Source organism: Thamnophis elegans, chromosome 1 (assembly GCF_009769535.1).
Source record: "Thamnophis elegans isolate rThaEle1 chromosome 1, rThaEle1.pri, whole genome shotgun sequence".
NCBI lineage: Eukaryota > Metazoa > Chordata > Lepidosauria > Squamata > Colubridae > Thamnophis > Thamnophis elegans.
Genome location: NC_045541.1, coordinates 88,585,545 through 88,873,902, shown reverse-complemented (window position 1 = coordinate 88,873,902; position 288,358 = coordinate 88,585,545). Strand labels below are relative to the sequence as shown.

Genomic DNA, 288,358 nt, shown 5'->3' with positions numbered 1-288,358 from the left:
ATTTACACTATAATGATGTCATTGTTAGAAGTTATTTCCACGTAACATAGGTTTCTTAAAAGATTAGTGACAGGTTGGCTTTATATGTGTTCAGACTCTCCATCCTTGCTCTTCAAATGCCAAGGGGCTCATGATGCAAACAAGCATGAAATCTTAATGCTGCTTTCCTATGCAGGTATATTTATTTTATGCCGTTTTTCATTGTACAATTGACTTCAACTAGTGCTGGAAAGAGCCCAAGGACTTTGCTGTGGAGGAACAAAACGTTACAATCCCAAAGATTATTTTCAGACATGGTTCCCATTCATACTGGAAAACAGGGTCTCTATAGTGGCAGAGTTTATGGATTTACACCTCTAACTTGCATGCATTCTTAAGTATGAAGTGTCACTTTTTAAAGGCAGCAATGCACCTAGAGAAAAGACTCCTGTTCTTATTATATTTGAATCTTTAAAAACCCACAAAGTATAATGCTCTCTTCAAACTGCTTGCAAATTTCAAAGAGGCTTTCAAAATGAAAGCAGTTATCCAGAATGTTATGCTTGGAGGCACACAGCATAAAACAGAAGGAGATAAACCACACTCCACCATTCTGCCTTTCTCATATTTTGCAGCATCCAGGAAATGTATTGAAAGTATTAAAAAATGCATGACACAGATAGGAGATGTTGAGATAAGCAATGCTTATGGAAGCTTGGCTCTCTGTTCATAGCTTAAAAACTCCAAAAATTTTAAATGTTCCTAGTAGAAAATATTTGCTGCAGTTTGAAACCTCAACTTAACATTTAACGTTTTCTAAGAAAAGAATAAATTTATTTATTTATTTATTTATTTATTATTAAAATTTATATGCCGCCCAATCCCGAAGGACTCCGGGTGGCTTACAAAAGAAGAAAAAAAGAGAAGAAATTTTTTTTAAAAGGCAGTTTAAAATCACAAAACACACGCATTCGTTCTAATTGGGGCCGGACCTCAACAATGAGGTCAACAGCCCCAGGCCTGCTGGAACAGCCAGGTTTTTACAGCTTTCCTGAAGGCCATGAGAGTGGGTAAGCTCCGGATCTCTGGGGGTAGCTGATTCCAAAGGGTCGGAGCAGCCACAGAGAAGGCTCTCCTCTGGGGGCCCGCCAGCCAACACTGTCTGGCTGATGGCATCCGAAGGAGGCCCATTCTGTGGGATCTTACCGGCCGCTGGGAGGTATGTGGCAGTAGGCAGTCTCGTAGGTACCATTCCAATACTTGTGGCTACATTCCAACCCTACTGGTTCGCAATATAAGTTTCCCATTCATAAGTATGATTACATCATCAGAGGTGAACATAAACAAAAGTGTAGCATTAAAAAATGTACCAGAATGGTAACATAATTATCCATTGGCATGTTCTACGAGCATAAGGCAAATCCTGTAGGGTCAGATGTGGAGTGGGTAAGGCACCAGGCTAGAAACTGGGAATTCTAGTCCTGCCTTAGGCATGAAAGCCAGCTGGGTGACTTCCAGCCTGTCTCTGCCCAACCCATTCTAAGCACTGTGTTACCACTAATTCTCATAAAGGATGTTAGTTATGGGCATCTCATTCCAATACTTGTGGCTACATTCCAACCCTACTGGTTCGCAACATGTGCGCAACACTGTTCAATGTAAATTGTTCTTCATGCATGTGCAGTCACTAAAAAATCAACATGGCGGCGACATCAGCGGTGGCAAGGGAACCAGTTCGGGGGTGTGGCAAGCCTGGGTCGCTGCCGGTTCTGTGACCCAAGCAAAAATACCACTACCGGTTCGGCCGAACTGGACCAAACCGGGAGCAACCCATCTCTGCAAATCACTCACAGGTTTATTGTTGTGGGAAAAATGGGAAGAAGAAGGAATATTAGGTATGTTTGCTGCCTTGAGTTATTTATAAAAATAATAAAAGTGGAGAAAAAACTAAAATAAATAATAAAGTAGTCCAGTATCTTGCTGCTAAACAAGATGCATGTAGGCTGGATAAATTGACCAACAATGTACATTATATTGATGCACCGTCTTCAGAGGTGGTATTCAGCTGATTCGGACCAGTTCGAGTGAACCGGTAGCAAACATTTTGAATAGTTCCGAGAACCGGCAAATACCACCTCTGGTTGGGCCTGCCCTCCCATCCCTGCCATTCCCTGTCCTATATTCCCTTTTTTTAGCTCAACTGATTTGCTCAGCAGAGCGGATTGCCATGCATCTGCTGAGCTAAAAACCAGCTCAGCTCACTAGCGCTGACACCGAGGGCGGTCTTTGAATGCTGCGTGCGCTCTCATAGACCTGGTAGGAAAAGATTTGGAATCCCATCACTGACCATTTTGTGCTCGTGACATCCCTCCTCCATGAATAGCAATAGCAATAACAATAGCACTTAGACTTATATACTGCCCCAGGGTGCTTTAGAGCCCTCTCTGAGTAGTTTACAAACATCAGCATATGGCCTCCAACAATCTGGGCCCACCTTTTACTGACCTCAGAGGAAAGCCGTGTCAACCTAATCCTGCATCAGGATTGAACTCCGGACTGTAGGCATAGTTAGCCTGCAAAACTGCAATTTAACCACTGCACTACCAGGGCTTGTGAAACGAATGAAATGCCTAGGAGCTGGATTCAGGAATTGGGAGTTTGAGGTGTCTTACAGAATATCAAAGCCAATGCCTGCTTGCTGTAAGAAAGCCTCACTACAGGATTCCCAGCCAATGGCCTTTGCTTAAAAACTCCCCACAAGGAAGAGTTCGGCCAATTATTAATTTATTTCTATGCTTCTGTCTTGGCAAATCACACTGACCAAGGGAGTTTAATCTTTATTTTGTTATAGAATAAAATAGCACAATAATATTGCAATGTATAGCCGCGAAGGTTGGATCATAAGGAAGGCTGAGCACCAAAGAATTGAGGCCTTTCAACTGTGGTGCTGGAGAAGACTCCTGCGAGTCCCTGGGTCAAACCAGTCAGTCCTAAAGCAGATCAACCCTGACTGCTCTTTAGAAGGCCAGATCCTGAAGATGAAACTCAAATATTTTAGCCACCAAATAAGAAGGAAGGACTCACTAGAGAAGAGCCCAATGCTGGGAAAAACTGAGGGCAAAAGAAGAAAGGGACAACAGAGAATGAGGTGGCTGGATGGAGTCACTGAAGCAGTAAGTGTGAGCTTAAATGGGCTCCCAGGGATGGTAGAGGACAGGAAGGAATGTTGTCCATGGGGTCTCGATGGGTCGGTCATGACTTCACAACTAACAATAACAAAGCACAATAACCATTAACAAGAAAAACCATCAGCCACCTTCCAATCTTCCATAAAATTAAAAAAAGGACACTTTATAAAGCTGTGACTCAAAGGCATCCATGGAAGGACAAGGAATGTCAAATGAAGGAATGGCATTGTGATGAAAAGTCTGACCCTCACCTATGATGTCATGACTTTTTCCTATATTTATTCAAGCTATATGCTGAAGATTTTAAGGAAAGCTGGATTGGAAGAAGATGAATGTGGTTTTAAAATAGGAGGAAGAAACATCATTAACCTAACAATGAAACAAACAAAATGTTAAAAAGTTATGATATTGATATAGTTACTTACCAAGCCCATCTACATTATAGTCAAGTAACCAAAATATCTTTACAACGCCCAAGGCATGTCACAACTTTTGAGCACCCCCTAATGTTTAGAAACTGAAAGTTGAAAAATTGGGCACCCTCCCTTTCTCTTCAGTTCTCCTCCAGCCTATTTAAATCTAGTTCTCCTATTCTACATTCTAGTTCTACATTTATTCTGTCCTCATCTCCTGCACATTCTAACCCTCTATTTCCATCTCATGCCAGCTCTACAAATAAACAAACAAAAAACAAACAAAAAACAAACATGATATTCAGTGATGGATCTACTCATCAGACACTATTAAAATGTAATGGTTTCGTTGTCAAACTAGTCTTACAATTAATATTTTCAAACAAAGCAACTATTAGACAATTCAATCTAATCTCTCTGAGGGAGAAGACTACAAACTTTAGCTAGCTATTGTATGACAATCCTTCCAATATTTCTTATCACTTATCCTGTAGCCTAAACCAGTGTTTTTCAACCACTGTGCCACGGCACACTAGTGTGCCGTGACATAGTGTAAGGTGTGCCGTGGGAAAAACACTTTATATATAGTCAATATAGGCACAGAGTTAAATTTTTTTAACATTTTCTAATGGTGGTGTGCCTCGTGATTTTTTTCATGAAAAAAGTGTGCCTTTGCACAAAAAAGGTTGAAAAACACTGGCCTAAACAAGTCCAATTCCTTCAGCCTTTCCACATAAACCTTACTTCTCACAACACTTCACTAATAGGCTAAAGCTATCTCTGGTTGTGAGTAGACACACATACATTACATACATACATACATACATACATACATACATACATACATACATACATACATACATACTGTGTGTGGTGTATGATTTTAAAAAAATTCTTTCCCATCATTCAGCCTTGTATCTAGTATTTTAATTTGGGCTATTGGAAGTAGCAGGTAAAGAGGAAAGTTGGGAACCATTAACTTTTCATGGTCCAGATGCGAAACAAAGACTTTATTGAACCTTTAAGTAATTACCTTTTAATGACTATGGATTTAAAATGAACAGTTGTTTGGGCCCCCTGCCATATGTTCATATTGAGCTCAAACACCTCTGGGCAAAATGGCACAGCCTTCAAGGCTTCCTCGACACGGAGGAGCTCACCTCTTAGGATTAACAGATGCACAAAAACTGTTACAGCATTATTAGCCTAGGATATTTGTTTTAGAAAGCCTTCTGGCAAGAAGTTAAAAGGAAATGGAGCTTTTAATGATGAGCAACTTCTCGTGGTGATTTAGCTACATGCTGCTCAATCGGGGCCTGGAGCAGAGGGGGTGAAGGGGATTGCAGTAATTGTGCATTTGGTTCATAGATTCCGGCTGGTGTGGATAACAATTCTAGATCTATTACTTCAGTTGTCCCCTAAGATTTTTTTATTCAGACAGGCAAATGATTTACAGAGAGTTCTCAACTTATGACCACAATTGAGCCCAAAATTTCTGTTGCTAAGTGAGACATTTCTTAAGTGAATTTTGCCCCATTTTATGACCTTTCCTGCTACATTTGGTAAGTGAATCACTGCAGTTGTTAAGTTAGTAACTATTAAGCTATTAAGTGAAGCTAGCTTCCCCATTGACTCTGCTTGTGGGAAGGTTACAAAATGTACCGTATTTTTCAGAGTATAAGACGCACCGGAGTATAAGATGCACCATGATTTTGAAGTAAATTTTTTAAAAAAGGTTTTGCACTCTGCAGGCCTCCCAAGCTCTCTGCACACCTCGGGGTGTTTTTTTTTTTTTTTTTTTTGCAAAAAAGGGGGGTATGCAGAGGCTTTGGGAGGCTCTTAGAGTGCTCCTGGGGGCTGGAGGGGGGCAAAATGAGCAAAAAATGGGCTGTTCTTTGCAAAAAGAAAAAAGGACATGCAGACGCTTAAGGAGGCTTGTAGAGTGCTGGGGGGCAAAAACAGTCTGTTTTTTTGCTTTTATTTGCCCTCCCCAGCCCTCAGGAGCACTTTGCAACCCTCCCAAACCCTCTATATGTCCATTTTTGCAAAGGGGGCAGGGTTTTGGTAGGCCAAAAATGCTGTATTCAGTGTATAAGATGCACCCAGATTTTCACCCTCTTTTTTGAGGGAAAAAGGTGCATCTTATACTCTGAAAAATTACCGTAATTAATTACATGACCTTGGAGCACTGCAACTGTCATAAATATGAGTCAGTTACCAAGCATCTGAATTTTAATCACATGACTGTGTGGATGCTGCAATGGTTGTAGGTGTGAAAAACCATCATAAGTCACTTTTTTCAGTGCTGTTGTAACTTTGAATGGTCACTAAATGAACTGTTGTAAGTCAAAGACTATTTCTTTATATAGTCATCCGTCTTTCAGCCAACTCCAGGTGGCTCCCAGTCAAAACCTAGAACAACATGTATAGTGGCATATTTCTCAAAAAGTTTGAACTAGTTAAAATGGCCATTGGTGGTAGGGAAATGAAGCAGCCCACACTTTTAGATGCTCCCATCATGGGAAGTTGCCAAGGAGCAGCGTATAGTCGTGCAAGCATTGAGGGTTTTTTTCCTTCTTTGATTTAAGAATTTGATCCAAAGCAAAACCTCCCAGCTGTTCTCTCCAGATCAAATGCCCTTCCTTCTGTGATCTTTCCCTCTCTTAAACCATGTAGCAGTAGGATCTCCACCATCATTTGCTCTAAAATAGCAGAAGTAAAAAAAAATGACTTTCTCAGCTAGAATACCAGGAAGATAATTGGGTAGTGAAGTGGCATTCATCCAATCATAAAGGATTTGAGAAAAGGTTATAGGGTGCAACATCTGTTTTCTTAAAATTGCTGGCCAAAAGGGATCTATGAAAAGTAAGATAAATGAAAACGTGCAATTCCCATTTGAAAGCTAGAAAGAGATTTTAAAGCTGAAGCAAAAAGCTTCATAGGTCAACCCGCTTCTGCCAAAGTGCTGAATATTTTGGTTTCTGTGACTCTAATAAAGCTAGCAGTGCCTCCCAGCTGAAGTTTTAAGATAAAGATAATGAAGATTCTTCTTTTATAAGGTAAGATTAGCCCAAACTGGATATCAAAGCCCAACATTGAAGCACATACAAAAAGGGCAGAGTTCAGTTTTGCTGCTGCAAACATCATTTTGCCTTTCTTGGCCTTCTTTTCCATCTTCTTTTCTGATACACCCATGCTGTATCAGAAAAAACACAGATAGCAGAAAGATATTATCGGGCTTTGATAATAACACAAATCAAGAAAATTGTGCATTGAAATTAACAAAAAGAAAATGCTGACGCCAAAGTTATGTGCAATTCAAGCTCGGTAGAATAGATTCTGCACACCACAGACCAAATTTTTGCTACAATTTTACAGACTTTGCATAATGATACCATCATGGAAATGATGGCAATTTGTGTCATTTGCATGACAAAGTAATCACTCAAGCAATATCCATTTCCATGATGATATTATATAGTTTCTGATTTAGTGGTTCATAAGACACCCCATCTGGTGCTTATTAAATCAATTTACAAATATGTTATACCTTTGTTTTCGTTTTCACAGATTCAGCATCTGTAAGATGCAATCCACTGTGTGTATTCTTTGAATTCTTAAACTCTTGTTTCTCTTCTTTCCATTATTTTCTACCTTTTGTTTTAGTCTTGGTATCCTCTTAAGTGAGTTTTGTTTTGATAAAACTCTTCCATACATTTTGGACAGAGCAAGAAGCTTCCTGGGTATTAGAGCATCTGCAACATTTCTTGAACAATTTCCTACATTACTTGACCAGATGTATCAGGGAATGATTGATGCGTGTAATCTCCTCTCATCTTATGGAGAGGATCTGTTGGGACAAAGAGTCTGTAAACAAGTCCCCAGGCAAAGGTCTCTCTTGATTGAAAAACAGTGCATCCCACAGACTGTATTCTTGAAGGGCCATGTTGTAGTCAGCCAGGAGTGTCCATAATTTTGTTATCACCTTGGTCTCTTTTTCCCATGCCATTTCTGTATGTTTTCTTTCCCATTACCATTACACTGCCACAGTAGAGTTTAATCACTTGCATGAAGAAAACAGTGCACCAGATTCTTTTCACCTTTTTAGACCGTATGTTTCAACTTCTATCGAGATCAGCGATGTCAAACTCAAGTCTTGAGGGCCGGATCTCGCCCACAGGGTGTTTAGATCTGGCCCACAGTGCAGACCTGGAAACAGCAAAGGATGGCCCATGTGGCCCTTCTGAGCTCTGTTTTCACTGGCAGAGGGTTGCAGAAGGCAGTCAAAGCCAAAAATGGAGCTCGGGAACTTGTTTTCACCGATAGAGCACTTGGGCCACCGTACGCACCCCTGACATGTGATGACGAGCTGGCCATGCCCACCCTAGCCAAGGATCCCATCTCCCCCCCCCCCCCCCCCCCCCGGGAGGTCAAACACAACCCTGATGTGGCCCTCGATGAAATTGAGTTTAACACACCTGATCTAGATGATTGCAATGGAGAGAAGTGCAAAGAAGGCTCTCATGATGGAAAGTACTATTTAATACTCTCCATTCTTGAGTGGAAAAATTGATTGGGAGATAATTTGAAGACACAAAACTGCATCCAATGATTGCAAAGTGGCTGTGTGAAGACGTGTGTGCACATTTGCAAGTACATTTGCCACCCAGTGTGCATGCTCTTAACAGACTTTGTCTCACAGCCCATCAACCTCTTTAGAGAAAGAGGATGTTCCAAATAGTTTTGTATGCAGGCTTTTCCCCTACGGTCTTATGATTTTTTTTCCCCCGAAGTATTCTGAAACAAAAAGACTCTCTTTTGAATTAGTTAGAAATCTAGAGACATCATGCAGATTTTTACTTAGTTATTCTGTGTAGACTTAGAGTCGCTAGTGTGTGAAGATGAGTAGATAAAAGCTGAGCATTAAGGAATAACAGAGTCGTAAGCCCACACAGCTAAGGAAGATCAACACATAAATTCTTCCATACAGAGATCTATTCCTGAATTTTTTCCAAGCATTGTTTTTCTAATGCTGATTGTTTGAGAAAGGGAAGCCTTTTCGTTGAAGATAGCTTTTAGAAATTGCAACAAAAAACAAACAAACCCCAAACTCTTCAGCTGGTCAAGAACAAATTAGAGTTAATTCTAAGATGTTTGCTTCTTCAAAACTTTGTCCAAACTCAAATCAATGCCCTACTTATATTCTGGAAGACACTCGTTTAGTTGTATGATAGAGTTCAAAAGGAATGACACTAACATGTGTAGGGTGCCAAAGCCTTCAAACACAAAGCCTGCGAAGAACATTGTGGTGTTGTTTATAGATTCAAACCTTCATGATACATGCTTGATCTTGTCAACAAGAAGCTTGGCCTATTCCAAAAAGGAGATTGGGTCCTTAGGAGAAGACAAGGGAAGGAGGACAAAGCCTGAAAGAGGAAATGGAAATTAAATACAGGTAATCCTCGATTTATGGCCACAATTGAGCTTGGTTCAGCCAAACTAGTAGTAGTTTGCTAGCCTGAGTCGCTGGAACCGGCAGCGACCAAGGCCTGCCATGCCCCCGAACCGGTTCTCCGGTTCGCGTCTATGATCCGCCATCTTGTTTTTCAGTTTTGCGCATGTGCAGAATAATTTTAATTGCACTATGCATGTGCATGCAGCACACACACGAGCAAACCAGCAGTAGTGCCTGCCGGAAACCACCCCTGGGTGAATCCCTGCAGTTGTTAAGTTAGTAACATGGTTGTTAAGTGAATCTGGCTTCCCCATTGATTCTGCTTGTCAGGAGTTCGCAAAAGGGGATCATGACCTTTGGACACTGCAACCCTCATACATATGAACCAGTTGCCAAGCATTTGAATTTTGACCACGTGATGTTGCAATGGTTAGGGCAGTTGTAACTTCAAACGGTCATTAAATGAATGGTTGTAAGTCTAGGACCACCTGTATCCTGTCAAGCCGTACATCAGTTCCAGCTCTGATTAGAATTACCTGACTTTTTCTTCCTTTTCATAAGGGCTGGAGATTTCTTTTGAAGGAAGATAATTTTGTAAATTGCTGAATGTTTGGTTTCCAGTGCCTGTGGCAGTCCACAAGGCATCCTTACTTTTAATCGAGCTTTTCTGCTCCTGCATTAAAGGATGAGTTTTCAAAGCGAAGGAGGTACATCCCTGGTACAAACAGATTCTCCTCAGAAATCAGAGGATGTAGGAGTGTAAGAGACAACTCTTGGCTTTGAAAGTTTGCCCTGAGGGGAGAGGAGAGCAAATGGTTTCCCATGACGTGCAGGGTTAGTATAACAAAACAAAACAGAGTGTTCATCTTGGGATGGTTGTTGACCTGTCATTTTGCTGCAGGCCTGATTGAAACTACCTTTTTTGGGAAAAGAGAAACGTTGCTCCCATGTCCTACAGACACAGAAAACTGCAAAACACTGGAATTGAGTCAGAGAAAAAAATTTCTGTCTCTTCCAAATGTTTTTTCCCCCCCTCAAAGCAATTTTGCCTACCTCTCGTTCAGATTCATTGCATCCGCCAGGGATGGAGGGGGTTGATTTTATTTTTGTTTTCGCTTTCAAGGTGACCGTCCTCTGCTCTCCCCAAACCAATGCAGTAGTGTGCATAGTTGCCCTTCAGATTGTAAAGTTCTTCAGTCTTAGCAAGGCAGCATTTGGTCCAAAGACTGTTGTACTGTTTACTTTAGATATTTCAAACATTCATAGTTAATGGTAAATGTTTTATTGTTTTATAGTTATTGTGGATCTTTTAGTAGTTATACTGCTCTATGTACTATGCAGGAGAGCCAATTTGGTGTAATTAAGGTTAAAACGATAAGGCTGCTGGGTGAGATCATACGCCGGCACGGGATCAAATACCATCAGTATGCGGACGATACTCAATTGTATCTGTTCGCCCCGTGCCAACTCAGCAAAGTGGTGGAAGTGATGTGCCAGTGCCTGGAGGCTGTCAGGGTCTGGATGGGAGCGAACAAGCTTGCACTCAATCCAGACAAGACCGAGTGGCTATTGATGTTGCCTCCCAAGGACAGTCCAGATATTCCATCCCTTAGCCTGGGGGGTGAAATTCTACACCCCTCAGAGAGGGTCTGCAACTTGGGTGTCCTCCTGGATTCGCAGCTGACATTAGAACATCATTTGTCAGCTGTGAGCAGGGGGCCCTTTGCCCAGGTTCGCCTGGTGCACCAGTTGCGGTCCTATCTGGACCGGGAGGCACTTCGAATGGTCACTCATGCCCTCGTCACCTCTAAGCTCGATTACTGTAATGCGCTTTACATGGGGCTGCCCTTGAAAAGTGTTCGGAGACTACAGTTAGTCCAGAACACAGCCGCGCAAGTGATTATGGGTGTACCTAGATACACCCATATTACACCTATCCTCCGCGAGCTGCACTGGCTTCTGATCAGTCTTCGCACACACTTCAAGATGCTGGTCATCACCTTTAAAGCCCTACATGGCCTAGGACCTGGATATCTGGGAGACCGCCACCTGCCACATACCTCCCAACGGCCGATAAGAACTCACAGACTGGGCCTTCTCCGGGTGCCGTCGACCGGACAATGCCGGCTGGTGGCTCCTCAGAGGAGGGCCTTCTCTGTAGCTGCTCTGACCCTGTAGAATGACCTACCCGTAGAGATCCGGACCCTCCCCACTCTCTCGGCCTTCCGAAAAGCCACTAAAACCTGGCTATTCCGGCAGGCCTGTTGACTTCAGGAATGAGGTCCAGCCCCACCCAGATTGAGTGTATGGTGCGTTGTTTTTAAATTGTTTCTTTTTAAATTGTTTCTTTATTTTAATTCCTTATATTAACTTTTTCTGTAAGCCGCCCGGAGTCCTACGGGGTTGGGCGGCATATAAATTTATTAAAAGTTAAAGTTAAAGCTAGAAACTGGGACTGTGTTTCTTAGTCCAGCTGGACAATTTTGGGCCTGTCACTCCTTCTGAGGCCTAAGAAGATGGCAGTGTAAAGCTACTTAAAATGTGTTGTCAAGAAAACTGCAAGAAGTAGTTTAGGCAATCACTAGGAGTTAACAGTGAAGGGAAGGGAAGTGGAGGGGAGATGGGGAGGGGGAGAAAGAAAAAGAAGAAAGAAAGAGAGAAAGAAAAGAAAGAAGAGAGGGAAAAAAGAAAGAAGAAAGAGAAAGAAAGAAAGAAAGAAAGAAAGAAGGAAGGAAGGAAAGAAAGAAGGAAAGAAAGAAAGAAAGAAAGAGAGAGAGAGAGAGAGAGAGAGAGAGAGAGAGAGATAAAATATATCTTTATAAAATATATTTTTACCTATTAAATTTCATAAATTGTCTCACTGAGTAACTAGCCTTAATTGTTTTTCTAAAAGAATACAGATACTAATCTGGACAATTTAAAAATTGGAATTTTAAAAAGTAGCCAATATTATCCCATATCAAAAAGAACATTTCAGAAGATGGGCTTGTGAACTCCACATCAGTGGAAAATCAAAAGCTAGTACAGATATATGTAGCAACTACAATTAACAGTTTTCATAGTGATGCAAGAAATAAGTGATCTAGAGATGCTTTTTAAAAATACAGACAATTAAATAGTCTAATAATTGCGTGATCCGTCAAAACCGCGGTAGACAAAACCGCACTCGACGAAAGCGCGTACCTGACGTCATCAGCAGCGCGACGAAAAAAATTAAAAATAAATTAAATTGAAATTAAAATAAAATTAAAGCAAGCCAATTCACATAAAGGTAAGGGTTAGGGTTAGGGTTAGGTTAAGGGTTAGGGTTAGGTTTAGGGTTACGTTAAGCGTTAGGGTTAGGTTTAGCGTTAGGTTAAGGGTTAGCGTTAGGTTTAGCATTAGGTTAAGGGTTAGGTTTAGGGTTAGGTTTAGGGTTAGGTTTAGGGTTAGGTTTAGGGTTAGGTTTGGGGGGGTTAGGGTAAGGTTTTCGCTTTAATTTTAAATTTACCGCTCACAGCGCGATGTTTTCATCGCGCTGTGATGATGTCACGTACGCGCTTTCGTCGAGCGCGCTTTTGTCTACTGCGGTTTTGTGGTGGAACCTAATAATTGTATTGCTTATGTTGATTATGATGATCCCACTAAAGATAATCCAGGAGTTTTAGATTATTATGTAGGTGTTTTGAATGTTTTTTTAGAATCAGATAATTATGGATGGAGATTTTAAATAAGCTTTACAATCTTTGTCACATCGTAGCATTTTTAAAATTTAATTGAACAATTGCATAAATATAATGCAATCCAAGTTGCAATATTTGATCATAACCCAATAGCTGAATCAATGACTATAAATAACCCTCTTTCTTTTTTTCATGACAATATACCTACTTCATTTTTAAAGACCTTTTTTTAAATAAAATGGAACAATTAAGATTTTGCATAATGTTCTGGAAATTAGATGTGGAAGTCTGATGGCTACTAGGTAAGACATATATTTGTGGTCATATTGTTGTATAAAATCCAGATGATTGATTGATTGATTGATTGATTGATAGACAGACAGACAGACAGATAGACAGATATAGATATAGATGATATAGATATAGATATAGATATAGATATAGATATAGATATAGATATAGATATAGATATAGATATAGATATAGATATAGATATAGATATAGATATAGATATAGATATAGATATAGATATAGATATAGATATAGATATAGATATAGATATAGATATAGATATAGATATAGATATAGATATAGATATAGATGGATGGGATTGATAGCTATAGATATAGAAACACATGATTTACACAAAGTTTTCCTGTCAGCTGAGTCTATATCTGCACTTATTATGGAATATCCTTTGTGTCATATTAAATGAAGGTATTGATAGCAAGGAGAATGACTGAGTAAGCTATCAGTCTTTTAACTGAAAAAGCTAAGAATGGTATTCCCACTTTCAAGAATGGTACAATACATAATTTAATAATTATTTGATTTAAGAAACTGACATTTGTATAGATCTCGAAATATTATACAGGGCAAGCACTTCATCTAACTACATCTTTCAGGAATAATAGATGCAGTTATCCATGGAAATTGGAGATCTCTGGATTCTGACTGGTTTTTCTGTTTTAGCTCTTTTAATGAATGGTTTATAATAACAAAGTTTTGGTTATGGTAATGAAAAAATATTGAGAGTAATTCTTGCACATGAATTATAGAGAATATTATAGAGAATATTTTTAATACATAGAAGTGTCCCCTAAGTTATCTTGAGCCCTTACGGAGTTTGAAACAGGTAATTAATGAAGGAAGCTTTAGGAAAAAGACAACCTCTTGATTTTCTTTATCAAATTATAATAATCTTATGGGATGACTGATTTTCAGATTTTTAGTTTTACTTTTGGGGTTTCTATTTTGATTTTTTTTAATTTGATAGATCAAATTCAAAAATCTCTATGAGCACAAATAGTTATTACATAACCCCCTTGGTATTTGGTTTTCTCTTGAATCATGATCTCATTGTGTTTCTAGCACTAAGACTGAAAGACATATTTGGAAGTTGATTATTTATTTTTCAGATGTGTGTCTTTTTGCTGCTGGCAAAGCCTATAATTTTCTCTCTTATACTCTCTATATGCTTACATTTCAAAATTGTAAGCAAAGACTCTTAGATATGTGTGAGCTAATAGGGGCATTAGGATTTTATAAGATTTTATCTTATTTCTGATCAACTATCAAAACAACTTGAATTGTTATAAGAGAAATTTGGATCATTCAAAATTGGGGATTAGCATTAAGTCCAACTGAAATATTTTTTTGAGTTCACAAAAACATCCAGACAATTGTGGCTTCAGAAACACATAATTATTGTTGGATTAAAAGTATGTTCGACGATTGTAATGTAAATCAACAACTAAAGTATTATTAAAATGAATATTGGTTACTTGCAAGAATTTTGGAACAAAAATTCTAAATGTCTTAAATTAACAAATAAGTGATAAAGGATCAACCTACCCTTCATGGAGAGTACTTATTTTCCTTCTTCATTGAATACTTCAGGGAAGCATACAAAAGGTTCCATTATTAGCCCTGACCCATTCAGGCCAGTGGGAGGAGGCCTGCTATGGATCCCATCTGCTAAGGAATTCTGATGGGCAGGATCAAGGAGAAGAGCCTTTTCTGCTGTGGCCCTCTATCACTGGATCTGAGAACTGCTTTCACCCTTTTGGCCTTCCAGAAGAGTATTAGAACTTGATTTTGCCAGCTGGCTTGGGATCCCCAGAAGATGCTCATCACAAGAGGCTGTTGATGGGTTAAGAAGACCTTGTCCCCATGTTGCCCGTCTCTTAGCCCTGATTTTGGTATAGTTTTAAGTTTTTAATTTGCATAGTTTTAATATTTTGGGGATGCAGTATCTCAGTGGCTAAGACACTGAACTTGTCAACAGAAAGGTCGGCAATTCAGCGCTTCGAATTCCTAGCACCACATAACAAAGTGAGCTCCCCTTACTTGTCCAAGCTTCTGCCAACCTAGCAGTTTGAAAGCATGTAAAATGCAGGTAGAAAAAATAGGGACCACCTTTGGTGGGAAGGTAACAGCGTTCCATGTGCCTTCAGCGCACGGCCACATGACCACGGAAATGTCTTCAGACCACACTAACTCTTTGGCTTTGAAACTGAGTTGAGCATCATCTCCTAGAGTCAGGAATAACTTGCACATATGTGTGAGGGGAACCGTTACCTTTACCTTAATATTTTAATTATTTTTCTAATTGTCTTTTTATAACCTGCAAGCTACCCAGAGTTGCCTTATAGGAGAAGTGGATGGCATAAAAATTTAACAAATGAAAGATAATTATTATGTTGGAAGTGTAAAATGAAGGAGAGGCCATGCTTGTGCGGATGCCTAAAACACTCTGCTTTTTACAAGAAATGTATTCATCTAATAACTTGAGCAAAGTTTGTTTGATTTGACGTTCATAAATGTATTAATATACTTTTGAAAATAATGATATGGTTTAGGGATGTGAGTGTACATTGGAATTATAGCTCCCAAAGTTGGACTGTATCACTGTACAAAGAATTATAGTAGTTAAAGTCAGTATTCTTTTTCAATTAATAGATAATACGCGATGAGCCACCAGTATAAATTACCTAGGTTTAGTTAAAGCAACAGTTCAAATCAAGGAGACCAACTGACTGAAGATTAAAAATCAGTAACCACAGTCCAATACCAGAATAATACCTAATTCCTAAGGACCTATAACATGAAATATTATATTGGGTGGAAGATAATTAGTATAATTTTAAAAACTCCTGTTTGATATTTGTACAAGAGTTCTATTTTTGTTAAGTTATCTGTACTGATGAAGAAAAAAGAATTGTGTGAGGGGAAATATGCAGGTGCCTAAAGCAACCCGAGAGCTCTACCTGATGCCCGAAGTGCTTTGCAGGAAGAAACGCGGCTTGAGGCGCAATGACAGTCCTGGCTGTGGGGTGCACGCCCATTAAATGCCTCTCTTGGTTCCCCCTCCTACTCCTCCTTCTCCTTCCACAGCCTGTACGATGTTGCTGCCGTAGGCCGAGAGCTGCCGCCGAAGCTGCTGCAAAGCTGAGAGAGGGAGAGCGCGAAAGCAGAGGCAGGGCGCCAAGCTTTGGTTAAGGCAGGCAAGGGAAACCGCGATCCGAAAGGAAGTCTTGCTGGGAAGGTGCGGCAGCAGGGCTTTAAAGGGCTCCCCCCTCCCCACCCAGCCCACCCAGCCCATTCCTCCGCCGCCACCACTGTGTCCAACAGGCCAAGTTGCTGGGAGGAGAAAGTTTGGGCTGCAGAGCAGAGTTTGAACTGCCGAGTGACGTGCGGTGAGCTTCATGGCCGGTGAGGGTCCCGCTCTATGGCGGACGCGGCGCCGGGGCTTCGGCAGGGCTTTCACGCTTGCCTCACTGGCCATGAAGCTCACTGCACGTCACTGCTTAGAGCACATAACAGCAAAATATGATGAAGAAGTTGAAGATGTTTATCAAATGCAAAATGTGGTGGTTAAAACTCAAAAAATCGAAGTAGAAAATGAACATAAAGAGATTAAATTTGCTGATATTTATGGTGATTGGCTGGTCTCTGAAAATGGAAAGAGTGGAATACTGAAAGAGGAATTAAATGGAGGGGAAATTTATCCCAGAGGGCAAGGTACAGAAGAAGAAAAAAACAAAGAATCTATGGAATTAAAGAGAGAAATTTTATTACCAATAGAATGGATAACACTACTGACAATGAAAGATAAGCTGATTAAGGAAACAGAAGAAGGGCATCAAGATTACATGAGAGATCTTATAAGCAAGAAGTTGCTAAGAGGAGTTGATCAAGGAGATGATTAGTGGACTGGCACCACAAATGGCAGAAGATATGAGACTGTTTTGCTATTGGAAAGATACAGGTTGATAGATGGAAGAATATAATTTAAAACTAGTTAAACTTAGTGAAATTTATTGACAATAGATATAGTTTAAATAAATAATTGATAATGTTACTAATGTATAAAATGTGTAATGTTATGATGAGTATAATTGGATATGAATATGGAATGGTACCCATGTAAGGAAGATTAGAAATCCCTTTGGATTATACATAAAGGTTAATAAAAAAAGGGGGGGGCAACTTAGATACAGTTAAAAGTTTTGATTATTAGGGGGAAAATGTTATGATACAGGATATAGTCAAATGAAGGAGGGATAAGAATAACAACGTATATATAGATATGGGTATAATATAGAAACTGGGGGTAAATTTTAAACAGTGATTTGGAAAGGAGGATTAGAAAACTTTGTTATTAAATATAATGGATTTCTAGCTAGAATAGGACATAAGGATTTAGTGTTAGTGGAAGATTTTAGAAATAGTAATTGAAAGGCCAGTATATGGTTATGTATTAAACTTTGGTATATTTTATGATGAAGGACGCTTAAACAATTATAGTCAAATGAAAATGGAGATATGATGATGGTGACATGTTTAAATATTTGAGTTAAAATGCTTGAGTTAATATGAATTATGTTTGTTAACTATGGAAGAGATGCACGAAAGTCTTTTTGTAACCAACTGATACACTTTCTACAGCATGTAAAGAAGGATTGTGTTTGTTTTAAATAAAAAATTATTAAAAAAAAGAAATTTATTCATTTAACAACTCACACAAATTCTTATCACTCATACTTCAATGCTGCTGTCAAACATTTTAGATTGCTTTGAAGTGTGGATTTGAAAAAAAGGTACCATCCTAGAATGAAGCTATTGGGGTAGTGGAAAAAGAGGTTATCTGGTGAGGAAGTTCTCTGATGTAGATTTGCTGCCATCTAGTGAATCATAGTAAAGAGAGAGGAAAGAAAATTTTGTTTAAAGCATCTCAGCCTTGTGGCTAAGGCTGAGTGTGGTTTGCTTTCCTTAACTGTTAAACATACTTGATTCTGCTCATCTTCCATCAGCCCACTGAAAGAATGGTTTCATTTGGCTTCAGAGAAATGTCATGTTAAGACCTAGACCTGGAATATTGCATGGTTTCAAATGGAAGAATAGCAGAGCAAAGAACTGGATAAGATTGTGTAACAGGCAAATTATTAACTCCAAAAGCCTGCTGGAGTTCATCACACAGAGTGAAGGGAAAGGAAACATGTTTCCCCTTCCCCTTTCCAACTTTTCTCGGTGTTTCATTTTACGTAGCTTCACATTATCTTCCCATTCAGTGCTGAAATTCAATTTTTTTTTTACTAGCAGTTCTGTCAGCATGGTTTGGTGGGCGCCACAGGAGAAAGATACCTCAAAATCTCCATTCTTTCCCCACTCCAGGGGAAGGATACTATAAAATCTCCATTCCCACCCCTTATTAATAAGGGATTAGGCCCTTATCAACACAAGGGATATATGGAAATTCTATCACACCCAAAAGGAAATATATTTTTAATTCTAACTCTTGCTGAGTGAATGGGAGAAAAAGATGCAGGAAAGGTAAATCCTGATTATTAGAAAATAACTGACATTCGATATAGAGCAATTGCTGGGATTCTTGTGAATGGGTCTCTTAATTTTTCTATAGTGAATTACTTAGAGGGAGTACTTAAATTTGCTTATGGCTGCTTAATGAGTTTCAGCTCAGCCTGCCAGAAAGTCTACAATATCCACTTTCTTATGGGGCACCTCGCTGCACCCTAAAACGAATCCTTACTCCCTCAAACACAAAACAAAATTGCCAGTTAAACTTTGGTTAGAGATATGTCAGATCAAACTTCAGGATGGGTCAAAGATGTAGACATATCATAAAGAAAATACTGTAAAGTATAATGTACATATAGTGGATTACAAAGATTTATTATTGTGTTTACTTTATTTTGCTCGCAACAATGTACAGGGTGCAAATACAAATTTTCCTTGCAACAGCATCTTTATTTTGAATTCTTCTGACTATCCTGCAAATGGGCTAAGAGGTTGTTTTATTAAATAATTTACTGTAAGCATGGCCAGTGTAGCAGGACATGATCCCATTATTACAACAATACAACAGCCTGATTCAAAGTTCTCCAGCTGGACAGACATGTGGGGGAGAGCTGTCAAGAGCTTCACATGAACCCTGTCTGACAAATCTATTCCAAGATCCTTTTGGGATCAGAACCCCCCTGTAGAAGATGAGGAAGTGTCTCATTAGACCCAGGGGGAGCCAACAGGCCCCTCACAGGTCAGAGATTTACCCTCTGAATTGGAGTAGGGGCAGCAGCATGGCAACATGGCTGCACAGAATCTGGCTTCCAGCCAAAGCAACTGAACAGGAGTGTGACGGAGACAAGATGAAAGACTGATAAGAAGATTCATTTAACCCACAGTCATAAATCAAAACTTGGAAAAGGCAAAGAATCTTGAAAGTACAAATAATATTAATAGACAGATATGGATTTTGGCAAAAGGAGAGAAAGAAAGGGAAAATTGAGGGTTGAAACACGAGCCTTCCAAAAAAGCTATTTGAAACAATTCAAACAGAAAGGGAGAAATCAGAGAAGTGACAAACCCACTCAAATACAAACTCCAAATCTGGTTTTGGATTTGAAATAGAAACCAAACGTTCTGAGGGATTTACTTCCTCTGAACTTCTTCCAACTAATATATCTTAAGCAACTCCAATTAGGGAGAAAAATCAAGAGAAAATCACTATCTTCTCATTGATAACTGATAACCTAATCTTGACAGTGTGGGAAGTTTTAATTAACCAACTGCCATAAATCAGAACTTGGAAAAGCAGGAGGCAAAGAGAAACATACCCGAGAAACTTGTTTGCAAGTTTGTTCCAATTAATATATTTTGAGGAGTTATAACCAACTGGAGGTGGAAGGTAGCAAGGCAGAAAAAAAATAACAAGATCAAGAACTGGGAAACTATGAAGTTTTTCTTCTTTTTTTCCTGCAAAAAATAAAGATGGCTCCAGCTTCTTTCCGTTTTCACATTAATTGAATTAGCTAAATTTAAGGTGGACCAGAACTTCAAAATAAGATCTGCATAACTAACTGCAATTTTAGAACTGAACATTTAAGGAAGAACAAAAGACTAAGATGGCTCCCATCCCTCTTCCCCACAGCAGCTGAAGTAGATAAATTTAAGGTGGACCAGAACTCTGAAAGAAAAAAATGTATAACTAACTGTAACTTTGGAACTGGACATCATAGAAAGCTGGGAATTTGAAAAACTACGTGAAATTATAAAAAATATGCATAAATCATTAAAATCAAGCCTAAATAGAATTCTGACCCCAGAGAAGCAGGGATTTAAAGAAGAAGGGAAAGAAGAATGGGGGAAAGATAATGAAGGGGTAGAAACTGTGGAAATAAAAAGCAGACAAAAAGCTCCATTGGGCTTGGCAGTGTTATAGGGAAAATGTAAAGGGAGGATTAGGTAAAGGGATGTCCCAACAAAAGGAAATAAAAAGCAGACAAAAGATGTTTCGGAGGTTGACAGTGGCATAAGGAAAATAGAAATAGGAGGTTATGCCCCAACAAAGAGAAATATAAAAGGTTTCTTTGACAGTGGCTTGGGGAAAATTGAAGAGGGTGTACATATCAAAACAAAGAAAGGGGAGAAGGCAGGAACAGAGAAGTAGGACAAAAGACTTACTAGGAAAAAATCAGACAACTGGAAATTGTTATATGGGAAAATAAAAAGCTAAGATAAGGGGTTTATTCCTAAATATGACAATAAAATGGAGTTGCTAATTGATTATGATAATGGAAAGATGATTAAATAAAGGTCAAAATACATGGAATATGGACAAATATGAAACTGATATGGGGAGATTGTACAGCAGAGGTTGGTGATTCACTTTTTTACATGATAATTAGACTGAGTTGCTAATTGATTGAATATGACAATAGAAGGACAATTAAGCATGGGTTAAAATATATGAAACATGGATATATATATATAGAACCTTTAAGATGATTAATAAAGTGAGATGTGTACCATTTGTTATTCTATGTAGTAGATTAAGGGAATTGTAATGAACACTGAACAGTAAGGATTGCCATTTATAGACAATTAAGGGTAATCTAATCCAAGATATGGAAAAATGGAGAGGGAACATGAAATATACTTACAATGGGAAACTATTGAGATTTAAAGACAGAATCACAAATTGGGGCGTGTAAGGATGTATAATTATATAAATATAATAATGAGAATAGCTGGGAATTGTAACTAGGTCTACATCTCGGCCAAAAATAGGGTGGGGGGAGTTAAAAGCAGAATCATTATATATGTATACTTTTCTGTTCTCTTATTTTTTAAAAAGGAGGAAGATATATGTCAAAATTAAATATGTACATTGAAAAGGAATTATAAATGCCATTAACATAAAATGGAGCTCGCTCCGAAGCTGAAATACACCAAGTAAATGAGATGAAGAGTGTGAAGTAGAGTAAAGAGGTAAGGGGAGAAGAGAAGGGAAGGAGAGAGAGCAGGAGGGAAGAGGAGGGGAGAAAGGAAAAGTGGAAAGGGGAGATAGGAGAAGGAGAGAGGAGGGGGAAGTAGAGAGGATAAGGATGACAGAGGGAAGAAAGGAGGTAGGAAGGGGGAGGAGAGAGGGAGAAGAAAGTGATGGATAAGGTACAAATATGGTGTATAGAGAGCAGAAGAGCCAATAATTGTTTTTGGGAGTTGACGGTAAGATGAATTGATGTAAACATTTAATAATACAATATGAAGTTGGCTATGTAATAATATACATGTGATTATATGTTATGAAAATGGGTATGCGCTAAAATAAGCCCTCCCATGAAAATAAGCCCTCTCCAAAAATATTGCAACACAATAGCAGCCATGAGGTGACCATGCTCGGCCACTCCGAATCACTGAGAGCTAGTGGGCGACTATACAAGTTTTCTTAAATAATATTCTTAAATAAAATAAATAAATTATGCTTCACCAAAGAGAGGTATGTCATTTATGATTTGGAGATAAATATCAAAATCTATCTTTACTTTCAAGGCACATCTTTTATTTTCTGTGCATACAGATTTCCCCACCATCACCACAACCAATTGCTTATAACAAGACCCTCATTTAATGTCTCAGCAGATGGCAGCACCTGACTGACCTTGGCAAGGCTTAGAAACTCAGCAAGGCTGAGGCCAATTAACTACTTGATCTCAAGGAAATGCCAGGGTTTTAGATTAGATTAGAAAGTAAAAAGAAAAAAACCCTGAAGAAGTTACAAGCCACATCTTAGTGTTGCCCAAAAAGTACCGTATTTTTCAGAGTATAAGACGCAACTTATTCCCTCAAAAAAGAGGCTGAAAGTCTGGTTGCATCTTATACACTGAATACAGCATTTTTTTGCCTCCCGAAACCCCCGCCCCTTCACCAAAATGGCTGTGCAGAGCCTCTAGGAAGCTTTTAGAGAGCTCCTGGGGGTTGGGGAGGGCAGAAATGAGCAATAAATTAAATGATTAACAAATTAAAGCAACCCTCGGTTAATGACTGCCTAATTCAGTGACCATTCAAACTTATATAACAGTGCTGAAAATGGATTTAGGGTCATTCCTCAAACTGAAGACCATCACAGCATCTCCATAATCACGTGGTTGTGTTTCGGGTGCTGGGAGACTGACCTGCATTTATGACAGTCAAAATATCCTGCAGTTGCACAATCACCATTTGTGAACTTTACGTCATCTTTCCACAAGCAAAGTCAATGGGGAATGTGGCAGAAAGTCACAAGTCGCAGTCATGTGACCTTGCACTGGTTACATGATGTTTCACTTAATGACTGTGTCTCTTAGTGACAGACTTGTCGGTTCCAAATGTGACCTATAAGGGGGGAGTACCTGTTATGGGACTGCTTCTCAGCTTTTAAGATTTTTTTTTCTCCCACAATTACTTATTCTATTCCCGGTAAGTGGGCACACTTTGAAACAGGGCATCACTTTCCAACTCGCTATCATTTTTATTTTGTAAAATAAGATGGGATACCAGACGCATCTTTGGAGGTCAGAGGCTAGAAAAAGTCAATGTGGTGGCCAAGGTCTGTATGACTGAAGCATTGCCCTTTTCAATATGAAAGAAAAGCTTTCAACCAAAGGTGGTATTCAGCCAGTTCTGACAGGTTCTGGAGAACTGGTAGCGGAAATTTTGAGTAGTTCGGAGAACTGGCAAATAGGCTGGCTCTACCCCGCTGCCTCCCAGCTGATCTTCTTTTGTTGCCCTGAATAGGAGAACGGGAGCTGGAAAACAGGTTAGTGGGGTCGGGTGAGGAGGGAATGGGGATTTTGCAGTATCTTTCTCCTGCCACGCCCACAAAGCCACAACACGCCCACAAAACCACGCCCACAGAACCTGTAGTAAAACTTTTTGAATCCCACCACTGCTTTCAACTGCATGGCTGAATCCATCATGTTAAATTTTTAAACACACATCCTCACTCCCTTCTTCCACAGATGCCCCTCTGCAAAGCCCAGGGGAAACTATTAGAAATTACATCTGAGGGTGGCCCTTTGTTTTGTGGTATAGTAGCTGACCATTTTATTAAAAAAAAAACATTTTGGCAAGGCAAGCAACCTTAGGACACTCAAGAAAAGGTCCACAGCCGCCATGGCACCTTAGTATCATATCAGAAAGCTGAGCCTGGCCCATTTAGGAATATTTAAAGGCTCTGCCATAACAGAAATGACATATTTTTTAGGGGGAGCGGGAATTCAAAGCCGCAGTCTTTGAGAAAAACTATGATCACGTTGCAATGTTGCTTTTATTTTCACTTTATTTATTTTTTTGCCTTCCGTTTTTTATTTTAATTAAGGAGAAACAGAACTGCTCTTCAATTACAGAAATCAGGAATTAAAACTTACAGTTACAATGAAGGCAACTAGCTTGTACAAGAGAAAGTGCATTTCAATCCTTCTTCACCCAAATGTTGATTTTCCTTATTCTCAGCCATTGCTTTTGCGATGTTCTGACTTGAATTCGGAGGCACTCTATGTCATTGCTTCTTCGCTTATCTTCCAACTCAAAACGCCCATCCTTAAATGTTCCTATTTCTCTGAAAATCATGCACGTTTGCCCCGCTTCTGAATAAACTTTGAGTCTTCCCTCTTCAACCTGGCCATCATAGAGGATGTCCTTCGAATATTCAGCTGAACCTGTGTAAATCCGAATCTTCTGGACAATAATTGGATTCCCAAAAACAATGGTGAAAAAGCTATTTGCTTCCACCTCCTTGCCCCAAAAGACACCTTTCTCAGGAGGGCACACATTTTCCGGTGGATAATTTAAAACAATGGGAATATTTGTGAAACAGGAAGCACTAAGAAAATCTCCCGAGTCTCCCAAATCTTCTTCAAACTCGGGATCAGTGATCTCAGTTTCGAAATTGTGAAATGAAGAAACCCTCCCTACGTGTTGGAAAAGGGAAGGCCGGAAGGTATTGATATATTCTTGAGCCCTTGACTTATGGAACAGTTGAAGAAGGTGGTCTACAGGCATGTCATGGTAGAACATCAAGAGGAATCGGGCTAACCTAATAAGATCAGCATTATGATACAGCTTCCCTATGGAGCCCAGTGTGGAAAATGCTATTGTGGTCCAGTGCGCCTTTGCATCATGTAAGTAACTTTGTATGATGGATACAAAATTGGAAGCACAAACAATATCATCTTCTAACATCAAATAATAGTGGGACAGATTGGCACAGAAATTAACTAAATAAGCATAGTCCACATTTTGTTTGGCTGCGTAGCCAATGTCCTCCCTGTTGTCCCGATGTCCTTCCTTCGAATTCCATAATGGAGGATAACTTGCTGTAGAGCTTTGGATAACAAGTAACCTTTTTTCATTGATATGTTCATTAAACGCTGCTTTAATTTCTTCAGCAATTTCGACATTTATCTCAGAATCATTATTGGCAAGGTATATCACTAGGAGGATTTTCTTCAGTTCTTCTGGAGAGCAGTGATTGAAAATGGACTCAACTGTCGCCAATAAATGGTATTCCTTCTCTTTGTAGATCGATGAGATTCCAATACTCATGAACTCTGGAAAAATAACAGATAAAACAAGCATCTGTAGCAATGATAGAACATATCCTTTGTGACAAGCACTTCTTATGGATTCTTTGGGAAGCTCTGTTAGGTAGGTTATTTTTTAATACAATAATAGATTCCCATCTCAAATTGTGGTTGAGATACAAGAATAGACTATCATCTCTATCTCTGTCTGTCTGTCTGTCTGTCTATCTATCATCCATCCATCCATCCATCCATCCATCCATCCATCCATCCATCCATCCATCTATCTATCTATCTATCTATCTATCTATCATCTATCTATCTATCTATCTTATCTATCTAGCGATCTAGCTATCTAGCTATCTATTAATCTATCATCTATCACCGTGATGGTGAACCTATGGCACGGGTGCCACAGGTGGCACGTGGAGCCATTTGTTAGGGCAGGTGTTACACTGTCAGCTCCAGCGTGCATGCACATGCTGGCCAGCTGACTTCGGGCTTTTTTGCCATTTTCATCTCCGGAGGCTTACCTGAAGCCTCCGGACGGCGAAAAACCACCCAACATGCAAACTGGAAGTTCGGGAATGGACTTCTGGTTTGCATGTTGGGCCATTTTTTGCCCTCCGGAGGCTTCATGGAAGCCGCCTGAAGGCTCTGGAGGGCAAAAAGCGCCCCTGCAGGAAAACCAGAAGTCACTTAGCTTGCCCTCCAGAGCGTGAAAAATGGCCCTACGGACAAACCTTGTCAGATGGTCCCAATTCCAACTTCACCTCCTCCAGGGGCTCTGGAACTGGGCTCTGAAGACACCATGACACCATGGTGGCACAGTGGTTAGAACGCAATACTGCAGGTTAATTTTGCCGACTGCTAGAGGTTCAATTATCACCGGCTCAAGATTTACTCAGCCTTCCATTCTTCCAAGGTTGGTAAAATGAGGACCCAGATTGTTGGGGGGCAATATGCTGACTCTGTAAACTGCATAGAGAGGGCTGCAAAGCACTGTGAAGTGGTATATGTTGTAAGTCTATTCTAGGGTTATACCTGATATATCAAGCACTGTTTCTCAATCTTAACACTTTTGAGATGTATAGATTTCAACTCACAGAATTCCCAGCCAGGAATCTAAGTCCATGCATCTTAAAGTTGCGAAGGCTAAGAAATACTATTCTAATGTGACAAGAGAGGTCCTTGCCAGAGATTCTTTGACCATAGTCAGTCTTTTGGCCACGCTTTGTCATAAGCTTTCGTGGATTTAGGAATTCATAGAATGCATGTTTCCACATGTGGACAGCAACATGGCTGATCATAAACCAAGCAGAGGAACAGGGATTTTTGTGGCAGGTCTTATATGTGATAACTTCTCAATTTAGCCAGTATGGTGCTTAGATCAAACTATACAAGATAGCCCATCAACTGTTTGGAGTTATTTGCCATGGTGGCACAGTGGTTAGAGTGCAGTAAGTGCAGTACTGCAGGTTACTACTTATGCTGATCACCAGCTACCAGCATTTTTGGCAGATCGAATCTCACCAGGCTCAAGGTTAACTCAGCCTTCCATCCTTCCGAGATCAGTACAATGAGGACCCAGATAGTTGGGGGCAATGTGCTAACTCTGTAAAACTGTTTAGAGAGGACTGTAAAACACTGTGAAGTGGTATATAACTCTAAGTGCTATTGCTATTTGGACTATTTAGATATTGTACATTTGTAAGAGTCTCAGGACACTGAGATGCAATACAAATTTAATACAATAAATAAATAAAAATGTTTGGGCAAACCACCGTTCCAGAAATGCATACATGAAAAGAATGATAAATTTAATATCTGTGTTATAGAAAAAGAGCCTATACTTACTCATTTTAGAGGAAGGGGATCCAACAAGATATTGGTATGTAATGGGTAAAGGACCCCAAGCACTTTCCAGTACACTGATGCTTAGATTCTCTGATTTCTTCCAAAAAGGATACTCTGGGATTATTATCTTCTTTCTTTCTGTAACCTTAAATGTAAAAAAGCATATTTGTATACTGGCATCCATTATCTCTAAATGTAGTTGACTGAGTGATATCATCACTTTTAAGTCATTCTCTGTATCCTGGAATAGCAGAGGTCAGTCATTCTCAACCTGCAGTCCGTGGACTCCTGGGGAGGGTCGCTTTGTCATCTCAGGGGGTCCATGAAGGCTTGAAGAAAAGTTATGATTTAAATCTTGAGTTAAGATTTGAATTGGGGATCCATGGCCGTGGTCCTTGGCCACAAAAGATATTTAAGGGGGAACCATGGTGAAGAAAAGTTTGAGAACCACTGGTAGAGGTCTTTATTTGACTTTTTTCAGAGGTTGGCAACATCTATCAAACGTTGGTGAGCCAGAACAGGAAAGTAAGCAAGGGCCTGGTTTGCTTTCTCCTTTACTGATTTATAATTGCAATTATTATTTTCCTATTTCATTTCTTACTATTAATTCATTATTATGCTCCCCTTAGTTCATTATTATCTTTGACTTCCGTTTTATACATTTTGTTTCCTAATTCTATTATTCTTATTTCCTTTTTATTTCTCACTTCAGTCTTATTCCTGTCTTTGATTGCTAACATATCTTTAAAAAGTCACCTTCAAGACAAACTCAACCCCCAGTGACTTACAGAGACAGAACCATATAGCTTTCCTGGCATGATATAAACACAGTTTGCTGCTACTTTGTTCTAGGATATTGTTTGTTTCATCTTAAAACAGGTTAATCACTGAAATGTTTTTTGAAATCAATAAACATCTACAAAATCTAGAAATTGGGAGAATGCTTCTGAAGCTTCCAAATAACACTCAAGACAATCCACTGAAGGCGGTGGGCTTGTGTGTTAGCTCTGTGTATTTTCAAATGAAACTTGACTCCTAGCTGTGTGGCTTCTTGGAACCATTTTTGGTTTCCCGTTGTCTTCCCCTTAAGGTTAAAAGACAAAGATTAGCCCAAAGTCATTCATTTGGCTTTGGATGAAGCATTCATATCTCTGTACTCCTAGTCCAGCACTTAACCATTGGATCAAATTTGCTGGGGGTTTATGGTTTACAGATGCAACTCTGATTGTTGTAGATTTGTAAACTTTCCAGCAAATGGATGGGAATCCTTATTGACACTTTAAGAGTCAATACAATCAAGGTCAAATGTCTTTCTAAAAGAGGTAGAACAACATCTGTATATCCTCAGCTAAGAAGTCCTATCAAAGTGGTGGCACCGTGCCTCCTCGTGGTCAATATAACTGAAAACTACAGCAATGCATAAATTCAGTAAAAAAGGGGGGGAAGCCCCTCCTACAGCTTAGATAATGAGGGTGATTTCCAAGATGGGGCTGTGATATGATAGTTGTATTTTTTATGGTTTGGGAACTCAAGGAAAGCTGAACTATACATATATACTCTAGTGATAGCTTCTCAATACTAGCACTAGCAAAATACAAAATTATCCTGTATTTTTTCTTCAGGTTCCCATTTAATTTGATAAAAGAAAAACCCCTTTTGACATGATTTCACAGCAGAAAAGATTGCATGTCAGAGAAAGTCTCGGGGTGGAATATGGTGTTCTTGACCTTTTAAAGTTATGAGCTGGCCAAGGAGTGTCTTCGACTGCATAACTCTCTCTTACCACTACTGGTTCGGGTGAACCAGTCCGAACCGTTTCTCTTGTCCCCCATGGAGATTTTTCAGTAGAGGTTCTCCTGTCATCTCCTGAAGAGTTTCTCATGATGAATATTTTCTTGCCTTGGAAATATTGTTGACCCAATTTCTATTCTGGGAAGGGTGGTGGCTCAGTGGTTAAGATGCTGGGCTTGTCACCTGGAAAGTCCAGGTTTGAGACCTGCAATGTTATGAGCTCCCATCCATGCCCCCGCTCCTGCCAACCTAGTAGTTAAAAAGCCAGCAAATATGAGTAGATAAAGAGCTACCACTTCGGTGGAAAGGTAACAGCATTCTGTGATGTCATGGTGGCCACATGACTGGAAATACATTTCGATAGCGCTGTGTCAGTGGCCTTAAAATGGTGATGAGCATTGCCCTTAGAGTCAGAAATGACTATCAGTGTGAAGTCTGCAGGAACTTTTTTGTCTCTCAATTTCTATATTCTAAACTTTCATTTAGTTGAAAGTTTCCATCTATGCAAATGTTTGCCTAGTTGATTATAGTCAGGGGTAGGAATCAAAAATTTTAGCAACCGGTTCTTGGGTGGGCAAGGCCATGGTGGGTGTGGCCTACTCAGCCTCCTCCACCACAGTGTGTGTGGGGGTATTTTTGCCCTCCCCAGACTCCGGAGGTTTTCTTCCAGCCTCCAGGAGGGCAAAAATGGCTTCCCCCGGGCTCTGGAGACCATCCAGAGGCTGAAAATGGGCCCATTTCCAGACTTTTGTAACTTCTGGGAGGCCCATTTTTCACCCTCAGGGAACCTCCCTGCAGGCCTTGCACTTACCTGGCATCCAAAATGGGCCATGTGGAGACTCCTGGGAGGGGTGGGGCAGGGTGGGTGGGGCCAGCCAGTCCTTGAAACTTCCAGTTCGGTGAAGCAGATGTAAAATTAGCATCCGGTTCGCCCGAACCGGTCCAAACGGGGTGAATCCCACTCCTGATTATAGTCTATGCATGAATCTATACATCAACTGTCAAACCACAGACATTCTGCAGAGTTGCCCTAAACCTACATTTTACATTGAAATACTTTATAACAGTTTTTGTCAACCTTGGCAACTTGAAGATGTCTGGACTTCAACTCTCAGAATTCCCCAGCCAGCGAATGCTGGCTGGGGAATTCTGGGTGTTGAAGTCCAGGCATCTTCAAGTTGCCAAGATTGAGAAATACTGCTTTATAATAATAATACATATTTAATACATGAGATCCACTTTGGTGTAGTGGTTATGATATGGGGCTAGAAACCTGGAGACCGTGAATTCTAGTCCTGTCTTAGGCACAAAGCCAATTGGATGAACTTGAGCCAGTCACTTTCTCTCAGGCCCAGGAGGGAGACAATGATCCACTTCTGAGAACCTTGCCAAGAAAACTTCAAGGACTTGTTTAGGCAGCCTCTGAGAATCGGACACCATTGATGGGAAGAGGGAAAAAAAGCATGATTAATTCCACTGCTACTCTAATTATTCTACAATGTCACATATGTGTCACGTATACTACATACCCCCACACACTCACACACACATACTGAAAAGTCAGGCACCCCAAAGAACACAGATCAAGCAAAACAAAATACAAACTTCTTAAGAAAATATAAAAGGCTTAAATGCTTCATGACTAACTCAAGGGGGCAGTGTTCCCCTCCAATTCTCAGCCAAGGCAATTCTCTATGCTGGCTGCATCATGTGGCCGGCATTAAAATATGGAACCTTTCCCATGGAAGTGATACCTATTTATCTACTAGCATTTGCAAGCTTTCAAATTGCTAGGTTGCTTGGGTCTCAAACTGCGGCCAACAGCTCTGACAAGTCGTATCTTGAGCCATCGCACCACCCAAAACGAGACTATACTATTTCATTTTTAGTTGCTGTAGTAAGAATACAAAACATTTAAAATGAACAAAATAAAGAGCAACACTATTTCAGAACTCTTTAAAAAAAAAACTTACCATGGATGCTGACATTCGGGAGCATTTGCAACTCTTTTTGCCTTGCTTCCAGAGCATAGCTAATAATATAAAGAGTGCTAAGAGAAACCAGAGCCTGATGATGTTTCCAAAAGTGGAGGTTAAGGACTTCCGTCCATTCTTAGATTTCATTGTAGTTTTTATTCCAAGACCCTTTAAATGCAAACAACAAGCCTTAAGGATTTTCTGCAGCAATAAAGCCACAGGTACATTTGAGCTGAAATTTTTATATTTTAATACAAATGTTAATGGCTGTTACTGAAGAACTCTTAAAAGCAATCATTTTTTTTTAAAGTTAGTGAGATGTTCATGTATACCCTCAAGAGCTGATCGTGCATATCTGCTTTTTACCTCCAATAGACCGATTAGATCCCACAGATTAGGCCTCCTCCGAATTCCATCCGCCGGCCAATGCCGACTGGTGACTACCTGGAGGAGAGCCTTCTCTGTGGCTGCTCCGACCCTCTGGAACGAGCTCCCCATGGAGATTCGAACCCTCACCACCCTCCAGGCCTTCCGCAAAGCCGTTAAAACCTGGCTGTTCCGACAGGCCTGGGGCTAAAGAGCTGTTCCCCCCCCCCCCGCCTCGAATGGTATGACTGCTGTGTGTTTTTTAAATTATGTATTATTATGTTCCGTCTTTTTTATTCTTGTCTGTACCCCCCTCCCCTGATTTGAATTGTGAGCCGCCCTGAGTCCCTTGGGGAAAAGGGCGGCATATAAATGTAATAAAATCAAATCAATCAAATTTTCTAGAGAAGTGAGCTAATGGTTACTTCCCCCAATTCCCCACCTTAATGTTGCCAAAAGAGGGTGATTGCTTTTATAATATAATATTTACATACCATTCAAAAGAGACAATTAAAAAGCTAAGGAGGAAACAAAAGACCAGAACACATTCTCTCCAGCAGCCAAAACCCAGATAAGCAAGGATTAACACTAGGCAAACAATCAAGCAGAAAACAATACCTTAATCAAGTATCTGCCAAGAAGAATATCACAGCCCCACCAACACCAGAAGGGCAAGCTGCTGTATATAAACAGGGAACAAACCTCACTTACTCAGACAGATGGCGTTACCTAGTTGGGTAATAAAACATTTGCAAACAAACAGACATGTTCAGGGAGCACCAAGGATTCCATAGTATAATCTATTAGGAGTGTGTTAGCTCAGAGAAAGCAGGTTAAAAAAAAGGCCAAGAGTTGTTCACATGGATAAGAAATAGCAAGTCTATAAATCAACATCAGACCTATATACAAGATCATGAATTTGGCTTGCTGAGGATAAGCCAGAATAAATAAAAATCAAGTATCTCCTGTTAATGGAAAAACCACTGTACTGTGCTCCTTTTTCATTTGGCAAAAGTTAAATCTTAGTGGCATTAGTTGCAAGCATGCATACTTGTTTACTTCTTTATTTTGAAATGGATTTTTTTTTAAATCCACTTGTTTTGTACATTGTCCTCTAAGCTAACAACTTCAAGATTACTAAGCATACAACAATGCAATTGCTATTTAAAACAAAGGGAACATGAAAATACAACTTCTGCTAAATATTTTTTTTAATTAATACAAATTGCTTCCTACAGATCCCTTCTCCCAAGATCTTAACTGTAGATAATAATTTTAGATTGCTTTTGGGGTGCTGTGTTAGTGTGTTTTAAGCTCCCAAATTATAATTGGTGGTTTGCCATGGAGCCCAGAGATCTCTATTTATTCTACTGCATGCCAGTTCTGCCCAGAGGATTTCATTTACTTTCTTAGATTAAATGATGGGATGACTGGCATTTGATGATACCTCAGCTTATATACCATTGGACAATTTGTCAGAGCTGCTTCAAGTAGATATTGAAAGTATGGGAATAAGATGGCATCTTGGAAACCAAGAATTAAAATCCCTAGCCATCGCTTTCTAACCTATGATGATTCTCAAACCTGACAACTTTAAGAATTCTTAAAGTTGCCAAGGTTGAAAAACATTGTTCTAGCCATTCATGTCCATTCCAAGAGAAGCGGGTCACAATTGGAAATGTTAAAAGTCATCTCCCAGAATCACCAGGATTCTGGATTCTGCAGGTTCCAATCTGAGTCGGTCACCGGCACCAGATGTTTGTTCTTCCAAGCTTTCAGACTCGTGCTAGAGCCCATTCTCGGTGAATTTCTCAATCTCCAAGATTGTGGATACTATCCTAAACTAAATCCCAAATACAGACTGAAATGAATGAGTACTCAGAAATGAGAGGGGTAAAATTGAATACAATAATTGGCCAAAGACTAGCAATCAAGACTAGGGGTTTTTTTTGGTCTTAGTTTCAGCCTTGCCTTTTTCAGGACCACCAAAGCTATCTTATTCCTCTATTTAAAAAATTGACCACTTTGGGGCAGTACTTGTCCCAGAGTGTATCATTAGCTGGAAGAGGAGGAGCACATATGTAAACCACAGTTCTCTAACAGATTGTCAACATCCTCAGTCACATAAGCTCAAAATTATCCATAACAACGAGGTTAGATGATGGCCTGGTTTATCCATCTCTAATTCTGCCAAAACTGTAGTATGTAAGTTAGAGGAGTGTTGTGGCCCCGCAGGAGCCGTTGGAGCTGCCACCAGACTCCGACAGTGAGGGGTCCTATGAGTCGGCCCTGGAGGATGTGGAGGACCCTGGACAGGGTTCCGACTCCGAGCAGGGCGCAGAGAGACTGGTTGGCCACCAGGTGGCACCTGAGTCTTGGACCTGTGGGGAGGAGACAAGGGAAAGTGATCCAGAAACCAGCAGTGAGTTGTTTCTCGATGTATGCCATTGAAGAGCTACTCGGCGTCAAGAACAATTATGCAATTACAGGAGGTAATTACGCTCAGCTGGTGATCATTAGGCTCCTCTCCAGACTATAAAAAAGACTGCTTGTGACACACCCCTCTTGCAGAAGTCAATGCATTGACTAAAGAGAACATAACTAACTTGGCAGGCTGGATTGCTGCCAAGGTTTGTCTGAATTGCTGCCAAGGTTTGTCTGAATTGCTGCCAAGGTCCTTATCTGTTTGTTTGCTTGGCTTTCAGCCATCGAGCTTCTGGTCTTGTTATTAAAGGACATTATAATTAAGCTTGTCTCGGCGTTCGTTACTAGACGGAGGAGGGGGTCAGAACAGAAGAGGTACAAAACTTTTATCTCGTCTATATTGTACATGAAAACCTGGGCCCAAAAGTTTCAGTTCCTGACTTATTGCTTAGGTTAATGACCCGAAATAGGTCTGTTCATTGATGCTTTGCAGATTCAAGAATGGCTAGAAATTTTTTTTTTTCCTGCTGCCATCAACACTGAAGAATATGGGCTTTCATCAAAGTTCAGCTACATTTTGCTTCTCCTGCAAAATATTTCACATTTGATTATGATTAAGTCTCTAAAAAGATGAAATATTCTACAGTTTGGATAAAAGCATGTTGGAGTAAACAGTTTGCTGAGAACATTTAGCAGGATCATGGCAGATCCTCTGGTCAATTTGGAATTCAATTTCCATGAAGGTACAAGGAAACCCTCTGGATCTGTACGTCACTGAAAGTAAATAATAGCAGAGGATTCCTTTCCATCCATTGTAGAGCCAACTTGGCAACCAAACATAACTTGCTAAGTGACTTGTCTGTGACAGTGAAACTTTCATAAACTCCATATTGACAGATTGGACCTACCTTAAGTCTAAAACAAGATTGACGTGTGCTGTAGCAGCCACAAAGTTTGCCACATCAAGATAATGACAATATGATGCAAAAGTATTACACATCTCTGTGTTTGAGATTCCTCAACACTATCTTAGTACAATTTGGGTGACTATTGAGCAGTTGGGTGAATGGTACAGCTACATGTACATCTTGCTTCTCCTATTCAAAAGCAGTGGTCAATTGCTAGTCAGACGTCCTTTTTTATCTAAGAAAGTCTCTTTATTAGAGACTGACCCAGACCATCTTCTAACTTGAACATTTCTATATTCGCTGGTTATTTCTGCTCTATTGAGAAGGGCCCTTCTTCCTTCACTTGCTATGGGAAATACAAAAGCAGCAAGATGGGAAATAAGTATATGGATCAAACCATCATTTATAAGATAGATGGATAATAAATTGATGATCAATGATAGATAGTTAGAGGATAGATAGATAGATAGATAGATAGATAGATAGATAGATAGATAGATAGATAGATAAAAATACTTATAGATGATGAGAGAGAGAGAGAGAGAGAGAGAGAGAGAATATATATATATATAAAATAGACAGATATATAGATAAGAGATGATAGACAGATAGAGAGATATACTGTTGATAGATAATGATAGGCAGATAGAGATATGTGTCTGTCTGAGAGAGAGAGAGATGGGGAGGAGAAAGATGCAATACAAAAATTCAAGATTGTTCCTCTTACTGGCAGAGACAATTGGAAGCTACAAAGATCAACTCTGCTACCTTTGGGAAGTGGGCTTTTTTTTAACCACTGTCTTTTTTTTCCTTATCCCCCCACCTCAAGAAAACCCACAATTCCCAAATGGCTCAACTCATCTAGTAATTACCCAATGATTATTCTATATGCAGAATTTGAATCAGCAATTTTCATCAGAGCTCAACAGTCATTGCACTGCAGAAGCCACCAACTGCCATAGAATTTATCTGCCAATCAACAGGACAAGAACCTTTCCTTGGGTTCTTCTTTTGCTGCTGTTTTTACATAGACCTCCCCCTGCTTCACCATCCAAGCTGTTCTTCGTCCTAAGTTTATTGCCAAAGAGGATTATGCCCATCTATTTACTCTGACAGCACACCATGCATGTTTGTAGAGTGAAGATAGACCTCAGTAGTAAAATCACATGTATACCTACAATTTTGATTGGCTTATGCAGATCACAACAAACAATTGTTTAAGTTACAGATTGCTGAGTTCATGCTTGCTGAGTCAAAATTACTCAATCCCTATTGTTACTAAATGGATTCACATCATGCCTCAGCTGCAGACTTTAATGTCCTCCTGAGACCAAGTACAACTTTTAAGTCCTAAGGGTGGTTTTGGGGACATCTAGCCATGACTGAAAATCTTCATTCAACAACTTTTTTTTAAAAAAAAATTATTTTCAAACAAACACACAACACACAACACATGTAATATAAAAGCTTCTTCAACTACATAGAGTGTGTCGATTTGTTACAAGGTCTTTCTGCATCCTTTTCATAGTCATCACTTGAATTTTATCAAAATTCACATATTGTCAATCAAGATATCTTTGTATACATTGTTATTATGATTCCTTTGTTTGATTATCACTATTGCCTCTCCATTTTAGACAAGTATATAACCATTAATATTATAATGATTCATTATATCATCTTCAATATATCCAATAATAAAGAGTTATTTTTTATCCTATTCTGTCATTCTATTATTTTAGCATTGATAACATTCTTTAATAATTTTCAATTCCATGTTTTTTCCCATTATTAGTATCATCAATCTAATATACATGTATGCAAATTGTTACAATTATTAAACATCCATTAAGCCTAGCTATTATTACATCCTTTCAACATAGGGCATATTAAATTTGAAGTAAATTTATATTATGACATTTCATTACATCATCCTGAAATCATCACATGATATTACATCATTATATTCTATTCTATATAAAATTGTTTATCTTTGTAAAAAGGCTTTTCAACATCATCTCCATAATCCTCATTTACAATTTGTATAAAATTTCATATTATCAATCTAGTATATATAATTGCTTTGTTATCATTATTAATCATTTATTTGACTATAGCTATTATTACGTTGTACATAGCATTCAAAATTTAACTACATTTAACTAAATTTTATTGTGACATTTCATTTCATCATCCTGTATCCTTCCAGAAATAGTGTAGTCCAATATTTCTTGCCATTTATAAAGTCTGTATTCTAAGTGTTTTCTTATGTAGACTTCTCTTAAGAACTTGTAGTTCATTGCATGTTTTATAAGGATTCGAAACCCTCTATCTCCTCCTTTTATCAGCTTAGCTTTTGTTATCATTAGTGCTTCTGCCGAGATTACTCTCATTATTTTCGCCAAATTTTCTCTCCTTTCTTCATCTATGTTCTGACATCTGAAATAAAGTTCCGGTTCATCGATCTCTCCTTTCCATATTTCACACTTGTCATTTCCCTCCACTCTCAGTTTGCTGTCAGTGTCAACAATTTTCTTATCACTTTCATATGTATCTGTGATTTTTTGAGCTCTGTCCTCAAACTTCATCACTGTCCCCGTACTTTCTGTATTTTGATCTATAATTTCAAGTCTCTTTTCAATTCTCTCTGTGATTATTAAAACTTTTTCAATTTCTAAGAAAATTCTTTGTGAAGTTAATGCCTTTTCTTCTTCACATTGTGCAATTTTCCAGGTTATAAACACTCCCAAAACATCCAAGACTTTTTAGGTTTCAAACAAATTCAGTGGAGTTTTTCAAATCAAAGCTTTCTCTTTCCTTCAAAGGAACACCTATATAAACAAAATGTTTTCCACTGACCCTTTCAGTAAACAAAGCCTATAGCTTTGTAATATCAGATATTTCCAAGCCTCTAGCCACTGGATGACAGTCTGGTTTTTTTTCTCTTTTCTGTCTGTTTTTGCCTCTCTCTGTAAACTGCATGCTCCAGAAGAGAAAAAAATGTTTAAAAATTACGTTCCAACCAAGCCTTATGAGAGAAGAAACTTTTAATCCACTAATACAAAAAATGGAAAAAAATATAGTGGAAGAAGGAAAAAAAGAGACCAGTCCAATTTAAAATTAAGAGGCATTTGTAAAAAGTCCATCCATAGAAAACAAACAAAGTTAAGGTAGAAAAGATAACATGATAGTTTTAAACCAGGGTTAATTCGCCACTTATTTTCCTCTGTCTTCAATTTTATTTTAAATTCCAAGTCTTTTGGGTTTGTTTACCCTTCTCTAATAATAAATTTTTTTCTCACCATTTCAACACACAGTCTCTCCTGTACTGCTTCTGTTTCAGGGGCTTGTCCCAACCTTCTGCAGCCATTTTGACTGCTTCTCTTGTAGCTGGCAAAAAGAGCTTTCTCCTGGATCAATCAAGGACTTTGCAATGTCCCTGAGGTCAGCAGGACGTGCTCTTCTCTATCACTGTTCCTTCAGAACAGTTTAGGTCCAAAAGGACCGTGCAGGAACAGAGATATCAACAGCAAACCTGGAGCCCCAAGATTGCTTGTCGTGTCATTGCGATGTTACCTTTTTTAACAACTTTTAAGATTCTTGTCAAAGTAATATTTGGACCCATGGGATCATTTAGTCTACCCACACTGTCTTGGAAGGAAAAGAACTATAGACAGGATATCATATTAATAATCCCGGTTATAATGTTGGGATGCCTGAATTGCATATAGCCGTGTCTTTGGCTCCAAAGTGCATAAGCCAGCCTTGTATCAACTTAGGAAAAAAAAATAGGGTGAGCCATTTGATGAGAGAGAGAGCAGGGGGAGGGAGGCAGGGAGGGAGGGAGGGGGAGAGAGAGGGAGGGAGAGAGGGAGGGAGAGAGGGAGAGAGAGAGACAGAGAGAGAGAGAGAGAGAGAGAGAGAGAGAGAGAGAGAGAGAATGAATGAATCTGGGTAACTTTGGGCGTCAGTCCCCCTCTGTCTAAATCAGTGTCAGCTTCTTTGACAAGCTGGCTGAAAAATTAAATTCCTTGTTGCATCACGCATGAATCTCTTCACCATAAGAATTGCAGTGAGGGCTGTGCAAAACAGGCAGACCCTGAAACCAAGCAAAACATATGGCTAGGAATAACAGTCATTTGACATAACTGCTTCACAGAAACTGGCACGAGCAAAGCCCAACCTCCTTGAAGTGTCTGTGGAGATTCTCAGTCATCTGGGTCATGGTTGTCCCAAAGGTGCTTTTTCAAGAGGCCACTGAAGTTTCTGTTTTTTCTTTGAAGACGTCTTGCTTCTTATCCAAGAAGCTGCTTGGATGAGAAGCGAAATGCCTTCAAAGAAAAAAACAGACACTCCAGTGGCCTCTTGAAAAAGCACCTTTGGGACAATCTCCTTGAAGAGTTAAAGCAGCTGCATCTTCTGGAAACTGAGTGTGTTGCCCATACTTGAGAGACCGCCTGCTACCAATTACCTCCACCAGACCGATTAGATCCCACAGACTAGGCCTCCTCCGAATTCCATCCGCCGGCCAGTGTTGACTGGCGACTACCCGGAGGAGAGCCTTCTCTGTGGCTGCTCCGACCCTCTGGAACGAACTCCCCATGGAGATTCGCACCCTCACCACCCTCCAGGCCTTCCACAAAGCCCTTAAAACCTGGCTGTTCCGACAGGCCTGGGGCTAAAGAACCGTTGCCCCTATCTCGAATGGTATGATTGTTGCGTGTTTTTAAATTATGTATTGTTTTGTGTTGTTGTTAATTTGTCTGTATCCCCCTTCCCTGGTTTGAGTTGTGAGCCGCCCTGAGTCCCCCTTCGGGGGAAAAGGGCGGCATACAAATGAAATAAACATTCAAACATAAACATAAAACTCAGGCACTCAATTTACTGTGCAACTAGTCCCTAAATTTTAGAAACACTCAATACTTTTGCAAAGTGTTTTTTTTTAATCACCACCACGTGCCAACAATAAGTACCAAAAATATTTCAGGCAAATTTTTTTTAAAAGCCTTTAATAAGGCAGTGATCCAGCCTTCATATAGAGTTACATACGTTTGATAGATGACCGAAAAAATAGTCGCCCTTAAAATATGTTGCATCTCCTCCCTTCTCGCCCAGGTTTCATTCTTTCTTAACGCTTTCATCTTTACATTAATGTAATTCAGCTACGTTGATTAATTTCTTAGGCACTGCATGTCGAAGTACAGGTAATTGCCATTTAGTGACCATAACTTGGTCATTAAGTGAAGTGGTTGCTAAGTGAAACTATGTGCTTATGATCTTATTTCAGCTTTGCTTTGCTTTCAGACCTGCAAAAGACATGAATGCAAGGATTGCTCACAAAGTTACTTTTTCACACCATCACAACTGCAAACAGTTGTTAAACAAGGCAATCACTAAAAGAGGACAAGCTACAGTGGTGAAGCATTATGGAACCAAGCAGCTTTTCTACATGCAATAACAGAAAGGTAGAAAGAGTTGGAAGTCTTTTAGTCCAGCCTCTTGCTCAATCAGGAGACCCTATCCCAGTGATGGCTACCCTTTTCTAAAGGTGTGCCAAAATTGTGTGGGTGTGTGCTATTACATGTGCATGTCCACCAGTGTTGGGTTTCAAAAAATTTTAGAACCTCTTCTGTAGGTGTGGCCTGCTTTGTGGGAGTGGCTTGCTGGCCATGTAACCGAGTGGGAGTGGCTTGCCAGCCATGTGACTGGGTGGGCATAGCCAACTTGTAAAAAGTCATGAAACTCACTTAACAACGCTCTTGTTTAGCAACCAAAATGTTGGCTCAGAAACTCTGGCATTGAAGTACGCAAGTCTTAAAGCTGTCAAGTTACAAGACCCTTGCACCCCTAACCCTTTAGAAAAAAACCCCCAGAGGTGTTCAAACTTGACAGTTTTAAGACTTGTGGACTTCAACTCCCAGAATTCCTCCTCTCGCTCTTCATCTTGATGATGTGCGGACAGGAGGGGGAGGGAGCTGGAACCGGTTCTAAGTGGCACTGTAGATTTGTGGAACCTCTTCTATAGAAGATGTTAGAACTGGCAGGAACCCACCCCTGATGTCCACCCACCTATGCATGCACGCATGACCCCCCCATGCGGGAATGAACTTCCAGTTTTCCTGTTGAGCCATTTTCTGCCCTCCCCTTGTGCCATTTTCACCCTCCCCAGGCTTGAGGAAAGTTTCCGGAGTCTGGGGAGGGCAAAAAACGGCCCAATGGCCCAACTGGGAGTTCAGAAATGAACTTCCGGTTGGCCCATTGAGCCTGTTTTTCACCTTCTCTTGGCTTCTGAGGCTTGCCTGAAGCCTGGGGAGGGTGAAAATGGCCTCCTCTGGCCCTCCGGAAGGCCAAAAATCATGGAGCTGAGGGCTGCCATTCCAGCAAATATGGCTCTGTGTGCCACAAGTGGCACACATGCCATAGATTCGCCATCATGGCCTTGTATCATTTCAGATAAGCAGCTATCCAGTCTCTTCTTCAAAACCTCCAGGGATGCACCACCCACAACGTCTGAAGGCAAGTTGGTCCACTGGCTAATTGTTCTATTAGGAATTTTTTTCCTTAATTCTAGGTTGCTTCTTTCCTTGATTAATTTCCATCTATTGTTTGTTGTCTTACCCTCTGGTGCTTTGGAAAATAGGTTTAAATAGGCATTTAAAATAAGAAAATAGGCTTAAACGGTAAATTAAAAAACTTAGTCTTTTGTGTCAACAGCTTTCTGTCTTCCAGAAGCTGCATTCTTCTACCCCACAGGGCTACCATAAGGCCCAATTCCCTGAAACATTTTAATTTTATTGTTGCATTGAAGTAGATTTATGACTTTCAACATCAAAAGTAATTTGTATGAAGAAGTCATCAGAATATTCTTTTAAATACCACATCACAAAAACACTCTTCCACTTATAGAAGTTCTTTAAAAAAAAAATTAAGTAGGAGTAGATTTCACTGTGTTTTCATTTAGTTGGAATCTGCTCCTTGGGTTCCAACTGAAGACCCTCCAAATGCTAGAAGCCAATGTTGTTAATAAGCCAAACTTCAGTGTTGAATGCACAGGTTTGCCACATGGCTCCTGTTGAGTTTGCAGTCTGAAATTTGGCCTCACCGTCTGTGGTTTTCAAGGGTTTTAGCAGATGCAGGCCATTGATTTAATGTTTCATAAGGACCCCTGCTGTAGCTTCCACAGCTTGTCCCATTGCCTTGGGAACAAGGGAGTAACATGCAAACAATAGAAATGATGCCACTCAGCAATTTTGTGGTTGTAAACAACATCCAGCACCAGGTTTTCTGGCATTTCTATTTCATCCCATCTGCAGTAGAAGCTATTTTCTCCCCCATATGCATGAATAACATTCTTTCTTTTAGCTTTGTGCCTATTCCTTGCTTCCTTTTCTTTGACAATGGTTCCACCCCCCCTGTAACTTGAATGCATTAGTCTTCAATGTAACCATGAGAAAAACACGAGTTGTCCTCATCTGAAGACACATTATGCATTTTGAGGGCCTAACTACTTTTCACCGCTAGATATTCTTGTGTTATTTGGGTTCAGTTGACTTTTCCCTTGCTAGATTGCTTAACTTCCAATTTTATTCATATAAATGTTATGACAAACTAGCCTGGGACATGTGGTGGAGATCACCCAGCATGTTAAGTCAAAACACAGCAACTATATTTGTGTGTGTGTGTGTGTGTTCTAACCATTGTGATCTGGAATCCATCCATCCATCCATAAATGATGATAGAAGATTAATCCATGTCTTTATTGAAGAAATCTCAGGTCAATAAACATGTCCTACCATGTTTTGCAAACTCATTTTACCTGTTTACCCAAAGTAAGGGTTGAGTTATTTCCAGGCTGTTATGTTTTCAGAAATGTTATTTGTGTGCTGTTGCTTATCTGTTTTAGGAAGCTATGTGTAATTACCTCTAATACATACTAACTGACTAATTGGTTCAGTTTGCCCTGAACCATCTGCCTAATGATCCTAGGGAGAGAAATTCGGAACTGTAATATCAGCCAAAATTTTGGATTCATCTGCTTCTTCCCCATCTCTTGCATCTTTGACCTGAGTCTGAGGACAACAAAGGATTAAGCCTGTGGATTTCTTTTTTTAAATTATCCAGTTGTGGACTTGGGACTTCATGTACTTTTAATACTAAGAATATTTTTTAATAAATAAAAAGGGCTCTCACAGATAATGAAGTTTTTATGAGCAACCACCTCATGATAACCATCCCCAGGTGGCGCAGTGGTTAAATGCAGCACTGCAGGCTACTTCAGCTGACTGCAGTTCTGCAGTTCGGCTGTTCAAATCTCACCGGCTCAGGGTTGACTCAGCCTTCCATCCTTCCGAGGTGGGTAAAATGAGGACCTGGATTGTTGTTGGGGGCAATATGCTGACTCTGTAAACCGCTTAGAGAGGGCTGAAAGCCCTATGAAGCGGTATATAAGTCTAACTGCTATTGCTATTGCTAACTGCTATTTTTTTTGTTTTTGGTTGTAATAGCAAAGAATGTAAAGTGTGGCCCCTGAGGATTAACTTTGTCCTTGTGTTTGTGTGTGAGCTGGAAAATATTTTAGAACTCAGTCATTAGTTTCTTGTTGCATAGAACGTTAACATGGTTATTGCTGCTTTGAATTAGTACTTCAGGGATATATTTTTTTAACCTACAATAGTGATGGAGGCTGGGTTCACATGATTCTACATCAGGAACACTGAATCACAAACTAGCAAACTGCATAGTTAGACTAGTGAGTTTTGTATATCACTTACATTTTTTCCAACTCAGTCGCTGTCCTGAAGAACCACAAGTTCAAGAGTGAGCAGAGGTGGTGTTTCAAAGGGGAGATGGCAGTGACAGAGAAGGCACAACCTCTGGGGTTCTTTGCTGATACGATCTGGAGAAACCTGGCCCTGCCAGTTCTTACTGGATAAGCAAAAACAATCAGAAAAATATTGTATGGCGCAATGTGTTAACTCCGGAAACTAGACTAATTGAATGCATTATAGTTAACCATGAATAAGCAGATTATGTAAATATAAATCAAATCTTTGTTATGGTCATAGACCAACACATATGTAAACATAACCTTTATAATATATTATAGTCCTACTTGATTTGATTTCCAAATAAGAATTATATTATATACTTGTGCCTGAAGAAAGTTCTTGCCCTACAATATTTGTAGCCATGGTAGTCTCTCTCTCTCTCTCCCTCCCCCCTTCTCTTATCGATCTCCATCTATTCATTCACATGTATACACAAATATGTCCATCCCCTAAAACTGATTCCACAATAAATTGTTTTATTGACCACAAAAGTGTTAGTTTTCTTTTGATTCAATTCTTTTCTTTTGGCTGCCACAACAGATGGGCAAGGCTACTCTTAGAATCTGGGCTCACACAAGGTTTGAATGAAGATGGTGACATCAACATGAACTAACTAGTAACAGAAATAATGAGCAGCAAACAAACCAATATGAGAAGGGGATTAAACTAATAGAGACCAGACCTGGTTGGTTCTACTTTAATAGCCAGAAAGTCACTCTTTCCATGTTAGCTAAGCATTTTGGAAGCTATGCTTCTTTATACAAACTTGGGCTACCGATAGGACAATCTAGGACAGGGGTATCAAACTCACATTGTCATGCTGGCATCATGTGACATATTGGGACTTCCCCCCCTTCGCTAACAGGGTTTAGGCATGACCAGCACATGATGCATCCAGCCCGCAAGCTGAGCATTTACAGCCCTGATCTAGATCTTTAAATATGTATTTTAATATGTATTTATTTTGCAGGTAAGAGTTTATGCAGCTATTGCGAAATGCAATTGATAACCGGACACAGGTTTAAAAATCTGGAGTGGTTGTATGTTTGTTTTTCACAAACTTCTGATCATCTTGAGTTCTGGCAGAAATAGCCAGTCTGTGGCTAAGCCAAAGATTTAACAAATGCTTTCCCAGGAATTCATTAATAGCATAATGAGGCACATTGTCCTCTAATGCCAACTTTCCCTTTATTGTAAAAAAATTTTAACTGAATAGTTCTTGAGAATTAGTTCAAACAGCTCATTTGGGGACACACTCCTTGTTTCAGGTAATTCCATCTCCATTTCCTAATTTCAGAGAGTTCCGTGTTCCAGTTTACAAAAGTAATTTTGCATCCTCCCAAAGACCTGGAAATTAGCAGTAATTGAAGTTGGGTTACCTTGACAAGCCACTAGGTGGCTCCATTTGCATGGCAAGTCATTCATTCAAGGCATTAGCGGCTCATTGCTCCGCCTTGATGCTCTATCTATCCTAACAGCTTTAATAATACATATGGAGACAATTACTGTATGCTGAATCACAGTGAGCCAGCACTTCATTATACAGATGCAATTCTAATGCAATCCATAATGTTTCTCAACTAGCAATGATATTAATCATGGTCTTTTGCATCTCAGACTACTCACTTGTGTAAATAGCTAATAATTATTTGCTGCCCTTTAAGGACACTAAAACCAGCTGTTTGCAACAGATGCCTCACTCGGCCTATTGGCCTGCCTCATTTTAATCACTCATAACCGTAATGAAAAGATGCACTTTGGGAAGTTTTACAACCTCATCAGTTTGCATTGGAATTACAGCCAGTTAGATGCATCCTAAATCTCCTAGGGAGCCCATGATGGTGCTTGTGCTCAAGATAATCAGAGCCCATGATGGCGAACCTATGGCACATGTGCCACAGGTGGCACATGAAGCCATTTCTGAGGGCCCGCGAGGTGTTGCCCTGTCAGCTCCAGGGTGTATGTGCATGTTGGCCAGCTGACTTTTTGCCTTGAAACCTCAGGTGGGAGAAAAACAACCCAATGGGCAACACGGAAGTCTGTTCCTGAACTTCCAGTTTGCGTGTTGAGCTGTTTTTCATCCTCCCCAGGCTCCTAGAAAGCCTCTGGAGTCTGGGGAGGGCCAAAAACGGAACTACAGGGCCACCGGAAGTTGGAAAATGGCCCATTTCCAGCCTCTGGAGGGCTTTCAAGGGGCGGGGGAGATTGTTTTCACCCTCCCCAGGCTCCAAGAAAGCCGTGCATACAAGCATGGGACAGTGGGGGGGTCATGCACGCATTTACAGAGGGCACAGCATGGGGGGGCATTACATTATGGAGATGGGCACATCCGTGATAGCGAGCACACTGTGCTTTTGGCACCCAAGGTGAAAAGGTTCGCTATCACTGATCAGAACTATTGTTGACAACAAGTATTCTCCTTTACTGATGTTGACCTTATGGGCAAGATTCCAAGAGGGAACCCCTGCTATTTCCTGCTTCTCAACCTGCTCCCCGCACCTCCAGCATAATGTCTTTAAAAAGGCACAATCTGCTGACCCAAGTCTACAAGGATTTATACACATCCCAGATCAGGATGGCCCAAAGTCCAAAGCCTTTTTTTTTTCTTAACCATTTCTGAAGGATGTACAGCAGTAACATCTGTAAAGGGCCTTCTCCATGGTGGCTCCCTCTCTCTGGAACATCATTCCTCCAGAGATTAGAATGGCCCTCGCTCTAACACTCTTCCAGAAGGAGCCCATTTAATGGTTTATGTGATGTGTTGTCGGGTGTGTGTGCGGTTATTACATTATTTTATTAATTTATTATATGATTGCTCACTTTTATTAAGTTTTACTGTTTTATATGTGAAGTTTTTATATTCCTGTAAACTGCCTTGAGTTGCCATGTGTGAATAGGCGGCAATATAAATTTCCTAAAATAAAAATAAATTGCTTTCAAGCTTTAGAAGCAGCGCTAATTACATCTCTGTTTGAACTTTTCTTTGTAAAAGATAGAAGGAATGGAGACCTGGAGAGAGCAGTTGGATTTAAGGAGAATCATGGATGGAATTACTACAGGTAGTTCTTGTTTAATGACCATTTGTTCAGTGAGCAAAGTTACCATGATGCTTAATGACTGGTACTTGTGACCAATCCTCAAAATTCTGGCACCTGGTGATCTTGTCATTATACGTGATCTGGGCACTGGGCAACTGGTTTGCACTTATGATTGCAACATTCCATAGTCACCTGATCATCACTTGCAACTTTTCCTGTTGGCTTCCCACAAGCAAAGTCAAGGGGAAGGTCAGAAGTTGACCCTGCAAGCCATTTGCGATCTATCTCTCTCAGCAGCATCCCCTTACCTGCCAGCTGGGCAGCTTGGAAACCACCCGGGACTGGATTAACAATCCATGATCCTTGTTTAATGGCAGCGATGGGGAGTGCAGCATTGTCATTTCTCAATAATGCAGCCATGTGACATCATATTTTATAATTATACCACTTAGGAACAAAAATTCTGGTCCCAATTACCACTGTTAAGCAAAGTCTACCTGTACCAGGGATATCCAAATCCCTAGCTTAGGAATTTTAACTATTAATGCACGCCAGCTTCTTTTAACAGTGCATGTGACAGAGCTCTGAAACTGTTAAACCTTCCATAGTAGACTGAACAAACAGGACTCTGTGATATCATCAAGTTCGTTTTAAAATCATATTCCATTAAGAGACAACGTTATATTCTTGATCAGAGCCACTTCTGTTTTGCCTCTTGCTTTGATCAAAAGTGGGGAGGGGAGATACATACAATACGTTTTACTTTATGAATTACAATATAACTTGTCTTTAACAATAGGCACTTTTGTGAATGTTCCCAAAAGAGATACAAGGCTGAAGGAAAAAAATTATCCTTTCCTGCTTACAAATAGTCTTTCAGGAATAAAGGAATATATTGTCAGGTGCACCACAATGTTTATGTTCTCAACAAGTATCTAAAGAGAACTTCACTGAGTCTTGTTCACGCCAAGAATCTAGCAATTATTTAAATGGAAACATTCTGGAAAAGGTTAGCAGGACATAAAAGAAGATTTTGTGAGTATGTTTTTCTATTGACGATTACTACAGTCAGCAATACTTCTACAAAGATTTATTAGCGCTTTATCTATTCATCACTGCCAAGACGAAGAATATTGTTCTTTTAAAAATGAATACAGTTCGCATTTCATGCGCTTTAACATGCCACATTTTCAGAGTAACTAATCTGTTTCTTAATTTATTGGGGCAAGTCAGAGATACCATTATTGTCACCTTGGTGTACAAAATCTGCCTTTTATGTTAAATAATTGCCACTCTAGCAGCATTAAGTGTTTTTTTTAACATAGGGACACATCAATAAAACGTTGGTTTAAAAATTGTATGAATTAAAGAGAAATTAGTCAGTGTTCAATTATGAAAGGATAATTTACTAATGAATGTAGTGCCTGCATATTTTTGAAAGCCAACTCCAAAAATATGTGTGTGTGTGTGTGCGTGTGCATGTGTGTGCATGCATGTGTGCATGTAGGTAGGTATAGATACACACACACACACACACACATATATGATATGGTGCTCAATGGCTAAGATGCTGAGCTTGTTGATCAGAAGGTTGGTGGCTCAAATCCCTAGCGCCACGTAATGGAGTGAGCTCCCGTTACTTGTCCTAGCTTCTGCCAACCTAGCAGTTCAAAAGCATGTTAAAATGGCAGTAGAAAAATAGGAACCACCTTTGGTGGGAAGGTAACAGCGTTTCGGCATTTAGTCATGCCGGCCACATGATCACAGAGACGTCTTCGGACAGCGCTGGCTCTTTGGCTTTGAAACGGAGATGAGCACTGCCCCCTAGAGTCGGGAACAACTAGCACATATGTGCAAGGGGAACTTTTTCTCTCTCTCTCTCTCTCACACACACACACAAAGATTCCAAATATCTAATAAATTCTGACAGGAAAATAAAAAATCAATCTGTGATTTTCAAGAGGCACTGAAGATGCTGACTTCCACATGCTTGAAGCCCAATTTACTTTTCCATTAAGGTTGGTACAGTAAGCAGAATTTCAGCAGCAATGAACAGATTGCCAGTGAAAAACGAAACAAAAAGACTTATTTCCTGCAATCCAAACCGAAGCATGGATTGCGAACTTTGCACTTCTTCGGTTTGGTCATCTGTGAAAGAGGAAAGGATATATGTGTGTGTGTGTGTGTGTGTGTGTGTGTGTGTGTGTGTTTATTTGTGCTGATAAAAACACAAATATAACAAAAGGCAACAGTAAAAATATTGGGTTTCTGTTGTGATGGACTCTTGTGACGAGCCGATTGACAGATGTTGGAAGCAGTTAGCTTCCTCCCATAATTGGGGCTTACCAGGGGTTGTGACACTAATATATATATATATATGTTCAGTATATATATATATATATATATATATATATATATATATATATATATATATATATATATATATATATATTTGTTCAGTATGTGTGTATATATATATATATATATATATATATATATATATATATATATATATATATATATATATATATATATATATATATATATATATATATATATATATATATATATATATATATGCTGGATGGCCGTGAAGCACTCTATCAAAACAAAAGCTTTCATATCGGTGACAGGAGAGTCACTAGCTGCCATATGCCACTCTAATCTACATATGCTAAGCTCAGCCTGGCCAATGGAGTTCCGTCAAACTCTTCCCTGACCCTGCTGTTCCCTATAATGAATGCCCCTTTGTCAGCAGTGATAATGCTACGCAATCTGTTTGGCCATATTGCCACATGTAGCCCAGCTTGGTGCAGCCCCGCACATTTTGCCACATCAGAGTCCCGTACTGGATGCTTCGCAATCTGTTGCTCTTGAAAAGTGGCTGCAAGAAAAGGAGGCCCTTCATTGTTATCCCCGTCAGGCATTCCAAGTGTGGCTCTTCTGAGAGCAGCTGTCTCCCAGGCCTGGGTTGAAAATACACTTCCTGCCAACAACTTGGCCTGTTGTATGAAAACAAATTGCAGGGTGAAACAGAGTTGTTTTGACCAGTTCCTTCAAGTGTGTAGGTTACACTTTCCAAGTCTTCAAGCTACATGAGATTTCATCCTGCCCCTTTGCCTGTTAGGACGACACCTCTGATTTGGTGCTGTTCACTTTTGCAATCGGCACACTCCCTGATTCCAGTAAATTGGGATATCTCTTATCGTAAACTGGGACTAATGTACTCTATAATAAGGAGTGAACTTTTTGCTGAAGTAAGCATATGATATTAGGGGAATATTCTTGGATTCATGTTATATAGTTCAGTTAATTATTAGTCAGCCCATGAATCAATTGCTTCCTTTGTGGGCATCAGTTATAACAGTGACATTCATTTTTTATGTGTTGAGGATGATTACTAAGGGTGAACTTATTTGTTGTTGGAAACTACTTTGATTTTGCTTTCTAATGACAGGGGAGAAAAAGGTATCATTTCAAGCAAAGGCAAGTTGCTTTTGTTTAATATGTTTTAACCTTGCGTGTTTATTTTTGTTTCTAAAACTTCCTATATGGATATCTAATTAAGTATTTGTAAAGGGATTTTTATAAATATTCCAAGTATTTTTAAATAGCGCATTTTTAACAAAAATGAAACCAAAATGCCGTAAGATCTGCTTGCAACCACAGAATTGTCATTTAAAAAATAGTAAAAGAAGAGTAAGATTTCTCCTGCTCTGTCTTATATTATCATGGAGTGTAAAATAGATTAAAAGGCAAAGCTTAATCAAGTATAAATATTTAAGTTGCTTCCAGATTTAGTTTCCATTGTAATCTAGGTTTATGAAAATAAGAGGTCTATGTAAAGGAAATCACTGTTTTCTACATGAAGGATTCATTTATCATTTATTTACATGACTTTCCAAAAAGAGGCAAAGTGGCATTTAAAAGAGGTGTGAAAAAGAAAAGGCAGTAAAATTAAGAGACTATCCCTAAATACTTAAAGCTCTTTGGAGAGCAAATATTAAAAAAAAAAAACACTACCACACACTTTTGCAATCCACCAAATAAAAAATGAACCAAATGTTAGCCTAGAAATAGATAAATGTATAGCTACTGTAACTATGCGTCCTTTATTACAAAAGACAGCTCTTTTTTTCAGAACCTTGTCCTTTAGATTTTGTTTTTCAAAAATTCACTTTTGACTTAACTTTTACTATACAAATACTACCACTTCGTGCATACGTAGGATTTCATGTACCTGTGAAAAATATTGAACTTGAATTGTCTTTTTAAAATTTTTATTTATTTATTTATTACACTCACCTCACTACCAAGTGACTCTGTACTGTTTGATTTTAGATAGTTTTATTAGAATAGGAGTTTATTAAAAGGTTTTCTTGGCTTTGCTCTTGAATTTTCCTTGGTAAAACAATGTTATAAACATGACAATTTCTTTATCCTGATGAACCTATTTCAGATGAGCCCTCTTTTTGGGTTTGTCCTTTATGTGTTTCAAGAAAATATGGTTGCTGAATTTATAGTACACAATAAAGGGAAAGGGACTTTCTGGCATGTTCGTTTGAAGCCAGAATAATAGCAAATGGCCTTTTGCAGACAGTAACTATTTCTTATCTGGTAACTGTAAAACATCATTTCCCTCAGTAGTCCATCTTCCGCTCTCCACCAGTTCCAATATAGTTCACTCGCATGATACAGGACTAAAGAAGAGACACCTGCTGTAAAATAAACTGAATTTTGTCATGAAAAGCTCCCTTTGCCATGAAAGCATATTTCTCCCTCCTTACTAAGACAAGGTTTATATTAAGCACATGCTGGCAAGCCAAAAAAAGGCTGTGTGGATTTATGGCCAGCTTTACTGCTGTCACAAAAGGAAGACACATTTGCTGTACTCAAATTGTCAAAAACTCTATGCGACACCGCTGCCTTCTCAGCCATTTTCTTCAGCAGGATCCTGGTGTGTGATATTATGAATCAATACACATTCTGTGCATGATTCTTCTCCTTTCCTAACTAAATTTAATAGTTACTCATCTGTGGGCCAGGTTCTCCAAAGGCAGCAGCATTCTTTAGGTATTCATTGCTCAGCCATGATAAGACTTTCACTCACTGGACGATTCTAACAGGTGACTTTCCATTATGTGCATCCAAAGTTGATTTAATATCACGTTTCTTGCACAGATCCTCCTCCTCTTTTAACTACTTTATAATTCCTTGTGGGGTGGAGTCTGGGCAACCGAATGGAACTGAGTGTTTACTGGCGGGATGCCCTTCCTGTCGCCAATGCGGAGTTATATCCAGCAGATATATTCTCAGTGTGCCCAGAGAGAGAAATATCTGCCTCTACCGAGGATCGAACCCACAGCCTCCTGATTATGAGATGAGAGCTCCACCTCTAGGCCACTGCAACCCTCATTTCTTGCACAGATATACTGATTATTTTATTTGCTTATTTGTCTGAGAGGCACTGCCCAAAGTTTTCCGAGCATTGCACAGCCCCAGGGCCTCTGACTGTGTATCCCTGTATGTATTCCTTAATTGGCCTTTTGTGCCACTACACTATACTATACTGCAAAAGTATTGAGATGGTTAAGCCATTAAATCCAGGGTTCACATACCTGACTGGTTACATTAGTCCTTTGATCACAGGCAATTAGGAAATCCTAAAGGTGTTTTAGCAGATTAAAGAGTAGCAGCAATGTCCTAGGGAAGAGACATAGGCTTTTGCAATAATGGAACACCCTCCGTCAGAACATGTAGATTGCTATTGTCTGTCCCAAGGCCAGGTAAGGGTTCAATTATACTGTAAAGTCAGTTGGTCTTCACATTTGCTCCTGCCCATGCAGTGACCACACAGAGTTGAGACTGTCTAGGATCTGACATTCCCCACTATGGTGGCCCAGATATTGTGGGTATTCACAATATCTGGGTAATTAAGAGAAACGACAGAGCCTCTAACACATACCAACTACTTCAAGAAAACAATAAACACAGTACTTAAAGCTTGGGTAGGAAAGCCTTGGATCTGCCCATTGTGATGTCTCCCCTTGGCATCTCTTGCCAGGATGAACCAAAATGATCTGGAGAAGAAAACAAAGCAAACAAAAAAAATAAAAACACTGAACAGAAAAGCAAAATAAAAGCAAACATGCAAAACACATGTAGGTCAGTATAATTATTTCTCCAACATTCCTCTAAATACCCAGTTCTCCCAATTATTTTCATCCTGTCAACATGAATGAAACACAAACATACTTTGGAACAAAGCCAAATCATCGTCTCTGAACTATGTCGTTAGATATGAAAAGGCCAGCATTTCTGAAATTTTCCAGTGTTCTTTACTTTGAAACACAATTGTTTCTCATGGAATGTAAGTTAATCCTAGTGAAAGAGATTTGTTGAAACTCTACGCAACAATTCAAGAGAAAGAATGGGCTCATCCAATTGTTACCAAGCTATGCAATAAATATAATGGTAATATTAAAACAAAATCAAATAAAAAAGTAGGAGGAGATAAAAAAAGCTCAGAAGTTTGATGATGCACATTTTCTTCAGGAAAACAATGGCACAAAGAGGGGGTTATTTCCCCCTCCAACTACTGAACATCTGAAACATCTGGCTGGCTTCTGTGAGAAGCAAAATGTTGGTCTGGCAGAGCCCTTGCATGGCTCCTATACAGGAAAAATATGCATTTGGCACAGGAGAGAAATTACAAGGAAAACGGTAGAAAGGATTCTGGAAATTATAAAGAAAACAGCAAGGGCAATAAGAAAGGGTTTTGACTAATTTTAGTATTATATATTTTACAATGGCCCTTTTCTACATGAAAGTAGGTTGAAATTTAGACACACAGCAATACAGATATATGATGCCAAAATATTTTTCAGTGCAATCTCATTATTTTATTCTTCTGTTCAATCATTGTCTGATTCTTGGTGGCTGTCAAGACCCAGCAGTTTTCTTGGTGAGGTTTTTCAGACGTGATTTTCCATTGCTTCTTTGGGCTGAGAGAGTGGTTGGCCCAAGGTCACCCAGCTGGCTTTACGCCTAAGGCAGGACTAGAATACATGATCTCCCAAGTTCTAGCCTGATGCATTAACCACTATTACAAGATAACCCTTACAGATATACTGTATTATGACACAAATCCTATAGCTATCGCCCTGGGATGTTCTAATAGTCTAAATTCATTTTTTGAGTATAGTTTAGATTTGAATGAAAATTGATTCAGATTACAAAGCAGAGAGATTTTTAAAGGTCTTCGCATATATAGAAAGAGTCTTACCTTAATATGTTTAAAAACAAAAACAAAAATATTTGATGCTCCCTGTCCATGATAACCTCACCTCATCAATAGGCTTTTTTTACACCTCCAAAAATGCTTTGTCTTATCACAGCTTGAAGAGTGAGCAGTGCAAGAGTTAAAGCCACGTATTTGGATGCTTTTCCTGCTTTTGAGGGGTTCTTGTTCAGGAAAAATGACTTCTGAAATTATTTTAGCTTATTTTAGAGTTCAGGTATGCTTGCATTTCCTGTTTATTTTCTGTAATTTAAGCTTTAAGTCTGCCTGCCCATTTTTGCTGCAGCTCTGTACATGTGTTACTTTAAATCACGTATTTGTAATGCATTGTTATCCATATCTGGCATAGCTCTCCTATGGGTTAAACATACATACATGTGTGGAACAGGTGTTGTTTACCAGAATTTGCAAACATTGGGCTTCTAATGCTGGTCATATATTAAAACAAAATGGAAACTGCTCCATTATGATTGCATGAATGATATACCCAGAAAACAGCTGCAGGCATGGTGAAACGGCTGTTAAGAACAGAGTTTGGGGGTGGTACATACAGTCGGGGGTGGGGTTCAAAGTTTTTAGCGAGAGGTTTTCTGCCTGGTTGCTGGGTGGGTGCTGCCTAGTTGGCCTCATGCACCATGGTGGTGAGGGGGGCGTTTTTGCCCTCCTCAAGCCTCTGGGAGGGCGAAAACAGCCTCCCCATGCTCCGGAGGCCCTCTGGAGGCCGGAAACCAGCCTGTTTTCAGCCTTCCTGAACTTCCGGTAAGCTCATTTTTTGCCCTCCCCAAGCCTCTGCATGCGCCCTGCACTTACCTGCATCCTAAAGGTGTCGCGTGAGGACTCCTGGGAGGAGTGGGGCGGGGTGGGCAGGGCCAGCCAGGAGTGGGATTTGGGAGTTCTCTGAACTGCAAGAATCTTAGCTAGAGGTTCTCCCAAACCCCCAGCAGCCCACCCCTGCATACAGTGAAATAAACTACACAGCGTTGTTTAATATGTGGTGTGAACATACCACGTATAACTCAGAAAGTGATGTGGTTCAGCTTTTCTAGCATGGCCTTCAATGTTTTAATGATTGACGAATGATGAAATATTTGTGTTTTTTAAAAGAAATAAAACCTTATCTAAACCAGGAAAAAAAAGAGAACAAAATCAACTAACTAGCTCTGTACTTGACACTATATATGTCTGTGATGGCGAACCTATCACACACATTCCACAGGTGGCACAAAGAGCCATATCAGCGGGCACGTGGGCTGTTGTCCTAGCTCCAGCGTGACAGCTGATTTTTGGCTGGCCCACCCATGCTGCCCTTCCCTTCCCAGGACTCCCCATGTAATGCCAGGTAAGTACATAGCTCATGTGGAGGCTTTGGGAGGGAGTTTTCAACCTCCAGAGGGCCTCCAGTGGGGGCGGGGGATATTTTCACCCTCTGGAGCCTGGGAAGGTTGAAAAACAGACCTACTGGGCCCACTGGAAGTTGGTAAACAGGCCATTTCCAGTCTCTGGAGGACCTCCAGAGGGTGGGGGAGGCTGTTTTCACCCTCTCCAGGGTCCAAAAAAGCTGTGTGCGCATGCGTGGGGCAGCATGTGGGGGGTTCTGCACACATAACCAGGAGGCAAGTGCAGGGGAGGACTTATTAAATTATTGGTGTGGGCATGCGTGCAATAGTGCTTTGGGCACCTGTGGCAAAAAAGGTTCTCCATCACTGGCATATATGTTGACCTGCCTATCTCTATACAAAATATCTCAATGTGATCCTTTGCTAAGAGAAGTCTTTATGCACACTGAATCATTTCAGTGATACACTTCAGGTAAACCAGCTCTCAATTCTTCGAGTTAGGCCAGGTTGGGAACAGGCTCCAGAAGAAATACTAGAAGCTAACTTTATAAAAACAACACATTGAAAATCAGACAGTGTTGCCCCTTCTCCTACCCTCCCTATTATATGAAAGAAAGACAAGGTGGGGCTACTGTAAGATTATTTTCCACCCTTATTTTGTTTTCCCAGATTTAGCTCATGTTTTGTAAATGGTCTTCACTGAACTTCTGCAAGTTCCATGAAACACTGTTGGATTTTCATTTCTGTTCTTCTCTATACCAGAGTTCCCCAACTTTTCTGGCTTAGCAGACCAGCAGGGGGTAGGAAAGGAAATGGTTTTGTGTGAGCAGTGGGAACGCAGGCACACCACTCAAGCAAAGAGCACATGCACACTGCTCGCATAAGTGGGGGTGCATGAATGAGCATGCTCGCCCAGCACTTCCACATCCCAGTAATGAAAGGCTCAAGGACTGTTAGTAGGTTGGGGACCCCTGCTCTACACAACCCTTTCACCTCTATCCTGTAGTAATCTGGTGCTCTGTATAAGACAATACAAGCAACAAAATGATAACAACAATAGCACAACAGAGATGCTCAACAGATATGTCGTAGGTAAGATATAGTTGATATGCTCTTTACTGCCATTGAAGAAAGTATGTGCATGGGATTAACATTCTTCTAAACTTCTTTACCAAAGTTTGACCCTTGGAAGATGTTGTTCACAAGGCTTTAATGTATAATAGGAAGACCCTTTATTATGATGTGTTTAACAGCCAGCTTTTTGAAAGCACTTCTCCTTTGAGAAGATAAAAGTGTCAGGGTGAGATCTCACGGCCTACAAGCCCAACTCTGCCTGCACACCCATCAGGGGCACCTGATGTGTAAAGAGTCTCTGGCTCAGGGCCTAACTGACAACAGTGAAGCAAATTAAAACAAAATTGACAATGATTTTATTTCCTTTATTTCCAATCAATACTGTAGGAATACAAATTTTCTAGAAAGCTACAAAAAAATCTACCACTTTATCAAGAAGGCATCAAAATGTGTCACTTTGCAAAGACATGAACACCTGCAGTAACCGACACAAAAATAGCATTTTTAGAGTGATGAAATAATTGCACTTAACTGTCATGGATATTAAAGGTATCACACATATGTACCGCGAAAGCTAGAATACAATTTTTTTTACAAAGCACTTTTATAAAAAAATTCTCTGCACACAAACCCTATACTTTTCATATTACTATCATACTAAAGATAAATTCACTTTAAAGCCAACACTTAAAACGTTTTTAAAAACAAAGAAGGTACCAGTACCTACACACAGACGACAAATACAAGAATACTGTACTGCCAAAAGGTTGGATTGAAAGTTGTTTTGAAAACTTCCAAATATGTTAAGACACAATTTGCCGAGGTTCATTTTCCTTTTTAAAATAGAGCTTTCCCTCAATGCCTAAGCAAGAGGTACTTTGTCTTCCAAGGCAGATTGACACCCCTATTCCCAAAGTAACCAGCAGCAGTACAATATTAAAATAACCACTGACCATATATGAATATGCTTAAGTCACAAACCCAGTTTATACACATTACACAAAGAAACAAAGTGAGAATTCCATTAAGTCATTTACAAATGTGAACAAATGCGTGTCAAATTTAAAAAAAAGGAAACAGAAAGAAAACCTTTTGTTTTTACATAAAATGTACTGATATTAAAAAATTAAAGGCTATTCAGGTTTTAAAAACTGTTATAAAATTATTTTGTCTTTTTCAGGCACATATTGTAGGCTTTTCTTTTGCAGTTAGGAGCCTTGATTGAGAGGCCCGTGTAAAAGAAAGAAAACAAAATGAGAAACAAAAAGAAAACTACCGTGGGAGGAGGTAACAGGATGTATGTCCTTTGTGAAGTGAGTGCATTTTGGAATTGATACAGCAGAACAACCTTATGGGAAACTCTCACAGCCATAGTAATCTACTCAACTGGAGATCAACAAATCCAAATTTACACTGTACTTTCAATTATTCAGTCTTTCTATTCACGGAAATGGCTGGGACTAAAAAAAAGCCAAACAAGATTACCATATAGTAACCAAAATAATAATAGTAATGATAATATTAATAATAATTAACGTGAGTAGAGAGAAAAAGGGGAACCAATTTATGTTGCTATGGATATCCCATTTGGAGGTGGGCAGGGAGTGATGCTTTAATGCCTCCAATCCCCTTACATGGGAATTGGGGTGTGAGCATTGCAGGCAATTAAATCACTACCTACTGCAGATGGCGGAGTGTTCTTATATTAGCATATAAATCACATATATGTGTCCTACAGAAGAAGGATGCCACGTATATCTATCCTACAGAACAGTAGGACATTATATCTATCCTATAGAACACAAATGGACTAGTTTTTAGCCTGTGTTGATGTCCTTGTATCTGCATTATGTCCAGGGGCTGTAGAAAGAATGGGCAGAGTGGGTGAGGCCCCACCTTTCAACCTTGCTTTTCAGTATTAGGCAGATGCCCATACTGTCTGCTCTGGCCTTAACCCCCTTCCACCAACATGGGAAGAATGAGCCCATTTGACGGAGGGATTAGAGGACTTTTAATGGGTGAACTGGGTGCAAGTCTTCACCCTTCAGCCCACTACCTCAAAAACTGGATCCGCATTTCAGACCCAGCCACGAGGAACTGCAAACAAGGTGGTGCAACCCATATGTTGACCGCTCCTATAGCAGAACCACGTTACATGATGCTAGCGTTGTGTTAAACTTGATTGATTTGTAACTGATTTTCCTACAATGTCAAAAGACAAGGTCAGTTTAGAAAACATGCCAAAACCATGGTTTTTTTGTTTTTGTTTCCTGTAACCTAGAATCCAAAAACTGAACAGCAAATTTTTCGAGCAGCCTTATGGGAACAGAAAATCTTTCATGATGAAAAATAAATGAAATTACATGAAATGTCCCTCAATCTTCTCACTTGCTCAAACCAATTGTTTATATTGTAAATATAAATAACAGCCTGTTGAGATTTGTGGGATTCTAAGATTTGACCTATTTTTATTTTAACATGTTTAATTCAGATGTTTAATAATGGCTGCCTCATACTCATGTATGTACTGCCAACTCTAGGTAGCTTAATTTATGGTTTGAGATACAAAATATAGTAGGCAAATCATGATTCTGAGTTACCATGTTTGATTATGATTGTTCAGAGATTTGAAAGTGCTATGATGCACAGCTCCTGCAGGATGAGTAAATAACCTTTTTAATAAAAGGTCATTAATGCAGATGTTTTATCAAGTATAGAATGAATAAAACATTGATTCATATAACATTCCACTCTATGATTCTGATTCTGTGTACTTGGAAAATTGTGATTAGATTTCATAAAATTTGATATTACTTAAAAACTGGTTCATACACTACAATATGATTAATTTTTATTTAGTAGATCCAAGCCAATATGTTTTATAAACTGTTTGTTAAACTTCAATGTGTAACATGAATCGAGCCAATATGGCTTATATGACAATCATCATTAAGCAAACAAAGATTTAATCGTGTGAACCATTTCCAAAACATCATTAAATTTCTTTCCTGGTTTGGCATGATGTCTAAACTAAACAAAATGAAGCATACCCTAAGAATTGAACTAAGACTAAATTTACCACTTTGCAGCTTTTGAAATTCTATAAATCACCTTCATATTCTTGGTTGGTTTTGTTTCATTTAATTGCCTCTGTTACTTGAAGGTGATAAAAACAAGAAGATTGAGTTCAAGGGAGTTGCCAAACTGAATGGACTCTAGTAGTAAGTGAGAAAATAGATATGAAACTTGCAAATTACACAACATAGTGGTACAGTACCTAAATAAACCATTCTAGAATTCAAGTAAGTATAAAATTACATTTGTAAAAGCTATGTTTCAACTGCAACAACTTGTACCATTTCTTTTTTCCCCTCAATTTATACATAAGACAATAAATAAAAATGATTCCTTTGCAATAAAATATACTCCTCCCACTTCCTTACTTATATCTGTCTCAGCAGATATATTTAATAGTTGTAAATATATATAGTTTACTTTTGAGGCCAAGCAATCCTTAGTGGATTAGATGCAAGAAGAGAGTGAGGGAGATTCAAATCTTTGAAGAACAAGAAAACCAATATGAATCAAATGAAAGAGAGAAGGGGAACAATCACAAATGTTACTACTTTGTGCTGCACAGCAATTTTAATTTAAAAAAAAACTATTAAAACCATAATAGCTACAATTCTCTCTGCGAACTTTTGGTTTTACTGCTATCAGATTTCTCATATGTGTATGTCTGCATGTATACACATAAGCACACATACCTTTTTGAATGAGTACATCAGTATCAACGTTGTCAATGTCTCTTGAAATAAGCATTATTCTTCAAATTCACAAACTGTGTTAAATGGCACCCTTTAATTACAGAAGCTGCCTGTCTAGTAATGTGACAGTAACAGACTGAATGATACCAGTCTAAAGGATTTTCTAACAATATTTCTTATTCATTTCTAAAAAAAAATGGTGCCCAAAAGCATGGGTTAAATTTCAGAAACATTTTGATCCATGCTTTTCAATTTTAGACATCCAATTACTCACGTTTGTAAACAAAATAAGTGCAAATTTAAGATAGAGAAGAGGGTCATCTTCACAGAACTAGTTAGTACATTAATAAAATCCCATTTGTCCTTTGCTTAATTTTCTGCTAATTATGGAGAAATGTCAAATTGAATGGAGAAAGACATGGCAAAGGTGAAATACTGATTTTTTTTTCTTTTTAATGCTAGTTATCAAAGCCTCAGGAACAACAAGAGGGATATTAGTTTCCAGTATTATGCACTCTTGTGATTTGAAAAAAAGCATGCTACTATAAAAGGATACTCTTTGAGAACGGAGGCCTGTTAGTTTTGACTGTGTCCAATAAACCAAAGGCATTATGGTGATCTCTAAATATTTTTGGTCTCTACAATTTGTCATTATTATGGCAGCACTTTTCTAAGCTGGAACTTCAAAACCAAAGGCACTTGCATGCACGAGTGCAGAGTCAAAACTAAGTATTTGGTCATGAGAACTGGAAAAGGCAGCATTATTTATACAATTCACTTTCTGCAGAAAATTCTAGAACTGTTTTGTTTTGGTATAAAGTTTCCAACTATGTGGTAATGGGGACTGACTTGTGTAGGAAGGTTTCTTTGACCAAAAGCGTTTCCTCTAGGAGATTATTTTTTTTAATATATATATATACATAAATAAACCAAATTAATGGACTACATATGATTGGCATGATAGGCTAGAAGGTACTCCTACTATAGCACTAAGGCACTGCATATTGTAATGCTTTGGCAGCTTGGAATTAAGAAGTTCCTACCACAAATAACAGTAACAAGAGAGATGCTTCCAGCTTACAAAAGAGCTCACAGTTGCCAGGCAGCGTTTGGGGGACCAGACACAAAACCTTTGACAGACTTAAGGCTTGAGGAAGAAACATGCTCAGGGGATGAATCATTTACATTCACAAATAAGTGACTGACAAGGCAAACAGTTCCCCATACATTTTTACAAAAACAAACATCAAGAAACATCAGGATGCTTCAGACGGTAAAGTCATTACATATGTTTTGTTGCAGGCTGCATTATCAGAAGAAGAAGAAAAACTGTGCCTATTTTGCAAACCAATGTTTCACGTGTGAAAAGTGATCCTAATGTTTTAAAACTCCCCCCCCTAAAATAATAAATAAATCTAAAACCCAAAGCCTTGTAATACTCGACTGTGAAAAAGAGAATTTTCGACCTGTAACACCAAGTGCTTCAAATAAAGGGCTCCTTCTGCTAGGTTAAATGCAGTGCTTCTATTTAAAATACTTTGCTTGTGTTAGAAACACGTGAAGAGACTCAACCATAAATGTTCAGTTCTAGTGCTCGCAGACAAAATGACTGACAGCACAATCCTGTGTGCATATATACCCAGAGGTAAGTCCTATTTAGTTCAACAGGATTGACATCCAGTTGATTGCAGCCCAAGAGGTTCATCTGCCTTAACATCCATTAGTCAAAAGATGCTCAGTTTACCAAGCATTTCAACGTTCTTCTTGGCCTTCCATTCTACTGCTGGCCTACCCTCTTACTTTTGTGAATGCAAATGTTAGAAAATGTTTGAGGAACCCTGTGCTGTAACAATCCACTAGACAGGTGAATGCAATCATGGACAGAAGACCACAGCATTATGCAGCCTTCCAGATGTTAAGCACCATAATCTTCAACAATGAAGTAAAAGAGAACCTTCCAGATGAACTGTACCTTGACACATCCTCACAGTCTTTGATGCAAATGTTTTTAATTGTGGAAGTTTATTAACACAGTGCCTAAAATGTTATATATAGCATTTACCCTAAGAGTGACTCCAAAATTTCAAAACTGTAGGGAATTGTGACTCTAAGAGCAGCAACTATTGTCATTCTATCATGAATGTAAAATCATTATGAGGAAAGTGTCTGTAGTTCTTTGAGGAACCTTTCCCAATTTGCAGCTTTGGATAGCTGGAGGCTAAATTTTCATTCTAAATGCCTCAAAAAATCCCAAACCAAAGAAACTTAAATTTAGAGCTATAAAGCAAGACTGCTAGGTGCAAAAACACCCACAAAAAAGGGCAAGAGGTGCAATGACAAAATGTGCAAATTAACATCATGATGGAAAAATGATAACTTATGTCCTTGTCTCAGATGTTGGGAGTGCAATTATGTGAAGATAGAAATTGCATTTCAGCATTTATCTACTACTACGCTTCTAGAAAATTCTCAAGTAAATCTGATTCCACAAGTGAAGAAACGAAGACAGACTTAGCTGCTATTTGTGGCTAATATTTTCATGTGCCAGCATTTCAAACCACCAAGTTGAATTATGGCACATAAGGAGATGGTTTAAAATCAGAGTAGTTGTGTAAATCAGGTATCAAACCATCTTGTGAGCATGTACTCTTCCTAAATTGCATGTCTTAATATAATCTTGATTAAGCCACATTTCAGCCTTGCTCTTTTATGAAGATTTTCATAAACTTTGTGCATAAGATGTTACTGAAGGAAAAACAACCCCACAGAGGTACAATCAGATTGTGTGCCTAAGCAATATGAACTATGGGTATCTAAACAGTGGGGGGAAGCTCAGATGAAGGGAAATTATAGTACAGGAGCCAAAATGAAGAGATTAAGAGTAGGACTTGTGTAGAAAGCTCTATATAAATAATCTGTTCAAACCTTTGGCATGAGCGCGGTGTTCCTTTTCCTGACAAACACAATTGTGGACAGGAAAAGAAAAACTGGGACTGAGCCAGATATTTTGAGAAGTCTACAAAAGAAAAGTTGGTCACAAACTCAACCATCATTGCTGGTTGGATGTTCAGAGAATTATAGTCCAACCCATCTGGAGGGGCATACGGCTGGGGAAAGTTATATTCATCATGACAATTTTAAGACAGAATCTGCCAAGCCACCTGTAGCTCACCAGATATGCATTCTGGGCAGCTAAGTGTTTGACAGTCCTTGGATTGATTTCAAATAATCAGAGAAGCTACTTATTTGTGAAGGGATATAGTCGTGCTGGCATTATATATAAAAGGTCCAGTCTTGACTTTTATTTTTATTTATTTATTTATTTATTTATTTATTTATTTATGATTTTTTTTTAAAAAAAACATGCTTGATATCCTAGAGCAGTGTTTCTTAATTTTGGCAACTTTAAGATATGTGGACTTCAACTCCCAGAATTCTCCAGCCATTGTGCAATCCTAGAAAATAACTCTCAATCCCTACTGGCAAACCTGAGCTAGGTGAAACAGTCTTCTGAGTCAGTGTAAAACAGTTCTGAAATATATTAAGTCCTTAATGTGGCTTCCACAAATAGCTGATATTTTACATATTTCATCTGGTGGATCACATTGTGCAAGACTAGCTTAAGGAAACTAATCAGTCTTTTGTCAATGTCAAATATTTTTAGGATTCTAAAAACATTAAAACAGATGAACCTTTTGTTTTAGACCTTCTATTGTTCCCCCCCCCCCCAATTACAATTGTGGCTTTTATCTGACAATGTAATTAAAAAAATAACACTTTCAAATCCCTCTCCCATATAATTGGTAATTTGGGTGTTGCAATTTCTTGAGTTGTTAAGAAAAACAAAACAAAACCATTTCATATAATATATAATCACGCACACAGGATTACATACACTGTAAATCTAATCTCAGTATTTGTCTAGTTATTGCAAAACGAGCCATCTTTTAATTAAATAGCCGAATGTCCTTATTAGTACAAATATTTTATATTTTTAATGCACTAGATAAAATTAGTAAAAGAAAGGAAGTCTTCTCGCTTTGCAATACCTGCTTGAAAGTTTCAGTGAATTAGAATATTAGTTAATATAGAGGGAAAGAAAAAAATATATTTTGCCTACTTTAAGGACCTATCCATTCCCATCAGGCATTTCTTAAGGCTAAGTTTGTCATTTGGCTTCAAACAGAAATTGAGTTGCAGTATAAAATAATTTAGTGATTTACATTCGTCTGTATTTTCCACAGTAATCAGTTATGAAGATACTTTAAAAAAAAAGAATTTGTGTGCTAATTTATGCTTAGTCAAAATTCATTTCATTCTTGCACCTTAGAAACACGATTTTTTAAATTTAGACAAAACACCTCATAAATTCTTAAAACTGCTGTTAAGCTTTTCCATGGCAATTGCTCTGTCTTACATTTTTCTAATACAACAAATTAAAACTTCCACAAATTCTTAAATATAGTCTCCCTCCAAAAGGGTGGCTTTATAAATTTAAAGAACACTTTGTTTTAAGAAAGAATTTGTACAACTGTACCAGAATTTCACAGCTACAATATTTATCAACACACTCCAATGAGGTTTAGAAAAATGTTGGGGACAGCTCAGCCAAAGAAAACTGCCACTTAGTGTTGAGGTTGACAGTCTGTATTTTCATAAGGAGTCATATTGAAAAGGTGTCTATAAATAACTGTTCAGTCCTTTACAAGCCTGTAGATGTGATGCTGTGCACCATGTTCACTGTTTGAAACTTCAAATACACAAGCCATGCAAAGGAGCGTTTCTTGAGTGTCCCTGTTTGTTACAACCTGTTTGGTTTTTTAATATGAAAAAAAGAAAGAAGAAAGGAAGATGTCATGTTAGAAACCTGTATACAAAGACACAAAAGGATGTAATTTCAAAAGCAGGCATCTTTTTCAATTTGTATATCAACAAATAACATATTTCTAAACTCACCCAGTCTGTTAAACCAGCAGTTTTTAAGTTAGATTTTTTTTTCAATTCTACCTTCACATGAGAACAAGGCAGGGTGGAATTGGTTCAATGTCAAACTCTGAAGGAATATTTTTTGAATTTTCTTAAGGAAAATAATTGTTAAACCCCGTCCATTAGTTGATTAAAAAACAGCAACTGAAGCATCCATGAATTCAAAGAGGTGGGAATATTACTGTGTTTCCCCAAAAATAAGACCGGGTCTTATTTTCTTTTGAAACCCAAAATAAGCACTTGGTCTTATTTTTGGGGAGGTCTTATTATTTTTGAGGTGCAGGAGGTGGCGAGCGTGGTCACCTCATGGCTGCTGCTGTATTTCAATATTTTTGGGGAGGGCTTATTTTAGTGAATGTGCTCAAAAGCCCAATTGGGCTTATTATCTGGGGAGGTCTTATTTTCAGAGAAACAGGGTAGTTCCTCCTCCTTCTGCAACCTTCCTGCAAAACGTGCTTCATATGTTTTGGGATACTTTGAGAATAACATAGAAGCTTTCATAAAGATTTAAAAAAACAGTTCACAGATATTTTCTACTTTTTAAAAAGAGCATAAAAGTAAAGATAAAGGTTTCCTCTTTCGGTTGTGTCTGATTCTAGGGGGCAATACTCCTCTCCGTTTCTTAGCCCAGAAAGGCACTATTGTCCAAGGACACTTCCATGAATGATCATGTGACCAGCATGACTATACGCCAAGGCACATGAACCATTGTTATCTTCCCACCAAAATGCTACCTATTTATCTACTCGTTTTTTCATGCTTTTAAACTGCTAGATTTGTAGGAGCTGCAGCTGAGATCATCCCATCATGTGGCACTCGGGTCTCAAACCGAGGCTGTCAGTTTTCCAGCTGACAAACTTAGTGTCTTTAAATGCTATATTATCGTGCCCCTTAAAATAAAAGAGAATATAATAGTGCAATTGTAGAACCACCTAACTTTTTAATAACCTGTTCCATCCTAACATGTGGAAATCTGAATTTCCAACCACTTTTTAAATGGAACCAAACCTACTCCAACTTAGAATTTTGGAACTGTTAGTGAGCAGTTCCATTCTGCTATCTTGCTTTAAATCCCCGAGAGAATGCACACAGCTACTCCAAAACCCTTCTACTGTAGGCTTGGCATATGGCTTGAGCTATTTGAGCTTCTCTGCATTTCTAAAGTGCTCCGAAAGTTAGGAGTATTGGAGAAGAGAAGTGGCAAAACAGAGGTATAGTAAGTTACAGAGACAGATCTGAATTATGTCAGATGTCTTGATATCCAATCTTCCTAAGTTCTCAAGAATTTCAGGAGCTTCTGAAATACAGCCTGTTGTGAAAATCAATAGCTAACACCGAACATTGCTTGAAATCAGTAAACTGACAAATGCCGTAAGGAAACATTACCTTCCTTGCACTTTGTACTAAAGAGGTGCCAGCTTCTTCCCCGAATCCCACTTCATCACTCAGAATACTATGAGATAAACACATTGGGTACCCAGTCCAAAGAAAACATGTAAACTCCATTGCTAACATAATTAATAGTCACACATTAGATCTGAAAGTGTGTAACAGGCTTATGCGAATGTTGGTATCTCATTCCTATTAACCTTCACAGATGAGGGCTAAGAGAAAGAAGCTCCAAGTATAAACACAGCCAAATTTCTACCATAAAGGCACAAATCAGTCTAAATTCACATGAAATATTAAACCGTAATGCAATTTGCTTTTTGTTTCATTTAATGCACTGTGCAACCATTCCATTGTGCCTTGATTTCATATTTGAGGTAGGAACAATGGCTTGTTCAACATATCATGTTTAAAAATCCTAGGTTAGCATTGTCAGTTTCTGACTCCTAAAATTTTATTTTAAAAACCCTGAATCCTCAACACATAAAGTTTGAAATATTGTCCTATCAGGAAAGATTAAAAATCAGAACTGTCCTTTAAATGACATACCTCTCAGCTGAAGGACGTGGCATTTCTAACTCATTAAAACAAATCATAAGAAACATCTACTTCCTCCCAACACACTCCAGAGAACAGTGAGCAAAGGGAAGAAAATTATTACCAATAAAATTGTAAAGTTTTCCAACACACTGTTCATCATGTATTTCTCTGGTAAATGTTTGAGCTTGTGGATGAAGTTGATCATATATTCACACATTGGGGAGCGATTTATTCTAAACACAAACCGACCATTCTCGAACCGTGCATATTCCGTCTAAGAAAAACAAAGCAAAAATAAAGTTGAAAATTGAACTATTGCAAATAATTATTTAGAAATCATTTGATTTTCCCATTAAATTAAACCAGTGCTTAAATATAATAAATTAAATACTGTAAAACCATAACAAATTAAGAGTATTTATTTAGACTGCACCCAACAATGGAATTAACTTTCTCTCTCTCTGCAACCCAATGCAAATCTTCAACCATCTAAAATAGATGGGGAAGACCCTCTGAAGAAAACAAAAGGTATGGGGTGTATATGAGGAGAAAATATAAGAAATCAGGATAGCAAGGAAAACTCCACTTGCATAAACCAAAGTTATTCAGTTGAGAACATTAAGGAAGATTTTGAAATATTCCCTATTCAGTATGTGGTGAATTCTCAAATCTATAAAACAGATGGTTCATAGTTCCAAGAATTTAGGTAAGAGTTCTTAATTCTTGAGCTAAAAGCAAGTATATCAGGCGCTCTGGTGGCACGATAGAATGTGGTATATTGCAGGTAAACTATGCCCCAGCCCATAGTTCAATCCTGATGGGGCTCAAGGTTGGTCTCATCCTTCCAAAGTCAAAGTAAAATGACAACCCAAACTGTTGGGGGCAATATGCTGACTTTGGAAACACCCAGAGAATGCAGTAAAGCATTATGGGGTGATATATAAGTGCTATTGCTAAGTACTATATTATGATTCAGCAGAGGAAATATGTAGGCTAAAACAGCATTTTAGGCTTCTCCAAAAATAGTGGAAAAGGCTGTTACAGGGATGCATGCTTACATATCTGAGACACAAAGAGATTTCATAATGAGCAAGCTGCAATACAAAATACTACAGCTGCCAAACAGCCAGACTGCTTTAAGGATTTTAAACGACATTCATTAAAGAAAATTCTCCTAGCAAATTAGTTCAAGTTGAATAGCAGGGAGCATATTCCATTTCTCTAGTCACTTTTTTTCCAAAAAGATTCCTAAGTATATGGAGAAAATATACACAACAATTTTATATTAGCGCAACTGTAGCTGCGTTGATTCTGATGGACAATTTGAAAGACGGCATTTCTTTCTTTTTTTAAAAAGAGAAGTATGAAATAGCAACAATAATCCTTACCTCTACTTTTTCCACCACTTGCTTTCCAAATGAGCAGACTTTGGTGGAACAGGTGATTGTCATGTTTTCTGAACTTTCATATTGACTAGTTACACCATAGAATGCTCCTGTATCATCTTGGATGTTGCAATTTAAATCCGCCTGTAAGAAAAACAGCGTTTATATAAGAAGCAATTAGCAATTAGCATTTTACCTTTATGTAGGCCACCCTGGAACCAAAAACAGCCTAGTTATATGCAAAGAAATATATTGCCTTGATTCTCACTGCAGGTGTATAATTGTTGCCAAGTGACTTTCCACTGCAATTTTGAAAGGCATGGTTATTTCATCTAAGGTTTGGATTCCAAATTCCTGGCCCATAAAAGTTTTTGACTATTTGAACTACCCAGTTTCTAACTCAAAGAATTAAGGGGATATAGCTATTCAATGGGAAGAATATCTCTTTTCCCCCAACTTGAACTGGATACATATAAATAAGTCATGAGTCAGCCTTTGAAATGAAAAGAGCTAAAATATATAGCCCTTTATTTGCTTGGGTTAGGGTTCTCTTTGCTTTTCAAGAGAGCATTCAATTTCCACATGCCAATAATGAATCATATCATACACTGTTAATATAATAATCCACCACAAATAATAAGGACAACCTCACAAACTCAGGTGGCATAGGTAAAGTTTAGATCACTGGGAAAATAAGTTATAATTTATTTAATTGCAGCAACTTGTAAAAACAGCTGAGAATGATTATTGATATAAATTCATAGGCGTGAAAATATAGCTACTGTATATGCCATATGTCATTGAAGAATAAGTAAGATTGTCCAATATTGTTCAACACAGCCACTGAAAAGGGCAACCACACCCTTTGAAAATTTCTCAGCAGCTCACAGGAAAGAGGAGAATGGATAATCTGTTGCAGACAGTGACGTGCGGTGAGGTTTATGGCTGGTGAGGCATTGACACAGGAGTTTCAAATTCTTTTAGACTTGTGGACTTCAACTCCCAGAATTCCACAGCCAGGCATGCTCAGTTCCGATTTAAAGTGACAGCATTTGTTTTTCTCCTTTGCGAAAAAGTTTTTCTTTTTCTTCTCTCTCCCCCTCCCTCCCCCGCTCTCAAACAGACACACGCGCATAGAGAAGTTGGATCCCTCTCTCACTCACTCACTCTCAAACAAACACAAACACAGAAATTGGATTGGATATATTTTCCAATGGCTTGAAAGCAGCTCCTCTGCCATACCCCCACCCCCATTCCCCTGCTGCCTTCCGATCCGAGCCTTTGATTGCAGGTGGAGCCACATTGCCTTTTCAAACTTGTAATCAGTGAAACTGGGCTTATATACTTTTATCCAGCTGTGTGTGTGTGAGAGAGTGTGTGTGTGTGTGTGTGTGTGAAAAGGCAACGTAGCTCTGCATGCAATCAAACTACACTTGGGAAGGGATCTACACTTGAGGATGAAGTTTGAATTCCTCTCCCTCCCTCTGACCCACACGTACCTTTTCCAGCTGTTTCAGAGAGGGTTTCAACTCTGCTCTGCCTTGCCATCATGAAAAGAAAAAAAAATGTAAAAGGAAAAAGGCAAGAGCTGAGGTCAGGCTGAGCTAGTTGACTCTGCTTAGTGCTTAACTGTTTAAAAAAGCCTCTTAAAAATGCCCTCCACAGGAGGAGGCAGGAGAACGACGTGCCTCATCTACGTCAGGAATTTTTCAGCTTTTAACCCTTGCTTAACTCTGCTTGAGTGATCATAAAACACCAGACTAGATGAGGCACATCGTTCTCCTGCCTCCTTCTTTAGAGGGCACTTTTTAAGAGGCTTTTTTAAATAGTTAAGCACTAAGCAGAGTCATCCACTGTGACTCTGGCAGCAACTAGATCAGCCTTTTTCCTTTTACATTTTTTTTCTTTTCATGATGACAGTGGTGAGGCTCTGCCTCTCATGCCTCCCCTGACTGCACATCCCTGGTTGCAGAGTATAAATAATTACGCAAAGCAAGAATAAAGACACACTAGCTAACATATACTTGGAGAAAGTATTAGAAAATTTGCAGGAAACATCTCCTATTCAAATCCTCCCACCCAACACCACATTTGTAAAGCACAGCAAAGATGGAATGGCTTTATGATAAAACAGAACTATCCAAACATTTTGCAGACCGTGTTGTTTGGAGAAAGTAACCAAAATTTGATCATAAAATGGATGATTGGCAGCATTTGTGATGGATGCAACTAATCCCAGAGAACAGTAAACTCCAAGGGCTAAAAAACAAAGAAACTGACTGCATGCAATTAAAAATTAATCTTGGTTATTTATTATAATTCAGGATTATCCCTCAACTCAATTCCCTCTTTTCCACTTCACATTTCTCAAACAAAAGTGATCTATTCACCCCAAAAAGTCATAATTCTCTTCTAAGCTCAGCACTCAGATATTTTCCTTTCTAACTTTCTACTAAATTTTGTTAACATGAGAAACTCCCAGTTATATTCTGCAATATTCCTCCTCCCAGCCCAAAAAGAGGTTGTCCTTGGTTAATGACCATTTGTTGAGTGACTGATGCTAGGACACTGAACTGATCTTTAAAGTTGTGGCTGTTGCAGCATCACTGCAGTGATGTGATTGTGATTTGGGCACTTGATAATCAATTTGCACTTTTGATGGTTGCAGCATCCTGCAGTCACATGATCAACATTTGTGACTTCATTGCCAGCTTCCAACAAGCCGAATTAATGGGGAAGCCAGCAGGAGGTCACAAATGATGTCCACATGACTTCACACTTAACAACCACAGAGGATTTGCTTAATGGCTGTAACCAGACCTGCAGGAACTGCTGTTGTAAGTCGGTGTGATTGTGTGGCATCAAACTTTACAACTGCATTGCTTAGTGATGGAGTTTCCATTTAGTGTTGTTAACTGAGGACTTTCCTTGTCCCTCAAATAAGTTATTTCTAATCTCCACCATTCCTCACCCCACTGCTATCCCATTTCTACTGACTTCCTCTTTTATCTGGCAAGTGGTGTATATCCTCCTTTCATGGGAAAGGAAGCAATAGGAACACATTAAAATAAAGCATGGCCCTCTGGCCACCTTTTAGCTTGACTTCTTAAGAATGTCAATTATGAAGAATAAAGACGATGAACTGCTTTGTGTTGAAGCACTCCCAGGAACACCTCTCTATTATAAAATCAGCATGAGTGAGAAAGAGCTATTTGTATTGCAATGGTTACATCCTTTTTCCAACTACCTTATTTTCCGGAGTATAAGACGCACCAAGGTTTTGAAGAGGCAAGTTAAAAAAAAAGTAGGTAGGTAGATAGAGTGATAGAGAGGTAGAAAAAGAGAGAGAAATACAGTAGGTGGGTAGGGAGAGAGAGAGAGAGAGAGAGAGAGTAGTTAGGTAGGTAGGTAGAGGGATAGAAAGAGAGAAAGAGAGAGAGATAAATATAGTAGATAGGTAGGGGGAGAGAGAGTAAGTAGGTACGTAGATAGATAGAAGGGGGAAGAGAGAGAAATACAGTAGATAGGTAGGAGAGAGAGAGAGAGAGAGAGTAGGTAGGTAGGTAGATGTTTCCAGGTGTATTTATCCATGAGTTGGAGAAGGAAATTGCTGACAATCTGCAGCACCTAAGACTTTGTTTCTGCTGGCACAGCACTTGATCAACGTAATTCTCATCAATCAGTTAAAGAGCTTTCCAAAAGGAAAAAAAAAAGTTTTTGCATTCTGCAAACCTCCCAAAAACGGCCTGTTTTTCACAAAAACTGGCTTTAAAAAAAAGGCATGAATAGCCTTGGGGGAGCTTGCAGAGTGCTCCTAGGGGGATGCCCCCACAAACGAGCAAAAAGTGGCCCATTTTTCGAGAAAATGGGCCCATTTTTTTAAAAAAAGGCATGAATAGCCTTGGGGGGACTTGCAGAGTGCTCCTGGGGGATGGGGGGCCAAAAGCGAGCAAAAAATGGCCCTTTTCCCACAAAAATGGGCCCCTTCTTTAAAAAAAGGCATGAATAGCCTTGGGGAGGCTGCAGAGTGCTCCGGGGGGGGGGGCGGCAAAAATGAGCAAAAAATGGCCTGTTTTTCATAAAAACGGGCCCATTTTTCATCAAAAAATATTGCATGCATAGCTTATGGAAGCTTATAGAGTGCTGCTGGGGGCTGGGGGGGGGCAAAAATGGCCTGTTCTTTGCTCATTTCTGCCCTTCCCAGCCCCAAGGAGTTCTCTGAAAACCTCCATAAGGCTAGGCACGGCCATTTTGGTGAAGGGGGCGGGGCTTCGGGGGCAAAAAATGCTGTATTCGATGTATAAGATGCACCCAGATTTTCAGCCTCTTTTTTGAGGAAAAAAGGTACGTCTTATACTCCGAAAAATACAGCATATTAAAAGGGACAAGTAAAGCAAAGAAAAATGTATAAGATCAGCCTGAATCTATTTGTATGAAATTTGTATTTATATTTATGAAAGAAGGGGTCCCTGAGGATTTTACTCCGTTAAGCATAGTTGATTTTAGGCAGTAGTGCTCATCTTCATTTCTAGAGAATAGAACCAGCACTGTCCAAAGATATATCTGTGATCATGTGGCCAACATGAGGTCATGGAGGGCTGTTACCCTCCCAAAGTGGTACCAATTTATCTAGTTGTATTTGCATGCTTTCAAACTGCTAGGTTGGTAGGAATTGGGGTGACAACAGGAGATCACCCAATCATTTGGCGCTCGAATCTTGAACCTGGGTTTTCGACTTTCCAGCTGACAAGCCCAGTGTCTTAACTGCTATGTCATGGTGCTGCCTCCATTCATATTAATCTCCCACATTATTTAATAAACACGAATACAGGGCCCACAGGTTGGAGTTTGAAGATTTGGGGCAGCTTTGCATGTATTCCTGTCACTAGTTAGTTAACTCCAAAGAGAAAAAATTTGCATCTAACTGGAAGAGAAATATCATTACTGAGATTTCCTTAGCAATACATCTTTTTGCAAATCTTCATGGGACTGGTTATTCAAAGATCAAACACTCAGATCTGAATAAGTATCCTTAGTTTACACTGCAACAACATGTGTCTTATAAAGCACATGAAGCAGCTTTACAGATGAACCCAATTTTTATTAATAACATTTTTACAGGCAATAAATTGAAATAAGTGTGAAAAACCTGTAATATAATATACTTCCACATGACCCCCCACCATCATTTTATTTATTTTAGTTTTACCATTAATATAATTTTAATATTGTAGAGTCTCAAATAATGTGCTATCTTCTTAAAAGATAGTAAAATCAATTTGCCATCAATCTGCATTCACAATTGACTAATTGTTATATCTGAACAGTTATAAGGACAGTTATTTGTCAGGCAGTCATCATACAGATTTTTAAAAAACATTGCATTAAGTGTAATTATTCTGTAGTGTATGAATCATCTTTCTATCAGGAGTAGTCATTTTGGTCACATGGCAGATCTGCTTTTATCATCACAATGTTATTGGTCTTAGCCATTGTCTTAAGTAGCAACTCTCTTGAGGTAAATTATCATCATCTTCTCCTGTTTTTAACATTCCAACATGAGTATCTTAGAACAAGGGCCCCCAACCCCTGGGCCGCAGCGTACTACTGGGCCGTGGCCTATTTGAAATCGGGCCACATGAGTGGTTGGCCAGAGTGTGCACGCAGAGACACACATGCAACTAAACTTGCGTGAGTGTTGGGCTGACGTGCTAGGCTGCCTCTTGTGCAAGTCAAACTGCAAATGTGTGACCACTGCCATTTGTGCAAGGGCTATGTGCGCGCATGGTCTGCTGCTTAAGTAACTCAGTTCCCCTCTCTCCTCTGTTGGACTGGCAAGCTGCAAAGGCCTTACACGCCTTTACCACTGAGGCAAAGATTATAAAACCAAATTAAGTATGGGGTTCTAGAAATATTAACAAGAGGCCCATTCTTCAAGAGGCCTCTCTTGAATTTACATATACTGTATTAGACAACAAGCCCATTTTTAGCAAAATAAAAAGCATGCAGAGAGTTTAGAAGGCCTGCAGAGTGCTCCTGGGAAGAGCCAAGGTGGCGCAGTGGTTTAATGCAACACTGCAGGCTACTTCAGCTGACTGCAGTTCTGCAGTTCGACTGTTCAAATCTCACTGGCTCAGGGTTGACTCAGCCTTCCATCCTTCCGAGGTGGGTAAAATGAGGACCCAGATTGTTTTTGGGGGCAATATGCTGACTCTGTAAACTGCTTAGAGAGGGCTGAAAATCCTATGAAGCGGTATATAAGTCTAACTATTGCTAAAACACCCCCATTTTTATGAAAAACAGGCCCATTTTCACTTGTTTTCACCCTCCTCAACCCCCAGGAGCACTATAGGTCTCCCAAACCCTCTGCACGTCTTGTTTTTGCAAAAAATGGGCCCGTTTTTCACTCATTTTTGCCCTCCCCAGCCCCCAGGAGCACTTTGTAGGCCTCCTTTGTGGGAAAAGAAGGGATGCCAGGGATGGTTTCGGGAGGCCAAAAATGATTTAATTCAGTGTACAAGAAGCAACCAGATTTTCATCCTCTTTTTTGGGGGGGGAAAAGGTGTGTCTTATACTCTGAAAAATACGGTATGCTTTGCCTTTGGAAAAAAACAAGGGAAAGGAAGAAAATACTTTCCAGATCTAAGACAGTCAGGGTTCAGACCTAAGCATAAGGCTAAAATTGCAATGGTCCCCCTCATGGATCATTGGTGGTAAAGTACAGATGATAGGAAATGATTACTCTTGTCTTGCTAGAATACTGTTGATCACAGTATTTTTTGAAACAGCTACGCTTGCTGGAATAGTGTTGACCATAGTATCCTTTGAAACGTTAAAAGCCAGGGGAGTTGCAGACATCATTTTATGGTGGATTTGCTCATCTTCAAAGGTTCCAGTTAATTGTTGTAAGAGGAGAGTTGGAGTTACACCTTCCATTATTAGGATTGGGGTTTCAATTGGTGCATAGTGCAGTGCTCCATGTGTCTACTGGGCAGTCTCATTGTTGCCCTGTAATACGACTGCTGTGGGAGCTGCATTGTGTGATTTCTAGGCCCAAGTGAAGGTACTGAAGCTCTATATGACTCAGGAGAATTTCCTTGGGACCACTAGAAATTCTGTCCACTCAATCAGCTGAACCTTTTGGTTTAGTGCATTTAATGCCGAGTTTGTATGAGTACTAATACTAAAGCTTATACGAAAGAACTTTTCATCAGCGTACTTCCTGAAATGAAATCTTACGTTTTGGATGGTATTTTTCTTTCTATTTCTTCTATGTTGGCGAGTACATTTGCAAAAGCACGTTGTTCAAATTAAAAAGGGGAACGTGGAAGAAGAAACATCTAACATCTAAATCTAATCCAAGATTTGAACTGTATGATTAAAGCCAACTGGAAGCAGAGAATTGGATTGTTTCCTGCTTTCACCATATCTTAAAGGCAAGAGTAGTAGCAAATTATAGTCTAAAATCCCAACACGGGTGTTTCAGTGTTAGATTTCCTTTTACTGCAAATACTTCAGCAACATCCTGCAAAATAGTACTGGCCATTTCCCAGACACTTGTTCTCTGTGCCTGTTGATACATATAATGTATTCATCCATCAGTATAATGCAGCTTGTCAGTACTGAGTGCTGGAAATTTTACATACCAAGCCTATCAGCTGCTTGACATGATGCATGCAAACAGCTCCCGCTGAAGGCCCACAGCAGGCATTGAAAGAGAGCTGGCTGAAAACAAGACTGCTGTAAGTGAAAAAAAAAAAAGACTAAAATCTGGGGGAAATGGCATTTGCCTGCATGTGTTTTTACAACAGCATACTTTAACAATTTGCTTAGTTTCTCCCCCCACCCCCCAAACAGCATGTGCAAAAAGGGACTGAAATTCTTTTGCCGTGAACAGGTGGGTGAGTTGGGGGGAAAAATCCTAGGCTGCATTTCCTGAGGGAGCAGCATAATTAACAGTCAAAATATGCAGTAGTTAAAATTGAACACGGAGGGTCATTTGCTAAATGGCATTGAGGCTTCCTACCATTAGCATGAGCTGCAATGAGTTGTCATTCATAGGAGCGCATTATGCTTCCTCTCCTTCCAGTGAACAGTGATCAAAGGGCAGAGATTCGTTCCAATTTCTTTTCTTTTCTCTCTCTCTCTTTTTTTTCAAGTGCAGCATCTGGAACTGTGGCTCTGTTTGCTGCCACACGGCTCAGCTTTTTGCTGCCCAAGCCAAGCCACTGTACTTTCCAACTGCTCTCTAATTCATTCACCAGAATGAACACACTTGTATCAAGAATTTTGTATTCAGGTCCTGAAGGTCCCTGGGCAGGAACGATCTTCTCTCGGGTGACTGGAAAGGGCAAGCAGCACAGCTTTCCTTTCACCCCCAAAGAGGTTGCAAAACTGGGTCAAAATGACCAGGCCGCATCCTTCTAACCTCATCTCTCTAAGCCTTACTCGGTTATGCAATAAAAATGACATCTTAGGAGGGGAAACATTACAATGGCTTTTTTGTGAATGGAGACAAAGAATTGACATGCCTCCAAAGAGGGCAGCAGACACACATGAGGGACGTGGGAGGAGACCATGTGGCGGAGCTCTTTCTGAACACAAACTATACTGAATTCATTACTGTTAACAATGGGCCACAAAGAAACAGCATTATATTTTTCTCAGGTCACATCTATTTTACATGATAAGAAAAAGGAATAAAGTTAACCATCCAACTCATGTTACTTTGCCACTAATTATGGCATATATTTACATCTATAAAATGGGAGAGATTTTTGGACATGATTTAATACCCCTTTATTGTGCAGATTCCTTTATCTCTGTTCTACATTTGAATTTCAAAAATGCTTTGGACTTCAAAGCATCTTTAAAAGAAAAAAAGCAAAGAAAACTGCTAATTACAGCATGTGTTGTTTTCTAGAATACTTCTTTGCAATGCAGATTCTTGAAAAGTAGGTATTCATTAAAATACTTATTGATATTAATCAATAGTTCTTCATGAAGCCCTCTGTTTCACAGGCATTCTCTGCCACGTACGTTTGCATTATTCTGAAGCAATGCCACAGCAATTTAACACTGTAATAGCATAATTCTGAGTATATTTACTCAGGAATGAGATCTATTGTGTTGAGTGGTGTTTATTCCTTTGTAAACATGAATGGGACAGCTATCTATGTCAGTTGCTAGTGAATATATAAAACTGATCAAGGTTTATGTCTTGTTCTGCTTCGCTCAGTTCAAAGCATATATTATTTTCTTTAAAAATATCCCAATCTCTCATTTCCACTACTAATGTTCTTACTAGGTGGTGCTCAATGGCAGATACTGCCAATTATTATTTTGTCTCAGATCTAACAATAATAAAGACAAAACAGAATTACAATGAAACAGAATAAAATTAAACACACTATTAAAAATAATTGATAAAAATATAACTGGCACTCAATTAAATTAAAACAAATACCCTTACAACTGATAAACCAGTTTGAATAACACATTTCAATAGTAGACAGTATTTGCTGGATTAAAAACATTTGTCTCTCAATACTAAAGTATTGGAATCTTTGGTGGTCTCTGAGCTTGGTTCTTTGCTTGCAAATGTTTCATTACCTAACTAAGTAATATCTTCAATGTGAGCATGATTTTACCCCATTTATATACTAGCTTGCTCTGCTACTTTTGGTAGGGTGTGGTTTTCTCCTTGGTGGTTCTCTTCACTAGGATATTGCTTTCCGCTTGAATGTTTGCCTGATGTTAATCTCTGTTTATCCGGATGTGGCCTGCTAGAGAGGATATGTTCTGGTCTTTTGGGTTCCTTCTTAGCTTTGCTTATTTTTCTCTTTTGAATAATGTGTAAGTATTCTTCACGTTTATATATCTATTGATGGCTGATTTATCTGAATGCCAAGTTCCCAAACATTTTTTTTTAAATTTCAAACCATTTTATAACTTTGTTTCAAGTAACAAAAGATATAAAGAAAGAAGCATACAGCAACCACCTACCCTTTTGGGATATCCTTATCAGTAAGAGAAATGATGGCAAATTAGAAATGCAAGACTATAAAAAAATAAAAATAAACCACTAACCAATTGCTCCATCACCAAAGTAAGAATCCAACCTCCTGCAAGGGGATTTGTGTAAAGTCTTTATTTAGATAAGTACAATGCAGCAACCCAGAACACCAGGAAAAGGAAACAGACTGCCTATACAATATCTTTGAACAAAATAGATACCCACAGATCACTCACCTTACATCAGCTCAACCAAAAGAAGCTATGAAAAGGATGACACAAACATACATCAAAATATCTCAGAAACAACCAACAGGCTATTAACAACCGCATGGCATTATCATACCACACAAACCAAAAAAAGCCCTCCAAAATATCTTAAGCAAAGGAAAAGATCCAGTAGCCCAAAACATGAATCATCTACAACATACAGTATAAGGACTGTCGCAGCCACTATCTAGGACGGACAGGCAGAAAACTAGTAGACTGCATCAACGAACATTAATTAGCAGTCAGATGACATGATGAAAACTTCTTAGACTCACAACAATGGTCGACCATAATTTCAACTGGGAACCTGTAAGCATTCTAGACCAAGCTAAATCCAAAAATACTAGAGAATTCCTGGAATTCAGGAATTCAGACAGACATTCAGACAAATCAGTCATCAACACAGAGATAAAACAAGATTTACTAACTGTTGTATAGTAAAAGTTAGTCCTCGCTGTTACGAATGACAGCTCGGCAGCAGCCAGGCGCGTCTTAGCCAATCAGACGCGCCTGTCAGTTGCCGGGCGAGTCTGAGGAACTATAAAAGGCAGACTCGTTCAAACTGTCAGTTGTTCAGCACCAGAGCAGACGAACACTCCAGTCCAGTTGGAGCTGCTTCTCTGCCTCTCTCTCTACACAGATCATCCTTCTGTTGCTACATTGTTAAACCAGCACCCTGCCTGGTTGTTACCTGTTACTGTTACAAGTTGTGTTAAAATAAATTGGTTACAGAGTTACCGGACACGAGCCTCTGTCTCATTCCTGAAGATATAATACTGGCGACGAGGACTGGGGACCTGTAACCAGAAGAAAAAGGAACCAACTGCCACTTCTCCAACCAACTGCTATGGCCGGAATGCCAATGTTTGCCCCTTTTGGGGTTGGAGGTGAAACCTGGGAGGCATTTCTTGAACGGTTTGAATGCTTTTTAATCGCTAACAACCGTCAAGGTCAGTCTCAAGCGAGGAAATGTGGGTTCTTCCTTACGGCTTGTGGCCCAGAAATGTTTGCCACCGCAAGGTCCTTTGCCGCCCCTAGAGCGGTGTACGACCTCACCTGGCAAGAACTAACAGACGGATTGCAGGCATACTACGCACCTACTCCATCTCAAATAGCCAGAGGCTTCGCTTACCGCAGGCGAGTCCAAAAGCCTGCAGAAACGGTAAATCAATTTTTGCAAGCCTTGAGAGTTGCTGCAGCGCAGTGTGAGTTCCCAGATCTTGAGGCAAATCTCGCAGAGCAATTCGTCTGTGGCCTAAAGGATATTTTTCTCAGGCGTAGACTTTTGGGCAAGCCTAAGGTCACATTAGCTTATGCCATAGACGAGGCTCGCGCTGCGGAGTTGGCAGATTCATCCTCCAACGAAATAGAACGCTACCTCGCGCAGATGACGGTTGCTGGAGGGTTACCTGCCACTCAAGCCTCAACCGTTCCAACTCCTCCTCCGCTCCAGCAGCCAACGTACATTACAAATCTAATTGATGAGCTAGCCCCCCTGCCTGACTATCTACAACAACTTCAGGTAGATAGACTTGGAGCACAACCCTGCCGTCAGCAGCCTCGACAGAGTCAAGCCATCAGCCGTTTCCCTTCAAACTCCTCTGCTTGCATTGGCTGTGGCGGAGCGCACGCCCGGGCTAATTGCCCCTTCAAGGCAGCGGTTTGCCGCCACTGCGGAAAGAAAGGACATTTAGCCCATGTCTGCAAGGCTTCACTTCCTACTCCTTCTGCAGCAATCGAGCCACCTCCTCCATATGGTCCTCCTCCACCCCCGCTGAAGAGCTCGCAGCAGCGGAAACCTGCTCAGCGTCAAGACGAATGCTTTAACATCAATCAAGCTTCTTCGTCCCTGCATGACACCTCCATCAACTCATCCTCACAGGGTACGGACAAAATCAATATTAAAATACTGATTGAAGGGAAGCCGTGTCAGATGGAAGTGGACTCCGGCTCATCAAAATCCCTTCTTTCTTGGGACACTTTTTCTATGTTGTGCCCCCACGTGAAACGTTGTCACTTGTCACCCCTTAACGCAATTTTAACAGACTATCAAGGCTCCCATATCTCTATCCTAGGTTCATATGCCTTGAGGGTTTCTTATGGCAAGTTTTGCGCTGTTTTACCTGCTTTAATTGTTCAGAAACCTTTACCAGCAATTCTGGGGTTAGAATGGTTTTCTCCCTTGGGTATCTCCCTTCAGGGGATTCATTCTACTGCGGACACGCCCCCAGACATAGCAGCAGTCTTGTCAGACTATGCTGATATCTTTGATAGCCAGCTAGGCCATTACAAAGGCAGCCCCATATCCCTTAGCTTGGACCCCCAGGTTGCACCAATCAGACTGAAGGCCCGCAGGGTGCCCTTTGCATTAAGGCCAAAGGTTGAAGCTGAGCTCGATAAGCTCGTGGCGCAGGGCATACTGGAGCCCGTCGACCACTCACCTTGGGAGACCCCCATTGTGATTGCGGTGAAGGCCGACGGCTCCATTAGGATCTGTGCCGACTATAAGTCGACCATCAACCTTGGCCTTCAGGCAAACCCCTATCCAGTCCCTGTTGTACAGCACCTGCTCCATTCCTTGGGGCAGGGCCGTATTTTCGCTAAACTGGATATGGCGCAGGCCTACCAGCAACTCCCTGTGGATGACGATGCGGCGGCTGCCCAAACCATCGTCACCCACCGGGGGGCTTTCCGTTGTCGCCGCCTTCAATTCGGCGTTTCCGTTGCCCCGGGGATTTTCCAGAGCCTCATGGAACGTCTGCTCCATGGGCTCCCTGGAGTGGTACCTTACTTTGATGACGTCCTGATCGCTGCTGACAGCCGCTCAGACCTCATCAAAGTACTGAGGAAAGTCCTCGACCGTTTCAGGGGCGCGGGTCTTAAATTTAAACGCAGCAAATGTTTCTTTGCTGTGCCCCAAGTGGATTTCCTGGGCTTCACAATTGATGCCCAGGGAATTCATCCTACCCCTTCTAAATTGGCAGCTATCAGGAACGCTCCCACTCCTACTACAAAGGCACAGCTCCAATCGTTCCTGGGGCTTCTAAATTTCTATGCGCCTTTCATCCCTCACAAGGCATCACTAGCCGAGCCGCTACATCGGTTGCTCGACCGATCCGCGCCTTGGCAATGGGGCAGCCACGAAGCGCATGCATTTGCGGCTGTCAAATCCCTGCTGACGTCAGAGGCAGTCTTAGTGCAATATAGCGACAAGATGCCCCTGACTCTAGCATGTGATGCCTCCCCCATCGGTTTGGGGGCTGTTCTGAGTCACGTCCTGCCCAACGGCTCAGAAGCCCCCATAGCTTTTTATTCCAGAACACTGTCCTTGGCTGAGAGGAACTACAGCCAGATTGACAAGGAGGCTCTGGCTGCAGTGTCTGGAATCAAAAAGTTTCACGACTACCTATACGGGCAGCACTTCACCCTATTCACAGACCATAAGCCACTCCTTGGGCTACTGGCTGGTGATAGACCGACCCCTCCTATCCTGTCCCCAAGGATGACCCGCTGGACGGAGTTCTTAGCGGCGTATTCTTACGCCCTGTGCTACCGTCCGGGCAAGCAAATAGGGCATGCAGATGCCCTTAGTCGCTGCCCTCTTCCGGACACGGAAGATCAAGCGGTTCCTTGCCGTTCTGTTCTGGCAATTGCTCAGTTAGAATTGCCATTGACTTCTACCGATGTGGCCGCCTACTTTCGGTCTGACCCCACACTGTCACAGCTATTGAACTGGGTCCTGAGAGGCTGGCCTGCGGGTGAGTTACCACCTCAGTTCAAGCACTTCAAGAACAGACAGTGGGAGCTTTCTATACATTCAGGCTGCCTACTGTGGGGCGACCATGTGGTCATCCCAACGGTCCTCCGACAACAGATTCTGCAACGTCTCCATGAAAGTCACCCCGGAGTAAGCAGAATGAAGGCCTTTGCTCGCAGTTTCGTTTGGTGGCCAGGGTTAGATGCAGAGATCGAAGCCTGGGTCGCCAAATGCGAAACCTGCCAGCAGTCCCGACCATCTCCTCCTTCCTCTCCCTCCCGGGAATGGGAGATGCCTCGGGGTCCCTGGTCTAGAATACATATAGATTTCGCTGGCCCCTTTCACGGCCAGACTTTCCTTATAGTTGTGGACGCGTACTCTCAATGGGTGGAAGTATTGCTCATGCACTCCACCACATCTGACAGTACTGTGCGAGCCTTGCGACGATTGTTCGCAACCCACGGGTTGCCGGACACAGTAGTGTCCGACAACGGCCCGCAATTCACGTCTACAACATTCCAAACATACCTGGCCAAGCAAGGGGTCCGCCACGCGCTGGTTGCCCCTTACCACCCGGCCAGCAATGGCCGAGCGGAAAGGGCGGTTAGATCTGCCAAGGAGGCTTTGGGCCGTCTAAACCGTGGAGACTGGCAGGCAAGGGTGGATGCTTACTTATTGGCACAGCACTCCACACCTTGCCCCCTGACACAGAAAAGCCCCGCAGAGATGTTGATGGGCAGGCGCCTGCGGACCACCCTGGATAGATTGCATCCCGTCTATTCAGGAATTCAGTCTGGCAACCTGGGGCCTCCAACCCCCTCCCGCACTTTTAAGCCTGGGGACCTGGTTTGGGCTAGAAACTATGGAGGAGAGACGAGATGGGTGCCTGCAATTATAACCGAAATAACAGGGCCCGTTTCCTACAGGATTCGAGTTTCAGATGGATCAACCTGGAGAAGACACCTGGATCAATTGAGACAACGACGGTCATCAGAAAATGATTCTCAAGCCGACACGCAAGGTCCTGGCTTAACCGTTTCTCAGCCAGACCTGAACCCGCAACCGCAGTTAAATAACCACAACTCTCCAGCCTTCTCCAATCCAGGCCAGCCTAGCTCAGTATCACAGCCCAGCAGTGCTTCTCAATCCGGAGTTGAAAACCCCAACCCATTACGTTTAGGCCAACATAGACCTAGCCTTCCCCTTCCAGAGGCCGCCTACCGGCCTAGTCATAAGCCGTCAACATCCTCGGCCGCGCCCCCTTCGCCCAGCTTACCATTCAGTGGGAGTCATCCATTCAGGGTTCCTCTGCCATCAGACGTCACCTGGAGCTTCACTCCCCGAGGGGAGGAGCTCAGACAGGGACATCAATGCGATGATCCGCCTGCAATGCAATTGCGGCGTTCGGGGCGTGTCCGCCGTTCTCCTGTATACTTACAGGACTACGCGTGCGCAAACATCACGCATGCGCACAGCTGGGGGGGAAGAAGTGTTGTATAGTAAAAGTTAGTCCTCGCTGTTACGAATGACAGCTCGGCAGCAGCCAGGCGCGTCTTAGCCAATCAGACGCGCCTGTCAGTTGCCGGGCAAGTCTGAGGAACTATAAAAGGCAGACTCGTTCAAACTGTCAGTTGTTCAGCACCAGAGCAGACGAACACTCCAGTCCAGCTGGAGCTGCTTCTCTGCCTCTCTCTCTACACAGATCATCCTTCTGTTGCTACATTGTTAAACCAGCACCCTGCCTGGTTGTTACCTGTTACTGTTACAAGTTGTGTTAAAATAAATTGGTTACAGAGTTACCGGACACAAGCCTCTGTCTCATTCCTGAAGATATAATACTAACCATTTATGGGGGGGGGGGGGGGGGGAGCGAAGAAGGAAAGTAAAAGACTCAGACACATCCTCCTGAGCAGCCTACATCCAGATAAGTGGGGATTAACACCAGACAAACAATTAAGCAGTAAACAATAGCCTAATCAAGGAATTACCAAGGAGAAAGCAACATTTCCACCAAAATCTGCAGGGCAAGCTATATAAAAACAGGGAGTAAACCCCACACGTCTTAGCATTGATAACGTTGCCTAGTTGGGTAATGAAATGTCTGCAGGCAAACAATCAAGCTCAGGGAGCACCAATTCCACAGTTCAATTCTGAGCTACATATATTCTATTCTACTGCAATGGAAAGATTGTTACCTTGGTTAGCCAGGAAAAAAGCTATTTAAAAACCCAATTTTCTTATATTCCCATCAAATATGTTTGTAATGGTCGCAGTACTGAGAGAAGAACTCTTCTACAAAGTTTAAAAATGGCTAAGTAAATGCATACCACATAATTTTCCTGGACTGGGACTTTGTAGTTCTCCACAATACCCAATTTGAGAATGTGCTTCATAAAAAAACTGGATGTTTTAAAGAAGAGATCGGATAACCATTTGTCTGAAATGGTATAGGGTTTCCTGCCTAAGCAGGGGTTTGGACTACAAGACCTCCAAGGTCCCTTCCAATTCTGTTATTCTGTTCCAGACATTTATTGTAGCATTAAATAGTGACTCCTCTGAAAAATATGTTACTGTAAAATCTGCATCCTACAGATAGTGATAATGATAAAACCATTCTGGAAAATAGCCTCCAATGCCAAGACAGTTGGGCAGTGGCTTGGGACACTGTCACTAACTTCATTCTAAGCCTTATTCCTAGTCGTGTGATGCAGGATAGAGGTATTTCGCCTACCCTTCCTAGTGCGCACATACAGAAAAAGATACAACATGAATAGAAAACAGAAACACATATTGCTTCATCACACACAAGAAAATATAAAGACTGCATATGGCCACTGCTGGCATGAGAAAGAGTTCCAGCAGCGATGCTCTACATGTTTCCCTACCTTGATTTTTTTTAAAAATTGTGTTCAAGGGTTTTTCTTTTTACTATTTTTCCCCATATCATAGATTAAAATAGGGATTAGCAGCTGTCCAGAGCTGGAGGCAGCAAACCATATGATGGCTTTAAATGAAAAATAACAGTTCATCAGAGAAAGACAATTATATGTGCCTAGATCCATATGTATTGGATACAACAGGACCATCTTCTCCAACCTTAATGTTGGCCTTCATCTTACAACATTTTCAGTCAGCATAGCTCCTTAGAAAGCTTTAAAAAAATATCACTGTCATCTAAAACAGCCAAAATGGCCATCATATGTTATATTATCATGTTATTTCTATATTATTGTACCTACACTGGTTAATAGACTGTATCTCTTCTGAACTAGTGTTCTCAAGCCAAGTCTAAGTCTTTTAAGTCTAAGCCACAATTTACTCTGTTGGTCAAAGTGGGGCTACATTGTTTTTGTTTCCCCAGAAATGAGTATGAGGAATGGGGTCCTACAACAATTTGCACCCTTACATTTCTGACTCCAGTCTGGCCAATTATAGTTACACTATTTGCGTTGTTAAAAAAAATAAAAAGAGAAAAAGGAATTCGGTGACTTTTAGAAGTGTACATGAACATTCTGGAAATCATATTACCATGTATAAAGGGCACCTGGTTGAATTTCCTTTAAATACCACACTCAAACTTCTGCATCCACTCATACGTCATGCCAACTGTCAGATCTTGTGGATTGTTCCCTCCTAGCCATCCCTACTTGAGTAATTGAATAGCTGTATTATTCTGCTGTTTTATTCCATTTTCAATTTTCTGATGATCACCTAATTATGCATTAATAGTAGGGATGCCACTGTGTGCCTGGCTGTACTTAGCAAAATAGGTTAATCTAAGGTTTGAGCAGCTAATGTGATGTGTCAAATACTTTCCTTAGCTTAATTACTTTTTTAAAAATCTAACCTCTTGGCTACAGCGTCTCTTTCCTGAAATGTAGCTGCACTCTATTAACACCTGATATAGCATTCATCTTCCAAAGAGGGTTTCACATTTCTAAAATATAATGAAAAGCTGAAGTAGATACCTTACATCACTGAAGCACACATTTCATAGAAATACATTTCATAGATAGTCCAGTTTAGTAAATTACAATTCATATGGGAAAAAGACAAAAATTCTTAGGAACAAGGCTGTAGGAGAAGTAAAATTCAAAGGTGGCTAGGAAAATGGTTTGAAAAAGTACAAGGGAACAAAACTCTAAAGTTATAGATCTTCTCTGCTGGGAGAACAACCTTTATAATGATGAATTCTTCCAAATTGGAGAAAGCATCTTAGCAGTTGACTATTCCATCTATTCCATTCATCCAATGTGATTGCATTAAACTGGATTTGTATATATATTGTTGGTATATAGAGCATATTCTTCTAAAAATATATTGCCAAAATAATATGTTAGAAATAGCTGCAAATTGTCCATGTGTTTCCAGGACCTGTTGGGATTATGAAACTGAAAATTGCTTATGCTACAATTCTGAAACAAAGGCAAAAATAAGATATGCCTTTTCAATTTTGGAATAGGATGTCAAACCAGAATACTCTATAACTGATTTGCATCCTAAATTATCTTGATAAAACTTTGGTATATATTTAAAAGAGCATTGGATAATTTGATAAAACTTGATAGTAACAAATAATATAACCATTGGATTATTGTAATAAATGATTTCAGGAAAATAATGTGACATCTCTACCTCCATTTTTCTTCCCGATCACAATAATTTGAGATGAAGGCTGAACTTCAAAATAGTGGCTTTTCCAAAGTAATGCAGTGAACATCATGGCTGATACTAAATGTGAACCTCCCCTCTGAATTCAATACCTTAATGCCCTAATACTATAGAACACTGCCTCTTTATTATAGCAGAAATCCTTCTAGATTAATATTCCATTCTAGCCACTGAGATTCCTCCAAAAAGTTCCCAAACAGAGCCCAAAGATAGCAGCCCCTTTCCTACTATTGCTTCTTAGGACATTTCTTCCAATCATGACTAAAATATAGTAGTGGTCTTGTCTTCCATTTGTCTGTTCTTTTAGAAACCACTTCAGCTTGAGCCCTTAACACATTGTGAGTAGCCAATCCAAGTGAAGTGCCTTCTATGTCCTTTGGAATCTATTGTCATGTCTCTGGGTAAGACTGAATTATTCCTTGAGAGAGAAAAAAGTGCTTCCATCTACCTACTGTATACCAATCAAGTTTATTTTGACATTCAGAAAACACAAAACTAAAGATGCACATGCATAAAACTCAGGCAATATTTGCTTAATATTTTACTCACCCAAAATTTTACTAGGAAGAAGGCATTCTGGGGTCCTTTTCCAAACAATTCCTTCAAGCCTCCCTTCTTTTCAGGGAATTTGTCATAAATCTGACGAATGTCCACTGACTCCAGCAATGGATCGCTATAAGAGTGGTTGGCATGTCCAATGTGCACAAAGAGGTGTTTGTTATACTACAAAGGAAAAATACAAAGGAAGAATATATTTATAATATATTTGTAAAAGTTAGATGTACATAAAAGATCTTTCTTCTTAAAAGGAAATAGCCAATGTAGTATTACATATGCAATCTAACAGAAATCAATCTGAGCTAGATAACCTTTAGTTTGATACAGTATGTTCTCATATTCCTAAGAAACTTGACTACCAAATAACCTTCATTTAATAAATAGAACATAATAGAATACTTTATTGGCCAAGTGTGATTGGACACACAAGGAATTTGTTTCCAGTGCATAAGCATTCAGTGTACACATAAACAACAAAGTATATCATCATAAGACACCAATGGAGAAGGTAGTAGAAAAGATTAGAAGGACAATAGCCTTTAGATGGGTAAATATCCTTAGACATAAGGCATTGCTGGGGTAATTAAGTGTTCAGGAGAGTGATGGCATGAGGGGAAAAAACTGTCTTTGTGTCTAGTTGTTTTGGCACACAATGCTCCATTAGTAGCATTCAGGGAGAAGTGTTGAAACAGTTTATGTTCAGGATGTGATGGGTCTGTTGACATTGTCTCAGCTTTCTTTCTGATCCATGCAGTATACAGTGTAAATAACGAATAAAACCAATTTATTAATGTGTATCTATAGTCAGCATTATCACAGTTTTTTTTAAATTTCAGAATCAAGAGTAGCATTTTATGACGTCTAAATTAAACTTAAACAATTATGAACTAATTCCGTTTTTTTCCACTATTTGAATTTCCCCCCAAAAAAATAAAAGAAAAAAAAAATCTTCCTTTCCTAATAGCCAAAATCACACTATTGCCAAGCACAAGTAGAAAACATTTCTATCTTCTAGGTTAGAGAGCTAGAGAAAGGGTATTTCTGTTTTAAAGGACAAATATATAGGTCAGAAAAGTAAACAAATGAATGGGAGAAGCTAACGCACGAATGAACAAATGCATGAATGAATGAATGCTTATGAGCAAAAGCTTTTGAAAGGGCAGGCTTAACTTGCATACCGATCAGTTACACAAGAATTACAGTAATTATCATCCTATTCTGTAACTCCAAGTAATTACCATACCACGTCTGCGCAAATATAGGACAATTGCAAAAGCAACAAGCTTACTAAGCTCTTTGAAGCTCACTTCAAAAATATGTAAAAGGCTTATAATATGTACCATGATGTACCTTTTTAGTAAAAATAACTCCGTTTCAAACCTAGGCTTCATATTCCTTGTTTTCAAACACTTATATTGAAATATCCATAGGGATGCTAGCTGGATTATTTCTCAGGCATCTTTCTACTGTCTCTTTAGAATTCTGGATTAAGATGCGACATTAAGCACACTTAATGTAAAAGAACTTCAGTCTGGTTGGATGTTGAACCAACAAAGGATTATGAAGTTGCAGGCATACTGGTTATCAATTCTAAAAAATCACTAGGAATTTCATTTGACATTTTTGTTTTGGTTTATATAGAATCCCTCATGGAAAAGATAGACGCTAACAAAATATTCACACAGTGTTTCAATGAAGGAAGAAATTGATTCACATATTATCTGAGAATCTTTTCAGCCTGTGGGTGAAATCTTATATATTTATTGCATTTAGATTCCCACCTTTTTTCTATCAAAAACAAGGTGGCTATATTACCAAGTAGTTTGATTTACAACCATGCTAAAGCATATAATTTACATTGGTTTTCCATAAACTTTTGTTATCTGAACTCCACAATTCTTATTCTCTCATGCCCTCCCCCCTCTCACACACAAGTAAATTAGTGAGAAGGCATCTTTGGTCCTACCAATCTTCTGATACCTGCTGAAGATGACTGTATGAATTTATAGTAATTACCAGTTGTAGATTGGTAGTGAATATTCCACACATGGTCACCATCACTTAGCAAATCTCATACATCAAATCCCAGAATTTATTGGTTCAGTTTCTACTCTTAGTAGTTCTACTACTTCTAAATAGCTCATTTAAGAGAAGATAAACCCACAGCTGTGTTACAACCATTGCACATCTACTGTATGCAAATGCAGATTAATATGTTAAAAATAACTTTGGGGTGTTATAATCTTGAATACTTTAGTGTAATACAAGATTTGGGATGTAATAATATCTACTTATACTTAATAGTAAGCACTACTGAATCAGTAATCCATATGAATAGTGTCTTTAAAATATTTCAATTCCCTATCTTCTTATTTTGACCTTGATGGTAGAGCTAATCTAAACAAAGGGAACTTCCAAGGTTACATACTATGAAGGACACTGCTGTGTCCATTTTGTACTGCTGCCTGTTCAGATCCATGTCCTCTGTTCAAAATGTTTAGGGCTCTACATACATTAAAACCTGATTAAGTGTAAAACTGCAAAGATATTTCAGAAGTAACCTCGGACTGGTATAGATGTATTTTAACCATTTTTATGTATGCTTTTTGATAAAGAAAGATACAAGCATACTTTGATTCTGCCATTCTGGCATAGCTTTTCCTTTAGATTTCTTAGGCACGCAATAGCAAGTTTTCCATAATTTTTTTTATCAATGTAAGTAAATAAAACTGTCCCATTTGGGTTTAATTAAGCAGGAGCAGAGAAACAAAACATCACAAAATAATTGCCATACTATGACATGTTTGGCTTGGAACATGTATGTTAGCAGACTCCAAAGCAGATTTTAGACCAGAAGAATTCAAACACCCCATGTTACTTCTGTTTTGAAGTCCAGGAAAATCAGTTTAGAAAAACATAATTCAGAAACTAAAAGGATTTGTTACAGAAAGCAGTGCAATTTAAGTTGAAGACAGTTGTAAAGCTAGTACAGTTGTTTGCTGATCTTTCTGAAAATACCAGATGCTGCAGTAGCAGCATCAGAAAAAAAAATCCAATATGTTTTAAAGTAGCAGATGGTATAGCCTCATCTGACAATATTCTTAGAACATAAATGTTTTATTTTGACATTACATGAATGATTATTTTCTTCTTACATTACTGTAAATGCTATACTCTACTGAATGTCTTATTCCTTTACTTATGACATGTTTCTAATGAACAATAAACAGAACGTGGAAGGCAACTGCTCATATGCTTAAGAAATCACTGACATGGTTGAGAAGAGCCTAGAAGACGGGTGTCAAACTCGCTGTTGCCATCATGTGACATTGCACGATGTTTTTCCCATTTGTGTAGCTGGAGTGGATGGGGCCTGCGTGTGACACATCCAGCCCGCGGGCCACCAGTTTGACACCCTTGGTCTAGAAGAACTGCATATGCTAACAAGCAGATATAAGCTGGGAAAATTGAAAAAGGGAGTAGACCAGCTAAATTATTCCTTGCTATTTTCCTTCCAAATTGATGTTCAATAACCGAAAGTTACATCAAAAGGATTCTTTAAAGTGATGATGAGGAACTGGGAAAGAAAGCCCAACCAAACTTCTTCCTGTCGCCCCCCCCCCATCCTTTCTATTTGAAACCTAGTTTTGCTTTTTGTTCAAAATTGTCAAGGCACAGAAGGACTCCACTTGCTCTTATTTTTGACACATAAACTATGAATTTAATATTTTCCAATATGATAACATGGTGTGCCTTGTATGGCATGAATAGTGTTTGTTAGTGGAAAAGCTCCAGTTACAAACCCTTTACAACTGAGTTTCCATTGCAAAAATATCTGGGTTTGAAAAGATCATGAATGTATGTCATTCAGTCATAGTTCTTTCAATCTCAAATATTCCAGATAAAATAACATCCGTTTCTAAAGAGAAATTTGCCCACCAAGGTGTTCGCTGTTTTCAATATGACATCCTAAGCTGTTTTACTGTTGTAGCCATTGTTTAAAAGAAGGTTAGATTGTCGCACTAGGGAGCACAGAAAGTAGAAAGAGGTTGACAATGTACTTTCATGAATGCATAGTCTAAAATAACCCATATAGCCTCGAGATGGAGGCTTCTTACTAAACATTCTTATATTTGAAGAATGCATAAAAGTGGCTCTTGTGAAATAATACTAGGATAAAAACCTATATAACCCATTTAGAAATTCAAAGGAAGCAAGACAAATCATTGTTATATATGGATGCATTTGTTTTACTTGTAACATACAATTAAGAAATGGTATTGTTTTGTTTTTAAAGAACTACCACAATCCAAACCCAATAATAGTAGAAAGCTGTAAACATTACAAGCTTTAGTTATAAACAAGATTATCTATTGTGTTTGTTTCAGAATACGCTACAGAGGAAAATAGAAATGTAAGATTCATTATCACTGTGGCCTAAATTAACCAATTCCATTGTTTCCACCAAGAAAACCTATGTTAAAGTGAAAAGTAAGAAGGCCATTCCAACATTTTTCTCAGTGGTATTTTAATGATTATTCCAACAATAAATACCACCTCAAAGTTACTTTAGAGAACCTTCCTGGATTATACCCAGAATAGTTTTCTGCATATGATATATATAAGGAAATAACAATTTTGGTTTTATTTTGTTTCCTACAGAGTCATCACTATCCCAGGAGCCCTAAGAAAGCTCATCACAGATTGTAACAGGGGATCATGCACAGCAATATTTCATCATTCATTTTTAATCTAAAACCAATCAACCAGAATTTCTACAAAGATTGCTGCAAAAAGTAAATTTATTAAGATTTAGAAATTTGATTAAAGGAGAAGATTTCAATCAAATTCCAAATAATGAATTGAACTGGTCTTCTAAAACAGGATGAGGGAATATGACAATACTTGCCAGTTTTATTAATAGATAATGAAATAAACAATTAATTCAAGACAACAGAACCAATTAGTTATCATATTATCCTAAGAAATACTTTAAACAGTGTATCCGACAGACTCTAGCTTTTTTCTGATTCAATTAAACAATAACTAAAATAAGAGACGGTGAGATACATTTTGTAAAATATTTCTAGAAAGACTTCATTTGCTTCGTATTTTTACCATTAAAGAAAGAAACTTCAGCTAATAGCTTTGTTGTGAAAACAAATCCACATTACACTTGCAAAGCATCCCAGTATTTTTAGGGTGGAAGAATTATGACAAATCAATTCCCAAATCCAGCAAGCATCTAAATGGAGAGCAAAGGCCAACATTGTATTGAATTCGCTTTCTGTTTTTCTGTGTGGCTTTTCCATGAAGATTTTCTCATTTCAGATAGTCTTCGACATACAATCATAATGCCCATTATAGGCAATTGTTATAACATTTTTGGTGGTTGTTAAAATGAATGTGGGGGATGTAAAGTGAACACTATGGTTGTTAATCAAACCAATAATTGACTATGGGCATGGTTTTGCCAAAACTCGGAAATAAGTGGCAGTTCTTGGCAAAACCCTTATAAAATATGCTAAGTGACAAGACTACCTTATGCCTTTTGGTGCAGGCATAACATACAACTTCATTTCTTATTTATGGCATACCATCTTTACTGAATCTCTCTTAAATTACACAGGGAATAAATACTTACTGTTATTCTCCCTTTAAGTTAATATTATTTCTGTTCATGAACTTCTACTCTACCTTTCAAGTCAACTAGTTATTTCCTTTACTCAGATTCTTTTTATTTGCACAATGGCTATATCAGTTACCAGTAAATATAAACTCAAAGAAGCAATCATGTGCTAAATTCAATTAATTCCACATTCTCTAATTGAAGGAAATAATGGATTTTGACTGAAAAGGGATGATAGGGTAATGGCCAATCACCCATACAGGTTGATCTGTTAGCACTTTATATCGGCAAATAACAGAATAATGCAAATATGAGATTTGGATTTCAGTGTTTAAAACCTGGATCATCACTGATCCAAAGTATTAATAGGCTCACTAAACATCGATACCTTAGCTTATAAGAGATAAAGCGTCTTTACTTCTAACATTAACATTTATTCAGTCTTTCAAAGAGCAGCATTGAAAAATGAACCATTATTGTTTCCATTAATATTTCTTACTATTGTGCTGTTACTTTTTATTCATAGATTGTTGTAAAGATTCCTCTTAGGCAAGGTTATAGTGTTACATCTCTGATCTCTATTATTCTAAAAAACACTCTTGATAATATCTCCTTGCACATATTATACTTACTGCCTTAGAGAAAACAGTTATATACAGACACAAAAAGCTCAAAATATCTCTGTAGGCTATTGTAGTTCACAAGCTTTTGAATAAAATTAAGATCGAAAATTCCATGTCTTCATGGAATATCTGTGGGGAGGGGGGAATCTTTATAAAATGTTCAGTTGAACATGTTTTCTCTGTGTGAAAACAAACTAAAAGAATTTTACTCTTTTGTGACACTCCATAGAGAAGCCAATTGAAAATAATAATAATGGGAATTATATAAATATAATAATTATACTTCATTTAATATAATAATACAATGTCATTAAGTGAGATTTCTTAATATTGCTATAGTTTCCTGTAAGTTTTATAGTATAAAAATTCTATAGTATAAAAATCCAGCTGCTTAATCTCAGATTTTAAAAAATCCATATAGAAAGCGATTCTGGTTATTAATTCACTTATTGCAATATTAATGGAGCGTTCAATTTTTCACATGAAATACTACTTATCTGTTTCGAGAAAAATTCACACTTAAATAAAGAACCAAAGCAATTGGAGATAGATGCCACACAAAAAAACACCCAACCCTTCACCAGAGGAATGGAGAAAAGCCCCAAGGCCAGTGGTGAAATTCAATTTTTTTTACTACCGTTTCTGTGGGTGTGGCTTGGTGGGCGTGGCTTGGTGGGCGTGGTGTGGCTTGGTGGGTGTGGCAGGGGAAGAATACTGCAAAATCTCCATTCCCACCGCATTCTGGGTCCAGTCAGAGGTGGCATTTGCGGGTTCTCTGAACAACTCAAAATTTCTGCTACTGGTTCTTCAGAACCTGCTAGATTTCACCCCTGCCCAAGGCCCGTAAGGTTACAGGTCATATACCCTCTGGAAATGACATAAATTATATAAAAACTTACAAAAACAGTGTAAATTATACCATGATCTTCATTGCAGAAATATAGGATCCGACGACAACATAAAATGACCTTATTAAAGGCTGATTTGGTGTTTCCACATTCTGCTATTTTAAAGAAACTTCAAGCCTGCCTTCAGTACTGCTACCAGCACTTTCTAACATAAACAATAACTATTATTGGACAAATATATTCATTCCCCTTTGGATTATGGAAAAATACCACAATCTATTTTTTTCTGTTTCCTTCCCTTCCAAAATTATCAAGCAGCTTGAGCTTGCCTGATCTGCCTGCTATGCATTTCAGCATTATCCACGTATGAAGAATATTTTTGCCCCCACACACCTTCTGTTAATCATTTCAGGCAATGAGCCTTGCAGTGGCATAATGTGACCATGTGATGGCCTAGAAACCAGGAGATTATGAGTTCCAGTTCTACCTTAGGCATGAAAGCTGATTCGGTGACATTGGGCCAGTCACTCTCAGTCCAACTCATCTCAAAGGTTGGTATTGTGGGGAAAAATAGGTGGAGAAAGGAGTATTATAGTATATTCCCTGTCTAGAACTACTTATAAAAGTAATAAAAGTGGGCTTTAAAAAACAATTCTAATAAATAAAATACAAATAAAATCATTTAACTTCAATTTTCATGTTGTTAATATGATTTGAATGCATTTCATTTTTTTTTACTTTCTGTTACATTCAGAATTCCAATTTATTGGTAAATTTTGGGTAAGTACTGAGAAGATTTCCTATTCTAGGGAATGCAAAAGATTTCAGCAGTGAGAGAAAAGAAGAATGCTGCCAGAAGAAAACGATAGAAATAAAAGTACCAGGAAGGAAAGCCAGAGAGAACAAATGTTGATAATCAAAGCACAATATAACTACAGCATGATATGGGGTTGTTTGTCTGTTTTTTAGGTATAAGGAATACCAATTAACAATGGATGATTTGAAAGAAAAAACAATAACAAAAATAATTGATAGCTTTTGGTTGGAGGGTGGGAGTCAGATATATAAATATCTTGATTAGAATAATAATAATAATAATAATAATAATAATAATAATAATAATGGGTGGGGCCCGACTAGTAACCAATGCCAAATCCGGCGAAACAACTGGCCGCTGTGATACAATTGAATAATAATAATAATATAGAACTCCGCCATTGCCGGTCCCAAGCCCGGATGAGAAAGGAGGAAGGTTGGGATCAGGTTGGCATCTGGTCCTGTAAAAAAACCCCCGCCAACCCATACAATATGGTGAAAAAAACAAATAAGAATTCCATACCGCATCGGTCGTCGCGCGGGTTAACAAGGGCCGCGGCGGATGTTGGGGTCCCTGGACATCCGTCGACAAGTGGGCTACAAGTGGACCAGCCAACAAAACGACAAAAATATAGTGCAGATGAAAACCGTGCCATAATGGCCTGTTACTACAACTCAGAGCCAGAAAAAAGAGGCTATTTAAAGCGAATGTATGAATTATGGAAACAACAATATCCAGATTCAAATGTTAGTGAACAACGACTAGCAGATCAAAGGCGATTTATTATACGGAATAAAGTGTTTAGTGAAGTTGAACATGAGGAAATTCAGGCAAATTGCAAAACCCAAAAAACAATATCACAAGCGGAAATAACTGATATTCAAGACACAACTAAAGACATTATAGTAGAACTCCCAGAAGAAGCTCTTGCGGAGGAAATAATATCACCACCACTAGAACCAGTTATCACTGAACCAACTGATGAACTAACTCAAAAACAAAAAGAATTGAAGGATAAGATCATGGAGCATTTTCTGCTTAATGAGGAAAGGCAACGTTTACCATCACTAAAAACTGTGCCAAAGAAAATTTTGGCCCCTATCATGAAAATGGTTAATGCAGTGTTTTCAACAATTGAACCAGGATCCATCTTGGAAACAAACCAGTTAATGTACAGCGCAGCTGTAATAGTCACTAATGAACTAGGCATTAAAATTAAAGTACCTAGTCATACAACAGAAAAAGCATCAAAGCCAAAGTGGAAAATCCGTTTAGAACAAAAAATAAAAAAATTAAGGGCAGATGCTAGTAACTTAAAGAACATGCATGAGCAACGGCTTAAAAACAACAAAATCATAGATCGGCTAATCAGGAGATATAGATTGGATACAAGAAACATCAATGAAGCTGTAGAGATTGTAAAACAGCAGATAACAGCAACAGCTAGAAAAATTGAAAGATATGAGGCACGAATCATCCAATATAAACAAAATCAGCAATTTCGATCAGACCAACGGCGTTTTTATCAAAGTCTTAATGTAAATGGTGACACCAAAAGTGAAAAACCAGAAAAACAGGCCACAGTTGAATTCTGGAAAGAATTGTGGGAAAATGCAAAGGACTACAACAAGGAAGCAAAGTGGATACATGACTTTGAGAAAAGCATTGGCAACAAACAAATGCAAGTATTAGAAATAACAACTGAGATGGTCAAAAATCGAGTTAAAAAGGTAAAGAATTGGACATCACCTGGAAAGGACCAATTACATGGTTTCTGGCTCAAATATCTGACCAGTTTACATGCAATATTGGCCAGGCAACTGAATGAAATTTTACAAAAGGGCCAAATTGATGAATGGTTGACAACTGGAAAAACATACTTGATTCAGAAAGATCCAACTAAAGGAACAACACCTGAAAACTATAGACCAATAACATGCTTGCCAACAACCTTCAAATTACTCACAGGCATTATTGCAGATAACATGATGGATTATTTGGAAACAAACAACATCTTGCCAGTAGAGCAAAAAGGCAACAAAAGAAGGAGCAGGGGCACAAAAGATCAGCTTCTAATTGATAAAATGATATTAGAAAATTGTAAGAACAGAAAAACGAACTTGAATATGGTCTGGATTGATTACAAAAAGGCATTTGACTCACTGCCACATAGTTGGATCATAAAATGCTTAGAAACAACTGGCATTAGCAAAAATATTACATCCTTTACTGAAAAGGCAATGAAACAATGGAGAACTGAGTTGGCAGTAGGGAATGAGAGCTACGGAATGGTTAATATCAAGCGAGGAATTTTCCAGGGTGATTCACTTTCACCTCTTCTCTTCATCATCGCAATGATCCCACTATCAGTAATCTTAAAAAAAATGAAATTAGGCTACCAAACAGCCAAAAAAGCTGAAAAAATTTCGCATTTACTATATATGGATGATTTGAAACTCTATGGAAAGTCAGAAATAGAAATCCAATCATTGACAAATACAGTCCGAGTATTCAGCACCGATATTTCAATGCAGTTTGGCATGGAAAAATGCGCCACTGTATCCATAAAAAGGGGCAAAATCACTGCATCTGAGGGAATTGAAATGCCCAATGGCCAACTAATTAAATGCAAAGAAAATGAAGCCTACAAATACTTAGGCATTCTGCAGTTGGATAACATCAAGCATGGAGAAGTAAAAACTATTGTCAGACGAGAGTACACCAACAGAGTTAGGAAAATTTTGAAATCTAAATTGAATGGTGGAAATACAATCAAGGCCATAAATACCTGGGCAATACCAGTTATAAGATACACAGCTGGCATAGTTAACTGGACACAAGCTGATTTGGACCTTTTGGACCGAAAAAACCAGGAAACTAATGACAATGCACTACAGTTTACATCCACGTGGTGATACTGATAGACTATACCTGCCACGAAAATCAGGTGGCAGAGGATTATTACAAGTGAAGCAAACAGTTGAAGAAGAAAAACATGCACTGGCTGATTATTTAAAAGAAAGTCAAGAACATCTATTAATCGAAGTAAAGAACAAAAATCTACTGAAGGCCCAACAGACAAAACAAGAATACAGAAAAGATGTGATAAAATCAAGAATGGAGAGTTGGCAGAACAAAGCACTGCATGGTCAATTTCTGGAAAAAATAAAAGATAAAGTGGACAGGGAACAAACTTGGTTATGGTTAAAAACAGGTACATTAAAGAAAGAAACAGAGTCACTAATCCTGGCTGCGCAAGAACAAGCTATCCGCACAAATGCCATTAAGGCCAAAATCGAAAAATCCTCTGATGATGCCAAATGCAGACTTTGCAAAGAAGCTGACGAAACTGTTGATCACATACTCAGCTGCTGTAAAAAAATTGGGCAGACTGATTATAAATTGCGGCACAATTCAGTAGCACAAATGATCCATTGGAATTTGTGCAAAAATTATAATATTAAAACAGCAACAAACTGGTGGGAACATCAGCCTGAAAGAGTCACAGAAAATCAGATGGTCAAGATCTTGTGGGATTTCCGTATACAAACCGACAAAATACTGGCGCATAATACACCAGACATCACACTGGTTGAGAAAAATAGGGTCACAATCATAGACATCGCAATACCAGGTGATAGCAGGGTCGCCGAGAAGGAACATGAAAAAATCGCAAGATACCAGGACTTAAAAATCGAAATTCAACGACTATGGCACAAACCAGCAGTGGTAATTCCAGTGGTAATTGGCACACTGGGTGCTATTCCAAAAGCACTGGAATTACATTTAAAACAGTTAAAAATTGACAAAATCACCATCAGTCAAATGCAAAAAGCCGCACTGCTTGGATCTGCACACATATTGCGAAAATACGTTACGACGTCCTAGGCCCCTGGGTGGGGCCCGACTAGTAACCAATGCCAAATCCGGCGAAACAACTGGCCGCTGTGATACAATTGTATAATATAGATATAGATTGGATACAAGAAACATCAATGAAGCTGTAGAGATTGTAAAACAGCAGATAACAGCAACAGCTAGAAAAATTGAAAGATATGAGGCACGAATCATCCAATATAAACAAAATCAGCAATTTCGATCAGACCAACGGCGTTTTTATCAAAGTCTTAATGTGAATGGTGACACCAAAAGTGAAAAACCAGAAAAACAGGCCACAGTTGAATTCTGGAAAGAATTGTGGGAAAATGCAAAGGACTACAACAAGGAAGCAAAGTGGATACATGACTTTGAGAAAAGCATTGGCAACAAACAAATGCAAGTATTAGAAATAACAACTGAGATGGTCAAAAATCGAGTTAAAAAGGTAAAGAATTGGACATCACCTGGAAAGGACCAATTACATGGTTTCTGGCTCAAATATCTGACCAGTTTACATGCAATATTGGCCAGGCAACTGAATGAAATTTTACAAAAGGGCCAAATTGATGAATGGTTGACAACTGGAAAAACATACTTGATTCAGAAAGATGCAACTAAAGGAACAACACCTGAAAACTACAGACCAATAACATGCTTGCCAACAACCTTCAAATTACTCACAGGCATTATTGCAGATAACATGATGGATTATTTGGAAACAAACAACATCTTGCCAGTAGAGCAAAAAGGCAACAAAAGAAAGAGCAGGGGCACAAAAGATCAGCTTCTAATTGATAAAATGATATTAGAAAATTGTAAGAACAGAAAAACGAACTTGAATATGATCTGGATTGATTACAAAAAGGCATTTGACTCACTGCCACATAGTTGGATCATAAAATGCTTAGAAACAACTGGCATTAGCAAAAATATTACATCCTTTACTGAAAAGGCGATGAAACAGTGGAGAACTGAGTTGGCAGTAGGGAATGAGATCTACGGAATGGTTAATATCAAGCGAGGAATTTTCCAGGGTGATTCACTTTCACCTCTTCTCTTCATCATCGCAATGATCCCACTATGAGTAATCTTAAAAAAAATGAAATTAGGCTACCAAACAGCCAAAGAAGCTGAAAAAATTTCACATTTACTATATATGGATGATTTGAAACTCTATGGAAAGTCAGAAATAGAAATCCAGTCATTGACAAATACAGTCCGAGTATTCAGCACTGATATTTCAATGCAGTTTGGCATGGAAAAATGCGCCACTGTATCCATAAAAAGGGGCAAAATCACTGCATGTGAGGGAATTGAAATGCCCAATGGCCAATTAATTAAATGCAATGAAAATGAAGCCTACAAATACTTAGGCATTCTGCAGTTGGATAACATCAAGCATGGAGAAGTAAAAACTATTGTCAGGCAAGAGTACACCAACAGAGTTAGGAAAATTTTAAAATCTAAATTGAATGGTGGAAATACAATCAAGGCCATAAATACCTGGGCAATACCAGTTATAAGATACACAGCTGGTATAGTTAACTGGACACAAGCTGATTTGGACCTTTTGGACCGAAAAACCAGGAAACTAATGACAGTGCACTACAGTTTACATCCACGTGGTGATACTGATAGATTGTACCTGCCCCGAAAATCAGGTGGCAGAGGATTATTACAAGTGAAGCAAACAGTTGAAGAAGAAAAACATGCACTGGCTGATTATTTAAAAGAAAGTCAAGAACATCTATTAATCGAAGTAAAGAACAAAAATCTACTGAAGGCCCAACAGACGAAACAAGAATACAGAAAAGATGTGATAAAATCAAGAATGGAGAGTTGGCAGAACAAAGCACTGCATGGCCAATTTCTGGAAAAAATAAAAGATAAAGTGGACAGGGAACAAACTTGGTTATGGTTAACAACAGGTACATTAAAGAAAGAAACAGAGTCACTAATCCTGGCTGCGCAAGAACAAGCTATCCGCACAAATGCCATTAAGGCCAAAATCGAAAAATCCTCTGATGATGCCAAATGCAGACTTTGCAAAGAAGCTGATGAAACTGTTGATCACATACTCAGCTGCTGTAAAAAAATCGCGCAGACTGATTATAAATTGCGGCACAATTCAGTAGCACAAATGATCCATTGGAATTTGTGCAAAAATTATAATATTAAAACAGCAACAAACTGGTGGGAACATCAGCCTGAAAAAGTCACCGAAAATCAGATGGTCAAGATCTTGTGGGATTTCCGTATACAAACCGACAAAATACTGGCGCATAATACACCAGACATCACACTGGTTGAGAAAAATAAGGTCACAATCATAGACATCGCAATACCAGGTGATAGCAGGGTCGCCGAGAAGGAACATGAAAAAATCGCAAGATACCAGGACTTAAAAATCGAAATTCAACGACTATGGCACAAACCAGCAGTGGTAATTCCAGTGGTAATTGGCACACTGGGTGCTATTCCAAAAGCACTGGAATTACATTTAAAACAGTTAAAAATTGACAAAATCACCATCAGTCAAATGCAAAAAGCCGCACTGCTTGGATCTGCACGCATATTAAGAAAATACGTTACGACGTCCTAGGCCCCTGGGTGGGGCCCGACTAGTAACCAATGCCAAATCCGGCGAAACAACTGGCCGCTGTGATACAATTGTATAATAATAAACAAGATGACTCAAGAGAAAAAAATGTTCAATCTGTTATGCTTATTGTGTGTGAGAAGGTGACATCACAAAGTGATATTCACAAAACCTAAGTGAATATCAGCAGGAGATGAACAGAGGTTGCGAGATCTACACTGTGATCATCCCAACAGAAATGTATTGATGAGGTTAGTCAAGAGATAATCATCAAGAATAACAGGAGACTAACAGCAGGATACTGAGAAATCCCAGCAGGTAGAAAATGATATAAAGAGGAAAGAAGGGGGTGATTGGGAGGATTCACATGCCCTTCTAAGCTCAAATCAAATCAATCCTATTAGCAAGATAATGTAAACTAAGCCACATTAAGTATAATTTATGCTCTAAGTGCTGCAAGTCATTGCTTCCCAAATGCTTTCCTTCATTACCAAAAACCACTTATTAGAAAGTTCTTATTTAAATGTCCCTATTGTGACTGATTTTTGTGTGTGGTTTGTGTGTAGTTACCCTCCCACCCCCCATGGTGAAATTCAAAAATTTTCCCTGTTGGTTCTGTGGGCGTGGCTTGGTGGTCATGTGAATGGATGGATGTGGCTTGGTGGTCATGTGACCGCGTGGGCAACAAGCAGGGACCTCACAAAGTCCAGAGAGCTTAAAAACAAACTATCACACTTTACACAAAAATAACACAAAAGCTACATAACTGACTCACACACAATGCAAAAGCAGCTGGACTTCACACAAACAAAAGGTTCCTACGATCCTGCGGCACAGCTGATTGTCACAGCTGATCAGAACCTCTTTTTTTTTACTTTTTAAAGCATTTTTTTACTATCGGATTGGGCGAACCAGTAGCATTTTTACTATCGGTGTGGGCAAATTGGCCTGAACTGGTAGCATTTTAGCCCTGTGCCCCCAGCAAAAAAACATTTTTACCTAATTACACATTTGGGAAGCACTGCTCTATATATGAACCCAGCCCTTGTTATTTATTTGACAAACCAAAGTTCAAAGTATAATTTAAAATGCAGAGTTGCCTTTGGTGAGATGGGTGGCATATAAATGTAAATAAATGAAAAAATAAACATGTGAACACTTCCATTTATTTACAGTAAATCAAAGGGGAATTATGAAAACTGGTACAAAGCGGAAACATTAGATTTCCTAATAAACAGTTTAGATGGAGTGAAAAGGTGAGTATTTTAAGAGGTTAAGACACAGATTTAGAACAACTGAACTAAGCAGAAAGTAAATTGAAAAGACAAGATTGGCCAGGATGTACTGAGTGGGAAAAAAATGGTTTTGAATGAATGACAAAAATGACTTTAAATGCTAAAAAAACCCCAATTTTATGTTTGATTCCAAATAGTTCTGTTTTCTGTATTTATTATATTCTCTTCTGCACAGTTTTTAAAAATATCTAATAGCTACGTTGAAATAATTATTTTTAAATTTTAAATTAAATTAAGGTGAAAGATGGGTGTAAGCATTATGTATAATTTCACCATGTTAACATAGTAATAAATGACCCTGAAACAAATTACACTTGAGAGATTTAATATATAATTCTTAAATTTTAATTTTGGCTGAATATTGCTAAATCTCGCAGGGATGTTTGAGTGGTTGGGGATTGAATTTTTCTAAGAATTTGGCTAAGGCAGCAAAAACTATAATAAGTAAGATATTATCTACAGAACTAGAACAAAAGTTATGCTGCCAGAAATTACTTATTTTACTAAGCAGTAATTGCACATTAAAGTATTAGTAAAAAAGGTTCAAAAGTCAGATTCACTTAACAATTTTGTTATTAACTTAACAACTGCAGTAATTCCTTAACAACTGTGGCAAGAAAGGCCATAAAATGGGGCTCACATAGCAAATGTCTTGCTTAGCACTGAAAATTTGGACTCAATTGTGGTTGTAAGTCAAGGACTACTTATGAATGAAAAAATGAAGGAATACTTTGGAGATGCACTTACGGAGTCTGGATCTCTTTGTTGCTCTAGAAAAGCAGAAAATTCTACGAGTCTGAGTTTAGTTGTTCCAATAGATCGACCTTGCCAAGCTGGAACAGAGGGTGCTGGAGCTGACGTGGGTTCAAATCCTAAAAAAACAAAGAACCATCCTGTATGAAATTAACAAATGTATTGGTTGTTCTAGACCAGGGGTCACCAGCCTTTCTGATTTCAGGGACCACTAAATTCACAATTTTAAATCTCGCAGACCACTAATATGATCTGCCTAATGACTGGATGGGTGGACATGGCTAGGTGATCATGTGACTGGGTGGGAATGGCCAAATTGGTATCACTCACGTCAAGAGGTGCCTTGCCAGCCTCTACTTGCCCCTCCCTTCCCAGACACTCCTCGCCTGCCAGCCTGGGCTCCAACAGGAAGCAGTTGTTGGAGCTAAGCAGCTACCATGAAAAAGTGTTGGCAAAACAACTGGCTCAGTTCAAATTCTGACCGAGAAGAAGGCTCAGCAGAAGCACCTCACTGAGAACTACAAGCATAGGATTTCCAAGCAGAGGGAAGACCTGTGAGAGTGCAAGGCTAGGTACCAGCACCTGGAGGCTCAGCAGGCTGAAATGGTCAGTCAGTTCTAGGCCATGTTGCACTTCCACTGGAACAAGGCCCCCGGCTCTTCGCCACCAGCGGTACTTCCCTCCGACCTTTGCTCAAAGCCCCACACCAGGAGGCCAAAGCAGACCCCAAGTCGGAATTTCTGCCCTCCCCCAACCCACATAAAACACTCTGAGGCAACACAAACATTCATTGCACATATCCGGCCCAGAGGACCATGGTTTGAGGACCATGATTTAGTGCAATATAAAAAATGCAAATAATTTTTCTGTGGACCACCAAAATTTTCTCAACCACCAGTTGGTGACCGCTGTTCTAGACAGTAAATGTTACGAGCTAATGGTATGACTAGGCTGTCTTTTCTGAGGGAACTAATTTCATGCTGTCTTTTAAGGTCAATTGAAGGCACATTTGTTCACTCAGACATTTGCAAGATGACAACTGTCCCAAGACTAAGCTGCCTTTTCAGCTGTCTTTGACCTGAGCTGCATTTTTCATGCTGGTACTCCAATCATGTTACCCTACAGTTGTATGAGAGTTTGCTTTATAATGTGTGTGTGTGTGTGTGTGTGTGTCTGTGTGTGTGTGTGTGATGGTTTCAGAAAGTTCCTTTGGGAGGAAGAGTGGAATGAAATAAATGCATGAAATAAAATTTAAAAAAAATAAGAAAAACAGCAATTGTTTACAGGGTCAACTTGACACTGCATTTTGATTTCACAGCCAGGCCAGTTTGAATGATTCTAGCTGAGTTTCTGCTTCATTAATGCTTCCACCGTGTAGAATTCTGGAATACACATCAAACTACTGCTGTGCTCAGAAGCGGGAGCAGTTGTTAACCAAGCTCCATGCATATTCTGTAACTACTGATGAATGTGCAAGTAATTATGTACACAAGTTCACATACATATAGACTCATTATTGTTAACTAAATAAAGAGGCTACCAAACTCCCCTGCATATTTTGATACATGTTTAACCACCTGTGCTGAGCTCTAAATATAGGCTAAGTTCCATCCACCCCCAACCCACACTACCACAAACAAATTAATAAATGTTACCTGAAATGGGAGTTGTGACTGTGGGCTGTATAGGATAGGCCTGCTGAACGAATGGCTTTATGCTGAAACAAACCAATGGACAATGAAATCACATTACTTAGAATAATCATTACTAAAAGTATTTCTTCTCATTGCAATCCAGTCCAGTGCAATAATATTTATTGTACATATTGTTTTGTATGAAAAACCTTAATAAATGCTACTGACTAAAAAAAAAAGGCGGGGGGAGATTCTGTCAAGGAGCATTTGGTTTTAATTCGGCTACAAGCTAGCCACAAACAACCTTTGGATCCTTACTGGGAATCATGATTATCATCTGCATCACAGATCTGTCATTGTTTCTGCCTTTTTATGGGTAACACATGGACCCAGTTTTAACTCTGGGAGATTTAAGGTGGCAGGATTCCTTCTTTCTTGCACAACAAGTAAGGGCCATGCAAAGCTTCATGGGAGTGCTTTGCTATGACAGCAAAGCAGTTCATTATTTGCACCTTGCTACCTCTAACAGCAAACGGGCTGGCCACACTATCTCACTTTGAGGCTTCCTCTGGCAGATCCCAGGAAGGGAGTGAAGAGGCTTCTTCACTATACATGTACAGAAGTCTCTTTCAGCTACAGTGAACGAAGCTTAGAGCAATGCACAATATCTCCCAATGCACTGTCCTACCTTCTTGTCTTGAGAAGGAATTGCATTGCCTCTGGGCTGCAAAGTGACTTGCCAAGGCATACGCAAACTACCTCCCACGAGCCTACTAAAGAGAGGTCCTGCCCCACCCTCAGCTGCTCTAGTTGCTTTAATTATGGTGCCAAGCTCACTACTATGATTCATTGGTCAAACATATGCACAAAGTCAAATTACTCAAAGCATAAACCAGAAATACTCATGCCTTTTTAAGTTAATTGATTAGGTGATTTCCTGGACATTCAATAAATTCTCCTATGCAGCTAGACTGGGTTATATGTTTCTTCTTAAATACCTTTCAACGTTTGTATTTGCTTTCTTTTAAAATGTACCGATTTTTCAGCCAAGGTACTCACAGCAGCCTATTGAGTCATATAAAATTATGTTATATGTACAAAGCATCTAAACTGAAATATGTCCACCATTTGCAGCTCTTAGACCTCAATAAAATGGATGGAGTCCTTTTTGGCTACGTTTTTAAAGTTATGGTGACTGTAAGACATGAAATGGTTAATGAAAAGGCCAAGTCTTTACCCTCAAACTCTGAAACCCATCCATTCCTTATTTACTTATTAAGATTAAATATCTGCCCATTTTTGAGTGTGACCCTTGACATCCGGCACAAGAGATGTCAAGGGATATGCCATAAATCTTTTCATATGTATTTTCCTTGACACTAAATACTAAAGGAAAAAACTACCTGCAGTTAATATGTGGAGTGTGTGTGTGTGTGTGTGTGTGTGTGACCTGCTGAGCAGAAGACACCAAGCCGAATTCTGTGATCTGGTGTTTGTTGAATGTACAGCCTAGAAACGTGATGGCGAACCTATGGCACGCGAGGTGTTGTCAGGGCATGCGAGGCATTGCCCTGTCAGCTGGCCAGTGCACATGTGCATGCTGGCCAGCTGACTTGAGCCATCTTTTGAGACCTTTTTTGCCATTCGGAGGTTTCCTTGAAGCTTCCAGAGCATGAAAAACCGGCCCTACGGGCAAACCGGAAGTTTAGGCACCTACTTCCGGTTTGCTTGTAGGGCCGGTTTTAGCCCTCCGGAGCCTTTCAGAGGCTTACCGGAAGGCTCTGGAGGACAAAAAACAAACCTACGAGCAAACTGAAAGTCACTTCTGGGTTGCTCGTAGGACTGGTTTTAGTCCCCACCCCCAGAGACTTCAGGGGCCTCAAGGTATTTTTTGCCCTCTGGAGCCTTCAGGGAAGCCTCCTGAAGGCTGTGGAGGACAAAAAACGGCCCTATAGACAAACCAGAAGTCACTTCCGGTTTGCTTGTAGGGTCGTTTTTTGTCCTCCGGAGGCTTCAGGGAAGCTCCTGAAGCCTCCAGAGGGGGGGGCTGTTTTCGCCCTTCCCAGGCTCCTATAAAGCCTCTGGAGCCTGGGGAGATCAAAAAAAGCACATCAAAAATGGGGGGAGGGCAGGTCATGTGCACATGCATGCTGGGGTCATGTGCATAGCATTATGGGTGTGGCATGCCCGCACACAACCCCCCTGCGCTCCCCCCATTTTTGGTCCACAAGCCAAAAAAGGTTCGCCATCACTGGCCTAGAATGAACTATGGTAGGACAAAAGAGAAACAAGAAGCAGTTGCGGTCTTAGCCCTAACTTGCAAAGTTCTTAAGCCAGGAAGACAATTTGATCCTTCTGTGCCACATCTGACACCCCCCCCCCACACCTAAAAAAAACAACCTAAAAGTGGTAGGGAATTGCTCTTGTGTATCATTTTTATTTCCTAAAAATTCTTTAGGGACCAACACACACTATGGGCTTGCTAAAAAAAAAACTATGATTCATTGGTTTGGATGAATGTCCTACTTGCCCAGAAAACACAAAAGAAAGGTGATAAAAGTGGGAGCATATGTGCATGTTATATGTGCATGTTTTATAGGTGTGCCTGAAGTACCTCTCAAAACTGCAAATCAGTCCTCTGGACCAAAAATATTATCTTTCCTTCTTCTACTAGCTATTGTTTAAGTTGTTGCCTTCTAAATTAAAAATAATAACTTTCCAATTAATGCTATTTTTTTTTATTTTCAGATTGATGTCATTTGTTCTCGGTAAAATAAAGCAGGACATGGCTTCACCTGGAAATAACATTATCAAGTATAGCAAGCATTCTACAGACTGCATAAGCATGACTAACAAGGAAAATTACAGCTATAATGTGATTGGTTATTCTTTATCCATGATATGGTTCCGCCTGATTTTTGTTGCAGTGAGAAACTGGGTCTGAGTTGTTTGTACCCCCTTTCCCCCCAAGCTCCTATCACCTTATGAACTACAGCTATTCCTGAAGTTACTATCCTACTATTGCTTAAGCTAATATGTACGTTTTGACTGTGCTTCTTAACTAAATGTATAGAAGTAAGGAACTAAATCCATTTACCAAAAGCCCAAATTTCCCATCCAATAACACTATGTAATTAAAATAGCTCAAATCTCAAAACTGTGATAATTAATGACAATACAGGTAGTGCTTACTTAATAATTGGGAGCAGAATTTCTTTGAAAAAATGGTCTTGTCATAATGAGCAACATCATGAAACTGCATCAGGAACAGAAGTGACTCACCAGAGCACCTTGCAAACTCTTATCAGTTTCCGCATTGGCTTCAATATTTATTTATTATATTTAGAGATTGCCCTTCTCACTCAAAGACTGACAATGGGTGGTACAATTAAAATATTACTTGTGAGAAGCCAGAAAGGAAGATTGCAAAAGGCAATCACGTAACTGTGAAATATTGCAACACTGTAAATGTGAACTGGTTTCCAAAAGCCCAGATCACCTGACCATGGGTCACTGGGTCAGCCGCAATTTCAAAGACCAACCATAAATTCCCTTTGCTCAGTGCCATCATAATTTTGAATGCTTATTGACCATGTTGTTGTAACTGCAAGGACCATCTATAGGGTAGAAATGTTTGGGGGATTTTCTAAATTTCAGGAATTAGTAATTTTACAGGAAAGTTTGATCATTCAAATGCTGCATACCAGTTGGTTTACTACTTTCTTCATTTATAGGGAAAGGCACTAAATTCCATTGGACAGGTAAGCATCATTTCAAATAACAGATAGTCCTTGTTTAGAGACCACAGCTGGCACTCAATCATTAAGACTTTAAGAGAGCTAATTTCAATAAACTTAGAGAGAGCTTGGGAAACATTCCATGGATGAGAATCCTCAAGGATAAACAACTCAAGAAGCTTGGGAAGTTTTGAAAAATGAGATTACAAAAGCCCAGTCTAGCACAATACCAATGAAGAAGAAAAATAACAGCTCCCAAAAGAAACCAGCATGGCTGCATAAAGAACTCTCTGACAAATTGAAAGACAAAAAAGATAAGTATAAAAAGCAGAAAGGTGGGGAGGGGGACATAACTAAGGCAGAATATCAGCAAATAGCCTGAGCATGTAAAGATGAAGTGAGGAAAGCTAAGGCTCACAATGAAGAAAGGCTTGCCACAAAAGTAAAAAATAACAAAAAAAGCTTCTTCCAACATGTTAAAAACAAGAAAAAAGTTAAGGAAACAATTGGTCTCCCATTGCTGGGAGAAAGTGGCAAAAAGGTGACAAGCAACAGGGAGAAAGCAGAACTATTTAACTCATGTTTTGCATCTGTCTTTACACAAAGGGATAAAACAGTCCAACCTATCAAAAACAGCACCACAAAAATCAGATTAGGAACACAACCTGAAATAGGGAAGAAAATGGTAAGTGAGCACCTGTCTACCCTAGACAAGTTCAGATCACCAGGACCAGATGGATTACACTCCAGGGTTCTGAAGGAACTGGCAGACGAGATCTCAGAACCACTGAACTATATCTTTCAGAGATCCTGGAGTACCGGGAAACTACCAGAGGATTGGAAAAGAGCTGATATGGTTCCCATCTTCAAAAAAGGGAAAAAAACAGATCCAGGAAATTACAGACCTATCAGCCTGACCTTAATACCAGGAAAGATTCTGGAAAAGATAATCAAGCAACGAATTAGCGAACACCTAGAAGCAAACAAAGTAATAATCAAAAGCCAACATGGGTTTGTCAAAAACAGATCATGCCAGACTAATCTTATTGCATTCTTTGATAATGTGACAAAATTAGTGGACCAGAAGAATGCCGTCGATATAGTTTACTTGGACTTCAGTAAGGCATTTGATAAGGTAGACCATAACCTACTACTAGATAAAGGAGAAGAATGTGGGTTAGACAGCATCACCAACAGATGGATTTGTAACTGGCTGACCAACTGCACTCAATGTGTAGTCCTCAATGGAACTGCATCTGCATGGAGGGAAGTATGCAGTGGAGTACCCCAAGACTCTGTTTTGGGCCCACTACTCTTCAACATCTTCATCAATGATTCGGATGAGGGAATAAATGGGGAACTCATCAAATTTGCAGATGACACTAAGCTGGCAGGAATAGCCAACACACCAGAAGACAGGCTTAAGATACAGAAGGATCTTGACAAACTTGAACATTGGGCACTATCTAATAAAATGAAATTCAATGGTGAAAAGAGTAAGGTTCTACATTTAGGCAACAAAAACAAAATGCACAGGTACAGTATAGATGGTACCTTGCTCAACAGTAGTAACTGTGATAGGGATCTTGGAGTCCTAGTGGACAACCATTTAAATATGAGCCAGCAGTGTGCAGCAGCTGCCAAAAAAGCCAACACAGTTCTAGGCTGCATAAACAGAGGGATAGAATCAAGATCACGTGAAGTGTTAATACCACATAGCACCTTGGTAAGGCCACACTTGGAATACTGCATTCAATTTTGGTCGCTACAATGTAGAAAAGATGTGGAGACTCTAGAAAGAATGCAGAGAAGAGCAACAGAGATGATTAGGGGACTGGAGACTAAAACATATGAAGAACGGTTGCAGGAACTGGGTATGTCTAGTTTAATAGAAAGAAGGACTAGGGGAGACATGATAGCAGTGTTCCAATATCTCAGGGATTGCTACAAATAGTCAAACTATTTTCCAAGGCACCTGAGGGTAGAACAAGAAGCAATGGGTGGAAACTAATCAAGGAGAGAAGCAACTTAGAACTGAGGAGAAATTTCCTGACAGTTGGAACAATTAATCAGTGAAACAGCTTGCCTCCAGAAGTTGTGAATGCTCCAACACTGCAATTCTTTAAGAAGATGTTGGATAGCCATTTGTCTGAAACAGTATAGGGTTTCCTGCCTAGACAGGGGGTTGGACTAGAAGACCTCCAAGGTCCCTTCCAACTCTGCTATTGTATTAAGTGTAATAGTCATTAAATAAAACTGGGACTGTAATTACGATCTTATTTCAACTTTGCTTTGTTTTACAGACTAGTTTTATTTATTTAGCGTATGGCACGTTTTAGCCAGAGATCACTGAGATGGCTGGCTACCTCTGCAAAAGGATGTTTTTTGGGTGGTGTTATCTTTTACCCGCGTGTAAAATCAAGGGAGGCTCCTTTCTTGTCCCTTTGTGGTTTATTACTCACGGGAATTGAACCGCTGAGCTACCAACCTCAGCAGCACGCAGGCCCAGCATCTTACCACATGAGCCACCGTGGCCCCTACAGACTAGTGAAGACTGTCAACACAAGAATTGAACACTAAGTTACTTTTTCATCACTGCAAATAGTTGCCAATAGAGGCAATTGCTACCTGAAAGTGCAATCGGGCAAATATTCCATATGTAAACAAACATACACATATGTAAACAAACATACAAAACCAGAGGTGGCTGTTTCTTGATTTCCAACTTACTCCTGAGAAGATCCGGGCTGTCCTGTTTGTAGCATCCCAGGCCAAAACTAGATTGGAGTAAAAGGAAAGAGAAAAATGAAACACAGAGACTTAAAGTGTAAAAGTTGCTTTCATTAAAGCACATTTTTAACCCAAAAGATATATAATGGAAAAGGGGAAGAACCTTTAAAGAATAAGTTAACTAATTTAGACATATCCTGCCAAACATATCTGGGGAAATATATATTTATTTTAGCCAATTAACTTACTCCAGGTGCTCCAGGGAACGTCGGACGGGGAATTCCTGGCAAACCCAACTTATTGTGAATCGCTGTTGCAGACACTATTTGAGCGGAGGACATGGCTGCCATGTGCTGAAGTGCTTTGTCCTTTGCAGTCTGATCCTTTAACATGACAATTACAGGCAATCATCAATAGTCTGGACTCGACAAAGCACACTGAACAAGCACAGTTAGAAAGCATATGTGCTAAAATTAAACGGCACAGGAAATGTGAAAAATACAGAGCATACCATGCAGAAAAATGTAGCTTGGGGGAAGATAAAATACATTCCAATTGCATCAGGGCAAAGTTCTTTGCTCAATATTATTATGTTTAATTCTAAAAAAGATTCTCTACTGAAAAACAGTAGGAAGTCGATTGAATGAGAATTGAAAACTGGGGTGATGCCGCAACAAAGTAGAAAAGAGCCTATGTGCTGTGCTGTGCCATGCCAAAAATGAAACTCTGAAGCAGCAACAAAGTCCCATTTCTAGTGTGGAATAAAGTTTTGGGTTTAAATATGTACATCTGTAGACTGTAAAATAAATGTAAATCCTCTGCACATTAAACCTCATCTAACTTTTATTATTTTCAGGCAGCTTAAAAGCTGTTTTAAGGCTGTTGTGTGTACAACAAGGAGAAATAGGTAAAGGTAAAGGTTCCCCTCGCACATATGTGCTAGTTGTTCCCGACTCTAGGGGGTGGTGCTCATCTCCATTTCCAAGCCGAAGAGCCAGCACTGTCCGAAGACGTCTACGTGGTCATGTGGCCAGCATGACTAAACACCGAAGGTGCATGGAGCACTGTCACCACAAAGTGGTCCCTATTTTTCTATTTGCATTTTTTACGTGCTTTCGAACTACTAGGTTGGCAGAAGCTGGCACAAGTAACAGGAGCTCACTCCGTTATGCGGAGCTAGGGATTCGAACTGCCAAACTGCCAACCTCTCTGATCGACAAGCTCAGCGTCTTAGCCACTGAACAACCGGGGCCCTAAGGAAAAATAGAACAGTGCTATAATGCAAGGCATAAGTTTGCAAGAGTTAGAGCAAGTCTTATCTGAAGTGGTTGAAAATGTAGCATCCAATGCATCCAGCCATAGTTAAGTGCCTACAGTACCTGCCTGCTTCTTTAAAGAATATACATATGCACTGAATATTTTCTTAAGGAATGAGGTTTAAACACATAGGGTGGACTCTACCTTAAAGGTTGATCTATAGAAGAAGAATCATAAAATAAATATCCAGACACTTGGAAACATTCTATTCCAAACATCATTCGATTAAAAGTATTTATCTATTTTAGTTATTTTTATACAGCCTTTATTATTTTTACAGATAACTCCAAGTGGTAAACATATCACACACATCTTCTTCCTCTTATTTTCTTCACAACAACAACCCTGTAAGGTGGGTTGGTCTGAGAGAGAGAAAGAGAGACTGTTTCAAGGTCACCCAGCTGCTTTCAGGGCTAAGGAAGCACTTGGAACTCACAGTCTCCAGTTTTTTAGCCTGGTGCCTTCACCACTAGCCCAAACTGGCTCTAGCAATGAAGCACGTCTAGAAATAGAGTGATATGCCTAGATTCCCTCAGGACTACACTGTAATTGTGGGCAACTAGAGCAAGAATCAGGACATGAGAAATTAGCACATTGTAGTAAATTATAATGTAGTTGGTTTAGTTTTGGATAAGAAATCTGAGTGCATAAAGCATGATTTATTTTAGGATAATAAATTATAAACTTAAATAAGAGTTTGTTATTGGCTTACTGACTGCAATTCTATCTTGAGCACAATGTGCAAAGAGGGATACATGATTTGTGGGGTTCCATCTGTCTTTGGGTTTTTTTTCTAGCCTAATCCTCTAATCAATCCAGAGGATGCAAGAAAAGAACAGCTAAAAAGAGAGGAAACAAGCTAGGAATTAGCTAACAATTATTTTGCACATCCCAAAGAATGATCCTGGTTTGTTTCCACTTTCTTCAATAATAAATCTATGAACATAACCAGTTGTATCTTACTTCCTAATGTCCTAAGATATAAGACCTGCCCTGTTAATCGCACGAAGGCAATCATCTATGTTCCCATAAACTAAGCTTGGGTTGGCCACTCTTGAGTCATAGAACCTAACTAGCCCAAGTTCCATCTTGGGACCAAGAGAGCTGGATTCTGGCTTAACAACCTCTAACACATTGTGTCAGTGGCTGTTGCACAGCAAGAATTGCTAGTTTAACATTTCCCTTAGTATGCCAGGAAGACAGAATAACTGTTTTAAAAGGGAATGTTGTTGCTAAACAAATGCAAATTCTGTGTAGGACTGGAATAATGCCAGCATGGCTGACCCCTATACTGTATTATATACAAGCCTACCTTGGAATCAGCATGTCTGAAGGGTAACAAACCAAGCTATCAAGGTTAAAAACTAAGAACCATTTATGAATTATAGTTCTAAATATGGACTAACACTGCCCTTGGGGTTTGGATTTCTCTTGAGATGTTTAACATCCACATCTTTGTTTGATTTATTAAATAAGGACAGAATTCTTGAATTAGACAAATTTCTATTAACTCATTCTGACTCATTGAAATTAAAGTGATTATTATTGAATAATATGATTTTAGAAAACTTCTGAAGGGTTAAATGCAATGTTTTAACATGGAGGACTAATCTTAATTCAGTTTATTTACTTTTATACTACTTAAGAGTCCCCTTTTGCTTTGATTTTCTTTTCCTTTTTTTTTACTGAGATTTTAAACCTCTACTAAATAAATCTTGAAGTAAGAAAGAAAAGAAAATGTGCATGCTTGGATATATTGCTGCCAAGAGCCTACATATAAAAGATTAGGGGTTCATATGATGTGGAGAAAGCCAATTTTCTATAGAGAGATGCTTTTGATTGATAGCATCCATGCATTTGTGCCATTCACACATAGATTCCACCTGTGTGGGGTTTTCCCATTGAGCAGCAGCATCCTTGGAGTTACAAGCTGTGCATGAATGGACTGAAATGGGCAATATTCCAAACAAATACTAGCCAGGCACTGATTTATTGACAATTAGAAGTTACATCATATGCATTCACATTTTTCTCACAGATCATTTATTACTACTGCTGTACAAGCAGCAGAAGAATTGATTTTAATGGAAGTGAGATAATTTACATTTTACTTCAAAAGTTTAACACCATGGAACAAATCATGGTTTTATGAACTGGTCAACTTTGGATTAACACTGAAGGGAGAGAAGCACTAAGAGGCAAACCTATAATTACAAGCAAAGTTGCAAGCATGCTGGCTAGGAATGCATGCCATCCAATGTGGAATACAGATTCACACAAGTATTCCCTTGAAAGCTCATACAGAGTAATGAGAAGTGAGCAGCTTTTTAATTTGAACAGCTCCTTTAGAAGCAGCACAGGCTAATAGTATAGTTAAAGCTATTAAAAAAGAATATATATGTATACATATATATGTGGGCACACATACACATATGTACATATATACATATCTCTGCCAAGCATAGCTAAAGTATATATTTGTTTTACTGACAATACTTACCATGCTTGTTACCTGGATGTAACAACAAAAAGTTTGTTAAAATGTTTGTTTCTATATAAGTGCAATTTCTTAGCAAAATAGGCTACAGCAAATTAAAAAATAGAAGGGGGTTGGAATTCATTCGGTATTTACAGGAATGTTAAATTTTCACCATGAAGCAGATTCATTGAAAGAAGAAGGAAAAAGGGATTTAAGAATAGACATATTGGTAATTTTAATAAAAATTAAACACTTTGTTTTGGCAATAGATTTAAGACACTGCTGGTGGAAGTTCCTGTATTAAAAATGAGATGCTGCCTATTTTAAGCTAGCTGATGGGGGGGTGAGTGGGGTGGATTGATGGCAGGAGAGCAGCTGCTTATAGTAGTCTTCTTCCGTCCATGCTGCACAGAATACGAGACCGTAATCTGATCTGGCATAATGTTCCAGAAATGGCCCTAACACTATTGGACCCATCTGTAAGCTGTTCTTGCAGAGAGAGGGGAGCTACTGAGAACAGCGTGGTTGTAGAAGGACCAGGAAATATACTGGTTGGGGATGAGAAAGAACCTATTCAAAAAGCTGACCAAGTCTCTGACCAATTGTGTCAGAGAGGTTTTGGATCTTTTATTATCATTTTAAATATGAAAAATAAGCAGTACTGGTTCTAAATCACATCTTATTTTCTTTACACTTATTCTAGAGCTCATCACAACCACAGCCTATCCACACAAAATTTTAAGTGTCAGAATCGAGCTATGGACAATTATCTCAGCACCAAAGCCTCCAAAGACATCATGAGATGATGATGATGATTTATTGCATGGTCAGCCAGATGTTCAGACTGGGTTTGGCATTTTTGTCTACCTATTGAGTCCTTATCAAGGACCTGGGATGGTGAATTTGTCAATGCCAATGGTGTTGCTCCAGTTATTTTTGGATTGCACTCAAGGAGCCTATTACTATTGGCACTACCCTTGCTTGCCTTTGCCATAGTCGTTCTATTTTTATTTGTAGGTCTTTGTATTTTGTTATCTTCTCCAGTTCTTTCTCTTCCATTCTGCTGTCTACAGGCACTGCCACATCCACTATCAAGACTTTTTTGTCTTTCTTATCGACAACTGTTAAGTTCTGGTTATTATGTCCCTGTCTGTCTGAATTCTGAAGTCCCAAAGCAATTTAACCTCTTCATCTTATGATGCCACTTTTTATTCGTATAACATAAAGCAGCACAAATACGTAATGCCTCCCTCCTGTTCCTCCCTCCCTCCCCCAACAACCTCCTTACCAGGTAGGTTGCTCTGTGAGTGTGGCTCTCATGTCTGAGCGAGAGCTGCTAGGCCAGCACTTAACCACTATACCAATCTCCATTATTTTCATATTACACCTGGCCAGCCAGTCAAAGACATTCATAACAACTATTAATTGGGAAAGCAAGGTCAAATATGCAGATTCATTTTTATATTTGGAGAATGTAATGGTAGGGTTCATCTGAAACACTAAAGCTTTATATTTTAAACCTTGGCTTACCATAAATCACAGTTGTCTGACTAAACTATAATCCTATTATCTGCACATAATGCTGAGATGTAGTAGGTGGGACGAAGTAAACATTAAGCCATAATATTAAGCTATAACAAGGTATGTGTGTACCAAGTAACAAAGCTATTTACTTTGCAATGTTTCATTTCCAGTCTTACTACACTGATTCAAATTCTGGAACCCTGGCATTACTATATCTTTATGAGTGTGTCAGAGCAAACTAATAGATTTTGTATCTTTAATATATATATATATATACTACCAAGTAATATTTGTTTCTATGCCTATGGCAGTTGGCTTGCCTTCTTGATTTCTTGCATAAAGTTATCTCTAGCAGATAATGTTCTTGTTTGTTCTGGAACCAACAATGATCACCACCCTCTCTCCCGATAGATAATTTTTACCTATTTGGGGATATCTGCAGGACCAAACAGATACCTCTGTTTTGAAAGGAAGGAAGATTTGGCCTTCTGTCTTAATCAGCAGTTCTGGCGTAACTCCTAAGAACTGATTAAATCACTCATTAAAATGCTATATGATGTTTGAGCCACTAGTGAAGAAGTCTACATCCAATTAAAACTGGATGGGGAATTTAGGCAAGGAGATTAGCAGTAATTACCTAAACTGGAATTTGGCCAAGATACATGACTTAACACCCTTGTTCTCCACCTTTGAGTGCACTGAGATCTTTAATGAACACAAGTAATCAAGACCTTGACTTCTTAAGAAAACGTGCATCTATTTTCGCTGTCAGTTATGCAGCAGTTCATATGAAACAGCTTAATTAGAATAAGGTAAAATTATGAAGTTGCTAGTACGAATTTGAATAGAAATTTGACATGAATTATTAACTTAAACTATTAAATCATTAAACCATAAATTAATCTTCCTTAAAACCTTGGAGCAAGGTAGCATTTCCTTGGACAGCCATGAAAATATTTTTTTCTTAAAAAAAAAATCATAAATATTTAGGCTCTATTAAAATAACTGCAAACACAGACAAATATTATATACCATATTTCCCAAAGAAAATATACCTCCAGTGAAACTAGTTGCAGTATCCTACACTATTCTGGTCTCTGTGAATCCTTTCCCATTTTTCAGGGCAGAAAAGGATTAAATTTGATCAAATTTATCAAGCCTGACCTTAAGCCTGACGTCCAAAAAATAAAAAATAAAAATTGTTGATGGTTATGATTGCTCAGACTGCTTCAATTAATCTACAGTTCTTTATTTGAGTTCAGATTCACACATAATGTGAACACCAGTAAAAATAAAAAATCGAAAAAGCTGCTCTAATTCGTAATATGCTTGTAGTGGACTGAAATTGAGATATAGGGTTTTTCCCTGTACAGATAGTCCTGGATTTATGATCCAGGTCATAATTGAGGTCAAATGAGGTCAAAATTTCCATTGCTAAACGAGACAGTTGTTAAGTGGGTTAGGGTGCACTATCTAAGGGGCTGTCACAAAGAAGAGGGGGGGGGGTCAACCTGTTCTTCAAAGCACCTGAAAGCAGGAGAAGAAGCAATGGATGGAAACTAATCAAGGAGAGGGCCAAACTAGAACTAAGGAGAAATTTCCTGTCCGTTAGAACAATTCATTAGTGGGACAACTTGCCTACAGAAGTTGCGGGTGCTCTAACAGTGGATGTTTTCAAGAAGAGATTGGACAACCATTTGACTGAAATGATATGGCTTCCTGTCTGAGTAAGGGGTTGGATTAAAAGTCTTCCAAGGTCTCTTCCAACTCTTTTATTGATAACACAATTGTTAACACAATCTGGCTTCCCCGTTGACTTTGCTTATCAGAAGGTTGCAAAAGGTGATCACATGACCCTGGGACACCGCAACCGTCACAAAACACGAGTCAGTTGCTAAGGGTCTGAATTTTGATCACATGATCATGGGGATAAGTGTGAAAAACATCCATAAGTCATTCTTTCCAGTGTCTTTGTAACATCAAACTATTACGAAACAAACTATTGTAAATCAAGGACTACCTGTACTTATAGCAGCACATGTATAGATTCTCCTATGAAACTGGGAACCTGAATACATGTAGTCCTCAACTTACAACTGTTCATTTAGTGACGGTTTGAAGTTACAACGGCACTGACAAAAGTGACATGACCATTTTTCATACTTACGACCATCGCAGCATCCCAATGTTCATGTGATTTACATTCAGATGCTTGACAACTAACTCATATTTATGACCGTTGCAGTGTTCATTTTGCGACCTTTTGACAAAGTCAATGGAAAACCCAAATTCATCCAACAATCATGTTACTAATTTAACAACTGCAGTGATTCACATAAAAACGTGGCAGGAAAAGTCGCAAAATGGGACAAATTCACTTAACATTTTTTTCATTTAACAACATAAATTTTGGGCTCGATTGTGGTCATAAGTTGAAGACTACCTATACATGTGGGATTTTTTTTTACTTTTTATTACAAATAGCACTATTCACCAATCAATATTGTATGAATTTTAAGAGTTTTCTACATTAATTGGTGACAAAATCATAATCCTTTGTTAAAATAATGCATTGTAATTAAAAATGGAGAATAAAAAGTAGAATTTTGGAAGAAATTGGGATTAGAAATATTCAATTAACAAAGGGACTGAATATTTATAAAGGTGTTGGGGGCAGGAGTAAAAACATTTTGAGAAACCAAACACCATAAACCCCAACCTGATAATTTCATATGCTATGTGGGATGATAGTTATAGTTCAATATAACAGGAGAGAACCAATGCAATGTATTCATGTATAATGTAAACACATTATTTTTTAAATGAATTAAATTTTAGGGTTTCCATTGCTTTTGAAAAAATTACCAGAAAAATAAAATATGATTAGAAGATTCCATTTTTTAAAACCATGGAAGTATTTACTGAAAGTTATATAATAAGAAACTGATTTTTTTTCATGTAAAACTGTTGTTCTCCCTTAAATAATTTAATCAGTCCACTATGCTCTTAGGAAATTAATTTTGTATTTCAAAAAGATAAAAAGGATATTTAATTTAAATTTTAAAAGCATATATTTGTGTGGGTGTATAATATTATAATGTATATGGATATACCACAAACATATGTATTTAAAAATGATAAAATTAAAGAAAAAACAACCTGCAATTTATTAAAAATGGGTTTTATAGTGAAGCAGAAAATATGAGCATAGTTTCTTGATAAATAATTTCAGAAATCTTATTCCTGTTCACATATAGTATTGATTTGAATAATGGAAGGGGAGGAGGAGGAGGAGGAGGAGAAACAACAACAGAAACAAACAACAAGTGCCATGGAAGTATGCAATTATTCTAAACAAAAGACAGTAGAATAATTGTAGCCATGATCTCCAATTTTCTTATTATCAGAGAAGACAGTGGAAGACACAAAAGCTGACTATTTCAGCCAGCAATAGCCAGTGCTGAAAAAAGAAAGCACATTCAAAAGCTGTCCCAACTTGCTACTTAATGAGGAGCAATTAATCCATCTTATTGTATTTCAAAACGCAGAGGACTCCATTCACATCAAAGAGAATTTTCCAAGGCTTTCATTATTATTTTTCAATAAAGAGAAGCTACACAGAGCTATCTTTAGAAAGCAGACAACAGTATTTTCTTTTTACATGCAAACAGTATGGAATGTCCACTAATGGATATCAAATCATTGCATACATGTGAACAGTAGGCATTTTTTAAAATTTTGTTTAATGAATTCCTAATGGATACTGAAAACGAAGCAAAAATATTAGTTAAATGTTACTGTAGACCAGTGCAAAATGAGGAGCTGCAGCATTTCCTATGGTGGGCGGGTGAAAAGGAGCAACCCAAACTTCTGAATCGATCAATGAAGATATTATCAACAGTGTTCAAAAAGCTTTTAGCCCATATTGAGGATATTTCTATAATATAGGTAAAAATCCTGGATCTGGAAAATTGCTTTCTACAATAACGACAAAACTGCAAAGAACAGTAGTGTGCTCCTAATACTCAGCAATTTGAACTCAGGCCCTTTCAGTGCACTCCTTCCAGTAGATATTCACTACATATCTTTTGGATAACTGATCAGTCACAGAGTTGCTATGAAAATTGCAGGCTATAGGCAGTGATGGCAAACCTTTTTTTAATGGCGTGCCGAAATTGTGTTCGCTCATGCATGCCCACACCAATTCAATACTCCCCACCCACCAGTGCATACGCACACAATCCCTCCCTAAGCTCCGGAAGCTTTCCTGAAGAATGGCGAGGGTGAAAATGGCCTCCCCTGGAGGCCGGAAACGCATTGTTTCCAAACTTCCGGTTGGCTCATTGGGGTTGCTTTTTGCCCTCCCCAGCCTCCGGAAGCTTTTCTGAAGTCTGTGGAGGGCGAAAAATGCCCCCAATGAGCCAACCGGAAGTTTGGGAATAAACTTCCGGTTGGCCCGCTGGGCCTGTTTTTCGCTCTCCCCAGCCTCCAGAACGCTTTCCTCCAGTCCTCTGGAAAGCCAAAAACCAGCTGGCTGGTGTGCTTATGCATGTCGAAGCTGACTGCTGGCATGCCAGCAAAGATGGCTCCGTGTGCCACCTGTGGCACACGTGCCATAGGTTCGCCATCACGGCTATAGGCTGTTCAGTTTACCTACTAAATGTGTAAAATTCAGAGGTGGGCCTGTAGTTTTAAGCACACTATCAACCCCTAAATATTGACAGTTGAACTCTTATGAAATATTCATAATTTGGAAACATAGATTTTGCTTTCTAATGATTGAATGTAGTTAGTCATACTATGGTATAGAAATGCTATGGTTATCTGCCCTCCTCTTTTAATGCTTAAAAGAATATTATTCCTATTAATGGTTTTAAATTTTTTAATGTGTTTTAAAATTTGCTGTTGTTCTTGATACTTATTCCTCTTGATATGATTTTTTTTTAAAAGAAAAATGTATGTTGTCTTCCTTCACCAGGTATTTCAACCTCATGAAGCTATGAGCACTGAAGAAACCTTCCCACAGGTAGCCTGAAAATACACCTGGGAAAACTTTGCGGCATTTGAAACATGGAATTTTCTGCATGGGGAAAGGATATTTCCACCGCAGTGAACTCGCTGGATGCACTGCTTTGAGTTGTTTCACTAGCACACTTTGCATGGAATTGCAGTAAGGGGCCAGAGATTCTCTTTACAGGTAGTCCTCAACTTACAGCCACAATTGAACTCAAAATTTTTGTTGTTAAGTGAGCTTTGCCCCATTTTATGACATTTCGTGCCACAGTTGTTAAGTGAACCAGTGCAGTTGATAAGCTAGTAACCCAGTTGTTAAGTGAATCTGTCTTCCCCGTTGATTTTGCTTGTCAAAAGATTGCAAAAGGTGGTGACATGACCTTAGGACACAACAATAGTCACCAGTATGAGTCAGTTGCCAAGCATCTGAATTTTGATCACATGATCATGGGGATGCTACAAAGCTTGTAAGAGTGAAAAACGGTCATAAGTCATTTTTCGGTACCGTTGTAATTTTGAACATTGTAACTTTGAACAGTCATTAAATGAACTGTTATAAGTCGAGGACTACTTGTCTTTTGAAGAGATGCATGAAATCATTTCACTTAAGGCTTCCCCAGCTGTATGAGCAGGCAACAGCTGTTCACCAATGCAGCATTCAGGTGTGCTAAGTGAATTATATTTAGCAGTGCTAAAGATTGTATTTTTCAGAGTATAAGATGCACCTTTTTCCCCTCAAAAAAGAGGGTGAAAATCTGGGTGCGTCTTATACACTGAATACAGCATTTTTGGCTTACTGAAACCCCACCCCTTTTGCAAAAATGGACGTGCAGAGGGTTTGGGAGGCTTACAAAGTGCTCCTGGGGGCTGGGGAGGGCAAAAATGAGCAAAAAAACAGGCAATTTTTGCTCATTGGGGGGGGGCAGTCCCCAGGAACACTCTACAAGCCTCCCAAAGCCTCTGCATGCCCTTTTTGTTTTTGCCCTTCCCCAATCCCCAGGAGCACTCTACAAGCCTCCCAAAGCTCTGCACACACAAACACAAACACACACTTTTTCTTTTTTCTTTTGCAAAAAATGAGGCATGCAGAGGGTTTGGGAGGCCTGCAGAGTGCAAAAACTTTTTTAAAAAATGTATCTCTTCAAAATCATGGTGCATCTTATAGTCCGAAAAATACAGTATATACTATTTACTTTCAATGAAAGTTGTTCATGGAACAGTAGTACTTTACAGAAAAACATTAAGAAATGCTCCAACACACATTATGTTATGAAAAATGTTCCAAAGTGCAGTAGTTGATCTGTGATCATTTATAGTCTTCAGATTAGATAGATGGCTTTTTCAGAAACTGTCCCTCAGCAAATCATGCTCAATAGACAGAACTGCAAGTGGCATTGCACTCATTAGAATCTGCTAGAGAGAAGGCCGAGTTTGCATTTATCTTAACATTTGCCTGATACATATAAAATATTATCTCGTTTTGTCCATTTTTATCCTCTGTCCAAATCTTCCTTCATGTTTTGAAAGTTAAGGTGAAAGAAAGTCTTTCATACAAGGTTAATAATTTTTTAAAAATCCATTCCTTTCCTAGTCCCAAATGAACAATATAAAGGGTATTATTTCTTAGAGGACTCAGATTGTGCCAAAATAATATATTTTTATATTATCCCTGAGATACACTGATAGAGAATAGGTTGCCTGCTATCTTACACTTTTTTTATTTTTTTAGCAAATATCAAGTCAAGAAAGTCTTATCATAACTCTGTTGCCATTTTTTCTTACCAATCTAACTTTTTAGACTCTTCACACATATATCTGGATTTAATAGAATCACAATGTTACATTTATTTCGATGCAGCATCCAGATTTTCTCTAAGCAGGTTTTACTCTAGAGAATTCAGGTTACCCTATATTTAAATAAGTACAGGACATTGCCAATTTTGTAGTTTCCGTCGGCTTAATATCCAGCTTGAACCCTACATAGATGCAGTCTTGAAGGCTGAGTCCCATGCGATTTAGTCCTCCACCTCTTCTTTAATAAGAGGAACAACTTTTCTTTCATTTACATTGTGTAAAAAATGAATTTTGCACAGATGGTGATACTACCCTTGCCACTCAAAGCTTATATTACTGTGGTGACCTGTCTCTTTGCAGTGATTCGTGTCCTAAAATTGTGGCAATGGCAAACATTCTGAAAATGCAGCAAAGGATTCTTTAAATTCTTTAGCCGCAGTGCATTCAGGACAAAGGATCCCTAAACTTTAAACAATAGAGAGGCAACAAGTCAAGTTCCTGCTGGGAAAGAGGGTTTGTAAATACAATTGGTATTTGCTCTGCAAAAGGGACACCTTCACCATTGCCGCTACCATCACTATCGTTCACAAAAGGAAGTGCATAAGTAAGGAATAAGCACATTTTCTCAAAGGAAACTTTACTATTCTAGATGGTGCGTGAAAAAACAGCAACATGTTTTCTCCATAAAACAGAACCATGACAACGTAAATAGGCAATTTGCTAGGTATAACACAACAAATTACTGGATTTATTGTCCACAAAGGAGGCTACAGGTGCCCAGTATTAATTTGGTTGTGCGCTTAAAAGTCAGTACACTGCTTTAATGTTCAAAATACGAGCTAAAACGCCTTCTTTTAGTCATTAGATTGGATGGTTTTAGTCTGAAACGCTACAGCCTTCTCCATCTTTGCATCCTGGGTTAACAAGCAATATGTTTAAGTTAACTTAGCTGTTCATCAACCCCAACTAGTCAGCCAGTGCAGCTCAAAAGCCAGCCACCAACAGCCATACAAGCCTGCCAGCATGCTGCCCGCAGCAGAGTCAATCCAGAAGCTCCTGACAAACAGATCACTTATAAAATGAATCTGTGGTTGACATTTTTCTTTTCCAGGACTGGGGCAAATGCCACTGATGGTATTTAGCATTTCAGACAATGAAGCCTTGCCCAAATCTGGTGCCTTCCAGAGTTTTTGGACTACAACTTTCATAATTTCTATTCCAATTAGGATTATATAACTTGTAGTGTATTGTAGTTGGAGCACATTAAGTTTGAGAAGACTGGTACACAGAGTTCACAGGCTGAAATGTGTTTCTTTTGGTCGAATTGTTACGGCATTTTTTTAGAGGAATGATTACAAAAATGATAGAAACAAAAGGGAAAAAAAACTTCACTTGAGCTGTCATTTTTCTTTCCCATTAAAAAAATATTCAGGAGCTTGCAATGCAATATTTGTATTTCTTACATGGAGAAAATGAAGCATTGTTTGCTGTTTTTGTTTGCTCTTGGGGAAACTAGGAAGAGAAAAAAAGATCGACCCTCTTCGTTAATTTTAAGTGAAGTGATATGGAGCTTCCCCAGCATATATACTCTTTAAGAAACTACCCAGCTGAAATTGTGCAGCTCAATCTTCGTTCTGTGTGCTCAAAAGCCAGTCTTACTTGTGCTCTGTGGACTTTAAGTCTGTAAGAGGAGAATCCAGGATTTCTTCTGCAAAGCCCACGTTTATCAGATCTGACAAAGACTTCCACATCTTCAAGGGTGTGCTGATTAAGCACACGGGTAACTTTTCTACTGAAGAAGCCAATGAGGCTGTTTCATGTGGCTCATATAAAAAAGTGTGGAGGCTAGAACGATTTGTCAGAGGTAAACTCTGTACTTTGCAGATAAGGATAACATCACTGGAGGCAAAGTGTGAATTTAGACACTCATCTAAAAACGTATCTTTAAAAACAATACAGGAAAACTGGTATACTGATTTAAATCTCAGCTTTTACAATATGTGCTTGAGCACATACAAAGATCTTCTTTTATTTAACCAGTGTTTTTCTCTCCCCACCCACCCATATTACAAACACTTATCTACTAATGAGATTTTAAAAGCAAAAAAAAAAAAAAAAAACAAGGACACATTTCCCTATAAAGTTGGCATGCAAACAGTGAATAGCATTCCAAGGTGTTAAAATAGTTTAATATAGATGCTACTGCAGAAATCAGAGGGAGGGAAGGAGATTAAACACAAAGAAATGTCAACAGCTACCACATGCAAGGAAACTAGGTTACAAGAATCACAGCCCCAGGCATTCCTCCAATCACCAGGGAACACAGGAAGTGAAACGCATAGCAACCACAAGCCCCAAAGCAGAAAAGCGCATACCTTCAGCTTGGAATGAAAATCACGAGATTTCCTTCTGGCAAGAACCTGAATGTGACTAGACACCTGCAGGGTAGGGGAAGGGAGGGAAACAAAGGAAAAGCCTGTAACCATGGAGATGAAAAGCCCCCTACAACTGGGCAAGCCAAACGTACCTTAATGGCAGCTTGAATTTCTCGAACTTTCTTCCTGGCTAAGACCTGTATGTGACTAGACACCTACATTGTTTGGAATTTTAAGGGGGGAAAAAAGGGAGAACAAAGGGGAAAGGGAGAGAAGAAAAATAAAAAAAAAAGAACACGAGAAATCAAATTTATGCCTGGAAAAAAGGAGGAAAGAAAGAAAAAAAAAACCCAGAAAGTTTCTTCGGGAAAGTATTTTGCATTATCAGTAAGCTTTACTATTAGGAGATTGTATTTCCCAGCCATGCACCATATTTCGTAGCACAAACATTTTACCAATGCTGGTCATCGCTGCAGTGATTTAAAGGAAGAAAAACTTTTTAGACTATTATATCTTGAGCTCTTTTCTTAAAATTGTTTTGACTACAGCCTCTGTAACTGTAATCGGATGCTATTCAAATTTGCAGATGTTCTTCAAAAGTAAACAAATTAAAATTCAATTACCAGTATATGGAATTACTAGATTATATACACACACACACATGTACACAAGCAAAATAGTAAGCAAGATTTGTATCTTCTCCCAAAACAAATAGCTCTAAATTCAACTCAGTAAATATCACAAGCACTTAAATGGCCCAACAGCACTTCAATTAAACATTTTTATAAACACATACTTATGTAGATTCTTATTGTAGTTGTTGCTATGACACTTTTTATTTTAACTTGCATCTATTACTACCATGGTAATCATTCTAATCAACTTGTCTCTAACTCAACTTCATGACATTATTTCACATTATATTGAAGAAAAAAGTTTTATTTTGGGAGAAAATACTATCCCCCCACCCCCCCCAAAAGCTCAGATAGGCACTGCCATAATGGGAAATTAAAAGTAACTACTATACCGCAAGGCTGGTTTTGCTATGAATATATATATATATTTTAATCCAATGATTTACAATACAGATGCATGAGGATTATTTGAATTCCTTCACTGCAGGTTTCCTGGTCTGATCTACAGTGTGGTATTATTAAGGCCACTATAATGTTACTACAAAGTAGAAAAGATCCAAGTAGAATTATATTAAGAATACAACTGTTTAATAATAAAATTATGCAGTAAGGATTGTCTCTTTTTTGCTCTCTCTCTTTAAAGCAGCTGCCTCACAAATCTACCTCAAGACCTGTTCATTTATAAGGAAACATAAATGTTCTATGTATTATTTTATAATACTAATTAGTTGTTGGCAATTATGTCTGATACATTATCAAGGCTACTAAATTTTAGCATTCACTCTGCACCTATAGGTTACAAATAAGTTCACTGTTTTGATGTTCAGATTTCCCGTATTTCAAGTATGTGTCAACTATTATTACATTGGACTTTGTCATTACTACAATCAAAGGCCTAGTGTTAAAAATGATCCTGTGGTGAGAATTGAAATAAAATTTTATAATTAAATTAACTCAGTGGCAATTAATATATGATTGAGGTTTTAATTTTTTATCTACACTTTATTTGTATTAGATTTGTTTTGTATTCTATTTATTCTTTACAGTTTCAGAACTGAAAAGCAAGGGATGAAAATAATCAACATCTACTTAATTTTTATTCTTTCTTATTTTATAAAAATTAAAACAATTTAAGGCTCAAGGGCCTCTTGAGCCTAATAAATAAATCGATATAGCTGGCATATGTACCAATGATTTTCTTTTCAGTGTGTAGAGGGTTCTGATTCAGTGCATACCAATTTCATGGTCAGAAATCTGTTCTAAAGGATAAAAACTGTAGACATTCCGCACTCTAAGCAGCTCTATGATCACAATTAAGAAACATTTTATATCCCGCAACTGCCTCCCCTTCCTTAAAACCATTTTTAGAAAGTTGTATTTTCATAGGAAAGAAATGGTTCAGGCAAAAGAAAATCTGCCGAACCTCAGCGATTACTGGTTTAAGGGAAAGTCACTAGAGTAGCCTTATAAAAATATATAATCAGAAATCATATTCAAGAATTTAAAGTATCCAGCATCTGTACATTGTACTGATGTCTTACATTTTCAGTGAAATGGCAAAGAGAGTTTATGTGGAGTGACAGTGACATTTTGCCTTTGTTTCAGGATCTTGGGGCAATCTCTCTTTCTTTTTAATCACAGCAAAACCTAATCAGAAATTTAGAGTGAAAAATAACGCTTGGCCTTATCTTTCAATAAATTGGAATTTGAGCATGGTTCTCCAGTCCTACTCTCAATGTTCAATCATACTCCAGCTAAGCCTATTGCACAATATAATCTTAGAACACAATAACTCATGTTATGGGCATTCAGAGGTGGGCGGGGCTCAAAATCAGGAAGTTAGTGGAAAAGGTTTCACAATCCAAGGCCTGCCCCCTTTAGGATGTGCATGAGACATTAACACATGACGTGTACCTTCCCTTTGTAGATTTTGATATATATATATATACTTTGAGCATACCCTGTGGCTATTCCTGATTGTTTAGTTTTTTTTCCTGCTGTGTATCTAACTTAAAACATTGTGTTCTACTGTTATGCATTTGAACAGTCAGGAAAAACAATGGCAACCTTTGTGGGTGCATACTAAATCCCTAGAATCTGGATTATTTGATTCTCAGATGCAAGTTAAGTGTAACCAGAAGGTCCAATTTGATTCCAAAAGCAAAATAAAAGAAACAAAGCAAAGCAAAGCAAAACAAAACAAAAAAACAAAAACAAAAAAGTCTAAGTAATAACAATAGTTACATTGTAGTAAAGAGAACAAAGAATGCTAGGTCATCTATTACCAAAAATTGTACTCTTCCATATAAAGTATTTAATTTTAATTCCTAGAATAATCTCAGCAGTGAATTGATTTCAACGACTCTGTTAAAGTCCTAATGTTTTTTTCCCTTTATTACATGATCAAGAGATAAAGCTATTTTCTTGTACACAGGTTTGAAATTCACTGTCCAGTGGTTTCAGACAGCAATAGAAAAACAAATTTAAGTTTAAAATACTAAACAACTGTTGCCAGTTTACATAAATTATAATACATAAACAATGTATTACACCATATAAATTACTTAACGTGAAAAGTTCAAATTGGTTGCTATTTTCTTCTAAGCAATTCCTTACTCTTTGATGCATGGCCTTCAAACGTCCTAAGTACAGAAACATTTTCTTTGAAAAATAAATAAATAAAAAGTTAATAAAACATACTGCGACAGACCTATGGCCTGATAACCCCACTCAGCTTTAAAGTTCTTCACTCCAAAAACTGACCTTGATATCTGTGCCTTTACTTTGATTTAGAAATATCCTAAGAGAATTCAAAAATCTTAGAATTAAAAGGAGCCATCAAGACCAACCTTCTGCTCCATGCCGGATTCCAAATTAAGCCATCCAAAGCTCAAGATTTTTTAGCTTCTGACTGAGCTCATGTGGGAAGAGGATACTCAGAATTTTTCTGTGTAATGGTGGCACTGTTGGTTTTTACCTCTTAATGCTATTCTAATATTAAGTTAGAATCAACCTTTTTGTAATTTTGATCCATTATTTTGTGTCTTGGCCTGAGATTTACAGAGAATGTGTCTGAGTCTTGAAAAGTATAATCATGCAACTACATCCTTTCAAAGTACAATTTCAGGTATAGGCAATCCACAGCTGATTAATTTTATTTTCTTCCTAGCAGCACTCTAAAATTTAGGTACATTTTAGAGACAGAAAAAGAACTGTAAACTGAGCTCACCAACTGAGATTGGTAGTCAAATGTTATAATTTGGAAATTCATTTCAAAGCTATTGATCTGTTAAACTAGGAATCACATTAGGCCATCATTAGTTTTCTCTACATATGGTTAGCTGATGTTAGAACTGAACTCTTAAAATCCTTCAGGGAAACGTGTGAAAAATACTGCAAATAAATAAAATAAAGTATTTTTACAATATTATCTTTGAATAGTCCAAAGAATTTCAGGGGATTTAAAAATGCTGCCATAAAGTAATTTTAGAGATTACAGTATATCTACTTTTAATGTAATTTGGAGCTCAGCTTTAAGAGTGACTGCAATTTAATTTCTCTCCATGGACAAAAAGATGCCAGGAAAAAAAATTAATGCAGATGACTATGAATCACTGACATTAGGCCATTCCCCACTTTGTGTTCACATACTGTAGCAATATTCCAGAAAATAGATAATTAAAAAAAGAAAAGAAACTCCTACATTACAGGTCTTCTATTCAAAGGTTATAATTAGGACATTTTGTCATCACATGAACAATGGGGATAAATTCTCACCAGCCTTCTCCCTTCCAAAGGCTAGAGATACATAGCCAGAGAAGGCACTTAGGCTACAGCAAGGTCATCTGCATCAAAAAGGCCTTTGTCTATAGAACTGTATGGGTATTTTCTTCCATATGATCCAATTACCCAGACAGATGGTAGACTCTTCACTGCATTCAATGCATTCAAGTTAGAGTTTAGATAGCCATCTGTCCAGGATGCTCTAATGTGGATTCCTACACTAGATTGGACGCAATAGCTTAAAAACCCCATTCCAACTCTGTCATTTGACAAGCTCAAATCGTGATTGCACAAATTTTGAATTCATCTGGAATCCAGGATCCATCCAAAGGATTTCTTCTAGATGTCACTGGCAAGATGGGTCATCATTGGCACTCACGTGAAGGAAATAAATGCTCTATTTGCAATTGGATATTCTTTGTCAGCCAGAGATAATTTTCTTTATGAAAATCTTGACTACTTCCAACTGATTGATTTTTTTTTGCAAATTGCTAAAAACCTGGTTGTTGCTATAGACCTTGGATAAGGATGGTGATTGAACTTCTTTGGATTTTGATATATTTTAATTATTTAATGATATGGAATTGGTCTTCTGATCAGTTTCATTTTTTTTAATTCAATATATGTTTTCTTTTTTACAATAATTTTTAAATTGTAAAATTTTAACTGTAAACTTGTAGAGTCAGGTATAAATTATTATTTTTTTAAAAAACCAAAACCTTCCTTTACTTTTTCTTTAAGTAGTATTTCAATTCTGTCACCAGTTTGCTGAGTCCTTCCATAAAAATCTGCTTAAACATATTTCTATTCCTGGAGAAAAATGCTTAATATATCAATAAAGTTCTTTAATAGATCTTATAGGAGCCTTTATACAAATTTGAGTGGCTACTTGCTAATCATGGGGTCAACTTCCTTGTTTTCATATTTTGCCCCTAGACAACTTCTTGTGGCTATTTCTATTTGAAATGTTTCACACAAAGAATTTGGCCTAGTCTACTTAAAAGCCTTACACTGAGCAGATTACAGTCTCAAAGAAAACAAGCATTTTACTGGTTATTCATGAAGTTTTGCTAATTTTGAAACATTCTCTTTCTTTTTCTCTTAAATATCATGTGAACTATTCCAATCCATCAATGTATCTTATTTTTAAATATGATTCTTCGCCTTGAGGTTTCTCAATGCTACCATCAGTTGATCCATTTGTTTGAAGCCCAAATATTTATGTAGGTCTTAAACAAATTCTAGCTAATGCACTGTGTCAAAAGGAAGAACTTAAGTTATGTGTGGTTCTGCAGAAAGCTTTTATAAGTGCTAATTCTTTTGAGATGTGAACAATAAGCTGGGAACAAGCTGGGAGTTTAAGAAAACACAGATCCATCATGCCAACTCAGCAAAGTATTTGTTCTGATATTATTAGATTAATAGTTCCAGACTGTTTTACAGGTCTATAGGAGTTTTAATCCTGCAAGTGTCCTGGGTGCCTAGGCAATTTATATGGAAGTGGTGAGTGGTGCAAACAGCACTATTTTTCAAAGCAAACCTGAGATATTGTAAGCACCATTCTGCATCTGCTGCATTCATTCATTCATTGACACACATTTTCTATCCTGCAATATTGTCTTACCTGCTTCCTGGTCCGTGTCTTCCCCGTCCTAAGTTTGATGTATCTGGCTATCAGTTCATTCCTACCTGAAATGAATATGAATTTACAATGAAGGCTAAAAGTAACAATTCATCGTGAATAATATACACATTGAAAGATAACTTAAAATAGATGCAATGAAAAGATGGTTCAGGGATATTTTGGGGGAGAAAAAGGTACCAGCAAACTTTTTTTTTTTTTGCATAATGGGGTTTCCCCATTTTTAAATCTCTTTTGCTATTTGTAGATGGGAGAATTCAATAAGCGAATACATAGGTATCATTGGATTCCCTCCCCCCCTTGGTTTTGTCCAAAAATTGTATTTCAGCTAAAACAGTTCTGGCATATAGCAAATTATTTTAATTTTAAACTATACAGATAGCTTTTGTTTAATGACCATTCACTCAGCAACCATTTACACTTACAATAGGACTGAATGAGTGATAGTTCTGACTGGTCCTCAGAGTTCTGACTGGTGGACTGCCTCCGTGGTCATGTGATTGTAATCCAAGCCCTAGGTGCCCAGTTCATGATTACAGTATTGAGCGAGTAGTAGTCACACAAATTTTTACATTACATTCCAGTTTCCCACAAGCAAAGTTAACAGGGAAGTCACAAACACATGAGGTCCTCACTTAACAACTCGTGTGGTCTGTGTTTAACCATGGCAACTGGGCTTACCAGAATTGCCGTTACTAAGAGACATGATCACCTGACATGACACAACACCTAGCAATAGCAACTCTGTTCCCAATTGACATTGGAAACTGAGGACTACCTGTATTAAAAAGAGAGAACAATGGCAGACAAAAAGCTGAAAAAAATGCAGAAGAAAGCTGTTACAAAGGGGAGCAAAATTCTACCATTAAACAATGTGATTATTAAAATATAAGCATATATAACTCTTTATGTATTTCCATGCCTTTGAGTCAGTGTCAACTCCTGGCAATTGTCTGGACATTTTTTTTTACAAGATTTTTGCCTCCTTTCTAGGCCTGAGAAAGTGACTGGCCTAAGGTCACCCAGATGGCTTTGGGTCCAATGTGGGATTAGAGCCCAGGGCCTCCTGCGTTCAAGCCTTATACTTTAACCACTACAGCAAACTGGCTCTCTACATTTAAATTTAGCTTGCAATTAATATTAAATCACATTTTTGGCTTGCCTGTGACCACCTGTTCTAGGATGTCCCTAGGCACTAAAGAAGTTACATATTCTACTAACTGCAAAGGGATAGATATTATATCAATAAAATAATTCTGAAAACACTTGACTCCAATCAAGATTAGCAGGAAATGTAACTGCAAGACTTACGTTTTACTGCAAATTCAATTATCCACAGTAAATAAAGTTAACAGGGAAGCAAATAGCAAACTCCCAGGCCACCACATTGGTTTAACTTCACTTCTTTATCTTTCCATCATAAGGGTGTTTTATTATACACAGGAAGTCTTTGACCTACAGCCATTCATTTAGCAACCATTACAACAATAAAAAACAAACAATCAGTATTCACACTTAAAACTGTCACACTTACAACTGTCATGATCATGTATCAAAATTCAGACCCTTGGAAACTGGCATGTGTCCCAAGGTCATGTGACCACCATTTGCTGCCTTCCCAGCAAAATTAATGGGAGAAAATGAGATTCATTTAATGACCTCAGTGATTCACTTAACAACCCTGGCAGAAAAAAGCAATCAAATTGGAAGCAACTCACTTAACAACTGCCTTGATTAGCAACTGAGAGTCTGTTTCTGATCATGATCATAAATTGAGCACTACCTGTAGAGGCAATTATCTCTATAAAGAAGCCCGTCTTCCCAGCTGTGCCCAATCCAATGTTTCTTAAATTTCTTCCTCTCAAGGGCCCTGCCCTCTTGTAAAAATTATGAAAGACAAGAATTTCTATTTTCATATGTTCCAGCATTATAAAAGACTCCAATTCATTTTTGGGGGCACATATTTTTGGCGTCTTATTCATAATTAGTGTTTTTCTTTTCACAGTTGCTTTCTATTCATAAAGTTGATATTCTTAAATCTTATTTTCAATTAAATCAAGCGACTGTTATTGCCCTTCCAAGTGAGCTTTTATCCCTTGCAATTTTAATTTTTAAACAGAATGGATTTTCATCAGAATTCTTTTGAAATGCTTTGGGAGCATGACAGGGCAGCACAATTTTATCTTCCAATCCTAACTCCAGCTGTTGTTGTTTTGCTGATTTTTCAGTGCATGTTCCAGTATGTTTGGACCCATGGTGTTTAAGAGATGCTTCTCAGTAGCATCATTTGAAAAGTTATTTTAAGATAAGCGCTAAGATTAGAGTACAGCATTCAAAAATTTCAGCATCTCAGTCAAAGAGGGCCGAGCTGTGTAGCATCCCAGAAGAATGGGGGGGAACCTCTCCTTCTATGTGCATATATTGAGTTGCCATGATGAGAGAGGAAGACATTTAAAATCCAAATTAGCAAAAAAATAAAAGAAAGAAAGAAAGAAAGAAAGAAAGAAAGAAAGAAAGAAATCACTGTAGGCAGGTCAACAACAGTTCATATAGTTTCCTCTGCTAGCTGAGAGACTTGCCATTTAAAATCCATGAACAAAATTTATTTTACGCCTTCACAAAAATAGTACAGCATAGGCAGGTGTTAAGTCATCCCTACAGTGAGTTTTGAAAGTCGTCCCCTTTCTGAGCCTTACGGAAAAGCAGGGACTAAAAGCCTGCGAGATTGGGCAGCCCTTCTTCAGCACAGGCTGTGTTTTGTTCAGACAAGCTTACGGCAGAAGGTCATGTGACACGGGCCAAATAAACAGCATCTGGGGATTTTCAATTACAGACCTTCACCCAGCATGCCTGCACTGTAATCTCTACCAGATGAGGCTCAGGCCTCACTATTTTCAATAATTCACACACTGTGTACACATAACATGACAATAAGGGCATTCATGCAATCGCCTGATTCGCACATCAAAGCTCCCAAATGGCCAGCTGTAAGCATGCTTACTGTTGAATAATTCATTCTTTTCACAGGCTTGAAAAAATGCTCAGCAGGACTTGGCAAGCTTGCCTTCTTTCCTGTGCGGTATGCTAAACTCACATTTTGAAAGAGGTACAACCCCACTCTTTTTTTATTATTTTAAAAAAAGAGGAAGAAGAAGAAGAAAAAAGGAACTGGATATTCAAAACTTTCATACGCAATTGCAAATGGTTGTCTGTATATATTGTGAGCTACAGTTTCAACTAACAACAATAGTAATAAGAGAAAGAAAGCAGATACAAAGCAACATTGTTTTCTGAGGCAGGTGTTTAATTTATATTTTCTTTTTTAAAAAAGAAACTTTTTCCTGAAGGATTTTTCTCCTGTATAAATGAACGTGCACCAAAAAAATAAATAAAAAGAAAACAGATCTTGCATTTCCTGGAGCCAAACAATTTTCACGCTTGAGAAAATTAATTTTGATAGATCCATTTATTTTGTTCTATAGCTCTACCTTTAAATAAAAGCCTTCATTATCCAGGAAGGCAATCACCAAACCATTCCCTTGAAGCCAACCTTCAAAAACGACTAGATTGATCATTTCATTTGCCTTCTTTGTGCTTTATTAGAAGACTTTTACAGGCTTTAAAAAAAATATTGTGCAGCTATAATTTTAATTGCCAGAACAGCATCCTTAAAACAGCCTTTATCATTAATGTTTACTGAATTATGGTAACTGTTTCCCTGAGCTACCAAAGCAGGCAATCCTTTGCTTCATTATATCAAGTTTTCTTATCTGTCAATCAACCCTAAAACCAGCAGGATCAGCTAGTCTTGACCTCCCCTCATAGCAAACACATGCTGCTTACCAGCTGTGGGCTGTGTATTTTTACACCCTTTTCCCTATCCTTCGAGTGGTTTCCTCTTAATCACAATAATCCCAAAAGTGCTAAAACATATCAATCGTCTTCTAAACCCAGCCTACAAAAGGCAAATGGGCTTGTCCAGCCACAGCTGATGCTTCATTCAACTGCAAATCGGATTTAGCAGCTACAAGAGATTTAGCATACCTGGAGAAATATTGAGGGTCGCTCTTGCACAGTTAAATTAGCTATATATCCTTCTGCTATACTGTTTGGTGTTTGGGGGGATGTTGCATTTTAATTTTTATTTGCATTCCTTAGTTGAACTCGAAGGAAGCAGGTTTCTTCAGCTGACTGCAGTTCTGCAGGTCGGCTGTTCAAATCTCACCGGCTCAAGGTTGACTCAGCCTTCCATCCTTCCGAGGTGGGTAAAATGAGGACCCGGATTGTTGTTGGGGGCAATATGCTGACTCTGTAAACCGCTTAGAGAGGGCTGAAAGCCCTATGAAGCGGTATATAAGTCTAACTGCTATTGCTATTGCTATTCTTTTATCACTACTGGTCTGATAATCAAATATATGTTTAATAAATTACAGTCAGGTTTTTCATTGTGATAGCACTCATAAAAAGGCACGAAATGCCAGCATGTTTTTCCTGTCAATAATAACTATAGTGGATTTGTTTATATTATATCAGAATGTCTTCCTTTACTGTGCACTTAAGTCATGAAAATTTACTAGTTACTATATGAAAGGTTATTTAATAGGATACCATGTGAGCTGATGCAAATGATATGTATCTCACTGCCCATGTTGAAAACCATAATAGTATTTGGAATAAAAGCCATATTAATCAAACAGTTTCTGAAACTAGGAGTGCCAGCCATCCCTTGGCTTTATCACTTGTTGTGCTCTACCTCTCAAGACAAAATTGCTTGAAAAATATAAATAAAGGAACTTATCACAGAACAGATTTAGAACTCATTGATTCCCAAATTCATGGTGTTTGGCCAACAATGTCATTCATCATGATTTTATCATTTGAGAAACTTTGTTCTCACTGCAAGGCAACCTAGGGCTCGATATATTTAATCCTAATCCTAATCATTGGCAGTATCCACTCTTTTGGGATGTGGGTGCGTTGAATTAAACTTCTGCAAACCTGTATTTCAATTTAATCTCTCCACTCTAGGAATAAGATATAGAATTGTGGTTTAGGGACATCTCAGCTTCTATATTCACTGATTTAGATTTTCAACACTTGGAATAGTATTTGTTTTTAAATTTAAATTAATCAAATGCATCCAACATATACATACCTACATATACCTATCTATTCAGTGATTTCTCGCAAGAAAAATACATTTATATGCTAAACAATGCTAACAATCTGCAAACAGCAAATTGGCACCCATCTGTGCCTAGAAAACATTCTCTAGGTGTGTTTCTGTGTATATGTGGCTTATATTTCATTTTAGAAAGATCACAGCTACCATTTTTACTACTATGATAACTACTAAAATACAAATCATTTAATGAGCTCTATTTTACTTTTGATATTTTTTTTTAATACAGAACATTAACTTATTTTAAGCAAGTTCTCTCCTTTCAAGAATTAGGAGAAAAAAACTCCACTTTGGACAGAAAAGCCTTAAAAATGGATACAATAGACTTGAGTCTTGTCTGTCATGCATGATGGATGAGTTAAGGGGATTAAAATAAGTATTTGCATCAGAATAGCTAAAAATTAGCAAAACACATTTTCATAGTAGGTGGGTTCAGTTTTAATTATTCAGCAAGGAAAAAAACAGAGGCCTTTCTTTATGAGGAATTATGATTATCCAATCGTTTTCAGTTATAAAAGTTTTCTTTTCTAAATCAGTCTTTCCTACTCTGTTCCTCTCCAGATGTCCTGCATTCCAATTCCCATAGTGACACTGGCCAAGAAAAGTTGCATGGGAGTTCAATACATCTGGAAAGCAAGATATTTGGGAAGTTTGTTCAATTATTTTGTTATCTCTCGTAATTAGGTATTAAAAGGAATAAGTGATTATCATACAAATGATAATCTAGAAAATGAACAAATTTATTTCAATTGCACCATGGCATAAAGAAAATGCTATGAACATAGTATTTTGAAACGGTGTCATTAGACGGGTGTTTGCTCCTGAGAAAAGTGAAATATGTACCGGATGTACATACACAAGTTCATCTGTCACACTGTTTAGAACTCAATATCTTCTTGGAGAATAAATTCAATAATTGCAAACCAGATTCAATAAACCACAAACAGATGAACATATATTCTTATAGATTACTGTAACTCTGTGGTTAAGAATTACAATTAGCACATCATTGCACACAATGATAAGCCTACAGATATTATGCTAAACCAATCACACCATTTTTACATGAAAACATCTATACCAACTATTTTTTTCTTCAATTTTGTCCAATTTTGAGACTGCCTGTACTAGTCCCTGCATTGCCACTTTTGTAGGGCTGAGGGAGAGTTACTGGCCCAAGGTCAATGAGTTCCTTTTGTGCCTGAGGTGGACTAGAACTCACATTTTCTCAGTTATTAGCTTGACGTGGAAGTGGAAGGTATGTTATCAGTGAAGAGTATTTTTGTTCCCAAATTCTAACTTTGTTTTCTATAAAAACAAAAGCTTTAAAAAGAGTATCTTGTTCTGCCAGAAATATTGCTTAGGCAAATATATATGAAATATATGATTAGAACAGGGGTGTCAAATCCGATCGCATTGCAGGCTGTGACATATCTGGATTGTTTTTGCCTTTGCAGGGCTGGGGTGGGTGTGGCCCTTGCAGGCCATATTTGGCCCACAGGCTGTGTGTTTTACACCCCTGGTTTAGAATGAAGACATTTGGGTGTTTTTGCTCTATACAAAGAATTTGGAGAAATGTGAGTGACAATACAATTTTTAAAAAAAAAATAGGCCATAAAAATTTCAGAAACATTACTGTGGATAACAAGATAACTTTGATCTCTGAAACTGAAAAGAGACATTTTTGATTTCCACTTGGAAACCTGACACTAATAGGTCTTGGCATGAGGGTTCAATACTCATGATGGCTACAGAGTCAAGAAGGGTGAATTAAAGAGATTTTTTTCACTTGTACATACTCAACTGAAACAGCAACTAAAAAATACACATTGCTTTAGTTTTCAGAGAGATAGCTGAATTATGAACAGTGCACCCATGCCATGAAGGGTTTTAAAGGTGATTACCAACACCTTGAATTACACCCAAAAGCAAAATGGCAGCTAATACAGCTTGCAGAGCACTGGTACTACATGGGACACACTTGGGACCCCAAAAAGCACCTGTGTCTCAGTGGTGGGTTTTAGGCGGTACACCATGGTACAGGCGTACCGGAACCTGCCTGGAGCACTGGGTACCATTTTGGTACAGTGCTCTGGAGGGCCCACCAGCCCTCGCTCCTTACCTGTCTTTTAAGTCTTCTGCGCTTCTGCGCATGCACATGGCACATACAGTGCCTGCACGATGCTCCTCTGAGCAGCTGGAGTGTTGTGGAGGCTCGCGGAGCCGTCACTGGACAGAACATGTGGACGACACCGGGTCCGTTCCAACCATACCGGTTGGAACGGGATCTGGAATCCACCATTGCTATGTCTGTTGCACTCTGCACTCACTGTAGCCTACAAATGCTCTTCAAGGGAAACCTCACATTGAACGTGTTGCAACAGTCCATCCATGAGATGACTAAGGATAGAATGACTCAGTGTAAGGACTCCTGATCCAGGTCAGGCTACAACTGGCACACAACCTGAAGTTGTGATGACAGTGCAAAAGGTTAGCCATGACTGCACCTGCTCTTCTATTTACAGCTACATTTGCAAACTTTATAGTTTTCTTTGAGACTTTCTGCCCGAATGTACAGAAACCATAGACAGGCAGCCTGAGAATGCATATTTGGTTTCCTTCCATTGAGTTCACATGATCCAGGCCCAATTTTCAAACAGTAAGTCTATAAAAATTATGTTGATGTATATGGATGAAATCTAAAACACACAAGAGAACACAGGAAAAGGTAGAAAAAAGAGAATGCTCAGTTTTGCTTCTGCTTAGTCCCTTTGACTCTTTATGACCAAATGGAAAATAGTTCCTTAGACTGTCGGTCAGGCCACTTCTTTATGTTTTTTTGTAAACTCGTGCTTGTGAAATCAGTATCTTGGCTCTTCTGCTCGCCTGTTTTTCTATTGCTGTTCTCACATTAATATTAACAAGCAATGTGACATCACATCTATGGCCAGGGCATTCTTGGTAACTCTCTCTCCAGATTGCCAGATTAACTATGAATGTATAAAATATCACATTATGTTTATATCTCAACATAATGTGATATCATAGTATTAGCTTGGTGTGCAAATCCATATTTTTGTATTTGGGGGCAGGGAGGCAATTTATGAAAGTAGAATAAGAAGCAATGAATGGAAATTTATGAGCAACCAGGGGTGGTGGGGAGGAGTCCAATAACACTAGTGCTCTCTCAAGAACTTTCTTGAAGGCATTGAATGAGCAGTCAAGAGTAATGCTACTCTATATATGGTGTATCTCTCTTCCACTTGCATTCTCTTCAACATAGCTCTCAAAGCCTTGGCTTTAGCTTCAAATCTTGACAAGAACTGATATTTTAAGATGACCAAAAAATTATATTTCAATGATTTAGAAAAACTCTGTGATGATGATGAGACCAAAGCTTGTAAAAGGATCAAGAATAGACCATGGAATGCCGATAGCAATCACGTTTGCTAAAGCTACTGTAGGAGCTAATTTGGAATGAAATGCAAACTTTTAGGCAGACATTTACACATACATTTGTTGATCCAGTTGTATAGTTCTTTTCATCTTTACTTTTATTAAAAGTTTTGTTGTTGTTTCTATAATGTTCTAAGACACAATTCTCAAAGGTGTTCACTTCACAGAACTGAATAACTGTTGCAACATGCAAGCTTGCTCACATGTTTTAAATTTAACAAGTTTATCAACAGAAACAATGCAGTCAAAATTGAAATAATATTTTGCTCATTTTATCTTTTCAAAAAAAGGAAATAGATGGCCTTCTCTGTAACCTCAAAAGTGAAAGAGTTTCTATCTAGATCAGTCTAAGTAGAAAAGTGTATGGACAACATGGAAAACCCTAAATTCTTGTCATCCTTTTCATGAATACAAATATATATTCAAGATGAAAGTTACCATGAAAATGTTTTTAACCAAGTGATATTGGAAGCTGCCTTAAACAGAGCTAGCATATAGTTCCATTTTGCAAAGTATTTACTGCACCAATGGAAGAGACTACTGTATCAACAGTGCAGATTGGAGTTCTTCTTCTTCTTCTTCTTCTTCTTCTTCTTCTTCTTCTTCTTCTTCTTCATCATCATCTTCTTCTTCTTCATCATCATCATCATCATCGTCGTCGTTGTCACTGTCTATCCACTACAGGATGAAGGGCTCTTTTCCATGTTTACAACCAATATGGTCCTGAGCTTTCTTTTGCCAATTGGGCCCAAAATATTTGCCGATGTAGTCGATTCATCTTGATTTACCATATTTTTCAGAGAATAAGATGCATCCCCCCCCCCCCAAAAAAAGAGGGTGGAAATGTTAGTGCATCTTATACACTGAATACAGCCATTTTTGGCCTCTGGAAACTCCGCCCTGCGCATCCCGTTTCTCTTGAGGGATGATCCACATGCAGTTCCCGCTGGCCTGGAGGAAGGAAAGAGGACCAATTTGCTCTCCATGAAGGCTTTTCTCAGGAGCCAAAGCCTTTGAATCAAGCTTGATTGTACCCGATTCCAGTTTTTTAACTTTCCAATCTAGGATCCTGAGAAAAGCCTTTGTGGAGAGCAGATCGGTCCTCTTTCCTCCCCCCCCAAAATCTGCCTGGATCTGCCATGCAGTAAAGAGATACGGTAGCTGGGGACAATAGCAGCAATAGCAATAAGCACTGCATGACAGATATGGGCGGATTGGGGGGGGGGTGGAGAAAGGAAAGAGGACTGATCTGCTCTCCACAAAAGCTTTTCTCAAGATGCTAGATCTCCACTTTCTAGAAAAAGCTATTGGCATCATCAGGATCTTGGACAGTGAAAGAAGCACGGGATGGAAAGGAAACTTCGGAATATGGGAGTGCCGAGTCAGGAGTCTCCCTGGAGCCTGGCACTTGCTTTTGACCCGAGACTAAGGAAGTGGGGTTGTGAAGAACAAGCCCAGTTGTTCAAGGAGGCAGCCTTACTGGGTCGTTTCTTTGGGCTTCCCTTTCGCCACTCAGGTGCCACTGTGAGGAACTGTTAATCCAATGGAAGAGATCCCCACCCCTCCTCACCTAATGGGCCGTTCCCGGGCATCTTTATCTCCTCGCTGAAGAGAAGAAGCGAGTCGACTGCCATCCTTGGGTGAAGCGGCTCCATGTCGCCACTGGTCAGAGGGAAGGGGGGGAATAAAGTGCGGAGAGAGGTGTTTAGCCCTGCCCTGCCATGGGAGGGGTAGAGAAAAGTAGATTTGAGATTAATAAAAGCCTTACCTTTTAGGAAGATCAAGCCCATCCGGAGTTTTGGAAAGCCCACAGCACAGTGTAGCAGCCTCCTTCGCATGTGCCCCCGCCTTCCCCCCGGGCTTTGCAATCACAGCACAATCTCCACACACAGACCCGGCAAGTGGAAATCATCCTGCATCAACAATTTAAGACCCCTGCCTTTAACAACCTGCTTTTTCTCGAGGCTGAGCCTTCCAGGTCCAGGTGGTTGAGGACATTCGCCATGTCATAGGCAGGAGTTCTCTAGGTCAGGTGGGAGTTCCTTTTTAGCTGCAACTTGCGACGGGCCTGTTTTTTCACCTCCCAAATTTCCCACGTGTCACGTTTTTGTCCTCCCCAGCCCCCAGAAGCACTTTGCAGCCATCCCAAACTCTCTGCATGCCCTGTTTTGTTTTGGTTTTTGCAAAAAATGGGGCATTCAGAGGGTTTGGGAGGCCTGCAGAGTGCTCCTTGGGGCCAGGGAGGGCAAAAACCTATTTAAAAAATTTATCTCTTCAAAATCTTGGTGCGTCTTATAGTCCGAAAAATATGGTAGATCTCTTTTGTGGATGCTTTTTAATAAAGTGGGATCCATTCTATTCTTTGGAGTAATTATTTTTCTCAAATTCTGGAATTCTAACTTGCACACCATGTGCTCTGTTGCTGAACTAGCTTGCCTTCTCAGACACAAGAATTGTCTTCAGCTAGTCACTGTATTGCTTTGGGCTCTGCAATCAAGCTCAACTTGAGTCCTATAGCCATTGACATAGCTCATGTTTTAAGGAAGCACTGTCCTTATTGCTTCTCCAACAAAATGCTGTTTTTGACAGTCCTTTTCTATACATATGTAATGGAGAACTAACCATTCTAAATATTATTTTGTATTGTGTAAGTTTTAATTTGAGGTTCATTGATCCTGTTGCTACAGTAGACTCTCCCATTGTCTAGGCAATATAGGAAGATCTGATTCTTTATACTAATTCATATCATATTTATAAAACATTTCTTCCACTCATGTTTATAAAACATGATAGTTATATAAAGGTATTAGAAACATATATGTTCTTGAATAACAATTGCCTTAGATAGCAATATATAGAATTGTAATTATTTACTATTAGAATGATACATATTACTTTTCTTTTAATTCTATTAAAAACAGCTATGTGTTTTTTTCCTTTTCTTTGATAATATATGTATTTTTATCATTAGCTTTGTGCTTTGCTTTTTTCGCGTTTTTGTTATTTTAAAAGCAATACAAATAAATTTTAAAAGACAACAAAGGTCTCTTGTTGAGAACAAAAAAGAACAAAATTGTTGTTCTTATTGCATGAGCCTTAATGCATAAAGCCAATAATTTCATTTTCCAGAGAAAAATAAAGTTGGATATAGCTGCTTGTTAATTTGCTCTAATGTTAAGCCACACAGGTTAAAATGAAAATGTTGTATTAAAAGCTTCCTTTTTCCAGCCTTGTTAGAGAATTTTTACAAAGTTTCAGAGTTCAAAATTCTTAAAGCACCATAGCTTTATTATCTTTTAATGGCTTCATCCAAAGAAAGTGTGAAGTACTTGTTGAGAACACATTACCCTACTTTGCATGCAATATTAGCCGATTCATGTCTACTTATCTAAAATGTTGAGAACTAACATCTTAGTTTTTAATGGGAAACAGAAAAATTACCCAGAATCAAATGAAACAAATATCTCCAGAGCATAAATAATACTTTTACAAGTTGGAATTAGAGGCTGAAATACATGCTACATCTACCTACAATTTTAACCAGAATACAAGTAGCCACACAATTACATAAAATCTGAACTTGACCAATTGCACCAACTACTTCAGTTTGGATATAATATACTGATTTTGGCTTATTGTTCATTGTTTTTCTCTCAGTTGTTTTTGAGGAACAGAGGAATTTAAAGCAACGACAGTTTGTAATCATGCTAGAAATCACACAAAAAGTAGTGCTAAGGGAAGGGAGATGGTATGGACACACTTAAAATAGGCATATCTGACAACAACTTTATCCCCAAATCAGGCAGTATCACTACTTTTCAGCAATCCTTCTCCTAAATAACTATTGTCAGACTTAAGGAAATCATGTAATGCTATTGTGACACATCTTTTGTCTTATTAGGGAACAATAGGAAGAGACAGTCAGGGAGGACTGCTTCAGATGCCAAGCCCTCTTCCTTTATAACATTGTATTCTGCCCTACATCTTTGATTGAAAACAAGCTATTCTGGAAAATACAAAGAGAAGATTTTAAATTACACCTTTGTCAAGCTAGATTGCTTTGAACCAATATAAAACCATTTGTGATATGGCCTGAACCAACTGAATCTACACTCTTCAGCCCAAAGGACCCAGAAGCAGGTTTTAGTATAATTAAAGGACTGTAAACCTTGTTTGGCTCAGGGATGACCTATTCTAGTGAAATTATTTTATAATAAAGAATTAAATCAACAATTAAAGTGGGAACACAAATGGATGGGGTTTTTTTGTGCCTTCAAGTCAATGTTGATTCCTGATGACTGCCTGGATTAATTGGTTTCAGATTATGTGGCAAGATTTTTGGAAGTGATTTCTCATTGCCTTCTTGTGGCTGGGGGCAAGTAACTGGCAATATAGTTGGCCTCATGCCTAAATGTGGGAATTTCTAGCCTGGTGCTTTGACCTCTACACCAAAACTGGATCTCTTGAATTGAATATAGAAACAATTAAGAAACAACTTATTATGAACATCTGCTTCCATCAATAAAAATGAAATAGCAATAATTAATTTTCAGCTAAAGGCAAAGAATTCCTTAAAAGTACTCTTTGATAGTGGAGAAAGTTAGCACCCACCCTTCTCCTAGAAGAATAAAATATTCTAGGAAATATTAAAGAGGCAGAATATATACCTTCCTGGGTGAAAAAAGGAGAAACATGCTCTTGGAAAGCAGCCCCCACCTTTGTTAATAGTCCCAGAAAGACTAGTGTCAATCTACAAGATAAAAGGCTGGGCTAGCTTATCTACAAAAGACCTTCACCTTCAGGACATAATAGGATTAGCCTTCTACCCATCTCACCACATGGCACTTGGGAAGACGCTGCAAGGTTCAACCAAACTTGGGACTCAAGACAGCCTACAAAGTTATCCCTGCATGGCCCCATGGGAGCTTGACAACCAATCAGAATACATGCTATTGCCATGGAACAGGAAGCAAGTTCTAAGTCCAAGAGAGGGTATAAATCTCTCTCTCTCTCTCTCTCTTGTTCTCACCCATGTGCTCAACTTCCCAGGACCTCAAATCATTTGGTCCTGTCCACCATTAAACCATCTTTCCAAATAGCTTCCATATTTCCAGTGTATTTCTACCCACTCGGAACTGAACCCAGATGGACATTTCCTCCAATAGCCAACACTGAACAAGTTATTTTTTTAATGTTGCATATGTTGAAAAAAAGGAAAGGTAAAAGATAGTGTAAGGGAGTAGAAATACTCATGAGTAAATATTAGATATTATAAAAATATGTGTTTTAAAACAGCATTGCCCTTAATACATTTCCAACAACGTGCTGTCCTACACAAACCTTTTCTATTCAAAAAAAGGGTGTCCAATAAATTCTAAATATTATTTTTGTTGTAGAAGTGAAGAGTTAGGGTTTAACATTCATTGACATAAAAGCTGGGCAGGGAACCTATCAGAGCAACTGGGCGTGACCTTTCCTGCTGGCTTCCCCATTGATTTTGTTTATGGAAATCCAGCAGGGAAGATCGCAAACGGTAATCACATGATAAGCATGATAAGCTTATACGTGATAAGCTGCAAATGTCATGCGTGCATACCAATTGCCAAGCACCCAATTGAGGTCACATGATCATGGGAATGCTATAATGGCCAGAACTTTGGGGATTGGTCATAAGTTTCCTTTTTCACCGATGTCGTAACTTTGTTTGGTCACAGAATGGTTGGTAAGAAAAACTATCTACCCTTTGTGTCATTTTGTACAAACTTCCTTCTGAAAAAGCCAGTTTATGCACAAGCATCTATAGTAAATCCTCCTAATTTTGTCTCAGTTTCTGTGCTTTTTCTTCATCCCCCTGTTTTATGTGATATCAAGCCAGAGTCAGTTAATAGCAACCACACAGATAGTCCTCCAGAATGAACTGTCTCTAATCTGGCCCTTCGGGTTTTCCATAGAACCCAGACTGTTGTAGTTGAATTCATTTCCTTGTTGTGATATTCACTCTTTCCTTCCCTATTCCTCAGCATTGTGAACTTTTTCAGACAAGTAGGTCTTATTTAAGGTGTCCAAAATGAAACAATTTATGTTTAGTCATTTTTGCTTCACATGAAAATTCCAGATCGATTTGTTTTATGATCCATCTCAGGAGTCATCTTCAACACCAACATTCAAAAGCATCAGCATCCTTTCTACCCCGATTTTAATCTTTGAAGGAGTAGTTGGATCCTGACATCTGCTAATCTTTTCAAAAACCTTCATTGCTATTGTACCAAGTGTTAGTCTGTGGCATATTTCTTGACTGCTGGTTTCTTTCCTCTTGATAAGTTGATCTTAAAAAACAGCATTACCTACCAAATTACCTAGATGGCACATGATATCCACAGCATTTTCATGAGGGAGGCTACTCATCATATGTATTACACTTTCTTTTGTCTGTACTTTTTAATAATGTATTTGTGTATTTGACTGCTAGGAAACCTCACTCTTCTGGGACAATATCTTTTAACTCTGCAAAAATTTAGTCCTTTCTAAGAGCTTCTCTCCTTCTTTCTCAGCTTGATGTTCTAGCCTAGCAGCTTCATTCTTAATGACTTAATGAGGCATCCTAATTGCAGTGGGATGCTGCTATCTCACCTCAAAGGCCTTTGCCACCATTCATTATTCCTTCCTATTTCTCCAAATCAACTATCAAAGTCTTAAAGGAGTAAATATGCTCCTTGAGAGCAAAGACTCATTGCTCCAGACAGAGCAGTGTCGTATATATGGCACTCAGTCTAATATATTGAATACCACAACATCCCTGATGGCTCTTTGATTGCAGTTATTTGGCAGGATTTATTTGGATGAGAATCAAGTTCCTTAGAGTATCATTGAATTGAATTGAATTGATTATATTTCTATGCTGCCCTATTCCCAGAAGGGACTCAGGGCGGCTCACAAACCAAGTCAGGGTGGGGAGGGAATACAAATAGGAAAAAAAGACATGGACAAAACAATAGTGTCATAGAGAGATACTTTTCTGGCCTCCTTGTCCTGCTGCTGAAACTGCAAAGATGTTTAACTTTTGAAGTTGTCTTTCTTGCAGTTTATAAAGAAGCCTAAGGAAGGAAGCATGTGCAAGTATATTTCCATACACCATTACAATAAGCATCAGCAAATAATGCAATAATAGAGGCAGTTACACTATTTTCAATCTATTACTCAATTAATCCCTTTTAAGCCTGCAGTTTTTCACTCAATTCAATTGAAATACATAACCACAAACCCAATGTAGTAGAACATTAAAAATCTGATTTAGTCACAAGCACTTTTTATCAATCATCTTTGACAATCTGAAGAGAGTCCATTGAAATCTTGCCTGTGGTTTTACTATCAAGCTAAGCACTGAGAAATATCCGATTTCTTTATAAAGTATCTGCCTAAACTTACCTGTAGTCACCCAGCAAGTTTTACTTCCTTAACTTTGCATGTCAAGCTTTCTTGTAGTTTTTAAGCTTAAATAAGAACTGATATTATCATGAATTACATCTTTGTAGTGATGGATACAGCTAAATTTCTAGAACTGACTTTCAGCCTTTGTCTTTACACATTACACCATCTTCACCAGATTACATTAAAGTGTCTTAATATTTATTTTACTTTTATTTATTTTATTTACCTGTATCCCATCTTTAATATTTTTTACAAATAACTCACGGTAGGGAACATATCCAACACACCTTCCTCCTCCTATTTCCCCCATAACAAAATACCACTTGCAACTTAGGTTAACTCAGGAAAAAAATCTGAGTGTGGACATTTTTATGTATTCCATTATTTAAACCCTACTCATGCAGCTGTTTCCATTTGTAAATGTTTCATTTAAAATATAATCATTTTCAGGTTGGTACCCCATTTACTTCCTCTTACCACTATTCTGAGTGGCTAGAGTCTAATGTAGTCTACACCGTCTGGTCAATTATAGCATGGACGCTGGGGACCAATTAATGCCATCTATAAAAGCCTGAATCATTCTGTCAATTAACTAGAACTAACTATGTCATCAGATATATTACTAGTGAGCAAGTCTATTTGGTTGCAATATGTCTTGGAGGAGTGCAGTATCAAATGAATCACAATTGACTTGGACAACTGCTAGCATAATTTCAGAAGATGAAAAGACAAATGGGGTAGTTATTAGTGGTCCCCTGAGGAATTACGGCCAATTGTAATGTGCTAAGCCTGCACTAGCAGGTGCCCTCAGCACAAATCAGGAAGAGGGTTAAATCAATATTTTCAATTTCTTTGGATCAATTCAGTGTTTGAACAAGATGGAAACTTGTTAGCAATTGGCAGAATGTGTAAATGAAAAGTCAAACTTATTATTTGTTAAAAGGGAACGGGTGCACTGCATCATGCCCTTGGCACAAAGTAACGCTTTCATGATCTACTTGCTTGGGCATTCGCTGAGAATCAAGCGGTTCTTAAATTTTAATAGAGTGCAAAAGGTTAGTTGTATACACGTTGACAATTCAAGAGCTTTAAAAATGATTGAAGTGTCAATAGGAATGTTTTTGAGGTGTGACAACAGAACAGTTATTAATGATTAGTGCAAGAACCAGCAAGAAATACTTGTCTGCTTTAAAGAAAAAAAGAGTCCTACTACAAACACAGCATAATAACTTAAATACTTTTCTACAGGGAATGGAATTGAGAAAAGAGAAGTTTTCTGTCTTTACCAGTAAAACTTTGTAAGCAAGCCCATGTGTTCACATAATCCCATTAAACACTTAAGGACTTTTACAACTGAAGTTCCCAAGGCTATGAAATCAGGTAATTAATTTGGCTTTAAATTAAAAGTTGACCCCAAGAAAACAAATGAGCATCACATTCTGATAAATGATAACCAACACAAATTCTGATAACCAACACAAATTCTGAACAGCTCTATTCAGAAATAATCTCATTAGCACAGTTTAATTTCTACAAAGTGGGAATACATCAATTTATCTATAATTTCATTAATATGTCATTTTATTTTGTATTTCATTTTAAAGATCTAACAAGATCTGATTTGGTATAGGAAAATAAAGTGTACTTATTTACTGCAAATTTAGAATATGATGCATAATAGAATGAGGTTCCCCCCCCTGCCGCTTTTGGAGTCATCTATTTTTCCAGATAGGAAACACAAAATGACAAAAGTAGATATATGAAAGGAACTATGGCTTTCATCGTGGAAAGCAAATAAACAAATTTCAGCATTTTTGAGCACTAAAGTGATTCACAAGTAAAGACTTCAGGTGTACTCCAGTCTAACTCGAAGCTGCATTAAATTAGAGCCTGTCTTCTCAAATAATGAATTATTTTCAGTAGACAAATAGCAATATATTTCCCTTTTTTAAAGGGAAAACAATGGGTTGGATCTTGAAATGTACAGGATAGAACGCTGCAAAGCTGCTTCTGACTGGATTGGACTTAAATGGCAATTCCTGCTGATTTACCTACCCTGTTGCAGTCCAACTGCCTTCAATACAAGCCTTACAATTTTTGGGAAACTTTGCGATAAGTATGATGGGCATTACTGATCATCATCCAAGTAGTAGTAGTAGTAGCAACTAGTAGTCCCATGTCCATCTGTTAAAGGATGACTATTTACATTCATAGACAGTAATTCTAGGTCATTTGTCAAAAATGCTGTTTAAAAAAGCCATGAAATTGAAGAAGGTATGACTGGTTCAATTGTAAAGAAACCTGAAAAGCCACCCATTTTTTAAAAATGCTTTTTAATAGGCATGCAAATAAGGCTTAATTCCAAGCTTAAAGCTTGCACAGTCATGGCAAAACATAGTGTTTCTTTAGTTAAACAAATATTCCCCTCAGTAATTTGGACCTGATAATTTTAACTTTTGCCAGAATCAGTAATTTGTCAGGTGCTGAGAAATGACTAAAATAATTAGTGTTTCAGCCAGTCAACAGGAAACACAATATGGATACTGCCTCAAGAGAGATTATTCATTGATGCTTCAGAATGTTGGTCATTTTCAGAATGTTTCTTCAGGACCATTCAAAGAAGATAGAGAGGGACATGGGAAGATGTTCTAAGTTAAGTTAGATCACTGGTCCATCTAGCTTACTATTGTTGTCATGAGAATGCGCATGTTTTTCTGGACAGCTGTTTTAAATTTGCATAGAGCAGTTTTGGATGTAGAACAGCTGATTCACACTCAGCACCAAAAATTGATCAATGGCAACTATATAACAGTGATCAACTTTAAATATGATATTCCAACAGGGAAGGAATGTAACCAAAAGAGAGTCAGAGAACAAAATGGAGGGGAAAGGTAGGGAGAACAAAAAACCTTGTCTTTCTGTAACTTTAAGAATAGTTTCTGCCTTGCTGTTTTTTAAAGCCAGCCACATATTTCATCAATTATTTTGTCTTTGATTTAACTCCATTAACCTCTGAGAACTATATGGACATGTCCTGATAGTTTCCTTCACTATGTGAAGGAAAGTATGTCAAAGTGTTTTACAATTACTTTCTTCCAAGATTTCTTTTTTAAATTTCTTAGAGTCTTGGATATATTGGAGATCTCCTATCAAAATACAGATCATACTTAGCTTTCTTAAGAACCAAGGCTCATCACATTTTACAACTTCCTCTGGATTTTTAAAGATTAATGAAACACAAACTAAGTTCAACCTTGTTAAAAATCACATTTAAAACTTTTGATTCTCTGATAACCTTACAGGGAGGGGAAATACTTCCCTTATTAAACAAGGCTTACCACATTTTTGGAGATAAAAATGTTTGGAACATTGCATCCTCAGCTATTTTTACATTTGCATTCTGAGCTGAAGTAACAGCTCAAATAACATTGGTGTTATAATTTTCCTTCTTTCCTGCTTTGGATCCAATAATATAGATTTTGTTAACCTTTAAAATTATCAGTTTATCAGGCTCATGTTTTTTGCACTGAGGTTCAATAAAAATAAAACCAACAGGGGGAAATGTCAAATTTGAAACTAGCCCACGCATTGACCAAGAAAAATCAATGGCTTGTGTCTCCTACTTTGGATAGACACACCCAATTTTTATCCCAGAAAAGCACACAGTATTCTATTTCTAAGTCAAAGAGTTAATTGACTCAATTATCTACTGTATAAGAAGCTATCAAACAAAGGCACAGAGAATAATATGAACATACAGCTCTTTAACAGCATCACAAGAGTTTACTGTTTAACAATGGTACTGATCAAGGAACAATTGGAACAACTGTTTCTTCCAGTTGCCACATCATAGAAAGAATGCATAATTAAAATGAGAACCGTCTGCCCAGTCATAAAATGGATCTTTTGTAGAATGATAAATTGGCTTATGCTCTCATTTACTAAAGATTTAATGAAATACAAATATATTTTATTTTTTTATAATTGCCAAATGAACAATTCCATTTTGTCATGGCCCAATTCAGATTTGGTAAAATCAACTTCATCAAGACCTAGATATTTAGGGCTAGCACTTTGAGTTTTAAAATAATTTGCATGATACATAATGATTATTTCATAACAGAACAATGGAGGGGCTTGCAATTGAGAATATTACAATAATGTTTTCAAGAGTAATCAGTTGTTTTGCACAGATAAAGAATAAGAAACTCTGGAAATCTATACTGGCAGCCTTTTGGTAACTTCTTTTTTTAATCTATCACACATATAGTCTAGGGGTGGGTTCCTCTCCCCATCGCTGGCTGGGGGATTCTGGGAGTTGAAGTCCACATGACTTAAAGTCGCCAAGGTTAAGAAACACTGCTCTACAGACTTTTTCAAGTAAATTCATAGTTTTAAAAAAATCTAGAAATCAAGCAACCAGCAAAACAAAAACAAATCCCTGAATATGTTTATAGGTTTGCATTGTTGAGAATTGTTTAGATGCCTCTTTGCCAGTGAAGTGTATATTGTTGCTTCCAAGCAATTACTACAGCTATACAAGAATGCTGCAATTTTTTTCCTACAAGCGATATCGTCACGAAAGCTTCCTATTTTTTGCCTTATAGAAATATTAATAGAGTAAGAAAGCATATAAGCTCAACAGCAGTGACCTCAAACACAAAGCAGCTATCAACAGCTTAGAATAAACCAATATGTTCTAAATAATGTCATTCAGAAATCTGATTAACTCAAGATCTTCTGTAAAAATAAAAATGAAAGACACTCAAATACAGCAGCGAACTGGTCAAACTGTATTTAAATGAGTAATATTTAAGGCATGTATGTTTGTATGGGTATGTAATGATAACACAACTAACACTGAACTGCCAGTCACATTTAATATTTTTGGCTGAATGATTTCCAGAGGCTGAATGTGGATGCAAGTGTAATAATTCACAAGACACAGAGATGTTCACCTTCTGGCTTCTTTTCAACACGTCTTACTTTGAAGTTTGTGTGATTCATTTAAACTGGAAATCAATGTTTCTGTGTAAGATTTCTATGAGGATCCCCCTCAGGGAAGGTATATACACCATGGAGAGAAAGTAACTCAAGGAAATTTAATTAGAAGCCTTAAATGTACAGCATGTATACTTAGCTAATCGGATCAATTGCAGCCCACTAGCAAAGCATATTCTAATTATCAAGACAGATGAAATTTTGCCACCTCTCAGCAGTTGTGCAAACCATCTTCAGGAAAATAAGATACGACAGGCGAAGATCTCTCATACTCGGCACAACATTGAGTTTTCGTGCTTGCATTTTGCAGAAAATCCCCTGTGGTTGTTTGATTCGTTAAAGGTGGTTTTATCACATGTCTTTCAGTCGTAAATCAATGTGCAATTTTGATGAGCCAGATCCTTTGCAAAAACAGAGCTTTCCAGCTTGCCAGATTTGTAGGATCTTTAGCCTTCTAAGTATTTTAACATGTATTGCAAAACACAATCACAGGTCATGAATGCTTTTTTTTAATGGAAGTGGTTTACAAGAGATAAAGTATATATACACACAAATAAGGATGTACACTACATAAGAACCATCATAATCTAAGGCAAAGTATTATTTAAATGCAAAAATCAGAACTTTTACAATGTTAGATCTCCTTCCCTTTATGTCATTACATTCAACAGAGGGAAACTTGAGTTACCCAAGTATTTCCTTCTTTACTTGGGAGAAAGGCAAAGATGGGTTGCTGCCTGTTCAACCTAGATCGGGCAAACCGATGGTAGCGGCGGTGGGAGGCTTCACCCATTTGCCCGGACGCTTCTGCACATGCGCAGAAGTGTCACATGGGAGTGGCCTGACTGGTAGTAAAAAAATTAGCAACCCACCTCTGGAGAAAGGGGAAAATAGCAAAGCTACACAAACACGGTTCTTAGATATTCTATCAAATCTGTTTCTGAACACCTTAATCTGCTGGCAGAAACTAGTATAATTGAACCCAAGGATATTTTTATGTTTTTTACAACTTCTCCTTACAAAAAACAGTTTGAGAAAGAATTTCTAAATCTCTTACTGTAGCATATGTCAAAGCTGGGTGAGTTTTTATGAGAAGGGGAAGCTAGTCTGTTAGAGACCAATAAGTTGTTGAATGCTCGGCAGAAGTAACTTGGACGACACCTGGCACTGAGATTGGTGAGAGCATAATATTCAGTTATGAAAAGGAGCTGCTGCCTGGAAAAATTACAGGGAATGAGAGCAGTTTGCTGGGAGCGAGAGGATAGGGCTGGCAAGGGTATCTCAGTTGTAGTGGGTCAAGGGAGATATGATTGAAAAGGAGGCCGCTTCAATGTTTGGCATAGGAGTTGCCTTCCAGTCAGCCCCAATGCCTGGTCACTGGACCCTCAGCAAATCTGGTCATTTGCTGCTGCTTAACACCAGATCAGCTTGGAATAAGGCCCCTCAATCTTATTTTCTAAGGGAGGAGAGATCTAATTTGGCATGAATAACTGAGAGGAATCTATCTCAGAAATGGGCCCATGTGGATTTCACGGAGAGGCTACAGTCATCTAGGAGACTGTTGGAGATGCTCCTCCACAGATAACCCAATGTGAAATTTTACTTCCATATTTCCTTGAGGAATCAGGTAAGAGTGCTGTTTCTATATTGCTTTGATACGTCTGATGGGCTTGATGAGCTTAGAAACAGGTATGAGTGTCTGCACAGGTGCACTCAATGCAGGGGTAGGTTGCTGCTGGTGTTACTGCTGATTTGCTTTGTGTGTGCTTTGTGCACGCACTTCTTGCTTCGCTCGCATGTGTCCACACTGTGTGTTGTTTGCACATGCGCAGTTGCCTGTAAATTGTTCTGCACATGCTCAGAACATTATACAATGATAAAGGAACATGCCGGCAACAGCATGGGCGTCCAGGGAACCAGTTAGAGGATGTGGCCAGGCTGCCGTCCCTACCAGTTTGGTGACCCAGTCCCAATTGCCACAACCGGTTAGCCTGAACCGTTGTGAATCGGTAGCAACCCACCTCTGACTCAATGCATCCTCTTTATCTTGTTAATGTTTACATTCGGGGTGCTTTGTGTTTCCATTTATGGAAGCACTGTAAAAGTTCCACATTCAACAGCAAAAAAGAGCATGCAGAGAGTGCACATATGCCACTAAGCTTAGCAAACCTTCAGTGAAACATTATTTCCAAAAAAGAAAAGCTTATTGTGCTGGGTTTCCTTTGCTCTGGTTGGCTGCTTTGAACTTGAGGTTTTTTGGGGGGAAATTTTGCAATAATCTGCTCAGTTTTAGGTATTCATTATTATACTTTAAGCATTCTGTTGTGCTCTATTTGTTGGTGGAAAATTCAGTGTGCAGTAAACAATGTAAAACACGCAACTGCCATATTTTATCTCATTGACCTGCTAAACTAAGTGTGTGTCCTTTTCTGCAGTGTTGACACAATCCAGGATGCATTTTGCTATATTAGGAATGTTTGAACTTGCTGGTTCATCAAGTGTAAAATTGTGTTTTTTAAAAAAGTTATTTTTGCTGTGCAAAAATACATGGAAGACTCAGGATTCTTCCTTTATTTTATATGCTACTAATTTCCAAGTGCTAGCAGCTAGAAAAGGATTTTTTTTTTTAAAAAAAAATATCTTTTCCAGGGTGTGACTTGTCTCCTGGACAGTTTGCTCTTTTTTTGTTCATGAATGTTCTTTTTCTATTAGGCCAAAAGTGGAATTCTTTTTTCTGACATCAGATTGATGAATGTATTTACAGGTGAACTTTTAATTATTGGAGTGCATCAGTCCATATTGAAGGGCATCAGTCCATATTTTTCTTTACAAGGTTAGGTTTAGGTACACATAGATGAAGTGCAGCTTCATTTCAAAGTAGTTTTCCATGGAAATCTTAGTGATGCTAATGACGATTGCAATTCATCTTATGTCCTCCTGCCTTTTAGTACTTCATTCGAAAGGAATGTGTGGGAGATTAAGATCTTGTTTCTTTTTCTTTAAAGAGAAAGACAATAATACATTTCACATTCCTTTCATTTAGCATGCCCTCAGGACCGGAGAAAGAGGGATACACTTGGATTCAAACAAGGTAGCATGAGGTAAAGATGAGCAAACCCTTCCATTCTGGGAATGAGTTTTCTCTGCCAATCTTTTTGCAGCCTGGCTTGCTGGTAGCAGTCAGCATGAATTACGATTTATTTGTTATTTATTTATTTATTTATTTATTTATTTATTTATTTATTTATTTATTTATTTATTTATTTATTTATTTATTTATTTATTTCGTCAAGCATGAATTTGATAAAAGATATATGTATATACATGGTTATGAATACATGAAATGTATACAAATACAAGGGATTATTAGGACAGGACGGTAGGCATGCTGGTAAACTTATGCAAGCTTCTTAAAGACCTCTTGGGAACAGGGTGAGGTCAACAGTAGACAGTCTAAGGTTAAAGTTTTGAAGGTTTGGGGAAGGAACCACAGTTTCAGGTAGTGCATTCCAGGCATTGACAATTCTGTTACTGAAGTCGTATTTCCTGCAATCAAGTTTGGAACGGTTTACCATAAATTTATATCTACTGTGTGCTCTTGCGTTGTTGTGACTGAAGCTGAAGTATTCATTGACAGGTAGGATATTGTAGAAGATAATTTTATGTGCTACACTTAGGTCAGATTGAATACAGTGAAGTTTTAAGTTGTCTAAGCCCAGAATTTCAAGTCTGGTGCCATAAGGTATTCTGTTGCAAGCAGAGAAGTGGAGGACTCTTCTCACGAAATATCTCTGGATTCGTTCGATTGTGTTAATGTCTGATATGCAGTGTGGCAGTGGTGGGTTCCGGATCCTGTGGCAACTGGTACAGTGCAACGAGGCCAGGTGCCCACTACGTGCATGTGCACAGTGCGCACATGCGCCCCCACTGCCCGTGATGCTCCAGCTGCTCGGCAGAGTGTTGTGCAGGCGCCGTACGCTCCGTGCATGTGCGCAAATGCCCAGATTGGCTCAAATAGCTGTAAGGAGAGCGGGCACGCGGGTGGGCCCTCCGAAGCACTGTACCAGAAAGGTAACTGATGCCTCCAGTAGACACCTGTATGCCCATACTGGGGCATACAGGTTGTATCCCACCACTGGAGTGCGGGTTCCAGTCAGATGAGTTGTATTCAAGAATTGGTCTAGCAAAAGTTTTGTATGACCTAGTTTGCAGTTCAATGTTATCAGAGAAGAAGCTATGCAAGATTAGGTTAACAACTGTTCTTAATGTCTTTTTGGCAATGATGATCGCCTCTATTTTTTTAAATCCTGAGATGAAGAGAAGGGAGCGAGTTCAAAACAACTTATTTATTATTTGTACATCTCCATAGATACCATACAACCAAATCTCGAGTTTCAAATCATCGGGAACAAAAATACCCAACAAAAAAATGATGCAGGAGGGAACAAATGCAACTGTGATTTGAAGTCTTCAATGAATATTTTTCTTCTTAAGGGAACTACCTTTGATTCAGATGAATGACAAATTGAAATTTTAAATCTTGTTCTTCTGCTCAAGAACAAATTTGGTATACTATCTGAAACAGTCTTCCTCCACCCAACCTGATGTCCTTTAGATTGAGAAATTGTAGTCCAACATACCTTCAAAAGTGAAGACTGCTAATCCGAAAAGCTTAAACTGAAGGAGGTGGTGAGACACTGGGGAGAAATTAGGCTCCAAGTATTTGATTTGTAATTGTTAGCATTTTATTTTTCTTGGTCTCTTCTGAAATGTGTGTACGTCAACAAAAATTAGCATAAGCCATAATCATCTGGTTGTAGTGTCAACGCATTGTAAACATTATTAAAAATAAATCCTCAGCAGTAACTTCAAAATGCCACTCAGGGGTATAATACTCATGTGCAGTTTGCACAGCATGTAATCACTTTTTGCTCTGAGGATTTCACAAATATACTTCTTAAAGACATACATTAAACAGGTCCATTTAATAATTACACATTTACCTATGTTCTTTAAAACACAGGGTGACTAATGCTTACAGCGTTTTAAGTGTGTATTTTGACAAGCACCATGAAATCTAAAGGGCTCTGGCACGGAGGGCCACTCAAATGCTTTCAGTGACATAATGGCAAACTCTATAACTTTTGAGTGTGCTTCTTTCAATGCAAGCCTGCCATTTGTTTTTCTTTAATAGTATGCACATGAGACCATGGAGGAACACAAACTTTGTTAGAATTTCTAAAAAAGTATATAACTATTAGAAATAATCTCAGGCAGGATTTATATGACTGGTTTAAGTACTTCTTACACTGGATTTATTGTTGCCATATTGTTTTTTTTTCCAAATACTTCTCTTGTATTGCTATAGTGAACAAAAATTATTTCAACATCACATAAAGTGTGGTGTGACCTAGTTTCAGCCACTTTGAAAGTTAGCATTAACTTTTACTAGCTTTGCCATAAAACTACGAAAACCAATACATTTTAACAAACAACAGTCTCATGTTTTGCTTTATTTGGGATAGGGTGGTAGAACTATATTTAAAATTTCCTCTTTAAAGAGGGGATTCCTGAGATTTGATCTGAAGATTGTATGATGTTGCAGTCTGAAAATATGGCTTTGGGGCTGAGAAGGAATATATGGATAGGAAAAAAATGCATAATTTGTATACTCATAGGTGAGTCTGGATATGCTAAAAGTAATTAAGAAGAATAAGGTAGTGTTTTGGTTTAACAGTTCATCAGTGTAATGTCTATTTTACTTGGAACGTCCTAGGAAGCAGCAAGCAGCCAATAATAATACAATGTAATAGCAAGCAGCAAAATTTGGGAGTTTCATCAAACGTACAGCAGGCAGCCAGGTAATAAAATTTGGACATGGGGCTGAATTCCATTTAATATTGGCCTTAACCCTGTCTTCTAGGTTAGGGAAGCAGACCATTCTATTCTTTCATTTTCCTGAACTAAAAGATGTTTTCCTTTTCAGAACTTCTTTTCTTTATTGTCTTGCCCTGAAAAAGTCTATCTAGAGCTTGCTAAGAATCAACACCAATTTGATGTCACACAATCAATCAATCCATCCATCCATCCCTTGCAGTGGTGGGTTCTGGATCCAGTTGCAACCGATACGGTGCAATGGGACCAGGCGTCCACCACATGCATGTGCCCAGCACATGCGCAGTGCATGCATGCATATTTACTGCCCGCGATGCTCCAGCTGCTCGGCGGAGTGTCACGCAGGTGCCATATGCTCCATATGCGGAAGCCCCAATCAGCTCAAATACAGATAAGGAGGCTGGGCAGGCTGGTGGACCCTCCAGAGCACTGTACCGGAATGGTACCTGGTGCTCCCAGCAGGCACCAGTTTGCCCATACTGGGGCGTACTGGTCATATTCCACCACTGATCCCTTTGCACTTTCATCTAAAATACAGAACAGTTTTAGGCTTCCACTAAATGGTAGGAATATTTTATTTTAAGTTAAGCCACCCAGAATGACCTTATAGGGGGAATGAATGGCATAAAATTTAATAAACAAACATTTAAATATGCTTCTACCAAAATTAAGATAGCATGGACAAGGATTTAATTTTTTCCTAATTTAAATTTATATGCTTTTGGCAACTAAATATGTCATGCTTACTTTCTAATTCAACATTTACTATAACATGATCAAACATTTCAATTCCTTCATGTCAGAAGTTTCGTTTATTTCTATGGTTTAGAAAAAGTATAAGACAAAATGAGTAGGTATAAATTATGGAAATTTTGCACAAATATGTTAAGAGAGATTATAAGATGCAAGGAAGAGTAGTCAACTCCCTTGATCAAAATCAAGGAAGTTGTTTCACAGGAAAAATGTTGTAAGTTATATAAAAATGATAAAAACTAGATAAAACAAGTAATTGAATGATTTTCTGATGTAATGATTATTAAAGATGGAAAATACAGATGGAGAAATTGAAATGCAATTGAAATGTTGGTAGAAAGTAGTGGTTAGCATTAAGAATGAATTAATCTTCCTTTTAAAGAAAAGAAATACTCAAGAATGAATGGCTGCAAAAGTGTCACCAGTATGAAAGAAGTAGGTTAAAGCTGTTGCATTTATAGAGAACATTATTTATGGAGAAAATGAATAATGATCTAATTTACTAATCTAACAGAATAATTTTAGGATTGAACCAACTAATGTCTACTAAACCAAGGCTTTACTGCAAAATGACAGGATTATGTCAACTGCATCACTTTGCAGATGAGGTACATTGGCAAAAATGTTTTGAATTCATATTTAATAGATACTTTCCTCCAAAACAGTTTATTAAATCAATGTATGTTAGACTACTTAACCACTGATCTAGATCATTCCCACCCTGCCTTTCCCCCAAACGTATTACAGGTAAACAAATGAACGTCTTAGATGCAAATAGCAGAAGATGCACTTGATTTACATTCATATCTGCAAATCCCCAACTAATCTGGGCTGTCCAACAATCTGTCATTGCATTATCCTTGGTTCTAGCCACCGCTGGATAAGTGTGTGTCCAATTAGTTGAAATGAGTTCCAGCGTTGGAACTCCAAGTACCCAGGGGGAAACTTACTATGCAAACCAGTCCTAATAACCACCAAGTTGTTTCCGTGAAATATTTTTTCATCTCTTTAACACTGTATTTTGCTGTGGGTGTATTACAAAGGCTGTATATGAATATCTACAATACAATAATCTGATTGCAACTAAGTTTACTTTCTCACTCAACATTTATTTGTCCAGAAAGGAGAAGAGGGGACATTTTGCTTCTGGCAGTTGACTGTGGGTGACTGTATATTTATTTTATTAGACTATTTTGTAGCACTGCACTATTAACAATAAAAGAACCACAAAGCAAAAGTCAGTCCTTGTTATTAGCATATGCTGCATCATGTTATAGGTTGGCTTGGGAGGACAAATCAATGCAGGACAGCAATACTGCAGGTAATACTCGACTTACAGCAGTTCGCCAAAGTTAGGACGTCACTGAAAAAATGACTTATGACCATTTTTCACAGTTATGACATTTCCAGCAGCCCCCTGATCGTGTGATCAAAATTCAGATACTTATTTATGACTGTTGCTGTGTCCCAAGATCACGTGATCACCTTTTGCAACCTCCTAACAAGTAAAATCAATGGGGAAGCCCGTGACCCGACAAATGTGCGCATGACAAAAGCGTGCTGACAAAACCGCAGCGCTAAAACCACGATGTCATCAACGCGCCAACAGCGCGCCGACAGAAGCGCGATTTAAGTTAAGTTAAGGGTTAGGGTCAGGTTTAGGGTTAGGTTTAGGGTTAGGTTTAGAGCGCGCTTCTGTCGGTGCGCTTCAGCGCTAATTTGTCGGTGCGGTTTAGAATTCGCGGTTTTGTCACTGCGGTTTTGTTGGGTTCGCTTTTGTCGGTCGCCCTTTTGTCGGTGAACCGGGGAAGCCAGAGTCACTTAGCAACCAGGTTACTAACTTATCAATTGCAGTGATTCACTTAACAACTAAGGCAAGAAAGGTCATAAAATGGAATAAACTTCACTTAATGAATCTCTCAGCAACAGAAATTTTGGGCTCAATTGTGGTTGTAACTCAAGGACTACGTGCATCATGGAAAAGCATAAATACACAGCACAGGATAAAAATACAGAGAGGCAATATGCTGATTTGGCAAAAGACATGGCACCTAAGTGTTATGTGTTATTATTATTTCTGCTACTATGAAGTCAACTACACTTCCAGAGATCTTTACCACAAGTTCAGTATAGTGAAATAAGCTTTAATCATGACATTTCCATTCAAATGAAATATAACAAAAGATGCCTGAGCTATAGGGTCATAAAGAGCCATATTTATGATACTGATGTGCCATTGTTCCACTAAAGTGAAGATAAAAAAATCTTGCAGCAATGCTTTCATTTTTAATGCTTCTAGCTGCATGACTGCTTTTGCCTGACTGTCAACATAGGAATAGGAATAAGTTTATTTATAGGCCGCCCTTTTCCCTGAGGGGACTCAGGGCGGCTAACAACTTATAGGGAGGGGATACAAACAGTAACATATAACATAACACATAATTAAAAAGTAAACAACATTCATTCAACATTCGGGTGGGGGCGGATCAAATCTTTACCCCCAGGCCTGGCGGGATAGCCAGTTCTGGAGGGCTGCGCGGAAGGTCTGAAGGGTGGTGAGGGTACGAATCTCCACGGGGAGATCGTTCCAGAGGGTCGGAGCTGCCACTGAAAAGGCTCTCCTCCGCGTAGTGGCCAGCCGGCACTGGCTGGCAGATGGCACTCGGAGGAGGCCTAATCTATGAGATCTAATCGGTCTCGAGGAGGTAATCGGCAGGAGGCGGTCTCCCAAGTACCCAGATCCACTACCATGAAGGGCTTTATAGGTGGTAAGAAGCACCTTGAAGCGCACACGGAGATCAACAGGTAGCCAGCGCAGCTCGCGGAGGATAGGTGTTATGTGCGTGAACCAAGGTGCACCCACAATCACTCGCGCGGACGCATTCTGGACTAGCTGAAGTCACCGGATGCTCTTCAAGGGCAGCCCCATGTAGAGCACGTTGCAGTATTCCAGCCTAGAGGTCACAAGGGCGCGAGTGACTGTTGTGAGTGCCTCCCGGTTCAGGTAGGGTCGCAACTGGCGGACCAGGCGAACCTGGGTGAATGCCCCCCTGGTCACAGCCGACAGGTGGTGATCAAAGGTCAGCTGTGGGTCCAGGAGGACTCCCAAGTTGCGAACCCTGTCTGAGGGGTGTAAAATTTGGCCCCCCAGCCTGAGTGGTGGAACGCTAACCAAATTATTGGGAGGGAAACACAACAGCCACTCGGTCTTTTCCGGGTTGAGTACAAGCTTGTTAGCCCGCATCCAGTCTCTAACGGCCTCAAGACCCTGGTTCATCACGTCCACCGCTTCATTGAGTTGGCACGGGGCGGACAGATACAGCTGTGTATCGTCCGCATATTGATGGTATCTTATCCCGTGCCTCCGAATGATCTCGCCCAGCGGTTTCATGTAGATGTTAAATAGTACGGGGGACAGGACCGACCCCTGCGGCACCCCATATGTTAGGGGCCTCGTGGTCGATCTCTGTCCCCCGACCAACACCGACTGCGACCTGTCCGAGAGGTAGGAGGAGAACCACTGCAAAACAGTGCCTCCCACCCCCACCTCCCGCAGTCGTCGCAGAAGGATACCATGGTCGATGGTATCGAAAGCCGCCGAGAGGTCAAGAAGAACCAAGATGGAGGCGTGGCCTCCATCCCTGGCTCTCCAGAGATCATCGGTCAATGTGACCAAAGCGGTTTCTGTGCTGTAACCAGGTCTGAAGCCGGACTGGAAGGGGTCCAGGTAATCGGCTTCCTCCAAGGACCGCTGAAGCTGGTAGGCCACCACCTTCTCAACAACCTTCCCAATAAAGGGGAGGTTGGAGACTGGACGGTAGTTGTTAAGTATGGCTGGATCCAAAGATGGTTTCTTCAGGAGGGGTCTCACCACCACCGTTTTAAGTGCGGCGGGGAAGTGCCCCTCCCGAAGCGAGGCAGTAATAACCGCTTGGATCCAGCTCCGTGTCACCTCTCTGCTTTTAGCAACCAGCCAGGAGGGACACGGGTCCAGTACACAGGTGGAGGCACTCACAGCCCTCATGGCCTTGTCCACGTCCCCGGGGGTAACGTCATGAAACTCAACCCAGCGCTGGTCTACCAGGTCGTCCACTCGTGCCTCGGCTGGATCTGCAAAGGTGGAGTCCAAATCCGACCGAAACCGAGCAACTTTGTCCGCCAAGAACTGGGCATAGTCTTCAGCCCTACCCTGCAAGGGGTCCCCTGTATCCCTCTTATTTAAGAGGGAACGGGTTATCCTAAACAGGGCGGCTGGATGGGACTCGGCGGACGCAACCAAGGAGGCAATATATGCTCTTTTTGTTGCCCTAAGTGCCCTGATGTATTCCTTGGTGCAGGTTGTTAAAAGTGCTCGGTTCGATTCGGATCTATTGGACCTCCACAGGTGCTCTAGGCGTCTCCTACGGCGTTTCCTCTCCCGGAGCTCCTCGGTAAACCAAGGAGGCCTCCGGGATCCACCACCTCAGAGTGGCCGTAGTGGCGCAATCCGGTCGAGGGACTCCGATGCTGCCGAGTGCCAGGCAGCAACCAGAGTCTCTACCGGATTGTGGGCGAGAGTATCAGGAATAACCCCAAGCTCCGTCTGGAACCTCAAGGGGTCCATAAGTCGCCTGGGGCGGAACCACTTGGTCGGTTCCTCCTCCCTACAGTGGAGGTATGACGATCTAAAATGCTGCAATTTGAAATCACACATTTTATAAATAATACTTTAAAAACACTAGATGAGGTAAGCAAAGCATTCTTTATTTAGAATTTGCACTGCAGGGTATGCCTAGTTGATATACTGGTGCCCAGACCTGATTAATCCTACTAGAAAAACAGACACACTCATTCTACAGGTAGTAACAAAATCCTAATGTGAATTCAGTTCAATCCAGATAAAGTTGCAATTGTATAATTACAGTCCTTTTTTTTTTGATAGTTTAATTAAATGAGCATTAGACTTTTTTTGGAAGTAATTTAAACTATTTCTATGCACAAGAATGGTAAAGACAAGTGGTGAGCATTTGGATGCAATTTCAATTCCCATTCTTGAAGTCTGCGCCTGAAATATTTCATTTGTCGCTGCTTGTGTATGTGTGATTGTGTATAAACCAGGCTCTAGCATTCTAAGAGTGACTGCATTTTGCCACCCAATGCCCTTTTTATATCTGTGACATTTTCATTAAGATGACAGGTATACATTATGTCACTGCAACAAATGACAGCATTGTTGGCTGTTAATAACTATGCTGAGTGGGTAAGAAACAGCGACAGAAAAAAAAATCCCTGGGGACAAAGCCTCATTGTGATCATTAAACAATTATTGCAACATGAAATTAGACAGCGTTGTCAAGCAATAGCTCTGTTTTTCTGCGAGGGAAATGAGGGCAGATCTTTTCAAATATATGGAACAAAACCAAACCTGCAGACTGCCTATAGGAAGAGGCCAGGCTTACATTTCAGTGAATAAATAGCCTATTATACTAGCAGTTCATAAAATACACTGTCAAGTCAAATAAGAAATCTTTATTGAAGTTTTTGAAAATAGAAAATGTTTTAAAACAAGGAGCATTTTGCATTAGTTTATTTTATGTTAAGAACAACTGGTGGTGGTTTTTAAAAAAAAAATGGCAGAAAATACATTAAAATATTTTTACATTTAACGGTTCTGTATTTATACCTTTTGTCTGTAGATTGTTTCACATGGAAGCAAATAAAAATGCAATGGGAAAAGTCATTTGTGACTATTACAGTCATTTCTTAGATATTAAATTAGAGCCTGTGTTTTTTTGTTTTTTGTTTATATTTTAAAAAACAAATGAGGTTAAAAGAATGCTAACATTGCTCTATTTTACAATATTTTGTTTAAGGTTTCTTGATGAGGACTACTAATTGAAGTAAGGCATTGGATTTTTTTCCTTAATTTTAACTTTATGGATGTTTCATCTAATTTGTGCCCTTTCTCCATAACCGAAGGAAATTTATTTTTTTAAGTTTGAGGGAATTGTGGATGATATAGAAAGGTTACAGAGTTTGAAAACAGGAGATGAGCCATATAATCCCCATGTTTATGAAGGCTGTCAGTCAACCTTTAAACCAGGGGTGAGCAACCTTGGTAATTTTTAAGATTTGTGGATGTCAATTCCCAGAATTCCCCAGGTAGCATTGCTGGCTAGGGAATTCTGGGAGTTGAAGTCCACTGTCTTAAAAAATGCCATGGTCGGATATCTCTGCTTTAAATTTTTTAGTCTGTGGGACTTGAAACCTTCCTTTCAATGCTAGTTCGAAATTCATGGTATGGCTTTTACTAAACTAGTAAAAACAGCTGATTTGTGCTTAGCAGTGTGATTTGGGAGAATGTGTTCTAAAATATGAATGAAATCAGTAACTATACTTTAAAAGGTTACTTTCATTCACCACACAAAAAAGCATAAAGTAATATAGTCTCTGCCACAACACCAGCTGAAAAAAAAAGACAAAAACATTAAATTCCTACAGACAATTTATAAAACATTGGTTTTCAGCTGATGCTCTAGACTAGAATAATATGCATTCCTTGAAAGGTCATGGCTATCCAACTTTTCAAGATATAGGCCTAGCTCTTAAAACAAATTCACAAAGACTGTATTAATGGTATTTTATTTATTTATGTTTGAATTTAAATTACACTAATTTTTGCTTTGGTTCCACCTACTTCTTTATTCAGACCTTGCCTATTTTTGGAGTGTGGCCACCTACATGCCAAGAAGAGGTGTAATTATATTATTAAAAAGTTGCACTTTCTAAGAATAACCATTTCATAGTGAACTTTACCTCTTTAACTCTGTCACATCTTTTGCTCAGAATTGTTATAAATACACCATTTATAAGAATTTCTGTTATGCAAAGAGTAATATATATATATATATATATATATATATATATATATATATATATATATACACACACACACACACACACACACACACACACACACATCTACATCTATCTATCTATCTATCTATCTATCTATCTATCTATCTATCTATCTATATATATATATATATATATAATGCTTTTGATTTGGAGACAAAAAGGTGTAGAGACACAAATGTGGCACTTCTTACACTACTTAAAGCAATTGTGTATTTTTCTAGGATTGTTCAACCATCTTTTGAATATAGTGGAAATCTGGGACTGCAATCCTGGTTTTAAAAAGAGGCAGACAGGAGCTTCGTTTGCACCTAATGAACTCTGAAACATCATTTCCTCTACAGATCTGAAGCACTACACAGCCTTAAGAGCATTATCAAAGCATTTCAGCTTATTTCCAAAGATAAAGGTGCAAAGTGACACGGCATGGTTGCATATTCTAGTTTCTACATTTGATGCCTATTCTATTTATATTCCTCCGTCTACTTCCAAGAATGGAAGAGAAACAGAAACAACAAATTAGAAGAGATACTATGCTAAATAATGATAGCAGAAAAGAAGTCTAACATGATGTAGCATTTAGTTTTCCTTGAATTTCTGTGGGTGAATTTATATATTATTTTTCCAATGCTAATATGTTACAATCTATTACCTACAGCAATTATGAATACTAATACTCTGAACAATATACCATGTATTCAAATATCTCACAACTGTACTATTCTTCCTTGTAACATGGTATTCACAAGATTGTAAATTCTTTCACTGAAATTCTGAAATAAAAAAAAATTCTTACAAAGAAAGTTGTCTATATTTATTCAAAGGAAATTACAGTTATTTTGAATTTATCTAGTTTTTAAGTGTTCACTTTGCAATTAGAAATGTTGTTACAAATATACAATGTTGTTTTTTATATCAAAAAGAGTCATAGTCAATGCATAAAATATACCTCGGAGCTCCTATTTTGAAAACAAAATTAAAGTAATTTAGCAAGTACAATATGTCAAAGTAAATACAATAATACTTAGAATATTGATGCTTACAAAAAATTCTTTGAATTTTTGAAAGCTCGAAGAAAATGTCAAAAGATATAAAAAAATATAAAGAACCATTTACCAGGAAAAGACAATGATTCCCTCGCTTTTGGCCTCCCACACTTCAATAAGCTGCCTTCTACATTGTTGCAAAGAGGCACCCAACTCTCTGAAGTAGCTACAAGAGGGTTACAAGGAAAATGATAAATGCAGAAAATCCCCCCCCCATTCGACTGATATAAAATTCCATTGGGTGAAAGAATTTGTTGCCTCCGTTGTTAAATAGGACTGTGCAACGCTTTGTACAGCACTTCAGATTGAGCAAGCTTTTGACAGAAATCACCCCATCAAAATAAATTGATAAACTGAAATAGAGAGTGCCATCAATGCCATGAATCAAATCCGATGGCTGCAAAACACTTTGCTGATTTCACATATATTTTATTACTTCTAGAATTGTGGGCAACAATGATTCAACGTTGGAATTTCACTTCTATGTTCAGAGAATGCTGAGTACATTAAGTTGTGTGATGAATTCTTTAATGCATAGCGATCTCTATTGCAGCCTCTAACAAATTGACTGTAAACTTTGAGGATAAAATGCAATTTGATGTATAGAAGTGCCCTAAGCATTGATCAGATTCTTTTTGATGTGTTTTCCATTTATAGATACAGAAGAAGTGCTCAATAGAATTTCCCCAACCCTATATTTACTAAATCCTAGTCCCTTATAGCCTATTATCTCAAATAGGAAGTGGCTGTTTAAATAGTTAAATAGTTAAGATGTTGCTGGAGCCAGAAGATCCAAACAATTATAAACCTCTGGTTGATATTAACTTCCTGGGCAAGGTTCCTAAGTCAATGGTGGCTGATTCGATCTAGATATTCTTAAATAGATTTTCTAGATCCATTTCAAAGTCTACACCTGGTTTTAGCCCTGAAATTCACCTTGCAAGATGATCTTTGCAAGAGAGACACAGAAGAATGCAATCCTATGGGTTTTCTAGGATCTCTCAAGAGTGTTCAGTATCATCTGCTAACTGTATCCTGTTGGAGTGGTTATCCAAACTCTGGAATTGTGTTTCAGTTTCTGTGTCTCTGCTCACACCTGAATAATCCTTTCTAGAGAGAAATGGGGGTCAAACCCATTCTGTTTTTTCTTTGCAGTTTCACAAAGTCCCATTCTCATTTCCTTGATATTTAACTTAACATGAAGGCATGACTGAGATTACAGTAGTCTTCATTATTCTGAAGACCCAGAGTTTTACTTTGGAAGACCAAAAGCGGCAAAGGCTGTTCTGTAGACTGGATGAGGGTGAATGAGCAGAAGTTCAACCCAGACAAGAGAGATACTCTTGGTTTTTCTGTCCAAATGAATTGTGTTTAATCCTGTTCTGGACTAAACTGCACTCTCCCCAAAGGATCAAATATCAATATTTACATATTTGTTTATCAGCTTAGATTGGGCAACATTTACAAATGTACTTATATAGAGTTAGTCTTCCTTCAAGTGCCTCCTCATACTCCACTGTATTACAGTTTATACTAATAATTCAAGTATTGTGATGCATAAAAATGACACAATGGAATATAAATTGGGAAAATTATACAACATAATTTTACAAAAGTTTTCCATTACACTGTCCTTTAAAATTATGCTAACCGAAGTGTTTTCTTTCTCTTTCAGGTCCCTTAATTAGACTTTTATTCATATATCAAAATTTCAAAAGACACTACGTCCAGCTACGTCAACTTTCCCTTCCAAGATTGCCTTTCCAGATGTACTTGTTATTTAATAAGGAAATAAGGAATTGTTTTAATAATAGGAATGCTTCAGGATTAATTTAGAACTTGGAGCGCCTGTAAACATGCTCTGGATTGTTTATTGGCCAAGGGAAGTATGGAAAATGTAGTGAACTGGAAAATATTAGGGACTATTTATGTTTCCCATATTCAAACAGACTTGCCCCATTTCACAATTCAGTTAGCTTATGTTTTTTGATATGAGAAGACCTGTGTTCTCCTTGTAAATAAATCCATTTCCTGCTTCAGTTTTGCCAAAGTTGTGTAGTGCAAGAAAATCTGATGTGAGATCCAAGTGTGGGATTTTCTAACTGCTAGAGACCTTGTTGCTCTGGTTGATGCCAAACAGCAACATTGAAATGCTATGTGTGACACAGTGGATAACTTTTTTTTTAAGCCTGCAGGCAGTTTATTGATTGATTGATTTGATGCTACCCAACTCCAAACAATTATACTGAATGACACTCTGGATTAAGTTCATTTTTAAATATTCCTTATGTTGCACCAGAAAACTAATAACATTTAGAACTTTGTTTGTTTTTTTGTGCAAATACAACTGTTATCTCTTAATATAACTGGGTGTGTGGGGGGGGGAGAATTATAGTTGCTGTGTTATTGGGTCCCTAAGCAATCCAATGAATACATAATTTGAATTGAAGCGGGAACTATACACATACAAAGCTTCTTTCAGGTAGGTTTGCCCTCCATTGAAGGTGATGGGAGAACCCCAATATTGACATGTTTACTAGAGCTTCAAAAATAGTCTAATTCAAATCAAAGTTGATTTGAACATAGTTGATGTTTACCCTAACCTTAAAAAATTCTTGTAACTCAGAACTTAGCATTTCAGGTGTGCTTACACTGGGGTATTTTTATAAAGTGGAATAATATTCTCATTCTCTAAAAAAAAGAGAGATGGAGTTTTAACAATATTTATATTCCAATTTGTAAAAGGAATGTGGAAATGTTGATTTATATTTTAAGTAGAAAACCTAGTTACTCATTTTAACATGAAAAAAATACAACAAGCTGCCTTACAGATTGTTGGATTCACACTTCCATCAGTTCTAGACAATAGGCACACAGATGCATTTCAGAAATCATATAGTGAATTTGGGTATAAGGATGGCAGCAATACGGTACTTAAAATGTATGTTTAATGCTAGAATTTCACAATGTTATTTAACTTTATAAATTTGTACTTGATGACTCTTCATTCATTTAAGACTTATTGAAATTTTATTTGTGGATTGTGTCTGTGTAATAAATATATTCTTCCTTTGTTTGGTATTTTATTTATAAAACAGGCAAATTCTAAAATAGTTATTTGATAAATTTTGTACAAGACTGTCATCCATTTGCCCAAAGTCTACTAATTTCCTTGTTTTCTTCTCTGACTTAATATGTATTCATTACACAAAAACTATTTGTAATATTTTAAAACAATAATTGTTATTCAAAGAAGCCAGAAGACAGGATGGTGTAATAAGTACAAAATGGCTTCATAGGGCAGAATATATTAAAATGTGTTTCTGCAGTGTCAAATGCTTGCTTCATTTTCTATTAAATAAAAATATTAATGATAACTTGGAATATTTTTAAGCAAATAGGAAAATCGACATATTTATAACTGCAGGTGGCCACAGGACTCCATAACATGAGAAGAAAGATTACATTTATTTTAGTCTCTTAAAATAATCATTGTTGTTCAGTTTCCTACGGATCTAGGAGAAAAACATCTCATCTCTCCAAAACTTTGTGAAAATACAACTTCAAAAACTGTTTAAAGAAAATTAGATCAAACATTTGCTTCCATACACATTCAACATGCACTTGTATGCATCAACACAACTGTGAGGCAATGAAAATTTAGTACTGGGAGATTCTCTAAAATGTTTCTAAGAATAAACTCTGTGCTTTTTTGATTACTAAGCAACCAGTCAACAGTTTAATTTAATTTAACATTAAAAGGCAAGTTCCAGTTAATACAACTGTTTTTTTTTCTCTTAGTTGCCTCTAACAAATTTAGTTTAAGATGATTCAAAAAGAACTAGTCTCTTATCTGTTAAATGGGTTCATAAAAGAAAAGGGAGCAGGCTGGTTATTTGTGATTATTAATGTAGAGCATAAGAGAGCTTTCTTAGCTAGTCTCACTGCCACAAAACAGACCAATTAAGAACGATTCTCATGTTTGAATTCAATGTTTTCTTTCCCTACATCAGCATTCTTCCTATCACTTTGCCTCTGAAGGAAAACCGTATATAGCAGTGGTGGGATTCAAATTTTTTTTACCACCAGTTCTGTGGCCATAGCATGGCTTATTGGGGATGGCAGGAGAAGGATACTGTAAAATCTCTATTCCCTCCCCACTCCAGGGAAAGGTTACTGCAAAATCCCCATTTCCTCCTGATTAGCTGAGACTCGGGAAGCAGAGAATAGATGGGGCGGGGCCAGTCACTGGTGTTATTTACCGGTTTTCCAAACTACTCAAAATCTCCGCTACTGGTTCTCCAGAATGGGTCAGAACCTGCTGAATACCACCTCTATTATACAATAAATAGACCACAATCCTTACAGAGAAGAAGTTGCAAACCCCTGTAGGAAATTATCTGTCAAGATAAAGATATGAAATGTTAAAAACCACCACCCCCTGGGCCTCCTCCTCCTATTTCTGAACCACTTAAAAATAGAATATGAACCCACCCAATGTGTTGGGTAGGGCAGCATAAATCTTTAGAGAAAGCCTTTTTCAGCTAATGGAAGCACCACAGAAGGTGGTTTGTGTATCCTTCATACCTTGACAGTGAAGCACACTACCTTCATAGACTGAAGTCTTTCTTTGCCTCACATAGATTAACTTTGGAACAGCCTCTCATTTAGCATGATGACAAAATCCTTAGTCTGTCCTGATTAGCCAATATACAAACACCGTGCAGGTAGTCCTCGACTTATGACCACAATTGAACCCCAAATTTATGTTGTTAGGATAATTTTGCCCCTCTTTCTTGTCACAGTTGTTAAGTGAAACACTGCAGTTGTTAAGTTAGTAACATTTTTTTTTTTAGGTGAATCTGGCTTCCCCATTGACTTTGCTTGTCAGAAGGTCACGAAAGACATGACACTGCAGCGGTCATAAATATGAACCAATTGCCAAGCAACTGGTTACCATGGGGGAATGTCACAAAGGTTGGAAGTGTGAAAAACGTGCATAGGTCAGGGCCATTTTCAGTGCTGCAGTAACTTTGAATGGTCACTGAACAAACTGTTGTAAATCAAGGATTACCTACCTACCGAAATTAAGATTAATAGAAAACCTAGGGAAGTAAACTAAAGCCCTATTTAATAATTATAGTCTATCCAAAGGCATCAACCTTGCTCTGAATTAGGAAGACTAGGAAAGCCAAGTCTGCTTTACAGGGTGGAGAAAATGAGATTCTTGTCCAACATCAATACTCTAAATAAACAAACATTGCCTCAGAGCAATATATTTCTATTGTCCTTTAGAACAGAGAACCTTAGCATTCTGCCTAGTTGCAGAAGCCAATTCAAACAACTCTTATGTGATTGGACCAGGGTCACATAACAAGAAAGTGACAAAAGTAGTTTGAACTTTAATTAACACAGTGCCAAAATTTCAATTTAGCAACTGTATAATGATGAGGAAAGAGCAAAACAAATTTCATCACCTAACACACGGACAGTATCTTAAAAAAAAAAAAAATAGAGGAAGTCATATAGGTATGTAAGTGTGGGTTATACAAGCATCACACAAAAGAAGATATTAGGTTTTTTAAAAGGAAATTTTCAAGACGGAAGTAAAATACAGACCATCTATTCATCCCAATAGGACACAACATAATTCATTAGTCCAAATATGTATAAATAAGGTGTACAGGTAGTTCTTATTTAAAAACCACATTGGGATCGGAAACTCAGTCATTAAATGAAATAGTCACCAACTGAAATTGTGATGGTGCTTTCAATCTTATTTCAGTTTTCTTTACTTTACAGATCTGCAAAGGACTGGTCATAATGTTGTTTTTTTCATTACCTATGAATGGAATGAACAGTCACTAAACAAGAATTGTTTGTACAAAGAAAAGGCTCCAGTGAGGCATTAGCCATAATTGTTATGCAAAACCATTTCAGGCTACCTTAGGAATTACAGTTGAGGACTTGAGCAGGGGAGTATTTTATTTATTTATTTGTACTACCATAATCATAATCTCTTAATTGCTTGACTAATGTCTTTTTAAGGCAGTTTAGATATGAAATGTTAAAAATCATCTTATAATACAACTGGAGTCTAACAACAAAAAGCAGTAACCCTATAACCAATAATGATTTGCATGGTGAATTGAAAAATAATTATCTGTTATAGCCTTCCAAAAACTTGTAGAAGCCTTCAGACTGCACAAGCTAGAAAAATGTGCCACACTAAAAACAAAACACAAAAGAACTACGATATTCATTGACACATTTTTTTGCAATCTAGAACCCTAGATCTAGTCAGTACTGTCTAAAAGCCATCTGATTTTCAGAAACCCAATGATTTCCTCACACTTCTCTCAACACAATCACAGAGTAGGTCAAAGAGTGGACCCTGAGATTTTCTGAATTATTTATCTGCTTTGATGATTGACTGAATCATTTCATATTCTTCAGGTTCTGGTTTGCACATTTCTGTAAACTGACAGCAAATAAATCAAAAACCCAGGACATTTTAAAGTTAAAACTGAAGAACTTGAAAAAGCTAATGGTATATACACCTTTTCCCCAAAGGTTCATGTGATTAAAAAATGAGAAACTCCAAACATTTTGAGTCCTTTTCAGATGAAAATATAAAATCTACATATCGTATTCGCTAATGAATAAATTGTTATGTCCTTTAAATAGTTACGGCAGAGATACCTCTATAAGTGTGCATGTGAAAAAAGAAAGGAAAGTGGTAAATGCCAATAAATTACTTAAAAACATACAACTACATATGTTTCAGGTTTAACCTTCTAAAATAAAAGCTTATGAAGAATGCAATTTTGAAAAGAATAACTGACAATTAACCTTCCTTGGCACTTAAGAAAGAAGCTTTTGAAATGGTAGGGTCCTTCAAATAAGGTTTTTTTTTTAAAGTTGGTTATGTTGTGTGGGAATGTTGTTATTGTTTGGTGAATGGAAGGTGTTCTAATCACAGAAAAGCAGGGCTGTAAGATTGCTAATTGTACCATGTCCTTAAAAACAAGGAAACTTTCAATAGGTCAGACTACAGTCGGCACCCAGGAAGGGATGAATAAAATGCAACACAATCTAAGTAATCCTGATAATTTAAGGCTTAATGTAACGCACAGTAAAACTCCAATTTTTGTTTTTGTGAAACTTTTTTTTTAAAGTTCCCCATACAGCATCTTGCTGCCATGGAGTTGTTTTTTTCCCCTCCTCTGCCTTGACAATTCACTTCCGTGGACAGGCATGCAGCCAACTCAAATGAGACCCAGCGCGGTGAAAAGCCCTTCAGGTAAACAGTGTGATAAGCTAAACTGCAAAAACTAGGCAATGTTTTTGGACTATGAGGCAGTTGCTATGGAGACAGTTGCTAATTAACCGCATTCAGCCAAGAGAACAAAGGGTTTTAAGGGCAGACAGGACTCTGTATCTTAGAGTGAGCAATGTCGTACTGTACATCTTAAGCAATCTGCACATTTCCTATATCTGAAATACCTGAATCTTTGCTTCACTTACAAAATACCTTAGGAAATACATGAGCACTTCCTTGGAGTTTAATCAGATTTGGCTCATCAGTTGCAATTACTAATCAAAATATCATAAACACTGAACAAAAATGCAGTTGGTCAAGAAAACTCAAGGTAAGCATCAAGGCTTACTTAAGCAACTCCTTGTTTTTATATTAAAACCAAAGATGCTACCTCTACATCTACAGATGTGCTAGAGAACAATTTAAAATTTACAATTCCAGAGAAACAAGTCATTTTCAAACAAATTTGCTCCCTACAAACAGCAAGTTTATTGCTATGTTTTGGGTGTTATTAGACTTTTTATAGAGGAAGGGCCTAAACACAGGAAATCCATCTATATTCTGAGAATTGAATCATGAACCTATAAAACATGTTATTAGATCCAGGTTGATCTAGCGCAGTGATGGTTAACCTTTTCGGCACACAGTGCCGAAACTGGAGTGGGTGTGTGCTGGAGCACCAGGACCCAGAAGGGAGTAGCTGTCTGATGCGCATGCACGTGCTAGAACCCCGAAGAGCAGCTGGTGATGGTGTGTGTGTCTGCGTGCCATCTCTGGTATGTGTGCCATAGATTCACCATAATGGATCTAGTGGATAGATTATTGCATTTCCACACAAAAAGAGTAGATTCAGATTCCTACTGAACCATGAAACTTAAGTTAATGACTTACTGTAAGTCATATCTCTTTTTCATAGTTTGCTTTATCTCACACATATGCAATGAAATAAGATATGAGCCCTCACTATCCTGATATAAAATATTTACAGATGATGTAAACATAGAAGAGAGTTTTGCTTGGTGTTTTGTAGAATTTGATAGAGCCTGTGGCATAATTTTAAGTACCACAACCAGTGAAACATTGGTGCTGGAGAAGATAAACAACACTATCACCACCACCTCTTGAATATTCACTAAATGTGTGAGCAGATTGGATTGAACTTCCCCTTTCTGTCTTACATCCAGTTTCAGGCAGCATTTTATTCCATGATGATGATGATAAAAAGTTTATTTCCTAGTATTTTTAAAAATATTTTTACAGTGGTTAGATTTTAACAAAAATCATGATTATTTCTGGTGATATCAAAGTGGTGAATAGCTTCTGCCTTTTAGGATCAACCATCAACAATAAAGGAACAAATAGAGTTAGGAAACAGATTGATGACTAGCACTTTATAGTCTTGCTATGAAGGCTTTGTAAAATATATTAAGAAACAATGAAGTAAATGCACAAAGAAAGATTTGAAACCTAGAGAGGTAATTCAATGGACAAAAACCTTGACTGCCAATTGCTGAAGACAAAAGTCAGAATTAGCTGAGATCTCAATTCAAACCTTCAGGGATGCATACATAACTAGTGAGGGTGGCAAGATCCAAACAAGGTAATTTTTGCTTGTCTCACTCATCCAGTGGTTTCCCTACCAGCCCTAATTTTCCAATTGAATCCGTTTCATATTAGCAGATAGTTCAAGTGAAACTTCCATACAGTTGGATAAAATATGGCGCTGGGAAATACAGAGGAAGACTCTACTTTTGAGCTTGAAAGCATACCTGAAATTTGAACAAGACGAAACTCAGTTTGTTCCAGCCAGAAACCATATAAAAACCACTGGTTTCAAAATTAGTATTTATGGGAACCAAAGTGCTGAAACATTCTGCCACAGATTAAATATGCAAAATTTTCAATTCACTCAGCCATGCCATCTGACCATCTTTGGTATATGTTCTCAGGGAACCTAGGACTTTAGCTGCCCAATCAGTAGACAATACATTGATAATCCAATGCAACTTCCATCCTATTCTTTCTTCTTAAAGTGCTTCAATATTATTCTACCATTATGAAAGGTGCAGGCAGTAAAGAATCCATTTAACTTTTTCTACCTTCTGCAGAATATCTGAAATAACCAGTAGCTCAGGTTCTCTTGATGAGCTGAATGTACTGTGTTAGAGGTATGAGGGGAAAGCTATTACATTAAGGTAGTCCTCTTTCTTGGACCAATTCATGTAAACACAACTTTTTATTGAAAAGAGCATTCAGTTTTCTTTGCACAATCCTTCTTTCACAAGACCTTGGTAAGATATTCACAGTGAAACAGTTTGGATTAGAAATCACTTAAAGTTCAATCACAAATTCATTTTTCAACCACACTTTTAATCCAAGCCTTAAGGCAGGGATATGCAATGTGGCATTTTCTGGGTGTTTTAAATTACCACTCCCTTAAACTTCAGCCAGCATACCTAATGGCAAGGGATTATGGAAGGTAACACTGCTTACTCTTGCCTTATGGCACGAACCTATGGTTAAAAGAATCAATACCAAAACAATCTTTTCTATTCAGAGCCGTTTTCAAAAACGGTAACTGCTATGATGTCACAAATCTTGGAGGGGGGGGGACTTGGGACCAAGGATAGTGTGTGCTGGTTGCTGAAGACCAGAAAATGTTTCCAAACTTCAATTAGTATTTTTTTGCATGATGATGTATATATAAAAATATAAATGGCTGGTGTGTGTGTGTGTGTGTGTGTGTGTGTGTGTGTGTGTGTGTGTATGTTCGTTCCAGCATAACTCTGGGATGCCTCAAGCAATTTCAACCAAACTTAGTACACAGATGACTTACTCTCTGGAAACAAATACTGTGGCGGTAAGACACCCCTAACACCCCTCGGGGGGGGGGTGTTCTGTTACAATACAGCCTGTTGTGCCTTCAAAATGGCTTCTACTGTACAGTGCAGTGGAGTTGCCATGATAACGGCTTCACAGTACTCCACAAGGGGGCTCCCTCTGGTAAGGGGAAAAATCCAACATTAGAAATTATATTTGGTCCGGACATTTTCCCCCTACAAATAAATACCCGGACAACGCCGGGTTATCAGCTAGTTGCATATAAAAAGGATGTGCATTAAAAAACCTGAAATGCATGATTTAGAAAAAAACAACATATAAAACAAATCAAGAGACTAATGTAAAAGACAAATTACCTCACTGGTACATGTTTGCATTTTTTATGTAGTTTTCCTACAGAATAGACAAATGTATGGCCTTTTCTGCACCCTTGGAGACTTAATCTCACATACATACACTGCTGTTTTTTTAATATTGTGGGTCTTGTTTTTTATGTTTTTTTTTTAAATGAACAGCTATTTATTCATCACACTAAGAAGCATACATGAGAACATAAATGTTTTTGAGCGGAGGATTCAGTTTTTGGAGAAGAAAGTCCATGGCTCTTAGCAGCTAATTAGAAGGCAAAACTCATTTAATTTTTCTTAATGAATAGTGTTTTCATGCTGAGCTTTTTCTAGATCATAGAAGTTCAATACATGTGATATATAAGAACTCAAGCAAGCTGTGTGCATTGAATCCAGGTCCAAATGCTTCCAATACTTTTGATCCACCTATTTCTACAATTTAAAAAAACTTACAGTGGAGGGCAGGGGTGGTTTCAAAATTTTTTTATTACCTATTCTGTGGGTGTGGCCTATTTTGTGGGCATGACTTGGTGGTCATGTGACCAGGTGGGCATGGCCAACTTATAAAATGTGGTGAAACTCACTTAACAATGTTCTTGCTTAGCAACCAAAATTTTGGCCTCTTTCTTTCTTTCTTTCTTTCTTTCTTTCTTTCTTTCTTTCTTTCTTTCTTTCGTCTCTCTCCCCATCTTTCTTTCTTTCTTTCTTTCTTTCTTTCTTTCTTTCTTGTGTCTTTCTCTCCCACTCTCTTTTTCTTTCTTTCTCTTTCTCGTTCTTTCTCTCTCTCTCTTTTTCTTTATCCCTTTTTCTTTCTTTCTCCCCTTCCTTCCTTTCTCTTTCCTTCTCTCTTTCCCCCCCTCTCTCTCTCTCTCACACACACACCTTTAAAATTATATTTGTAGATATATTCTATGAACTAAAACCCAACAAATCCTATGATCATGGCCATCCATACTCTACAAAACAACTCACAGAGCCCCCAATTCAGCCTCTTCTGCTCTGGGGGTTAACCGAATGCCAGACATTTTACCCACAAGGCTCTTTGGAGCTGAGCCCAGGAAATTAGTGCTCAACCCAGGAGAGCGGCTCTCATCCTGCCCTCTCCTGGTCACCCACCAGGAACACAGTAGTTCACAGAACTGCCATCCCAGAACTGTGCCGCGCTGGGGAGTGTGGACATGCCTGGCAGCAGCGGTGGCAGTGACAGTGAGGGGAGAGCTTGGCTGGACTCTCTGCCATCCCAGAACTGTGCCACGCTGGGAAGTAACCTGCGTGGACATGCCTGGCAGCAGTGGCAGTACTGCGGGGAGAGCTGGCCTGGATTCTCTCCCATCCTGAAACTGTGCTGCGCTTGGGAGTTCTCCTGCATGGATGCGCTTTGTAGCAGCGGTGGCAGAGCACACCCTGCCTTCGGGGGCCCGTTCCTTCAGCCAAATCAACCATGGTGGCATCAACAGATGGCAGGATATTCTTTCTTTCACTGGTGGGAAAAGGAAGAAAGTGCTCCAGGAGGGAAGGCGCCAGGCCGATGTCTGGGGGCATGTGCACCGCCTGCCCTCCTGGACCACTTTCTTCCTTCTCCCACTGCCCGTTGGTGCCACCACAGTTGATTGGGCAAAGGCACAGCCCCCCCACCCCCACTGCAGGGCGATCCAAAGAGGGAGTGGGAATGCTGCAGAAAAGTCTGCCTTCCACCCGAGCCCATGTGCCTCTCATGATGGTAGGGTGATTATTATTTTTTTCTTCTTCCTGTGTTTCGTTCTGCCTTGAAGACGTATCTAATTCATGACCCCCACAGATTGGGCCAAGTATCTTTTTCTTGAAACCTGACCATTTTATTCAGTTTTTGATTATCAGACTGACTTAACTGCATTATTACTGCTGGGCCCCTAGCAGTTTAGACAAAAGGCTGAAGTCTGATTTATAGCTCTACAAGAAAGTACAACAGTAACTGTCCTAGAAATTTACAACTAGACTGTTAATCCCTGCAGGAATCTAGTTAAGCAGTGAAAAAAATAGTCCTCTCAAAATGCAGGCCTCATAGATTGCCTGGAAGATGGTGGTGATTTCTGCTCAAGTGATTATACAGGGTTACAATTACATGTGAGAACTGCCTGAATGGAGTAGAAAAGAAAAGTCTTGGATATGTAATGCTATAGAAGATGCTCTTATGTGGTTATTCCAGATTCTAGTAAAGTGCTTGAAAGCAAGTATTGAAGGCCAATATGTATAATAATCTGTATCAATAGGCCCCGGGCTGTCTAAAGAGGTATGTGCCCACTGATCAGAACCATGGGGCCAATAATCCAGAAAAAGAATGTATTTCTATATGAACATATAACACCAAGCAAAATTAGGGAGATACCACCCTTGGGAGAAAAATGGAATTATGAACTTAATGGTGTAGAGAATTCCTAAGATCTAGACCATGAAAGCAGTGTTCCAATATCGCGGGGGGGGGGGGGTGTTAACCTATTATCCAAAGCACCTGAATACAGGACTAGATGCAATAGATGGAAACTAATCAAGGAGAAAAGCAAGCTAGAATTAAGGAAAATTTTCCTAACAGAATAATTAATCGGTGGAACAATTTGCATCCAGAAGTTGCAAATGCTCGAACACTGAGGGATTTTAAGAAGAGATTCAACAACCATTTGTCTGAAATGGTATAGCATTTTTCTGTTTGCACAAGAGGTTGGACTAGAAGACCTCCATGGTTCCTTCCAACTCTGTTATTCTATTAGACCAGATGGCTTTCAGAAAAAAGTGTCTGTCTATCTGTCTGTCTGTCTGTCTGTCTGTCTGTCTGTCTCTCTCTCTCTCTCTCTCTCGCTCTCTCTCTCTCTCTCACACACACACACACACACACACATACACACACACACACACACACACCTAATCTTCATTGGCAAAAGTACAGGTCAGAAGACAGACAAAAAGAAATCGTACAAGAAATATAAAACATTTAAAAACTAAGATGTCCAAGAGTCCGACAAACATGTGATGGCTGTGATGGTTGAAAACTAACTGAAGGGATTCAGAGGGGATTCTTCTCTTGCAATCTGCTTGGAAGCTGAGTCTCCCAACACATAATTCTGTGAACTCTAGAAAACTCTGAATGTATCTCTATGCAAGCACATGTTCCCTATTTGTAAATTACAAAGTCTAAGCTAAAGAAGACTTAGGTGTGTAGGCCTGAGCTATAAGGCCAAACTTTATTGGGGAATCTGAACTTGAAAGAAGAGTTTAAACCACAGGGTTTAGGAATCAAGAAAAACTAGATGGAACAACTAAGAAACCTTTTTTAAAAAAAAAACTGAGCACACAGGTCGGAGGAAGGAATAGTTGACATTCTTGTTCTTCCCAGCTCAAACAAACTATAGAGAACTAGATCAGAAATGATACCTCTGAACTGAGTATACACTTCCTGCTCCAAAACTATTTTAGATGTATAGCAGTGGTGGGTTGCTAACCGGTTTACTATCGGTTCACTCATGCTCGCGTGCATGCAACACTTCTGTGCATGTGCTGAACCGGGCCGAACCAGAAGCAACCCACCTCTGATGTATAGGTAGTCCTTGACTTACAACAGTTCATTTAGTGACCATTCAAAGTTACGACGGCATTGAAAAAAGTAACTTATGAAAGTTTTTCACACTTACGACCTTTGCAGCATCCCCATAGTCATGTGATCAAAATTTGGATGCTTACAACTGGTTCATATTGATGATGGATGTAATGTCCTGTGAGACACACCCCCTTTGTGGCCTTCTGACAAATCATGTCAAAGGGGAAGCCACATTCACTTAACAACCATGTTACTAACTTAACAACTGCAGTGATTCACTTAACAATGGTGGCAAGCAAAGTCCTAAATGGGCAAAACTCACTTAACAAATGTCACAATTAGCAACATAAATCTTGGGCTCAATGTGGTTGTAAGTCGAGGGCTATTTGTAATGTACAGTATCTTGTTTGCACTGCAAGAGAAATTCCATAAACCGTATTCGGGATTTCCTCACCTTCCCCATTCCCAGATCACTTATATATTTGCCTAAATGCTGACTCTGGGTTGATAAATTTTCCTGGACACATTCCTAAAATCTAGAACTTGGTTTTCTTCTCTCTTACAGTCACATGACTAAAATATTTGGAGGTTCAGATTTTCTAAAACTTCATACTTGCTGCAACAAACTAACAGGTTAAATCAGAGAAATAAGAAGGGGGGGGGGAATGATGCCTGAATTATTTTAATCTTAAATTCAACAGCTTTCTAACACATGTTCTAAATATTGTTAGTTTCCAGCTAAGCCAAGAACAGTATTACCTTCATTTATATTCTTTCACAACTTTCAAACAATAAACTCCAATGCAGCCCATTTACTGTTATTAGAGGCAGTGCTGAAGTGGCTAAAATGAACAAAGAGATTCCCTTAAAACCTCTATGGCAGGAGGAGTCAACCATCTGGTGCTCTTCAAATTTTTTGGATATCTGCCAGTATCCACAGAATGGCCAATGATGCATGGCCAGAAAAAGATGGATGAATCAACCATACAACATGCTAAATTATACTTGTCTTCTGTTAGTAAGATATCATTCATTATTGATCAAACACAATGACTATGCAACATGCAACATGCTATAGGTAAAATCTGGCTGACTGCAATGTATGACTGAATCTATCTATCTACATGGAGGATCCTTCATGATTCTTCAATCTACATGCAGAGAATGGGATGTGAAATTGTGAGTCCTAGGCATGCACATATTAATAATAATTCATAAGAATACAATTAAAGAGATAAATTATCCATAAAGATACACATATTGGTATTTCACCAGAAAAATGCATGTTGTGAAAAACTAGATAAAATTATGTAGACAACATAAAAATACTGTAATAAAAAGAATGCTACCAGAAAATATTTATCCAAATATTTAAAACAGTAATCAAGCTTTTATTCAAGGATATAATTTTGGACAACAGATTATTACAGTTGCTATTCTCTAAGTCAAAGATTCTAAACTGTGTTTCTGAAGGTCCCACAGATGGATCCACCACAGTTTCTTTCCCCCACCCCTCAGCTCCCACTTCCCATCACCACTCAACTGGTTTGTAAAAATTGTGGTTGAAAATGAATTCATCAAAGATACAGTGATTATGTGAGTGGCAGTATGAGTAATAAGTTCAGGAAAGTAACAGCAGTCTTGAGAGCTATTATCAACTGTAAGTCCACTTATCTGTTCTAAGTGGACCTGTTATCTTGTCTAAATGACCCCCAAAGAAAAGTGTGAATAGAAATTGGACAATGACTCTCCAAAAATGGATTTCATAGGGCTGGAGGTTCCCATCATCCCAAATTTCCTCAGTGCTCAGAGATTTTTACTGAAAAATATTCTGGACAATCATGTTTATGCTAAGAGTTGTTACAAAGGTAAGGGATTAAAAAGATGAATTCAAATGATAAATAAATACTTTGTTTTGGATTAAATTTTGGGGTTCACAATTTATTTTCAAAAGATATTTAAAAACGGAGAAAATGAAATGGCAAGCACTAATGCAAGTGCAATCAAGATCTTATTTTCTGAAAAACAGAAGCCTGAAACTCTTGTAGATAAAGATATGGGGAAAGAGTCCCTGTATTTTCCAAATGTTTATGTAGTGGTTCATACTGCAAAATGTTTGAGAAATGCAGTTCCAAGCAGAATATAATAGATAATGTGTTGGGTAGGCAGCTAGTAATGTGAATGGTAGCCATGGATAAATCTATCTGCTGCCCAACCTCACAGGGTTGTGGTGGGAATAAGACACAGTTAAAAAACCTGTGTCAAATGTAGCCAATATAGAGACACTGTATACAATAACATATTAACATATATACAAAATCCCATCCTTAACCACAGTTTTTTTTTATTTGCATATTGTAACTGATCCACCAACTATAATAAGAGAGGCCCCATCATTGGAGTATATTTTGTGTATGTTGCTGTGAAACAGAAATTGAAAGACTATATCTTTGCACAATGATCGCAGTAACAGTTGGATAAACATACAATCCAATATCTCACATCTGGTAATTCAGCTCTCCCAATAGTACTTCTACATTCAGATATATTTGTCCTTTATAGTGTACAAACTTTATGACTTACATTGTTAGAGCAACAGCAATAGAGAGGAAACACCTTTGAGTTAAACCCAGCAGGGAAACCTCCATATATTTAACAATGCATTAGAGTGTTCCTTTAAACATGGGATCCAAAAGAGGACAAGATATAAAACACTGTAGAGAGACTTCTGCATATGAATAAAGTTAAAATGATGTTTCCTCGGTGTAATGCAAAATCTCTTAAAACTAAACAAAAGAGGACTGAATTTGATGGGCTGAGATAAACCAGCAGAAGAAAAAGTTTTTAAAAATGACATGGTGTATCTTGGGGGAAAGTCCCCAATGAATCCTCACAGCAGAAGCATGGGCAATGGCTTGGAATATTGGCAATTGCTACACACACACACACACCACTGGAGGGTTGCAGGCAGTACGCCCTGGTACAAGCATACCGGAGCGTGCCTGGAGCATCGGGTACCATGCCGGTACGGTGCTCTGGAGGGCCCATCCGCCCACCCAAGCTCCTTACCTGTGCTTTAAGCCTTTGGCGTTTCTGTGCATGCGCATGGCAAATACGGTGCCTGCGCAACGTCTGCCGAGCAGCTGGAGTATCGCGGAGGCTTGCAGAAGCATCGCAGGCAAGTACAACGCATGCGCGCACATCGCATGCATCAGAGGTGGGTTCCTACCAGTTCGCACCATTTCGGTAGAACCGGTTCGTCAAATCTACCAATCCGGTTAGAAGAGGTTCCACCAGTGGACCCGGAAAGCAGGCCACACCTACGGAAGAGGTTCCAAAAAATTTTGAAACCCACCACTCACACACACACACACACACACACACACACACGGAGAGAGAGAGAGAGAGAGAAAGAGAAAGAAAGGAAGAAATAAATAAAAAAAGAAAAAAAGAAAGAAAAAGTGAGAGATGAAAGAAAAAAAGGAAAAAGGGACAGAGAGACAAAAGGAAGGAAAGAGAGAGAGAGAGAGAGAGAACACATGGCCGGCAAGCCACTCCCACCAGGTCACATGGCCAGCAAGCCACTCCCACAAGGGAGGTCACACCCACAGAGTAGGTTCGAAAAAAATTTGAAGCCCACCACTGGCATGCATCCATGTGGGCCATTCCAACTGTACTGGTTGGAACGGAGTCCGGAACCCACCACTGACACACACTGCTCCTGTAACCCAGAGTGGAGCTATTATTAAGGAGTTGGAAAGAAATCTAGAAGTCACTTTCTGCATATTTTCCCTAAGTTGTTATCTCCTCCCCCCCCCTGCCAAATCCAATGGAATGTTGGAAAGAAATTATGTGAAGGGGGATTCTGACTTATTCTATCTATCTAACAAGTTGATAATGCTCTAAAAAACAGACAAAACAGGGTTGCATTTGGCGTAGAAGAGAAGCCAGCAAATAAAGATGGAGTTTAAAAATAGGCTGCGTCAATCAGAAGGCTATGGAGACGGGGGGGGGGGGATGGGGAACTACTGAAAAATTATCCCATCTCTACTATGAAAAGAGAAGCTAGACAGCAAAGTTGGTATCTGCTCCATTATAAGAATATCTCCTAAATTTGTCAGCTGGATAGAAGTATATGCAGTTCATCACATGCTTCCCATCACGTGACCAAATCCCTTAGCAACAGAAATTCTGGCAATCCCTGTTGTTGTCATACAGTGAAAATTGCAGGGCATTAAGAGAGGATCTCCTCGTGACTTTCTGCCAGGTCCCAACAAGCAGTCGGTGAGGAAGTCACAGGTCCTGAACAGCTCATAAGCAGGCTGTTAGGCTGATTAAATGCTATATCAGTGTGATAAGGAAGAGTGAGAAAAGAATACATAGAGGTAAGAATAGAAAGATGCTAGGCTGGCTATAAGAAACATTTGGAAGCTATTACTTCTGCCAAAGGATTACAAAGCATTGGTCAAAAGGTATACAAACTTGTAATACCTGTCATATTCATTATTTTCTTATTTTGAGTCTATAAACAATTGTCCATAAATAACGGGTACACATTCAAATTTTCACAAAGATATTATGCCTAACTTTATATCCATGTAGTTATGGTCAGCTTTTGTTCCCCAGGGATGCCTAATCTTCTGACAAAACTATATTTGCTTTGCAACATGATCTTCAGTCATTCTCTCTATATGACCAAACCATCTCAACATACTTTTGTTGTATTTTACTGGTTACTTTTATATTCAAAATTCTTTCCACATTCATACATTCTTGAATCAATCACTTCTAGTTTTAGTATACACACTTAAGCTCCTCAGGGCCGCGACATTCATCTTTGATATTTTTCACAGCATACTCCCAGTTCCACAAAGTGAGCAGAAGCATATATTCGTAATACAGCTCCTTTCCTTTCTCTTGACAAAACCATTAACATTTACAAGCGGAACATCTACAGCTGTTTTACCCATTCCTCTTTTTGATTCCTGTGGAATCTCTCTGCAATCTGCAGTTACGTGGTTTTGATATGAACCTCAGTGCATTCCTAACTCATAATTTCTCAACACATACCAATTGCAGATCAAAGAAACAATAAGGCAAAAACATGACAAACATTTTACTTTTCTGTGCTATAAAACTGGATTAGCTTTTCCCCCTAAAGATAAGGTACAGCTGCACTTAGACAACATCAGAAACATCTGTAGTCCTCTTATAAACGTACTCAAATATAACCTCTACCAAAGCAAAAACATGAACAGGCAAGTATTTTGGCAATAAGTAACTTTATAATTACTTCCCAAGAAGAAATTCATTATCAAGAAAGGTAGGCCAACAATTTTGATTTAAATAGAAATGCAGACAAGTCAATATCTTTGTTCTTCAGTATACAAGTATGGTATAATGAATTTTAAAAACTGCCAGCATTTGTAGATAATATCAAAGAAAACTCAAACAGTTACATTCAAAGAAAAGATTTAATAAATATTTTTCAAAATATAAAATAATGATAATGTGAGTAGAAAGTTTCAACATATAACAAAATCTTCATAAAGGTTCCATTAATTGCTCCATTTACAGCTATTATTTTCTTAAATTGTGAATTGTATTTATTCATTACATGTAGATTTTCTAGTATTTAAAGATCAGTTTTTATACATATACAGCTCCAAAGGATAACAATATGAAAAAAATGCATAACAATATGAAAAAAAATGCACCATTTACTCTTTTGCCTCAGAAGTAGAGGTCTAAGCCACACCTTTTAACGAAAATATGAAAAACCTCAGATATGAGCACCAGATGCGTTTGGGCAGGTGAGGGAAGCATACCATCTCAACAATCTCTAATTTCATTTGGAATTAACCACAGACAAATCTGAGGGAAATTACTGTTACAATCTACAAATTGCTTTCTTACATTATCTACATGAGCCATTTTAGGAGATGATAATACATTTATCTTTTGACTCCTATGCTGAAATCTGAATCGCATTTCTCCAATCAAAAATCCTAGGCATATATTACAACATGTAAATCAGTTTCATGGCACAATAAAGTAGGACCACAGTTCTCATCCTGTCATAACATTTTGACTTTATGATGGATCCGCCCTCTGATACTACAAACGAACAGAATGCTTTACAACTGGCTAATCTGAATAGATCTTAAAAAGTGCCAGAGTATCAACTGTTGGATTTTAAAGAAATTCATCCAATGAAAAAGAGGACGCACTTTTTAGTAACATAATTGTTTCTATTTTCCTAGAAGATTTTTACTGCCTTAAAAAAAAAATCACTACAGCCTGGATACGTATTTCAGACATCATAAAATGACATATCATATAGTAAGTATGTCTTTTAGAAATCATACAACCTGGACTGTAGCTCTAGTTTGAAAGTCACCATTGCACAGCAGCCATTTGCAGCTGTTCTTCCATATCCTATTTTTATTTATTTATTTCAATCGGTTTTTCTTTTATTGTTTACTTTCAACAACTGCTTCCTGGTCCAAGTGCTAGTGAAAGTGGTAGTACAGGGGGAAAATGCTTTATATGCCTGTGCTCAGAAAACTAAGGAAATAATTCTGCATGTATCACTAATCCATCAAAAGACATTATTGTACAAAAGAAATATTTTTTAAAAGTCAGCAGCCAGGCACTGAACACTGCTTTAATTATACATGCGTGCACTTTTGTACATACTTATCTCTGGGCTTCTTTGGAAAGTGGAAAATAATGTTCCCTAATTATCAGAAATCCCCAGTAAAAAATACTGAAAATGAAAAAAAAAAAAGGTAGCAACGTATCCAAGGAAGCCAGAGGAGGCGGGAAAGCTCTAGTGCTTGATATAAATTAGGGAGGGGAGGGGAAGGGAGAAAAACCCATTGAGCCGGGAAAGAGCGGTCTAGAAAGTTTCTGCCAACAGCAGCTGAGATGCTTCATCACCAGCCTATTTTCCAGACATTGTGTTTCATATGGCTTCAAGGGTCACATGACAGCTGCAAACTAATGCCTTGAGGTCTGTTTCTGCCTCTCTGTGACACTGGCAGGCTGTGAGAGACTCCAATCCCACAGAAAAGAATGTTTCCCCCTTTTTTTTCCATTACATCATGCAAACCGGTCCTGGGGGAGAAGGGAGAGATTCACAGCTGGTGGCAGCTGCAGTACCATCTGCTTTAGTTTGCTTGGCAGATTCCTACCGAACCTCTTCTGGGGAAGCACGCCTGTATCTCAACACAAAACACCCCATTGTGCCAAAAAAAAAAAAGAGAGATATTTGCAGATTGTGGAGGAGTGAGCTTTTCGCTAAATGGTCAGAAACGGAGGCATCAGGTGAGGGTTTCTAATCATAGGAAAAAGGAGCCTATCACACAAAAGACAAAATTGCTAAACACGCCGTGCTTACGGGAGAAACAAGGCCGGTGCCATAACCTGCCATCTGCTTGCCACAATGCCAGGATGGAAAAACTACAGTCAGCAATAATTTTGAAAAGGGGGGAGGGGGAGAGAAAGGGAGGAGAAAAACAGCTTAAGCCTTCAAAGATAGAGATTAGCTGGAGCAACTTGGGAAAAAAACTGAAACTAACAACTTAGCCCTAGATGGGAAAAACTTCAAATATATTTATGAATACTGTCAGCACATCTGATAATTTATGGGAGCCCCAGCTGGAAGAGAAGATTTTGCAGGCACTCACTGTGATAGTCAGGGAACTTCACCATAAACTATTAGCAGAAAAGGAGGTTTTATCTACCTCCTTTGCTCGTTGTGGTATGCATTGCCAACCCCTAAGTTGCATTTTAGTTGTGAAAAGCGCTTTCCATATTTAGTAAGTATGAATACTGCTTGCTTGCTGGCTTGCCTTAATCATGTTACACTCTTGGAATATGTTTAAACTTTTGTGGAAGACTTCAGAACTAATGCAAACTTTCTACTTATCATTACACAATACACAGTTCAGTGAGTTTTTTTTTAAATCTAATTACAGAGGAATAAGAAGTGGGGAAAATTGCACAACGCAACAAGCATGAATGATCAACAGTAGGTTGCCCTTATTGCCATAATTCATTTGTTGAAAAAGCAACTTCCCTGCAGTAAAAGGCTGGGATTTTGGAATACATGTACAACAGATGCACCACAAATGAATTGTTTTGGTTCTGATATAAACAACAGGCAAGACCTCTGATTTCAGGAACACTCCTGTCAACTTCCAACACTTTTGTCTCACATCTCTAGACAAGAAGCTTCAGGCAATGTTCACTGAATTGTTTTCAAAACTGTCTGGATTTGTAATGACTTACCATACATTTTGCCTTCATCAGACAATATGATTTTCCTCCTCCCACAAGGGGGATATATAGCTAGGGCCTCCTGAAAGCTCTGCTCAATATCTGGGCTCCAGACCCCTTCTGCGTCATTGTCAATAGGTTTATCTGCAGAATCACTCATTCTTTCAATGTCCTCGGCAGGACTCTCGCTGCCGCTCCAGCTGCTGGGCTCAATGGTGGTGGCTGGTTGGTCCAAGCCTTAGCCTGGAAGCTTTAAGAGAATTAACCTAAAAACAATAAAGAACAGTTTCAGGTGAAATTTTCTTGGTTAGTTTTAATAATTGATAGAACAAAAGCTCTAAGTTGTACTTAGAGATGTAGAGAACTAAAGAAAATTAGTCAAGTTGTATTCTTTGTAAAGCAATAGAAGGCCTAATATCCATTATTTCTGAAATTAATAAAAACTGTAATCAATACACATAATATTTCAGAATATACTAATTACACTGAATAACTAATGGGTTCTAGAAATTTAGAACTAGTCCCTTTTAGGAAAAGGAAATATTTCTTTTAAAATGGGAAATTTGTTACTTTAATTCATCTCAAACGATCGAGGAATTTTGACACAAATGGAAAACCAGTATACTGCAACTGAAGAAACAAGAAAGTGATTAAGCCATTGAAAATAAATCACATAAAAGAGGCAAGGAATAACTAGACCTGATTTTTTAACTGTATCAACTACAGAACAAGAGATGTCTCTTCTTTCAGATGTGCAATCAATTTATTATGAAATAATCTAATACGACAACACCTGCTAAGTCCACTCGGCTCACAGACATTTCATTGCTTCTCTCGTATTTGGGGGAAATGTACTGCTGATATAAAGGTGTGCTCTAGGCAAAAATCTGCTCTGCCAGTAGGGCATCACAGTGGTAAGCCTGAAGAATACAGTGCAGAAGCACCAGGAATGGATTTATCACAACCTGCTGAAGCATTGCTGATTCTTATTAGGGACAAATCATACATGGACAGACTAAGACTACTATAAAAGATAACTTCCAGAAATGTTTGCTCAAATGTTCACATCCTTCTTTTTTTTTTTTTAAAAAAAAAAACAAAATCTAGGCAAATGATCTAAGAAAAAGTAGTAAAGGTTTTGGTTCCTCTTCTTTTTTCACAATGCAGAGGAAAATACGGGAAATAAACCAAACCATTTGTTTAACACTACTGCATATTATGAATTAACCCTCCGCGAGTGATTTAGATTTGCCTCAATGAAGAGACATGCCCTGGAGAAACATAATTCTCACTGAAGCAGAGATAAATTGATTTGCTCCAATGAAGCCCTTTGTGTTCTCTTGGCATTTCAATTCCCCACCTGCCATTTTGCCAATGTCAGAAGCAGCTTCCACGTGCCTGTCCCAAAACCTCGGTGGTGAGGGCAGGCCAAAGAAGGTGGAGTGTTGCTTTGAGGAGGTAAGCTGCGAGGGGCTCCAAAACAAAGCAAAAGTTTGCAAGCACAGCATGCTCTCCTCCTTCTGGGTGACAACTTAGCAACAACCTCCTACATGGGTGAAAGGAGAGCTGCTGGCCATAGCAAGTCTCTTGGGTACAAATTAAGTTCTCGGGAGCTAAACAGTGTTTAAACAAATCCCTCATTTTGGCAAATGCTGATATTTTACAGATGCAAACATCCTCTTTTGTGACAAATAAATAGCTTCTGTTTATCTCCAGAGAACTTGGTGATTAATCACTTCAAGCTCAGCTTTATGTATGAAGAGCCTAGTTGCATTTTAATCTGGAGTGAATCACTAGTATTGTGCAAAAGTAACCTTTGCATCATCTAATGTTTAAATGTCTATTACACTTTTGTGAGGGAACAGTCCCTATTAAAACATTTCTAGATTAAATTTCAGAGAGGTTTTTTTTTAAAGTATAACTAAATAGCTTACGTACACTACAATTTGAACCAGGTGGGTATCTTAGTTGAGTATTTTTAATACAAATTCACACATGCAAGATCATGATGTACCCAGGTGAATTACATGCATATTAACTGAATTTAGTTTCCAAAACTGGAAAAAATATATTCTTCAAACACTAATCTTAACAGCTTCAGCTAATTAATTTGCAGGAGAGAGCTTCTGATCCCACAGCAGAAACCTGACAATCTTTAAAACAAGTAATTTAAAACAATTTTGTTTTTATTTACTGCACAATCCAAATATTTTCAAAGCACCTTATTATCTTTGTCTCTATAGTCTTTTATTTCTGCCCTGGTTCTCCCACCCATCCCCTTTCTAATATTGCGCATGAAATATTTTGGTTGCTAGATGCGCAAGCTACTTCTGGAACTGTGAAATGTTCATTTCCTTTTTGCAAACAGATCCAGTCCATTCTCTATCATTTCTTTTGTATGTGTTGCAAACTGGACCTTAATGAAAATTTGGGGTCTCACTTCTACATTCAGTTCAATCCCTGGATTGGATCACTAATAAGCTATGCTTTAATTACATGCAAATGGCTGAGGCTTGGCTTGCTAATAATTAACTTACCCTATTTATTGTAATATGACTTAGTCGATATGTAACCTATTGTTAGCCAGGCAGGTGAAACTAGCTGGTAAAAATAGCTCAGTTCTCATTGTTTGCAATTAGAAAGGAAAGAAAAACGTTTTATCATCCAGATCACTTTTGCGTTGTTTTCAGTACAGTATATCTGGGGAGGTAACATATCCTTTCTATCTGCATTAATTTCTTGAAAAACTGATTAGATGGAGCAAAGGAACTTCAAGGGCTATCATATTGCTTAAAAATTTGTTCTGAAGTTCTCTATAACTAAAAACTTTTTAAATCATTGCCAAAACTGAGGCATTCTCACAAAAGCAAAATTCTATTTTTAATGCTGAAAGATTTATGCAAGCTGTGTTGTTCTGACATTGCATTCCTGTTGCATTTCCTTACATTTCAAATACAGAGAGACAAGTCCAGTAAAGCATAACTAAAAGTTGTATTTTCTTATGTTCTCACCAGAACAAATGCTTTATTTAACTAATTATAGCTTCAACATACACAAATCAGTGCCTTTTATAACCTGGTCTTATTACCAGATGCTACATTTGTATCATACTCATACATTTGTCTGCAGAGTATTTACATATCATCCTGGCAAACACTTGGCAGAGATGTTCAGCAATATTTAGCCAGATGTAGAAAATTATTTCCAATTAATAAAAGCCAAGTACAGGTTATTATATAATTTATTGAGATTTAACAGAACCCAAACCCTGATTCGTGTTTATTAAAAATCCTTAATATTAGCCTTGGCAATAATTAATTATAAACAATAAGATTAGAACACCGGTTCTCAACCTGTGGGTCGCGACCCTTTTGGGGGTCGAAGACCCTTTCACAGTGGTCACCTAAGACCATCGGAAAACACATATGTTTGATGGTCTTAGGAACCGAGACACCTGCATGCCAGTGTTTGGAGCCAGGGGAGCGGTGTCGGCGGGTGGCAGCAGGTGCTGCCTTGCGAAAGGGAGGGGCTACCTGACAGGAGCAGTGGCACAAGGACAACCGGCACCCAGCCAAATGCAACACGAGTGGCACTCCTGGGCGGATCAGATGGCTGCGCTTGATGAGGGGAGGGAGGAGGGAGAATAGAGTGCCTGAGTGCTGGCAAGGCAGCGCCCTGAGAGGTGGCCGGGCTGAGCTCGGTTTCCCAGCAGCGAGGGGAGGGGATACCGGGAAGGAGGAGCTGAGAACTGAGGCGGGAAGGATGGTGACAATGTCCCTTCAGTCCGCAGCCACTGCCTCTTCGGAGTCTCGGAAGCTCATGCGGGCGCTCTGCAGCAGTTGGCTCAACATTCGGGTTTTCCCTTTTCTGTAAAAACTTCTGTCCATTCACAAGGAGACCCGCCTTCGTTTCCTTCCAGTGATATCTATGAATGAATGAGTGATTGGAAAACTTGTCTTATTTTCTTTTTACACACAAAATATGGCTTGGGCCTTATTATGAGGGGAGGGTTTATTGTTTTGGAGTTGCTGGGCAGCTGCTCTCTTGCTATCGGGCTCCCAAAGAGCCGGGCACAGCCTCATGGGTGAATGGCTTTGTTGAGCTGTCTGAGCAGTGCAGCACAGCAGCCATGAAGCGACCACACTCATGAGCAGCCACCTGGCAAACCTCCTTTCCAGCTGGGCACAGCGCCATTCACTGACCTAGTGGTACCGCCGCCATGAGCCACGTGAGACAGCGCAACACAACCATTCGCCCATAAGGCTGTGCCCGGCTCTTTGGGAGCCCTCTAACAAGAGAGCAGCCGCCCAGCAACCCCCCCTTCAGCTGGGCACAGAGCCCCTCACCAACCTAGCAGTATCCTGAAGGTGCTAAGCAACATGATCACCTTTACCTCCCATCCAGTTCCCGCGGCTTGGCACATTTGGGATACTGCTAGGTTGGTTAGTGGTGCTCTGCCTGGCCGGAGGTGGAGGGTTGTCCAGGGGGCTTATTTGCAGGGGAGGGCTTATATTTTTGCCCACCAGAAAAATGTGGTATGGCCTTATTATCAGGACATGTTGTAATTTCGGGGAAACATGGTAGGAATAGAAATGTTTATTGTTGAAGTATGATAAGACACAGAAGGAATTTGTCTCCAGTGCACCAACTCACAGTGTACATATAAACAGCAATAGGTCATAGGTCATAATAATAGTTACAATCATTAGTTACAAACAATTGATAAATCATAAAGAACCAGTAGGACAAGATGAAAAATAGGAGATATCCAACCTAGTACTGTATTTCTCTTTGACTCATTATTTTTACTGTCTTTCTTCTCTGTTTTATTTTTATTTTGTTACCAACTGAAATGTTTCATGGACTTTTTGTAACAAGGTTAGAGATTATATATATATATATATATATATTGTTATATTTATGCTGATAAATAAATAAAGGGAGACTTTATATTTATTTATATATATATATATATATATATATATATATATATATATATATATATATATATATATATATATATATATATATATATATATATATATATATATATATATGATTTTTTACAACTCCTGGTAAGCCCCAATTATGGGAGGAAGCTAACTGCTTCCATCATCTGTCTATCGGCTCGTCACAAGAGTCCATCACGACAGAAACCCAATATTTTTACTGTTGCCTTTGTTATATTTGTGTTTTTTGTTTTTTTTATTTATATATATATTCATTAGCAAACCATTTCACAATATATAATTACATATTGTTTTTGTGATTAATCACTATGCTTTAATTATGTTCAATTTGTAATAATGAAAATACATCCTGCATATCAGATATTTACATTACGATTCATAACAGTAGCAAAATTACAGTTAAGAAATAGCAACGAAAATAATTTTATGGTTGGGGGTCACCACAACATGAGGAACTGTATTAAAGGGTTACGGCATTGGGAAGGTTGAGAACCACTGGATTAGAACAATGTTCAATTTAAATGTAAAGTTTGCTATTTTTATCATAGGGTCTCTATTTTTTTATTGGGTGGGGGAGAGTACTCTGCACTGGGATGGAAACCCACAGGCTTCAATAAAACCAAAGGTCAGAAATGCATTTTTGTTCCTTGATGTATTAGAATTATTTCAAGGAAATTATAAAGTGAAGTCAAGACAAGACTTGATAAAGGATACATTTGTCAATAGATTTCTTATGTACAATGGAAAGAGAAGTTTAAAGTGGATAAATGATTTGGTGGTTTTCAACAAAATAAGACTGGATTTAAAATAAGAATTATGTACTAATGATAAACATGTTATTGCTAATTGTATAATATTTTGTTGAGATATACAAGAACAACAAAATAAAAAATGGATAATACAATGGGCTAAAAATTTTGTACTAATATACAGTTTAATCAATGGGAAAATATGTGGTTGAAAAGACTGAAATTTGCATTTTTTTCTTAATCTCAAAGATAATTTTTATAAAATATTATATTGTTGGCATTTGTCACCAGAGAAATTGTCTAGAATAAGGGACCCCAACTCCTGGTCCATGGCTCACTGCCAGACCGCAGCCCATTAGGAATGAGGTCATGGAAGTGGGGTGAATGTGTATATGCACACAAAAAACTGTCCCCTCTCCGCTCCCCCACTGCCATTGCCTCTGCCAGTCTGCTGAGCCAGAAAGGTTGGAGACTGATAGCCTAGAAGGTACAGCACTATAGCACCTACACTTATATACCACTTCATAGTGCTTTACCGCCCTAATGGATTTACAAATGTCAGAATATTGCTGATATTGCTCCCAACAAATCTGGGTCCTCATTTTACCCACCTCAGAAGGATGGAAGGCTGAGTTAACCTTGAGCCGATCCGGATTGAACTGCTTGCAGTCAGCAGTCAGCCTGCAATACCACATTCTAACCACTGCGCCACCATGGCTCTCTATGTATAAAGATATTTCAAATATTTGCTGGAAATGTGAACAATATGAAGGGACATTTTACATGATGATATGTAAAAAAGCTTTTAAAAAGTGAATATAAATACATAAATTGATATGTTTTTGAAGTCCAAGATAGAATTGGGATTTTCTTTGGGGATTAATGAATAAGCAACTAAAATAAATTATGGAACTTTGTGTTTATATATGACAATTACAGTGACATTATTATTAAAATCTATAAGGGATTTCCAGTGAGCCATAATATCTATCTGTGTGGCTAACTGGAAACTACTTATGGATTTTTTTTTCCATAAAAGGGAAAAAACATGATTAGAAAAAAGCCCGGATAATTTAAAAAAAAAAGGTAGGCTTTCTTTTGTAACCATAGACCAAGATGTAACTTTGTAAATGTACTTATGTATATTTTCTGCAAGCTTCTTCTTTCCATTTATTTTTCTTCTTCTATCTGCATTTTTTGTCTTTTTTTCCTTTTCTCTCTTTTTTTCATTTTAGTCATTTGTGTTAAGTTTTTGTGTTCTTTGTAAAACTTTTAATATAAAAAATGATTTTTCAGTCCTGTCCATTATCCTCAGAAATAATGTCAGATTTCAGGTATAAATGGCTTCACAATATATCTTTTATCTTAAATGTCCAGAAAAACAAATCAGAAAACAGTTGCTTTTTCACTACATGGCTTAAAGAATTATTTTACAAACTCTTATGCATCATTAGACAGAGAAAAAGAAAACGTGCAATTAAAAACTGTGTTTTGCCTAAACATTGAAGCACAATTGTCTTAAGAGCTGGATTTTATATTTTCAAAAAAGAGAAGCAGCATTTATTTTCCTCTTCATTCCAGCAACCTGGAACACAGCTTACTTTCATAATTCATCTAAAACTATAACTTATAGAGACATGGATTGAATAACAATCATATTTATTTCTCTCTCCTCTGTTTTTCTGTAACATGAGCTAATTCAGCTCAAGCACATGGGGTTCTTGTTACAATTCTGAGAGAAGCAGACAAGTCGAGAACACTCAAAAGCTTATATATGAAAATGGCAAACATCATTAGCACTGATTGTAGTTCTGATACTCTCAAGGGATATTTCTAAACATTGAAATCTTGTTCCCACAGTTCTGTCAATTGCTTCCAAGGATAATTTTAGCCAATGTGATTAAATCAATTTAAACAACAATGCTGCATTCCAGTTTACGGTTTCTTCCTCAGCAGAATTAAAACATGATAATAAAGGATCAACTAGTACATTCTACAGGGTGTTTTAGTTTAGTTTAGTTTAGTTTAGTTTATTTGGATTTATAGGCCGCCCTTTTCCCTGAGGGGACTCAGGGCGGCTTACAATCATTAGGGGGGGGGGTGAAATTCAAAACAAACAATATGTGCACAAAATAAATAAAGTAATAAAAACACAACTTGCATTCAACATTTACACTCGGGTGGGGCAAATCGAAGACTTATCCCCAGGCCTGTTGGGATAGCCAGGTCTTAAGGGCTGCGCGGAAGGCCTGGACGGTGGTGAGGGTGCGTATCTCGACGGGGAGATCGTTCCACAGGGTCGGAGCTGCAACAGAAAAGGCTCTCCTCCGTGTAGTCGCCAGTCGGCATTGACTGGCAGATGGGATTCGGAGGAGGCCCAGTCTGTGCGATCTTATCGGTCGGAGGGAGGTAATCGGCAGAAGGCGGTCTCTCAAGTACTCAGATCCACTACCATGAAGGGCTTTAAAGATGGTCAACAGGACCCTGAAGCGCACCCGGAGATCAACAGGTAGCCAGTGCAGCTCGCGGAGGATGGGTGTTATGTGGGCGAACCGCGGTGCACCCACTATCACTCGCGCGGCCGCATTCTGGACTAACTGCAGCCGCCAGATGCACTTCAAGGGCAGCCCCATGTAGAGCACATTGCAGTATTCCAGCCTAGAGATCACAAGGGCTCGAGTGACTGTTGTGAGAGCCTCCCGATTCAGGTAGGGTCGTAACTGGCGGACCAGGCGAACCTGGGCAAATGCCCCCCTGGTCACAGCCGACAGATGATGGTCGAGAGTCAGCTGTGGATCCAGGAGGACTCCTAAGTTACGAACCCTATCTGAGGGGTATAAAATTTGACCCCCCAGCCTGATAGGTGGAACATTAGCCAAATTGTTGGGAGGGAAACACAACAGCCACTCGGTCTTGTCCGGGTTGAGTACCAGTTTGTTAGCACTCATCCAGTTCTTAACGGCCTCAAGACCCTGGTTCATCACATCCACCGCTTCATTGAGTTGGCACGGGGCGGACAGATACAATTGCGTATCGTCCGCATATTGATGGTATTTTATCCCGTGCCTCCGGATGATCTCGCCCAGCGGTTTCATGTATATGTTAAATAGTAGGGGGGATAAGACCAAGCCCTGCGGCACCCCATATTTTAGGGGCCTCAGGGACGATCTCTGCCCCCCGACCAACACCGACTGCGACCTGTCCGAGAGGTAGGAGGAGAACCACTGCAAAACAGTGCCTCCCACCCCCACCTCCCGCAGTCGTTGCAGAAGGATACCATGGTCGATGGTATCGAAAGCCGCCGAGAGGTCAAGGAAAACCAGGATGGACACATGGCCTCCATCTCTGGCCCTCCAGAGATCATCGGTCAATGCGACCAAAGCGGTTTCTGTGCTGTAACCGGGTCTGAAGCCGGACTGGAAGGGGTCAAGGTAAGTAGCTTCCTCCAAGGCCCGTTGAAGCTGGAAAGCCACCACCTTCTCAACAACCTTCCCAACAAAGGGAAGGTTGGAGACAGGACGGTAGTTATTTAAAACGGCTGGATCCAAGGATGGTTTCTTCAGGAGGGGTCTCACCACCGCCGTTTTAAGTGCGGTGGGGAAGTGCCCCTCCCGAAGGGAGGCGGTTACAACCGCCTGGATCCAGCCACGTGTCACCTCACTGCTGTTGGCAACCAGCCAGGAGGGACACGGGTCCAGAGTACAGGTGGAGGCACTCACAGCTCGAATGGCCTTGTCCACATCCCCAGAGGCAACATCCTGAAACTCAACCCAGAGATGGTTTGCCAAGTAATCCTCTTGTGTCCCGGCTGGATCTGCTGCGGTGGAGTCCAAGTCCGACCGAAACCGAGCAACTTTGTCCGCTAAGAATTGGGCATAATCCTCAGCTCTACCCTGCAAGGGTTCCCCCGTATCCCTCCTATTTAGGAGGGAACGGGTTATCCTAAACAGGGCGGCTGGGCGGGACTCAGCGGACGCAACCAAGGTGGCAATATGAGATCTTTTTGCTGCCCTAAGTGCCCAGATGTAATCCTTGGTGCAGGTTGTTAGGAGTGCTCGGTTCGACTCGGACTTATCGGACCTCCACAAGTGCTCTAGGCGTCTCCTCCGGCGCTTCTTCTCCCGGAGCTCCTCGGTGAACCAAGGAGGCCTCCGGGATCCGCTGACCCGGAGGGGCCGTAGTGGCGCAATCCGGTCGAGAGACTCCGATGCTGCCGCGTACCAGGCAGCAGCCAGAGTCTCCGCCGAACTGTGGGCGAGGGTATCAGGAATAACCCCAAGCTCCGTCTGGAACCTCAGAGGGTCCATCAGTCGCCTGGGGCGGAACCACCTGGTTGGTTCCTCCTCCCTACGGTGGGGGTTTGGCCTCCGGAAGTCGAGCCTCAGTAGGCAGTGGTCTGACCACGACAGGGGCATGGTCTCACTACCCCTCAGACCAAGATCACACATCCACTGCTCCGAGAGAAATACGAGGTCGAGCATATGACCCGCTGAGTGGGTTGGGCCCCGAATTACCTGGGTCAAGCCCATGGCTGTCATGGAAGCCATGAACTCCTGCGCCCCATCAGAGTGTTCACCGAGCGATGGCAAATTAAAGTCCCCCAGAACCATAAGCCTGGGGAACTCAATTGCCAGCTCGGCTACTGACTCGAGGAGCGAGGGGAGGGCTGCTGCAACGTAGTTGGGAGGCAGGTACATTAGCAGCAGACCCACTTGACCCTTGAGGTCCAACTTCACTAGCAGAGTCTCACACCCGACAAGCTCCGGAGCAGGGACCCTACGAGGTACTAGAGACTCCCGGATAACAACAGCCACACCGCCACCCCTTCCCTGGGCTCTCGGCTGATGAAGCACCTGAAATCCTTCTGGGCACATCTCTACAAGGGGGACTCCTCCTTCTGTGCCCAGCCAGGTTTCAGTAATACATGCCAGGTCTGCCCTCTCGTCTAAAATTAAGTCCCGGACGAGGGGAGCCTTGTGAACAACAGACCTGGCATTTAGCGACAACAGCCTGAGACCAGGGTCCTGATTACCCGCGCCATCTGGCCTCGGAGTGGGACTCATAGGGCCGGAAGGAGGGATCTCTGTGACGTAGCGAACCCTCCTTCCCCGGTAATGGCCAGCCCTAAAGTCCCCGCCATATCTGCCCCTCCCCGTTATGACCGTAATGCCCCGACCCACTCCCGTGGCCGTGGTTCCCTCAGCCACCCCTATGGCTCCCGCATTCCCCGGCAGGCCCTCCGAATCAGTCACACTCATGTACTCACTCAGTCAGTCCCCACGTGGTAATTAAAACACAAAAATACAGCAAAATGGAATAATAAAAGTGGGATCATTCATTCTATCACTAGCAATCCCATGCACTCACCATACCAGTGAAAAATTAAAATTAAAAATTAAAAATTACGGAGCACTGCAACAGTGCGCTATCAGGCGGTGATGTAACAAATGAGGAGGGAGCTGCTCCGTTCTTCTCCCTCTTCTATGTCCCAAAGGAAAGTCCACAGCTGGAAGGCCAGAAATTAATGATATACAAGGCAGTCGCATGTGGGGGGGGGCAAGGCAAAAATGTCTGATGTTTGTAAGCAGAGTCTGTCCAGTCTTGTCCCTCTTAAGGTCCCAGAGGAGGTCAGCAGTCCACGTAAAAGACAGTCTCTTTCCTGAGGTTATATAAGGTCCATAGTCCAGTGGGCCAAAGTTTGAAGCTGGCCCCAGCTGCTCAAGGCAGAGGGGGAGAAAGCACCAGTTTTCTTGGTGCCAAGGCCTTGTCCCTACAGCTGCCATCATCTATTGCTCCTAATAGGCAATCGATGAGATGGTAGAAAGGCAGAAAAAGCTCCCCAATGACAGGGGGGAGCGACAAAGGAGCAATGCCTGAGGCAGCTGTGATGATAAAGGGGCCAGAGGATGGGGGAGAGGAGGAGCGTTCAGGCCTCTTTTCTCTTCAGATCAAAGCGTAGAATAATAATAGAGCTACTCAAGGCTCCGTTTTCCATCCTCCATTCAGTCCCCAGCCGAACAGATAGCGGCCCAGAGGATCGCAGGACCACAGGATAAGCAGGCAGCTGGCAATAGAACAACAGAGTAGGACGGGGGGGGATGTCCGGAGGGGGGGGGCTACGGCAGTGGCAAATACAACCAGCCGCCCAACCCACAGCTCCCAAATGATTTCCGGCGAGTTCTAATAACCCCCGCTGTTCAGATGACAAAGAACTGAGCCCCCCGAGCTCACCGCACCACTCCGAGTCCGTCACAGCCGGCAGAGAGAGAGGGAGCGCTGAGAAGTTACAAAGTTGCAAAACGCTGAGATCGGCAGCGTGGCGCCGCCATCTTCTCTCTCACGCCGTAGATCGCTGATCCGAGCCGCCGTGGTTCCGCTGCTCCAAGGGACGGCCACAGGCAGCTGCCGACAGAATGCTGGCCCTTACAGGATTCCTGGGGGCTTTGCTGGTATTGTTGGTGGACTCCGGAGGCTCTAGAAATCTTTAGTATTTAGCACCGGCTTCTATGGAACGAGAAGCCAGGCAGCCATCCGGGTCCCGCACATGTGCAGATCCTTATACAGTATAATCTTCACAGAATTCTTCCAATAATTTTTGTATGTAATACTTTTCTGTTGTGTGGAATTTTTTAAAAAGTTTGCTTTGCTACATCAAAGAACTTAAAAGTGCTCTTTTATCCCCCCCGCTTCTTGTTTGTTTAAATAATTTCCAACATGGCCAACTAGATAGGAATTTGGGAAATTGTAGGCCCAAAACATCTGGAAAGTGCCAGTTTGGGGGTGGAATCATGTTGCAAAATTCCAGATTTGATTTGCATTTAGGAAATACTTTCCACTGACTCGAACATACTCCTGCACTTTGAAATTCATGACAGGAACAAATGTAAAGCAGATCATTCATATGAGATAGTCTATGTGAGATACATTTGAAGGACAGTGTTACATTTTCAAGGATAACTTTTAGGCTTTCAAGGGCCATTAAAGAAAACACTCTTCTTCATCACTTCTTTTTAGCATCTTTTTTCTCAAGGAGTTAAGAGAAAAAAATAGGGAAATTTCTTCCCATTGTTCATTGGAAGGAAATGGGATTGTATAAAGATCCCTTCTATTACAATTGTTAATTGACAGGGCACAATGAGATGAAGTGATTTATCTCGGTACATATGATTAAGGGGCCTTGTGTTCTCTGTGCTTGGTTGTTTTCTTGCAGACATTTCATTACCCAAACCAGGTAGCAGTGATTACCTAGTTTAATGAAACATCTGCAAGGAAACAGCTAAGCTCAGAGAACACCAAGGACCCCTTCATTCCAACCCTGAGCTACAAATATTCTGCTTTATTGGTAGATATGATTAAAGAAAGCATATAGTTTAGAATTTTACTTTTTCCTCCAGGACTTCATGGTTCATCCTCTACTATGCTGTAAGAATAAAGTGTTCATTTTTTTTATTTCTAAATTTTATTTTGTTCAAAAAATTAAAATACAAACTTTCAAAAAAGAAAAAAAATTACAAAGACGAAACAAAACTAGACAAACCATTAAAGGGAATCCCAAAGGGCTTCTCTTTCTGTGAGGCTAAAATGTAACACTTGCCCCTATAATTGTATAATGAACACCTTGTGATCAAAATGAATAAATGGATTGATTAAGAATATACTTGTGCCTGTGGGTCTTAAATTCTAAAGGACAGATATATATGCAACACACAATACAGTCTTAGATAAGGCACCCCAAAATTACCAGTTTTGGCACACAACTGAGGCCCTCCCATTTGTTTGTGATGATGTTATTTGCATAAGGAGGCTGAAAGAAAATACTACTTCGGATAAATAAATATATGTAGGTATTCCTGAAATGTTTGGCTTTTGTCATTTCTTTTCCTAAGCATATAGTGCATTGTTTTCTTAATTACTAGGCATTGTCCAAATATAAAGGTTCAAGAGAAGAGCCATAAAGGTGATCACAACCACATAATATCCTTATCCCGATTTGAGTTGGGGAGTCAGAGAAAACTGTGTACAATAGCTGCATAAAACGTACATTGGAAAAGGCAACTTTTGGCAAGTGACAGGAAATGTTTTTGGAAAGCGTAATGCCAGTTGGACCTACCACTGTACAGTCTGAACAGGTGCAGTTATGAACAAATCCAGAGGAGAAAAGGTAGAACTGGAAAAAGAGCACTACAGGACAATTAAAAATACTTTTACATGATTTCCCCATATAATCAAGGGTTATTTTTACTGGCACTACAAAAAAAATGACAGAGGAGGACAGCCAAGGGACATGAAGTTAAGAATTGCAAAGAATAATTTGAAGATTTCTAGGCAACGAAGACCTTTGTGGCACTGATAAGAATCTACCACTTCGAGGGAGGATCCACATCACGATGTTACAATGTGCGGTCTCGATACTCTGAGACCGCCATTGATACTTTTGCCACTGGAGGTCCATTTAGACCTAAACCATCTTGTAGAGATGGTGATCAGGTAGACAAAGCCTTGCTGGTCTCAGGGATATCGCAAAATCCCTGATAGATCCAAGGGAAGTACTTCAAGCCCGTGGTAAACAGGCAGCCCCTAGGCTGATGAAATCAGGACGCTCTGGAAGGAAGTGAAAAGAGAAAGTGAGTCCATCTGGTGAGGTAATTTTTCTATTTTGCTAAAGACTGCCCAAAGAAATGTTTCTTTAAAGCCAAATTAGATCCTTAAACAAAAGAACTGAGTGGCGAAAATAATCCTAATGGGATTGCTGTGGAAAGTTTTTTTCCCTTTGTCTTTCTAACTATTTTTTGTGGATTGAAATGCTCATAACGTTCTTCATCTCTCCTCTTAAAGTGAACGGATTGACTTTTTTTCTTCTGCTTCTTGTTGCTTTATTTTTTGACTTCTGGATTAAAACCTTCCTTTTATTTTAACAATTCTTCCTACTACTTGTTATTAAACCACACTAAAAGAAATCCAAAGAACTTTGTTTCCTGCAGAAGGTGAAAATTAACTGCGACTCGGAGTTTTTTTTTAAACAACGTATCTCTCTTCTTACTTGACTTCACTAACTTTGCAGCTGAAGGGTTTGCAACTTGTTTACAGAAACTAATAAAGAACCAAGGGCACAAATTGTTTTCACAGGTGCCTCTGAGAATTATTTTGGCAGGGAAAGAAAGAAAGAAAAAAGAAAGAAAGAAAGAAAGAAAGAAATGGGGGAACAGAACTCTTCCCCCTTGAAGAGTATAAAAGAACTTGTGTTCAAGTCGATTTAAAATAAAAGAGAGGCCTGGAAGACTAGAGTCGCAGTCATTATTAGTTTTTTTTTCTTTCTCTCTAGATGAGGAAACCTTAAAATCTCAAAATATCTTCGCTAGCATTCAAAATATATGGGAAGGATATGAGAGAATTGAGAAGAAGTTGGAAAGACTAGTCTTCCTCACAGCAAAAGATGATGGGGTTGGATCCCCAAAAATTAAAGAGGAGAATGAAGATATAGAAGATAAAGATAATAGATAAATTTATTAATGGAGCAAATGTGGGTGAAAATGGAAAGAAGGAAATATAGGAAAGGGAATTCGACGAATTGGAGCTCTACCCCAGATTCCAGGACACAGAAGGGAAAAAAATATTAATGATGATAGAGATAAGAAGAGAAATTTTTTCAGAAGCAAGATTGAAAAAGACAAGTTAACTTTAGTAACAACTGGTGGGCAAGGAGATTATCTGAGAGACCCTTCAAGCAACAAAGTGTGGATAGAAGCCTATAAAAACCTTATAAAGGAGATAAAAAGAAGACTGACTCCACAATTGGCAAGAGAGATAAGACTGTTTTGTTACTGGAAAGATACGTTTACAATGAAAGTTGGTAATAAAAAAATAGTTTTTTTAATTATTGGTGATTAATAAGTAGGAATTTTGTAACTCCTAGATTGTTTTAGATTGTTATTAAATGTTTACTCACTAACAATTATTTAACTATAAATAATAATAATGAAATGATAATGGATACAGCGTAATGATATATACATGTATTGACAATTTAGTAAAAGAAATTTGGATATAAATTGTAAATTGTGACTTGGGAAAAAGACCTATAAATTTTATTAACAAATTTTCATTTAGATCTTGTTATAAAGGTGTAAGGTTTTTGGGGGGGGGGGGGGCTGATGAGAGGAGATGGGGCATAAATAGTAAATGATTTTTAGCCAATTATAATAACAAAAAGGAAATGTTAATGGACATTGTTTAACAATATATACATGCTATGGTATTCCGTAAAGTAACTTGGATATAAATTTTAGTCAGTGAGTTGGAAAATAAGGGGGGGGGGGAAGGCTTTATTAAGTGACTTTTACTTAAAAGATGCTATAAAGGTATAATGTTATTGGAGAATTTTTTGAAATAGCTAATGAATGCCATTATGTGGTTGTGTCTTTAAGTATGAATGATTTGAGGTAAAAGCATGCTCAAATAACTGTAGTCAAATGAGAATTGTGGTGCATTGATAGTAAGATATACAAAGATTTTTGACTTAAAGTGTATAATCTAATATGAACTATAAGTAATGACTGTGGAAGAAATGCACAAAAGTTATCTGTAACCAATTGACACGCTTTCTACAAGATGTAATGAAGTATGATTCTTTTTTTGTGTGTGTTTTTGTTCAATTAAAATTGGGAAAAAAATCTACCACTTCGCCAACAGTTAGGAAACACATAGTGATTTGACAAAGGAAGGGTCTAGTGACTAGGGATCCTGTTCTTACCATGTACTTTCCTGTGCATTTGGAAGCACGAACTACGGTTTTAGTGCTGAAATCTGATTGCACAAAAATGAATAGATAGGATCTTTGAACTCACCCACACACTGTGCCCTGGGCTATATCTCCCTAGCAAGACAAGAAAACTAGATTCTGCCGCAAGCAGCTGCCCTCAAATCCCAATCTATGCTTTGCACATGGGTGGGAAAAGCCTTCCAGCAGCAGGTGCAAAGAGGTGCAAAAGCTCAGTCTTACACTTGATAGCTATATAAGCCTTCTGGCAGCCTGCCAACCAAGTGGGTCAGCCATGCTTTGAACCTGCCAGCTGTATTCAATATTTCAAGAACAGGTTGCTACAGCAGCCCTTCGGGCGAGTTATTTATTTCCACAACAATAGGATAACAAGCCAGACCTCTACATACCCTCTGCATACCCTCATTTAAAAAAAAAACACAGTTAAAAGAAAATAGAATAGATTCAACTCATTTCTTTTCATTCCCACCCTTCAAAACAGAGATTTGGGGTATACAAAGAAAAACCAAATGTATCATTCTTCCGAAGATAAGGGAAAAATGTACAATCTGTGGATACATTTTAACTATTTATGGGTCACTACTGGCAACATAAAAATATGTGTTTAAAGCTATTCACTGCTTTGAAATTAATTTGGATTAATTAATGTTTATATAAGAGTTTATATACAGAATCTGTTTGCCTCATTAAGGGAGCTGTGTCTTTTTTCCCCACAATCATGCAGCTGTTGAAGGTAGAACTACAGGCAGCCCTCGACCTATGACCACAACTGAGCCCAAAATTTTATGTTGTTAAGTGAAACATTTGTTAAGTGAATCTTGCCCCATTTTACAACCTTACTTGCCACCGTTGTTAAGTGAATCTGGCTTCGCCATTGACTTTGCTTGTCAGAAGGTCACAAACGGTAATCACATGACCCTGGGACACCGCAACCGTCCTAAATATGAGTCAGTTGCCAAGTTCCTGAATGTTGATCACGTGACTGTAGGGTTGCTGAAATGGTCATAAGTGTGAAAAATGATCTTAAGTGACTTTTTTCAGTGCCGTTGTTACTTTGAACGGTCACAGAATGAATTGTTTTAAGTCAAGGAATACCCGTATTGATATATGACCATTGAATAAAATAAATCTATTAGCTTTATCTGCTGAGAATATTGAATGTCTTGCTAGCCTGCACTAACTGAATCTCTGTACCTTTGATTCTAAGCCATACATGAACTCTTAAATTTATATTAAAACTTTTAACAGATTTTCTTTGGCCCACATTCCCTGCACCCTACACCTGTGTTTCAAAATTTTAGCAAATTTTAAGATATTTAGACATCAACTCCCGGAATTCCCCAACCAGCATCTTGAATTCCAGACATTTTAAAGTTGCTAAGGTTGAGAAGTGCTGCACCAGATTATGTTCAAGACTCCATTTCAAATTGCTACTTTCCGATAGGGTTGGGATTACAACTCCAGGAATTTCAAGATTGGGTAGGAAATCTGGCACTTGAAGTCCTGGAGGATGCCACTTGGGGAAAGCAGGTCTAGACACCACCAAGCTACACCATCACACAAACTTTCTAGAAATCTGCAGGCAATTACTGATCTACAAGTTGAGGGTCTCCTGGTTATTCTTCAAAGAGCTGTAGGGCTCTTCTAGAAGATACTAAGAAGTCTATAGCAGTAGAAAAAGCTCCAGAAATTTCACCATGAACCTAAAGCCTTTTTAAAGGCTCCTGGAAATGTAAAATCATACTGTTAATAATTGGTGTCAGGCCAACAAATATTGGAAGCATGTTTTTATAAATAACTTCAGTGATCTGAGAGAAAGGTATATGAGCAATTGGAACAGTTTGATACATCTAACTATATGAAAACAAAATCCCGATGATGATGATGATGATGATGATGATGATGATGATAATGATGATGATGATGTAAAAATATGATTTACCTGTATCCAGAAAGTCATGGGACCATAAAGTGGAAAAAGTTATCAAAAATAAGAGGTTGAAGATCTTGTGGGACTTTCAAATATAGTTGGATCGTCATTTGGAACACAACACTCCAGATATCACAGTTTTCGAAAACCAAAACATACAATTTATTGACATCGTGGTAGCAAGAGATGCCAGAATAAAAAAAAAGAAGTGGAAAAAAATCACGAAATACCGCAAGCTGGCCATCAAAACTACACAATTATGGATGAAACATGTAACAGTGATACCCATTGTCATCGGGGCACTTGGCACCATGTCCAAGAATTTTATAAGATGCATCAACAAATTGCAGCTTCCTGCAATGACACCAGTGGAACTGCAAAAAACTGCGCTACTCAGAACATCTTATATTTTAAGAATGTACTTGGTTGATACCTAGGATGCTGGCAGCAAACCGTATCAACCATTAGCACCAGTCACTGGTATTTGTAATGCATTTTTAAACGTTCCGTTGGCTGAGTTTCATGTTTAATGAATAAAGTATATAATAATAATAATTAAAAAAAACATGGAACACCTATGAGGTATCAGAATATCCTTGTTATATCCATTTTGTTCTCTGGTACACAACAAAACAAATACGGAGAGAAAGAATGGTAAATAGCTTAAATATATTTTTCAATCCTGGCTTTGCAGCACTTGAATGCTTTTGTAATCTGGAATTCTGTATTTTGTAAGGTCATCTTATATGCAAAGAGACTCTTAAAAAAACATTTAGAGAATTAAGCCAACAAAAAGATTAGGCATTATTACAGTGTAATTATCTAGCAAATTTAATTAGATTTTACTTGGTTAGCTGTGTGTGAGAGAGAAAGAAAGAGAGAGAAAGAGAGAGAGAAAAAGAGAAATTTCCATTGATCAGGAAATAACATAATCTTCATTAGTTGCAAAGGTACAGTCCACTAATGATGTGCTCCTAGGAGATGAGAGGGTGAATTCATGCTTTCAGCAGTAAAAAGATTGCCTCCAAAAATCCACTGCTATTAAATTCTATGCCTCTTGTTCTCTTTTACTTTACCCTGCATTTTCTTCTGCAAGAACTCATCAAGAACAAAGTGACAAAGGCACAAATACACCATGTGTAGTACTAGCAAAATCTTCCACAATCTTGTGCCCTCAGCATGTAGATATTCAAACCATGGATAATCACAGAGAAAATTCTAGTATTATACCCCCATTAGGAACATTGATTTACTTGAGCAACAGCCTTACAGAGAAACCATTTAGTTGTGCTGATTTGTAAGTGCTGTTTTTAAGAATCAACCTTTCTGCACACAACAGTGATATTCACCAAAACCAATGTCATAGTTTATAGCCTACATTTTCCTTGCAGTTATCATTTGTCAATGAAGCACTCTTTGTCACCAACTCAGATTTATGTTGGCAGTCTTGCTTCATCTCCTCATTGCTTATGCAGTTTAGCTCTGTTTTTAAGGTATCGGCTTACTATAAAAATAACTCTGTTGGCATTCGGTAGGATTGTGAAACCTTGACGACTCAGAGAAAAGAGACAACACAAAGGTGTTGCAATAAATAAGTCAAGCAGCAAAGGACCAAGGAGTTGCAAAAATCAGCTGAAGACTAAGAACCAGAGGGTTCTTGATTAAATTTCTACCCACCTAATTCTATTTATCTCAGATGTTGCTTTTTCCAAATACTAGCCCCCATATGGCTGTGATACAAATGCAACTCTTACAACCAACTGTGCAGGTCATTCTACAGCGCTCAAGAACACAACGACAATGTTGGATGAGGGAAGTGATGTTTCTCTGGACATTATGAATGAGAGAGGAGAAGGCTTGAACATATTCACCATTGAAGTAATCCAATAGTTTATACAGCTCCTTCCAAATATTAAAAGTATCTATTCCTTAAACAGGTTCTAAGCCAGTTGAAGTAATATGTGTAAAGCTGTTCTGCTCCAAGACTTCATCCTCACTGCCTCTAAATGTAGCACAGGGCATGCCAACAACCTTTTTACATTCCGTGTTCTCATGACGTTGCCTTTGTCTCATCTCCAAATCACAGCTGAGACTACTTGAAAACTGAAACACAACTTTTTAGTTGTCTTCTCCCTCTTTTCTCAATACAATTATTTGCTATCTTGTGGGGTTTTTTTGCTATTTCACAAGGATGTGGCTGATGAAATGGACAAGTATTGGAATCTACCAATCCCTAATTGCCACCTAATGCTTCTGCAGGCATGCCTCCTCCTCTCCAGTTGCTTGGCACTGCCCTCAGTGGCAATTTTGGTTTGGGTTGCAAAAGAGACTGGAAAGCTGGCTTCCACAGTCCTCTCTCCACATACTGTATTATTTGACCAGAAATTTCTGCACTGCTTGTGCCAGGTCTTATGTGGGTTCTTTACACTTTTTCAAGAGAGATAATCTATAAAAAAAAGTTTAATGCAATTGGTTTACCCGTTAACATGACACTGGACAGGAGGAATTGTAGCTGGGGAATTTAACTTAACGGTCTTGCATTAAATCAAGATGGCCAGCATCACTTGTCAGCATGAGAAGCAATCTACCCTATTTGGCATAAAACTTTTCTGCCAGCTCACAGATTGGAAGAAAATACAGCTGACTGGATGTGCTCTCTAACAGGAGTGTTTGCACCACACAGGCTTGGCTACCATTAAAAAAGGGAAGAAATTAAAATTAACAAGCAACTGATTGAACAATTTGTAAATTGTTCACAAGGAGACAGACACAATTTAAAAGGGACCTGCAGCTTCTGAAGAACAAGAAAAAATAGGCATTCTAAGAAAATGGGAATTTCCTTCAGATTAACCAAATAATCGGGAATAGAAGAGGAATTCCATTTTTGCACAATCTAGAATAGAATGTTGCAATATACATACACTACTGTATAGTTCAGAATACAGTTATCCCTTGAATTCCACATTTCTCCAAATAAAAGCATCTGTGTAAACTCAAAAATTATACATTTTCTAATGCATTTTTGGAAAAAAAAATAGTTGAAGGTGAAACAGTAGAACACACCTATAAATGTACAGATGGAAAAGGGGAACTCTGTGCACGCAACTTGACCAGACAAAGGAGCTGCTGATCCAGTGACAGTGAAATTAATGCTAAATATAGTTCTATTAATATGGGCTTGAAGTAATACATTCTGAAAAGGATACATTCTATTTTCAGCGATTCTATAAATAGATATGAAGTCTTTGGGAAGGGGACTTTTGTTTCAAGCAAATTTCTGATCAAGAGCTATGGATGGTAACTATCTAATAGAAATTAAGTTTCCAAATCTGGGAAAGCTAAATTTGAGAGAAAGTGACTGAAGTAGAGAAAGTGTTACTAGAGAACTAGGAATGCATGTCTGATTTAGGAAAGGTTGTTGATTTTGAATGAGGGTAGAAAAAGAGAGAAAAGTGGGCAAGAGATAAAACCAAGCTGCAATAAGAATGAAGAGAAAGGCCAAAAGTGCTGGGATCTATTGTAGCCAGAGAGTGGTGCCTTACAATGTCGGGATACTCCTGAAATAGCTACGGATGGCAGTCTAATGGTGGCTGCTAGCAACTGGTGTGTAACAGAGGACCAATCCTCTGAGTCAAAAGCTCAGCAATGCTGGCCTATGACAGATCAACTCATGCAGCATGAACATTGGCTAACAGCTGGAGTTGGAGTTTCCGCAGAAGGAAAGCGTATTCCCAAAGATGAAAGTAAAAAGAGTAGCTTAGATCATATTATGAGGCAGCTCACAGACCCACAGCCATAGAATGGGAGCTGAAGACTGAGTAGGGGAAGGGCACCTGAGTATGACTCTGTTCAAGACCATTTGTTAGTTAAAAAGAGAATATGAAGTGTGTAAATTGGTCAGACTAGTGATGGAATTGGCCAGAGTTGGTGAAGAAATGAGTGGAGAAAATTGTGTTAAAAGCCACTCTTTGGGTTCTTTTTCTTCTTCTATTTGTTTAAATGTGTATTAATTGTCATCTTTTTAATTGTAATTTTAATAAAATTATTATAAAAACAGGATATCATCCATTAGAGTTAGAATAAATGTAGGCTTTTTTGGGAGGAAGGAACAATGAAATCAGTTTGCAGTAATCATACCTACTGATTTCAGACAAAGAAGTAATCATTCAAATATAGGAACAAAAACTAGATTTATGGTGCAAATATCAGAATTGGAACACCACACACAGCTACCCTTGTACTAACGTTCTTGTGAGACTTCCCACAAGTATTTTATAGTATCATGGATCTATTACAATGGAGACAAATATTATCTGTTCTCTTAAACTTAACTAATAGCTATTATAGCTAATATAATGCTATTAGAAAGAAACTAATGTTTCTTTCTAATAGCATTATATCAGCAAACATTCCATCGTAAGAAAACACACTATTCTTTTTGTGCTTGTATTATTTTATCTAAGGTAACATGTATTCTCTGCAATATATATAACAAACATACTTTATATATGACTGGATATGATATGGAAAATTCGGCTTAAACAAAAGCTCATTTTATTGAATATGGGTAAATGTCTATTTTAAGATCAAGAATTGGGTCAATAAGTCACTAATTTCTTTGTAATTTACACTTCTTAGTCTCAAGACTGGACAACTGCTACCTTCCACATTTTATATATTAATAGTGTATACCTGTCATAGATATAAACATTCTCTTCTATCCAATGTGTGGGAATAACATTCAAGTATGTGTATATAAAACACTGCATATGCATAATCATATATATTTGCATATAGTTATGAAAGAACATCTTGGTACAAGATGAATATTACTTATGGTAATTTAAAATGGAATCTCCATCATTGAAAAGCAGAATTCATTGCCTTCCTATTGCTTGGCAATTCAGAATGGAGAATTATAAAGGCTCAACAGGAAAGCCAATACAGAAGTCTGTATAATTACTTTATATTGTTATGTATGTTTTGTTTTTTCTTGTGGTGTTTTTCTTTATGTTTTTAAAGATTAAAACATTCAATAGAAATCATTAAAAAAGAAAACCAAAGCAGAATTCAAGTATGCTAAAGGGCTTATATATGGACTTCAAATCAGTTTATAATAACCCATTATTCTTACAGGATAAATACTTGGCTGGGAACTAAAATAAGTGCCTTGGATACTTTAAGTTGTAATATACATGCTTTACCATCTAATTTTATTTTAGTACAAAACCATATCAGTATATATTAAAATATATAACATATAATTTTAAGTTATTATTTGAATAATATATATTTAGTTTTAATGATTCAGGCATCTTAAAAGTAGGCTTTAAAATGAGGTTCTCCTTCTGTAAGGAAGAGTAACGTCTCCTAGAAATAACATCAAATTAAACTGATAGCTATTATGAGTGACAAAGTTAGTCCAGTGGTGAAATTCAGCCGGTTTTATTAAGTTCAGGTGAACCAGTAGCGCTGGCGGTGGGAGGCTCTGCTCATCCGCCCAGATGTCATCACGTCCCGTTTTTGATGCTCTGCGCATGTGCGGAAGGTCCTGCTCATGCATGGAGGTGGCACATTCAAACCAAATGAACACGCACACTCACATTTGCGGACAGGTAGTGAAGGTAAGTTGATTTCACCCCTGAGTTAGTCTAAATATGTACATGAATAATCTGTATATTAAAGGTAACCTTGCTTAACACCCAATTTTACAAAACTATCATGCTCAGGAAACAATCTTTCAAAACAGAGATTGTTTTTTCATTAGAGTGCTTTGTATTTTACGGGACCTCTTAATGCAAATGTGTACTGTGTTTTACATAGGTGAATTCTGCTGGTAATAGGAACATGATTTTACAATCTGAAATGTGCTTTTCTTTTCTTGACAGTTTTGAAACCAGCATGGCCCAGTAAATGTTTAATCTCTACATCTTCTTCCAGAAAGCTGCTTTTATATTTTCATGGAATTTTGGCTCCCGCAGTTGGCTCAGCATGGTTACAACTGACTGATCTGAATCAGGAAGTTTCCCAGGCATGTTTTAAGAGGTTTTTAAGGGCTTCTGAAATTTTATTGGTCTTCTCTATCCCATACAAGGATATAGAGATGCGTTTTTAAACTGCAAACGTTGGCGTAAATTATTTTTATAATTCAAGTGAAACATATCCTATGAAATTTGTATCTTTGAAACTAGGCCTCAGTCTAACAAAACCATGGAATCAATCTCTTTTTCAGCAGCCTACCACTCTTATATATGCAAACAAAGTTCATCTTAAGCTCACAAGTTCTGCAAATAATTACAGTCAGTCAGTGCTAACAAGAGGGAAAAGGTTATGAAACCTTCATCTCTATTTCTCTATTGGGAATTTCCTCCAAGCTTCAATTGATTTTCTACTTCATTTGTTCATTTGTTTTCCTATTCTAATAGCTACTGGTTGTATAAAAACAAAACTTTTCCAAAAATTCACTTTCCAATAAATGATGATTGAGATTTATCTTCTGCTTTTCCAAGCTCTAATTTATAGCTTTTTCTCTTCTAAAACAGCAACGCCACATTTCCATTTGTTTTGTGTTGCTACCTTAACACTAATTACCTGAAAAAAGTAGCGTATTTTCATCTAAACAGTTATTTCTTAAAATGCAGAGACCAACTTAGATTGCTGAAAGACAAGTTTCTTCCAACTACCGTGTTTCCCCGAAATTACGACATGTCCTGATAATAAGACCATGCCATATTTTTCCTGTGGGCAAAAATATAAGCCCTCCCCCAATAATAAGCCCCCTGGACAACCCCCCCCCCCAGCCAGGCAGAGTGCCACTCACCAACCTAGTAATATCCCGAAGGCGTAAAGCCGCTGGAGCTGGGGGGAAGGGGGCAAAGGTGCTCACATTGTTTGATGCCTTTGGGATACCGCTAGGTTGGTGGGTGGTGCTGTGCCCAGCTGGAGCGGGGGGGTGCCAGACAGCTCTTTTCACGAGCAGCCACCCAGCAATGCCTCTTTCCAGCCGGGCAGAGCACCACTCATCGACCCAGTAATATCCCAAAGGCGCTAAGCCACATGGCACTCTCCCGGCTGGAAAGAGAGGTTGCACGAGCACTTATTCTGCCTCCAGCTCGTGTGCCTCCCTGGCTCACCATGCCCAACTCTCCCTGCAGGGCTGGGCCAGGGCACCACGGCCACCCCGCTGCCACCATGCTCCGAGCATAACCAGCTCCCAAACTCCGGATATCTGCTGCTGAGTCTTCCGGCAGCGGCCACTCTGGGACTACGCTCTATGGTTGTTACGCTCTATAGAGTGTAATCCCAGAGTGGCCGCTGCCGGAAGACTTGGCAGCGGATCTCCAGAGTTTGGAAGCTGGTTATGCTCAGAGCATGGCGGCGGAGGCAGCAGGACCCTGGCCTAGACCTGCAGGGAGAGTTGGGCATGGTGAGGCAGGGAGGCACGCAAGCTGGAGGCAGAACAAGTACTCGCGCAACCTCTCTTTCCAGCTGGGCAAAGTGCCATGTGGCTTAGCGCCTTTGGGATATTACTGGGTTGGTGAGTGGCACTCTGCCCGGCTGGAAAGCGGGGTTCCTGGGCGGCTGCTCATGAGTTCTGTCACCTCATGGCAGCTTTGTTGCGCTGCTGCGACAGCGCAACATAGCCGTTTGCCCCTGAGGCTGTGCTCGGCTCTTCGGGCGCCCGCTCACAAGAGAGCAGCCACCCAGCAACTTCAAACCAATAAACCCCTCCCCCAATAAGACACAAGCAAAATTTGGGGGGGTCAAAAGAAAATAAGACACTGTCTTATTTTCGGGAAAACACAGTAGAAGGTATGCAATCACCTGAAAAATCAGAAATATTTTTGTATTCAGAAAATACAGTAGTTTTATTTTGCTACGGAATTATGATTTCAGAATTTCTGTTATGTCCACCAGTAATTATAGTCACCGTAATTGGGAAGAAGAGGCAGGCTAGGTAAAGCTTTTAAAACAAATAAAAATTTAGACTATCAGTGTTTTATTACCGTAAAACTAAGAGAACAGACTAACCTAGTATTAAAATTGGAATGAATGCTTATACACTGGCATGCTGCTCTGGTTTATTTTCTGGCACTGGTCTGGAAGAAGTTAGAAGCATTGTCTCTTATTTGCCATTTATCAATATTTCAGCTTCTGCATTTGAAGTTAAAACTTGCAAAATCTCAACTACCGTTTACAGTACAGATATGTTTGGCTATCCAGATGTTAGATAATCCTAACTCGCATCAGCATTGCCAATAATAAGATATAAATGGAATTAATGGAATATAGATAAAAAATATAAATTTATATAAAATATAAATAAAAATACAAATGGAAGCACCTTGGGGGTCCCAACACAAATGGAATTAATGAATCCTGACTTCTACAGAAGTGATTAAACTCTTGCAAACATGATTACTTTCATGCTGTAAAGCTTAGGGATATGCAAACTTGGCAATTTTAAGACTTTTGGACTTCAACTTCCAGAATTCCCCAGCCAGCAGAGGTGGCTGAGGAATTCTGGGAGTTGAAGTCCACAAGTCTTAAAGTTGCCAAGGTTGGATACTCCTACTTTAAAAAAAATGCTAGTGTAGTTGGCACCTCTTTTGAATTACTTTCACACTTTTACCTACCACTCAATCAATCTTTGTTTCAAAAAACAGCTTTTCTTTAGCTTTCAGCTCTGCTTCTTGAAACCATTCAAGAAGCTCTTTTGCCTTTTCTCTCTCATGTAAACAAACTCTCTCACATACAAACACACAAAGAGAGGAGGAGTTCTTTAGATTACAGCTTTACATAAAACAATCTTCCAAACTCACATCCTTTTATTTTCATGAAATGTTAGTAAACATCCTTTTATCTAATGTCCTTGGATTCATATATATATCAAGCTCAATGAAATAATAATAATAATAATAATAATAATAATCCACGTGGTGATACTGATAGACTATATCTGCCCCGAAAATCAGGTGGCAGAGGATTATTACAAGTGAAGCAAACAGTTGAAGAAGAAAAACATGCACTGGCTGATTATTTAAAAGAAAGTCAAGAACATCTATTAATCGAAGTAAAGAACAAAAATCTACTGAAGGCCCAACAGACAAAACAAGAATACAGAAAAGATGTGATAAAATCAAGAATGGAGAGTTGGCAGAACAAAGCACTGCATGGTCAATTTCTGGAAAAAATAAAAGATAAAGTGGACAGGGAACAAACTTGGTTATGGTTAAAAACAGGTACATTAAAGAAAGAAACAGAGTCACTAATCCTGGCTGCGCAAGAACAAGCTATCCGCACAAATGCCATTAAGGCCAAAATCGAAAAATCCTCTGATGATGCCAAATGCAGACTTTGCAAAGAAGCTGACGAAACTGTTGATCACATTCTCAGCTGCTGTAAAAAAATCGCGCAGACTGATTATAAATTGCGGCACAATTCAGTAGCACAAATGATCCATTGGAATTTGTGCAAAAATTATAATATTAAAACAGCAACAAACTGGTGGGAACATCAGCCTGAAAAAGTCACAGAAAATCAGATGGTCAAGATCTTGTGGGATTTCCGTATACAAACCGACAAAATACTGGCGCATAATACACCAGACATCACACTGGTTGAGAAAAATAAGGTCACAATCATAGACATCGCAATACCAGGTGATAGCAGGGTCGCCGAGAAGGAACATGAAAAAATCGCAAGATACCAGGACTTAAAAATCGAAATTCAACAACTATGGCACAAACCAGCAGTGGTAATTCCAGTGGTAATTGGCACACTGGGTGCTATTCCAAAAGCACTGGAATTACATTTAAAACAGTTAAAAATTGACAAAATCACCATCAGTCAAATGCAAAAAGCCGCACTGCTTGGATCTGCACGCATATTACGAAAATACGTTACGACGTCCTAGGCCCCTGGGTGGGGCCCGACTAGTAACCAATGCCAAATCCGGCGAAACAACTGGCCGCTGTGATACAATTGTACAATAATAATAATAATAATAATAATAATAATAATTTTAAAAAGGCATTACTCCACATAAATCTACATAGAGATTAATTTAAATACCAGTAGATACAGAAGCACAATTCTTAAACATTCAGAGCATTTTCCCATCAAATTTTTTTGATGATGAGTGTTTGGATGGTGGCACATTTAAGATGCATAAGAAAAAGCAGAATCAATTCAACCAAGTCAAGAATTCATTCTCAAAACAAAAGAAAACCATCAGAGTCTGTCTGTCTGTACTTCCACTCTCTCCCCCCACCCCCTTGCACACATATCAACTCCTGGAAGCTCAAAAATGATTCAGTCTAGGAGAAAGTACCCATGTAAAAGAAAATTGGAATGGTAAAGCAAATGCCCCATTTCCCCTTCTATACATAGGAAATACATGGCAATGTTGACAGAAAAAATGAGACATTATATCCAAAATAGTGGCGATCCATAAATGCAGAAAACTGCAAGTGTCATAACTGATGAGGCTTCGTTAAGTCTACTTTATCTACTTGAAAGGCTTTACATATCTGAAACAGATATTGTCCCTGGAAACTGACTATAGATTTCATTAAGTATTCATTACACTATACTTGTTTTAAACAAGGACTCTCTCTTAAAGCTTGTCAGATGGGTAACATTACCACTTTGTTATCATTTTGTGTCATGTGAATCTTAATTAATCCTTCCAGCTATCCATCATGAAATTTTACTCACTTGAATCTGAGCCCGAAAGGAGACTAAATCAGTTATCAGTTAAAGACCTCTTTGGTTATTTAATGAATAATCTACACAGGGAACTAGACTTGCTCTGTTGCACGGAGATGATGGAAATTACGGTTCAAGACATCTGGAGAACACCAGGTGGAAAGGCAGGCCTATAGGTTCCTCCAGGCTATTTAACATCTACATAAAACATTTAAAGAAGGTTATACAAACTTGCCTTTTTACATTATATGGAACATTCACTTGTCTTGTTAATAGAATAGGCATGTAGACTTGATCCCAATTGCATCAGCTAAACTTCTTTTTTATGGGGATTTTGGCTGAAGCAACTTTGGCACAGGATTTGAGAGTATTTTTGGAAGCTTTGAAAAACATCCCAAGCTTCTGGGTTTTATTATTTAACAGAAACCTTATTTCTACATATCAAAGCAAAATAAAATGGTATTCACTCACATTTTTACTGTACAACAGGGCAACAGCAGCAACAGAACTAAGGTGGAACTACCAAAATTTGTTCTGATTTGGCGCATAAGAACTGGAATTTTGTGGAATTGTAGTTTATCAGGTATTTCTAAAGGTTTTTGATATTTTAGGATGAGTTCAGAAGGTTCTCTAAAAGCTATTACAAGTTTCTGCTCTTGCTGTTTAGTGTATAGTTTAAAATTATAATACACTGTGTGCTCTTTTGAAGGTTTAATATAAGAACATAAAACATGTTGCCTAATTTGTTATGGTAACATGTCTTATAGGCCTGTACAAAATAGTACAGGTGTGTCAAACTCAAGGTCCGGGGGTGAGATCCAGCCCATGGGATGCTTAGATCTTGCCTGCAGGGCCACCCTGGAAATAGCAATGGAATGGCCAGCGGTGCTTCTGCCAGTGAAAACGGGTTCCCGAGCTCCATTTTCAGCTGCCACTGCCTCCTGCAACCTCTGCCAGTGAAAAAGGAACTCAGGAGGGCCGCACATGGTTTTTGCCTTTTTCACTGGCAGAGGGTTGCAGGAGGCTGTGGCAGCTGAAAACAGAGCTTGGGAGCCTGTTATCCCTGGCACAGCGCTTGGGCCACCATAGGCACCCCGGACACAAGTGATGTCGAGCTGGCCATGCCCATCCCATTGCGGTCCACAATGAAATTGAGTTTGATACCCCTGAAATAGTACAACAGGAGTGGAGAACAAATGGTTCTCCACATATTACTGACTACAGTGCCCATCTGCATCAATGTTAAGGGATCAAGAGATGATTATTATTAGTAATAATAAAATGTATATGCTACCTCAACATCTGGAGGACCATATGTGATTACCATCTTTTTTTTAAATTCACCTTTCCTGAATTTGCCTCTAACATGGAACTTTCAGGAAGTCCTTTCAATTATCATTAAAAATCAAGCGGTTGTATTCAGTTTTAATTTGGATTTCATTAAACTACACAAAACTGACATTTGGAATACCAACTGGAGTCATAAAACTCACAAGGGATAGTGTGATAAATTATCACAATATTACTACTGCTACTAATAAATGTAACAATATAACTACCATCAGTCAATTGCAAAAGGCAGCTTAATTTAGAATAGCTTAATCTGCAACATCTTTAGCAGCATCAGAAGTCTGCCTATCCAAGATCCTTGAAAGAACTCAATAGATGGATAAAAATGCAAAACTAGTCTAAACATCTGTCTGACTATTATTCCAACCATAAAATAATATACAAATATAGATATATTTTTACACTATGTATATTTTATTTTAAGAAACAGTTCTTCAGAAACCATATCCTAAATTTGTTATAAGTAACACTTTGGTTTACCAAACTAAGTAGTTGTTTTTACTCATTTCAGCACCAACGAGGTTAAATGTGACATAAAAGTTCTTGTCTGTTTCCAAAGAAGACTCTTATGATGGAAGACTGAAGCAGGACATTTTACATGTAGGCATTACTTTCTGATTCAAAATAGCTATTCCCGTTAAGTATAAGAAAAAGAAAATTCATTCAATTCTATGTTACAATTCTGAACACATGAAGTAAAAAGCAAGCACACATTGATTGCATGTTTATACAGGCACCAATTTGAGTGCATCATCACAGAAAACAAGGATATAAAAGTCATGTCCTTATAAAGTCAACCAGCTTGTCCAACAGAAACATAAAGAGCGCCTTTTAAAAGTATCCTAGACACATTGCCAGGAAAATAACTAAAATGTTTCACTAGAGCAGAATATATTTAGAGGGAATAAATTAAAATATCTTTGCAGAAATGGATAGCATGGATATCACTGGTTGATGTCTGTGCCTAATTTAATAGTATTTTCAAGTTATTTTTCAAATGCAGTTAAAAATCAACCTAAGCGGGTGCTGCTTCAAGCAAGCATTTTACCAAATAACATGGGCACCTGTTTATATAGCTCTGTTCTTGGCAGAGAAGCCACCAGCAAGATAATGTGTGAAGTAAATTAGCATTAGTCCTGAACTTACACCGGTGACAGGAGACAATTCCCAACAGTTTAGCTCCGGTTGTACTACTGCCTCCTCTTTGTCACTCTGAATATTATGTGAGAATCCCTTTTTAAGATGTCTGGCAATACAGCTGCAGTGGGGAAGAAAGAGAAGAAGATACTAAGCAAATATAATTGGCTTAAGGGAACATATTGGGGTGGAGTGGAGGAGATATGTAAGAGGCAGACCCATCATTCCTTCTTCATAAAAAAAAAAAAAAAGCAAGAAACATTTGTGCTTACTTTGCTGCCAAACTTGCAGGTGGTAAATAATCAGTGCTGGCTGATCACTTTATACATGATTTAGCCCAATGACTAGCTTTCTCATAAAATTAACTGGGCAGGATTTTCACTTCTAAGTGAAATTACTGTTAAGACAGCCAATGTTTGCCAATGAGAACTAAACTTGCCCTAAATGTGGAAATATCTCTCTTCCTCAGACACAAAAAGAGCCAGTGCTTCATGCTTTAGATATTGTAAAAATAAATAAATACCTGGAACTTTAAAGAAAAGAAAAAAAGGAAGGTTCTACGTGGTCAAGAATTGCACTACCCAATATTTCCTTTTTATTGATAAAAGAGCGACTTCAAATGCTGAGAATTAATATATTTTGTTAAGGCAACCTTTGAAGTCCTTCGAGGAATGCATATTCATCTTTTCTGCTGCAGTTCAGGCAGGACATAATCAGAACTCTGAATAAATAAGGGTTGGGAGCGGAGATGTACATATATGTGTGGTCCAAGCTCAAATTAGAAAATAAATGTGGTCAAGGTTCAATTTGTTGTTTAAAAATGGATTAATAGTTACAAATGCAATTGCAATTCTTGCATTGTAGAAAGTATGTGTATGATTTTATTTTATTTCCTTTGCTACTTTATTTTCATTCATTCTTTATAGCTATGTTAACCTGTTCACTCGGCTTGGTTTTTTTATATTGTACCTAGTTTTTGAAGTTTTTTAAATTGTGTTCACAAGGTTTTGGGGGATGGGAAGTACTGCTACTTGTCACTTTTAAGAAAATTAATGACATTTATGCCAAAAATCCTTCAAAAATTCCAGAATTTCCCGATTCCTGAGAAAAGGTAAGCAGACACAGCTGAAAGTAATGCATCTGCTATAATACAAGGAGACCTAAAAATATTTCTACTATTTTGGTGACTTATTAACGAGTCCAACTGTATCTCTGTTCATTGCAAACTACAGTATTTCTTTCTCCCATATATACTACTCTATGTCCATAATAAACTTGTTGTTAAGTAAGGGAAATTTAGACAGGTAATCCTTGATTTATGACCATAAGTCCAAATTTTATTTTGCTAAGCAAGACTTTCAAGTGAGTTTTGTCCTATTTTATGACCTTTCTTGCCACAGTTGTTAAATGAATCACTGCAGTTGTTAAGTTAGAAATATGGTTGTTAAATGAATCTGGCTTCCCCATTGACTTTGCTTGTCAGAAGGTTGCAAAAGGTGATCACATGATCCCAGGAACACTTCAAATGTCATAAATATATGCCATTTGCCAAGAATTTGAATTTGAATCACGTAACCATGGGGATGCTGCAATGGACATAAGAGTGAAAACTGGTCATAAGACACTTTTTTTCACTGTTGAACAGTCACTAAATGTAATGATTATAAGTTGAGAACTACACAGCAACTATACAGTTGCTTTGTGTTCTGCTACTTTGAGCTTAATATTATAAAAACCAGGCAGTACAAGTAGTTCTCAACTTACATCCGTAATTGGAACCAGAATTTCCACTACAAAGCAAGGTGGTTGTTAAGTGAGTCACACTCAATTTTACAACTTTTTGCCATGGTTGTTCACTGCAGTTCAGTTAATCACAAGGTCATTAAGCAAATCCAACTTCCCCCATTGATTTTCTTGTTGGAAAGCTGGCTGGAAAGATAAACAAATGGAGATCACATGTGCCATTTTTTTCAGTGCCACTGTAAATGAATGGTTCTAAATCAAGGACTACCTGTAATAGCACCTTAACTCTTCCCCAACCCCCAAAAGGCAATAGTAACAGGGAACTAGTACTAGCATTAGCACTTAGATTTTACTGCCCTCTCTAAGCGGTTTACAGAGTCAGCATATTGCCCCCAACAGTCTGGGTCATTTAACCAATCTCAGAAGGTTGGATGGCTGAGCAAACCTTGAGCCGCTCAGTATCAAAGGAATCGAACTCCAGGCAATGTGAGCAAAGTTAGCCTGCAATACTGCATTCTAACCACTGCGCCACCATAGCTCCTATATAGCTGTCTATTTCTCTTCATTGCATCTCCTGTCATATTTTTTACGCACATTAATAAGAGGGTTTTTCCCTCTTTAGTTAGAAATAATATGAGGGGAAAAAATCTTCCTTAGGAGACGGAAATGAAAGCTGGTTGGAACAAAGGAAAAAGTATATGCTGCAAATTTAACTTCTTTTCATGCATTAAAGAATTAAATTTCTTTCTCTCAGTCACATCATGGGCGAATGGAGAGGCCGACCGTATCACCAATAATGGTCTTGCCAGTGCTCCAAATATATTGCAGTTGCAGTTTCCAGTATTTCCAGACACCAGCATGCCATACTGGTTTTGAATTCTAGAAGCTGAGAATGCCAGAGGGAATGGGTTTGAGAAAGATAAAAATGCATCTCAAACTACTACCTAGAACCTACATGAATTGTTACTCAGAACTCTGAAGCTTCCTGATTAGAACTTTTAACTTTCATCCTGTGCTTCAAATTGTTTCCACAAATAGGCTCAAAATAACTGCAGCTTCACCTAGAATCACTTGCACATTTATATGTATCAACTTTAAAAAATAATGAAAACAAATGAGTAAAATTTATGTATAAATTGGATATTCTACATTTAGCACTATATTGACATATTAGCCATGAGGAAATACTGTAAATTAAGTATGGTCCCATAACTTTGTTTTTCTTTTTGCATACACGATAGGCACAAGTAAAGGCAGAGTTAGCTTTTTAAAATTCCACTGTATAATATTAATTAAGAGCTATACTTTCTACCTTTTTTGTTACACACACACATACACACACACACACTTTATATACATACTATTCTGAAACCTTTTTAGTGGTGCTTGGAAGTGATCAGTGGGCATTCTCTGAAAGTTGGGGAAAAGACCAGCGAAGGGGTGGGGATGATTTATGAATGCTTATTTGAGAGTTTGTGGAAGACGTGAATTCCAGAAATTCTTTCTTGTCTCATGAAACATGGATGGAATGCTGCTTTTCAGAAAACTCCTCTCCACAAGATTGTCCTTCAAAAGGAAAATAAAATGTCTTGTCTTTTAAGAGTCTAGTTAATCTGCTTATTATTTCCACTACTTGTAAAAGAATTAAACCATTTACTTTCATTACCTTGAAAAACTTGAATTTCTTGTATGTATGCAAATTTGCTTTAACATTTAGCAAACTTTGTTTTGCCAAATTTGCTTGCCTGAAACAAAATGTTGCATAAAGCCATTAAACAAAATATTGTTCTAACTGAACATTTTTTGGTTTCTGTTCAGCACAGGACTGTGTTTTTGCAAAAACGAAACTACTGCAGTTCCAACATTGTTATTTAACTTCACAGGAAAAGATATTGTAATGTTATTAGATTTTTTTTTAAAAAAAATCGAGATACCTAATACACCTGCCTATTTTCCCTACGAAACAACCCTGGGAAGTGGGCTGGTCTGAGTAACTGATCTACAGTCACCCAGCTGGTTTTCATGCCTAAGGGGACCTACAACTCACAGTCTCCTGTTTTCAAGGCCAGCAACTTCATCATTGTACCAAACTGGCTCCCTAATCATTCCAAAAGGTCTGTGTCTTTTATTTTAGCAAATATTAATATGATATTGCTTGCTACGCCAAATATCTAGTTGTATCTACTATTCAATACTGAGGGGTCCTTGGTGATGTCTGAGCTTGTTATCTTGCAGACATTTCATTACCCAAACTCGATAACATCAATGCTAGTTTATACATTTTATATACTTTACATACCTACCGACGCTATAGAGCACACCAAAGCAACTAGAAACAAGAACAGTTTTTTTCTCAAACGCCATAACTCTGCTAAACAAATAATTCCCTCACCACTGTCAAACTATTGATTAAGGCTGCATTACTATTACTATTAGTCTTCTCATTGTTCCTATCCCCCATCTTCTCCCACTTATGACTACATGACTGTAACTTTGTTGCTTGTATCCTTACAATTTATATTGATATTGTTTCCTGATTGCTTATTTGTACCCTATGACTATCATTAAGTGTTGTACCTTATGATTCTTGATGAATGCATCTTGTCTTTTTATGTACACTGAGAGCATGTGCACCAAAGATAAATTCCTTGTGTGTCCAATCACACTTGGCCAATAAAGAATTCTATTCTATTCTATTCTATTCTATTGGCATGAGCATTATTTGATTAGCAGAATGTGTACTGTATCAATATTATCCTTCACTCACTATTTTTTATAGGTAGTCCTCGGCTTACAACAGTTCATTTAGTGGCCATTCAAAGTTACAATGGCACTGTAAAATGTGACTAATTTCTGTTTTTCATGGTTATGACCTTTGCAGCATCCCCTGGATCATGTGATCAAAATTCAGGTGGTTCACATTTATGACGGTTGCAGAGTTCAAGGGATCATCATTCCTTTTGCAACCTTCTGACAAGCAAAGTCAATGGGGAAGCAAGTTTCACTTAACAATCAGGTTATTAATTCAGTTATTAATAAATGAAATGGAGCAAAACTAACTTAACATATGAAATTTGGGGCTCTGTTCTGGTTGTAAGTCGAGGGCTACCTGTATATACACTCAGGAGCTGCCATCAGTATCAGTTCCTAAATTGTTTTGTGCAACTGCACAGCCATCCAGGCTAAGCACAAGTTATAGACTTACACAGGCATACGACCAGCGTCACTTCAAAATCAATCAAACCTTCCTCCCGCCTCCCCAATTTCTTCCTCCACTCAAAACACATGAGATGTGTAATGACAGGGCTAGAATAGAAATTCCACGTACAAAAGTTAACTCAGTGCAGAGGAGAAATAGCACATTCTAGCTTCCTTGGAGGCAGATTCAGGAGATCAGGAGACAAATCTAGATCTGCATCTGATTTGCTGCATGTACAGGATCACGTTGCAGAAGGTTTTCCTGAACAGAACTCAGTTTATCTCCCATTCTTGTTCACGGGACTATCAGAGGATATCAAATGTACCATTAAGAGTGCCCATCTTTCATATTTGCCTACGCAGATGATAAACAAGAAACAGAAGATTCTTGAATAAAGAGCAAAGAATTATCATTCCTCTTAAGACCCCAATATGATGCCCGAATACAAGCTGAGAGAAAAAGTAAGGCTCAGTGGAGATTTCACTACATAAGCAATTGTCTCCTTCAGTCATAAAACCTAAGAAATACGGGTAGTCCTCAACTTACAACAGTTCATTTAGTTAACATTCAAAGTTGCAGTGGCACTGAAAAAAGTGATTTATGACCATTTTTCCACACTTACAACCATTGCAGCAAAATTGCCCGTGATCAAAATTCAGACACTTGGCAACTGACTCACATTTATGACCGTTGCCGTGTCCCACGGTCATGTGATCCCCTTTGGCGACCTTCTGACAAGCAAAGTCAATGGGAAATCCAGATTCACTTAACAGCCATGTTACTAATTTAACAACTGCAATGATTCACTGAACAACTGTGACAAGAAACATCGTAAAATGGGATAAAATTCACTTAACAAACATTTCTGTAATAAAAATGCTGGACTCAATTGTGGTCATAAATCGAAGACTACCTGTACTGGGTGACATCTACCTTTTTAAATCAACAACCTTTAAAGTACCGGTGACTCTAAAGATACAAAAATCTTCACTACTGTATGAGAAATCATGCAACCCAACTTTCGGCAGCGTTCACAGAAGAGAAATGCAGCAACAACAAAAAAGCCAATTAAAAGAGGTTTTGTTTAACATAAACAAGCTGCTGCTTTTGCCATATGTCTTTGTTCTTCTAAATGTAATCCCTCTATTTGGTACCCTAGGCTGGAGACTTTGAAATTCCTCTTAAGGATAATAACAGTAGACAGCACTTGAATGCTCCCTTTGAAGCACACACAACACAGACTTTACTGCTGACCTTCAATTTTCAACAAGATTAATCCCAGATCTACAACTGAGGTAGTCTAAACGTGATTATCAATCACAGTTGGGGTTTTTTTTTTCATTGTTGCTGACCGGTTCAGAATACATTCCAAAATGGCAACTGGCAGGATATAAATTACCTGTTCAACAGTTGCATTAATATTTTATGCATAATGAAATGTAAATTGAAAGGGCAGCTTGCTCCCTCTACATATTTTATTGTCTTTGGAGTAGACCAAAACATGGTTTGATTTCCTCTGTACAGTGGGCCAGTGCACAGTTGTGGTATTCCAACAAGAGTCACGTGACAGTCATGTTACTATTTTTTTTTCCAAAGCAGTGGTTTGTTTGTTTGTTTGTTGCTTGCTTGCTAAGTGATAGCTGAACTATGAATGATCACAGAGAATGCAAAATTCAGGAAAAATCTTATTTGAAATTATAAGAATATGCAAGTAAATGGTTACTGCAAAGACCGAAACAGAAAGGCAGACTGACACAGGAGGAGAGGGTTTTTTTAGTTCTTACTATACTAACAAATATCCAGTTTCCAGAATCTAATTTAAAGTTCCAAAAGGATGATTTAACATGATTCTTGACCTGCAAGTAAGGTTAGAGCAAAAAAACCTCTATAAACACCATTAGAAAAAATCTCTACACTACCAGCATCCTTTGATTGTCACCTGAGCCTGCCAATTCACATTGAATCCAATGCTGCACATACTTCCCTTCAACAAAAATGTGTACTATTTATACTATAATGTAAAAGTAAAAAGTTGAGGTTCTTTGTTACTTATTTTTCTGCACCAAAGGGAGTTGGAACTCAATGCCTTTTCCTTCTTTTTCCTTTCTTCTCTACACTTTTCTTTTCCCCTTTCCCTCCACTATTTTTCCTATTATTAGCATTTGTATTTTTGTATTTTATATTATAAACTAATAAAAAGAATTTATATCTGAACAAATATGTGTACCTGAGTATGTGTATAATAAAGGCCATATTAGGAAAAAAACAGGATCAGGATAAAAGATTTAATATTAATAGAATTAAAAATCCCCATAAAATAAGACAACCCATTTATATAATTATAGAGTCCTCAACCTTATGACCGGTCACTTAGTAACTGTTACTAAGTTATGATGAATCCCCCAAAAGGTACTTACAACTTGGAGTAAAAGTTTCAATGGCTGCTCTCCCACTGCAGTCATGTGATTTGCATTTTGTGGGCTCAGGAACTGGTCTGCATTTATAATCATTTGCAGAGTCCTATGGTAACATGATTTACAACATATTTTGCCAAAAAAACCCTACCCGGTATTTACTTCCAATGGCCAGCAAAAAAACACCCATGGCAGACAATGGGTCTCCTTAATGACTGCTGCAAAAAATTGTCATAAAACTCAGTCAGTCATGTTAATCATTGGCATGACTTATGAACAGAATTCCCATCTCAATCAGAGTCGTAAATCAAGGATTATTGTTAATGTAAATTTAATCTGCTTACACACATACTCACAAATCATTGCATATAGAAGGACATACATAAGAAAGAGAAAACAGAAATCTGGGCTAAGCACCTTATGTCTCCGTGTGCTTATTCTGTAGTAGGTGTATTCTTTAGTAAGACCCATTACTAATTAGATACAGGGGCTCTAAATTTCAATAAAACATGGATACACTGCTGCTATCAAGGGAATGTATACCTTTAGCCAGCCTTCAGTACATAGTATGTTGTGGGTGGGAAGGCAACTTGGGAGAAATCCTTGGATACAAACCTGATTGCTACTAAGACCATGGCTGATAGAGGTTCAATTGATTTCTGCTACTTCTTTCCCAGGTGAACATGCTTGGATCTTCTAGATTTTGTTCAATCAGTGTGCTAGCTTCATTCTCTTCTTGCTTCCTGCCATCTGTAGGAGCTGTACGTCTACAATAGAGAGCTTTTCTGTCTACTGAGATTCTCCATCACCTGAGGATCTGGATTTCGAAAAGGCCTCTCAGCTAAAGTGTTTGCTTCCATACCCAATGAAGGCTAAAGTTCACCAGCTTTCAACCAATTGCTTTCATTTCTGTGCACCTCCAAGACTGTTCCTTAGTTTCCACAATAGCTTTGTCGATTACCATGTGTAATTGATTGTAAGGTGACCTTCCCCCTGCATTTTCCACCCAAGCAAAATACTTATTAGACAGGGAACCTTTTCTTCAATCTGTATAAGCACAAGGGCTAATTGTTATCAATATCAATGGTTGTTGTTGTTGTTAGTTGCGAAGTCATGTCCAACCCATCGTGACCCCATGCACAATGTTCCTCCACGCCTTCCTGTCCTCTACCATCCCCCAGAGTCCATTTAAGCTCATGCCTACTGCTTCGGTGACTCCATCCAGCCACCTTATTCTCTGTTGTCCTCTTCTTCTTTTGCACTCCATCTTTCCCAGCATTAGGCTCTTCTCCAGTGAGTCTTTCCTTCTCATTAGGTACACACTACTAAATTTGTGGATGGAATACTGGTAACTACTTGAAGATGCACTGAGGTCAGGATTCAACTGATTCTCTAATTAAATAAATTTCAGGCAGTCCAGCTAAACCTTCACTTTAATTCTGAAGGAACCACTGCCAGTCAAAGTAGACAACACTGGACTAAAAGAGACAAAATCCTGTCAAGTGAAAGTCAGCACTAAATGTCTCATATGATTATAAAAGAAATCATTCCTTGGCTTTACATTATCCAGAAATTATACTAGTTCTTCTTCGTCAAAGTATAAGTAGTTTGAGATGACACAGTTCAAATATATGAAGAAAATGAATTGATCAAGAGGAAGGGAAAGTGACTAGATTAAGAAGAAGACAAGAAAATTGTGTTGGTTAGAGTTGATGAGAGCCTCAAAAAGAGAGAGTATAGAAGGTTAAAGAACAAGAGTCAACATATGCATTGGCATATCACTGAGATGGAGCCAATAAAGGTTATCAAAGATAGAAAGACATAAGAGGCATAAGGAACCAGGCTGGTATAAAAGAGAGTGATTCAGATGGATACCTTTTCCTTTTCTCTTATTTCATCTCTTCAGTTTTTTTTGTTTGCTACCTCTTACTCTTTTTCTGAACTTTGTGTGATACTGCTTACCTTGAAAGGGAACTGTGTGATTAATATATTGGCCAAAACACCAAAAATACAAATTGGAACAGCTTGAAAACTACTTAACAGCCATCAATTCAAGTAGGGCCCAAAATGTAACTGTGGATGTGTAAACACTTCCAACATAGTTCCCCAGAAATTTAGATAGACATACAACAGAATCAAAGACAATGTTGGACTAATAACTTGATATTCTCGATACAAATTAGACTACATTCACCCAACAAAGGTTTCAACTGAACAAGAGAACTGGATTTAATTCCAGCTTATGCACCCCCATGTAATTCAATATTAACCAAGGGAATACTGAATCTTTTACCAGAGTTTAGTGAAAAAGTAGAAATATGATTGAATGTCCTAAGCATTTTGGATACATTTCACTTCAAAGTTCTAGATAAGCTCTCTCAGAAATTTCCTCTAGATCTTGAATAAGGTCAGAAAGCATATACTGTAGGCTGGCCATGGTTACGCAACAGTCCTCCTGACACCATTATTTACCATGATGTGATAAAAAGACCAACACTGAAAATATGTCACTAAGGCACAACCCATAGTATCAAATGTTGTCAAACAGTCTCCCAAGTTAACAGGGCTCTATTTATTTTACTCCACCATTTCCTGGCATAGTGTAACTCATCAAAAGCAATCCAACCTGTTTTATCCTGAAATCTCAAAGAGTTCAGAGATAAACCAATATGGTATATTTGAATTTGTGTTATATGGTTTATAAAAATATAATATAAATATCATGTTCTATATAAACATCACCAAGCAATTGATAAAATAGATAATACAAGAAGAAAAATTAAACAGTATAAAGTGATAACAGTTGAAAAAATAGAAGTAAAAGAATAGCAAGAGCAATGCACATATTCATCTAATATCATACACAAAAGATCTGGGTGAAGAGATGTAAGAGTTGGTGCCTTAGAAATCGCATGGTGTTGAAGACCATGGAGAAGGCTTCATCTCTGAACTATTACAAAATGGCATTCTGAAGCTCCTTGCCCACTCAAAAGGATCTCTCCAATGGTCTGCAGTGGCAAGGACAGGCAACCAGGTATACATCTTCTAATTTTTTTGACCTCATGTATCATAAGCAAAATCCTAAAACTATTTACCCATCAGCTGAGTAAGCAATTGGTAAACTTCGCCACATACAGAAAGGAATTGGACAGTTCATTGTCAAGATTATTTCAACCGGATGCAATCCAACAATACGACTAAAGAAAGGCAGATGCAAAATTCAGGGCAAGAAAGTATCACCATCAACTAGGCAGATCAATGACAGAATCCTTCCAGATCAATCTGAGGATAAGAAACTTTCTCCCTTATGTGCCACATCATGTGTATGCTCTTGATCTTCAAGGGAATGATATTCTTAGAAAACTCTAGCACAGCAATGATTCAACCAGCTTCATCAAGTTGCTGATAAAAATGCAAATTCTGCCCTAGATCAAATTATTGCAATGTTTATGTTTGTGCCTGTGTACCTGTATGATTTAGTACATGCATTAGCAATTGTAGCCTAGCAAATACGAACTAAAAATGGAAGTAGCGATTACATTACTACCCGTAATCCTTGGCAATGAATGAGAACATGGCTGGAAATAACAGGACTTCCAGGAGGTTGAGGAAATATTCATCACTAGTAGAAGAGCACTTGTTACGTTGATGCATGAGTACCAAAGACACTTGTTCATACCATGAACCATCAGCTGCCTGCCTATTTGGGTTCAATTATTTAGTAGTTCCAACAGACACATTGCTGAAAACTCGTCCCTCTTCATTAGCAACATAAAGATGAAAGCTCTTACAAATATTAACTAGACTATGCCTATACAGACGGTACAAATAAATTACTTACACATGAATGCAAACAACTGGAAACCTGTAGCAAAGCCTCAGCCTTGTTTTAACTAAGTATGCCACCATAGATTATAAAGGCTCCTATTGTTAAATACATAGACTGGGAAATATGATCTTTAATATGTAATGTCCCATACAATCGCTTTGCCTTTGCCTAATAAATTAACTAGATTAAAATACTGCCTTATTTGCATAAAAATGTAAGAAAAATAACTGCATAAATTTCTGAAACATTTGCTACACACACATGCATAATTATTAAGGAATTGTAGAAAAGCCAATAGATACTATGAAATAGGCTTACAGATGTTTGTAAAGTAGCTGCAGCTAGTATAAGTATTAATTGGGCTGGCAAAACAAATCTGTGATCTAAGGAGAAATTCTAGGACAGAAAGTCTGTTTTACTAGTGAAGCAAGTCAGCATGCTGAAATCAATTAGGCTTCTTCTGGAATGATCACAGTCTTCAGTATGACAAAGCTATGCAGGATCAACTTGAAAAACAAGTTTAACCTCTTGCCCACAAGCTAATATTACTCTCTCCAACACACCTTTCTAAAATGTCTTTTGTGCGTACAGCTTGTGCAATCCAGTCCTAGGCAATTATTTACAACTGAATGTTATGCATCTTGTCCATAAAGCAATTTTATAGCTCTACATTTGAAAATGGTTTGAACTGAATTTACAGTGCTGCCGTTTCTATAACGGACAGTGGTTTTGTTTACATTTTCCTGTTTTTTCCCTATAATGAGTTATAGTGAGAGATTTCAAATATATAACACAGATTTTTCCTAATCAGACACCCTCCTGAAGTATCAGAACTTCTTACTGCCCATGCCGATCCAAAATTCTTGGAAAATGTAGGCTCAAGACCCATCAGGCACAGCCAAGTTGGTAAAGGCTCAAAGAGTTAGCATCATGGATCTTTTCATGACTTTTATTTCTGTTTAGCTAACGCTTCGCTGGTAGGTACCTTTGAGGAAATAGCTATGATTACATTATTTTGTACTTTCATTCCCAGATAATACAACATAGTGACTGCATTTATCTCTGTAAATATGGTCTTGTACCGTATACACAGACAGGTGATCTCTGGGTCAGGAGACATGTCCAATTAATATATTTTGTTTTTAGATGCTAATTAGTGCCAATCCGAAGAAGAGGCTGTCCATAAATTACCCATGCAAATGGTAAGGAAGTATACACTGCAATTATGCAGGCTATAACTTCACCATGTGAACGGTTTGTAATTAGCCTGCAGCAAGAACAGCCTGCAGAAGACTAGACAAGGAAACTTTGATACAGAAGAAAAGAAGTGGTTCTTTCAGGCTATTAGTGAGCGGCCTTAATGCAGATGACTGAGCAGACAAATACAGTCCTGTGTACTAGCAACGTTTGCAGATTTCTTTGCAAAATAAATGCAGCACAACAGGCTTGTAGAGGCATACAAGCAGCTGTGTATTTCCCCATTGTGAACAGCAGCAGACAACACACATGGGATCGGAACAAGTTGCCGATCCCTTCACCTTTACTATACAGTTGCTGTAAGAATAGCGTTCTCTGGCAAACTTTGCACCAATCCCAGTGACCTAAAATAATTTTTAAAAATGCAAAATTATAAACTGGATAGATATTTTAAATCATTGTAAACCCCAAACGGTTTAATTTCAGCTCGAGAATAAAAGCATAGGTAGTAGCCTAAATAATATATCTCTGGGGAGAAGAGGAGATCAGATCAGACAAATACAACTTCTTTCCTTATACCTAAGGAACCAAAATACATATCTAGCTACTTGATTATTTTCATAACCATCTTTCTATAGATCATTATTTTAAAACTGCATTTCAAACACAGCATAATTAATCCACAATAATCGGCTTCTGCAACTGTTTCAGAGTTTTTCACCTAAAAAAGGCATGGATTATCTTTCCTGAAAGAAACAAACAGCAAGCACTAGCATCAGGAAAAAAAATGTCTCCAACTTTAACATGATTCAACCATAACCTTGGGGGAGGGAGGGGAGCTGATACGTAAATGTTCTAATATGTAAACCCAGCTCTCCCTCCTTTCACAGGGTTAACACTTGCCCCAAGGGCGGGTGACTGTGCAAGATTTTTGTTCTGTGATTGCCATTAAAAGCAGCAAGATCCACTAGCTAAAACCACACATCTCTCTTAATTTGCCTCTTTGAATTATTTAAATGTCTACTCTGTATCATGACCATATGAGTTAAGAGAAGAAAGCCATGTAGAACTACAGCTTAGTCATCCATTTAGACATATAAACTGCCCTTTGCTTCCTGCATGAATAATCCTGCAGATTCATTACCAAAGGAGAATCATCACATGTGGTAGGAGTTTTGAATAACTGTCAAAAATGCAGGATCCTGGAAGGTGATCAAACAGCAAATCAATCCGTGTCAGCTCTTAATATGAAGTTATAAACTGAATTTAAAAATAACTAGTTGCCTTAAGAATCTGCATCTTTCTACTATAAATGATTGTTCTTTTATGAAAAGATATTTAGCATTAATCCCCCCCTCCCACATTTAGCTATCTATTCCAAATACCGCAGCATGAAACATCACCCTTGGTACTCCTTTGGTTCCCTTCTCCAGTTTACTTTTAAAACTTTTGAAAAGGTACTTATATTTTTAAACATTCTTTAAAAGAAGCTGGCACACTGCAGAGCAAAGCACCAACCTCTAGAGCGGTGTTTCTCAACCTTGCAGCTTGAAGATTGGGTGAAACTTCAACTTCCAGAATCCCCCTGCCAGGCTAGCTGGTGGGAGAATTCTGGGAGTTGAAGTCCACTGATCTTCAAGGTGTCGAGGTTGAGAAACACTGCTCTAGAGTCACTATTACTTCCAAAAGCAAAGTTGGACTCTCTACAATGCTCATAGAGGCATTGTAAGCATTCTTTAAAACAACACAATGGGTAGCTACAGACCAGAACTTTGCTTCCAAATGTGCCCAGTTATTCAGAAGAAAAGACAAAAGAAAGACAAAGATTGACAGAAATCCTCAACAGCTACATGTCATTCCCAGGACCAGCCTGATTCACCTGATCGTTTACCACCATCTGGTTGTGGGAAACACAAAAGTTGGGGACTTCTAAACTAATGATTATGCCAAAAGAGTACTAGTGATGCATTTTGGCATTATAGCTAGTCTTCACACATTTAGCGACCATCCCAGTTACAATGATGATGAAAAAGTAACTTTGCAACCAGTCCTTGATTTACGATTTTAGCAGGTCTGTAAAGCAAAGGAAAGCTGAAGATTGTAACTCAGTTGTCTTTTCGCTTAGCAACTGCTTCACTTATCGACCGAGTTGCAGGTCCCAACTTATAAAGCTATTTAACTTACCAATCCAAGGAACAGCATGAAATGCTTCTGCAGATGAGCCCTATCAGCAGTCTTGAACTGGGGAATCACAACATGGCACAGAGGTAAATTGATGTGTCCAGAATGGAAGCATTTATCCATTTATTTCTGCATGTAGCCTAATTTTTATACTTAATTTTCTAAACTGCCAAGCAGTTGTGTTAATGTTGCCCAGATGAGCTAAAAAGAATAACTTGCTACACCATTGAATATTCTTTCCTAAAGTTGTTTTTCAAACAAGCAAAACAGAAACACATTTCCCCCCCCCCGTCCTCATAAAGGAAGAAATCTAACTTCTTCATTTTCAAAGGCATCTCTTTTCTCAGACTGTCTTCCAACGGTAGCTGACCAATTAAACCATAGGTTTAATTACTCACAAAGTAACAATTTCTTCTTTATTACAAGCAGGAAGTATACCTCTATTTTCTGGGTCAAAGAAAAAGGCATTCAACAGAACAAACAATTCCTCTATCCACTAAGTGTCAAAGGAGCTTCACTGTCATAATGTCTATGGCCTTATCAGACAGGTTACCTTGGAGTGAAAGTTATGTCACATAATCCTCGATTCTGTCCCCACCATACACCATCTGCAGGCAAAGTCAAACACTAATCTGATTTCTCTGTTGTTATTTTTTTTAAGTGCCTATTTGGATTGAATATTGTATGCCATCTGGCAAGATAGCTGTTTATTCACATCTATTGCTTGCTTGCCTGCAAATCATTCATGAAACCAACAGCACAGGCTTTGTTTCTTAATTTGGTATGTGTGTATGTGTGAGGGGGGGATATTTCAGGAATTTATGAAATATATTTATACAAATCCACTTATCAAAACTATCAACCAAACAGCATCAATACACCTTCCCAGAGTTCTTTCTTGAACACAGTAAGTTGCATGGTCTAGGAAATAAATTTAAGAAAAACCTTAAAGAATCTAGACTGCTCTATGTCCCAGATATGGCCTTATAACATGCAGTTTCTCTGCTATAGAAAAGCCACATGATCTGATATCTTGTTCTACTGCTTAAAATGGAAATCCACCTGTAATTTTACTTATTCTCTTGGGATCTAGTTGCAAAAAAATATCATCTTTTAAGCTTCCTCTTCCCATCTAGACTGATTAAGGGCATATTTTCTTTTTTTTATCTTTCATGATAATTTAGTAAAGCTAGAAAAAGTGGCCTGCTTTTCCCACCCAAGATAGCTTTTCAAATTGAAACATTTAAATTTTCCCTCATGTAAATTTTTAAGCATCTCATTCCTTCTAAAAAGCTCTAGATTCATTTGAGTGGAACAAAACTCTTGGGATATACTCATGTACTTTTCTTGGCAACAACATGGTAGCGATTGCATTTTTTTCAAGTTTTTCTTTTAATTTCCCAACCTAGGCTACAGGCTGTTATATGCTAATAGCTCCACTCTGGGTTAGGTTTTTCAAAAATCTATCGAGGTTTTTAAAAATCACCTAAATGAGCTACTTCTTCAAAGCTGTGATTTAATCACCTTAGTTCCTAATTGTAAATCATCAATAAAAACAAGACTGGAGTATCTGCCTACTTTTAGAGCTACGATGTAAACAATGAAACAAAGCCATAGTGTTTTTGAACAGAGTTGAAAATTCATCTTCAGACAGGAAGGGGGTTGTCCCTTAAAACAGGGGTCCCCAACACCTAATCCATGGATTGGCATCAGACCGTGGCATGCCAAAAACTGGGCCGCACAAACAAGCAAAGCCCCATCTGTGGGAGGCACACAGCATGTGAAACCATGCCTCTTCCAGTCCACAGAAACTTCTCTTTATGCACCGGGCCCTGATGTCCAAAAGGTTGGGGGCCACTTTCTTTAAAAAGATAAAGGTTCCCCTCACACATATGTGCTAGTCATTCCTGACTCTAGGGGTGGTGCTCATCTCCGTTTCAAAGCTGAAGAGCTAGCGCTGTCCGAAGATGTCTCTGTGGTCATGTGACTAAATGCTGAAGGCGCACGGAATGCTGTTACCTTCCCACCAAAGGTAGTTCCTATTTTTCTACTTGCATTTTTACATGCTTTCAAACTGCTAGATTGGCACAAGCTGGGACAAGTAATGGGAGCTCACTCCATTACGCGGTGCTAGAGATTCTAACCGCTGAACTGCCGACCTTTCTGATCAATAAGCTCAGCATCTTAGCCACTGAGCCACCGCATCTCTACTTCCTTAAAAGACCCACACAATAGAAATACTGCTTGACAAGTGAAAGGAAAAAGATCTTACTTGAGACCTACTCTAACTATTCCTGGGTCCAACATTTCAGAAAAAGAAGTTATTCTTCTGGAGCCTATCTGGAACTTCCACACAGTATTCAAAGGAACCTGTCATTCTAATCTATGTTCTATACAAGGAACTACCTTAATTCCAACAGCTTCAATGTGATTTTCTACTAAATATCAATTCCAGCACCTACTCAGAATGAATTCCTACATACATTTCATATAGATAGCATATTTCCCCATATAATGGAACCTTGATTTAACAGAGGTGAATGCAAGGGGAGGGAACTCCATTAAATTTCAATTTGCATCAATTTACATCATTTGCATAATTATATAATTGGTGTAAATGACAGCATCCCCAGTAAAACCTCAATTATGGACAAACCCTCCATGAAATCCAAACAGAAAATCTGTCCATTGTATCCAAAGTCCACTAAACTGAGGGTTTGCTGTGCTAAATAAACACTCTGAATGCACATTAGACACATTTGTTCACAGACCTCAGTTAAACATGGATTTGCATGCTGGGAATAAGCCAGGGACAGTCCATGCTTGCCTTGCCCTCTTTTCCCCCTAAGGAGTTTGGAAAAAGCTTTTAAAAATCTTTGCTAAAATACAACTGCTTCTAAAACATAACTCTCGTGCTTGAGAATCTCTCCTTGTAGCCTCACATAAGGAAAAGAAATGTTAAGCTAGCCTTATCAGAGTCTGCTGCTGCTTTTGCTAAACCTGGTTTAATCAATCTTAAATCATAGCCAATAGCTGAGTCATTTACTGTGTTATTGACAAGTCAGCACTGGTTGGATTTGCATATAATACTAAACCGAAGCCATGGTTTACACACCAAAACCACATGGGCTTAGTGCAATAGGCGAATCCAGCCATGCTGTTTTTCAACATCTTAACAATATATTCTGAACTACTGGAAAAAATAAAAATCACACTGCAACAGTGAAATAGGGAGCATAAGACCACCTATGTTAGAAAGACAACTATCAAAAACTAAAGCTGTATACAAGTAATCCTCATTTAGTGACTGCCTCATTTAACAACCATTCATCATCGTGACTGTGATTTAGCAATCACTAAATAACTGAGATGCCAGTACCGGTTATGGTTAAATGGGGGCTACCTAATGTAAAAATTGACATATTTTCTCTCTCTCACTACTATTCAGTTTCAAAAGGAGATTCCACTAGAAATTAGTTACAAAAATTTGTATCCATAAACTAATGAGGGTGGGGGTAATATTTTATATCTTTATTTAACATACACTGGCCTGCCTTTTGCAAATGCAGAAAAGTATAAAATCCAGCTACTCATAGTCAATTCATTATACAAAAAGATCACAAGAAAGGAGAATAACCAAAGTATACTAATTTTGTGCAGCAATAATTTTTGGCACACCCTATCAGTGCTACCTATATTAAAGATACTGAAAGCAATCAGTAGATGTATCTCAGTAAAAGGCATCAGCAAAAGAGGCAACCAGATGCTTCTTATCTTCAGATGTTTATCTCACCTCCACCCTTTACACATTTACTTAATTCCCTATTCAATTGTATCCTTCATCTAGTAAAATGGATATCACTACCGGATCAAATTCTATTTCTTCCCTGCCACCTTACAAAAGCTGAAGAGATGTCCTCCTCGCTGCAAAAAAACAAGAATCATACAAAGCAATCTGAGACCACTTGTGTAGTGAGGATTTCATGAATTTGAACATTGTGTAAAGCAGATTTTATTTAATCATCTGGCAGAATCTTTCATCCACAAATACGGCTTGACAACTTAAGCAATCAAACCTCAGGACAAGTTGTCTTTCCAGGGGGAAAAAGTGTGGCTTCCAATAATAAAGAGGCAGTTATTGTGGACATATGTCATCAGGCAGGTTTGACTTATAAGATTGCACTCTCCCTAATATACACATGAAAGCCAGCACAGAGAATTATTATTGCTGATATAAGAAAAAGAGCACAGAAATTGAGGAACAAATGTTATAACAAAAATGAACACAATAGTACTACGTAATTTTTCCACATCTGTTAGAGCAGGAATATCCTAAGGTTAGCTAGAGGCTATGAAAGTCTGAGAAAATATCAGGTTTTAATTTTCCAAATTTCATTGTAACTCATATCTCCTTAAATTGCAGGCAAGTTGTTCTTTCACTTTCACACCAATTTATTCAATGTGTGGCTTTAGTGCACTTTAATTAGCCAGCACTCTTATAGGTAAAATCAAAGCATGTCAGCTTAGTCATTTCTCTTCAGGAGAAATGAGAAAGAATCCAGATGAGTAGATAAGAAAATATATAACCATGTAAACACTTCTCTTCTGTGGAAAAGCCAGTTCACCTGCACAGAGTGTGAAATGTGAGTGTTTTGTTTTGTCAAGCCATCTGTGCATGAAAAGCCTTTGCTTGTCTTTGTGTCAATACACCATCAAGACAAAAGATCTGCTAGGATGGATATACCTCCCCCACCCACCCAATCGATTCAAACCCCTATGGAACTCACATCATTTTATCACTCCCTGGACTGTGCCTTGATTCTTAGAAAACTTCCTCCTACAGCCATTAAGAAGTTTTTAACGGGCTTCTTTGGAGAAAACTATAAGTTGAATCCTCAGATTGTTTTATTGGATTGGGTGAACTTGGATATCTGTACTCTTCCTCTAAATATGTTTTGAGTAGCCTGGTCCAGCACTTTATTATAATGGGGGTTAAGTTTGTCTATTCAGTAAGTGTAAAGGATTGGAGAATACAACATGAAGTTCCTGAATATTATGTACACATTCCCAAGTTTAATAAAGAAGGTTATTTATTTTGCTCACTGGTTTATGTTACAGATGGATGGAAGGAGGGGATGTTGAAGGAATCATCTGAAATGAAGAACTGCTTCTAGACATGGATGCCCCCCCAATTAATAAGGACTCTGATTTTCCAGGTTCTTAATCTCCTGGAGTGCCCATACAGATACAACAGTCTAACAAGTATAAATACAGTAACTACCATTTTCATATGAAAGATGACGTAAAGAGTTAGTACGCTTATCTCCATCCAGATTAGGAGCACATTGTTTCCCACTGCTGGGTTCCTGGTAATCATTAAACTTAATTGTTTTTTTATAAAAGGCTTTGTTACTATGCTAGGAAACATCACCAGTGCATTAGAGAGTACAGTTGGCTGATAAAGCTACCTAGCTTGGTAATGAAATATCTGCAGGAAAACTAACAAGCTCATAGAATATGAAAAGCCAACAGATCAACTCTGAGCTATGTATATTCTCTACTGGTACCTGTTTTCTATAATTCCTAAAAGAAAGCTTTGTTTTCCCTATCCTTATACTCTTATCTATATCCCCTACACCAGAGGACAAGGAAGGAGCATATTAGCCAGAAACCTGTTCTCTTATTTGTCAAGAATCCGGAGATAAAAGAATGTCTGCTTGTGCATATAATTTGCTGGTGCTGGCTATTTACCCATATAGTAGGGCTGTATTGGTATTATCCTTTTCATCTTTCCTATTATGTTCTCCTATCGGTATCTTATGATTTATCACTTTGTATCTTATGATTTCTGATGTATTTTATGATTTAGGATTATGATTTATCATTTTGTTGTTTGTACATACACTGAGAGCTTATGTGTGTATGTACACTGCATGTATGTACTGTATGTACACTGAGAGAATATGCCCCAAAGACAAAGTCCTTGTGTGTCCAATCACACTTGTATGTGTATACACATACACACACACACACACACACAATGTATATATAGATATATGTATAGATTTATGAAGTATATTCAGGTAGTCCTCAAAGTTACAGCAGTTCATTTAGTGACTGTATACAGTTACAATGGCACTGAGAAAAGTGACTTATGACCATTTTTCAGAGTTAGAACCATTGCAGCATCCCCATGATCATGTGATTAAAATTCAAATGCCTGTTAATTGGTTCATATTTATGATGGCTGCAGGTAATGTGATCACTTTTTCCAACCTTCTTACAAGCACAAGTCAATGGGGAAGCCAGATTCACTTAGCAACTGAGGCAAGAAAAGTCATAAAATGGGGCAAATCTCACTTAGCAAATGTCTCACTTAACAACAAAAATTTGGGGCTCAGTTATGGTCATGAGTTAAGGACTACCTTATCTATGTATAGATATATGAAGGCACTAAGAGTTAAACATAAATGCAGCATGTTATATTATATTCTACTATACCAATTCCTGGAATTTACATTTACAGAGAATAATGTTTATACTCTCCCTTTATTAACTACCATTAGTATTACCTACTAATTAGCTATTGTTTGGAGAACATGACTCTTTTTAGGTGCATGTTGTCAATAATGCAGACTTCCAGATAGCAAGCTTATTTCCTCCCCAGTTTTTTCTTTCATCAAAAAAAATTGTTTCTCGAGAACGAAGAAGGAAGCAAAAAGAAAAGCAGGACTGCTTTATGCTGCTTCTACTGTACAATGGAGATCTCTCCAGTTCCAAAATAAATCCGCAATTGCTGGTTGCCTGCAGATAATATGGAACAAGACAGGATTCTAGTGAATAATAAACAGTACAAAGCAGACCTCTGTTTCCACTCTGCTCATTTTTAGAAATGATAGGATTGTGTCTTTAAAAAACAAAAATCAACGGACAATTTTCTACATATACACCCCAATTTTTTTTACAAATGTTATTCTCTGCTACTTTATCCAACTCCTTTATATTCTTATTTTAATACATTAACTTTTTACTAACGTTCATCTTAGATGGATCTATTACCATAGTTCATTTTGTCGCATTCGTTTCTAAAACACCATATTTAATTAAGGATGGACTTAGGCTGCACTTCATATGAATGAAAGTAATCAGAATTCTAGACGTCATATTATTTGTTTCTCATATTCATTATATTTCTAATTTTATATTTCTCCCGTACTTTTTTAAATCATTGCTTCTTGTATTTAATAAAACTCATCAGCGGAACAGCTAGCCTACAGAAGTTGTGAATGCCCCAACAATGGAAGTTTTTAAGAAGAGATTAGATATTAATTTGTCTGGAATAGGATCTCCCGCTTGAGAAAAGGGTGAGCTAGAAGATCTCCAAGGTCCCTTCCAATTTTGTTATGCTGCATTCTGTAAATTTATTACTAGTTCTGTGAAATTATTTATCTTCTAAAGTGCAGGAAAAGCAAAGCTGGTACATATCAGGATATTTTTCATAAGCACTCTTTTTAAAATAGTTTTCATTAATTGCTATGCTTCTGTTACTTATATTTTGAATAGGTTGGTGCTTTTTAACCTTGTAATATTGTTTTTATATTGTTTAAACCACTTCTGGAAATTGGTTCACAACAGGAGAATTAGAGAACTGGAAAACAAGATTTTTGTATTTTAAAAGAAATTCAACTGATGCTTCATTTTCACCTTTACCCATTTCTTCAACTATTTCAAAAGTTTTTAATAGCTAATTTACCATTAAATTATTTGTATATTCCAGCTTTGCCAATATCCTTTAATTAAACCAAGACATATCACAACATGTTGACAATAATTAATTTTGTAACAAATTTGTCTCCATTTTTTTTCATATATTACCGTATATACTCGAGTATAGGCCGACCCGAATATAAGCCGAGGCACCTAATTTTACCACAAAAAACTGGAAAAGTTATTGACTCGAGTATAAGCCTAGGGTGGGAAATGCAGCAGCTACCGGTAAATTTCAAAAATAAAAATAGATACCAATAATGTTTTTGAATATTTATTTCAAAGAAAAACAGTAAACTAGCGGTGTATTCAATGAAATACTTCACTCACCTCATGATGCTGATGTCCCGCTATGATGATGATGTCCCGTGCAGCCGCGGGAGCGATGTCCCGCCTCCTATGACACACGGCACAGTGATTCCTATCATTGGATCACTGTACCAGAGGAGGTGGGACATCGCTATGTGGCTGCTTGCCATAACAAGGAGGAGGTGGGACATCGTTGCAGAGCGGCAGGAGGGGGAGGAAGGGGAATCGTAAGACAGCCCTGCATTACATTAGAACGTGAGGAGGGGGGATAGTGCGGTGCGCGCTGCGCGGCAAACTGACACAGAGGGAGGGGAATCTCACAGGGGCACTGGGCCATTCACGAGTGTCACCCAGCGGCATGGCCCCGCCCCTTTTTCTCCTCCATTTCGGGCAAATTTTTCACTGACTCGAGTATAAGCCGAGGCGGCTTTTTTCAGCCCAAAAAGTGGGCTGAAAAACTAGGCTTATACTCGAGTATATACAGTAGCTAGATTAATCTAGCAACTTATTTAAATGAATTTAAATATTATATAACACCCATAGAATAAGCTTTCTTCTTAAAACTGTCACTAATTAGTGCCTGGTTTTTTTTTTAATTTCAACCTTCATCCAGCATAATTGTTTTTTGAATTTCTTGGAAATATCCTAAACTGAAGGTGAAAGTCCTAATTCAATCATAAAGAAATAGGCAAAAATCAGAAAGTTGCATGAGTATCTTCCCAATTTTTAGATGCCCGAAAAGTAAATCTTAAGTCACAAGTACAAAATGTGTTTAGGCAGGCTTATATAAATAATTGTAACAAAAGGAATTATACAGCGTATTCCTTTTTCTTTATTAAAGAAGTCCACAATGTAATTGGGACAGTAAAAGTTTAAAAGTTTATTTAAAATACAATGAAGCCACATTCAAATTTACAGTCCTCTCTCCTGTGCTAATATACAGGTAGCCCTCACTTTCGACCACAACTGAGTCTAAAATTTCCATTGCTAAGGAAGACAATTAAATAAGTTTTGCCCCATCTTATAACCTTTTTGCCACAGTTGTTAAGCAAATCACCACAGTTGTTTAATGAATCATGTGAACCATTAAGCAAATCGGGATTTCCCCATTAACTTGCTTGTTGGAAGCCATCTTGGAAGTTTACAAATGGTGATCACATGATCTTGGCACAATTCAACTAATACTTGCCCATTCCAAGCATTCAAATTTTCATCACATGACTATGGGGATGCTGCAATGGTCATATGCATGAATAAAGAGTCATCAGTCACTTATTTCAGCATCATTATCATTAAACAAATGGTTGTAAGTCAAGGACTACTGGTAATTCATGCATTTATTCATTTATTGGTAAAGAATACAGCTGCTGTGTTTTTCAAACTGCCACAGAAATGGGAAGACTTGCAAGTAGTTACTATCTTTTTCGTTCTTATGTGCTCTCTTAAGAACATTGAGTGTGCAAAGGTAAGCAAACCCACCTCTGGGATAAACTGTACAGATAGTCCTCAATGCCCAACCTATCTTTCAAAAGTTACTTATAATCTGTTTTTAAATTTTCCAAGGCCAAAACACCCCATGGCCATGCTATTTCATTTTAGGTGCTTAGCAACCAAGTACACCTATATGGCCATTTGCAGCATCCCACTGTCATGTGACTTCAATCTGCAATGCTTTTTGCCAGTTCCAAAAATTATTTCGGGTCATCTGCCCCCTCCTCAAAATGTCCATTGGGAAAAACTGATTCACCTAATAATTGCTGCATTCACTTAATGAACCACTGCAAAAAAATGTCCCCAAAAAAATACCAAGGTCCTATAGGGGAATCTGCAGCTGGAGTGAGGGAAGGGGTGAGAAGACTATAGTAAGCTTGAAGTACTTCCTTGGGAAGTAAGTGACAGAGGCCAGGCCCAACCCTGAAGCTTTTATCTGGCTGTTCTCAAGAGAATATAAACTGTCTATAAACTAGAGCTGAGGTGGCGCAGTGGTTAAATGCAGCACTGCAGGCTACTTCAGCTGACTGCAGTTCTGCAGTTCGGCTGTTCAAGTCTCACCGGCTCAGGGTTGACTCAGCCTTCCATCCTTCCGAGGTGGGTAAAATGAGGACCCAGATTGTTGGGGGCAATATGCTGACTCTGTAAACCGCTTAGAGAGGGCTGAAAGCCCTATGAAGCGGTATATAAGTCTAACTGCTATTGCTATTGCTATTGTTTGGCCAGATTCTTGTAAATAGGTAGGCAAAAATGAAGAAACAACTCTGATCAGCTCACAGTATCATTTTGGTTCCTTGCACCTAACAAGTCCAATCATGTGAGGACTCAATTTACAACTGCAATGACTTACAACTGGGCTCAGTTGGGGTTGTAAATGAAGGGCTATCTATATATGTTACTTTTGTTCAGGGAGCATGCAGAAATTCTGGAACTATATGAACATGGGGTCCTTCTTATTCACCTGTCCAACTTGCAAAGATGCCCTTAATGAAGCACTGTATATCAAATTAGGGAAAAAAAGAGGAACAGAACAAACGTGACAACACCTCAACTTGCATGCGATTGGTTTGTTCTTTTTATGTCTCTTTTCAACAACTATACTGTTTCCTCTAGTTTTGCATGAGGATAGAACCTCATCTTGTGCTTCCTTTTATGCCCTCCTGTCCACTTGGAATGTGTGTCTTTTATTCCAATCCTATGCCTTGTTCCTCTAAATCAGGGATGGGGAACCATGGCCCTTTTATAACTTGTGGACTTTGACTCCCAGAATTCATCAGCAAGCCATGCTAGCTCAGGAATTCTGGGAGCTGAAGTGCACAAGTCATAAATATGCCATGGTTCTCAACCCCTGCTTTAAATGGTCTTCATCTGGCACCATTTCATCTGACACTATTTGTCTAGGGCCATTATGGCAAACCTATGGCACGCGTGCCAGAAGTGGCACACAGAGCCATCTTTCCAGGCACGACAGCTGTCACCCATTGCTCTTCTGGGTTCTGGCATGTCAGCTGGTCTTCATGCGCACATATATGACAGAAACCAGAAGACCAGGTAACCAGCATCCATGCGCATGCTAGAAATTAGAAGCTTAGCTGCTCTTCTGGTTTCTGATGCTCCCACGCATGCGCGCTAAAGAGCTGCTCTTCCACTTTCTGACACGCCCCTCTCCCCCCGCGGTCCTATTTAAGCACTTGGTGCTGAAAAGGTTCGCCAACAATGGTCTAGGGATAGGCAAGCTTGGTCAACCAGATGTTTTGGACTTCAGCTCCCAGTTAGCATTTGCTGGCTAGCTGCAATGTTTCATGTTTCTTACCCTTGAATTAACCCCTGCATTGCATCATGGCCACATTTCAGATTTCCTACAGCAGAGCAATGCCCTCAGTACCAATTGATATTTTGAATTACAGAAAGTGATGCTACCTATTGATTTTTCTAGAGGTGAGAATTTTCAGCGAATTGTATTTTTAAAAAATCTTGGCAAAAAAAATGCAACTGAAAGTTTACTGATAAACAAGAAAAATATCTCTACCCTCCTTCCCTACTATGTAAGTATATTTACTATGCAAGAGTAAATAACCTTCAAAACTGTAACCAACTGTAGCCAATGGATTCCCAAGGCTCTAAACACTATTTCGTTGTTATCCTACATTTTTTTTGACAACTCAAGGTAAACATTTCCTCTAATTTTATCATCACAGCAACAACCTGGTGAAGTAGAATGGACAAAAAGAGAACAACTGCCCCAAATACAAGGAGTTATGCGGTTTAGTGATTATCTGGATCTAACTAGCTTCTTGTTACCTTCATTCCTGCTTTGAATAGTGCTTTAGTAGTAGGAAATGGCAGGTGTAAATATTTACACTTCTATCCATGCAAGCGGAATTTCTTCATCCCAACATGTCAAAAAACTAGACTCCACCTAATCTTTCTTACACAATCCTGTGAGTGTTCATTCACAACTCAACCCATAAACTCCAAGTTGCAATCTAACAAAATCTGCACTTGCTTCCCCCCACTCTCTTTTAACCGATTTACAGATTCCTCAAGCTACTTATTTTGGTTCTTACTTGCAAACCAGCAAACAATAAATCCTGGTCTTTATTACAATCGTTTCATTAAAAAATAAAATAAATATTCACCTCTCCCGACTTATTTTTTTAAAATGAACTTCTACTATAAAATGATACCTCTATGTAAAATTTAATAAGGGTCTGGGAGGTCCTCAGCTGTTTTTGAATCAGTTTTGCTTTCTCCGAAAAGAAAAGCTCTTTCTGATTTAATATTTAAAAACTGCTTTTATTTTGTTCTTAACTGTTTCTTTATTCTAGGAAGGAATTGTTCAGGTAGCTCAGGTAAAAAGGAGGCCTATTTTCCTTTAAAAGGAATAGTAGCCAATCTAACTGAACAAAATGTCACATTCGTAAACTTATAAATGCCCTACAAGAAGATTTGAATATACCCTTTGAATAACCTCAACATATCCATCTCTGCAAAATTAAAAACACTGGTTTATTCTTAATGCATATTACTAAATTAAATGTTGTGACAAGCACTGCATTAATTTTTTGTCCAAGTAATATATTGTCCTACACTTTTCAAAGTAGCTGCTCAGCATAATTATTACATTTAACTTGTAGGGTGCCAATTGCTTCAACCCAGCACCTGCCACTAGTCCGCCGCATAATTACATACTACTGACCTTTCTATAAAAGCATCATGGAAATGTTACTAGAAAACCCAATTGCCTTTTGTACAAACACAGAACTGTAGCTATGGCAATTCCCCCCCCCCTTTTTAAATGTGTTTATGTAAAGGAGGAGCTAACTAATTGCACTCACTACAATTTTCCAAATCTTGAACTGTTTCACAACATTTGCAACAAGTTTCTGCTGTCTTAAGACAAAGTGCAGGTCACAGTGTGTGTACGCAGATGGCTGTAGAATTGAAAATATTCCCTGAAGTCATAATGGTGGGGTTATGCAGGATGTCATTTAAAAGCCATTTATCAACAATGTCTTTCTCTTTTAGCCAGAATCCTACCGTATAAATTCAACTGGGGAAAAAGGTCCATTAATTGAAATTGTGAAATGTCACTATACTAGAGTTGAAAACATAAACTGAAGGAGCTAACATGGTGAGAGGAAGGGGGGGGGAAACACCCTAAGTACTATTTGCAAGTATTGGGTAGTACAGGATAATACGGTACTTGGAAGGCTGTCTGAATGACAGTAGGCACTTAGCAAGTCAGAGGACCAACCCATATCTCAACTAAGATTCTGGTTCTAAAACATTGGGAGGTTTAGAGCAAGCTTCTTCACATCAGTTAAACTACAACTCCCATAATTCTCATTCCAGACAGAATCACTGACCAGGCTATCTTGGAATGATAGGAACTGTAGTTCAACTTACCAGGATTGTTTTCTTCTCAGTCACCTTTCTCATTCTACAACATTGTCACTTCTGAAACTACAAGCAAAGGTCATTCTTAGCTTCAGTTTTTCCTCTGTGAAATGGGAGCAAAATATTGGACTCAATGGGCTCATTACAAAAGCACCTCATCTTAACATATGCCACGGAAATTAGAGTAAGGATGAATTTGCTCTACAGGATTAAAAATGGATTAGCACAATTAAATCTAAATTTCTTACGCCATACAAGGAAGTCATGCATGGATAATAATAGTTTCATCCCGCTGCCTTTATTTGAAGGCTTGGTAATACCTCTGCTTAAGATTACTATTTCAAGTTGAGTGACCAAGTCTTACAGCTGTCGTACAAAGATGCTATTTTTAAAGGTGCAAAAAGAATGCGTCTCCAGCACTTCTAACTTGACACAGGGCAGGGAATCCAAGGAGCTACCTTCAAACTTTCAGGGAAATAAAGCTACAGTTAAGTGCAAAGAGAAGTACATGGTACGATGGGCGGCCAACAAATTTGATAGATCAATAAATAAATGAAGAAGAGTGAGTGATACACTGAAGGTGGCCAGAAGTTTTTTTTGGGGGGGGGTGTCTTAAGATTACACTGTTAGTATACAGGTAGTCCTTTATTTACCACCACAATTGAGCCCAGAATTTATGTTGCTAAGTGAGAAATTTGATAAGTGAGTTTTCCCCCATTTTACGATTGTTCTTGCCACACTTGTTAAATGAATCTCCGCAGTTGTTAAATTAGCAACATGGTAGTGCAGTGAATCTGGCTTCCCCATTGACTTTGTCAGAACATTGCAAAGGGTGATGACGTGACCAAGTGACACTGCAACCATTGTAAATATGAACCAGCTGTCAAGCATCTGAATGTAAATCACGTGACCATGAGGGTGCTGCCATAAGTATGAAAAATGGTCATGTCACTTTTTTCAACGATGTAACTTTGAACAGTCACTAAACAAACTGTTGTTGAAGATTATCTGCATTTATATGTGAGGCCTGCAGCCATCTTTTCTTTTGGATCTTTGGCCTGCCACACTTTCTATTATTCTACTATGCATTTTCTATTGTGGGAAAATGGGAGGGGGGATTGTAAGGAGTTACATACTATGTTACCATAACAAAATTATTTCTAGAAAGCCAAGGGCATCCTTTGTCTTGGTACCTCTGCACCTGACCGGAACTGGATGGGTGGAACTGCAAGCATGGCAGTGGGAAATTGGACCATGTGATGGACTTGTGGGTGTGGGGGCAAGTTCTTGAACTTTCAACTAGGTGGGGAGAACTGGGAAGCTTTCAGATTCAGATGTTCCCAGATGTGCCAACATGACTCTCTTAATAAATTGGAATTTTGAGCAATACTTTGCCTTGGACTCTGATTTACTTTTGGATGCTATTTGGAACGCTGACACTATATGCATATGACCCTAGATTCCCTTTGCATTACAGGACACAGTCACTTTATTAATGGATCTGGAAAAGTAACAAACCCACTGGGGAAAGATTGTATAGTTTTGTACATCTAAGAGCCAAGGTGGCGCAGTGGTTAAATGCAGCACTGCAGGCTACTGCTAGATCAGCAGTTCAGCGGTTCAAATCTCACCGGCTCAGGGTTGACTCAGCCTTCCATCCTTCCGAGGTGGGTAAAATGAGGACCCAGATTGTTGGGGGCAATATGCTGACTCTCTGTAAACCGCTTAGAGAGGGCTGAAAGCCCTATGAAGCGGTATATAAGTCTACTGCTATTGCTATATTGCTATTGCTATTGAAGCTATGTTTTTTGTCTTGATAGCTTCTCTCCCTGTCTTATTTACCTCCCATATTGCACAGATGTTCACAAAAGATTCCAGCCTTCTGAATGAAAGGCATTTGTACATTTTACACTTATGCTCCAATACAGAAATCACTCTCCAGTAACTTAGGGGACAGCTAGTCAAATATTTTGTGTTAATTCAGCATTGTCATCCTACCCTGCTCAATCTTTTTATACCATTTCTGATTAACTTCCAACATGGCTGTACTTGAGAAAGATTTGCAGTGATAAAGCTAGAGCCCAAAGCAAACCGTTTTCCACCAGCAGGAATTCCTGCTTAGTTCCTCCTCCCAGCTCCTTAGCTCTCCTGGGCACTTACTACTAAGTTTTTTTCAATGCAGTGGAGGAATTGTTTTGCCTAGTCTTTGTGCTGATCATTCTTTTTTTTTTCTTAACTGATGAGCTAAAAGTGGGGATAGGCATGTACCACTGACTAGGTTAGGTGCCTTATTTTTGTACTTCCTTCTTGGTCTGTTGAAAGGAACACAGCGGTTTGTAAAAGCAATTACAGGCCAAGGTGAACTGGTTCCTGAAGGAAAATGGTGTGAGTGCCTTCAGCTTCCCAGTTTACGCATTGTGGTCATGATGCAAACAAGGAGGTAGAGACATATTATAATCCAAATTATCCTAGCTTCGTGGCAAGATAATAATCTACTATATTGAGTTCCTGAATATTCTGATGCAATGTATCACCTAGGGCTGTTGCAATGATTTCAGTAAAGCAGCGTAAAAATTACTCGTTGTTTAATAGCTATTTCATTCAACAACCACTCAGAGCTAAAATGGTAATTTTTTTTAAAAAAATGTATGCATTTATGATCAAATTTCACACACCTGACAACAAAAGCCTTCAGTGTGTGAAACTGACTGAGTTCTGGTCAGTTTCAGATAGCAACACAGCTGTGGGGAGGGCTCTAAACAACTAATTAAGGTCATAGAGCAGATCTTGTTATCTTGTAGTTAGCACTTTCCATGGAAGAGCTTAGCTATGGAGAAAAGCAGCTCAGGAAGAGATAGCTTGTTTAAGCAATCTCTTTGCCCTGCGACAGAGTACAAAAAAAGGGGGAAAATGGGTCATGCACAGGACAAGAGAACTTTTTCTAAATGAAATGTAAGCAACCAGTCATCTTCACATCATCTCTCTCTCTGTCACATGTTTCCTCAGGGATAGTTTTGCTTCCGATTTAAGGAACAGATTGCTGTTGCTAAACAGAAAGAGTATAATCTTTCTTCAGATCTCCTTATACAGAAAGATCACCAGATATTAAAATAGTAATAGATTTTAGAAACTTGCAACAAAGAGTGGATCTCAGCAGCAGAATCCTCTCCAGACGAGGAGGTAGCATTTAAAGCACCTGAAAGGCTGATATCTATATGAAAATAACTTTTTTGACTGCCGACTATCCTCTACAGCAGTGACCCCAAACCTTTTGGGCACCTCGGACCAGTTCTGTGGAGAAAGATTTCTCCAAAGACCAGAGGGGGGTGGCGGTTTTGTGTGCTACCTGCATCCCACATATGGGACTTTGTTTGTTTGTGCAGCCCAGTGCCAGGGGTGGGGAGTGGGTATCCCTGTCCTACAATACTAGCTTGCAATAGGATTTCAAACAATAACTATGCATCTCTGTGCAGAAACTAACAATCCTGCAAATTCTGAAAACTGCCCTCAACTACCATCATTTGATCAAAACATTGCTAGTACGGAATTCTTGCATAGCTGAAGAAATGCTTTGATTGAGAGCAACTGACCTGAATATTACAAAACAGGGATGATTGATTCAAAGTACGGAATGGGTCAGCAACAAAAATGCCATGTCCTTGCTCCACATAGGCCCAGAGAGTGAAGTTTTAATTCCAAAAGATTCTTCAAAGGATTAGGTTTTTTTCCCTTTGATGTGGTTTACATTCCAGAAGGAGATAGTTGGGGGAAACATAGAAAACATTTATTTCCAAGGCTTGCTTTCATAAAAGCAATCACATAATTGTTTATTTGCATCCATAAATCTAATCCTGGAAAACGTATTTGACCATCATGTTCCTTGCAACATGCTATTTCTATTTTTAGTACATTCAAAAAGACTCTGGCAGTGGAGATTAATTTTAAATCCAAACCCCCACTTTCTCTGAGTTTTATTTACAATTTAAAGCTAGAGGAGATATTCTTAAAACTTGACACCTGAAATATACTTGATCTAAGCAAATTTAAAGCAGTTTAGATGTTACTCAATAGGAAGCTGTGTATGCATCATGAGCAACATAGCTTATATGTGGATCTGAACAATCATTATTCTGTTTGAATCATGGAGCCTGTGTAGAAGGAGCAATAGCTTTTTTCCCCTGTATTCCTTCTAGACATCAACCTACTCAGGAATAAGCAATATAAAATTGGAAGATCTACTGGAGAAAAAGAACTGCATCAACCATTAATGTTGATTGATTAATTAATTTCAAATTGTCATATAGGGTTTTTCTAAATAAATAAAATAGTTATTCTGTATTTCTAAACCAAACTGCAGAAACTGGCCCTGAAACAAAATAAAAAGTAACTTGCATAGGGAAGGAGGGAGGGATAGACAGACAGGCAAACGTTTGTGAAACTCATTTAAGGAACAGTGTGATGGACTGCATCATTTACTGGAGGGAGCATCGTCTTGAATCTTCCAAGTTGAATGGCAGAACCCAAGCATATTTCAAAATGCAATTTTTTGACCCAGAAGCAACATTCCATGATGTTATATGCATATAGGTAGGCCATGATTTCTCGTAGAGGAAAATTAAACTTTTTTATGAGCTGGGGAGGGCTCTGCTGTTGCAGGGATGTCAAACTCGTGGCCCATGGGCCAGATGCATCACGCACTGGCCCCGCCCACGCCTTGCCCATGTCGTGATATGTCAGTGATGCCACGAGTTTGACACCCCTGTTCTGTTGAAACCATTTCCTGTTAAATCTAACTATCTTGGATTAAGATGGGAAACAGTCCAACCTTTTGGCTAGCTGCACAACATGGGTGAATGAGATTTTTAATATTTCCAAAGGCATGTTATAGCCCTTTTAGTTTTCAATACTTATTACCAGTTTCATCAGAACATCTGAGGTCTGCAAGTCAGCTCATCCATCTGCTTAAGACTTTGTAAAGCAGATTTTACAGATTAGACAAATAGACGAATTTACATTAAGAGGATAAGCAAAAAGAAAGGAATATCTAAACTTTAGATATTGGTTCCCCCCCCCAAAAAAAAATCCATGTTAAAAAGTAATCAGTGTGTCAGATTTCTATATATTGTAGCTGCATCTGCTGAAGTTACTATCTGCTTTAGTTTCACATCAATGCCTGCTTCCATTTGCCTAAATATGATTCCTTAGGTAAATTTACTGTTTCAGAGGCTTGAACCATTAACAGGGAAGAAGGGGAAAACAGTCATATGTTTTCCTTTTTTCACCTAGACACACAAAAAGCACCTTAATAAAAGTACAAAGGAATTGTAATTTTCTTTTAAAAAATGATGAAACTAAATGTGCATTAACTATGATGGAGGAAGAAATGCACAGATTTGGTGTCTCAGCTGCCCAAAATAGATTTTCTTTCTGATATTTTATCTTCATTTTTTTTTAAATGGGTAAGTTTGTAAGTTAAATTTGACTGCAATTCTTTCCTCTTCATTCCAAGACTGAAATCCAAATGCAAGCTTACTTCTGAAAGAGCAAATACAAGATCAGACTGAAAGCATTCATTGTGTTAAATGAGGGGTGGGGGTAGGGATTAGGATGGTCACATAATACAGCTCAGCTTCCAAAGGGAAGCATGAAGTCAATATTTGCAACCAGCAATCTTTCTGTCCTCAAAGCTCCACTCCTTGAAGACTATAACCCACCAGAGGAAATTGGGCCCAAAAAAGATGCTTAAACACTAAACCTTGATATTAGAAAAATAAAAAAGTCAGGGGAGGAGCCAAGTAAGCAAGTGTTCTTCCCCAACACTTAAATAGTACCAAATAACTATTTCTACTCTAAATTGCTATTAGTTTAGGCATCTTCTCATTTACTTCTAGAATCCTTTTGTTTGCAATTTTCTTTGCAACTATTTCTGTCTGAATTGTACTGAATGGAATGGTGCACAACAAGAGTCTGTCATAAAAACACCGCACATTTTAGTTGGATGCAAAAGGACTCTGTTTCGTGAAGAGCTATGCAATAAATTCATGAACATAGTAGCCAAATTTTGAAGTGGCCGCAATGAAAAGAACGTTGGTCTTCCCTGAACGTTTCTTTTAAGAGGAAGGGAGGGAGTGGTCACGTGTGGGTATTCTCAAAGCCTGATTGGTCCAAAGACTGAGAGCAAACTCTTAAATACTGGTGCCTTCCAATCCTGGCCCAGTTTCCTTGAAGGTGAACAGTAGAACTGAAACAACAAAAACAACAACAACCAACCCCTCTGGGCACCACCCGGGCCCTCCCCTTGGCCCCAAAGGAAAACCCCCCAGGGCAGGTCATGACCACTCCCTCCCTTCCTCTTAAAAGACACGTTCAGGTAAGACCAACGTTCTTTCTCCAGAGGAAGAGAGGGAGTGGTCACATGTGGGACATACCCAAGCTTCAGTCCCAGAGAGGGAGAACAAGAAAAAAACAACTAGGGCCCAAGGGGAGCATCAGCTGCCACCCTCTGCAAGACCCTACGACCAAAAGACACGTCCGCCGAAGTAAGACATCCAGACGATAATGTCGGATGAAAGGCGTCGGAGAAGACCAAGTGGCCGCATGACAAATGTCCTCAAATGGAGCCCTCATGGCCCATGCCGCCTTGGTCGCGGCACTCCTAGTAGAGTGGGCTGTGATGCCCAACGGGGCCGGACGACCAGCTGCCCCGTAGGCCTCCGCAATGGCCTGACGAAGCCAACGGCCAATGGGGGCGGAGGTCACCCTAGAAGCTAACGTTCCCGGCTGGAATGAAAGAAACAAGGCCTCTGACCTACGGACCCCCTAGGTCTGCCGGAGGTAGATCAGCAGAGCGCGGTGCACGGCCAACCGATGCCAGAGCCTCTTCCCATCATTGAACAGGCCCGGGCAAAAGTCGGGCAGGACGATCTCCTGAGCCCTATGAAAGGGAGTGTTCACCTTCGGGATGAAGGTAGGATCAAGGCGAATCACCACCCTGTCCTGGTGAAAATGGCAAAGGTCATCCCTGGAAGACAGGGCGCCCAAGTCTGTAACCGCCACCAGGAAAGCCACTTTCAGAGACAAGAACCGCAGATGAACAGACCAGAGAGGTTCGAATGGGGCCCCCATCAAAGCCCTGAGAACCAGGGAAAGATCCCACTTGGGGAACCTATGGATGGGGGGAGGCCTGAGATTAGCCCCCCCTTCAGAAAACGTTTGATCAGGGGAACATGAGAGAGGGAAGAAGACCCCACACCCCCTAGGACCGAAGACAAAGCCACTGGGGCTCCGGGTGAAGCAGGACCCCCTGTTGCAAGACCACCTCCTCCCGTGGGAGCCTTCATGGAGGAGCCACCGACAGCTGGACTAGGTCTGCGAACCTGGGCCAATAAGGGGCCACCACAATGACCAGAGCCTTCTCTGCTACCACCTTCCGTATGGTCCCTGGAATGAGGGGGATGGGAGGAAATGCATACAGAAAGCCTGCAGGCCACCTGTATTGAGGGCATCCGTGCCCTCTGCAGACCTGAACAAGAAACGGGTGAAAAACCGGGGAAGTTGCGAGTTCACGGGTGAGGCGAACAGATCCACCAGAGGAGTGCCGAACCTCTGACAGATCCTCTGAAATAACGATGGAGTTGCTACTTGCCATTGTCCAGAGTCGCCCGACTCAGCCAATCCGCCTGGACATTGGAGAGCCCGGAGATGTGTTCTGACACCAAGGACAACAGGTGCCTCTCCGCCCAGGTGCCCAGCCTCAGAGCCTCTATCCAGAGAGCCCGAGAGTGGGTCCCCCCCTGACGATTGATGTGGGCCTTGGTGGCCACATTGTCCATCAGGAGAAGCACATGACGCCTCTCCACCGAGGCCTGAAAGTGTCAGAGAGCCAGGCGGGCCGCCTTCAGCTCCAACCAATTTATGTTGTGGCGGAGATCCGAGGTCATCCACCTGCCCTGAGCCACCCGGGAACCCACCAGGGCCCCCCACCCGAACAGACTTGCATCCATGGTGACGGTCACCCCTTACGGCTCCCAGAAGCAGCAGCCCTGCTGAATGGTCAGGAAAAGCCACCACCCCAGAGACCCAGATCCCCACCGGGAGGCGGAGCATCTGAAGAGAGTTGCTCAATCACCCCCTCTGAAAGGGGATGAGCTCCCACTGGAGAGGCCGAAGGTGAAGTCTGGCCCACGGGACAATCCCGATGCAAGAGACCATCTTGCCCAATAATTGCGTTAGAGTGAGGATCGAAACTAACCGACTTCCTCCAACGATGGCCAGGTGACGTAGGCTGCTCTGACGCTCCTGGGACAGACGCACCACCCCTGGAGTCTATGACCGTCCCCAGGTGGAGAATGCACGTGGATGGGGAAAGGTGGCTCTTGGGGAAGTTCACCAAAAACCCTACACTCTGGAGGCTCCGAATGGTGAGCTGAAGGTCCAAGGTGACCTGAGGAAGAGACCCCGCCTGAACCAAGACATCATCTAAATAACATTGGAGTCATACTGGGATGGAGCGCAGATGAGCTGCCAGGGCCGCCAGAACCTTCGTGAAGGCCCAGGGAGCCAAGGCCAGCCCAAAAGGAAGAGCCCTGTATTGGTAATGGCAATTACTGTGAGAGAACTTCAGGAACCTGCGATGACCGGCCAGAATTGGGATGTGAAGATAGGCCTCTGTGATGTCTACCGAAGCCAAGAAGTCCCCCCCCCTCCGGATGCCCTGAAAAATAGACTTGAGGGAGGACATTTTGAATTGCCTGTACACCAGAAAATGGCTCAGGCATTTGAGGTCCAAAATCGCCCTCCAGCCCCCCGAGATCTTCAGAACCACGAACAGGTTGGAGTAGTGGCCCAGGCCCCATTCTCTAGAGGAAATGCCTCCACTGTCTGAATGTCGAGAAGGTGGGCGATAGCCTGATCCATCAGGCAGCAGTGCTCCAGGTTCCGGGACGGAGGGAACAACCTGAAGAGATTCAGAGGGGTGGGGAGAAATTCTAACCTGAGACAATGACGAACCATGGTTCGGACCCAAACGTCCGACGTGATCTCATCCCATTGATCCACATAGAGGGAAAGGCTGCCGCCGATGGGACGACTCAGGTTCGAGTCACTTCCCTCTGCGGTAGGGATGGCCGCCTCCTCCATGAAAGGGCCCCCTGGACTGCTACTGGAAGCGGTTTCTGTCCTGAAAGGACGACCTGGGAAACTGCCTGTCAGATCAGAAAGAAGAGAAATGCTGGTTATAGTCATAATCAGTAGCCCTATACTGTTGCCTACGATAAGAATGAGACTTAGACTTGGGCTTCTTAGTGTTAGATGGAAGAACTTTCTTCTTGTCTTTATTCTCGACCTGAATGGGGTCAAGAGCCTCCCCAAAAAGATTAGGCCCCTTGAATGGAGTGGCTGCCAAGTTCCACTTAGCCTTGTTGTCCATCTGCCAGTGACACAGCCACAGGAGCCTGAGAGATGTAACAGAAGTGGCCAGAGCACTGGATGCAAACTTGACTGTGTCCAAGGTTGCATCAGTGGAAAACTGGCAGGCCGCCATGATCTTGATGAGATCCTGGTGGAGCTGCTCATCCTGGATGGGAATGCGCTCCTGGAGCTGCTTAAGCCACATGACCGTGGCCCAGTTAAAATAGGAGGCTGAGGCCGTGGACTTGATAGCCCACACAGTGGCATTAAAGTTCTTTCTCAAGGTAAGCTCAGCGCGCTTATCCTCCGGCTTCAACTTATCTGCTGCATCACCAGATACCACCGGAGAGGAGGATACCAGGGCAGCCACTGGAGTGTCGATGGCCGGCAACTGAACAGCCTGGACAAAGGTCTGCTCCACGTTATAGTGCCGGTGGTCATTGCTCCCAGGATTCGAGAAATTGGAGGGACGTGCCCACTGGTTGGTCAGGACCTCCATAAACAAGCCAAAATCTCCTCCTTGTTCGTGGCTGTGGCAGAAAACATGGCCATGTCAGGATCCCTAGGTGGAGGCACAGAAGGATCCCCAGTTCCCACCTTGGTGGTTTTCCATGCCTTGCCCAAGAGAATTTTGAACATGGCTGGGACAAAGAGGCCCGAAGAAGCAGGCTCATCCAATGGGGCCGCACCCTCATCCTCTGAGAAACCCATGCCCGTGAGATTCTCCTCCCCCATGACCGAAGCCTCGCTAACCATGGAAGGGGATGTAGCCCGATACTGGGTGTGGCCCACACCTCGATGCCTGGAAGAGAAGGAGCTCCTATCTCGCTGGGCAATGCCCCGTGAAATGGCAGCAGAAATAAGCCTTTTAAGTCCCTCAGGGAGCTGATCCAAATCCTCTATATCACCATAGGCAGAACTAGGCCCCAGAGGAGCCAACCTGCATGAGGGGTAGAATCCCCTAGAAGTATTCTCCAAAGGATCCCCTGAGCGGGAGGGAGAGGGTGACCCCCTCCTCCCGGAATAGGAGTGAAACCTGTCCAGGGAGGCTGAGGACAAAGAAGGACTAAATCCCCTAGGAGAGGAGTGGGCCAAAAAGGGCCTGAGGGGAGACTGGGACCTGTCCCTGAAAGTAGGCCCAGCAAACCTAGCCTGTTGCTCTGCCCTGGCAAATGTTTTCTCGATGGCCTTGTGCCTTCTGGCCTCCTCCCTCGTGGAGGATCGAGATGGGCATTGGGCAGAGGAAGATCTCAGAGGGGGAACACCCGACTCCACCCACTGCACTGGGCCTTCCTCACCCCTCGACAGGCCTGCCACCTGGCCCTGGAGAATCTCCGAGCCCTCCTCCATTACCCCACTCACGCGTCCAGCAGGAAGGGATGGGGGATTTCAAGCCGCTGTAGGCCCCACCGGAGCCTGGGCCTGCTGTTCCAGTCATCTGCTAGGCCAAGGGAAAGCCTCCGCACCGGCCGTAGGCCGAAGCGCGATTCTTGCGCATGTGGTGGCCAAACCAAAATGGCCGCTGGAACTTTCCTTGCCAATTAGAGACTCCAGCGACTCTGCTGGGCGTCCAAAAGCCCGCACCAATGCAGCCAAGGTCGGGGGAGGCCACGCAGCACCCAGGCATGCACCCCCTCCCCCAAGAACACTTGCAGCGCTAGAGTCTAAAGAGAATGCGGCAGCCACCCGAATCAAGCGGCGGCTCCGCAAGTGGCTCATGTGTGCCTCGTGGTGCCGCTGCCGCTTCTCCCGGCCGTTTAAACAATAAAGCTGCTGCTCCAGCAGCTGGATCAAGAGCTGGCACCCTCGCAATCCCGAGGATAGAGCTGAGGCTCTGGGCCCGCAGGGGGAGGTAGAATGCCCCACAGGGCCCTCCCCAACCGCCCGAGGCAGAAAACTGTCCCTTGGGGCTGCAGCTGCAGAATTTAGAAATTTAGAAAACCTTTCTAAAATGCCCAGTTAAACCAAATGAGACCAAATTGGAATAAATAGAAATCCTACCATGGAATATTCTCAAACAGTTCTTGGATCAAGTAGACTGAGAGGAAACTGGGCCAGGATTGGAAGGCACCAGTATTTAAGAGTTTGCTCTCAGTCTTTGGACCAATCAGGCTTTGAGAATACCCACACGTGACCACTCCCTCCCTTCCTCTGGAAAATGTTAAAAAGCACCCACATTTTTTGTTTTGCATAATTTGAGCTGCTGTGTTTTTTCATGTCTCAATATACGTTGTATTATGAATATGGTAAAAAGGGTGGACAATCCTGTACTGGCATTATCAAGAACATGAGGATCTCCAGCTGAGGTAAGCTTCTGAACTGTCTTTTGTGAATAAAGTCCCATTTTATTTAATTAGTTTTTCAGATTTCTAATCTGTTCTGTCCACCCTGAAATAAACAACAATAAGAGACTTATCTTGACTGCCAATCTTGTCCCTGTAGCTACACGTTGCAACCTCATTCATAATGTGTGATGCAAATGCCCCACAGGGACTTTCCAAATTATGCAATTCTTGCCCCAGGAGAAAGATAAACATTAAAAAGATGTGGTACAGATATACATGTAGAATGTCTCCCTTGACATATTTCTTTATAAACCTGATAGAAAGAAATGCCTATCCAGTTCTTCATGATGAACAAGTCTAGCAGCCAGGACAAGAATTTGAAACTGACCTAAACTAAAATCCAAGAACCAAGCAATAAAAGACAGTCTCATTGTTCTACATAGAATTTAGAATTCTGTTGTGACTGTTGATAAACAGGTCAGTGGGTGTTGCAGCAAATGTCTTTAGCCTACTGTGCTCTAGATTAGGAGTGTCAAACTCAAGGCCCGGGATACAGGATCCCACAGGATACTTAGAACTGGCCTGAGGGACCACCCTGGAAACAGCAAAGGACCAGCCCACGATGCTTCTGCCAGCGAAAACGGGCTCCCGAGCTCCGTTTTTTGGCTGCCACAGCCTCCTGCAACCCTCTGCCAGTGAAAACAAAGCGGACCCATGGGGTACTTAGATGGGCCCATGAGGTACTTAGATGTGGCCCACAGGGCTTGGAAACAGTGAAGGACTGACCCATGGTGCTTCTGCCAGCAAAAAGGGGTTCACGAGCTCCATTTTTTTTGGCTGCCACAGCTTCCTGCAACCCTCCGCTAGTGAAAATGAAGCTTGGGAGGGCCACACTCTGGGAACCCTGTGATTCACTTAAAAACTATCATATTATTGTAAAATTGGGTCTGGCTCCACTTATAACTGCAACAACGTACAATGGAAATTCCGGTCTCAAATCGTGATTATAAGTCAAGGACTACCTACAGCCTCAACAATATACAAAGAGCCATGCTTAATTAATGGTCATTTCTGGAGATTTTGTTAAACAGCAAACAGAATCGATCCAGGTTTTCTGTACACTGAAATTCACTCCCAAGTCTTGGTAACAAAAATGAATGCAATGCCTTCAGCATCCTTGGTGAAAAATATTAAAGAACCTTCACAGTTCTTAGGATAGTGATTTGGGAGCCTGTGCACAGGTCAATGCTGTCATCAAAACTATTCTATTTTACTTCCTTCTCAAGGATCCTTGCCTTCCTTTTGGTAATTATATAATCACTCTATTAAAACATTAGAGGTTCAGCCAGAGTGCAGTTCCTGTAGCAGTAAGCCACACACCATCCAAATTTTGAACCTTTCAGCTGTCCAAAACTAGCTGTACATCATTTCAGTTACTCAGATGACTTGCCTTGTCATTATTAATCCAATGATTAATCCACCATTATTAATCTGGGGAATGGGATTGATGTAAACTGGCCGTAACTATGTTGCCTTTTCTTCTGATTTCAGCTTTCAGTTTTGCTTGAGCAATCTGCACAACAACTTAACTATTCAGAAAGGAATAACATTTAAGTGTTTATATATGTAGGTATTTGTCAATATTGCTGGTTTTTGACTGTTCAGTACCGCTTTCATCAAATCTTGTAACTGAACCATAAGTTTAAAACAGTTATAGTTGTGTCCCCCTTCACTATATCAGAAGGAGCATTGGGAAGGAGCTAATAATAATATTCTCACACAGAACATATTAGTAAAAAAAGCAAATACAAGTAGTCCTTGATTTATGACAATTGAACCCAAAATTTATGTTGCTAAGTGAGACATTTATTGAGTTTTGCCCTGTTTTGTGACCATTCTCACCACAGTTGTTAAATTAATCATTGCAGTTTTTAAATTAGTAACAATTTGGCTTCCCCGTTGACTTTGCTTGTCAGAAGGTTGCAAAAGGTGATCACATGACTCTGGGACACAGCAACCATCATAAATATGAACCAGTTGCCAAGCCTCTGAATTTTGATCATGTGACCATATAAATGTGAAAAACAGTCATAACTTACTTTTTATCATAACTCACGTTTTACAGCGCCATTGTAATTTTGAACGGTCACTAAATGAACTGTTGTAAGTTGAGGATTGCCTGTAATAGAAACCTTATCCTTAGTTTGCTGGTCTATGTTTAAGGAATTTCTGACAACAGATGCATTTAAAATAGAGGTACCTCATTTACTTCTGAATACAGTAAATCCCATTGCTATACCACATGGCTGTGATAAATGAATTACAGTATTGAATGTATAAGAAAAAAATGAAGTACAGTATTAAAAGTTTGATAATTCAAAGGTATCCAAACTTTTAAAAGTTTAAAAAAATAACCTTTAAGATTCATATATCTGACAAGGCAGAAAATGCTCCTGACAAACATTCATACAAAGATTAAAAGGACTGTGGTTTCAGGGAAACTCGATGCAGGTTTTAAAAAAATATATAAAAAAGAAAGTTTCTCTTTATGTAAATGTGAGGAACATTTCTTCAAGCTAGCTGTATTTTCTCTAAACATATTTGAAGGCCACCCTGCTTTGGTGCTGTTAATAAGATAAGCAGCTATAGAAAGCTTACAAATCCATTTAAATTGATTTTAATTAATGAATCAATCACTAGTCACTGATGACTGGGTTTATAGACAATGAACAACTTGATGCCTTAGGCTTCTAATTCCCACCTGAAATCCACATTATAGTGATAAGTCGCCTCTTGAACTGACATCAAATTTGCTGCTTCTACTAAGTTAAGTCTTGCATGTATCATTGGGAGTCACAAATTTCAAACATGTCAAATTGTACAGAACTTTGCATTGTCAGTAAAGAATGAAACACATTGTCGGTCAATTAGCAGTATATTTCTGAAATTTATAATATCTTCTTTGGGATAATATTGTCTATTATGCACTCTAAAATACAGGGTTCTTTGTATATTATTTGACTATACATATAATTAGAGCTGCGCCAAAACAAGGCTTGCCCTTTAAGATCAAAAAGAATGCATCTTGTATTTTGTTTAAAAGAAATTTTGGTTGTATTGAAGTCCGTTTTATTTAGTTCTCTGGTAAATTGTTCTGGAATCTTCTGACAGAAAAGGAAATAAAATAAGAAATAAGGTTTAAGGTTTATTAAAATTTGTATGCCGCCCACTCTCATCGGGACTTCCATCGGGACTCTAAATTAAATAAAATACTACTATGCACTCTTTTATAGTATGCAAAAAGGTTTCACTCTTACCACATTATGAAACAAATACAAAAATAACAGTTGTGCATCCTCACAAATCAAGTTCAGGCAGCTCAAAATCCTAATCTCACTAATCACACTAATTTGTTAGGAAGATATCTTAAAATCTAATTAAATTTAATTTCTGCTATCTTTGACCACATATTAAGCATACCTACTTTCATTTTCTAGTTGGAATCATAAGTGACTGTGAATCAGCTAACACATAAATCAGCTAACTGGGGAATTCTGGGAGTTGAAGTCCACACATTTTACACTTGCCATGTTTGAAAAACACTAACATAAACCATAAGAGACGTAGTACAGCAAGTCAGCTGGCAGCTAATCTAATAAATGGCAATTTATTTAGCCCAGGTGACAACATGTTAAAGTTTCAGATTATTCAAACAGACTCTGCCTTAATTAGATCACTATAAAAATGGGCGGGAAAGTCCCCTTATAGCTTTTAAGATTGCATATTTATCCCAGATTAGCATTAAAGGTACCTTACTGAAGTCTGTATATTTCTTGTTTCCTACTAACTTAGATGGAAGGAATGCAACCATGGCACCAAGTGATTCCAACCAAGTATTTTAGGTGTTTTTCATTCCCCTTCCCACCCAAAAGTTTCAGATGAGCTCCTATTTACATAATAAAGGGTAGTTTTCAGAATCTGTTTTTAATTTGAAAGATAAATCAATAGTAGCTGACCTCCAACTCATATCCACCAATAGGGTCATGTTCCATATGCTATCTGCCAGATGTTCAGCTGTTCTTGTGCCTGATTTGGGTACATCTTTTCAGTCATTATCATCAATGTTCAACTTTTGTCACAGAAAAAAATATAGTGATTGTTATTGTGACTGAGTACATTAAGGTATCTGAGTGTTTTGAGGGGGATAAGGGCTGAATTTCTGTTATAGACCAAGTGCTACCTAAGAGAAGAGAAGAAGCTAACTCCAGAAGGATATACTTATTGAGTTGAATCAAATGAAAAACATGGCTACGTAAATCAATTCTTAGTAAATAATTTATTTCAAACTAATCTCCAACATGAAGTCCTGAAGTAATAAGTTTTAAGATAATCTCCAAATATTTTAATATATTAATTTAATCAATTTTAGTATAATTTGGTTAATGAATTATTTCAACATGTGACATTTAGCTTCAACTGAAGCCCAGGAATGTATTTAGAGTTTTCTAAATCCATTCTTTAATATGTATATAGAGAAAGAGCACATCCAAAGTTTTATAGTAGTAAAAATTAATTTGAATCATCAGCTTGCAAACCATTGGTCCCTCTTAGGAGCAGAGATATCCTCTTTTGGTCATTCTTCTGTATTAAATAATTTATGCAGGGGAAGAAAGATTGATGGGATTGTTTCCTAGGGACCAACTCGGAGTCCATATGGAGATTATTTTTTTAAATGACAAAGTTGATAGCAAAGGTTTTTTTTTCTGCCAAAGTGCACTGTCCCTGAAATGTGGTGATAGCAGTCACAATTTTTGGCAGCACATTTAAATTCCAAAGTTAGAGAAAGGTCAGATGACATCCCCTAATGCTCTGACCTTATTGCTGAGCCCAAAGAATAGTCTTGATCAGGATAGACAGAAGATAAACATGACATGGACATTTCAAAGGTTGGTCCCAAAGGCAGAAAGGAGAAGGAACATGTGATCTGGGAACAGATAATCTATTTGGGAGTAACATTTGGCAGAGAGATATTTAACCTGATTATCCTTGAAAAGTATGGAGACTTACACGCAAGGCACAGAAGCCTTCAGAAGGGAATAGACAGGTGTTGAAATAATGTCCACAGCAGCTTTACCAACCCACTGTTTTCAGCTTGGCTTCCTGCCTATATTTTTTACTTCTCTTGTTAATGACCTTGGAAATAAATTCCTGACCATGTTGTGCCTGAAGACTGAATTTCTGCTGACTGCCATTTATAATGCCCTTCCTTTGACCTTGCCTTCACCTCTGAATGCTCTTTTCAGAATTGTGACTTCACTTTTCCCCCTTTACAGAACCCAACGACCTCTTAAAAGCTTTCCCTGGAAGAACTTCCAAAACAATGTGAATGTTGACATAGAATGTAGGAAAGCTCATGGAATTCATGGAATGTATGATCATTAAGGACAGTAAAGTGCCACGTTCAGCAAGGTCAGATGCACTATACCATATGGGATCTCTCTTCCACACTCATAGTCAAATATCCTGTCTTTAAAAAATGCTTCAGGTAACAAGAATTCCTCTATAATTTCCCCAAATTTGAATGACAGCTACTCCATGAATCAAATCAGAGGAGGGAAATAGCTAAATGACAGCCACACGGCAAAACATATCACAAATTCTTACTTCACTGAGGATTACAAGAACCCAAGGAATGCATAATTTTCCTCTAATCTCAAAAGAAGGAAAGGAAAGGGGAAAGGGAACCCACCCATTTACCTCACCATAGATCTATTAGTATTTGCACTGTAAATCTATTGTAATTTGAAAGCTTTCATTTTGGAACTTAGAATGGCAAAAGCCAATCAACAGCATATATATATACATGCATACATGCCTACTGGCCTCAAGAGTATCATTAACAGCAAATGTTGCTTTTAAATCCCAACACCCCCCCCCCCCATGTACATTGCTTTACAACTACTCCCTGGTAGTCAGGCAACTATCAGGCCACTACACAAGGCACAGCATCTAAATGTCTCCAATCAATCTGAAAACAATTGTAATGTCAAATTTGTTTTGGCTCAGAAAATTTCAGGTTTGGAAACCTATTGCAGGGAATAAAGAGAAAAGAAAAGCTCTTAATACAATAAAAGAAATCTGTTGTGTACAGAATGTGTGAGGAAAAAATATTAGGCCCCAGTACAAAATTTCATTTGCTGAACCCAAGTTACCATACAGGCTGTTGTTCACCTACATAAATGGACTTAGTAGCCCCCAAGGCTGAGTTAGAGAGCAAACTTCATCCTGGCCTTAGTTATATTTGAGGCAAACACAACCAAAGCTAGGCTAGGATTTAAGGGTAATAGGGAGGAAGACAAATCATTTATTTTTTTCAAATGTTTTTCTCTACTCTTTGTCTTTTTGTGTCTTTTAGCCTGGTTCCTACCAAGCTTTTTCTAAAAAAAATAAAAACTTTCTGGGGAAAAAGTATGAGTTTAAAAATGTTCCATGTCTTTTTTTAAAAAAATAAACTACATGTTTATTCTTGAAAAATCCAGATAATAGTTCTGATTCACTTTTACAGATGTCACAGTATCCAGACATTCAAAACCAAGACCACAGATCACAAACAGCTTTAGCAAATGGAGCTCTGAAGGTCTTTGTTCCTAAGACAAACGTCTTCCTATTACTTACAAAAGCAGCGTCTACTAACCACTGACCCTGATGTAGCCAGCACTAGGAAAGGAAGTTATTCAGCACTGAATTTCCTGCTTTTGGTTGTAGCCAAAAACTGAGATGCTTGTAGTGGTTTCAGGAACTGAGTCATCTAATGATTCATGAGCAAGATACTGGTTTTAATATGCTCCTAATCACAAGATTCAAAAACCTGACATCAAGCCTAAATGAGGCTTAATTCATAGTTTAAAAGCAGAACAAATCTCTGTTATAGCTGGAATGGGGGAAACCCCATCATTTTAATTTACATTTGCTTTCAGCTTCTTTTTCAATATATCTGTTCCCATTACCTTATTATCTAAAGCCATTCTGAAGATTTATACAGAGATCTAAGAAAGACTGCCAAGTAATCATTCAGACTTTGCAATTGAAACATATAATGCTTTTTTTGCTACATGCATGCAGTTTTCAAAACAAAAAACAGGTATCAAATGTTTTTATGGAAACCCCCCCTTTCCCAGAAATTACATGGAAAAATAAACTCTACAGCCATGTTTTTAATCAAATCTTTTGCTATTGTCAATCTGCAATATTTATACCATTCTGATTTAATCAAAAACCAGTGACAACACCAAATTTTGGACCTTTCAATTTTATGCTTCGCAACAATCTGCCAGAAAACAGAAAGTTCGCACATCAACATTCCCTTTCTGAGGTTTGGAACTTAAAGTCTCTTGAAGACATGGAGAGGCCTAAGTGCAGATATAAAATTCCCAATTCCTTCAACATTTGGGAAGAAAAATGCTGTTCCCCCCCACACACACACACTTGATCTGAACATTTCTAGAACAAAGGCTGAAGCCATTAGCAGCCCCTGCTACACAGGGAGGCCAGGAGGATAGAAAAAGGGGACAACTTGGGACTTTTAGATTGTACACAATACTGCAAGCACATTTAAAAAGAAACTACAAAAGGATAGCATGCTGTGGGGGGGAGTAACCATTGACAAGAAAAGGCCAAAGTGCAGTTTGAAGCTGGCAGTCATTTTATGGCTTCAGTCCTAGAGCAGATTTACTTAGATGACGTTAGTGGCTCCAATCCAGTTTGCTTTTTTCTTTTTCTTGGTAGCTTTTCCCACTTGCCTCTTGAAGCCTGCACAGTGCTATAGAGCTGGAGACCATAATCAAAATTCCCTTTGTGAAATAGAGTTTACCTCAGGGCACAGAGGCCTAGCTGGCTGAATCGAAGGCTCTTCAACCTGTACTTCATGTCTAGCAATAAATAGCCTACTATACTATATTTTCCTCCGTGCACAAGAAACATTAAAAGCAGCCTGCCTCATTTTAAAAAGATGTTTTCATTAGGTTCTCAAAAATCTCACATGCCAGATTTCACTTAATATTTCAAAATATGTCATGACAATCTACCAGTCAGGCTTAGTGGCTCATTGAGACCTAAAAATGCTCATACGCACACAGCTCTAAAATATATGCCAAACTGTGATCTAGCTAACTTGTATTTATATATTAACAGGTATTAGCCTCGACAATATTTTAGTACCAAAGTCCTCTAGCAGATGCTTCGAGAAGAGTTGATGGACTGCTGATTGCTCAGCTCTGAAAAAGGAAATGCATCATTTAAAAAAAAAATACAGGCAATAACAGATTTAACTGACTTGTGTCCAATGTAGGAATGACGTAAATAAAATATAAACATGTTATATTTAGAACACACAAATATAAACACATCTTTTACACACACACACACACACACACACACACCTTTTAATTGAATATGAATGGCCTGGCTTTCAGGTACAATTCTGCTTACCCAGTCAAATATTCAAATATTTAACATTTTAATGGTTGGCAGCCATAGTATTTATTTATTACAAGTTTTTCTATGCTTTTTCATTCAAAAGTGAATCCAAGCAGTTTACAATAAATTGTACAATACACATATTAATAAATGTAAACATCATAACTTCTAAAGAGAAAATAATTTCTTCCTGAAGCTAAAGGAATGTATATTCTGAAGCTGACTTTTAATACAGAAGACTGGTCTGCAACTGCTACATGTTCAACAGGCTCCATAAAATAAAATATTAAGTAGAGAACCCGCAACCATTGTACCTCTTGGCTAATTCAAATCCACATAAGCTAGAATGCTTCAGTTCAAATTTATGAACCTTTCTAAATTACGTAAGCACTGTGATCCCCTTATGTGACTTACTAAGGAAGAAGTAGCGTTGAAACATGGCTTACTTTTGAATAACGATTATATTGTGCTTTGAACTTTATTTTCCAAGCATGTAGAGAAATTGCAGTTAAAGTGAGGACAATATTTATCTGAAATGATTCCATTATTCTTAGAAGTTTAATGCTGTTGGATCAGATCAAAGATTAATCTACATATCAAACAAAATGCATGTTGGGAAAAACTAATATGAAAGTACTAAATGTATCTTCCAACTTTGCAGTCTAACCTTTATTTCCATTATTTTATCCTATAGAGAAAAGAGGGAGGGGGGAAGGAAACTGGAAGACATACTAACATACCGTATATACTCGAGTATAGGCCGACCCGAATATAAGCCGAGGCACCTAATTTTACCACAAAAAACTGGAAAAGTTATTGACTCGAGTATAAGCCTAGGGTGGGAAATGCAGCAGCTACCGGTAAATTTCAAAAATAAAAATAGATACCAATAATGTTTTTGAATATTTATTTCAAAGAAAAACAGTAAACTAGCGGTGTATTCAATGAAATACTTCACTCACCTCATGATGCTGATGTCCCGCTGTGATGATGATGTCCCGTGCAGCCGCGGGAGCGATGTCCCGCCTCCTATGACACACGGCACAGTGATTCCTATCATTGGATCACTGTACCAGAGGAGGTGGGACATCGCTATGTGGCTGCTTGCCATAACAAGGAGGAGGTGGGACATCGTTGCAGAGCGGCAGGAGGGGGAGGAAGGGGAATCGTAAGACAGCCCTGCATTACATTAGAACGTGAGGAGGGGGGATGGTGCGGTGCGCGCTGCGCGGCAAACTGACACAGAGGGAGGGGAAACTCACAGGGGCACGGGGCCATTCACGAGTGTCACCCAGCGGCATGGCCCTGCCCCCTTTTCTCCTCCATTTCGGGCAAATTTTTCACTGACTCGAGTATAAGCCGAGGCGGCTTTTTTCAGCCCAAAAAGTGGGCTGAAAAACTAGGCTTATACTCGAGTATATACAGTAAATAAGACAGTTTTTTCATAAGATTAAATCTTGACTGCATGCAATTATCCTGGTCAGTCCTTCCATTGTGTTGCTAGAAAAACAATTCATAAGTAGAGAATTAACACATCAACAATCCAAGACTTTGAAATAATATAAGAGTCTCACCACTTCAGTAAAACAATTGTTTTAGCTCTGCTTAGTTCACAATAAATCTAGAGCTTTTCATAGATTGAGAGATTCCATATAATTTAACATAGTAGTTAACCTAACCTTTGCTTTCAGGACAGTACACTTCTCACATCATTGCTATAGGCACTGGCTTTCAGGGTACAATCTGCAGTCCATCTAGATAAAACAGTTATCATATGGGTGGGTAAATGACCACAATGTCTACTTACCTGTCAAATATCCTTCTCTCCATATTTTAAAATGGCTAGAGCAGACACTATATTAGTTTGGCTGTTTCTGGAGCACAAGAGAATAACAGTTTGTCCTCCAAGGAATGGGTCTCTTTCATTCTGGGTATTTTATTTATTTATTTACTTGTCCATCTAATCAACATCTCTGAAATTTCCTGGTAAGCTCCTATTCAAGTACTAACCAGACAGACAAGTTAGCTTTTGAATCAAATCACTTTGGTATGGCCAACTGCTGTAATGCACAAAACACTTGGCAACTTTAAAACACCATCTGATCTTCCACACTCTACAACTTTACAGTGACCAAACTGTGTTTCAGTGATATGCTGTAAACGTTTTCTACAATAGGATAGTCTCCAGATGGACTGATTTTCAATACCCATTGTTCTCAATTGTAGTATGGGTCATCAGCTGGAAAATCGCATTGAAATTATGAACACTGTAGTACCAGACAGTACTAGGAATTAGACACAGTTATGAAATTATGTTTTCACACGGTTTTCAGTCTGGTATTTGGTAGCATTAAAACTGCATCCAGGTCATGATCAGATACATCCAGCGGTTGTAATTTCATATTTTAGAAAAACAGGCCAAGTCCAAAATATTTCATTCATTGACTGTAAAATATGTGAACATGAGATTATGATGTTTTTCAATTGGCTGCACAAGATATTTTTCTTTTCATTAGCAAATACTTTTTCCAAAGTTTCAAGAACAGTTTCTCCTAAGTTAAAACTGTACACCAATATCTCACATAGAATATAAGAATTGAAATTGTATGTCAGAGTTCTCTGATTCTCATAATCAACAAGAGTTGTTGAGTCAATAAGAGGCAGGTGACAAGGACCTTCAAGGCCAGGAAATGAGCAGCCTCCTGACCACAGACTCAAGGGGGCTCTAGTTTTAATCATGTTAACTAGTGGATCAGGAAGATGCCACAAGACAAGAACTTGTTTATATGCCTAACTTCACTATTCTCTGTAATAAATGTATTTAGCTATTCTTATCTCTATCTGGGAAGGTGAAGATTGGAGGGAAATACTATGTTCACTATGAATCTTTTGACAGCACATTTGCCTTCATGTTACTCACAAAAGACCATGAGAAGGTAGCATGCATTCAAATCTCTAGACTAAACAACAACTCCAAAATATCTAACAATTCCACTGTTACTGGATCAATTCCAATGTCTTGCTTGGGTTGCAACCCAGATGTCCTGTTAACCCAGAGGATATCACCGGGTTAACTTTGGCAACTTCCTGAATAAAAAATGATTTTTATCCAAGTATGATTATCTCAAAGTATTGGTTTAGCAATATGTATTAAGATTAATGGAGTACTAGTACAAGGATAGCAGCAAGTTAATTAGTTTCAATTTAGAACCAATATGCCTCTGATTACATGAGGTTGAAAATTCCGAGTGTTTTTCTCACAGTCTTACTGTGCACTGGAGAGCAAACAGCTATCTTCACAGATAATGGAGATCTTCAGCTAGCTATTTACACAACTAGTTGAATCTTTATCTGTTTGAATACCAACTCTTACACCAGCAGGTGGGACGGAAACACCAAGTCCAGTATCAGACTCTAAGATACACAGTCGCTGTTGCAGTAGCAACAACACCCTGACACCAAATACCTGCCTTTCAGCTTGACAAGCATGATGGGTATCTTCGCAGATTTGTTATTTCATTGTTCAATGCAAATGAACAATGCAAATCACACATCACACCAAGACCTAAGGAATTTCTCACCACTTTTGTGTAGTAATTTTAATCAATTTGACCAAGGGAGTTGCAAAATGCACAACCTCACTTCTGGCACAAAACCGTCTGGAATTTTGCTACTGCAAGTTACATTTGAAAAAGCCAAATAGGTCAAACAATAGCCAGTCAAGTGTGTGGCAACCATAAAATACAAAGCCTTAAAGTATGATAAGCACACTGTATACACATACATGCATGCACTCACACACACACTTTCAGTTGTTAGTTATAATGAATAAAGTTTAACTTAAATGAAGAGAACTATCAAATGAAATACATGATTAATTTATTTGACCCCCTTCTACATTATTTGCATGAAAAATATGCACATAATTTGTGATTTTGAAGATTTTTTTAAATCAGAGCAAGAGGTAATTTTAATCATACTCTGCAAAGGAAATTAGAACTTCTATTTCTTTTCTTTCTTTCTACACATTTATTTTTTTCTCTCTGTTTTCCTTATTCTGTACTAGTTTCTTTTAATTTTTATGTCTTCTTTAAAATATAATAAAACGTTTATTTTTTTAAAAAAAGATTGGTTGATTTGAAAGGTCATCTCAGAAACTTTGGTTGTTAATTCCACTGATCCATAGCTATCAATGGAAGATTCATAGAATTGCAATGAAGCAATGACTGCAAAGGAGGGTGTAAGATGTTTATATTGTGAATGACCTTGTCACTTCACAGGTGATATGTCCTGCTGAGAATCCCCTTCCAACCAACTGTACTGCTCTCTCATCAAGAAAAGGATCCTTTTAAAGTAGGATTCCAAAACCCCAAAAGGTTTTCTTCTACTCAAGCAAGCATTTACTTCACTACCATCCATTAGTCAGATTCACGCTGTCCTGTGTGGTTCAGGATGTTTCTGATTAGCTTCCATAATCTGCTCCAGAGTTTGATGACAGCTTGTTCTCTTTTCCCCCAAAATACAGACACCCTAAAGACCAGGAGAGTTAAATTATGGTATCTTTACCTAAGAGTTTTTGGCTACCAAAGATGCTTTAGAACATTAGCACCATCTTCCACGATGTATCAAGCACCCTCTCATAATCTTACACAGATGGTCACAAGGTCACAATTTTTCCCCATTTTAACATTCTTATCTCTTATATCTCCTAGCCTGCAGAACAAGCACTCCAATGACTTAGCATGTAAACTGGATTATTTCTTGTACTATGATCCTCCCACCACATTCATTTTGCACCTGGAAATCTTTGTCACCCCCTCACCACCTGTCCTGCTATGACAGCTGGTTGTCATAATGACAAGTCTAGCAGCTATTTCCAAAACCACCAACAGGTGCAACTCTTAAAAAGAGACAAGACATATCCCCACTGAGAAAATGAATCAGAATCCTCCAATTTTAACTTGTCTGCATGTAAATTTCTCATTTAAAAATAGACTACTCGTGTATAATAAATATTAGTAATCAGACATCTGAAAGATCTTGAAGAATAGTTTCCAGTCCATGTTGTTACAAGAGAAGTTAACATCTCACACATATGTATTGGTTTGGTTAGATAACTTCAGAGTATCCCTAGTTTTCCCATCATCTTTTCTTGGAAAGAGGAGGAATTGCTTCACAGCAACTAGCTATACTGTATCTTCTTCCTTCTCTAAGAGAAGTCTTACAGCTGTGTCACAATAGCCAGACAAGTAGATATTTAGGATTAGTTAAAATCACTCTTCTTCTCTGTGACTTTTGATGGCCTTCCACTAGAGCAGATAGCAAGGTCTGTGCTTCTTCCTGCCTCGAGTAGTGCAGGCTAAGAGAGTCTTTTCAACAATGGGTTTCAATTGTCACACTCCCTCTCTTCTGCAGCTTCAAATTTTATTTCTGACGTAAATGTCTCAAGATCCTGGATGCCATTCTGACAATAACTTATATTTTATCTCTGACTTCATGTTTCACTTCCTGTCACAGCCTCTCCTCTATTCCTGAGATTATTCATCCATTTATTCAATAGATTTCTGGAAATATGGTTGACCGAATCATCTCATTTCTGAAAAGAGGTTGCCAATTCATGGCACATTTTTGGAAAGTTCTATTTCACCTACTAAGCTAGGGTTCTACAACCTGCGGCTCTGGAACTACATGTGGCTCTTTCATCCCTCTATTCTGGCTCCCTGTCAAAATATGCATCACAACTGCCAATGTGTGACACCCACCAGCACACAAGCTTTATTAAGATTTTCAACCCATCTTTTTTTCTGAGTTCAAAATATTTTTGTTGCATGCAGAAATAAAAATTTGTGTTCTCTGTAGCAGTTCATTGATTTCATAAATGCAACACACTGCAGTTTTTTTTATACATAGCATAAAGATAAAAATGATATATGCAGTGTTATCTTCATTTTAGATGTCAAAAGGGTTTTGTGGCTCCTAGTGTTTTGTTTTTTTTGTGTGTGTGTGTGGGAAATGGGTCCAAATGGCTCTTTTGAGTGTTTAAGGTTGCCGATCCCTGTACTAAGATAAGTAGCTCCACTTATGTTCTGCATCATCTATCTATGGAGGATGAAACAGAAAGAGTTCTGTTCAAAGTGATTTCCATCTTCTATAAAAGTGTTCTTAGTATAGCATTGGATTACTTCACATAGATTATGTTCAAGAAGGGCATGGCATGAAGGCAGGAATTTTCTGTAGTAGCCCTGACACTATGAAATGTGTTCCCCTTGAGATATGTTTAGTCCCCTTGCTCCTTTTAGGAAGCTACACAAAACTTTCCTTTCTAAATAAGACTTTAATTAGCTTAATGTCAAAAAGAACAGCCTTATTTATTATTTATTCATTGTCTATGCTCACTGGAAAACTGCTTTTATGTTCTTCTGTGCATCATCGAATGTTGTTAAAATTGTGGCACTATCAAAATATATTAATATACATAGGTATTTGGTATTGGTATTGGTATTTTATTATTTGTATGCCGCCCTTCTCCGGGAGGACTCAGGGCGGCGAACAATTCAAAGGGGAAAAAAAGGGGGAACATAAAAGACAAAATACAAATAATAAAAGTCGACAACAATCGCACAACCATACATGTCGAGAGGGGAGGGAACTCATCACCCCCAGGCCTGCCGGCAAAGCCAGGTTTTGGCGGCTTTTCGGAAGGCCTGGAGAGAGGTGAGGGTCCGAATCCCTGCGGGGAGTTCATTCCAGAGGGCCGGAGCTGCCACAGAGAAGGCCCTCCCCCTGGTAATAGCCAGGTGGCATTGGCTTGTAGATGGCACCCGGAGGAGGCCAACCCTGTGAGATCTAACGGGTCTGTGGGAGGTAATTGGCAGCAGGCGGTCTCTCAAGTACCCAGATCCAATACCATGAAGGGCTTTATAAGTTACGACTAGCACCTTGAAGCGTATCCGGAGACTGATCGGTAACCAGTGCAGCTCGCGGAGGACAGGTGTAACGTGGGTGTACCGAGGTGCACCCACGATCGCACATAGTTTGTGTGTGCACATGTATGTGTGCACATACCATCTTGTAGCAATAATGTCATTTCTAGCAAGAAAATTGGCCTGCTTTTTTTCCTATGGTCAGCTCATGTCAGTTTCTTTTAGGCCATGTATGGTCTGAAATGCTATCCAATGATTCTTTTTAACCCTCCCCATTCCAAATGCCCACCCAATGAGTCCTCAAGGTTCAGATGAATTATGCCAAGGACTCCCACTAATCCTTTCCTGTCACCACCATGCCTCCTTCATTATTGTTGGACACATTAAGAATTCTTCCAGATAGCACCCCTCCATATGGCACATTTAAATCAATTATATGGATTTATCTGCAATTTGTAGTGGAGATTCTTAGTTTTCCATCATTCCATCCTAGTCTGGAACAATCCTGTACCATTTGTGAACTTTTTCCTAATACCTCCCTTCAGTGGGGAGAACTGACAGTGTAAGACGAGCAATCTAGAATATTTAGTTTTAGAGGCTGTTCAGAGACTGAAAGACCCTGGGAAGGAACATATCATATATAAGGTAAAGGTTCCACTCACACATATGTGCTAGTCATTCCTGACTCTAAGGGTCAGACTCATCTCTGTTTCAAAGCCGAAGAGCAGTGCTGTCCCAAGTTGTCTCCGTGGTCATGTGACCAGCATGACTAAATGCCGAAGGCGCATAGAACACTGTTACCTTCCCACCAAAGGTGGTTCCTATTTTTTCTACTTGCATTTTTCACATGCTTTCAAACTACTAGGTCAGCAGAAGCTGGGACAAGTAACGGGAGCTCACTCCGTTACTCGGCGCTAGGAATATATCATATATATGCCCCAGCTTATTTGACAGCTCCATTTGTGACATCCTACAAACCCAATCTTCCTGACTGGCCTTAGATTCTGAGGGAGAAGACAACAGATTCAGGGAAGGAGATGGAGCGTCTTTACAATGATAAATGATAATCCTGCATACAGCAGAAAAATCAGAAAGCAACCTGGGTACTAATCTATATAAATGCTACTATTAGATGAGAAAATCTTGATATGTATGACTTCAGTCCCAGAACTACTTTCCTCATTAAATAAAAATGAATAATTAATTAAGTTGTTAAGATTAGCAGCAGGGTCCCCAATCTGTTGGGAATTGGGCCATGCAAGCAGTGGACAAGCATGCAAAACTCCGTTTGTGTGAGTAGTGGGTGCACACACTTGCGCAAATGAAGTTTCACGTGCGAGCAGGAATCCCCTCTCTCTTCTCCCCTCCCACCACTGGCCACTCTGCAGCCCCAGGAAGGTTGGGGACTGTTGTTTTATACAGGTAGTCCTTGACCACAATTGAGCCCAACATTTCTGTTGTTAAGTGAGACATTTGTTAAGTGAGCTTTGCCCCATTTATGACCTTTCTTGCCACTGTTGTTAAGTGAATCACTGCAGCTCTTCAGTTAGTAACACAGTTGTCTTGATTCCCCATTGACTTTGCTTGTCAGAAGTTCACAGATGGGGATCACATAATCCCGGGATTCTGCAACCATCATAAACATGAATCAGTTGTCAAGTGTCCTGAATTTTGATCATGTGACTATATGAAATGCTGTAGTGTTCATGTAAAAAACAGTCATAAATTACTTTTTCCAGTGCCGCTATAACTTTGAACGGTCACTAAACAGGAACTGCTGTAAGTTGAGAACTATCTGTAGTGCTAAAATTGAAAACTATACTTAGTTTTTTTCAGTTTTTGGCTATTTGTAGAGATAACAATACTTGAGTGCTGTATAAAACTTATTATTCTGATCATTTTCAAGGTAAGAGAAAATAATGATAAGGTGTTTCTAAAAAGTCAATGCACCAAATAGAAGATTTAAATTCATTGTATTAACTTCCTCAAACATCTTGTCTCTCTAAAAATGTCTTTCTCAGATGAATAATCTAAAGATAGTTGAAAAGTTTTAAATCTTTTTTCTTAAACACAGAGATACAAAGATATTAAGATCTTAGGAAGGACAGAGATATTAAGCTGACTGGCTTAATTGACTATTTAGATAAAACTAAGTATTTGGAAAATGTTGCCATGCAACTCATAAAATGAGAAAGAAAAAGCTCATACCAAACAACCTGATTTGCATAAAGAACTAATGTTTGGATTAGAAATCAGCAACCACTGCTGAAAATGAGAATGGTAACAGTAGGTGACATATTTTTTTAAAAAAAGCTTAGAAAAGGAAGTTGGGAGGGGCACATTCACTACTATGGGAAATTGAAATATCAAAACAATAGTGAGCCTTAAAAAGGAAAAAAAAACTACGGTAGAAAAATACCCTTGAGAAAGTAGTACAAGCAAATTGGATGGAAAAGAGACAAGAGAGTACAGTGTATAATCCTTTAAAAAAAGATGGGTCAAATAAGAAAATCCCAGGAACAATGAATTTGGCAGGATCAGAGGGCAACAGAAAACAATCGTATTCTAAAATCATCCAGTTACAAAAATGGAAGGTTGTTGGAACCAATATTTTCTACACCAAAAACAAAGAATAAGCAAATAAAAAAAATCCCATTGCATTCTGTGCCTGTTCTAAAATCTCCCAATTCTTCAGAAGTTTAAAAACAAATTAATGATATAAGTAATTCAACGTTACTAAAGTTAGAATTAGTAATGTCGCTGCAGTTTTCAATTATTGCAGTTATATTCTAACATTGAATCAATAAGGTTTTTTTATATCATAAGAATTCTCATGTGTTATAAATTATATTTATTGTTTTGATCTATTAAACAGAAACATTTAGACTCGATATGTTTAGATTGCTTGCACGCAGGTGGGTCCTGGGCCAGTTTAAAATATCCTTTTAGTACTTTACCAATAACCCACAGATGACAACATTTTTAAAATTGTTTTGCTGGGCTGAAAAGGAAGCATATTGATTTTATATCCAATTTCCAAGTTTGGGATGTATTAATCAGTAATGAATTTAGTATCTAAAATCTACAGTATTTCATTTCTAAGTAACCCATGCAATTTCAGAAATAGCTCTTCTGGGGTAATCTTTGAAAGAGATGAACACATCAGGTCTAAGATTTAAGAAGAAACAAAGGAGAGTCAAAAGAATTCCAGGTCACTCCACAGGGCCCAAATTTATCCAAGCACTGCATTAATTCATAGTTACCAGCTAAGCCATAGGCAGAATTTGCTATAAGAAAAAAAAAGTCAAGCATTCCAATAACTGCAAACTTAGTTCAACAATTGAAATATATACTGTAGACTAGTGTTGGCCCGTGCGCATGCTGGAAACCAGAAGAGCAGCCGGCCAGTGCGCATGCCAGGAAGATGATCTTCCAGTTTCCAGCGCACCAGTTGATGTTTGCCCATGCGTGTGTGCCAGAAACTGGAAGACCAGGTGGCTGGTGCACATGCATGCAAAGATTAGCTGGCTGATGCACAGGCGGGCGTTGGAAACCGGAAGATCATCTTCCCAGTATGCGCATGTGTACAGCTGCTCTTCCGGTTTCTGGCGCTCTCAAATGCATAAATACCAGTTGGCCAGCGAACCGGAACCAGGAAGAGCAACAAGCAATGGTTTGTGTGCCTGGAGAGACAGCTCTGTATGCCAAAGGTTCGCCATCACGGTTATAAAGTAATATGGCTATAACTACATATTTAAGCAAATAAACAATTCCAATAAAATGATAACTCTGCTTTCTTCCTGTAGCATTCAAGGAATATCTTCATCTGGAATAACCAAGCTCCTTGGAAATCCAAACATGAAATGCATAAAACTACTATTGATCAGCTAAATTCACTGATAACTTATCTAAAAATAAAGTAGCCATATGCTGCTAAAACTTTTATTTTTTATTTTTGGTCTCTTACTAATGTAACAACAGGGCATATAGTATTCTACTGGAAGCATTGACAGAACCCTCTGTGGCTTTTCCCCCCCACACCACCCCAGACACATAGAAAAGAAACAAAAAACGCCTCTAAGGCAAATGCATGCACATCTATTTGCATTTTTAAAAAAACAGGTGAACAAAGAGTAAACCAGATGTCAATTTTCAAAAGCGAGCTGTCTGGTTTGGGAGAGTTAACAGAGGCAGACAAACTGCTAGAGCTCAGAGGGAGACAATGAGCTTCTCTCAAAACATTCTGGCCAAGGGGAGTGGCTATTTAAAACACTTGGCTTCCTTTATTTCAGCATGGCCGAAGTGGATTCTGCCTGCTCTTACGTGCCAACTCCAATGAAGTCATTTTGTTTCAATGGGGTTTTCTATGCATTTCAGCAACACCGTGTGCAGCACTGTAGCAAAGAACAAAACACTGGGGGGGGGGGGGAATGTGAAGCTTTCATTTGCAACTGCAAAAGAAATTAATGCTCTGATCCTATATAATGCTGACAAATCCTGTGAACAAATTGTAATTGTATCAGTTTAGCGAATCGGAAATCATTATTGTGTTCTGCAAGAACTTTTGAGAACATTAAGAGCAAATAGAAATTATTGTCTTAACCAATGTCAAAAAGGTAAGGTGGCAAGAAGTAATAGAAAAAAGTGATTTACAACTCGACTTCTGTAGAAGTCATAGATTCACATCTGATTTACAATGAAGGATTATAAGTTTCGTATGTACATATGTATGTATGTTTTCATATTGCTCTTAAAAGCATCCCTTAAGGACAGCAAATCAAGTGCTCAAAAGCCTTCACCACAAAAAAAGTTTATTAATATATGTGACAGACCTTTATAGTATTTAATTTGACATTATGAGCTGAATTTCATATATTTTCAAATAAATTCAATTTAGCTATGTTTGGATGGTGAGAGAGAGAGAGAAGATATAGCACACAAAAATGAATTAAAAGAATTAAAGAATCTCTGCTATCATCTGATCTGCCAATAAGATAATTTTCAACATGGAATTTCTTATTGAACTGAATATATTAACACTTTTCCTTAGGATGCCTTTATATTAACTTAAAATACCATCTTGAACTCTTTCCAAAAGCTAGTATGACACTGACTTATAATAATTCAGAAAGTCTGTGGATAAAGCAATGCAACAGATGCACTAAAGAGTTAGCTGCAGAGAATGTAAGTTCAATATGTTCTCACATAATTAACATTTCCCATTGAGTAGCTTTCAGTTTATGTACTGTTAAAATAATAGAATACACTGATATTAGAGATCAATGGGAATGAAATTATAATCATTTGACTAATAGTTTTTTAAGTTTTGGTCTTGATAAAAGAAATAGTTGTCAAATTGCCAAAACATTAGGCTGCTTTGAATCTTTTGCTGAAACAAAAGAAAAGCAAAAACTATTAGCATACTTCAATTTTATTTGGCTAGATATAATAAAGAATCAGGCAATTTTAAAATAATCCTATTGTAATTTCTATTATTTGAAAGTAAAGGGAAGTCAGTGATTTTTCACAAAATATTCTTTTCTCTCTTTTTTTCAAATTCTTCCCCTACATTTCCTGTAAAACCTGCTCTCTACATTAAAGCTAGGAGGCCTTACTGGTATTATAGCAGGCAGGTATTAGTAGGTATTATAAGGTTTCATTCTTACCTTAATACCCTCCTTCCAATAATACCAAACTGAGGTGCAAACTTTTGCTCCCAAGTATTCTGGTGACCTAAATGCTATTGAAATTTATGTTAGAATTGCTTAGGAGCAAAGGTTATAAAATAACATACCTTGTACAGGACATAATCACATAATTTCATTCAATTATTTTAAGCTTCAAATTGCTTAAAATAATTTGAAAGCAAATAAAATACTTGCCTTCAATAAAATTCCACTTGAGGTTTTATAAAATAACAAGTTTCCTTGGGGTATGAAACTGCTTCTTATGAAAAAAGGACTCCAATATAGTCTGTCTATGATCTAGACACAGTTATTTGTGAGTAAGCATTCCCAGGAAAGTGTCTGTTTAACACTGAAGATTATTTTCCAGCATAGACTCATCATCTAAAAATCCTCCTATAACAACTAATCAGGATTTTGTAATACTGTACCACAATATGATCTACTTTAGAAATCCCCAATTAAGTCTTTCCACTCCAAGCAGCATTATAAGATAGGTTCCTGGGAGCCCAATCATAAATCCAGGGTGTCAAGCCAATCGTGATGATAAGTGCCAACACTACAAGTTGCTGTTGTGATGTAAGAATGTTAGTCTACCAAGTTGGCATGCAAGGCTTACAAAGTGACTATGAAGCTTCAAAATAAATTTAAAAAGTACATTTGTTTCTGATTCTAAATTGCATCATCATAAAACATCAGCTTGAGATCACTTTGCCGTTGAGGAATATTTTAAAAAGTGTGTGCATGTATTGTATTAAGATCTGTTCTTATCTTTAAGCAAGAACTTCCAAGGATAAATGCATAGCTAATGTAGTAGATTCGCTTCCGAACATGCATATTTCCCATCTCCCATCCCCCCACATACCCTCTGGTCAAGAAGATTCCAGTGATCTGTTAACTTGATGTGTCTTTGATATCTGAAAAGATATTTACAGACTTGGGGATCAATTGGTTATTACATTGACTAGATTTACAAAAGGACACTTATCAATACCATAAGATGTTTGTAGAAAATGTTTAACTGTTGCATTTCTAAGTTTATGATTTCTACATGATTCTATAGTAAAGATCATGTGCGGCCACAAAAAGCAACAGCTTCCACATAAAGTGATATAATTTTCATAGCACAAATATATTTCCAATTGAAATACATCCTTATTAGACTTCTTCACTTGTATATCGTAGGTAACTTTAAAAAAATGTCCACTACAATAAACCATGGAGACAAATATATCTCTATGTCTCTATGCAGAACCATAATGAGAATATATATATATATACTTGCTTACAATTCATATCCACATTGTATGTTTAGCTATATTCTTATTTTTTAAAATTACTGTCTAGATTACAATTCTCAAAATTCTCAAAACGTAAGAATCTTAATGATCAAATCAGCAAAAAATTAATTGCATAACAGCATAAATAAACACACATCCCATGTTAATATGAGGGCTTTGATGCAACAAATATTTAAATCCTAAACTAATGAAGCAGCTTTAGGAAACAAGGCATCAAGCCATTTCAGATAAACAGTGTGAAACTCATAACTGTGCCAGAAAACCTGCTAGGTTAAAAACTTAAAAAACTTATAAGATATCAATTCCTTACTTAAATGCACATGCTTCATATCAAATTTCACAATAAGGCCAAAATATTTTAAAATAAAATACATTGTTTTCACAGAAATCACAGCTCATTTAGTAGTAGGATAATGGCTACCCAATTGCCATTTTTTATTATACATATACACAAAAACATTTATATTTATTTTTCCTTCAACTTTCCATTGCTTAGAAGTTTTTACAATTTAGTTCTAGTACACCTTTGGGCAATTCTACATAATACTTTCATGTTAACAACTACAATACTAATTCCACCCCTTCTTGTTTTAATGCCTCTAGATATATCCATTTTAAAAAGTTTTTTTAATATAATTTAATTGCTGAACTCTAGCAATGTTTTTTGCTTTTTACAAACATGTTAGGGCTTACTGTGTTCATGTTTCTAATCTTAACTTTCGTTAGCAATGAAGAACTACCATAAAAGGCTACCTCTTTCAAAAATTTATTCACCATCTAAGCAAAAGAAAAAAAGTGTTACTTTCAAATTATTAAAGTGGCTTTTCAACCAACACACATAAAAGCCACATTCTTCCAACACTAAAAATCTTCCAGATGGAATTCACTAAGGGCCAAGTTCTTAGTTGTGCTAAAACTGTTCTTTTCCACTGTTTACTAAACTTTCTTTCAAAACCAACACTCCACTCTAGTCTCTTCCTTGTGATAACTTCAATGAACATAGTTTGGACCTAAATACAATATTAATTATACATCTAACAGACTGTGCAGTTGCTTTTGATAACTTTAAATGTTTTCAGCAGAACTGAACATCAATAATTATTAACAGCAATCACATACATTCAGATCTTATCATTCCATTACTTTCATTTAGCAAAAGGGGAGAATATGGAATCAAAGGCTCAAACTATTTTCCTAAACAATGCATCTATAAATGTTGAAAATATTTAATGCAATCAGAATTTCAAAGTTATGGCTAACTTTATTAACAAATCATCACGGCATAAACATGAATTAAAATAAAATATGAAGAAATCTAAAATGGATTGTGGGGAGCTGTGAAAATACTAAAAAAGTACCCCTCCAACACAGGAATCCTTTCTAAAACTCAGCTAGGCCCTAAGTTTGTACTCCTGACCTTTTGAAGAGAAATATGAATTCTCAGCATTCCATTTGAAAAATAGGCAGGAGCTGCTGTCTGTACAGAGATACAGAAGTAAGGCAGTGTAAAACAGCCTCTGAATTATCTGGAATCTTTTTAACACTGTCAGTACAGTCTAATGTCCTTGCAGTGGTATTCCCCAACTATTTATAGAGATGGCAATGCACTATGTACCCCAGGACAACCATTCCAAATTTAGGAGCACATTTCTTTAAATCTTGTATGAAATAAGACCAGATTTCTATTTACAATTTGTGTTCCCAGTGCACTGTACATAATGCTTTTTTTTTTCTTTTTGTGAGTTTCTGTACAATTTCTATATCCAGATAAAATGCACTGTAAGCTTAGCGAAAGGTGATCTTTTACTTAACTGCTTTCAATACTGATACTTATCTAGATTACTCTTGCAAAACTACAACTAAGGATGTTTCTTTAACTTGATTAATTTACAGATTAGAATGTTTAGTATTCCTGATAAAGAGTTTTAGCTGAGCTACTTTTATTCATTGGCTATTTTAAATCAGAATAGAGATACATCATGCCAGAAGTCACATAAACAGTAAAATGTTTTTTTTTTAAAAAATAGAAAATATATAGCAAGAGAGAGATTTTCACACCTGAAATTAAAACATAAAGACACTTACATTTAGAAATAAAGGAAGGTAGGTGCCCATCAACTTTGGAGGCATTTATTGAAGGCCATTTAATATGGAGACATATCCCCATATCCAGAGGGGATATGTCACTTCTAATCTCTTAACTATTCTCCTGAGAAACACAGGTGACACTGATTTTTCATACTTTCAAAAATATTTTAATTCAGTGTTAATGTTAGGTGCTTTTAAAAAAAGAAAACCAATCCAGAATTGTATACATTTCTTGTTTGTCCATCTCCCTCAATAGATTGGAATAAAAAACAAGAGTTTGGCTAGCAAACTATCACTCACTTCCTATTTTTTTTTTGTTTTGGATCTAGATAAACTTAATTCCCACCCCCCTATGTAAGTGGACTTCCTTTCTTTGACAGTGTGAATTGTGGAACAAAAGAGTCTTTTTTTTGGCCAGCAGCACTATTAACCTGTAGGGAGGGGATGCACAAGGTTCCTGTAAAAGGTTAGAGGAAAATAAATAAACATTGGGCTCCTACCTAAGGAAGTTTTCCAGGGACAATCTCCTCGTTTTGTTGGAACTGTGACTTTGTTGTCTTTTTGGGATACAATGTTTCTGCTGACTCCGGAAATTTTTTCCACTTGAATGTGCAATTAAGCAGCAGCAGTTCTGGAGAAAGCAAAGAAGCAACGAAAGAGAACATTCCTTCTTTCATCTTTAAAAGGAGGGATAAAAACGGGGGGACGGGCGGGGGAGAAACGAAAACGGGGGGAAAAGAAGGGAAGAAACAAAACAAAACCTCACACCTCTAAACAGGCAGCTAAATCTCCGATCCAGACACTTTTTACAAAAGCTCAGCGCTAGGATGAGGGACTCAAGGGATGGGTTCATTTTACTATTCAAGGCCTGATTTGCTCCCAAGTTATTTCTCCTCGGCGAAAAATGTGAAAAATGCCAAAGATTTGTGTGTGTGTGCGTGCGCGCGCGCGGGATTGTGTGTGTGTGTGAGAGAGAGAGAGAGAGGGAGAGAGAGAGAGAGAGAGAGTGCGCGCGCGCGCGCCAGGCTGCAAAGCAGTGACTCAGGCAACTAAATTAAAGCAGCAAACAGCAATAAGGCGCAGAGGGCGAGAGAGGAACGGCGCGGCCGCCTGTTGCAGCTCTGGCTAAATACCCAAATCAGGCTAAACTCCGCTGGAAACAGCTTTCCCCTGCCTCCCAAGGCTACTTTGCCTGATTTTTCGCTTTCCCCCCCACAACTCCTCTCCCCTCTGTTCACCTGCGGAGACTGAGACGCGGGAAGGGAGGGGGGCGTGAAAAGAGGGGGGGGAACCGACACGATTCTCCCAAGTAAATAACAGAGGACCTCCCCCCCCTCCCGCCATCCACCGTTCCCTGCCACACAAAGCAAAGCGAACCGTAAAGAGAAGCTGCTCCCTCCAGCCTCCACTCGCCCCTCCACGCACACGCACAAAACTTACCTCCACTCCACTCCCCACCTTTGCAAACACCACCAGCCTTTCTCTTTTTTTGTTTTTTTGTGCAAATCAATTTCAAAACTTCTTCCAGCTTCCCCTGGGGACTTTTGCCTTGCTTTTAAAAATGTCTATAGCCTTCGTGTTGTTTTTTTTTTGTTTTTTTTTTGCTTGTTGGTTGTTTTTTGGATGTTTTTTTTTTTTTTTTGCCCCTTAAAAAATCACTGTGTGTGTGCGTCTTGGGCTCTACAGCTTGTTGGCTTGCGGGATTATTGAAGCCCTTCAAGTGATTAGTTACTGCCCCCAAAACCGGTGGCGGCAGGGCGGGCTGGGCTTTCGAATGGGCTTGTGCAGCGCGAGCGATGCTAAGAATGTTCGGAATGAGAAGAGGAATGAAATGAACGCGAGGAGCGGACTCTCTACAGGGGAGGCGGAGCCACGGCCCGCAACAGCCAGGGGATGCAGAGGGGAGGAGCCAGGAAGCAGCTGGTGACCTCATAGGAAAGTCCAGGGGAGGAGGGAGCGAGGGGAAAAGGGGGTGGGGGGGAGGAATCAGATCACATGGGGAGGGGAAAAGTTGGAGGGGGCGGAGAGAGAGAGAGAGAGAGAGAGGTGTCCTCGCGAGCCACCTTAGTCGCGGGCGCAAGCGGAGGAGCCTCTTGAAATGGGATCTTGCTCACATGCCGAGGCA

The 288,358-nt window shown here is 38.8% G+C and overlaps 2 protein-coding genes across 11 annotated transcripts; both read right to left on the bottom strand.

Annotated features, from left to right (window-relative positions):
• Nucleotides 1-23,947: 23,947 nt before the first annotated feature.
• Nucleotides 23,948-30,830, bottom strand: LOC116502943 (alpha-1,3-mannosyl-glycoprotein 4-beta-N-acetylglucosaminyltransferase C-like). Its single transcript, XM_032208990.1, has 3 exons — nt 30,681-30,830; nt 26,917-27,061; nt 23,948-25,086 (listed from the first exon to the last, which is right to left on the bottom strand). The coding sequence occupies exons 1-3, from the start codon at nt 30,828-30,830 to the stop codon at nt 23,948-23,950; spliced, it is 1,434 nt and encodes a 477-aa protein (XP_032064881.1).
• A 32,828-nt stretch (nt 30,831-63,658) lies between these two features.
• On the bottom strand, nt 63,659-288,079 carry TEAD1 (TEA domain transcription factor 1). 10 transcript variants are annotated; one of them, XM_032223579.1, is made up of 16 exons: nt 287,674-288,079; nt 286,734-286,864; nt 283,710-283,761; nt 190,429-190,682; nt 132,384-132,448; nt 126,494-126,556; nt 126,342-126,404; nt 115,657-115,668; nt 112,088-112,222; nt 111,840-111,886; nt 105,394-105,455; nt 103,733-103,857; nt 87,287-87,460; nt 68,029-68,169; nt 66,762-66,914; nt 63,659-64,533 (listed from the first exon to the last, which is right to left on the bottom strand). In XM_032223579.1, exons 4-16 carry the CDS (start codon nt 190,574-190,576, stop codon nt 64,420-64,422), a joined length of 1,302 nt encoding a protein of 433 aa, XP_032079470.1. In that variant the 5' UTR covers nt 190,577-190,682; nt 283,710-283,761; nt 286,734-286,864; nt 287,674-288,079; the 3' UTR covers nt 63,659-64,419. The 10 variants fall into 10 exon arrangements, with proteins under 10 accessions (XP_032079470.1, XP_032079455.1, XP_032079479.1 ...); XM_032223564.1 differs by lacking the exon at nt 283,710-283,761; XM_032223588.1 differs by lacking the exons at nt 283,710-283,761; nt 287,674-288,079 and adding an exon at nt 287,611-287,647.
• Between the last annotated feature and the right edge of the window lie 279 nt (nt 288,080-288,358).

What these genes read in the sequence shown, in the direction of transcription:
- TEAD1 (XM_032223579.1), bottom strand. Translation starts at nt 190,576, where the DNA reads ATGAGTGATTCTGCAGATAAACCTATTGACAATGACGCAGAAGGGGTC. An exon ending in AAATTCAAGCTGCCATTAAG is followed by an intron (nt 126,405 to 126,493) that starts GTACGTTTGGCT and finishes CCTACCCTGCAG; the next exon opens with GTGTCTAGTCACATTCAGGT. An exon ending in TCTTCCTAGTAAAATTTTGG is followed by an intron (nt 68,170 to 87,286) that starts GTGAGTAAAATA and finishes TTTTTCTTACAG; the next exon opens with GCGGATTTAAATTGCAACAT.
- LOC116502943 (XM_032208990.1), bottom strand. Translation starts at nt 30,830, where the DNA reads ATGAAATCTAAGAATGGACGGAAGTCCTTAACCTCCACTTTTGGAAAC. An exon ending in CCCGAATGTCAGCATCCATG is followed by an intron (nt 27,062 to 30,680) that starts GTAAGTTTTTTT and finishes TTTACATTTAAG; the next exon opens with GTTACAGAAAGAAAGAAGAT. An exon ending in ATCCCCTTCCTCTAAAATGA is followed by an intron (nt 25,087 to 26,916) that starts GTAAGTATAGGC and finishes TTATTTTTCCAG; the next exon opens with AGTTCATGAGTATTGGAATC.